Below are 288,358 nucleotides of genomic sequence, written 5' to 3'. Positions count from 1 at the left end.
CAATGATCTTGGAACAGCAGAAGCTAGATAAATGAACTGCTCTGCATGTATATATTCCCAGGACCTAGCATATAGAAGGTAATAAATAAAGGTTTATTGATTAATTGATTAATTTGGCTTGTAATCCTCCTGGAACCAAAATAGTTGACCATTCCTGCCCAGGAGTTAACTAACTCTTGGAGGTCTCTGCCATGGTATTTATCATTAATGTTGCCCAGATCAATGTGGGAATTTGTTTTGCTTGATTAAGCATATTTATTACAAAGGTTTTCATGGAGGGGGGTCCCCCCGGAGAGGCGGTGCAGGTGGGAGAGAGAACATTTGGAGATTTAAAAAAAATTATAATGGTAGTCATCTCTCGGGTAGGACGAAAGGAAAAAAGACAACTACATGATAATTTTGTTATATATTTAAAAAGAATAGCAAGTTGTGCATAGTAGATTTGCAGTTTCATATGCAATCATCTTTTTTATTTACTATGTTATGGAAATGCTTGTTTTATTCCATAAATGTTTTTTTAAAAGGGGAAAAAAAGGTTAAGCAGAAGCAATAGTAGGACAGGAACCAAGTAATACTCTATGCAAAACATATGATATGTCTAGCACCACATTCCTATTTCCTATGTGTCCTTCCATAACTCAAACCCCAACCCTGCTAAGTTAATAGGATCATAGGTACAGAAGGAACTTTAAAGGCCCATCTGGTACAACTCCCTCATTTTAACAGATGAGGAAACTGATGCTTAGGGAGGTTAAGAGATTTGCACATGGTCATATAGGTAGTAAATATCAGAGGTAAGATTTGAATGTTAGATCCCTTCATTCCAGTGCCAGTACTTTTTCCACAGTTAAAAGCTGAAAAGAAAAAAAAAATGTCTCTCCTTTTACATAAAAATAACTGTAATAATAACTAATATTTGTATATTGCTTAAAGTTTTTAAAGAGTTGGAAATCTACCATAGATAATTACTAGCCCCAGACAAGTTATTCTGTCTCGGTTTTGTTATCTGTAAAATGGGTAAAAGAATAGCTCCTCTGTCCTAGGGCTGCAGGGGGAAAAAAAACACAACAACACTGGGATTGCCTGTAATTACCCAAAAGAAAAACTTTCCTGCTTTTTTTGAAAAAGGACTGTTAGAAAGGGTGGTGTAGAGGTATGAGAGCTTTATCTGAAATTAGGTCTGAGTTAAAATTCTGCCACTGATACCTCTGTGATCTAAGGCAAGTCACTTAAGTAACTTTTCTGGACCTGTAAAATGAGGGAGTTGGACTAGTTGATGTATAATAAGTTGTTGTTTTGGGGTTTTGGTAAGGCAGTTGGGGTAAAGTGACTTGTCCAGGGTCACACAGCTAGTAACTGTTGAGTATCTGAGGTCAAGTTTGAACTCAGGTCCTCCTGACTCCAGAGCAGTGTTCTATCTGCACCACCTAGCTGCCCCAATATGTAATAGTTCTGTGTGGCGTTTGGCTAAGCCCCCAATAAATGGGGGCCCTCAAAATAGCTACTCCAGGTTTAAGGTACTTTGTAGTTATACATCTACTCAAAAGCACAGCTCATAAGCCCCTATCTATGTTTGTATTTTTTCTTTAATCAACCAGAAGACACGATTAGTTCAAAGCAAAAGCATTTAATGAAATAGCATGATAAGAAAATCTTCCTCCCCCCGAAAAAAATCATACTTCTTTTGTTTCTCTATAACCTATAGCAGACTGGAGCTGAGATGACAGGGTATGTAGCTCTAAAGAGATAAGTCCAGAAGTTAGTAGCAGGGAAAAACAGAGACTATAGCTCCCCTAACCTTAGTGGGTAGAACAACCTGCTAAGAACAACATGATGACATCACTGCCAGAAGACATTTATAGTCCTAGTTGCATTGCTATGTGAGGTGTGGACAACCCCTTCCACCTGTGTTCTCTGTCCAGATGTCCCCTTCATGAATGTTCCTTATGTGTGTTCACTCAATGTTGTGCATTTTGTGAAAAAGTATTGGCTAATGATTGGTGTGGGGAGGTGTATGGGGAGCCCTAGGCCTCAAATGCACTCTTACTTTGCCATTGCCTTTTAGATTTCCTTTAAGATTCCTCCTCAAGGGGCACAGTGGATAAAGCACCAGCCATGGATTCAAGAGGACTTGAGTTCAAATCCAGCCTCAGATACTTTACACTAGCTGTGTAACCCTGAGCAAGTCACTTAACCCTCATTGCCCTGCCAAAAAAAAAAAAAAAGATTCCCTTCAAGTGCCACGACCAACTTGGAACATTTTCTTTCTTTCTTTCTTTTTTTTTTTGGGGGGGGGGTGAGGCAGTTGGGGTTAAGTGACTTGCCTAGGGTCACACAGCTAGTGTCAAATGTCTGAGGTCATATTTGAACTCAGGTCCTCCTGACTCCAGGGCCGGTGTTCTATCCACTGTGCCACCTAGTTGCCCCTTTGGAACATTTTCTGATCACCTCCAGGTGCTTGTGCCTTCTACCAATATTTATTTTATATTGCTGTTCAGTTGTGAAATTGTAATTATCGCAAATCACTACTGTTCTGGGCCCAACATGAACTGTAAACTAGACTAGATGACCTCCAACATCCCCTGCCAACTTTAAATCTATGATTGTATATGATACATGGGTATAACTAGCAATCTTTCAACCCAGGACAAGCAGTGGAGAAGAGAAAGGGACAGGAAGAGCCTGGGGGCACCACAAGGTTGCCATGCTACTGAAGAATTGGCCCCTACTCTGCTCAGGGTTGTGGTCAGACATGGCAAGGGTCAGGAGTATAGCTAATGGCTGAGAAAGTACCCTTAGAATACTGTGAGCTTTCTATACTACTAAAAATATGATACAGTTATCCCTTCCACATTGTGACTTTTCCCATCAAGGTTTCGATATATTGTGTGGATCAGCATAAGAAATTAAATGGGAATTTGGTGGGGGATGGGGGGGGGAATTTTCTGAAAGCTAAAGACAAAACAAGGTTAATAGAAAATACAGAAAAAGTTTAGAAACTCAGAAATACACAAGATAGAAGAATAGTATTTTATAATATCAACTTAAAATTTAAAATAAGATACTAGGGGGCAGCTAGGTGGCACAGTGGATAAAGCACCAGCCTTGGATTCAGGAGTACCTGAGTTCAAATCCAGCCTCAGACACTTGACACTTACTAGCTGTGTGACCCTGGGCAAGTCACCTAACCCCCATTGCCCCGAAAAAAATTAAATTAAAAAAAATTAAGATACTATAAACAGCCCATAAAAGAAAAAGAAAAAAGATCAGACTTCTCTGGTATGAAAGGAGGGCCAAAAATTTTTATTTGGATTTTCCAGGTATGGAGGTACCATGCCCCTAACCCCCATGATGTGGAAGGGATAATTGTATAATCATAACATTTATATAGTGCCTCCTCTGTGCCAGATATTTTGAAAATATTTCAGCTGCTTCTCACAACAACCCTGGGATATAGGTGCTATTATTATCCCCCTTTTGCCACTGGGAAAACTGAGACAAACAGATTAAATGACTTGTTCAAGGTCATACAGCTAGTAAGCATCTGAGTCACCTGCCTTCACTAACATAGCCTTATTTGAAATATTAATTATTATCCCACCCAGCATTTTGTTCCTGTTATACCTTTCATTCAGATAGTACCAGAAGTCTCTCCCATTTCACATCCACTAATTATAAGACTAAAGGCCAGCTACCTGGAAGATGTATAGTGATTGACTGAAATCATCAGATGGTGTTATTGGATTAGCCCAAATCTTTTGTCACTCCTGAAAAAACTAGTTAACTATACGCACTATAGATGATCAGTCAGTAGCATCCTTGTTTTATATAAAATACACCAACTTACACAAGGGATTTCATTAGCATAGGGAATTCCCCAGAAAGAAACACTTTTTCCCAATGTAGGTTTGTGTACTTTCTGTCCTTTGTTACTTGCTTATGGCACTGGGAGGTTAAGTAACTTGCTTTGGGTCACAAAGCAGGTATGTGTCAGAAGTAGTATTTGATCTAGTCTTTCTACATTCAAGACCAGCTCTCTATTCCACTATGTCCATGTAGCCTCTAGTGTAAGGTGAGTGACAAACATTTGTATTCCTATTTTATAGTGGATAAACTAGCACCATCACAAAATCCCAGAGTCAAAGGCACCTCCGAAGTTGTCTAGTCCAAAGTGGCACCAGAGTGAGAATGTCCTCTACAACATTTCAAGCAATCGGTCACCTAGCCTCTGTGTAAAACCCTCCACAGAGGGGCAACCATTCTGCTTTTGGAAAGCATTCATTTTTATTTTTTAAAAATTATATTTTATGTCCTTCACTGATCTTCACAAAGGACTTATCCCAGAAGAAAGCAAGAGCCACATTTATAGCTCATTGATTTTTACTTAAAAACCGTATGCAGAAATGAACAAGCTTCAAAAAATGTTTTTAAAAGTATTACAGGAGAAAAAAATTCTATTTTTTTTTCAATTTGCAAAAATTTTCCTTTTTTCCTTTCCACCCCAAAACCCAATCCCAAATGAGAATGAAAAACAAAACCCTTGTTGCAAATGTATGTATAGTCAAGCAAAATAAATTTCCACATTGGCTGTGTCCAAAAAACCATGTTTTAGTGTTCACTCTGATTCCTTTACCTCTCTTTTAGGAGGTGGGTGAAACCCTCAGAGCCTTCCCCTCCCAAAATTCCTTCCTTCCTTCCTCCCTCCCTCCATTTGTTTATTTATTTATTACTGAGACCTGGGAAACACCTTAACTTAAAAAGGTCTCTCACTGTATCTGGGGCCATCACCAGTCATCCTGATGAATATCTTGGCCACTGGACCCAGATGGCTCTGAAGGAGATAGTAGGGCTGGTGGCTTTGCACAGCCCTGCTTCACTTAAATCTAATTCACTGCAAGCCATGACATTACCTCCCAGTGTCATGATCCTCTTCAAGAAAGGACAAACAACAACAAGGAGGTGGGTAGTCACAAATCTGGAATCATGGTTGGCCATTACATTGATCAGAGTTCCCAATTCTTTCAAAGTTCTTTGTTTTTACTATATTGTTGTCATTCCATAAATTTTTCTTTGGTTTCTATTCACTTTGTTCTAGCATCAATCTTTAGAAAGATGTTTCTTCTGCTGAATTCTTCTCCTAATTCTGTCCTCTGGAGCCAAGGTTAATACCTCCACCCTTCATATATTTGAAGATATAGATAATGTCTCCTCTATATCTTCTCTTCTACAGGCTATCTAATCCCCTTTTCCTTCAATTAAGGCATGGTCTTCAGTCCCCTCACCATTTGGATCATCTTCCTTTTAACTGGAGCCATTTTGTTTCTGTGTTTGTTAAAATTCAATGTCGGGAGAGCTTTAATGATTTGCACAAGATAGGTATCAAAATTTGAAAATTATAACTTGAAACCCAACTATCATATTTCTAGACTGAACTATTTGGGTTTAAACTACAGTAAAATCCTATGTATTATATTCCTTCAGACTTTCCCAAATGATGGTCTACATTAAGTGTGAAGAAAATCCCCAAATGACCACAAATCCAGAATTTTCAGAAGTTAATATAGATTGAGAACTCTAGTGAGCCCAGTAAGTTTTCTTGCCCAAAATATCTCTCCCACCTGCTGCCCAGTGCTCTAAATTACTTGAATAATAAGAAAGCCTTTTTTCCCCATAACTCAAAGAAAATAAAAAATGAAAATAGTCCAAGAAGATTTGTTGCATAGTGTGGACTGAATTCACACTATGGAGTAAATTATTGCTATCAGATCATTTTTTTGAAAGACAGTATTGATAGGCAAAAAGGCTCTAAAAGGTGTAGTGCTGAGGTAGGGAATAAAATATGAAGGCTGAAGACGAACTTCCTGCTATTTGTGTACTTTGACCATTTTTTCCCAAGGGAAAAAAAAAATGCTAGTCTTATTTTTTGAAAGATGCTGCATGTGGGGCAGCTAGGTGGCGCAGTGGATAAAGCCCTGACCCTGAAGTCAGGAGGACCCTGAGTTCAAATGTGACTTCAGATATTTGATACTTACTGGCTTGTGTGACTCCGAGCAAGTCACTTAACCCCAATTGTCTCACCAAAGGAAAAAAGAAAAGAAAAGGAAAAAAAAATGATACATGTACTGTAGGAAGGACAATTATTTCTAGAACTGGACTTGATTGTTTATTTTTCAGTATGTATTTCAACATACTCATATCAAAAACTGACAACACTGAAATTATCATGATGACAAAGGATATGTACATTACATTAACTTCTTTCTGCTGCAATATGACATTATTCATTCTTGAAAGGAAAATAAGATGAAACCTCATACATCTATACATCTTTCTGCCTTTCTTAACCAGCCAGGTGTGCCTGGGGTACATTAACTTGCTTCACTGGAATATTAAGTTTTAGTTACATCTCTCAGGTTATTTAACACAGAAATGCCTCCTAGAGGGTCTGTGACCAAATGCCATTTTCCCTTTCTAAGCTATGGATTCCTGTGGAAGGCAAAAAATTATCTGATGCTTAGATAGCCAAGAAAAAATACCATTTGTGGCTTCTAGAGTCATGTTTATATAGGGATGTGAGGCTTTCTAAGTAATTTCTTTCCATCAGCTCTGTGGGATTGTGGAAGTACTGTTAGTTCCATTTTAAGAATTTAAGGAGGGGCAGCTAAGTGGCACAGTGGATAAAGCACCGGCCCTGAATTCAGGGGGACCTGAGTTCAAATCCTGCTTCAGACACTTGACACTTACTAGCTGTGTGACCCTGGGCAAGTCACTTAACCCCCATTGTCCCACAAAAAACCCCAAAACAAAACAAAAAAAAGAATTTAAGGAAACTAAGGGTCTGAGAGGTTCAATGACCATGGTCACACAGTATCAGAGGACTATAACCTCCATCTTCTGATCCCAAGATCTATGTACTTTTCGTTACATCATGAGGTTAAAGGGCATCTTAGCTGGAACTTCTGTATTTGGGGGGAAATACATGGGGAAAGATCATAGCCCTAAAGATTTCAGTCTGGGATCAAAGCCTGGGCTAGCTCAGAGATTTTCCCCAAGCAAATATATGAATTTCTGAGAGATTCTTGTTAACTAAGGGCAGGTCTCATTTCAATCTGCTCTTTATCCCAACGAAGTTGGCTTCCCTGCTTCTGAGAAGAACCTAGAACCACCTCTGCCCATTCAGGAACAGAAATTTTGGGACAGCCTTGATCTCCTAGGATGACTATGGCTAGACTCACACTTCCATGGAGAGAGAAGCTTGGTATAGCTCTGGAAACTTCCCCGGAACTTGGTCTCAGAGGACCTGGGTCTAAGTCCTAAACTTCTACCTACCTACTAATCAATCAATAAACATTTATTAAGCACTGTAAGGGGCTAAAATTCTAGCTAGTCTGTCTAAAAAATCTAGTGAGTGATCACCAATAAATTATAAGCTTTAGCAAGAGTTAGACTTTTAAGCATTTATTAAGGAGAATGAGAATTTGGTGAAGAGAGAGAGAAAGGCCTAGATTCATCTATCTATCAAAGGGAGAAAGCATTTTAGCTCCACTCTCCAGGAGACCTCAAGATAGAGAGCAAACCACACCTCCCTCAATCCCACAAGCCTCCTGTGAAAACTGGAAATGTCCTGTCGCCACACACGCACAGCTCCAAGCTAATTGGCTGATAGCTTTGATCGACAGTACCCACAAGCAAACGTCACTTCCTGATGCCAAGGACCTGACCAAATGGCTTGCCCTCAGATGCCTTCTCCTCATGGTGGAGCTTTCCTAAGGTAGCTGTCCAGCAGTCGGTGTCATTCCAATTGTTACAGCACCTACCATCTGCCAGGCACTGTGCTAAGCTACAACCTCTCTAAGTCATTGTTTCCTTAGCTGTATGGTCTCCAGTAGCATCGTTAAGGTTTGCAAAGTAGTCTTACATACAGCGTCTCATTTGATACTCAAAATGATTCTGTGAGATATGTGTCATTATTATCCCCATTTTACAGATGAGGAAACTGGCTCAGAGGGGTGAAGTGATTTACTCCAGTCACATAGCTAGCAAAGGGTCTGAAATTCCAACATGGGTCTTTCTGACTTTAAGTCCAACATTCTGCGTTTGTATATGTGTATGTCAGTGTATATGTGCATGTATATGTATGCATGTATGAACACATACACACAAGTACTCATGAATTCATGATGTGAGTCAAAAAAGTAGTAGTCTTCATGAGCTGCAGATACCCTTTAGTTACAAGTTGTAAGCCTCCTGCTCTGCACCTTCCCATCTTCACACATGCATGTTCTGGTATGTGTGTGTGTACACACACGTACACACACACACACACACACAATGCTTGTCTACATTGGCACTTGCTTGGTCTGGGTCATTTCATTGACCACCTTATTTATCTTACACTGCACTTAACAAAATCACCCACACAATTGTTAGCAATAACCAGAGAGGGTTACTCATGGAAGCATTAAATCCTTTAGTGAAATGTAGTGAAAAATGTGGATGAAATGCGTTTTATTCTAACCTTTTGTCCCCGCCCCCAATTTTGTTGCCAAGTCTACTTGATAGGATTTAAAACCGTAAAGGGTCTCAGATCACCTAACTTTATTTTATGTTCACACATTTTTTCAGTAGTGTCTGACTGTTTTTCCCTATTTGGGGTTTTCTTGGCAAAGATACTGGAGTGGTTTGCCATTTCCTTCTCTAGCTCATTTTACAGATGAGGAAACTGAGATCAACAAGGTTAAGTGACTTGCCCAGGGTCATACAGCTAGTAAATGTCTGAGTCCAGATTTGAACTGGGAAGGTGATTCTTCTTGCTTCCAGGTCCAGCAATCTATTCACTGCACCACCTAGCTGCCCTCCACTTCGTTTTACAGAAGAGGAAACTGAGGACCAGAAAGGTTAAGCCACTTTCCCAAGATCATGAAAGAAGTTAACAAGCTTTTATTAACAGCTTACTCTATGCCAAGCACAGAAACAATCATTTATTTTTGTTTGTTTGTGAGGCAATTGGGGTTAGGTGACTTGCCCAGGGTCACACAGCTAGTAAGTGTCAAGTATCTGAGGCTGGATTTGAACTCAGGTCCTCCGGACTCCAGGGCTGGTGCTCTATCCACTTCGCCACCTAGCTGCCCCCAACAATCATTTATTAAGTGCCTTTTATGTGCCCGGGCACCGTTCTGAGGGCTTTCTTTTTAAATACTATCTCAGTCTTCACAGCCGTGTCGGGTTGAGATTTGAACCTCGGTCTCCTAAAAATTCAACAAGACACTGCACTAATCGGTTGATTTGTGAATTTCTTTGGAACGCTAATCTTTCGCCTTCTAAAGCAATTCTTTTTGCCTTGTGGACTAAGTAGTACCAACTAGGGAGTGGTCGAACTTGTACTGTGCTTGGGTACATCAGCATAAGTCTACAAACAGTAGATTGGTGCCCGGATATTTGCCAGCCCCCCCTTCCCTCCCCCCCCCCCGCCATGCACGAGGGATAACAATGTGAGTGGGGGTAGGGTGAGAGTGGGGGGTGCCCTGCGATGCTTTTTTTGCCAGGGTACGAACAGACCAGCACGCGTGTTTGTGGAGCAACCACGTGCAGGAGCGGTAGGGTGTGGGGTCACCAGCGCATCCATCGGCTTGTGTGTCCCTGTGTGTGTGCGCGCTGTGCTCGTGTGCCTGCGCTTGGGCGGGTAGCTTGCATGAGTAGTTTTCTATGTGTGCTCGGTTTCCCAGTCCCTGAGCTGAGCGAGTGTGTGTGTGTGTGTGTGTGTGTGTGTGTGTGTGTGTGTGTGTGTGTGACAATGTGTGTCAGGTGACTCGGGTCACGCAGTCTCTCTCTCTCTCTCTCTCTCTCTCTCTCTCTCTCTCTCTCTCTCTCTCTCCCTCTCTCTCTCCTCGGGGAGGAACTGCTCGGTTCGAGCTGACTCCTTCGCCAGGCGGGGCGGGAAGAGGGGGTGCACGGTGGAAAAGTCCTAGATCGGGACCCCGGAGCCCGTGGAGAGGGTTGGGGGAACACTCGCCAACAGGGCTCCATCACCTCCCTCCTCCCCTCCCCCTCCGGGAGGGGATAAGAAAAGAGGAGGCAAGCAAGCCAATTCAGAAACAGATTGCAGAGCGGCCAGCAAAGAAGAGTTGTACACTCCCTCCCCTCTGGCCCTGGAGCCCACGCTGGCCTGAGGGAGACCCGCCGCGATGAGCCAGGTACTTGGGAAGCAGCAGCAAGACGAGGAGGAAGAGGAGGAAGATGAACTGGTGGGGCTAGCGGATTATGTGGACGGGCCCGACTCCTCCGACGCAGACCCGGAAAGCGGAGCCGAGGAGGGAGGTATGAGTCTCAGTCTACTTTTCTCCTCTTTCCGCCTTCCCTCCTCCATCCCAGTCCTTTTTATTTGCGCCCCTTCCTCCCCTGTGGGTTACCCGGGGCTGCCTCGCTGCGCCCCTCTCCAGTCCCGGCTCCCAGGCGCTGCGCTCTGCCTGGCGCTCTTCATTTTCTGCTGCTCCTCCCCATTCCCCTCCTCTCTTCTCCTCTCCGCCCGCCCCCCTCGCTAGGTTTCTCTTTACTTGGCTGGAATAAAAGAAAACGAAGAAAGGAACAGAAGTGTGGGGGTGGGGAGGGGAGAGGAAGCTGGGGATAAGGGGAGGGGGGGGCATCCAGGTGTAAGAGGCGGAGCAGGGAAGGAGAGGGAGCCGGGACGTTGTGGTTAGGGGAGAGGGAGAAAGATCTTCCCCCCCCCCCTTCTAGAGGAGAAACAATAGCTCTTTGGTACCTTCCAGGTTAAGTCCATCTCCGAGCACTTTGCTTTGGGTGGATGGATGGGACCGGATTTGAGAGGAGGCGGGAAGGAGGGACGGGTGAGGGGTGAGAAAGGATTGACTTGGCCCTTACCCCTATCCACCCCCACTCCAGTGATACAGATGGTAAAGCTGAGGTCAGACGTCGGCGGCTAAAAAAAGGGCCGCAAGAAACAGCGTGACTGTGGCAGGGTCGCTGGTCAGTTCTGCAGCTGCGAATGTCAATCCTACAGTCTGCCACTTTGGGGGTGGCGGGCAGAGAGAGAGACAGAGAAAGAATGAGAGGGAGAGTGTGTATGTGTTGTCTCTAACTCTACAGAGTGGAGGAAAATTTCATCTATATGTGTAAAATGAACTAATGCTTTCGTGTGTGTGTGTGTGTGTGTGTGTGTGTGTGTGTGTGTGTGTGAGAGAGAGAGAGAGAGAGAGAAAGAGAGAGAGAGGAGAGAGGTAATGAATATTTGAGTGGCATCTTTACTTCCCATGCCTCCTGGTAGATATAATAGTTAGGATCTGTGATCAAAGTCCAAGTCTGTCTGCCTGCTGGGGATGAGGATATGCTGGTAAAGGGAATGGATTTCTTTTTGGCTTCTGTAAAAGCTCCATCTCCAATTAAAAGGGAGTCAAACTGCACTAAAGCCTCTAAAAGGAATTTTGCATTTTGCCCTGAGGCCTAAGGAACTACTTTCCGAGTCCTAAGATTATTGCTTTTTAACTCACTAAGAAGAAGGTTTGGAGGTGGAAGAGCCTTTAATTTTAAGGTCACATGGAAAGTTTTCCTTGATTGAAAAAGACACTGACATTCAGTTAAATAGATAACTTCAGTGTGAAGCTTTTATGTTAGTAAAGAAGAAACGTTTTGTTTATTTTGCACTGAAAAATTGTGCAAAAATGTTTTCTGTAAAGTACTTAGTGCAGGGCATATGTATTTTTCTGTCTTGTTTTTAGTAGCTTTTTTTGTTGTTGAGAGTCCACTAACAGCTATAAACTTTATACAGACAAATAGTCACAAGGAATTTTTTTCCCAAGCACCATTTCCTGGTAATAATTTTACTGCAAGTAAATTTTCTACAAGTATCTTTTGTTGTTGTTCAGTTTTGTAGGACTCTTTGAGACCTATTTGGGGTTTTCTTGGCAGAAATACTGGAGTCGTTTGCTGTTTCCTTCTCCTGCTCCTTTTACAGAAAAGGAACTGAGGCAAAAGGGGTTAAGTGACTTGGCTAGGGTCACACAGCTAGGAAGTGTCTGAGGCCAAATTTGAACTCAGAAAGATGTCTTCCTAACTCCAGGCCCTACACTCTTATCCTCTGTGCCACCTAGCTGCCCACAGGTATCCTTAATACATACTAAAATCTAGATAAAGTAAAATTTGGTATAAAATTGGTTTCCTGTGGAACCCATGATGGAAAAATTTATTGCTATACTAATGCAATAAAAACTAACTGCTGTTTATGTAACATTTTGCCTAAATTTTTTATATGTAAGAAAAATAGAAAATTACCTCCTATTCTCTTTTACTGTCAGTATTGCTGTGATTAAGAGAGTCACCTAAAAAAAGAAGTTGTTGAAGTAAGAATACTTTTCAAAGTTTCATGTATACCAGGAAAGGTAATTGTCTTATTCATTCCCTTAAACTGATGCACCAAGCCCTTTACAGCTGAGTTTAGTATGCTGGTTGTCTTGTTTCCTCAGCTCTGCCAGTGACTGGTCCTCTATGGATGATCTTGCTGTTCACATTTTGTGGATGAAACTTTTCTGTCCTTTAGTCAAGTCTCTTGGGCTGCTTCCTTTAGTAATTCAATTGTCCTAACTGTGACATTCTCAGACTAATTGCATTTGTTAGCTCCTCCTATATTCACTGGAGGCACCCTGGAGACTCCAAATGAGGACTATAGAGATTCAGGAAAGGGGTGTATTAGCACTAGACTGGAAATAGTAAGCTCATAGTCTGATTCATGGCCCTAAAGTCCTGTACTTGAATGGGTGGGTGCAATACTTTAGTAAAATGGAACTATATCAGAAAACAAAGAATAAAAAAAATCTAAACCATGATATAGTTGAATGGACAACCCTTAGAACTTGTTCATCAGTATGTATATCTTTAGTAAGTTGTGAGTGGGGCTTAGAATTGGGCAAGAGGAGGAGAGTGGCTTGGATTGCTTTTGAGGAAATGGCTCTCTGCTTTTAAAGACCTCTGGCTTCTTCTTAAAAGAAGAGGCCACTCTCTCTTTTTTTTTTTACCATCAGCATCTGGGTGATGCTGTTTGCCCAAGAGGAGTAGAAGACCACAGAACCCAAAGAGTTAAAGGTGAAGGTCACCCAGAGGGCAATGGTGAGGCTGAAACATATTATCAACAAAGAATTGCACAGGAGAAGTGGCATAAGAGATGTCATCAGAGAGATGTATGACTGGAGGTAAGCAAGTCATATAGCAAGAATCAGGGTTAACTGAGTGAACAATCCTCATGCTTCACTGGTATTTGGAAAAGTCGAGTGATTTGACTCCTCTCGTTTGGGGTCCCTGGGTGAAAAATTTACCAGATGACAGGGACAAGAATCCCAGGGGATAAGACATGTGAGAATTGTGATTTGGCAGTGAGTACTCACTCACTGGAGATTACAAAGAATACTTCTCTAACAATCAGTCACCAATTTGAAGTGTAGAGAGGGTTGGGGGCTTAGAAAAAAAAAAATCCTCCCACACCGACCACCTCTTTGGTAGAGATCTGTTTATTTTGCAATTAACCAAGGATAAGGGTAAGAAGATACTTCCTGAATTTGACATGGGGCTGAAAATTTGAGCATATAAGCTTGCTTCACAATGGCCGAATTACGTTTATTTAGAGACAATGTCACTGGTGACTAGGAATATCACATAAAGGAAAACAATCTTTTCATGGAGTCCATACCTGGGGACTGTCCTGAAGTTTAAACTGTTAGGTAACAGAGTCTTTCTGGTACTTTAAAAACTCTTGTACTTACCTCAAAGGGCTGTGAGGATTAAATGAGGGAGTGTAAGTAAAGTGCTTTGTGTAACTGTTATATAAATGTCAGCTGAGAGGCAGCATGGTGGAGAAAGCTGGCCTTAAGCCAGGACAACTGGGCTTCAAGCTCTGCTTTTGATACATACTAGTTGTGTCTCCTTGGACAAGTCACTTGTCTGAGCTCAGTGCTGTAGTCAATTCTAAAACTACACATGACAGACAAATTGCCAATATACATTGTTGGAAGGAGTTTTTAGACTGAGAGTTCCCTAAACCAGTGTAGTTATTTTTGTTGTTTTTCAGTCATGTCTGACTCTTTGTCACCCCATTTGGGGTTTTCTTGGTAAAGATACTGGAGTGGTTTGTCTTTTCCTCCTCCAGCTCATTTTACAGATGAGGAAACTGAGGCAAACAGGGTCAAGTGACTTGCCCAGAGTCACACAGCTAGTAAAGGTTTGAGGCTGGGTTTGAACTCAGGAAGATGAGTCTTCCTAACTCCAGACCCGGCATTCCAACCATTTCACCACCTAGCTACCCATTATAGTCATTAGTCTGAAGAAAAAAGTCTGCATTATTGCTACTATTGCAACATCAGTAATTTTACCTCCTTCTACCACAGGTTCCACGAGAGAACAAACTTATACCAAATTCTACCTAAGCAAGGTTCTCTTATACATACACATTTTTATATATCTTGGTGGATTTCTGATCTACTTGATGAGGGTACCAGCTCAAATTATGCAGGTTGCAATTCACCCATCCCTGCCTACCCTCTGCAACTCTTGTTCGGAATAGATGCTCCTAAAGGATAGGTTTGATCATGTGCCCTTCTCAAGAATCTTCAGTGGCTCCCCATAGCCTTTAAGTTAAAATAATAATTTCCCTCTGGCATCTACAGTCCTGCTTTGACATCTAAAATCCCCAAAGGCCTTTTCAGTCTCTTTCCAGCTTTTATTTCCAGACTGATTTCATATTATTCCCCCTTACAAATTTTACAATTCAGCCAGGTTGACTTTTGCTTGCTGTTCCCCATTTATGACATTCAACTGTTATATCTCCCCCCATGCCTATAATGTTACCTCTCCATACTTCTTTGAAGCCCTAGATCCCTTCAAAAAACCTTTTTCCTGATTCTTCTAATTGTTAGTGCTTTCCCAACTACTGCTTTGCATTTATTTTGCATATATTTTATATTTATTAATGTGTAGACTACCAAAAAGGCAGCTAGGTGGCACAATGGATATAGTGCCAGGTGTGGAGTCAGGAAGACCTGAGTTCAAATCAAACCTCAGACATTTACTAGCTGTGTGACCCTGGGCAAGGCACTTAACCCTGTTTGCCTCAGTTTCTTCATCTGTTAAATGAGCTGAAGAAGGAACATGAAACTGCTATAGTATCTTTGCCAAAAAAAACCCCAAATGGGGTCAGGAAGAGTCAGAAGAGACTGAAAAGGGAGCAGCTAAGTGGCGCAGTGGATAAAGCACCGGCCCTGAATTCAGGAGGACCTGAGTTCAAATTTAGCCTCAAACACTTGACACTTACTAGCTGTGTGATCCTGGGCAAGTCACTTAACCCTCATTGCCCCGCAAAAAAGAGAGAGAGAGAGAGAGAGAGAGAGAGAGAGAGAGAGAGAGAGAGAGAGACTGAAAAACAACAAACTACAACGGCAAGGACTACTAAACCCAGGAGAATGTGAACTCCTTGAAGTTGGGGGCTGTTTTTTGTCTTATAGCCGCAGGACTTAGTACAATGTTTGACTATACTTGATATATCCTTGTTGGATTGGATTGGGCAGGATTGGATTGAATTGAATTGAATCTATTGTGCAAAATCTCCACAGGGGGAGTCTTGAAAAAATAAAATGAAACATCCCTCCCCCAAGATAGCAATATATTTAAAGCTACCCTGTTCATCCTACTTTGTGTCTTCCTCCTGCCATTTTCTTATCCTCTCCTTTCTTTGCCTTGCATTTCTGTCATTAACTATCTTCCACAAGTTTATTCCCTTAAATCATATCTCTTTGTCTTCTTCTGCTTTTGCTTTCCTTCCCCTGATTTTGAGTTCTGTCCCTTATGTTGTTTTCTAATTGTGACACTCTATTTTGACACTCTCCTGAAATTTCTCTCTTCTCTCTTCTCACTTTGACTCCAGTGGGAAAGTTGCTGGACATAGTACAGTATCTTCTTTCTTTGCTCTGACTTTAAGATCGACTTGAAGGTGACTTTGGAGTTTAGACCCTTTAAAAGACTTGGGGAATTGACGTGCTTGGTTGGACTTTCCAGTGGCATGTCCGTCCTCTACCCAGGAATCCCAGCAGGGACTTTGCTGCTCACTTGCCAGACTGGCATGGTCCAGCATTTTATGCCAAGTTTTTATGTTGGCCAGGAAGACAATTGGGGGGCTTTCAGTAATCTCTCAAGTTTCTTAAGAACAGAATCCTGCTGACCTCTAAAGGATCCTGTTCTCCCACAAGTTGTGATCGATCCCCTTGTGTTTAGGTCAAGTTTACTTTTATTACAAGTAAAATTAAGTAAGTGCCTGTTGCAAGCTAAGCCCTGTGCTAGGCTTTGAGGATTCTAAGACAAAAAAAATGGAAACCATTCTTGCTGCCCTCAAAGAGCTTACATTCTCTTGGGGAGGAAGGGAAATTGCTTAGTGTAACTGACTTCCACTGGCATTTCCTATAGGAATATTAAAAAAGAGATTGATTTAGAAGGAGATATAGAATTTTATAGCTGAAAATGGCCTTTAAATCATATAATTTTACATTCATATTTTATGTTTTTTCTTTCTAAGAAATCATAATAAAAAGTCATGAACTTTAAGTATCAACACGAATGATTCTAATACACAAAGAACAGAAAAATACAAGATTGTAACCTGTTGTGTACAGTTCTTAAAATGTCCATTAAATTTAACTATGGCAAAACTGTCCTGCTTGTCCAAATCCCCTTTTGAACTTCCTTCTCATCATGACCCTCTTCTTCTTACAGATGAGGGACCAGGCCCAGAAAGGTCATGGGATCAGAGACTTAGAGCTGAAAAGGACCTTTATAATCCAGCCCCCTCTTTTTACAGATAAAGAAACTGAGGACTGTGGAGGTAAAAGTCTTGGGACCAGAATCACAAAAGTAATGAATGTCAAGGGTAGGATTTGCTACAGTACCTCATTTCGTCCTTAAATGAGGTGACTTGCTGAAAGTAAAGGGGTGATTATGAGGGTCTTTTTTTTTTAAACATGAAGCTAACCCAGAGATCTGCTTGGTAGCTGGTAATTAAAGTAAAAGGATTCAGAGGTTTTGTTCTTTTCTCCCCCTACTCTCAGACACTTCTTCCCTAAAGAGACACTCTCTCTCTCTCTCTCTCTCTCTCTCTCTCTCTCTGTGTCTCTCTGCCTGTCTCTTTCTGTCTCTGTCTCTCTCTGTCTCTCTGTCTCTCTCTCTTTCTGGAAAGGTGCCTTACTGTTTTTTCTTGCTTAGTGGGGACTTAGCCAGTCAGGACCGCTTTTCCCATGGCTGAATGACTTCACAGTAATCTATTATGGTGAGTGTGACTGATTATCCACTGGCATGCCTGCTCCAAGTTGCCCAGCAAGTTGTCAGACACAACACAGAGGAATGCAGGTTGTGGGTGGACAATGTGATTTTCATTTCCTTTTAGCCCTCATTTGCAGGGAAATCTCAGATCCTCTTTGAACCAATTGCTCCCTATGAAGTTAGGCTAGAAAATGTATTTCACCTGAGAGGAGAGGTGAAATTCTCAGGGGATTGCCCCAGGGATTCTAAGGCCAGTTCTGCTCCTTCCATTACTGACTTAGTCACCTTTTCCCTGTCCTTTCTGGGAAGCCAGACTGAGATAAGGCAGACTTTTTTTTTGTTGTTGTTCCCCTCCCTAACTAGATAAGACTGCTAGGGAAGTTACAGCAATTAAGGAAGTTTAGGCAAGCAACTAAAAAATTCCATTAGATCTAATGACTTTTAGGCAGATACACTAACTTTGGGCTGTATTCTAAATGCCAAAAGTAAAATAAATAAATAAATAAACAAATAACAAGAGCAGAAGTTTAAGTGAAAGAGATAACAGAAAATAAGTCTCCTTCACAAAATTCTTCCAGACCAGTTTCATAACTTGAGATGGAGACTGTATTAATTTCTATTCACCTAAGTATTCAGCCAGTTTCTTCATATGTAAAATGAGGGGGTTGGAGTAGGTACTCCAGGTCCTCTCCAGCCCTAAATCTATAATTGGGACTTCCTTTGTTTATGCTACAATGCTTGGCCTTCTTTGTAAAGATTTATGGATAAGGTTAATAAGGCCGAATAGGGAAAACTCAAGCTCCCTGAGGGCAGGAACTATTTCATTTTTGTCTTTTCAGCCCTAACAGGGCTCCTGACACCAGTATAGGACCCTTCCTAATGATTGTTTGGATTGAATTGAATTGCTGAAAATTGAAATTTTCAACAGCCTGTTGAAAAACAGGGACTTCTTAGAGTAGAATAGACTGTCTTTGGTGACTTGTAGAGACAGTCTTTGGTACAGTAAGAACTGTAGGTACAAACATTCTCAAAGAACCCCTTCCACCAAAAAATTAAAAAGTCTGGAACATACTCTATCATAAGTACATACAAAGTCCAGGGGGAAATGACCTCAAGTTTACAGAGCTCATGTGGCAAAAGGATAAACTTATAACTTCTGATTATTTTAACCAAAAAATTTCTTTTCTCTCCTTTTGTAGTCTTGATGAAGTTTTCCTTCATCAAAAGTATGGTGAAAACGGATTGAAGCACCTTTTTTTGATAATTCCTTAATCTGACATTTTGTTTTTGTCTGTTTTCTTTCACAACCTAGCTAAGCTGGAGATGTTTTGCATGATTACTCATGTATAACTTATATTGAATTGCTTGGGTTCTGGGGGGGGGTGGGGAGGGAGGGAGAAACAGAAGTTGGAACACAAAAGTTTTAAAAAATTGATGTAAAAATGTGTTTTTACATGTAATTTGGAAAAATAAAATTCTAATTAAAAAAAAAAAGTATGGTGTGGCATTCTGCCAGGCTCCTTGCAGAATACTGAAGCTGCCTTTTCTCAGCGTGCCTAATCTATCTTCTGCTCCCAGTCAATATGCCACTTGTGTTCCAGGGACCCTGATCAGGCACTTTTGGGAAGTCCTAAATCTTCAGTCTTTGGAGGTTTTCAAGATCTTTCTCTGATCAAGGACAAGGTAGGGAGGGCACAGAGGCTCTCTCTTCTCCCTGCCCCCTGCCCCAAACAATTCCTTTTCAGGGGTTTGGCTGGAATTATTTCTACTACAGAGCCACTGTTGAATGCTCAGATACTGAACTGGCTTGATATTTTTATACATATTTATACATATTTTATACATATTTATATGACCAAGTCCCTTCAGCCAGTCTCAGTACATTTCTTGTATAATGTCATTTCATTTCATCCAACGGCTTTCATTTCTTCTTCATTAATGACTTTTCTCCCCTAAGTTATGCCTTTGATTGATTGATTCACTAGCAGTATTCTTTTTTTTTTTTTTTTTAGTGAGGCAATTGGGGTTAAGTGACTTGCCCAGGGTCACACAGCTAGTAAGTGTCAAGTGTCCGAGGCCGGATTTGAACTCAGGTACTCCTGACTCCAGGGCCGGTGCTCTATCCACTGTGCCACCTAGCTGCCCCCACTAGCAGTATTCTTAAGGATTAAGGTTACTTTATGTGGGGTGGGGTGATTGATTAATTCAGTCAACCCACACCCTCATAAATGTGCAATGTGCTTTTGTAGAGGAGAACATCTTTTCCTTTAAGATATAATCTTTATTACTTGCTGTCTTGGGGGGTGGGGTGAGGGAGGGAAAGAGAAAAATTTGAAACAGGAAATCTTATAAAAACGAATATTGAAAACTATCTTTACATATAGCTAGAAAAGTAAAATACTATTAAGATTTTTTAAAAAGATAAAATCTTTAGTGTTACACCATCAGAAACATCCTTGGTTTTTGAATTTTCAGTTTTAAACTTCACAGTTTTGCCATTAGAACATAGGTGATGTAGTGTAATAGATTGAAAAAGCAGTAACAAAGACTTTTAGATTGTGTTCCTGGCTCTGACTTTTCATTTGACTTTGAGCAAATCACAGAATCAGAACTAGAAGTCCAGCCAGATGCTTTCAGGCAGGGAAGTGAATATTAAACCAGAAGGTTAAATCTCTTCGGTCAAGGTGCTTCTTGTTTTTTTGTGGGGCAATGAGGGTTGAGTGAATTGCCCAGGGTCATACAGATAGTAAGTATCAAGTGTCTGAGGCCGGATTTGAACTCAGGTCCTCCTGAATCCAGGGCCAGCATCTTATCCACTGCACCACCTAGCTGCCCCAAGGTGCTTCTTAATAGTAATGGAGAGAGGGAGAACACTCACCTAGCCCCCCCCATATTCTTTTTTCTTTTTTCCTATCTTTCCTCCTTCTTTCTTCCCCCTCTTCCTTTCCTGTTCCTTCTCTTCCTTCTACTCTTGTCCTATTCTTACCTCTTTTTTTCCCCTTCCTTTTTTTTTCTTCTCTGCCTAGGTCTCATTCCTTAATTCATCCATTCCACAGACACTGAAGTACCTTCTGTATAAAAAAAGTTAGGTACCAGAATAGACACAAAGTTTATATAAAACAGTCAAAAGCTTATATAAAACTAATGTAATAGATAAGATAGATGAAGACAATGCAAAATATTACAGAAGTGCACCAGAGCATTTTTTTCTTTTTCTTTTTCTTTCTTTTTTTTTTTTTTTGGTGAGGCAGTTGGGGTTAAGTGGCTTGCCTAGGGTTACACAGCTAGTAAGTGTCAAGTGTCTGAGGTCAGATTTGAACTCAGGTCCTCCTGAATCCAAGGCCAGTCCTTTATCTACTGCGCCACCTAACTGCCCTGCACCAGAGCATTTTTTAAAAGTACAGTGTGCGGTCTGAAGGGGAGGAAGATCATTTGAATGGCAGTTTTTTCTTTACAAAAATAAACATCTATTTTATTTATCTATAAAATATAATTGTATTGTCTCTCTGTCATCAGTATTTCCCTCTGTTTTAACTTCTCCTACCCCCTTTCCAGAGAGCCATACCTCATAATAAAGAACAAATGAAGGAAGGGAAAAAAGTTCTGGAAAACTTAAGTAATATATCAAAAAAAATATAACATTATATTCAGTATCCTACACTCACTTAACTCCCTTGTGCAAAGGTGTCTTCTCATACCTCTTCATTGAGGCCAAGCTCAATCCTTCTAATTTTGCAGTATTCTTCCTCAGTTGGTTTGTTGTTGCTATTTCCATTTATATTATTGCAGTCGTTTTGTATGGGCTGCTAGGTGGTGCAGTGCATAGAGCGTTGGGACTTGAGTCAGTAAGATATCAGTTGAAATCTGGCCTCAGACACTTTACTAGCTGTTAACTAGCAAGTCGTTTAACGCTGTTTGCCTCAATTTCCTCATCTGTAAAATGAGCTGGATAAGGAAATGGCAAACCACTCCAGCTTCTTCGAGGGAAAAACAACGACAACAACAACAGCAAAACCTAGACAGGGTCATTAAAAGTTGGACGCTACTGAAATGACTTAAAATTATTGTGTTTATTGTTTTTCTGATTCCGCGTACTTTATTCCATATGTTGATATAGGTTATTTGCCTGTTTCTCTGTATTCATCATGTCTTTTGTGTGTTATTGAGTTGCAATATTCCATTACTTTTATGTACCCCAATTTGTTTAGCCATTACTTAATTGATGAGCATCTGGTTTGTTTCTGAATTCTTTGCTACCACAAAAAGAGTTGCTTTAAATCTTTGTTCAAATAAAAAAAGCCCGACATTGAAATTAAATTTATATGTGATTATTATTTAATGTTAAACATCTTTCAAGTTGTAACTAATTTCACTAAAATACTATTTCAATAAAATTTATAAATATATATATACATACACATTTTAAAAGTGTTGCTTTAAATATTTTAGTATATTTGGCATCTTTCTTTTTATCACTCACCTCCTTAGGATATATGCCTAGCAATAGAATCTCTAGGTTGAAGGGTATAGATATTTTCATTATTTTATTTGCATAATCCCAGATTTCTTTTCAGAATGGTTCATAGCTCCACTTAGATGCATCCCTGTGCCTGTTTTTCCACAACTCCATCAACAGTGACCATTCTCATCTTTTGTCATCTCTGCCAATTTGCTAGGTGTGTGGTGAAACTTGAGCATCGTTTTGATTTATATTTCTTTTATCAGTGATTTGAAGCATTCTTTTGTATGATATATAATAATTTGCACTTCTTTTGAGGAATGTTTGTATCCTTTGGCCACTTATCTTTTGGGGGCAAAACCTTTGATCTGAAATTTTTTTTTAGTTGTCTATTTGTCTTGGATATCAGACACTTAATAGAGATAATTAATACCAAAATGTTTTCCCAGTCAACCACTTCCCTTATCTCAATTGCATTCATTTTGTAATCAAAATTATCATTTTAATCTTTTATTATTGCTTTTCTTTCAGACAAGTCTTTCCAGGCAGCTGCTACTGCCTTTCCCTCTGAGATTGCCTTATGTCCATTTTGTATTTGTCTTGTTTGTAACTAGTTATTTTTGTGATTGTCTCTCCCATTAGAGCTCAATTTTTATTTTTATTGTTGTTGTTTTTGCTTTTGGTGAGGCAATTGGGATTAAGTGACTTGCCCAGGGTCACACAGCTAGTAAGTGTCAAGTGTCTGAGGCCAGATTTGAACTCAGGTCCTCCTGAATCCAGGGCCAATGCCCTATCCACTGCACCACCTAGCTGCCCCCAATCCATTTTTCTAATCCCAGTGTTTAGCACAGTGCTTGTTCCATAGGTCCCTTAAGACCCTTTATAGAGTCCTTTGGATCCTTTATAAATATTTTTGGACTGTTAACTGTCAAGGATTCACCCCTACCCAAAGCTGAGAAAATATGATCTCCTTCTCTTATAAATTTTTTATGGTCTGATCTTTAATGTACAGGCCACATTCATTTTGAGTTTTTGGAATGTAGAGTAAGATAGTTGGGCTATGCCTAATTTAAGCCAGACAGCTTTCCAGTTTTCCCAGCAGTTCTTATCAGATAAGGAATTTTTTCCTAGGTAATGTTACATTTGGGAGTCTATTGAGCTATGGGTTATTCAATTTGATTATTTGTGATTCATCTTTGTCCAGTCTGTTCCATAGATCTTTATTTCTGTTTTTTTAACCAATACCAGATTTTTTTTTTTTGATGATTTGCTTGCTGCTTCATAATATAGTGTGAGGCCCGGAAGTGCATTGTTGTCTTCATTCCTATCTTTTTTCATTATACTTTGGTTCCTTTTATTTTCATTATTCCTGCCTTTTTCATTATCAGCAGTTGTTAGTTGATTCAAGGAATTATTGATAACAAAGTGATTCTAACTAATTCCAAAGGTTAAATGAATCCACAGGGTCAAAAGATCAGAAGACCCTCTTGGACTTGGACTTTTTGGTTGGTGGGGGTAAAATAAGAGACATGTGAGAAGAAACCTCCAACAATGTTTTCCTTCCTTTCTTCTGGCCACAGAATCAAGTACACAAAAACTTGAGCTGTAGGTCACTCAAGCAGAGGAAAGAAATTGATGGGGGGATGGGGGGTGCAGCTGCTAGGTGGTGCAGTGAATAAAACACTGGTCCTGGATTCAGGAGGACCTGAGATCAAATCCAGCCTCAGACACTTGACACTTAATAGCTGTGTGATCCTGGACAAGTCACTTAACCCTCATTGCCCCACAACAACAAAGAAAGAAAGAAATTGATGGGAAGATAATCCCTTGCCACCTTAACACAATAGGACAGAACACTGTTTATTTTTATTGTCTGCCACATCTCTCCTGTGTGAAGTGAACTTTTAGCATTAAAGTAGAGACATGGTCCCAAGCACCACCAACTCTGATGAGCCAGCAGTCAAGACAACTGAGCCAAAGCAGCAAGGTGCCCCAAGGAAGAGACAGGAAGTGGCATAAGGAAGTAGAAGATACCCTCACCACAACAAAATGATTCTACTTTCCCTCAGGCAGAGGAAGATGCCCCAGAGCTGCACCTTTGAGTGGAAGCATCCCTCCAGGGTCCTACAGGTCCTGTCTGTAGACTGACCCTCTTTTAATTTATGACGATGAGATTTATCAGTGAAATTCCGAAGATGCTAACATCATTGAAAATCTGCCACTTTCCTCTTATACCTGAATTCAGCTGAATGAATAATAAATCAATCAATAAACATTCATTAAGAACTGACAGCTAGGAGATCAAATCATTTAATACTTAAAAAAAGCAATTCAGACTATTCCTTGAAAGGATAAATACTGAAGCTGAAGCTGAAACACTTTGACCACATAACAAGAAAACAGGACTCACTGGTAAAGACCCTGATGTTGGAAAAGATTGAAGGCAAAAGGAGAAGAGGATGCGATGGATAGATAGTGTCATGGAAGCAACAAACATGAGCTTGGACAGATGGGGGAATAATAGAAGATAGACAGGTCTGGCATGCTTTGGTCCATGGAGTCATAAAGAGTTGGACACAGTTGATCTGTTAGCTGTCTGAGGGACTCTCAACAGCCTTCTATAGCACCACAATTTGAAAATGTTGATTCTGTAGCAATCAGCTTTTCTTTTAGACCAGCTCTCACAGTCATACATTACTATTGGAAAAATCATAGCTTTGACTATATAGACCTTTGTTGGTAAGGTGATATCTCTGCTTCTTAGCATATTATCCAGATTTAACTTAGCTTTCCTTCCAAGGAGTATCTTTTAATTTCTTTCTTTCTTTCTTTCTTTTTTTTTTGCAGGGCAATGAGGGTTAAGTGACTTGCCCAGGGTCACACAGCTAGTAAGTGTCAAGTGTCTGAGGCCAGATTTGAACTTGGGTCCTCCTAAATCCAGGGCTGGTGCTTTATCCACTGCGCCACCTTGCTGCCCCGTGTCTTTTAATTTCATGGCTGCAGTTTCCATTTGCAGTGATCTTTGAGCCCAAGAATATAAAACCTCATACTGCTTCCATTTCTTATCCCTCTATTTGCTAGGAAGTGATGCGACCAGTGGCCAGGATCTGAATGTTAAACTTCAAGCCAGCTTTTATACTCTCCTCTTTCTTTCTCATCAAGAGGCTTCTTAATTCTTTACTTTTTGCTGTCAGAGTGGTGTATCATCTGCATATCTGATATTGTTGATATTTCTGCCGGCAATCTTAATTACTAGAGTGGTTTGCTATTTCCTACTCTAGCTCATTTTACAAATGAGGAAACTGAGGCAAACAGGGTTAAGTGACTTGCCCAGGATCACATAGTAAGTATCTGCAGGCAGATTTGAACTCACAAAGATGAGTCTTCCTGAACCCAGGCCTGGCACTCTATCCACTGCACCACCTAGCTGCCTTCATAACTTAGCCCCCTACCTTTCTAGTCTTCTTAGACTTTATTCCCTGCCATACACTCTTTGACCCCAGTGACACTGGTCTCTTGGCTGTTCCACAAACAAGATTTTCTATCCCTTGTCTCTGGGCATTTTCTCTGGCCATCCCCCATACCTATAATGCTCTGCATCTCCTCTGCCTATTGACCTCCCTGGCTTGCTTTAAGCTCCAGCTAAAATCCTTTTTTTTTTTCCATGAAGCTTTTCCCAACTCTTCTTAATTCTCGTTCCCTTCCCTCTGTTAATTATTTACTATTTTTTCCTGTATATATCTTGCTTCATATATATTTGTTTTTATGTTGTCTCCCATTAGCTCTTTGAGGTCAGAGACTATCTTTTGCTTCATTTTGTCTATCCAGCAGTTAGTATAGCCCAGCACATAGGCTGTTCTTAATAAATGTTTATTGATTGATTGATTGTTCCTTCAGCTGAGCTCAGGTATAAGGGGAAAGTGTCAGATTTTCAGCGATGTTAGCGTCTTCGGAATTTCACCGATAAATCTCATCTTCATAAATTAAAAGAGGGCAAATGCTGGCTTAATTGCTACCTGCCAACCCTTCCTTTTCTATGTTCCATGTGATTATAGTTTGTTGTCCCCCCTAGTCCCTGTGAATTCACTATGCTATTGATGTATAGCTTGTGATGATAATGCTGTAAATGAATACCGTAAACTCAGTGCTGAAAGTGAGAAGAAGAAAAGGGAAGTGGGAGATCTCATGTGCCATTTCAGTTGAAGAAATAAGGAAACAGGATGTTTTAAGTAGTGAGCGTGATCCTTTTAGGTAGGATTGCTAAAATTTAGCGTTTTGAATTTAGGTCTTCATGAAAAGAAATAGTTCACTGATACCCCACTTCAGGTGCTCTGCCAAATGCTACATGTTACAGACAGGGACCCCTGCAAATCAGCTTGTATATCTTGATGTTCCAGAGGGCCTACTCCTTTCTTTAGTATTTCTCTGTCATCTAAGTCTGGCTTCTTCCAAAATGACACGGAAGGATAAGGGGGCTAGGAGAGGTTGTTACTCACAAGAAAATAAGATGAGAAACCATGTTTTTATGATAAACTTTTAAATAGCTAATTTTTTTCCTTTTTTAAGTGGAAATGAAAATCACTCAAGAAACATTCATTTTTGAAATTAGTTGTTTTATGGCATTTGTTTTTGGTTTTCCTATTTTCATTTTGACTTATTAGTCCATTAGTTAATAATTATCTGTTAAGTGCCTACTTTCTGCCAGATACTATGCTGGGCACAGAAGTCATAGACGTAGGATTCAGCATTGACCTCCCTCTTTCCCGAACCCAACACAGTTATCAGGCATCCTTATTCTTTCTTTTCTTTTGCAGGGCAGTGAGGGTTAAGTGACTTGCCCAGGGTCACACAGCTAGTAAGTGTCAAGTGCCTGAGGTCGGATTTGAACTCAGGTCCCTCTGACTCCAGGGCTGGTGCTCTATCCACTGCACCACCTAGCTGTCCCTAGTTCTTGATTTTATATTTGATTGTTCTCCAGAAAGCTCATGAAGTTCATGGATTTATACACAGGGAAAGGGTACCCATATGAAAAGATCCATTAAAATAATTGAGGGCTACTTCTACTTTCTTGAAAGAGGTGGATGACTATGGGTATAGAAGACAACATCTACTGTCAGATTTTTTTCCTGATAGGTTGATTAGTTTTGCAAAACTCTTTTTAAAATTCTTTGTTATAAAGAGATGGTTCTTCAAGAAGGGAAGGAGATATGTGAAAACAAAAGGTGACAATTCAAATTTGTTTTAAAAAAGAAATATTGAGGTATGAATAGCAACAGCTCTACCTACCTTTATAATTATTTTTCATTTCCTTCTGTTTGATTTGAACAGTTTTTTTCAGTTCACCTTCATGTATTACAGGTTCAAATGCCAAAATTATAAAGTGATATATATATTCTAAAGCATAAAGTGAGTGGAAGTTTTTGTGCTTTCACCAAGTTTTAACATGTACTCTTAAAAATCAATCTTGAAAAAAATGTGAAATTAAAAAATATAAATTAAAGGAGAAAGGATCAAGCTTATTGGATTTTGGGTGAGGTAGGAAAGTAAGGAATAAATCAGCAGCAAAAAAAAAAGAAAGAAAGAAAATAATTGTATAGTATGCATGTATTTTATTTCTTTAAAATTCTTTTTCCTATACTATATATTGATTCTTATATATGGTAAACAGATAGGGGCAGAAAGGCTGCTTCAGAGCAGAGTAGCAGTATAAATTATTTTAAAACTAACATAAAGCCTTTAAACTTGACTTTTTATTTTAAATTCAAATTTCATTTTATTTTCAGATCTATATTCCCTTCCCCCACTACCAGCCTCCCCATTGAGAAAGCAAGAAAAATAGAACCTGATACAAACATGTATAGTCAAGCAAAACAGACTCCCCTTATTGTCACTGTCCAAAAAAAATTTTTTTTAATGCCTCAGTTTACACTATGAGTCTCTTTATCTGGAAATAGGTAAGATGTTTCAATATGCATTATGGATGATTATTGTATTGATCAGAATTCTTAAGTCTTTCATTGTTTGTCTTTTACACTATTGTTATTATACTCTAGTTCTACTTAGTTCACTTTGCATCAGTTCGTGCAGGTCATTGTATTGATCAGTTACTAAGTCTTTTAAAGTTGTTTATCTTTACAATATTGCTGTTACTGTGTAGCTTATTCTCCTGGTTCTGCTCAGTTCACTTTGCATCAGTTCATACTGGTCTTCCCAGATCTATTTGGAACCATCCTCTTTATCATTTCTTACAGCACAGTAGTATTTCATCACATTTATGTACCATAACTTATTCAGCCATTCCCCACTTATCAAGCATCCCCTCAGTTTATAGTTCTTTACTACCACAAAAAGAGATGTGGCATATATATATATATGTATATATATATGCATACACATATGCAATATATAGCATAAAATATATCTCATTTTATACAGGAGACTTCTTCTTTCTCTGATCTCTTTGTGGTATAGGCTTAGTAGTAGTATGGTTGGGTCAAAGGATTTGCACAGTTTAGAAACTTTTGAGACATACTTCCAAATTACTTTTCCGAATGGTTTAGCTTCATGAATTTGCATGCCGTCCTTGCGCAGGAGCCATGCTAATCGTCTCTGTATCATTCCTATTTTAGTATATGTGCTGCCGAAACAAGCACTTTCTAAATGGTTTAGACCATTTTACAGTTCCACCAAGAGTGCATTAATGTTAATTTTTTCACAGCCCCCTCTAGCGTGTCATTTTCCATTTTTTGGTCAAATTTTGCCAATCTGATGGATGCAAGGAAGTACCTCAGAATTGTTTTAATTTGAGTTCTAGAATTAATAGTGATTTTAAAAAATTTTAGTATGGATTTTGATAGCTAGTATTTCTTTCTCTGAAAAATGCCTAGATAAATGAATCTAGCGTAGTTGGAGCCCTATCTTTTTATGTTCCTGCCTCCTATACTTCATTTGACCAATTGAGCCAAACCGTAGAAGTCCTAATAGAACATTATTGGAATCAGTGACATAATGGGCTTGAGGAATGTTTCTCAACCCAAGCAATAGTGGGTTAAGAATATTTGGATTCTCCACTGTGGACTGTTCCATGTTGTGCAATCAAGAAACCGAGGCTCTCTTGGCAATTCATTGTGTATAAGGGTTGTAGAAACTGGGCATAGAGAGAAGGGGAAGGTCAGTTTTTGAAGTTTATGCATTTTAAGAAGTAAGGATCTTTGGTAGTAAAAGTTTTCCAGCCCAGTAAAAATTTCCTACTGAAGCAGGACTGTAGGTGGTAAAATAGAATTGTAGATAACATGTACCCGGAGGAGGGTCATCATCTCCAAAATTTGCCTCTGCACTCTAAATAAGAATCCCATCCTTCAAGTCCATTTGCCAGGTATTTGTTTGTCCTCTCAGTTACTAGTGACTTTCTCCCCCTTCCCACCAGAATGTGAGTTTTTTGGGAGCAGGGATTTTGTTTTAGCCTTTCTTTGTATCTTTAGTATTTGCTAACACAGAGCTGGGCACCCAGAAGGCGCTTAATAAATGCTTGTAGACTGACAGACTGATTGATTGACTCTAAGGTGACCTTCCATCTAGTCTGCATGTATCTCATATATACCTATTTATACATGTTATCTTCTCATTAAAATGTAAGCTCCTTGAGGACAGGGACTGTGTTTGCTTTTCCTTTGTATCCCTAGCACTTAGCCCAGTACCGGGCACATATTAAGTGCTTATTAACTGTTTGGTATTAATGTTGCTTGCTGCCTGCCGAAAGGTGACTGTCCATCTCCCCTGCATGTATTTTGCATCTATGTATATACATTTTGTCTTACTCATTAGAATGTAATCTCCTTGAGAGCTGGGACTAATGGCTTTTTCTTTGTGTTCCCAGTGTTTTGTGCAGTATCTGGCATGTAGTAAATGTTTAATAAATTCTTGTTAATTGATAAACATTGGCTAGAAACCCATACGGTCATGGATAGTGGCTAATGAACAATTAAGACATCTCTTGCATACATAGCTAAGACTATTTTGAGGGCTTAGAACACAAGTGTGAAACACAAAGGGCTTAGATTGTGCTCCACCACAACCTTGCGTTTCCCTGAACAAGACATGCCATCTCTCAGCTCTGGGAATTTTCTCTGGCTGTCCCCCACGCCTGGAATTCTCTCCCTCTTCATCTCTGCCTTTTGACTTCCCTGCCTTCCATCAAGTCCCAGCTAAAATTCTACCTCCTACAGGAAGTCTTTCCCAATCCCTCTTAATTCTAGTGCCATTCCTCAGTTAATTATTTCCTATTTATCCTTATATAGCTTGCTTGTACATATTTGTTTGCATATTGTCCCCCCCCCTTAGATTATGAAGTCCTTAAGGGCAGAAACTGGCTTTTGCCTTTTTTTTTTTTTTTTTGTATCTTCAATGCTTAGCACAGTGCCTGGTACATAGTAGGCAATTGATAAGTGGTTATTGATTGAGGGACTATTTGCAAGCCACTTTTATTAATGTGCCAGATTCTCCAGTTATGAAATAGGCATACTAATGCAGACTCTCCTCTTCTTGAGACAGGGATGTGGTGAGGATGAATGAGGCAATGTTTGAAAGGCATTTTGGATATTAGTTCAAAGCAGCAAGCATGGTCAGTCTTAGCAGAGCATTCTTAGTGTTCAGAGAAACCAAAGTAGGAAAGAATGGGACTCATGAATCACACATGAAATGGAAGTGAAACTCTTGTAATTAACCACTGTGAAAGTATCTCACTCTCATTTTTATTTTGTGGTTTCTTCAGTTCTGGACTTCAGCGATCCCTTCAGTACTGAAGTGAAGCCAAGGATTCTGCTTATGGGACTGAGGAGAAGTGGCAAGTCATCTATTCAGAAAGTCGTCTTTCACAAAATGTCACCCAACGAAACCCTGTTCTTGGAGAGTACTAATAAGATATGCCGAGAAGATGTCTCCAACAGTTCCTTTGTTAACTTTCAGATTTGGGATTTTCCAGGTCAAATTGACTTTTTTGATCCTACGTTTGACTATGAGATGATCTTCAGGGGCACAGGAGCACTGATATTTGTTATCGATTCCCAGGTAAAGTTTAAGATCTAAGGTCAGCACTCAGAGCCATAACAAGGATAGGGTGACTGGGGCTTTGCTCCAAGGTGCCAAATTAGAGAGTGCTGACAGCATTTTTTCAGTTCATAAGCACTGTAGCAGCAATAGGATTTAGTACCTAGTTATCAAGAAGCCTTTTATAAAATAGGAAGGTACCAGATGTTCCATTTCTTCTCCTCAGCTACTGAATCCCAGGTGAGTGATTCCCCAAGGTAGCCCCATCCTTATGAGCATTATGCCTACCTTGTCTCATCAGTGTCCTCCCTAACAATATCCTGCTAATATATTTGTGGGTGTGTTTCCTGCCACTTGCCCTAGGTTTAGTTTGTGATGTCCCAGGTGCAAAAATTCCAATTTATAGATCTGTCTGAGTTGCATATTAACCTATGAGCAGGCTACATTGCCCAGCTTACAGATGTGGTGCATTCTAAAAGTTAAATTTTAATTTGGCACTTTGAAACCCAGAATGCATTTTCTGATTTAATAGTAGTAATAATGATAATAATGGTGGCTGCGTTCTTATCCTACATATGCCCATTCTATTAAATTGTTTTTGTTTTGTTTTGTTTTTGGTGAGGCAATTGGGGTTAAGTGACTTGCCTTGGGTCACACAGCTAGTAAGTGTTAAGTATCTGAGGCTGGATTTGAACTCAGGTCCTCCTGACTCCAGGGCCAGTGCTCTATCCACTGCGCCACCTAGCTGCCCCCATTCTATTAAATTGATTGAAATACAGAACTATGTCTTAGCAAACAAGGTGATCTTTCATCATGCCCTTAGCTGCTGGTGCTGCTTGCTTACTTCCAGACAAAGAATCCCTTTTCACCCTCTGCAATACAGGTTGATCATTCACATATAGCAAGGATTCCCAGTTTTTTGGGGTTTCCTGTACCCAAGGGTATGCTGGTAAATGTTTAACAACCAGCTCTCAAAAAAAACCCCAAACATGTTGGCATAGACACAGTTTTAAGTTTAATCTGCATTATTAACATCTCCATTGCTTTCTTGAGTCTAGACAATTAATAAAACAATAAATCAAACCCTCATACTCATGATTTTACAGTCTGATTCTCCCAAGCCAATACAAACTGGTTCCAATATACCTCTGACTATATGCCTTGGCTTTCAGCAAAACTAACTACATCCCCTATTGAGTGTGTAATATATTCTAGAGTTTACCATGAATAGGCACACAAAGAGATTAACTTTTTCCAAGGAAAAAGCACCCCCTTGGCAAGCTTCTCATCCTCTTTGGAGGTATGTGTACCCTAGATTGAGAATCTCTGACATATAGGAAATGCTTATAAATATATTAATGAGTTGTAGAGACAAGACAAAGGGGACATTTACATTTTTAATAACCCACAGTATTTTTTAAAACCACTTCATCCTCTCCCTAAAAGTTAGGACTAACTCAAGATTTTTTTTACAGGTCACCAGGTTTCATTAGTTACCTTGAACAATTGGGTGAATGGCTTTTTTTCAGGATCTAGTATAAGATGAGGATGGACAGCAGAGTCAAATAAAGGAAGGGGGTCAAAGGACAGAAAATGGATAACCATAGTTACCTGGATGCATCTCCAGTCTGGTAACTGGATTAGATATCTGAGGGCTAGATTCTTTTTCCATAAGGGAAAATAAAAACAAGGTTAACTCAAGTGATTCGGTATTAATATTAGCAAAAAGAAAACTATTATCCAAATTTATTTAAAATGTTTATTCTATATGCTGCACTATTTCTTTTTTGTTTGTTTTGGGTTTTTTTAGTGAGGCAATTGGGGTTAAGTGACTTTCCCAGGGTCACACAGCTAGTAAGTGTGTGTTAAGTGTCTGAGGTCGGATTTGAACTCAGGTACTCCTGACTCCAGGGCCGGTGCTCTATCCACTGCACCACCTAGCTGCCCCTTGCTGCATTATTTCTAAAGCATGAAGAATCCTCCCTCTGAAGATGGCAACAGTTGTCATACCTAAATCTGCTTGGGTGGTCAAGGCTAATAATAATAGCTAGCATTTCTATAGCATACATACCACCTAGGTATAGTGCTCTCTCAGCTTTCTTTCTTTACTGTTCCCTTCTGCCAGGTACCCAGCACTTTCCTCTTGTGCAGGGGTCTCTGCTGTAGAACACCATAGCATTTATGCTCCAAATTTTCTCTTCTCTTTCCACCCTCAATCAAAAGTTAGTTCTCCTGTCCCGTTTCTTCAGGACCCAAATAGTCACTGTAACTTTTTTTATTTAAGTATTTTGTTTTGATACAGCATATACTATCTAACAAGTACTCAAACATCACCCCCACCAAAGTATATTTCCCAAAACATGTCATCTCCCCCAGTGCTAGCACACACAGGGACACACACACACACACACACACACACACACACACACACACACACACAAACTTATTCCTGAATCTTGTCCCTCTAAATTTTCCTTTTTCGGATAGGATATGTGTTTTGGTTCCATTTTCTGAGTCAACGAAGCTAAGATGTTTGTTAATGGCTATCACCTGAGCTTAATGTGTTAAGCCTTAGAGGTTATCTAGTTCCATTTATTAAACAAAGGAATCTTAAAAACATAAATGCCTTAACTAAGAATCACTTAGGGTTTCAGTTACCTTAGCAAGCCATTTGGGTAGTTTAATCTATCCTGGGAAAGTCCTACTATGGTGCTTATCATAGTGTGGAAAAGGAATCCCCTGGATTTTTAAAAACTGTACCAGGAGAGTGCATATTCTGGGAGGTTCTATCATGCATGGTCCCTGCAATGCTATGCCTAAAAAATTCATCCCCAAGTGGCTGGTCTGCTGCTGCTGGAGCCCCAGGAAAAAAAATTCTCTCTCATAGAAACCTATGAAACAAAGAAAAATACAAAATGGTCCTTTGCCAGAACCCTTCTATTATAGTGACAGTGACAAAATGGCAGAAAAGAAGACAGAGAGGTACAAAATTCCAGTTTTTAGGCCATCTACAAATGTTAATTCAGCTGTTGATAAATTAAATGTGAGCTCAGTCTCCAACAGGTGGACTGGAGGCACTGGATCTAATTAATCTTGAAATCCTCCCTATAAATGAAACCAGAAGACAAAAGAAGTTGCAGCTAAAGAGACAGATGGCTCACAGGTTCTCCTTGGAGAGGTAGTGGTTGGAGTTGGTTTTATTGTGCACTCAAAAGCCAAAAAAAAAAAAAAAATCATGGGACATCTGGACATCTGTATTGCAGTGTTTGTGACAAGTATTTGCTAAAAGACCCCCACAAAAATAATTGCAGTTTATGCATGATCAGCTGTTACAGAAGATCAGGATTTAGAGAAATTGTGTGGAAAAGCTAGATATGATTCTCCAAATTAGATTAACAAATACTACAGTATTTATATTTACAGTATATTAGATAGTTTCCATGAAAATGTGGGCATAGGAGTGGATAGTGAAAACTATCCCAGAAAATATGGCTCGGGTGTAAAGTTTGAAGACAACACAAAAGCATCATACTTATATAATATAAATCCTTTAAGAAAACAGTTGAAGTACTGGATATGGCAGAAACAATAATAAACTTAAGTAATTATGCTTTAATAAAGGAAACAATTCCTAACTGAAGTTGGAATCATCCCCAAATAAACTATTTGTATCTGGTCAGACCAATTGATAAGTACTTACTAGGTTCCAGGTTCTGTGGCCATCAACTAACTTGTTAGTTAATCTAAGATCAGAATTGATACAATAAAAATCTAGAAAAAAGATGAAAAATGAGGAAAAAATAGATATGGCATGAAATAAAAATAATTCCTACTTGAAGCAGTTAATGCCAAAAATAAGAAGTAGAGGAAGAAGCACATAAATATAATTTTAACCATTTCCTGAAGAAGTTTAGCTGGTACAAAAGAGTCTAGATTGCCCCTCACCCAGAAAGCAGTTGGTTTCTTTGACAAGAAGAAAGCTATAGCCACCAGAAACAACATCAGTTTATAATATAAACTAATTTGTTGAATTTAATTGAGAAGGTGTGGGAAACTATGAGTAGCATTACTTATCAAAAGTGAGAAGCAGTGGAGGGATAAACAAGTTTAAAGAAATTTGGTGAGACTTCATAATAAGAAAAGTAATCACATAGGCATTCAAGGATCTTTTTTTAATTATTTTTAATTATTTTTTTAACTTTTTTTTTTTTGAGAGGCAATGGGGGTTAAGTGACTTGCCCAGGGTCACACAGCTAGTAAGTGTTAAGTGTCTGAGGCTGGCTTTGAACTCAAGTCCTCCTGAATTCAAGGCTGGTGCTCTATCCACTGCGCCACCTAGCTGCCCGGCATTCAAGGATCTAACTAGAAGAAAGACAACAAACAAAATATGGAAAAGATGTATAAACATTTTTGTAATAAACTCCCCCCTCATCAATGACAGTGAGCCACCACATTTGGACTCCAACCTCACAATCTTGGGTGAATTTCTTGAGGAATTGGAACTGATACTAAAGAAAACAAAAATGGGAAAAGTAGTGAGACTAAACTGCAAAGGTCAAAGTTTTGAGGTTAGAGGGGTTGCTTCTCAAACTGGATAAAGAATGGAGGATACCAAAAGAATGGAAGAAAATCTTGGACTTTGTTTTTACCAAAATGCAATGAAAGGAATATCAATAATTTCCATATGTCTACTTAATAGTATTGTACTGAAAATAATCTTCATAAGCATTGAACACATACTTAATGAAGATACAACAGGCTTTCACAAGTGATATGTAGACCACATCTCTATGATCATAATTGACTGAAAGGGTCAGATTACAAGATCCCACTGTGCTTATTGTTTGTTGACTGCAAAAAATTAGGATTCTCCAATATGATGCCTCCCATGTTCATGTCATGATCATACAAGATTCCTTAAAATGTGTAACAACTGCTATTCAGTGATCATCTGATAATTAATGTCAAGCTTCAAGGACATGTTTGATGAAGATATGGCAGGCTTTCATGAGGGATGTTCCACAGTAGACCACATCTCTACAATCATAATAATTATACCTCCCATATTCACATCATGATCAAAGAAGATTCTTTAACATATGTAACAACATATATAACTATTCAATAACTGTTAATATTAAGCAAAGTTATATGAGGTTGCTATATGTTCATCAAAGATATTTGACACTGTCATGAAGGATGCTCAGAACTGAATCCAAATCAAAAAGGGATTCACTGTAAACCTCTAAATGTTCTTGTTTGCAGGTGACATTTTGCTGATTGTGTCAAGGGCCAAACATTGCAGAGCCTACTAAATGAAATATACATATGAATCAAAAGAATTCAGCCTAGTTATACATCAAGAAGAATCAAGTAGATGGAGAATTTTAGTGTCTAAACTGTGATGTACAGTTGGATGGACAACCAGAGATTTGGCCCATTAGTACACACACACACACACACACACACACACATTAGATAGGCACTTCAGATGGACAGTGGTTTGGGCCCAGATTTTAGGAGGAGGGGAGCAAAATGAACTGCCTTTGGGAAATTGCATTTTAAAAAAATAATCCTCAAGCTTCTCCCTGAAGCCAAGCCTCATTTTAAAAACACCAGTGTTCTTCCCGAGTTGACTGTGAATCAAGGGAGACTACTATCTCAAAGTGATAAAAAGTTGTGAATCACCCAAAGGGCTACCAAGAGATTTATCTTATGTTTGATGAAGATATGGCAGGCTTTCATGAATGACGTTCCACAGTAGACCACATCTCTACAATCGTAATTGAATAAAAGGGTCAGATAGTACAAGATCTCACTGTGCTTACTGTTTGAAGACTACAGAAGAATATGACTCTTCTCCATTATTGTACCTCCCATATTCACATGATCAAACAAGATTCCTTAACATATGTAACAACATATTTAACTGTTTAATGGCTGATTATTAATATCAAGCAAAGTTATACGAGGTTGCTATATGTTCGCCAAAGATATTTGACACTGTCATGAAGGATGCTCAGAACTGAATTCAAATGAAAGAGGGATTCACTGTAAACCTCTAGATATTCTTGTTTGCAGGTGACATTTTGCTGATTGTGTCAAGGGCCAAACATTGCAGAGCCTACTAAATGAAATCCCCAATGAATCAAAAGAATTCAGCCTAGCTATACACCAGGAAGAATCAAGTGGATGGAGAATTTTAGTGTCTAAACTATGATGTGCACTTGGATGGACAACCAGAGATTTGGCCCATTAGTACATGTTAGATAGGCACTTCAGGTGGACAGTGTCTGGACCCAGAATTTAGGAGAAGGAGGAGGAGAGCAAACTGAACTGCCTTTGGGAAATAGCATTTAAAAAAAATAATCCTCAAGTTTCTCCCTGAAGCCAAGGCTCGTTTTAAAAACACCAGTGTTCTTCTAGGGATGACTGTGAATCAAGGGATACTACCATCTCAAAATGATAAAAAGTTGTGAATCACCCAAAGGGCTACCAAGAGATTTATCTTGTGTGAGGAGCTTGGAAGGCATTACAAACAAGGCATCACACAGAAGCGTTGGAAAGACAATTATCAGAGAAATGTATAACTATAAAAGAAAAGCCATCTCAATGAGAGGGAGGGATAACTGATGGAAAGCCTATAGGCTCAATTGGTATACAGGCATTATCAAGAAAAATATAGGAAGGTCCCCCCAGGCCCCTTCTAGTGGATTTTCAGAGGATGTGGACAAGAATTACACAGAATGGGATAAAGCACCAGCCCTGGATTCAGGAGGACCTGAGTTCAAATCCGGCCTCAAGACACTTGACACTTGCTAGCTGTGTGACCCTGGGCAAGTCACTTAACCCTCATTGTCCCACTTAAAAAAAAAAAAAAAAAGAATTACACAGGATGAAGAGGCCTGAGTGTACTGTGATCTGTATTGAAGGGAATACCTGCAATGATAAGATCACAGATTGACTGGAGGATAATTTCATTGTGTATGAGGCTGTTTCATGAAAGAAGGTCAGTGAGGGGCAGCTAGGTGGCGCAGTGGATAGAGCACCAGCTCTGGAATCAGGAGGACCTGAGTTCAAATCCAGCCTCAAGACACTTGACACTAGCTGTGTGACCCTGGGCAAGTCACTTAACCCCAATTGCCTCACCAAAAAAAAAAAAAAAAGGTCAGTGTAGCTCCTGGGTTTTAAAGGGGAGGAAATACCTCATGACCAACATCAGCAGCCGAAGAGTTGGTATATCTCTTCAGAGGCAAAGCAGAGGTTATGGAATGAAGCAGTGTATGGTAAATGGAGAGTAGAAGTCAGAGGGCTTTTGATTCCATTCATGGCCTCCCACTGGTATCATTTTTTTGCAGGGAGGTAGTTCAGAACTCTTCTCAAACACTGAAGACTCCCCAGCCCCATAGCCCCTGTGTGAGGAAGTGAAATGAGCTCTTATTCTCTTGGGTATCTCTATGACTTTAAAATGATTCCCCTCTCTAGTCCTCATGGTGGACTTAATAGTAGGAAGACCCTACATTTCTAGTGTTTCAAAGTATATTCACAAAGGCTCAGTGACACTTTTAGATGACCAGGACAACTGAGAGATTTGGGGAGCCCAGAAATGAGTTATAGGCCTTAGTATAGATCTTGGAATGAAGATAAAAGGAATGAATGAATGAATCACTGAGAGGAAAAGCAGTCATTAAGTGCTCATGGGAACCAAGTACCATGCTAAGCCCTGGAGATACAAATAGAAAAGTAAGATAGTCCCTTCTATCAAGGATCTCACAGTCTGATAGGAGGAATGACATGGGACATGTAGTTAAGCTGCAGGGCAGATGAAAGGGCCCAGTGATCCTTAGCATAGAGCATCAAGGCCCAGATTGTATATGTAATTTGCCCAGGGTCATATGGGTAGCGATAGATCATGTATTTCATTATGTTTTAGGTAGAAGAATAAAAATAATTGTATTCTCTGTCTGTGTGTAGAGAGAGAAGAGAGAGCATGCCAGCACCAAATTAGCCTTTTTTTTTCCTTTTTAGTGAGGCAGTTGGGGTTAAGTGACTTGCCCAAGGTCACACAGCTAGTAAGTGTTAAGTGTCTGAGGCCAGATTTGAACTCAGGTCTTCCTGACTCCAGGGCCGGTGCTCTATCCACTGTGCCACCTAGCTGCCCCCACCAAATTTGCTTTTAAGAATAACCCTGTGAAGTAGATGCTGTTTTATCCCCATTTAACAGGTGAGGAAATTGAGGCTGAGACATTAAATGATTTTTCCAGTGTAGTCACAAAGCTTATGAGTCTGAGGTGGGATTCTAACCCATAGTCTTCCTGATTACAATCTCCTTTTCTACAAAGTCAAGGCTGCTTCTCAAAGATTTGTCCTAGTTCATTTAAGTAGTTGGTTTCTTTAGCTTCAAGGAAGTAAGAACCAGGGGCAGCTAGGTGGCACAGTGGATAGAGCACTAGCCCTGGAGTCAGGAGGACCTGAGTTCAAATTCGGCCTCAGACATTTAACACTAGCTGTGTGACCCTAGGCAAGTCACTTAACCCCAATTGCCTCTCACACACACACAAAAGAAAGAACCATCCAGAAGTCTGATTTAGTGGAATATTCAATAATAATTGGCATTTGTATAATGCCTTTATGTTGACAAAAAGCTTCCCTCACAGCATTGTGAAGGAGGTAAAGCAGTCATCCTCATTTTATAGATGAGAAAACTGAAGCCTAGAAAAGTTAGGTGATTTGCCAATGGTTAAATACCTATTCAATGGCAGAACTAGGATTTGAATCCAGATCTCATTCCGTATACATGCTCTTTCTGTCTTATTACATCGCCTCCATGAATTTAAGTTTCTTTGACTCAGCAGCTGGACAATGATGTAAACTCATGATTATTGAGGCGAACATGTTTAGTGGTTTCCTGGAGGGTGTTTTTTTCATGGCAAAATAATTTTTAAAATCTCTTATCTAGGCCCAATGAGTACCTTATCTATGAATTGTCCTTCCTCAAACAAATCACAGACCCCACGGGATTAAGAAGGGACTTGGAGAGATCATATTTCAAGTAGGACCATTCCAAACAAGTGAGAATTTTCTGTTTAAAATTAAAAGCCCCAGAGGAGGAGATTCTATAATCTCTCATGGCAGACGCAGTCAAGAAATTGTTCTCCAGTCTCCCAAGGGCTGGCTATAAAGAATAATTCTTATGTGATGCCCTGTTGAGCTGAATAAACCCTTTCCCTGGCCTGTAGTCAGAAGAAATGGATAGTCTAGATATGATTTCAGCTCTTCCAGCCCCATTAAAGATCAGGGCCAAACGTTCTTAACTCCTAATGAATCTCATTTGCTGCTATGGAGAATGACAGAGGCAGATTTGTCATAGAGTAATTTGAATAACTTTAAAGATCCTGACATCATTTCAACTAGAGCTAATAATAATAGCTAACCGTTAAATATTTCTTTAGGGTTTGCAAAGCCCTTTCTGTTTTCTCATTTGATCCTGGCAACCAGTCTGAGGTAGGTTTTATTTTTACCAGACAGACTGAGGGAGGTTAAATGACTTGCCCAGGGCCATTCAGCTAAGTATCTAAGGTAAGGATTCAAACTTGGGCCTAACAAACTTTTTATGTAGTACTTTTATCAATTGCCCTACCTGGTTGCATGCAAAAACCCCATACCATGGTCCCTCCAGGAGCATTGCTATCTGAATTAAAATGTCTTCATCTTAATAATACTGTTTAGCTTATTATTAGAAACCACCTTCTCAGGGCAGCTAGGTGGTACAATGGATAAAGCACTAGCCCTGGATTCAGGAGGACCTGAGTTCAAATCCAGCCGTGGACACTTGACACTAGCTGTGTGACTCTGGGCAAGTCACTTAACCCTCATTGCCCTGCCAAAAAAAAAGAAAAGAAAGAAAAAGAAACTACTTTCTCTTAGAGGAGAATGCTTACCCTTATAAGATAAGTGAATTCTTCCAGGACATGGTTTTTCTCCTAAGACCAAAAATATGATGAATGAATAGCTCATTTCTTAGCCCCTGAAATTTCCTAGGTCCCTGTTGTTTGTAGAGCCAAAGAGATCACTAAACCCTTGCCAAAGCACCCATTGCTAAGTGTTCCTGGCATACCTAAAGGTCCAGTTAATTTGGGAGATAGCGTCCTCTTCACATGCCTTGGGGAGGAGTAGCTGTTTGTCTCAACCTGTCATGAGGCTTGTGGCTAACACAGTGTCTCCTCTTGACTGGGGTAAAGGGCAGGGGATTGTCCAGTGACATTCTAGCAGCCCTTCTCTCTAGGCCTGCAGAGTTTCCATCACCGTTGGTTTCTCTCTTTATGCCTGCATGTTTTATTTTCTGTGTAAACACTGAAGGTAGACCCATCATCATCTACTTTACTTCCTTGATTCCTTCCTTTGTTCCTCCAATACCCTGAATAATACCCTATCGCTTAAAAAAAAAAAAAAAAAAAGGATTTCTTTTGACATAAGAACCTAGAGGTAGAGCAGGTCACTAAATTGGTTTCTTGAAATTAAAAATTAAAAAGGGCAGCTAGGTGGCGCAGTGGATAAAGTACTGGCCTTGGTTTCAGGAGGACCTGAGTTCAAATCCAGCCTCCGACACTTAATACTTACTAGCTGTGTGACCCTAGGCAAGTCACTTAACCCCAATTGCCTCACCCCCCCCCAAAAAAAAGAAACAAAGACATTAAAACAGGTGATCTGCTCAGGGCTTAGAAAGGTATCCATGAAGTCTAGCAACATGGATGGTGTCAATAGCCGTCTTCCTTGCCACCCCAGTTTTCTTAGTGAGTTTTTCTATGATGACTCGTCCTTGTGTGTGTTATTTGCCTCTTAAATATCAGGTGTACTAAAAAACAAAATTTTAGGGCCTGATGGCAGTAGGTATAGTAGTTCCCAATATGTGTTGAAGAAAAAAGGGGGCTGGAGAGGTCACTTCTTACTTTCCACCATCATTTGCATTACTTTTGCTACCCTGGTGGTTGGATTGGGCAAAGGTGATAACCCTTTTCATGACTAAGCAGTTTATCTTTGAAAAGTAGTTTACCTCTGGCTAGAGCTTCAGGGTTAGCCAGGTGTTGAGTGGATAGACTGCTGGGTCTGGAATAAAGAAGACTCATCTTCTTGAGTTAAAATCTAGCCACAGATACTAACTCGGTGACCCTGGGCAAGTCACTTAACCCTGTTTGCCTCAGTTTCCTCATCTGTAAAATGGCCTGGAGAAGGAAATGGCAAACTATTCCAATATCTTTGCTAAGAAAACCCCAAATGGGGTCATGAAGAGTTGGGACATGATTGAAATGACTGGATCACAAAAACAAATTACTCCTTTTCATTTCCAGATGATGACCCTCCCTTGGTTTTTGGTCTCCTCATCGGTAAAATGAGGACTAGCTGACCATGAAGTAACTTTCAAGCTGTGTTTCTAATATCATACTTCCCCTAAAGTCATGGATACGTTGCAGTACAAACAGTGTCAGCTCTGGTTCATGTTTTTGTGTTGTAAGAGCCTTCTGATTTACTTCATATCCCTCATATTCCTCCCATCCCCCACGTGTGAAGGGAGTTTCCACACTGGGAGTTCTCCTGATGAAATTACAGATCATTTGAGTATTCATTTCTGATACTTGGACTTAAAATCAAGTGCTGTTTCTGCCACCAACCTGTTTGGGGATGTTTGTGATACAGTTTTTCTGCTTTACATTGCCATAAATAGGGGCTTGGCAAACTGTGCTCCATGGGGCTGAATCTAGCCGCTGCCTGTTTTTGTACAGTCCATGAGCTAAGAATGGTTTTTACATGTTAAAATAAAATTGTGTTGTATGTGAAAATCATTCTTAGCTTGTGGGCCTTAGAAAAACAGGCAGATCATATGAAAATAGGAGACTGACCACATCACAGGCCCTAGTTTGCCAACCCTTGCCTTAAGTAATAGAATTATTTATTGAGTTTTAGAATTGGGATGGGAGGGTGGAGCCAAGATGGTGGAGGAAAGACATTAAACACTCAGAGTTCCTGACACAATTACCCCCCAAACATCAATGAAAGAACCCCTGGAGCAGCAAAAGCCACAAAAAGACGGGCTGAGAGTTTTAGAATTGGAAGAGACTCCAGCAGCCACCTAGTCCAACCCATTGCTGCAAAAGAACCTCATTACAGCATGCCTACCAAGTTATTCAGCCTTTGCTGGGGCAGCAAGGTGTCTCAGTGGACAGAGTATTGGGCCTGGAGTCAGGAAGACCTAAGTTTAAATACAGCTTCTGATACGTACTAGCTGTGTGAACCTAGGCGCTTATCCCTGCTTGCCTCAGTTTCCTCATCTGTAAAATGGAGATAATAGCACTTGCAATGTTATTGTGAGGATCGAGTTGAGATAGTAATTATAAGACTCTTAACACAGTGCCTGGCATATAGTGAGCAATATATAAATGGTAGCGTAGTAGTAGTAGTAGTAGTAGTAGTAGTAGTAGTAGTAGTAGTAGTAGTAGTAATGGGGAATTGGATTAGACAGACCTTTTTTTAACAGAAAATAATCAGGTTTAGTTTTCACATTACTTACAGATAAGAATAAACATACAGCTTCTAAAGGTTTGCTTGTGGGTGGTGGTGGTGGTGGTGTTTTGTTCCTTAAAGTCTAAATCATCCCTTTTGTAAATTCTATTTTAAAAGGAAAATTGGAAATTTAAGGAAGACATTTTAACATCTCCCTATTACTAGTGGTAAAGAATAAAAAAGTCACCTGTTTCAAGTGAGATCCTATCCAACACATCTTGTTAGGTAGTAGATGAAGCTTATTTCCTATAAATGAGCATTGGTTTCTTTATGATCATAACTATTAAAATAGAGCTTTGGGATAAGAAACAAAGTGGCCAAAAGGGCAACATTTCTATTATTTTAAACCAGTGCTTAGTCAGACACTCATTTTAGTGGGGGTTTTTTCCTCTTGCTAATTCATCACAATCACAGGATTGCCAAATTTTTTTAAAAAACTGCAGAGAAAATATCCTTACAGAATTATGTTTTCTCCAAAGCCTCATTGGGATTGTAAAGAGATGATTCTAATAACATGAACAGTGACTTCTACCTAAATGAAGGATATGTTACCCAGCATGTGTCTCACCTTAGGGCTACCCTTGTCTTTGGTGGTTTACTTTTTAACTAGTTGGAGGCAGCTAGGTGGCGCAGTGGATAAGAGCACCAGCCCTGGATTCAGGAGGACCTGAGTTCAAATCCAGCCTCAGACACTTAACACTTACTAGCTGTGTGACCCTGGGCAAGTCACTTAACCCCACCTGCCTCACCAATAAATAAATACATTACTTTTTAACTAGTTGGCTTCCTGATGCCACTCCAGGTGGTGATTTTATTCATAATGTGGTTTTTGGCTTTGGCCATTTTATAAATGGTGACTCTGCTGCATATTTAAGATTTTCTGAGGGAGCAGACAAGGCATATGTTTTGAGATAGGTCTGTTTAAAAAAAAAAAAGAAGAAGCATCTACTATGTGTAACATATGATAGTTTCTGGGAATATAAAGGAAGGCAAAAGATAATCCCTGCCCTGGAGGAGTGCAGTATGTTTCAGAGCACTGATTCACTTTTTTTGTGTTATGATGTCTTCCTTCTTATGGATTGATTTAGTAACATTCTGTCTCTGTCTCTATCTCTCCCCGCCCCCACAAGGTTCTACAGAGGACCATATATTTGTACTTAGAAGGGACCCTAGTGGTCACCTAATCTAATACCTTTTTTTTGCAAATGAGGAAATTGATGCTGGGAGTAGTAAAGTGACTTGTACAAGGTCACTTAGGCAGAATTTGAAACCAGGTCCTTTGATTTCAACGCCAGTGTTTTGGGTTTTTTTTCCTATTCCATGATACTTTCTTAGCTTTAAAAAAGATGAAAGTGAATTAAAATTAACTTGAGACAGTTTTGTGAGTTTTATAGTAGTACTACAGATACTTCAGGTGTTACAAAAACAATACTAGAAATCATTAGTCTAGTCTGTAGCTGACATTCTTTTCTTCCTTGGTTCAAAACTAAAATCTGTTGTGTCTAAAGCACAGTATGTGCCCCTTATTTTTAAGCTTTCACAAGAGTGGGGTAGTGGATGGAAGAGACAGTTTTTCTTTTGATCTTTTGTATCTTTTTTTTTTTTTTTACCTTATGGTGAAGAGGCTACTGTGAATAAGTTATGTGTATACATTGAAAAAGAAAAATGAACGTTGCTTTGTGTTTCAGAGCCCATAATGAAGTTAAATCTCCCATTTAAGTATATGGTATAGTTCCCACTAATTGCTCTCAATTTAATCAGAAAGTTAGAAAGATTCTTTAACTGCTTCCTTTGGATATCATATTTTTCTCTCTAAAATATTAAATCTGTAGGAGGAAACAAGGAATACATCTAATTCAAGTTAACTCTGTAGACAAGTGGTTCTATATTTTCATCACATTTCTTCTCCCTAATCCTTCCTATGATCTATATCTTTAATCTTCCTTTGAAATCCCAAACAGCTCCTTTCACATTCTGTTAAAAACTAAGAGGAAAAACATGAATGGGGAAGACCCAGAAAAAGAAGAAAGAATCCTATATCCAGAGCTTAAAAGGAAGGATCTTAGAAGTTATTTTACCTAAGGCTCAGAAAGGTCAAACAAGTAGTGATAGAGCCAGATTTGAAATCAGGTCCCATGACTGATATCATTACCCTTGCTATGGAAACACATTGAAGATAGCCCTCTCTGTTCATATAACCAGTAATTTCCAGTGACTCTCTCCGAACAGCTATGCAAGGGCCTCCTGCTCTGGTCTCTGTAATCACCGCAGAGTTTCTAAACCTCAGTTTGAGTCATACTGGTCTAAACCATACACATTTGCTTCCCTTTTGCCTTCTTGCCCTGGATAATAAAATTCATTTTGAGATCAGAAACGCCATGAGTCCATTTTTCCCATGAATCTTGAGAAAATATCTTGCTTTCTAAGGGGATATCATGAACTGGTTTTTCAAAATTAATAAAATGTGTGAAATAGGACCTGAAAAACTACACAGACTTCATTTAGCTAAGCTGCTTAGCTTAGTGACCTGTCTTTTTATTTTTTGTTTTTAAAATAAGATTTTATTTTTCCCAGTTACATGTAAAGACAATTTCAAACATTTGTTTTTTCTCTTAAATGATATTTTTTTCTATTACATGTAAAGGCAATTTTTAGCATTCACTTTTTATATAAAATTTTGAATTTCAATTTGATATTGGTTATATATGTATAATCATTAACATTCATTTTTCCCCAAATACATGTAAAGATAGTTTTCAGCATTCATTTTTTATGAGATTTTCAGTTCCAACTTTTTTCCCTCATCCCTTCCCTAAGATAACAAGCAGTTTGATGTAGGTTACATATGTGCAATCATTAACATTTACTTTTTTCTAATTACATGTAAAGATAGTTTCAGCATTCATTTTTACAAGATTTTTAGTTAGATTGTTCTCCCTCCGTCTCCCCCCTCCCTGAGACAGCAAGCAATGTGATATAGGTTACATATGTGCGATCATGTTAAACATATTTCCAAATTAGTCATGTGGTGAAAGAAGAAATAGGACAAAAAGGGAAAAAAAGGAAAAATAGTATGCTTCAATCTGAATTCAGACTCCATCAGTTTTTTCTTTAGAGCTAGATAGCATTTTTCATCATGAGTCTTTTGAAAATGCCTTGGATCATTGTATTGTTGAAAATAGCTAAGTCTCCCATAGATGATTGTTGCATAATGTTGCTGTTTGACATTCATTTTAAACAAATTTTGAGTTCTAAATTTTCTCTCTCCGTCCCTCATCTACCTCCCTGAGACAGTAAACAATTTCATACAGGTTATATGTGTTCAGGCATGCAAAACATATTGCCATATTAGTCATCAGTGCCCTGTCTCAACAGAATTTCCCTATTTAACACCCTGGGGATGTGGGCTGCCCTTCAGATCCTTTGATGTTGTTGAAACCTTCACAGGAATTCCTTTTATTTTCTTACTAGGATGATTATATGGAAGCCTTAGCCAGGTTACATCTCACTGTAACTCGAGCCTACAAGGTACATCCTGACATCAACTTTGAAGTGTTTATTCATAAAGTAGATGGCCTGTCTGATGACCACAAGATCGAGACCCAAAGAGATATTCATCAGAGGGCAAATGATGACCTGGCTGATGCCGGATTGGAGAAGATTCACCTCAGGTGAGAGAAAGCAGCATGGAGGGACAACCTGAAAAGAAGACAAGCAGCAAGTTTGGGGTTCAAAACCTCTATCGCTCCACCTGGTGGGCATTGTGCTTTTATATCAGGGAGTCTCTAGGCAGAAAAGATGGTTTTTGCAAATGTTCAGAATTGATGCCCGATGATTAAATGTAAGAATGAATCCTGATAGTCCATTGATAGTGAAATATGCCATTCCTGATAAATATATTAATAGATAAAACCATAGTCATTGGAGTTGAGTTCATAAAAGAGTTCAAATAGGAACCACTGCAACAAGAACCCAGCTTCCCCAGGGACTTTGGGTGCAACATGCTGGCATCATCCAATTAAAACCTTGGGTACGTTACTTAATATCTCCAGGACTCAGTTTCCTCATCCGTAAAATGAAAGGGTTAGACTAGATGGGCCTCTGAAGTCCCTGCCAGCTCTATAATTCTATGTATGTAAATCTGAAAGTACTCTATAAAGTGTCAGTTATTATTATTGTTATCATCATCACCACCACCATCATCATTTATTTGGCAAATTGGTAACAATAATGTTAGAAAGTGGCATAATATAATTCTTCTTACTGCTGGGCTTGGGATGGAGTTGTCCCAATCTGATAGTAGGTCTTTAGGATGCTGACTGGGATGGTCTCTGTGGCAGTACATTTTGCATGGTACCCATTTATAGCCACTTAATTAATTAATGAATAGGCATTTGTCAAGCACCTACTGTGTACCAAGCTTTTGAACTAAGTGCTTTACAACTATCACCTCATTTTATCCTCACTACTTAGTAAATAAAAATACTCAGAGCTTGTGCTTTTATTAATAATTTCTAGCATTTATATTGCTCTTTATGATTTGCAAAGCTGTTTACATATATTATCTCATTTGACCATCGCAACCACCTTCTGAGTTATCATTGTTTTGCCATTGAGGAAACTGATTCTGAGAGAGGTTAAGTAACTTGTCTATGGTCACCCAGGTAGCAAATGTCTGAAGCAGGAGATTTGAACCTTAAGAGTCTTCCTGACTCTCAAGTCCCATTGCTCTATCCTTAACGCCTCCTGGCTTTTATTGACACATTTTACAAAAAGAATCTCGGGGTTTTTACATGAAAGCCAGAGTTTTCTGGGGGCCTCTTGATTTTAAGTAGGGAAGGGTGGGGGGGAAGAATTGTGCATCTCTTGAAGAGCACATCCTGCAAGGATCAGGGGTATTTGTTTTTATGACACAAGCAGCATATTCCTCTTAAACAAGCGAAAAAGAAAACTATGATGCAACATTGTTTCCTCTTTCAGCTTTTATCTGACAAGCATATATGATCATTCTATATTTGAAGCTTTTAGCAAAGTGGTACAGAAACTGATTCCACAGCTCCCAACCCTGGAGAATTTACTAAACATCTTTATCTCAGTAAGTAAAACATATGCTGGAGACATTTGCCGAGTTTGAGAGTTGCTTCGTGAGATTAAAAAAAAAAATACTGACTTAAACTGTTACGTTCTGCCTCTGTGAACTGAAAATATTTCCCCATCTCTCAGTTGTTCCATAATTTGATATTTTGAGTTATCAGTACTGGAGGGATTGGGAAATATGTTTAGTTCATTGGAAAATTAATTAGCCTACATATTAGATTGGATCAATTAACATGTAGGCTTTTGAGGTTGACCTTGGTCAACAATGAATTAGATTTTGTCCCATTTTGATCACTGTTGGCCAGATTTTATGGCCAAAGTTGAAACCTTGATTATTGCAGCATAGTTGCAGTAGTAATCAAAGGGTCATTTTTCAATTAACAAATGTTAAGCATCTACTCTGTGCAAGCCATTCTATGGCCAGCGTTAGGTACTACTGCCGACCTTCAAAAGAGCAGCCAGTTGGGTAGAGAAGATATCCACATTGTCAATACCTCAGGGACCTGTGATTTTGTAAAATGCACATTTTAAAAACCCAGCAATACTGTACAAGGCAGCCTATGATAATTGCGAACTGGGTAGGAAGAATAAAAGTGGTTGTATGCTAGTCAGAGTTGCATTTATGTTAAACCTGAATCAAATTTCTTACCATGTACAATATTTTGTTAGGGAAGGGAATAAACTTTTATATAGGGCCTACTATGTGCCAGGCATTATACTAACCACTTTACAAATATTATTTCATTTGATTCTCATAACAACACTGTGAAGTAGGTGCTGTTATTATCCCCATTTTACAGATGATGAAACTGAGGAAGATAGAGGTTAAGTGACTTGTCCACAGTCATACAGCTAGTAAATGTCTGAGGGCCCAGATTTGATCTCAGGTCTTCCTGACTCAAGGCCCAGCTCTATCTACTGCACCACCCAGCTGCCTATAATATTGCTAATTGTCCATTTCTTCTTCACCATCACCATCATCATCACCACTGGTATTTATATAGTACTTTAAGGTTTACAAAGCACTTTACAAATATTATCTCATTTGATTCTCACAACAACCCTGGGAAGTAGGGGCTGATATTATCCCCATTTCACAAATGATGAAACTAAGGCAAACAAGTTAAATGACTTGTCCAGGATCACCCGGCTAGTGTCTAAAGCAAGATTTGAACTCATCTTCCTAACTGCAGGTTCAGTGCTCTATCTATCATAACATAAGTAACTACTTCTTCAAAGGTCAAGAAATTATCTTTGAATAGTTTTGTTAATCTATTATGGATATTTCTACTTATCTATTCCAATGTAACTCACTTATAAAAAGCCTGAAATTTAATTTCCACTATGTCAGTAACCAGTACAGTAATCCATCAGCCAGCTAGATACACCTTCACCCATTTCATTTATGTGTATTTACACTTAGTGTTCACATTTTGTGAGGCATGATATTACAGAATTGCATTGTTACTTGAAAACAAGGGTCACTTTAAGACAACATTTTTCCTTTGTTGCAGAATTCTGGAATTGAAAAGGCCTTTCTGTTTGATGTGGTCAGTAAAATCTATATTGCGACAGATAGTACCCCTGTGGATATGCAGACATATGAACTCTGCTGTGATATGATAGATGTGGTTATCGACATTTCTTGTATATATGGGTAAGTTGAGTGAATTGTTATTTGAACAAGGCCCTTCCCTCACATAACATTTTGTTTTCAGGTGTTATTTTATTTAAGGAATTTAGGGCAGGGGAAGGAGACAGGTATTTATATAGGACTAACTATGTACTAGGCATTGTGCTAAATGTTTTTTTGTTTTTTGTTTTTGGTTTTGTTTTGGTATTTTTTTTGGTGAGGCACTGAGGGCTAAGTGACTTGCCCTGCATCACACAGCTAGTAATTGTTAAGTGTCTGAGGTCAGATTTGAACTCAGGTCCTCCTGAATCCAGGGCTGGTGCCACTGCGCCACCTAGCTGCCCCAATAAGTGCTTTTATAAATGTAAAGAGGTAGTTTATTACAAGAACAGATGGGAGATAGAATATAATTTATGAAGAACACAGCCAGTAGGCCATTTTGGCTCAAATGAAGAGTCCGTGAAGGACAGTGATGTATAAGCATCCTGGAAAGTAGTAGGCTGAGGCTAGATTGTTAAAGTCTTTGAATGACAAACAGAAGTATTTAAATTTTATTGTAGAGGGAAAAGAGAAACACTGGAGTTTCCTGATATCTGTTTTGTTTTGTTTTTCATTAAATTTTAACTTCATGTTATTTTTGAATTTAACAAACACCAAATGAATTGAGCATTTTACATTGTAGAATAGGAGAGGATTGTTTTGTAGGAAACAAGATAGCGTTTACTTTTCTTTTTAAGCATATAATAAAGTCAGCCTGTACCTTTCAAAGCTGTCTTGCTTACCAGTGATTGCTTTTGGCCTGCCTTCTGTTCTTTCTGGCTCTGTCTCTGTTTCTTTGTCTCTCTTTGTCCTCTTACTTTTTCCTCCTTACTTTCTGTCTCTCTTTCTCCCTACTCTTCCTCTTTCTCTTCTCTCTGTCTCTTTTTCTCTTGATAGGGGAAGGGGAAACCAACCCTATAACAATCTCTTTCTCCATTCTACCTTCCTTTCTTTTAAAAAAATTTGTTTTTAATTAAAATTTTTTTTTGCGGGGTAGTGAGGGTTAAGTGACTTGCCCAGGGTCACACAGCTAGTAATTGTCAAGTGTCTGAAGTTGGATTTGAACGCAGGTCCTCCCAAATCCAGGACCAGTGCTTTATCCACTGCACCACCTAGCTGCTCCATCTCCTTTCTTTTCTTATTGGGGGGAAAAAAGAAAAGTGAAACTTCTATAAGAAATATATATAATTAAAACAAAACAAATTTTCACCTTGGCCATGTTCAAAAATGTATGTTGTATTCTTCACCTTGAGTCCATCACCTTTCTGTCAGGTGGTATGCAGCATGTTTCTTTATTGTTGCTCTGGAGTTATGATTGGTTATTTCACTGATCAGAATTGCTTAGTCTTCAGAGTTGTTTTTCTTTACAATGTTGTTATATAAATTGTTCTGGTTTTGCTTACTTCACTCCATCAGTTCATATTAGGCTTCCAAGATTTCCCTCATGTTGTCCCTTTTGTCAATTCTTATTGACATAATAGTACTCTATTACATCAATATACTATAATTGGTTCATCTATTCCCCAATTGATGGGCATCCCCAATAATATTAATTTATCACTTCTGTGGAGGATAGCTTGGAGAAAGGAGGAACTCTAAACAAGGAGACCGATTTGGAGGCTAGAGGTAATGACCACCTGAGCTGGGGTAGTGACATTTTGAACTGAGAAGAAGGGAAAGATTTTAAAGGTTGTGGAGGTGTTAGAGGTTATGGAGGTGGAATCTATAGGACTTGGCAACTTGAACATGAGGGCTCAGAGAGAGAGGGAAGATAGGTACAAAAATGATGATGCCCTCAGTAGATATAGAGATGTTAGAAAGAGGGTACGGAGGAAAAAGGTAGGGGTTTGGGAGAAAAGATCATGAATTCTGCAAATTTTTCCTGTTATCACTTTAAACAAGCTCATTCATATGGAGTCAAAATAGGAAATTTTTAGTTTTTCAATTTTAGTCGGTTTTTATTGTTGTTTTTTTGTTTTTAAATTACCAGCATTTCCCCCTGCATAACTCCCTCTACCCCTTCCCAATAAAACATCCTTTATAACAAGTAAGAAAAAGAGGAAAAGAAGGAAAAAACACTAGCAAAATGTATATATATATATATATATATATATATATATATATATATCCAAAGTTTTATATTAAATGTAATGTTCCACACCTATGGACCTCCATCTCCACAAAGTAGGGGAAAGGGGACATATTTCTTTTAGACATGGCTTTTTGTCATTTACTTCCTTGGAGTATATGTCCAAAAAAACCTGGGTGAAAGTATACAGACATTTTGGTCCATTTATTTGCATAATTCCAAATTGCTTTCCAGAAAGGTTGTACCAACTAGTGCTCCACCAACAATGCATTAAGGGCATGTCTTTCTACTACCCTTTCAGTATGAATTAATCCCCTTTTTTGTCATGTTTGCCAGTCTACTAGTGTAAGGTGAGACCTCAGGGTTGTTTTGATTTGTATTTCTATTAGTGTTCATGATATGGAACATTTTTTTCACATAATTGTTGATAGGTTGGACTTCTTCTTTGGAGAAAACCAAGTCAACAAATTTATTAAGCAACCACTTTGTTTCAGATCCTGTATAAGTACTAGGGACCAAAAAAAAAAAAAAAAGATGGGTTAAAAAAAAAAGACCTTCAGGGTTCTTGCCCTCAAGTACTAACAATATAATGAAATGTTTGTTCATATCCTTTGGCCACATGTATCAGAGGATGACTTTTGCTCTTATGTATTTGATAGTTGTCTGTATATCTTGGCTAAGATATTTTTTCAGGTATTTGATGCAATTTTCCCCCCATTTCAACTATTTTTCTTAGGCTAGATGCATTGATTTTATTCATGCAAAATCTTTCCATTTTCATGTAGTTGAAATGATCTACTTTACCTTTTGTAATTGACTCTACCCCACGTTTGCTTAAGAAGAATACACTTTGGGGGCAGCTAGGTGGTGCAGTGGATGGAGCACTGGCCTTGGATTCAGGAGTACCTGAGTTCAAATCCAGCCTCAGACACTTGACACTTAACTAGGTGTGTGACCCTGGGCAAGTCACTTAACCCTCATTGCCCAGAGAAGAAGAAGAGGAGGAGGAGGAGGAGGAGGAGAAGGAGAAGGAGAAGGAGAAGGAGAAGGAGAAGGAGAAGAAGAAGAAGAAGAAGGAGGAGGAGGAGGAGGAGGAGGAGGAGGAGGAGGAGGAGGAGGAGGAGGAGGAGAAGGAGGAGGAGAAGGAGAAGGAGAAGGAGAAGGAGAAGAAGAAGAAGAAGAAGAAGAAGAAGAAGAAGAAGAAGAAGAAGAAGAAGAAGAAGAAGAAGAAGAAGAAGAAGAAGAAGAAGAAGAAGAAGAAGAAGAAGAAGAAGAAGAAGAAGAAGAAGAAGAAGAAGAAGAAGAAGAAGAAGAAGAAGAAGAAGAAGAAGAAGAAGAAGAAGAAGAAGAAGAAGAAGAAGAAGAAGAAGAAGAAGAAGAAGAAGAAGAATACACTTTGGGGCAGCTAGGTGGTGCAGTAGATAGAGCACCAGCCCTGGATTCAGGAGAACCTGAGTTCAAATCCGACTTCAGACACTTGACACTTATTAGCTGTGTGACCCTGGGCAAGTCACTTAACTCCAATTGCCTCACCAAAAAGAAAAAAAAGAAGAAGAAACTTTCTATCTATGAAAAGTTGTGAAAGATAAGTGATTTGCTTCCCTTCTGATTGTCAGTGGTATGATCTTTACTATTTTGAATTTTTGTGGCATGTGGTCTAAAATGTTGATATAAGCTTAATTTCTATGAAATTCCTTTCTATTTTTCCTAGTAGTTTTTATAAAATAGGGAGTCCTTTCTTCTTTTTTTTTCTTTTTTCTTTTTTTTTTAAGAGGTGGTTTGGGTTAAGTGACTTGCCCAGGGTCAAACAGTTAGTATCTGAGAATAGATTTCAACTCAGATTCTTCTGGCACCAGGGTTGGTGCTCTATCTATACACCACCCAGCTGAGAGAGTAAGGCTGCTGATTTTGCTAAAAATTCACAAGGTTTCTTGGGGTTTACAGGTTAGATTTCTTTTTTAAGGATCACCCTTAAACTCAAATCACTCTGGCTTCCATTGGTTGGCCAACACTATGTGTCCGCCCAAACCTTATTTGGCCTCTAAATGTAGCTAAAGGTGAGTGTAAATAGCATTTGTTTCTATTTTGGCCAGAAATCCCGAGGGTCTTCCCCTCCCAGATTTACTTATTTATTCATTCATCCATCCATCCATCCATCCGTCCGTCCATCTATGCGTCCATCCATCCATCCATCCAGCTAGCTAGCTAGCTAGCTAAAAAAGGCCATTCTTTACCTAGCCTTAATCACTGAATGGGCATTTCCATAGGCAAACTGTGACTTGAGAAAAACCTTAGTTTAAAAAGGCCAAGATCTCCCACTTCATCTGGGGTCATCTCCAGTCATCTTGATCTATATCTTGCCACTGGATGCAGATGGCTCTGGAGGAAAGAGTAAGGCTGGCAACTTTGCACAGCCCTGCCTCTCTTAAATCCAATTTACTTGCAAGTCATGACATCATCTCCCCAATGTCATGGTCCTCTTCAAGAATGAAGAACAAACAACAGGAGTTTTTTCTAAAGTAATTTATACTTTGGGATTTATGGGACACTGAGTTATTGAATTGAATTATTTTTTTACTCTTCCTTGTCTAGTTTTTGACATATTTAAAAATCTGATATTAAATGATTTTGATGATTGCTGCTTAATAACATATTTTGATGTCTGGAAGTATTATTCCCCCTTTAGTCCTAACTTTTTTTCACAATTTCCTTGAAATTCTACATATTTTGTTTCTGTAAATGAATATTTTTTATTTGTCAGTACAAATTAAATATGTTTTTAATTTAAAAGGAAGGATGGCCAGGCATGGTGGTACACACACATTTTTTTTTAGGTTAAACATTTTATTAATATTTTTCTGTTCCAATCTCAATTCCTCCTTCCCTCCCTCCCCCATTCCCCGCACCACCCCCCACTTCCCGAGACGGCAAACAATCCGATATAGGTCACATATGTGATCATGCAAAACTTCATCATATTTGTCACTTAATGAAAGAATGTGAAAATAGCATGCTTCAGTCTGTTCCATAAATATCAGTTCTTTTTTTGGAGATGGATAATATGTTTCATCAATATCCTTTTGGAATCGTCTTGGATTATTGTATTGTTGAGAATAGTCAAGGAATTCACAGTTCTTCATTGAACAATATTGCTGTCTCTGTGTATAGTGTTCTCTTGGTTCTGCTTATTTCCCAATACATCATTTCATACATCTTTTTTTTTTTTTTTTGGTGGGGCAATGGGGGTTAAGTGACTTGCCCAGGGTCACACAACTAGTAAGTGTCAAGTGTCCGAGGCCGGATTTGAACTCAGGCACTCCTGAATCCAGGGCCGGTGCTTTATGCATTGCACCACCTAGCTGCCCCCAAACATGTCTTTTCAAGATTTTTTGAAATCATCCTGTTTGTCATCTCTTACTGCACAGTAATATTCTATTACCATCATATACCACAGTTTGTTTAGCCATTCCCCAATTGATGGGCATACCTTTGATTTCCAATTTTTATCCATCACAAAAAGAGCTGGTATAAATATTTTTGTACAAATAGGTCCTTTTCTCTTTTTGAGGATGTCTTTGGGATATAAACCAAGTAGTGGTATTGCTGGATCAAAGGGTATGCACAATTCTGTAGCTTTCTGGGCATAGTTCCAAATTGCTCCCCAGAATGGTTGAATCTTTTCATAACTCCACCAACAGTGGATTAACATCCCAGTTTTCCCAAAATCCCTCCAACAACCAATATTTTCTGTTCTTGTTATATTTGCCATTCTAATAGGTATGAGGTGATATCTCAGAGTTGTTTTAATTTGCATTTTTCTGATCAATAATGATCTAGGGCATGTTTTCGTTTTATTATTGATCACTCTGATTTCTTTGTCTGAAAACTGCCTGTTCAAATCCTTTGATCATTTATCAATTGGGGAATGACTCATATTTTTAAAAATTTGACACAGTTCTTTATATATTTGAGAAATGAGGCCTTTATCAGAGATATTTGTTTCAAAAATTCTTTCCCAGTTTTCTACTTGCCTTGTAATCTTGGTTACATTAGTTTTGTTTTTGCAAAAGCTTTTTAATTTTATATAATCAAAATTATATATTTTACATTTAATATTACTCTCTATATCTTCTTTGGTCCTAAATTCTTCTCCTGTCCATAAATCTGACAGATAGACAATTCCATATTCCTTTAATTTTCTTACGGTATCATCCTTTATTTGTAAATCATGTACCCATTTTTGCCAGGGGGGGTGGGGGCAGGGTTTAGCAATTGGAGTTAAGTGACTTGCCTGGGGTCACACAGCTAGTAAGTGTTAAGTGTCTGAGGCTGGATTTGAACTCAGGTCCTCCTGACTCCAGGGCCAGTGCTCTATCCACTGTGCCACCTAGCTGCCCCTGATGTACCCATTTTGAAATTATTTTAGTATATAGTGTGAGAAGTTGGTCTATACCTAATTTCTGCCATACTGTTTTCCAGTTTTCCCAGCAGTTTTTGTTAAATAATGAATTTTTGTTCCAAAAGCTTGGATCTTTGGGTTTATCATATACTAGATTACTACAGTCATTTACTATAATGTTGTTTCTATCCTATTCTACTGATCTACCTCTCTATTTCTTATCTGGTACCAGCTTGTTTTGCTAATTACCACTTTATAGTACAGTTTGAGATCTAGTACTGCTAGACCACCTTCTTTTGTATTTTTTCATTAATTCCCATGATATCCTTAAACTTCTGTTTTTCCAGATGAATTTTGTTGATATAGGAATGATGATCTTGATTCCTCTCCTGGCTCTGCTTCTGACTCTCTGTGGACTTCCTTACGACTCCACTACCTTCTTACCCTTCTCATCCTGGAATGTCCCTCTATTCTTGTTACTCATTTCTCTCATTGATGAGTTCCTCCTGGAACATCCATTTTGAGGCAAACCATCCTTCATTGTTACTATCCCAACTTCCTTTTCTCTTTTCTTTCTCCTCTCCCCCTTCCCCTCACCTCACGTCTTCAGTTCCCTTTTATATGTTATCTTCCCCATTAGAACATAAGCTCTTTGCTTGTATTTTTATTCCCAGTGCTTAGCACAGTACTTGGCACATAGTAAATATTGAATAAATATTAATTGCCTTGACTCAGGAGAGTCTACAGCTGGATAGACAGATCTGGACACATCTGTATAGAGATGAAAACTGAAGTTGCTGTGTGTGTGTGTGTGTGTGTGTGTGTGTGTGTGAAATAGGTAGTATTTTGACTCTGCTTTGCTTGACTTATCATGGTAACTCATGATAGGGAAGTGGTGATTCCTTTGTATCTCATAACTCTCTGAGGTTCCTCTTCAAACTTAGATCTTATTCTCTCTCAAATCACTAATGATGTCAAAGGTTTATAAATGTTTCCTTAAAAAATTCCACCGGGCCTCTTTGTTCCTCTTGCAAGTCTTCCTTTCTCCCCCCCCCCCCCCCCCCAGACATTGGTCTTTTGCTTCTGCCCTAAGTTTCCTTGAGGCAGCAATCCTTGTATATAGTGCATTCTGCAGTATCCCATTCCGACCTGCAACCAACCAGCACATATGAATTAGGTTGTTGGTTTTTTGTTTTTTTTTAATAGGGCAGTGAAGGTTAAGTGACTTTCCCAGGGTCACACAGCTAGTAAGCGTCGAGTGTTTGAGGCCAAATTTGAACTCAGGTACTCCTAAATCCAGGGCCAGTGCTTTATCCACTGCACCACCTAGCTGCCCCTTGAATTAGTTTTTTTGAAGAAAGTGTTCCATAAATCTTAAAATGCTATACAAATGTGAGCCATTTGTATCAATTCTCCCCCATAATGATTAAGTCCAGGTTAAGGAAGATATCAAGAAATACTACAAATAAATAAATTTAGGTAGTAAAGACAAACTGTTAAATCAGTGCAGGCAAAACCATGTCCATGTTTTATGAGGTCCTATCGCATTTGATTAACCTTAGCTCCTGTTTGGTTCTGATGAACTGAAGATACTAACCAAAACATGAGTGATCAAAGTAAGAGGAAGTGGTGGGACCAAGGAATCATTCTTCTACGTTGAGCTGAGGTTGCATGGCAACATCATCTGACTTTGGTGCGAGTTTCATTTCAGTAGAAACTGGCCATATTGTGACTTTTTAAAAGTTGTGGTAGACGGGCATTTCTGTTAGCTGAGCAACAGAATGTAAAGATCTGAATGTGAGAATAGATTCATGTTGCAATCAAATGAAATTGAAAACAAAATTAATCTGCTGCAGGTGCAATTAATTGCATGATGGTCACTATGTTTAATGGCAGTTAAGCAAACTTGCTAAACAGGTCATGGGTTCTGTAATTAGCACTTTTCTTACAGAGCAATTTGGGGAAAGGAGGAACTGAATTAAGCTCTTAAACCCTTGGATTGATCATTAAGTTGACGGAATGAAGACATCTCTTCTTTTTTTATCAGGGGTTTCTCACCACCTCAGATGTTAAGAAAACTGAGGGCCATAAACTCTTCTTTCACTTCAATACTCTTGGGATCAGCCTTATCGAAGGTAGAAACAACTGTTCCCTTACAGTAATTTAGTTTTGTTTGCTCAGATTGCTTTTTTTTTTTTTTTTTTTTTTTTTTTTTTTTTTTTTAGTGAGGCAATTGGGGCCAAGTGACTTGCCCAGGGTCACACAGCTAGTAAGTGTTAAGTGTCTGAGGCCGGATTTGAACTCAGGTACTCCCGACTCCACGGCCGGCGCTCTATCCACTGCGCCACCTAGCTGCCCCCAGATTGCTTTTTAAAAAATTATTATGGGTGGCAGCTGGGTGGCGCAGTGGATAAAGCACCAGCCCTGGATTCAGGAGGACCTGAGTTCAAATCCAGCCTCAGACACTTGACATTTACTAGCTGTGTGACCCTGGGCAAGTCACTTAACCCTCATTGCCCTGAAAATAAAAACAAAACAAAAAAATTATTATGCTGGACTTGATAGACATTTACAAACATGAAATGTCCATATACAAATAACAGAAAAAGAGAATTAGGAGAGGATTCCTACATAGGATCATAGATATAGAGCTCAAAGGGAACTTAGAGGACATATAGTTTGACCCTCCTTATTTTACATATTAGGAAACAGACCCACAGAAGTTAAATTACTTGCCCAGGGTCACATAGCTAGTAAGTGCCTGAGGTGGGATTTGAACCCAAATCATGAACTTGAACCAAAGAACTGGAATTAAAGGAATTGAGAACTCAAAATGAAGGAGAAGATGGATTCAAGGAGTAGGAAGAGAAGGCCTCAAGAATAAAGACCCAAGGAAGAAGAAGAGAAATTGAAAGACTCATGGAGGAGAAAAAGATGAAGGGAAAGACCTCAACATGTGAAAATACAAAGTGAAAAAGAATCTGAAGAGGTGGGACTCAGTGCTGATCTGTGTCAGGAGATTGAAGAAAAGAAAAATGTGATAGAGGAGAAAAGGAAGAACCACTGGAAACGTGGAGATAGGAAAGAAATGTAAGAATTTTCCTGAAGAGAAAGAAGCAAGCTAGACACTCAGAAGAGGAAATCCGATTACCCTCAAAGGAATGATATTGTGGATCCTCAGGTGTTATAAGGTGAAGGCTACTCTCCAGTCAAGGGTAGTGATGTAGCTATTTGTTGATTGGCTTCCTGGGGCATGAATGTATCTAAGATAGGACCAAAAAACAAACAATCAAACCCAAACCTTCCTAGGACTTATGAGACTGGATGACTACTACCATATGTGGTAATATCATCAAAAGGAATCTAGAAAGCATTGCTAAAGGTTATGAAATCTTGGGTGAGAAATTGAAGACTTTAGGGACACAGGTGGTGCGTTCATCACTTCTGTTTACTGAATTCAAGGGAATCAGGAGTGAGAAATGATTAGTACTTTGGTTAAGAAGATGGTGTTAAGAATGAGATTCAGATTTCTCAACTGTGGTTTAAAATATAGGAGTGACAGGCTCCTGACCAAAGACCAAATACATTAAACAAAGTCTAGAAAAAATTCAATTGCTTGAAGACTTAAAAATATCAAAGAGTCTTTAAAGTAAAAAGGAAAGAAGAGGAACAAAACCACATATGTAGATCTACCAAGCTAAATTCCATCGAAAGTAGCTGTGGTGTAGAGGGGAAAAAAATAAGATACTTAGAAATTCATAGAACTCAAAATCCAAGATAGGAGCCAGTAATACAGTCCACCTTGGATATCCGCACAAAAATGCATGAGATATGTATAACAAGCAAGATAAACCAAAGATCCTAATGCAAGGAGACAAATTTGATAGGTATCACTGAGACTTGGTGGGATGATACTATACACAAGGATATGGTTCCAGTAGGATATGCTTTATATCAAGATGGGCAAAAGGAGGGGCAAAATGTCATTTTGTAATAATAAATTATACTTAGATGAGGAAATCCAAGAAGCTGATGGAGGGAAGCATGATGGAGAGCATTTGAGTGAAACTCAAAGGAGGTGGAAAAGGAGATATTGTGATTAGAGCATATTATTCCAGTGATGTCAAACTCAAATAGAAATGAGGGGAACTAAACTGTAAACAAGGATCCCTGCAGGCATATACTGACATTATGTATGTTGTATTATATTTTAAAATTTTGTTGAAGATTTATATAATTACATTTTGTTTGTTTTGGGGGATTTTTGTGGGGCAGTGAGGGTTAAGTGACTTGCCCAGGGTCACACAGCTAGTGTCAAGTGTCTAAGGCCGGATTTGAACTCAGGTTCTCCTGAATCTAGGGCCAGTGCTTTATCCACTGTGCCACCTAGATGCCCCTCTAATTACATTTTAATCTGGCTCATGCAGTACATATTTGACACCTCTACTATAGACCACCTTAACAGAAAGAAGAAAAAGATGAAATCAAGAAACAGATAATGAGCCTAGAGCCATGATCCGAAACATTGTCTGCCTGTAAGCAGGACTGCTAATAACTTTAATATTATAATCCTAGGTGACTGGAAGGACAGAGAAATAGGGAAATTAGAAAGATTAGGTGTGGGGGGGATGAGTTCTATTTTGGAGTTATTGAGCTTGATATACATATGGATAAGCAGTTGGAGATTTCTAGTAGGTAATGGGACTTGGAGCTCAGGAGAAAGAAAAGAACTCGATAATTAGATTTGATAGTGTTCCACAAAGAGATGATAGTTGAAGTCATGGAAAATGATGAAAGCACAGAAAGAGAGCCCAGGACAGAGCCCAGATACCTACATAAAGAGAGCAGGGCATTGATGATGATCTAGCAAAAGAGACTGAGAAAGCAGCAGCTAGGTGGTGCAGTGGATAAAGCACTGGCCCTGGATTCAGGAGGACCAGAGCTCAAATCCAGCCTCAGACACTCGACACTTAACTAGCTGTGTGACCCTGGGCAAGTCACTTAACCCTCATTGCCCCACAGAGAGAGACAGAGACAGAGACTGAGAAAGGCCAGTAGGACAGGTAGGAGGAGAACCAAGAGAAATCAGTATCTTAACCTAGGGAAGAGAGAATCTATAGGAACATGTGATCCACATTGCCAGATGCTACAGACAGGTTAAGAAGGATGAAGACATGGATAGAGCACCAGCTCTGGAGTCAGGAGGACCTGAGTTCAAATCCGGCCTCAGACACTTAACACTTACTAGCTGTGTGACCCGGGGCAAGTCACTTAACCCCAATTGCCTCACTTAAAAAAAAAAAAAAAAGAAGGATGAAGACAGAAAAGGCCATTATTTTTTTTAATTAATAAAGTATTTTATTTTTTTTCTGTTACATGTAAAGATAGTTCTCAACCTTTGTTTATACAAGCTTTACAATTTCAGATTTTTCTCCCTCCCTCCCCTCCCTCCCCCCTCCCCTAGACAGCAGGTAATCTGATATAGGTTTTATATATATATGTATGTGTGTGTGTGTGTGTGTGTGTGTGTGTGTGTGTGTGTATATATATATACACATAATAACATTAATCCTATTTCTGCATTAGTCATGTTATAAGAGAAAAAAATCAGAGCAATGATGGAAAACCTCAAAATAGAAAAAAAACAACAGCATCAAAAACAAAAGAAATAGTATGGTTCATTTAGCATCTATACTCCGCAGTTCTTTTTTTTTTTTTCCTGGATTTGGAGATCCTCTTCCATCACGACTTCCCTGGAACTCTTCTATGCCATTGCATTGGTGAGAAGAATATAGTCCATCACAGTAGATCAACACTCAATGTTGATGTTACTGTGTACAATGTTCTTCTAGTTGTGCTCATCTCACTCATCATCAGCCCACGCAAGACCCTCCAGGTTTCTCTGAACTCCTCCTGCTCATCGTTTCTTATAGCACAATAGTATTCCATTGTATTCATATACCACAACTTGTCCAGCCATTCCCCAATGGATGGGCACCCCCTCAATTTCCAATTCCTTGCCACCACATAAAGAGCAGCTATAAATATTTTTGTACATGTGGGTCCCTTTCCCCCTTCCATGATCTCTTTGGGAAAAAGACCCAAAAGTGGTATTTCTGGGTCAAAGGGTATGCACAGTTTTATCGCCCTTTGGGCATAATTCCAAATTGCTCTCCAGAATGGTTGGATCAGTTCACAGCTCCACCAACAATGCATTAGTGTTCCAATTTTCCCACAGCTTCTCCAACATTTATTATTTTCCTTTTTTGTCATTTTAGCCAATCTGATAGGTGTCAGGTGGTGCCTCAGAGTTATTTTTATTTGCATCTCTAATCATTAGAGATTTAGAGCATTTTTTCATATGGGAATAGATAGCTTTGGTTTCTTCATCAGAAAACTGCCTGTTCATATCCTTTGACCATTTCTCAATTGGGGAATGACTTGGGTTCTTATAAATTTGATTTAGTTCCCTATATATTTTAGAGATGAGGCCTTTATCAGAAGTACTGGCCTCAAAAATTGTTTCCCAGCTCAGAAAAGGCCATTATTTTTAGCAATAGAGATTTGTAGGCACACTTGGAAAGAACAATTTCAAGTACATGGTAAGACCAAAAGCCAGACCTCAAGCAGTTGAGAGGGGAGTAGGAGAGGTGTGTGTGTGTGTGTGTGTATAGACTGTTACATAATGCATAGTGATTTGGCCTTTCAACCAAGAAGACTTGGGTTCAATCCTGCCTCAACTGGTATTAGTAAAGGGAGTCCCCTCATCTAGAGCAAGGTGCTTTTGGGGGGGGGTAATAAACATTTTTATTTGTAGTTTTGGGTTCTAATTTTTATTCCTCTTTCCCTCCCTCCCCTTGCTCCCCCCTTAGGCAGCAAACAATAAGATACAGGTTATACATGTATTTCTATATAAAACATTACCAGATTTGTCATTTTGTACAAGAAAACAAGATAAAAATGAAAGAAAGTGAAAAAATAGCATGCTTCAGTCTGTTCCATCAATATCAGTTCTTTCTTTGGATGTAGATAGTATGTTTCATCAATAGTCCTTTGGGACTGTTTTGGATTGTTGTATTGGTGAGAATAGTCAAGTCATTCACAATTCTTCATCAAACAATATTGCTGTCTCTGGGCACAGTGGTTCTGCTCACTTTACTATACATCATTTCATACATGTCTTTCCAGGCCTTTCTGAAGTCATCCTGCTTGTCATTTCTTATAGCACAATACTATTGAGCAAGGCTTATTAAACTTTTTCTACTCGTAACTCCTTCTTTCCCAAAAAATTTTTACAGGGCCTCGGGTATATAGGTATATAAAATAGGTATACATAACTTTTTGCTGTTGCCAAATTATTTGCAACCCCCACATTCAGTTACTCAACCCCATATGGGGTAGCAACCCATATTTTAAGAAGCTTTGATATAGAGGTCCTGGTCCTATCCTTTACTATGAAAAGAGAGTTATGGTTGATTTGGGGTTTTTTGGGATGGGGAAACCTAGATTTGTTTGTTGAGGCAAGGGGAAAAGGAACCAGTGGATAAGGAAGATTGAATAGAGAGAGAATTGAATGGATAGAGAAGGGATCATGGAAGGAAGAGGCAAATTCCTAGAAGTGACTTGGAGGGAATGGGATCAAGGGGCACAAGTAGAAAGGTTTGCCTTGGTGAGGAGAGGACTCCCTCTTCCTTAGAGATCAATTGAGATAATATGTGTAAAGTACTTTACAAATTATCATGGTACCCAGTACATAATAGACCCTATCTAAATTTTTCTTCTCCTTCCCTTCTCCTTTTCTCTTTCCCTTTAGAGATGGAAGCAAAGGAAGAGGTGAAAGATGATATGAAAGAGCTTTTCAGTATAGAATTGGGGAGTAGAGGGAGGTTGGAACAAATATAGAAAGTTAGAAGTATTACATTGTAATTTCTTCCCTTTCAGAGAGACTTCAATATGAATTTGGTAGCTTTTTCAAAGCAAAGGATTGATCATTTAAAGATCACTTCACCTAACAATACTTCTATATACAAGAGCATTTTTTTTTGGTTTATATGTTAGGTAATATAGAATTATTGTGTGTCATGATTTTCCTCCTTAAATATACCAGATTTTACTTATTAGCACCCTCTTTAAAAAGATAATTTATGGGGGTGGCTGGGTGGCGCAGTGGATAGAGCACCAGCCCTGGATTCAGGAGTTCCTGAGTTCAGATCCAGCCTCAGACACTTGACACTTGCTGGCTGTGTGACCCTGGGCAAGTCACTTAACCCCCATTGCCCCGCAAAAAAAAAAAAAAGATAATTTGAAAAATTATATAATCCCATTTCTTTGAAAATTCTTAATTCAGGCATTTCTCTAAATCACATTGATCCATATCCCTCTTCATTACACTGGATAATTGAGGTTCTACCATATTTGAATCATCTAAAGCTCAAAGTAAAAAAGTCAGAATTCTCACTAATTATAACATAATTATATACATTGGGACAGTGGTGTATTGTGAGACTGTTAAAAAGGCTCAGGACATGTGTCCATCAGACTTAGGGTAATAAAAATAGTGTTAGTCACCTATTAAAAAGCACTATGGGGGCAGCTAGGTGGCGCAGTGGATAAAGCACCAGCCCTGGATTCAGGAGGACCTGAGTTCAAATCCTGCCTCAGACACTTGGACAAGTACCTTAACCCTCATTGTCCCCCCCCCCAAAGCATTATGGTTAAATGTTATCTTTTGACATTTCACATCTTTTTGAGATTGCCCTAGTACTTTAGACCCCATTCATTTGAGGAAATCCTGATGATGGACACATTTGTACTTAGGAAACCTTTGGGGAATAATTTTATTCTTTTATTTAAAAGCTGTCATAATCTCAAAAGCAATTAGTATGTATGTACATGATTAAGAATTCTATCCCGGGGCAGCTAGGTGGCGCAGTGGATAGAGCACTGGCCCTGGAGTCAGGAGTACCTGAGTTCAAATCCGGCCTCAGACACTTAACACTTACTAGCTGTGTGACCCTGGGCAAGTCACTTAACCCCAATTGCCTCACTTAAAAAAAAAAAAAAGAATTCTATCCCAACATAATTTTATAGACCTATTTTGAACTGAGTTAGAGTTTCATTGTGAAGAGAGGTTAAAATAGTATTAAATCATATAATAAGCAAAATAAAACATAGAATATAGACAAATTCCTCATTTGATAATAAGATGAAGCAATTCTTTCAAATAAAAGAATGAAAAGATAATTTTAAAATAGATAAACAATAATGTTTGCTGTTTCCCAGTATATAAACATTCACTCTCAGAATGTCAAAAGACATTTAACTTCCTAAGTAGAAATATTGAGTATAAAGTTAGGTATATCTACTTTTTGACAGAGTATGCTGAATTGTTTCACTATTATTATACTTTTTTGTATTTTTTCACTGGATGAGAGTGAATAGAGGACTAGGTTAGAGTTGAGATGATTTGGATTCAAGTCCTTCCTCTGACACATACTAGTTGTGTGAGTCTAGGCAAATCTTTTAGCCTCTCAATGACGGGGGCAACTCTTAAAGAATTAAATGACATTAGTAGAGGGAGTTTCTTCTCAGGGAGTTCCTTAACAACAATAAAATAATAGGTCCTTTTTGGCCAGGGTATAACCTTGGGGTAGCTGTTAGGCTTGATACAAGAATCATCTTTTTAAACTGGACTTTCTCAGGAAAGTGTCAGATTTGGACTGGCATTTCATTAATATAATCAATCATCTTTCATGGGAGTAACATACCTAGAAAATGGCACAAAAGTAAAAAACATGACTATTAATATATTGAACCTATTGGAAATAAGGTTAGGTTCCTGCATCCACCAAAAACTGTAATCTTTGGCTAGAGATTGCTGAAAATACATTTTTCTGCATATAGTTCTTTGGGTTTTGTTTTTTTGTTTTTGCAGGGCAATCAGGATTAAGTGACTTGCCCAGGGTCACACAGCTAGTAAGTGTCAGGTGTCTGACTCCGAATTTGAACTCAGGTCCTCCTGAATCCAGGGCCAGTACTTTATCCACTGTGCCACCTAGCTGCCTCCCATACAATTCTTTATAACAAAACATTAATTCTGATAATAAGCACTTTTCCTAACACGGTAACCATGAAATAACTCATAAAATACAGTGCCACATAAAATTGGTAACATGCAAAACATTTTCGTTTGCTAGTAATCCCCTAGAATTCTGTGACCTTTTGTCCTAATGTTTCAATTTTTTTTTTTAATTTAAGCCAAAGACATTTAATGAAAGAGTATGGTAAAAAGAGAAGTAATGCCCCGACATGACAAATCAACCTTGAAGTCATCCTGCTCATCATTTCTTAGAGCAAAATTGTATTCCATCACAATCATATACCATGACTTGTTCAGGCATTCACATAAGGAGCACCTTAAGCAAGCACACATAGGTTCCAAGGGACATGCCTCCATCACTACTGTGAGGACAGTAGTTTCTGTTGGTGTCATTTTTCTACTTCTCTTTGCCCCATGTTGCTCTCTGATGGTCTCAGGTGGTCGGCAGGCTGACAGTGCAGGTAGTTTCTGGGCCATCATTCCTTGTGTGGCTGCGGCTGGTCATTGACAGGCTCTTCTGGGTACATTTTGGATGAATGATCATTAATAGCACTTTGGTGTCATCAGTCTTATTTTTCTGAGTCAGAGGGTCATCTGGACTAGTTTCTCTTTGAGTCTTGTCATTTCCATGGTTTAGTATTTCTTGTAATTTTCTTCTGAGATTTTCTGAATAAAAATGCCACCAGTACTACTCCCATCATCAGTACTATCGTGAACAGGATGGCACCCAGGTTTGACCAATTCCATGTTGCCATGTTAGATTCAGAGAGTTAACATATACTCCTCAACATTTATCTCTCCTGAGAATGAATTGATGTGAGTTTCATAGTCTCCACTGTCTTCAGAGGTCAGATTTGTGATCTTCAGAGACATCACATCAGGTGCAGACAGCCTCCCCTTGTAGCTCTCCTGGGTACTGATCCAGCTTGGCTGACTTTCCCATGGCTGTATTTCAAGTAGTTTTACACTCTTATTTGTAAAATCCCATTCAATCGATCGACTCTCATTTCCAAAATCTGCGTTTATATGCAACAGGACAGAATCTCCCTTGGTCCTTCTCAGAATGCATTTCCTCTCCATGGAAAGAATGAGGGTACAATGCAGCTACAGGAATCCAAACATTAAGTTGAAGGCTTGGGAAGGCAATTGTGGGGGCGGAGTGGGGCTTAGAGGAGCTCCAACTCTCTGGCTCCCTCAGATTTTGAGAGTATAAGCTTGCACTTTCTCTGATACCAGATATGTGGGTTTGTCCTGTTGGGCCCCTGCCTTTAGTATTCCCGTTCAGCTCCTGGCAAAAGGCACACCCTGACATTTGAATTTTTAAAAACTGATTTCAGACAATGTTCACTTTTCAAAACACCTGAAGTCTACAGTATCATAAATACTGTACAGCAAATTAAATTCTTAAAACCTGAATATTACCTTCCATTGTATCAAATGGTGGTGTGAGATCATTGTGCTATAAACTGTACTGCTGTAAACGTCCCTACCTTGGCCACCCTCTGAAATCCAAGGGAGAGGTGGCTGGGACTTTAATCACTGCTACTGGAAAACCCAGAGACTGGTGAGGTCTGGACCTCACCTCCAATACTCTGTCCTGCACAGCTGGTAGATGACACTGGAGATTGTTAAGGATACCCCAGCCTGAAATAATCTGTCATCAGCTGCCTGCTTCATACCATTTGAGATCATTAAGGGTCTCCTAGGGGCAGCTAGGTGGCGCAGTGGATAGAGCACTGGCCTTGGAGTCAGTAGTACCTGAGTTCAAATCCAGCCTCAGACACTTAACACTTACTAGCTGTGTGACCTTGGGCAAGTCACTTAACCCTAATTGCCTCACTAAAAAAAAAAAAAAAGAAAGAAGGGTCTCCTACACAATAACAGCTACAGACATTATGGCATGAGGTCTATCTAATACCTTTGTTAACACTAAAACGCATCACTGACTTTGCACACCTGGACTTAGAGCTCAAAAGACTTGTACTTTGCTTTGGAGGCATCATTGCAACACAAAATTTGAGTTTAAAGACAAACAGTGACAATATTCAACAAATGCATGGGGAGCTCTTTACAACAGTAGGGTGAACAAGACTGAAGCACCTAGTAGGATATCGGCCTGTCCCAAATTCAGGTGCATCTCACTTCTCATTTTGCACAGTTGCCAATGCAGAAGTTAAAATAAGGTTATTAATAAAGTCATTTGAATGCTTGAAGTAGTGAAAGTTAAATATGTGAATGTTGAGGATTGACTGTGTACCTATGAAATTTTATTTCTTTTTCTTTGCACATTTTAACATGTTTTAGAATTAAGTGTTAAATACACCAAGGACCCTTTCTTTTAGAAACTGAGTGCATTGGATCAGTATTTGTGTTTTGGATGTGGGAGAGGGTTCAGAGTAGAGAATGGAAAACAGTAGCTTGCCAAGAGACTCCTTTTCTGCCTTCTTCAGTATTTCCCAGCATGGTTCTCTCCATTCTTAGGACTGTTTCCAAGATTGGACCAGATGAACCAATGAGTTGTCCTTAATGGTAATTTTAGTTCACTTGAGCCAGCATCTGATTAATGGTCAATAAAAAAGTAAGAGAGCATATAAAGAAATCAGGGTAAGTGGAAAATAATAAAATATTTCTATGGAAAAAAAAAGAAATCAGGGACCTTGGCAACCTTCTGTTAGGTGGAGGCAAGGACATTGCCAGGAAAACGCCCCTTTGACTGGCATGGAACAAAAGGAGTTACCTACCTTTCTGATTAGTTTAAGGTCCTATGAATGCCCAGTTATCATTATGCCCTTCTAATAAAGATTTGGGGAGTCATAACCAGAAAGGGTCAGAATAGCTCATTTCCACCTCTCAACTACATTCCTTAGATGCCCTAGAGAGTGAGTTGCTCACTCCCACAAGGCATTCAACTATATCAGTAGGAGAGTGACTATCATAAATGTCTATATTCATTTGGTTGTATATATCTGTGATGTGTGTGGGGGTGTGTGTGGCAATCAGGGTTAAGTGACTTGCCTACGGTCACACAGCTAGTGAGTGTTAAGTGTCTGAGGTCGGTTTTGAACTCACGTTCTCCTGACTCCAGGGCTGGTGCTCTATCCACTGCACCACCGAGCTTCTCCTTGTGTTCTTTTGCTGAAAAATACTATAAGGGTAAATAAACTACTTATCATTATTTTAAGTTCTTTAAATAAAGTTCATCTGTCACTGGATTAAAAACTGTGGTTATTTCTCAGAACTGAAATCATTTTTTGGTTCTTGTCTACCTTTAGCCTCCAAGAAGATGGAGCAGGAACCCCTTATGACAAAGAATCAACGGCAATTATAAAGCTGAATAATACAACAGTTCTTTATTTAAAGGAGGTGACAAAATTTCTGGCCCTCGTTTGTTTTGTCAGAGAAGAAAGCTTTGAAAGAAAAGGTATTTTTATTTGTGGGGTGGGAGGGAGGGAATTTCAAATATAGCATTTAGAGTACGAGTTCTTAACCTGGCATCTGTTAACTTGTTTTTGTGATATTTTGATAACTGTATTTCAATACATAATTGGTTTCTTCTGTAATTTTACATATTTCATTTTATGAATCTAAAACATTATTTTGAAAGGAGCCCTTAGGTCCATCCATGATGCAAAAAAAAGATGGGAACCCTTGATTTTGAGGAATAATATGTTTGCATGTTCCATTGTGCATGGGTAAAACTCTAGTGCCCTGAAGTTTGAATACCCAGGCAAATTGGTCAAGAGAACATGACCTGAGGGTATCCCTTTCTCTTCTTCATCAGGTCAGGTTTCAAATCAGGATTTCACTTGGGTCTAGTGGAACAGGCTGCAATATTGAAAGTTGAACATGTTCCTCTTCAGTCAGTGCAGTGGGCAGGTTTGCCCATCAGTGAAGGGATCTGCAGCACAGTGTTTGTTAACAGCTGTACTTTTAGTGACCATAAACTCCTCTCTATTCTGTGACTTTTCTATTGTCCCATGGAAGAACATGCAGTAGGTTGCTGTGGGCAACCATATGGTACCAGGCTGTTCTCCCAGTATAAGGAAATATGGTAAATCAGGGTTCATGTATATCAAATAAGTGATTGAATCGTGTCAGTTATATTCTGTTCCCTTAACACAGCTCAGTGATACCATTAGGATCCTAATCAAAGGGGAGGCAGGGAATGAACTTAAAGACAGAATAACATAATAGTCCTTTTTTGGTTTTTTGGCCTGGCAAGGAGGGTTAAGTGACTTGCCCAAGGTCACACAGCTAATAAGTGTCTGAGGCTGGATTTGAACTCAGGTCCTAATGCATCCAGGGCCGGTGTTTTATCCACTGTGCCACCTACCTGCCCATCTATTCTAAAACAAAATAAGTAAACCAAATAAAGATGCCTTTTTTTTCTTCTTAAACTGGGGAATAATAATTCAACACTGTTCTTCCAAAATTTTATACTTTTCAGATTGAGTGTATGGTTTGCATGTAGGCTTATAGATCCAGAGGTTGAAGGAAACTTAGAGATCATTTAGTCTAAAGGTTCCTAACCTTTAGAGCTTATTTTTAAAAATAGTTTAATAACTGTATTTTTTCTTTGGGGGGGCGAGGTAGTGAGGGTTAGGTGACTTGCCCAGGGTCACACAGCTAGTAAATGTCAAGATTCTGAGGTTGGATTTGAACTTAGGTCCTCCTGAATCCAGGGCTGGTGCTTTATCCACTGTGCCACCTAGCTGCCCCCATGATAAGTGTATTTCAATATGATTTGTTTCCTTTGTATAATTTTATGTAATTAAAAATATTATACTGAGAAGGGATCCATCAGCTTTATGAATCTTCCCAAAGAAGGGGAAACAAACATTTATTAAGTACTTCCTATGCACCAGGTTGGGGGCAGGTAGGTGGCAAAGTAAATAGAGTGCTAGGCCTGGAATCAGGAAGAATCATTTTCATGAGTTCAAATCCAGCCACTGGCCTGTTTGCCTCATTGTAAAATAATCTGGAGAAGGAAATAGCAAACGATTCCAGTATCTTTGCCAAGAATACCCCAAATGTGGTCAGAAAGAGTTGGACATGACTAAAAAACGACTGAACAACAATTGTGCCAAGAATTATGATAAATACTTTATAAATAGTATCCCTTTTAATCCTTGCAGCAACCCTGGGAGGCAAGTGATATTATTATCCTCATTTTATAGTTGGGGAAACAGAGGCAGAGAGAGGTTAAGTGACTTGCTGTGGGTCTAGATTTGAATGCAGGTCTTCCTTACAGCAGGCCCAATGATTTAGCCACTGGATTACCTGCTTTCATAAAACACGTAAAGGTTAACAACCCCTGACCTAGAACCCCCTTATTTTACAGATGACGAAACTGAGACCCAGAGAGGTAAAGTAAGACTTGCCTAAGGAGTGACAGCCAGGATTTGAAGACAGGTTTTTTAAATCCAAATCCAGACGTCTGTCTACTTTACCAATAAACAGCAGTTAAATATCAAAACAAAAGGGATGAAATTTCTCTTTTCTTTTTTTTTTTTGTTTTTGTGGGGCAATGAGGGGTTAAGTGACTTGCTCAGGGTCACACAGCTAGTAAGTATCAAGTGTCTGAGGCCAAGATTTGAACTCAGATCCTCCTGAATCCAGGGCTGGTGCTTTATCCACTACGCCACCTAGCTGCCCAAAATTTTTCCTCTTTTCAATGTAATACTGTTTTACCAATATTTTCCTTCCTATATTCATTTTTGTAAATGAGAACAATTTAGAGCTGAGAAGAGTCTTAACGATAATTGAGCCCAACATACTTGTATTTATAAATAAGAAAACTGAGGCTCAGAAAAGTTATTTGTCCAGGATTACATAGTAACAGAACTGGGATTTGTCATGCCTACTGTAAAGCCAGTGTTCTTTTCCTCCATTTGACATGTTTTTTTGGTAAGAAAAATATTTCCCTCATTTACTGGTGATGAGTGTTTTAATTTCTGTTTTTAGAAAGTGGAATTATTCTACAGAAGTCAATGTAGCACAAAGTAGCATAATTGAAGAGAAAACAGAACAGAGGCTGTGCAAAGGGAATGGAGGAAGTAGGGGCTACTCAGCGCCTAGGATGATCTGATTATCCACTTAACTGAATTTGGTTGAGTTTCTTGGCAGCTAACAAAACACATTGGGTTACATCGTTTCATGCAGGCTCATTTTCAGTGGCAAATATATTCCTCAAATAAAATTCAAGGCTCTTAGTAAATCCTTGTAGGACCAAATTTAGAGGCTCTCTCTGTCTGGTGAAACAAAGTTTATAGAGGCAACTTGGTGTCATTGGTAGAAAACTAGCCTTGAAGCCTGGAAAATGAGTTCAAGTCTTACCTTAGCCTAATGAGTTAATGGCTGTGTAGGCAATTCTTGAAGACTTTATTTGCAGAGAACATGCTGGCCTGCATTGGTAGAATGGCTCCCTGGAATAATGAAATGATGAATCCCCTATCCTCCTCATTAGAAAGCTCAGGCATTATTTCTATGAATGGGAATAAGAAGGGTAAGTAATAAAGAAGACATAATTTGGGGGGCAGCTAGGTGGCACAATGGATAAAGCACTGACCCTGGATTCAGGAGGACCTGAGTTCAAATCCGACCTCAGATACTTGACACTTACCAGCTGTGTGACCCAGGGCAAGTCACTTACCCCTCATTGCCCTGCAAAACAAAACAAACAAAACCCCCAAAAAACAAATTAAAAAAAGAATACATAATGTTAAGTGATGCTATAATTAATGTGTTAAATGATGTAATTATGTTAAAGAGGAATTTAATCATAGAGTAGTTTTTCATTCTGATGGCCCAAGGTTAGAGTGAAAAGAACATTGGACTCCAAGTTTGTAGACTTGGAGGTTTGAGTTCTGGCTTTTCCATTTATTTGTTATGTGACTTTGACCCTAAGCAAGTCATTTCCTCTCCTCAGTAAGCCTCAGTTTCTTTATCTGTTAAAAAAACAACAAAAACAAAAAAACCAACTGTCATAATGCTGTGTTTACCTCACCGGGTCGTAAGAAAGACAATTTATAAATAAGACGCTCTAAAAGTGAGTTATTATTGGTTGGATACTGTAGGGGAGTTTTGCAGGGGAGAGGTGAAGGATAGCAAGCTCTCTGTATGTACTTACATGATGCATAAAGATAGGACTTTAATCTCCAGAAATGTTAATCCAGCAACTTTCGTAACTGCTTACTTTGCTTAGATACCTTTAAGTTACTGTCAACTTGTAAAACTTAAAACATAAGATTCTAAACACTGTAACAGCAGACTTTTTCAAGATGAATGTGTGCACCATTATTGTCAAGGTTTAACCCCGGGTCACATTTTAGGTTTTCCCTAGATTATTGTTAACAATGCTAAATAATTTTAAATTAAATAGAAAAAGGTTTATTGTTCATTAAGTGATTAATACCAATAATGATAATAATAATAATAATGACTAGCACTTAAAGAGTCCTTTAAGATTTGCAAAACATTTTACATGTTATCTCATTTAGTCCTCACAACCACCCTATGAGGTAGGTGCTATTATCTTTTTCTTTTTTTTTTTTTGTTTGTTTGGGGTTTTTTTTGGAGGGGCAGTGAGGGTTAAGTGACTTGCCCAGGGTCACACAGCTAGTAACTGTCAAGTGTCTAAGGCTGGATTTGAACTCAGGTACTCCTGAATCAAAGGCCAGTGCTTTATCCACTGTGCCACCTAGCTGCCCCTATCATCTTTATTATACAGATGAGGAAACTGAGGCTGAGAAATGTTAAATGGCTTGCACAGGTTCACATAACTAATCGATGTAGGGTTTGGAGCAGCTAGGTGACGCAGTGGATAAAGCACTAGCCCTGGATTCAGAAGGACCTGAGTTCAAATCCGGCCTCAGACACTTGACACTTACTAGCTGTGTGACCCTGGGCAACTCACTTAACCCCCATTGCCCTGCAAAAAAAAAAAAAGAAAGGATTCACACAAGCTTGGGTCTTCCTCACTCCAAATCCAGCATTCTCCTTAAATTGAAGACCTTATTAGATGCCTCATTATGACATGAAGAGATACCTGGGTTCTCTAATAGCTTAAGCTCTGGAAGGTCCCAGCCACTTTCAGCCACCAATAACTTTTTTTTTTTCCTTTTGGCCAGCTCATGAAATTGTACTGATGAAATCAAGGCTCTTTGAAATATTTTTAAGCCAAGAGATGAGTCTTTTTATATAGTATACTACTTTATTGCAGACATATAGATTTCTGAGGTTGTGCCTACAGGTTGTGTCCACAAAAACTTTGTGTTTTTCTTTATTTCCTTGTCTGAGAATTCCATTCCCTGATAACATGGAGAGCTGTGCCAAACTCCAGATGTGATTGGTTCATTGCCACCATACAAACAGCAGAGGGCACTCACCCATTACTTTTGTATGAATGTGACTATGTAAGCTTTTTTCCTTCCTTAGCAAAGAAACAAGTCAGTATCTGAGCATTTCCAGCAAATTTTCTGCCTCTCTCCCACTTCTTTACTTTGTCATGGTGGGAAATCTTTGTTTATGAATAATAACTGAAGATTAAAATAGGATAGTCTAAGAGAACGGTAGCTAGTAAATAATAGTTTCTCATGTGCTAACTCATTTGATCCTCATTATCCCCACTTTACAGATAAGGAAATTGAGGCTGAGAGAGGTTAAGGTGACTTGCCCAGAGGTTAAGGTCACACAACTAGGGACTGTCTGACAGAATTCAAACTCAGGTCTTCCTGATTTAAAGTCCTACATTCTATCTACTGGCTCTGCCATTAACTAACTAGTTGTATGACTTTGGGCAAGTCAGTCAGTTCCTTGTAACTCCAATTTCCTAGTCTGTTTGATATGGTAGATTAATGAAATGATCTCTAATGAGATCATAATGAACTTTAGAGCTAGGAGGAACATCAGAGGTCATTTATTACAGAAGTATCAAATTTGTACCCAGGGAGCCTCCTGTGGCTCCCAGAACTCCTGAATGCTGGCAAAACCAGATTAAAATGTAATTAGAAGGGGCAGCTAGGTGGCACAGTGAATAAAGCACTGGCCTTGGATTCAGGAGGACCTGAGTTCAAATCCAGCCTCAGACACTTGACACTTAACTAGCTGTGTGACCCTGGGCAAGTCACTTAACCCCCACTGCCCTGCAAAAAACAAAAAACAAATTGTAATTGGGAAATGTTTAACAAAATAAGTAAAAATACAGTTCAACATTGATGTTAATTTGTATTTTTCTCAGTCAACATGTGGCCATAAGTTTCTGTTTCTGTTTCTGTTTGAATTTGACCCAACAGATTTTGTCCAAAACCTTCATTTTTCACCCATAAAATTCTTTGATTCTGTATCTTCAATTTAAAAGGTTTTGCCTTCCAACTCAAAGAACTAAAGGAGAAACATATTACTAGATTAGAATGTATTACTGGTCCTATATGCTTTATAATTAATGGAGATGATAGAACTTCCTTCTTCTATAAATTATTTTCTTGGATACCCAATAGAGTACCTTTTTTAAAAGGTAATGCTGTATTTTAACAAAATGAAATTATGTTTAGAAGGTCACTTAAGCTATATCCCTAGGAGGCAGCAAGGTGGTTCTATGACCCTGGGAAAGTCACTTAACTCTGTTTGCCTCAGTTTCCTCATCTGTGAAATGAGCTGGAGAAGGAAATGGCAAACCACTCCAGTATCTATGCCAAGAAAACCCCAAATTAGATCACAAAGAGTTGGGCACAGGGGGTAGCTAGGTGGTAAAATGGATAAAGCACTGTCCTTGGATTCAGGAGGATCTGAGTTCAAGTCCGGACTCAGACACTTGATACTTACTAGCTGTGTGACCCTGGGCAGGTCACTTAACCCTCATTGCCCTGCAAAAAAACCCAAAGAGTTGGGCACAGCTGAAACCGACTGAACAACAGCAACCCTAACTTCCTTTAAATTTCTTTAATGCTACATAATATGAGAGTTGAGAAAAATTAAACATTATTGTGTGTTCATGAGCTCAGTTCTGAAATACCTACTGTGGCTTTGGGATTTCCACTGTACTTCCTCATAAATCCATTATCATTCAGGCAGAGATCATAATTGACAGAACTCAGGTTTAGAACTAACTCCCCAGGGACACATTGTTGAGCTTGGGTGCCTCCAACTCTTGGTCTAGTGGTGGTATACAGCATAAAGATGTTACCGTGACATGGATGTTAACAATTTTTTTTGACATTTTAAAACAACTCTGCTCTCTTCTCCAGGGCTCATTGACTATAATTTCCACTGTTTCCGCAAAGCCATCCATGAAGTATTTGAGGTGAGAATGAGAATAGCAAAATCTCGAAAAGTTCAGAGTCAGATGCGGAAGAAAAAAGGAACCACCCCTAATGGGACACCTAGAGTTCTGCTCTGAGATTTTGGTGACAGCCTTTGAGGTCAAGGCTATTTGATGAGACTGCTTCTTGGAGCTGCACTAGTGGAAGAGGAGGAGAGAAAACTGGACACATGACTTGGATTTGTTCTATAACAATCAGTGCGACACACTTGATCCTTTTTTAAAAAATAATAATAAAGTAAGCACTTTCAGCAACAACAACAACAACAAACCTTGTATATTAAACAGTGATGTGAAATCTGTTGTAAGAATGTTCTTAACATAAAATGTACATTTTTTTTCTTTTGGTCCATAGTAAGAAAAATAAGTTGTCTGAACTGTCAGGTACTGTACATACTTTGTACTTTTTCGTGTTTTTTCTCATGGAACAGAACTTTGATAAAAATTCGTTTTCTAAGCTGTTTTCCCTACATGGTGTCAGTGACAAGCCTAATAGAGTTCATTTGCATTTGGCAATCTTAGAATCATCAAATAATGTTGCCTTGGCACAACACCTTTTTTTTTTCCTTTTTAAAAGAATTTGTGAACATTTGATACCAGTTATTCAGTTAAATACTTTCCCCTAATTTGTAGCTGAAGCAGTTTGGAGCACTGTGCTCCTGTGGCAATAAGAACCCTCCTCATAATTATTAACTAATTTAATTGATAAAGATTGGGCAGCTATGTGGTACAGTGGAAGAATACTGGGCCTGGAATCAGGAAGACTCATCTTCCTGAGTTCAAATCTGGCTTCAGACACTTATTGCTGTGTAACCCTGGGCAAGTCATTTAACCCTATTTGCCTCAGTTTCCTCATTTGTAAAATGAGCTGGAAAAGGAAATGGCAAACTGCTCCAGTATCTTTGTCAAGAAAACCCCATATGGGGTCATGAAGACTCAGATATGATTGAAAATGACAGAACAACAAAAAGAGCCAAACTTTTTCACAGCCATGACAAATGCCCCACCCCTTTTCAGATCTTTTTACTATTTTAGTTCAACGGTAATCTTTAAAGTAACTTTATACCTAGAGAATATTCATTTTCTTCACCTGCTCATTGCTGCATTACTGTTTTTACAACATCGGGAACCAGATTTTGAAGTTGGTATCCACAGTTTCTTCAAAGAAAGGTGCTGCTGAAATTCTGGTATGTGTTTGACCTTTTGCACCTGTCATGTGAAGTTAAAGTGACCTCAGGTATTGGAAATATGCCCACTAAAGTGACTGGCAATTACAGGCTTAGATGAAGAAGGGACAGTTTTGAAGCTTTGGGTCCCTTAGAAAAGGGTGGGTACAAGGGAGTATAGGGCTATGTCACATTTAAGTTTATCCAAGGGCCAATTTCTCATTTTGCCATGTGCTTTTGCTGAATGTATCCCTATTCAAAGTACCTCCTAGAGCATGGCCTTGTTTAGTCTATCATATTTGGTTCTCCCTATTCTTTGTGACCGGGTGTACCTTCTTTCTGGGATTAAAATGCAATGAGCTTCCCTTCTGGCATTCTCCTTTTAAGGCTGTAAAGATATCCTAGAAATGCCTGCAAGACTCGGAGATATTAGGAAGCCTTAGAAATAACAGAAGATATTGGTTCCTATGAAAATAAGGCATTCCTATTCATCTTATACCAGGAGAATTGGAAAGGGCTTTCAACCTCCCCAGGCTGAGAAAACCCTAAAGTGATAACCATGGGATATATGAGGGGTGGGTGATCTGGGACAAGCAGGGAACATTGGAGGGGATTTTTAGGACTATCAGCTTGTAGAGAGGCTTGTGATGGTACTGGCTTAGGTCCTAGAAGAAATGGTAAGGCAAAGTTTGTCTTTTTTACCTCTCTCACACCCCTGAAAAAACCTGCCACCTGAAAACTAAGGTGTGAGCTGATAAGAATTTTGGGTATGACACAAAACTCACAGGAGTTTAATATAAGACACGGAAGAGTTTAAGAAAAGATACAACTGATAAGACTGACCCAGATGGGTAGCTGCCCTTTAGCATGGCATAGAAGATAGAGCGCTAGACTTGACAGAAAGTCTTAGATTTGAATCCTGCCTCTCACACTAATGGTGTTAATAGTGGACCAGTGAGCAAATCACTTCAACTCTCTGGGCCTTATTTTCTTCATTTGTAAAATGAAAGGGTTGGACTTGATGATCTTAATGTCTCTTCCAGTATTAAATCTGTGATCCTGTAATTTCTCTTGATTACTGGGCCCTTGGGCTCAAGGAAGCTACTGCCAGGATTTCCTTGGGAGGCTCTTAATGTGCTTTTGCCTATAGCTTCAATCTACATCTATGTTCAGGTAGCTCTCTGCACAGTGAATAAATAAAAATTTGGCATGCTACTTCAAAAAAGGTCATGGACCTTAGTAACACTATTCTTTACACTTTCCTAAAAATTGTATCCCTCTGAACAAGTCAATGGAGCAAAGAATGAGCTTGTAAATGTGAATTTAGTCTGAAGCTAGAGCCATTCTTGCCTCTTTAAATAATAGAGTACACCATTAAAATATATATTTTAATCATTTTGACTCTTCCATGTTTATGTTGTAGGTATGTGATAGATTCATGTGTTTAAATATACATATATAGACATGTGTGCCTTAAAAACATATTACCGTGGGGGCAGCTAGGTGGCGCAGTGCATAAAGCCCAAATTCAGGAGGACCCAAGTTCAAAGCTGGCCTCAGACACTTGACACTAGCTGTGTGACCCTGGGCAAGTCACTTAACCCTCATTGCCCCACAAACAAAACAAAACAAAACAAAACAAAACATCACTGTAACAGTTTTGAGGGGGAAGACCAAAGTAACACCTCCTATAGGTCCAATACCATGGTTGTGCAATAAATGCGTTGTTTACTGACTTATAGTTTATCTTCCCAGCAATGGAGAATTCACACTAAAAGTTAGCATTGGCCATTTGCTCATGACTTTTTAGAGAGGTATTTTCAAACAGTTAAGTTGACATTTACAGTCAACCTTTTTTATAAAATTTTGAGTTCCACATTTTCTTCTCCCCCTTCCCTAAGATGTAAGCAATTTGATATAGGAGATATGCAGGCATGTAAAACTGACATTTCCAGCCTATGAAATAGAAACCTGGAATTTTGATTATATCCTCAATTTTATTTTTGACAGAAGAGTCAAATATTCAGTCTGGTGTCTGTCTCTATAAATTCAAAGACCAGATACAGCTAAGTATACAGGTTGTTGGGTTTTTGGTTTTTTTTTATAATCCTCAGAGACTGAGATAAGACCCAGAACACAGTGGTTCCAGGGCAGGCTTACCTTTGACTATAAAGAAAATTAGAATTTATATGGGCACATGTAAGATATGTAATTAAATCTGAGAATGACATTCTTCTCATTTGTTTCATTGATGTGGATTATTAGTGCTTTTGGCCAGAGTGTAGAGCATTTTAGTGAGGCATAATTCTAAAGGCAGGATGACTGATGTAATTACCAAAACACATGACCTGGGCCCTGGAAACCTAGAGGAAAATGAGAATCACAGTGTTATTTTCAAGTATGGAGCCTATGTGGGTTATGGGTATTTAAAACAGTTCTGAAAAATCTATGTTGTCCTGATAATTATTAAAGTATAACATATACATTCAACCTGTACGATCCCGATAAGATTTTGTAATCAACTGCTGTGTTTTCATCAAAGAGAACAACAGCATGGTAAATGCTTATAAATGCTCAGTTTATAAAACATGGTTAGCAATGGAAAAGCTTGCAAAACTCTTTCCTAGATAGTTAAAACATATTCACAAGTTTATTTCCACTTCTCTTTAAAAGTTCAAATTAGGGGCAGCTAGGTGGCACAGTTGATAAAAGCACTGGCCCTGAATTCAGGAGGACCTGAGTTCAAATCTGGCCTCGGACACTTGACATTTACTAGTTGTGTGACCCTGGGCAAGTCACTTAACCCTCGTTGCTCTACACACACAAAAAAAGTTCAAATTAGATACAATATTGCATAGTGGTTATTTCCATGGATGACACTGAAGATCTAAGAGAGTATTAATATTTGTGCTTTTGTTGCTTATTTCTAGAACAATTTACTCTTAGTTCTTTCAGATTTGCCCAAAGTAGTAATTAAAGTCAACAAAGATTGGATTCTATCCATGGCCAGCTGGCCTTGGAGTGAGACCTAATATGGCTTGCAAGTCCTGTCTCTGACACCATGCTATGTCTGTGACTTTGGGCAAATAATTTAAAGTCTCAGTGCCAGAGGGAATTTGACAAAGATTATTAAGCAATAGAACATCTATGAATCTATATCAGTGAAGAGAATTTCCAGTCTTAGAATTCTGCACACTGATAATTAACATATTTAAACTGCTGCGCTGCCCCCCACACTAAAAATAAAAAGGAGGAGGGAAAAGTTCTGAATAGGCAATGCTGTGAATATTAGTTCAGGTAGGCTTAAAACTAAGCTTTCTGACATCAAAATATTCTCTCCATTGAAAAAGTGGCAGGATTGCTGATGTCTTTGGGGTGATTGATTCTGAATGTGTCACTATGGGCTTTGATGGATTCAGTAAAATATGTTAAAACCAGATTAAACTGAAAAAGCACACACATTAATATGCAAAGCAGAATATCTGAACTAGATTGAATCCTTATACCCTTGATGCAAATAATAATAATAATAATAATATTCTCTAGTAATTCAGATTTATGCTACGAGTGTGCCTGTCAGGATAACAACAGAATGGACTAATTTAGTCATATTTAACTAGTTTGTTCCACCTGCCCCTGCCCTTCTTCCTCAGTATAATCTAAAACTCACCTGGAAATTGTGTTACTAAAGAGCAACCCTAACCTCAGTTTATTCAATAAAATTCTACCTTATGATGACACTACAGGGTATCCTGGAAGTCTTAGTGCAGTTTTAAGCTTTAATAGCACCATAAAACAGTTCTTCCACAGCAGCAATTCTTAACCATTATTTTATTGCCCTGGGTCCCTTTGACAGTTTGGTGAAGCCTATGTACCTCTTGTCAAAATAATGTTTTTAAATACATGAAATAAAATGAATAGATTTACAAAGGAAAATAATTATATTGAAATAAAGTTACAGAAATATTTTTTTTTTGCAGGGCAGTGGGGGTTAAGTGACTTGCCCAAGGTCACACAGCTAGTAAGTGTCAAGTGTCTGAGGCCAGATTTGAACTCAGGAATTCCTGAATCAAGGGCCGGTGCTTTATCCACTGCGCCACCTAGCCGCCCCAGAAATATTTTTAAAAACAAATTTACAGACTCTAGGTTAAGAACCTCTGTCCTAAGAGCTTTTTTAAAAAAAATGCTATTGACTTAAAATACATTTTAAATATAAGGTCCAAATATTTTTATTGGAAAATGTGAACTGAAATATAGTATTTTCACTGAATAATGATAATGAATTTTTCATATTAAAAAATCTAGTCCTTAATAAATATCATATAGTAAAATGTATATGGATTTCCCCAAAAGTCTTTCTTTAAACCTCTGGAGGAAGGAACCCAAAAACCCCTTAAAATTTACCACTCTTCTCATATAGAAGAGTTCATAGGCTAGTTTGTTAATAAATTAAATACAATATCATTATTTCCCTGGATGACTGTGAAGACCGGCAAGTATTTTTATATTTATGGAGTAATTGCTTCTTACTAGAACAGTTTACTAGTAGTTCTTCCAGAATTGCTTGAGGTAGAGAAGAAAGTCAACGAAGATTAGATTTGATTCCTTTTAATCCATTAAATAACTGAGGCAAAGCAGGGCATACTGAACCTGTTTGCAAAATATGCATTCTTTTGGCTTGTCCTTAAAAGCAGAGAATTTTAAATAGGAAGGATAGCCAATTAATTGTGAACCCTCACTGGATTTTCTATGAAGTTGATGAAGTGCCAAGTGGTGGTAAATTTTTGAGATCAAGCTTTGGATCATGGGTATAATTCAGCCATGTGTATTTTTCATATGTGAAATAAACAACTTGTATAGTATATAACTGTAGTTTTGGTGTGTTTTCAGTGATACCTGGACAACAATCCAAGACTTAAAAATAGATGAAGATTCAATTTACAGTTCCAGGTTACTATTGGAAGGTAAACAAATAGAATTCATCCAACTTGACCACAATGGTATCTACATAGTAGATGCTTTATAAATGCTTATTGAATTGATTTAAGTTTATAGGACATAATTTAAGCTACGCAACCTTGGACAGCTGGATGGCTCAGTGGATAGAGCACTGGGCCTGGAGTCAGGAAGACCTGAAATCAAATCTGGCCTCCAGTACTTACTAGCTTTGTGACCATGGGCGAGTGATTTAACCTCTGACTTGATCCCTTGGAGAAGAAAATGGAAGTCTTCTCCAGTATTCTTGCCAAGAAAACCCCTTGGACAGTAAGTTCCACGGGATCATGAAGAGTTAAGACACAACTGAAAACAAAAACTTTAAAAACTTAAAACTGCATTAAGGCTTTTGGAATACTCTGAATATGTAGTCCTGGACTGAGAAACATCTAATTACCGATAACTCATACTAAGGTCATTGCTGCCTCTCATCCCTGTTCTCTAGTAGAGCCCTTGATGCTGTCACGGAAGCCATTATGAAAAAACTATAGCTTTTGGAGAACCTTTGGATTCTAAAGCAGGGAAGAGAAAGGGAAAAATCTGTGAAAGCAGAAAACAGTTCAAGAAACTTGACTTTCAGGGCAGACTTAATGGGAGACTACTTTTGAGACTCCCACTAGTCTTAATGGGAAATTGTGAGGCTTAATTAAGACTCCCATTAGTCTTAACTAGATTCCCTACTAGTGTTAGTGGGAGACTTATTGTTACTGTTCAGGCATGTCAGTTGTTTCTGATTCTTCATGATCCCATTTAGTGTTTTCTTGGCAAAGATATCAGAGTAGTTTGCCATTCCCTTCTCCAGCTCATTTTACAGATGAGGAAACTGAGGCAAATAGGGTCTTGCCCTGTTTGACTTGCTCAGGATTGCACAACTAGTAAATGTCAAAGTCCGGATTTGAACTCAGGTCTTCCTGACTCCAGACCCAGCACTCTATCTACTGTGGATGTGGGAGACTACTATACCCAAAAACTTCTCCTCCCTGTCCCCAAACTTTTGGTTCACTGTTATCTCCAACTAGGGATTGTCAGAATCCTCCTTTAATTTTTTCAATTCTGAACTTAAATACCAAAAAGAGAACATGTCTATATACACAGAAGAACACAAAAGTAAAATTGAATTATATATGAAACCGTAGGTCTCCATTTCATATTGCTTACTTTCTTAAAAATATATAATAAATTCCATACATTCCTTTCAGAACTGTCCTGCTAATTTCTGCTTCCTTACAAATTTCCTTCTCTTTTCTTCTGAGCAATTTTAAAAATGTGTCAATGGCCCTTTTTTTCGGGGGGGGGCGGTAAGAGGGAAGGGGCATCGTTATTGCTCACTCTCCACTCCTTACCCACTCACCCTCATTAAAAATGGGGAAAAACATAACAGATAAACATAGCCAAATGAAATATCTACACAATAACCACCAAGTAACCTCCTTTAACACCTGGCTAGCTGAGGCATGTTAGGAAGGACTTGGAAGTTTTGATAGGGGTAGAGGTGAAGAGAGAAAAGGAAGATTGCTTTACTGATCTGGGGGATCTAGTAGGGTAGTCTTGAGTGTGATAGTACAGTGAGAGGCTCAGAGTACGATGAGAATCCTGATCATGTGACCTACATAGGAAACAGAGAATGGAAAAGAAAGGGATGTGGAAGGATACCAAAGACAAACTTGTCAGTTTCAAAATTTTGTCTATGGTCTTCCCTGGGCTCAAGAAATACAGAGAGGCCTTCTTCCTCAGACTTGTATTCTATGACTCCTACTCTCAGGATTCAGCATTCCAGCTAGTGATATTAGGACTATAGTTTAGATAGGTTAAGTCAAGAGCAAACATTTATTAAGCACATACTATGTACCAGGCACCATGCTAAGTATTGGGAATACAAGTGCAAGCAAAAAGAAAGACAATCCCAACTTCCAATAAGTTTACATTCTAATGGGGTGGATAACATGTAAAAGGAAGCTTTGGTGGGGGGAGAAGAGATAGTCATAAGCTTTTGTGCCTTTGTCTAGGAACTTAAAAACTAGTTCTAAAAATAAATTTATGGAAAAAATGTGTTGAGTTCCAAAAAACTGACCCGAAAATCACCTTTGGAACATAACCTGTTAGTAAGTTGGAGGTGAGGTAATGGAAAGACTCGGAGTCAAAAGACTCAGCACACCTACAATGGAATCTTGGTTTTGCCCCTTCCTAGCTGTGATATGCTGCCAAGTCATTTGAATTACCTCAGTTTTTTCACTTGTCAAATAAGAAGGTTGAAATAGATAATTTTTAAAGGCTCTAATATTCCATGGTCTATCACTATATTCTGAGTTAGACTTTAAAATCCAAGGTCACATGAACAAAATATCTTATGAGGTCTTTTTAGGAAAAGAAAAATATTCTTAACTGCCTTAAAGAGATCACCCTAATTATATATGTTATATATTTAACATGATCATTTATAATATTATATTATATTATATAAGTGACAGGATTATATTTGTCCATCTGAAAGGTGAGCCTACTATCATCTTGGTTTTTTTTTTCTTACAATTAATTTTCATGCTTGGGGCAATAAAACAATTCACCTCTCTAATGTCTCATAGACAACTGAAATGGGTCTTTAGAATTCATGTAATCTCTTCTTCATCTAAACTACATAATTCTAGAGTTGTCTATGAGCTTCAAAGAAGAAAATTTCACATCTTTTCACAATAATGTATTTCAGTATCCTACTCCCTTAACTTGGAAGTTCATGACTTGAATCCATTCTCTTATAATTTGTATATTGCCTGATGCCTAGATCTTATTGAAAAATACAGAATGTCTACTTGCTAGTCACCTGGTCAATAAACAATAACTTACTAGACCAGAAAAAGTACCACATCTCTTTCTTAACTCTATTTATCTATTTTAAAAATAATTTTAATTTAACGTTTTGAGTTTCAAATTCTATCCCTCCTTCCCTCCCTCCCTGAAGTGGCAAGCTTGTCAGATATTGGTTATACATCTGCATCTAATTATCTTTAAATCAGCACAGGTAACAACCAGAGTTAGGTGGAGTAGTCTCATCTTGAAATGTGGTGTCTTCCCCATCCTCAAAAATCTCTCATTTGATCTGCATCTCTCTCTCTCTCCTCTCTTTTGTGATTAAACTCCTTGAGAAACCCATCTATAATAGGTGCTTCTACTCTTTTTAACTTGGCAGTCTGGTTTTCAATCTCATCATATGACTGAAACTGTTCTCTCCAAAGTTACTAATGATGTCTTAATTTCCAAATCTAATGTCCTTTTCTGGGTCCTCACCCGTCTTGATCTCTCTGTAGTCTTTGATGCTATTGATCACCTACTTCTCCTTGATACTCTCTTCTCTCTAGGTTTTTAGGTCACAGCTTTCTCCTGGTTTTCTTCCTACCTATGTGACCATTTCTGTTTCTTTTGCTGGCTCTTCATCCAAATCATGCCTGCTAATCACAGGTGTCCTCCTTTTCCTTTCCCTTTCTCTATACTATTTCACTTGGTGATTTCACCAGTTTCCATGGATTCAGTTATCATCTCTATGCTAAAGATTCTCAGATCTCCTCATCTGGCCCTAATTCCTCCAGTTAAATCTCTAACTGTTTACTGGGTGTATCCAATTGGATGTTATGTAGATTTAACATGTCCCAAACTGAACTCATTACTTTTGTCCCCGAAATCCTTCCCTCTTCCTGACTTCCCTAATACTGTCAGGGGTTCCACCTTGCTCCTGGTCACTCAGGCTCACAACCTAGTGGTCACCATCAACCCCTCACTCTCCTTTTCCTCTCTTATAAAATCAATTACTGGGGGTGGCTAGGTGGCACAGTGGATAGAGCACCAGCCCTGGAGTTCAAATCTGGCCTCAGACACTTAACACTTACTAGCTGTGTGACCCTGGGCAAGTCACTTAACCCCAACTGCCTCACTAAAAAAAAAAAAGGACTCTAAAAAATAAAATCAATTGCTAAGTTGTGTCATTCCTACTTTTGTAACACCTTCCCTATATGCCCCCTTCTCTCCTCTGACCTTGCCACCACTCTGGTGCATGCCCTCATCACCTCACGCCTGGATTATTGCAGTAGCCTGATGGCTAGTCCCTTGCCTCAAGCCTCTCCCCACTCCAGCCTATCCTCCACTCAGCTGTCAAATTGATCTTCCTAAAATACAGATATGACCATGTTACCCTGTTATTCAATAAGCTTTAGTAGCTCTCAAAAACTCCAAATCCTCTGACTAGCTCTTAAAGTCCTTCTTAACCAGGCCCCTTCTTATATTTTTGGTCTTTTTATACCTTACTCCTTTTGGGATCTAATAACACTGGTCTCCTTAGTGTTCCTCAAACACGACACTATATCTCTTCACAGTATTTTCACTGGCTGGAACTCTCTCTTCATCTCTACTGCCTGGCTCCCTTCAGGTCTCAACTAAAGTCTAATCTTCTCCAAAAAGGCTTTCCCAGTTCTTAATCGTAGCACCTTCCCTCTGAAACTATCTTCAATTTATTTTATTTATATGTAAACATATGTGCATAAATAATAAATAAATGTGTATATGTAGTTTGTTTATATATAGTTATTTGTATAATGTTTCCTCTATTCATTTGTGAGCTCCTTCAGGGCAGGGACTGTTTTATTGCCTTTCTTTGTATACCCACTACTTAGCACAGTGTGTGGCACATAATAGGCACTTAATAAATGCTTATTGATTGACTGAATTATCTTTTTATGGTACTTACATCTTATACTTTAAATATAGAATACTTACCTTCAACATTCCTAAAATCTGCCATCACTACAGATTCTCCCTCTACCAAAACATATTATAACTACTCTGGATCCTGACAATCTTGTTGAGTTCCTATGGCCAAAAAAATGTATTGCTTGGGGCAGCTAGGTGGAGCAGTGGATAAAGCACCGGCCCTGGATTCAGGAGTACCTGAGTTCAAATCCGGCCTCAGACACTTGACACTTACTAGCTGTGTGACCGTGGGCAAGTCACTTAACCCCCTGGTCCTGCTCAAAAAAAAAAAAAAAGAAGTCTTCCTATTTTTCTCTGAATTCATCTCTGAATTTTCTCTGAATATCCTCTAGAGAGGTAAGGATGGCCTGGACCTTCATAGACTTATGGGATGTAAAAAGTTTTTTCTTATCATCTTAAGCAAGAAAATATTACATGATTTGGGACTGAGGCAGGACTAAAAGGAGAGCCAGTGAAAAAGAACAGAGAACACATGAGGAGGAGAGAAGTGGAGGGGTTTTCTCACAAGACATGGAGCAGCACATCACCTTGTAGCAGCAGTAAGGGTGGCAAGCAATTCCCTCTCCTCACACTCATGACTTTGGGGGTCATGGAAGAGGTAAAAGCAAAAGGCAGAAGTGGCAAAGAATAAAACTATTTTTAAAAAATTGTGGGTGCTGAAGACATGAGAGGGGAAAAACAGAGAGAAATTAATGGTCCTTAAGCCCTTTTTATTTCAGCTGGATGTAACTGGTATCTATAAGCCTATTCTTTTATTCCATTAAAGATTGAATATGACTGACCTAATCTTATATTTTATAAATATTTCTGGTTGACCTTGTCCTTTGAATTTCTTTGTGTTACTTTGTTTATAGCATAAAAGCCTAGGAGAGTGCTAGGAACCAAAGTGGTCTGGTATTCCAGTGCTCTGATCCATTGTCATATAGGTTCTTCTAAATCATATGTTTTATAACTATACTTATAAGGGCAGAATTACTGCTAACTTGGGTCTTTAAATCTGCTTTGTTGGACTGTGATTCTAATGTAGACACAATTGGTATTACAATCTCTTTTGTCATTTTTTGTGACACAATAATATTCCTTTAAATCAATATTCCATAATTCATTCAGTTATTCCCAAATGATGGGAACTCACTTTGTTTTCAGTACTTTACTACAATAAAAAGTGCTACTACAGGGGCAGCTAGGTGGCGCAGTGGATAGAGCACCGGCCCTGAGTTCAAATGCGGCCTCAGACACTTAACACTTATTAGCTGTGTGACCCTGGGCAAGTCACTTAACCTCAATTGCCTCACAAAAAAACCCAAAAACAAAAGCGCTACTACAAATATTTTTGTACATATGAGTCCTTTCATTTTGTCTTTGATCTCTTTGGAGTATATGCTTAGTAGTGATATCTCTGGGACAGAGGACAGGATTAGTTTAATGAATTATGGGCATAGTTCCAAATTGTTTTCTAAATGGTTAGAGAAATTCACAACTGTACCAGCAATTCATTAGTATGCTTGTTCTCCCATCATTTTAACTATGTGATTTTATCTTTCAAGTGTGCTTATTGTAAACAATACATTGCTATGTCCTGCTTTCTAATCCATTCTGCTATGCTCTTCCCTTTTATGGGTAAGTTGATCCCATTCACATTAATGGTTATAATTGATAGTGGTATTTTCCCCTCCATCATGTGCCCTTATCCTTTTTCCTCCCTTTTCTCTTCACCGTCCTTTTTATAAAGAAGGTGATGAAAGAGAAGAGATGTGATCAATGCTAGTAACCCATAAATGAAATGATCTGATCCCATTCCTCTGCCTCTCCTCTCTCTACCTATCTCAAGATTCTGATCATTGGTTCTTATACTTCTCTCCTTTATCATCCCCCCTCTCTTATCCATCCACCAAAGTTGAAATTTATTTGGCCTATAACTATTCTCTCCCAGAATATGTTCTTTCATCTCCCATCCCTGTCCCTTCCTGTTTCCATGTTGAGTTTAATTTATTTCTACACCAAATTTTGGATTTGGTTCTGTGTGCTCAACCATCTGTATTGAGACAAATGGGTATAATCTCATCTAATGGGGTTTCCACCAAACAACTATGTGTGTGAAACACTCCATTTCTCTCAGGGTTTGGCTTACTCACTCCAAGTTGCTCTCACGATAACAGGACTAGAATCTTAAAGACAGATGACAATCATATGGTTACATTCAAGTTTTTGCAGGCGTAATAAAGTAGAGGTAACCCTGATGAGGGAAAATATACAAAACTACTCCCCCCTCCCTCTTCATTCTAAACTGCTCCTAAAAAAGACCTTAAAGAGACAGTGGAGTTCAGCACAGTCATGCTGACATCAGAGCCCAGAGAACAGGTCTTCTGGTGGGAACAAGGCTTTTGGGACAATTCCTGGAGTAGCAAAATCCAAAAACATACTGAGATCATTTTCCAACCAAGGATGTCTTGGAAGGTCAGAGGTGGGAGCGGCTGTGCAGAGACAGAAGTGGAGCCCACCCCCACAGTCACGCTGACACAGGTACAGTCCTAGGAAGGCCTCGCCAGAGAAGGAGACCCCCAGAGCCTCTGAATCAGCTACAGCACCAGTGTCACCTGGAACCAAGCTCACGGTCTGGTGAGAGGGCTGAGCCCTTGGAAGAGGGGAGACTACAGGGGTCTCTGCTGGTGCTGAGGAGGAACTTGGGTTTTTTACCCCTGCTGGGAACCAGGAAGTAGGCTTGAGTAGCTGTCGCCCAAGTCGGGGAAAAGCACATGCTCATCAGAGCTGACAACCACAGCATACAAAGTTTTGCTGTCTGGTTGATTAGCAAGTTGGCCTGGGGTTATCTATGGACCAGGGAATAGGCCAGGCAAATGAAGAACCTGTCCCTCCTTAAATCATACCACCTGGGACCCTCTAAAGCTTGGAAAAAATGCAGCCTAGAAACAGTGCCCCACTTTAAGGAGCTAAAAGTCAAGTAAAAGAAAGACAAGATGAACAGACAGAAAAAGGTGAGGACTGTAAAAAGTTTCTTTAGTGACAAGGAAGATTGAGGTGTACTCTCAGAGGAAGATGTCAATGTGAGGGCCCCTATATCTAAAGATTCTAAGAAAAATATGAATTGGTCTCAGGCCATAGAGGTGCTCAAAAAGGACTTTGAAGATAAACTTAAAGAGGTAGAGGAAAAAATGGAAAGAGAAATGAGGGTGATACAGGAAAGACATGAGAAAAAAGTCAATAGCTTGAAAAGCCAAATGGAAAAGGAGATACAAAAGCTCTCTGATGAAAATAATTGCCTAAGAATTAGGATTAAACAATTGGAAGCTAGTGACTTTATGAGAAACCAAGAAACAATAAAGCAAATCCAAATGAATAAAAAAATAGAGGGCAATGTGAAATATTGTCTTGGAAAAACTGCTGACCTGGAAAATTGATCCAGGAGAGATAATTTGGGGGGCAGCTAGGTGGCACAGTAGATAGATCACCAGCCCTGGAGCCAGGAGTACTCCTCTTGGGTCTAGGGTGGATCCTTTGTTCACTGTGTCACCTAGCTGCCCAAGATGTTATCTTTAGGGTTAAACTGAGGGCTGAGGGGAATGCAGTGGGGGAGGAGGAAGGGCAGAGGTAGCATGGGGTAAAATCTCACATGAAAGAAATAGAAAAAGGCTTATGGAATGGGGGAAGAGATGGAGGAGGAGCAGGGCAGTAAATGAACTTTACCCTTATCAGAATAGGTTAAAAAACCTAAAAAACTCATCAGAGTTGGCTCAAGGAGGGATTAACACACACACCCAATTGTGTGGAGTAATCTATTTAAGATGGGCAGTATATGAGCCTAACACTCATCAGAACTGGCTCAAGTAGGGAATAACATACACACTCAATTGGGTGGAGTAATCTATCTAACCCTGCAGGAAAACAGGAGGGTAAGGGGATAAAGAGGGAGGGGCAAAAGAAGGGAAGGCAGATTGGGGGAGGGGACAGTCAGAAGCAAGTCCCTTTTGAAAAGGGATAGGGTGAAAGAAGATAGATAACAGAGTAAATATCATGGGGAAGGGAATAGGATGGAGGGAAACAGTTGACAGTAATTGTGAAAAAGAGAAAAGGGGTGATGTAGGGGGTGAAAAAAGGGTTAACAGAAAAACCTAAGACCCAAGCTTTAATTCAGGTATTAGCTCTCAAAGGGAGTCAGACTCCAGTTAATGGATAACTTACAAGTCAGAATGCTAGGTTATCATACCCACAGTGATCAGTACCCATAATGGGAACAGAGGGAGCTAGGCCATGAAGACCTTAAATAAAAGGACAGGCTATAGAAACTTAGACTAGAAATAAATGAAAAATGAAGATATTTTGAAACTAGCCATGGGAACCAGAAAGAGACATGTGCAGAAAAGGCCAGATTTGTCCCCAGATTCACCTTATGACTGTAAACCCCTAAAACACACCTCCACTTAAAAAGGTACCTGCCTCAGGAGTTAGCTTAGGACTCCAGGAACTCCAAGTCAGGATAAGCCCTCCCCTGTACCTCCCCAAGGTGGAGAATATTATAATGAGTAGGACAGGCCCTCCCTTGTACCTCCCCAATGTGGAGATTATTATAATGAGACTGATAATCAATTTATCCATACTATAAATATAACTGTCTTTTCTTTCACTATTCGAGAAATACCGTTTCACTATTCTGGTTCTCTCCCTGTGGTCACTCACAGTGTTGCAATAAAACTTGGGAAACTGAGTCACTGAGTCTTGTAATTCTTTTGGGATGACTCACAACCAATTTGAACCCTAATTCTATCCCACATCAGGGGGAACAAAATTGTACTAAAAATATTTATAGCAACTCTTTGTGGTGGCTAAGAATTGGAAATCAAAGGAATGTCCATCAATTGGGAAATGATTGAAGAAGCTGTGGTATATGATTCTAATGGAATATTATTGTGCTATAAGAAATGACAAGCAGGATGATTACAGAAAAATCTGGAAAGACTCATATGAACTGATGTATAGTGAAGTGAGCAGAACTGGGAGGACATTGTGCACAGTGACAGCAGTATTGTTCTATCAGCAATTGTGAATGACTTAACTACTCTCAGCAATACAATGATCCAAGACAATCCCAAGGGACTAATGATGAAGCATACTATCCACTCCCAGAGAAAGAAGTGATATTGATTGAACACAGACTTAAAAAAAAAAAAGCACTTGTGGACTGTACATATATAACCTATATCAGATTGGCTACTGTCTTGTGGAGGGGGGAGGAAAGGGAGGGAGAGAGAAAAATTTGGAACTCTAAATCTTATGAAAATGAATGTTGAAAGCTACCTTTACATGTAACTGGAAAAAATAAAATAATGTCTGTTGCAAAAGAGAGAGAGAGAGAGAGAGAGAGAGACAGTGGATCTTATGTGACCACTTCACTCATCCTCTTCCACATTTGCAAAGGAGCAGGCCTGAAATGAGAAAGACCTGAGTTCAAATTTGACCTTAGACGTTTACTATCTTTATGACCCTGGGTAAACCACTTAACCTGTTTGCCTCAGTTTCTCCAATTGTAAAATGAGGATCATAATAATATCTACCTCATAGATTTGTTGTGAGAATCAAATGAGATATTTGTAATTTTTAAAAAAGTAGACAGTGCAAAGAAAAAACTGATAATGATTGAACATTTTTTTCCTTTTATTTGAATTTCCTTGTAAAAATGACTAATATGGTAATGTTTTACATAATTGCACATGTATAATCTAATCTGTTTGCTTACTTCCCAGGGAGGGGGGAGGGGAAGAAGGGAAAGAAGGATAGAATTTGGAACTCAAAACTTTAAATAAAAATGTTTATTATTATTTTTTTAAAGTACACAGTGCTTGGCACATAGTTGGCCCTCTATAAGTGCTTATTTCCTTCTCTTCGCCTTTGCATGCTCTTCTTAACATGTATTCCAATTATGAGAAATAGCAAGTTCCTCTACTTTTTTCTTCATTTCTTCCCTAGTGTAATCCTTTTCTTTCCTCTCTTTAAACCAACAAAATAGAACAAAACCATTTGCAGGCCTTGTGTTTGTCTTTCTTTACTTCCTCTGTGACCCTTGAAACCACTGGTATTGCCCTAAGCTAGTCTCCACTTAACTTTGCAATGACATTGTTTGCAATGGTTGCTTCTAAAAGGATTGTGAAAAATGTGCTCTGTCAATAAGAGAATTTGAGATAAGGATCTATAAGTGTCAAGTTAGCCAGTTGGTTAATCAAAGATGTGGAGCCTCTTAGCAGACTCCGACAGGAGTATCATGCCAATAACCAGCTCCAACTCTGGGTCACAACTCCTCCATCCACCTTCTCCACTTTGGCTCCTGGGCCACCAAGTATTGCTATATATGATCATGTAGCCACTACAAATTCATGCTATTTAACCTCACCTGGGCTCTCAATTGCTGTTAAGCAATTCTTTGTTTATCTCTTATTTAGGTGTTTCTGGGATATGTTCTGAACCCTCTATAAGTTCTTTAAACATCCAAATCTTCCTCCGTCTACCCCACTTTTATCAAATGATAGCATGGTACAGTAGGAAAAGTGCTAGATATGAATGGAGTCAGAGGATCTAGCTCTATTATTTGCTATTTCCTATGTGATCTTGAGCAAATCATTCTGGACTTCGGTTTCCTCATTTCTTTTTCTTTCTTTCTTTCTTTTCTTTTCTTTCTTTCTTTTTTTTTTTTTTTTGGTGAGACAACTGGAGTTAAGTGACTTGCCCAGGGTCACACAGCTAGTAAGTGTTAAGTGTCTGAGGCCAAATTTGAACTCAGGTCCTCCTGAATGCAGGACCAGTGCTCTATCCACTGTGCCACCTAGCTGCTCCCGTTTCCTCATTTCTAAACTAATGGAGTTGGATTAAATGAACTTGGATCCCTTTCACGTCCAAGTCATAATCCTATCACCTCCTTTTTTAGTGTCTATAATGAATTTCTTAAATTTACCTCCTTTTTTGTCTCAAAACTTCACAACCATCATACCCTCCTCTCTACCTTAATGCCTTTCTTCTCTAGTCTCCCATAAGAAATGTTCTACCTCTTTTTAGAGCTTTCTCATGTCTTTGATATTTTCCTTATCTCCCTCGCATCTTCTATCTCTCCCTATTTTTTGTTGTTGTTCGGTTATGTCTGATCTTTCATGATCCCATTTGGGGTTTTCTTGGCAAAGATCTGGAGTGATTTTACATTTCCTTCTCTGGTGGATCTATTTTGTCAGACAGAGGTTAAGAGACTTGCCCAGCGTCACATATCTAGGAAGTATCTGAGGCTACATTTGAACTCAGCTCTTCCTGACTCTAGGCCTAGTGCTCAATCCACTGAGCCACCAGCTGTCTCTTTCTACTAGCTCCTTCCCTTTTGCCTTAAAAAAATGTTGGGGTAGGGGGCAGCTAGGTGGTACAGTGCATAAAGCACCAGCCCTGGATTCAGGAGGACCTGAGTTCAAATATGGCCTCAGACACGTGACACTAGCTGTGTGACCGTGGGCAAGTCACTTAATCCTTATTGCCCCCCCCAAAAAAAGAACAAATGAAAAAATGTTGGGGTACTCCCTTGACCCGGCTATCTTTTTTTTTTTTTGGCGGGGCAATGGGGGGTTAAATGACTTGCCCAGGATCACATAGCTAGTAAGTGTCAAGTGTTTGAGGCTGGATTTGAAGTCAGGTCCTCCTGAATCCAGGGCCGGTGCGTTAACTACTGTGCCATCTAGCTGCCCCCGACCCTGCTATCATTAAAGCTACTGTCCTATCTTTCCTTTCACTGTCAAACTTCTAGAAAGAACAGTGTATACATTCTGCCTCTACTTGCTTACCATCCTTTTAATTCATAACTCCTGGCAATCTGACTTCCTATTCTACCATGCAACTAAAACTTATCCTTCTGTAAACAGTGAAACACAATAAACAGTGAAATACAATAGCCATACCTAATACCTTATCTTCTTAGGCAGCTGGGTGAGTAGTGGATATAGTGCTGGTCATGGAGTCAAGAAGATCTGAGTTCAAATTCTACCTCATATGCTTTCTAGCTGTGTGACTCAGGGGAAGTCATTTTAACCTCTCCCAGCCTCAGTTTTTTTCATCTGTAAAATGGGGATAATAATAGCACCTACTTCATGGGGTTGTTGTAAGGATCAAAAGAGAGAACACATGAAGTGCTTTGCAAACCTTAAAGTGCTATATAAATGCTACCTATTATTATTAGAACTCTCTTGGCTTTCATGACACTGTGCTACCCTGTTTTTCCTATCTCTCTGAAATTTCCTTCTGTGTCTAATTGTCTCCTCTTTCTCCAACCACACTCTAAATATGGTTATTTTTATCATGACTGGTCTTTTCTGTCTCTACATCTGTTTATTTGATGATCTCATCCGTTCCCATAAGTCACTCTTTAGGCCAATGACTTTCATATTTTTATCTCCTGTTGTGTCCTCTCCTCTCTGCAGTACCAGCCCTGCATATTCAATGACTTGCCAGACATTCCACATGAATGTCTCCTGATAACTTAAACTCAACTTCTAAAACCCAACTTATCATTCTTCCCCTGTGAAAACTCTTCCTCCCAATTTCTCTTTTTCTTTATGACGCCACAATTTTCCCAGTCACGCAGACTTGAAATCTCAAAATTATCTTCACTCCAACCACTGTCTTGTTTCCCACATGCAATTGGTTACTAAGGCCCATCAAGTTTTCCTTTGTAATACTTTTTTACATCTGTCCTTTATCCATTCCCACTACTACCACTGAAACTCAGGCCCTTGCTTGCCTATTTCCTTATTTCATACTCTCTAATCGGATTCCTTAAGCTGAAGAGTCAACCAATGATGTAAAGAGGAGGTAGTTAATGTTAATAGGCCTTGTATGCCTCTGGAACCAGAGCTTCCACTTCACCTTGTGGTTACATATTCCAGTTGGGAAATGTCTGTGTATGCTCCACAGTCTCTCCAAGTTATGTCCTTTCTCCTGGAAGTCAGCTCCTTAGTCTAACCATGCAGAGAGATCATTCCAGGCATTCCACACATACGCCAGATCCCCTTTATGCTTTGAATGCCCTCATTCATGACCTCTACCTTGTTGAATGTCTAGCTTCTTTCAAGGCTCAGCTTAAGTACCATTCTCTTTCTTTACTCACCCATTCCCAACTGGTATTGTTTCCCCTACAAGGAAATCATTTGTATTTAATTATCTGGGTGTATGATGCTTCTTCTAATAGAATATAAGTTTCTTAAGGACAGGAAATATTTCATTTTTGGCTTTGTTTTCCTAGTAGGTGGTTAATTGATGCTTATTGAGTGAATGAATGAATCTTGGGCATACAATTAAATTTTTTGCTCCTGGCTTGCCCATTTCCTTTTATGATACTTCTGTGAGGCATTTTGGCAAGATGTCCAACCTCTTAAAACAATGCAACAACTCTACACGGGTTACCAATAGTGTATTCATTCATAATCTCATTAAAATATTCAACCCTTAAAGAAATAAACTGTATATGGTACCATTTTGTAGTTACATATGCAATCCTTTTTGATCTGTGCTGCTTACTTTTCTGGAGATGCTTACCTTTTTTGGCATCTGTTAAGTTCAGAATAAAAATATTTTAAAACTCAACCCTTTAATTTTTTAAAACCAAATTTTATTTTTCAATCAATGAAAATCTACTTTCTCTTTTACCTCCCTCCACAGCCAACCTTTACCTCAAATGAGAAAGCAAGAAAAACAAACCCTTTGTTACAAATATATATATATATACACATATAGTTGAGCAAAACAAGTCCCTTCATTGTCTATATTTTTAAAAAGATGTCTCAATCTGCACTCACAGTCCATCACCTCTCACCTTTCTATCAAGAGGTTGGTAGCATGTTTCATCCTCAGGTATCATAGTTGGTCTAAAGTTCCCAAGTCTTTCAAAGTTGTCTTTACAATATTTTCGTTATTGCATAAATTCTGCATCAGTTCAAAGAAGTCTTCCTAGGTTTCTATGAAACCATCCCTTTGTCATTTTTTTGCAGCACAACAGTATTCAATCACATTCATATATGATACTTTAACCATTCCCCTATTGATGGGTACCACCTCATTTACCAATTCTTTGTCACCACAAAAAGAGCTGCTATAAATATTTTTGTATATATGGATTATTTTCCTTTTTCTTTGGATGAAATGGACATGTAACAATGTAGTAACTTTGGGGACATAGTTTCAAATTGCTTTCCAGAATGGCTAGATTAAATCACAGCTCCACCAACAATGTATTAAATTTTCTGTTTTCCCATAGCCCCTCCAGAATTTGTCATTTTCTTTTTTTTTTTGTCAAATTTTCCAAATTTGTCAGAGTTGGTTTAATTTGCATTTCTCTAATTATTAGTGATTTAGAACATTCTTCATATGGCTATTTATAACTTGGATTTCATCTTTTGAAAACTGCCTATTCATATTCTTGGGGAATGGTTTTTATACTTATAAATTTGAATCTATTCCTTATATAACTTAGAAATGAATCCCTTATCAAATAAATTTTCTGTAAAGATTTCCCCCTCCCCCCATTTACTTGCCCTTTGGTCTGGGATTCCTGATCTGGTTATATCTTTACAGGCATAAGTTCTCTTTTAAGTCTGTCTTGGATCTGTGACCCAGAATTGGGTAGAATGTGACAGAGCTGCCAGCTGGCACTTGTTCCTTTACTCTGCACAAGATTGGGTCCTTTTGTATAGGCCTGGGGTCCTCTTCTTGTCCTTAAAGCCTCAGATCTCTTTTAGTTGCTGTGCAGGAATACTCTGCACAAGGCACTCCTGGCTAGACCCCATTCCCTATGTAAATATCTCTGTCTATCTGTGTGACTCCTGGGCTAGAAAAATGATTCACTGTGATTTTTCTTCTTGGGTTCCTTTCTTGTTAGGTATTGCCTTGCTGCATTTTTCAGATCTTTGTTGAAGAATTGTGATGGGGATTTAGACTTCTTTCTTCCACTATGACATTTTGATTGTACCTCTGCAACTCTTAAATTGCATCAAAGCCAGAAATTACTACAAAGTTATGAAGGGCTTTAACATAATTCATCCTTTTAGTTAAAAGGATGAAAAGGAGCTGGTATGACCCATATGGCTTTCCTTCAGCTAGTCAAAAATAACCAGGCCAATTTTAGCTTTCTGGAGAGCTTGTGAGAGCTGGGCCCAGTTCCATCAGAATGGGGACCTGAACCTAAGTAATAAATCTGCTGAAGTTTCATTAGCTATCAGGTGGTTTCAGAAAGGCCCAAGGAATGACTGGTTGTAGTAAGAAGGTAGGGGACAAAGAAGAACTTGAGAGAAGGTTTTAGAGGAAAGATGAAAGAAGAGACTTAGTATGTCTCAGCTGTCTACTAGCATACTCAGCCATGTGACATAATCTTCAGAAGTATAATATAATAATAAAACCACTCACTGCTGTTCCATCTTAGTTGTAGGTGTGTCCTTTGAAACTAAATTTAGATCTTGGAGCGATGCTTATTAAACTAAGTAATTACATCCATAAAAAAGAGGTGGGGGAATGGCCAGTGGTTCAGTGGGACAAAAAAAAAAGCCTAATTATAATTATACAATATATAATTATACAAAACTAAAAGCAACTCATGTCCTATATACACATATGGGTATATCTATATCTATATCTATACACATATATGAATACATGCACACAGGTACATACACGCATATATTTATATATTTTGGGGGGTCTGGACCTGTGATATCATCAATGTGGAAACTCTACTAATACAGACAACTCTTATATAACCTAAATGTTTAAAGGGTTTCTTTTAGGTCACTGAGCTGTTAAGTGAATTACTCGTAGTCACACAACTATTGTGTGTCAAAAGCAGGACCTGAACCCAATTCTTCCTGACTTCAAGCAAAGCCTTCTAACCAAGATGCCACATTATTGATTTCTCTGCCATTCTCTTGGTATATAGCAATTGTTTGCCAGTAAGTAAAGCAGAATTGAGAGTATGTTTTTTACTTTAAAAATTCAAAAGAAGTAACCATCTGGTGCCAGATGTATCAAAAGAATATCTGTATAAATTACCTGGGACATTCATAAACACACATATAAAGTTGAATTTAGGGAGGAAATCTAAATTCATAGATTTAAAGCTGGAAAGAGGAAAACTGAGGCCCATCAAGGTAGAAATGCCTTGAGTCAAAGATAGCATGTGACAGAACCAAAATTTTAAAATGGGTCCTTGAACTTCTACTGCATCTTATTGCCTTCCATTAAAATGTTTTACATTTAAATCATGCATTCAAAAATGACAATTCTATTAAAACAGTACCTAGCACAAAACCTTGCCCATGGGTACTTAAAAATGTTTGTTGCATTGAAATAGCTATCTGCTAGGTACCATTTTTAGAAAAAATTTTTCGGTTTTTTTTTTTGTTGTTGCTTTGAATATGTCTGGCAAGGGTTAGTAGAGATCTTAGAAAGGAAACACCTGCTTGGAAAGGAAATGGTACAGTGCTAATTTAGGTATGAAAGAATACATTCCGTACTTATGGAGAACTAGTTACATGTAGGGCTTTGTAGACTTCTGTTATTCAGTATGATTTATATCCTAGTTCGATTCATCCTTTTAGCATTTTCCTTTGAGTAAAAATTAATTAGAATTAAGATTTTAGTCATGAAAAACAATGAACAGATAAAAACAAGTAACCTGAACTATGAAAAAGAAAACAAGAAGAGAAGCTGAGAAGTAGGGGAATGATCATAAGGGAGAAAATTAGTTGTTATCTTTTAGGATGTCTCTGAAATTCCGCAGATGGAAAAACTTAAGTAAGAACTGAGATCAATGCAAGCTAAGTAGTTTCGGCATTGCAGAAGGGTAGAATGTGATAGAGTCCGTTTATTCTTCAGATAAGAAAGTTTTAAAGGATGCATTCTGAAAATTTTGTTTGGGGGTCCAAAACACGGATGGGAGGAAATGTGGTATAGTGGAGAAAGAGTTGGCCTCAGAACTAGGAAGACCTGAGTTCAAGTTTTGCCTTTGATATTTACTCAGTATATGATCTTAGACAAGTCTCCTCAATGCTTTAGACAATTCTCTAGGACTCTAAGTTGCATAAGAGTTTCTGTACCAAGGAGTTCCCTATACCAGTGAAATCAGATGCCCAGTCACTATCCCTATCCTTATGCATGTTGGCTTGTTGTTGTTTGTCTTTTGTTTTTAAAAACCTATGACATCAGGGGTGATGATGTCTTGCCTTGGGCATGAATTAGATTTAAGTTACTAGCAATATATGTGAGAGCTGCAGAAAGTGCTGATGGGGAGGTTAGTCTTAGACTTTTTGCTTTTACCATTCATCAACTCCAATGGCTTTTTCTTAGCTCATTCTTTTTTACAATGTTGACTGACCATTCTTTCTTCATTTTTTTCTTTTAATTTTAAAATTATGAACTCAATAGATATCAACAAGCATGATCATGAAAATGTTTTTCTTCTGAATTTAACAGACTCTTCCAAAATGAGCATATTTCCATATACAAAGTAGAATGTAAAAAAGAGGATTATATTTGAAATCATTAATTTCTATGTACTACTATTTGCTTTTTAAAAAGTATAATATGTATAGGTAGTATATGTATAACCATCTGTAAGATTTTGTGTGGATTGTTTAAATGTATAGATGTGGGGGCAGCTAGGTGGCGCAGTGGATAAGCATGGGCCCTAGATTCAGGAGGACCTGAGTTCAAATCCGACCTCAGACACTTGACACTAACTAGCTGTGTGACCCTGGGCAAGTCACTTAACCCTCATTGCCCAGCCCCCCCCCCCAAAAAAAATAAATGTATAGATGTGCTCTTGGGTGGCATGATAGATATGATCTGAGGTCTGGCCCAACTTTGCAGAGAGGAGGAAAACCAGGGGCTATTTGTGTCACTAACACACTAGCTGGGAGGGATGGTAGGCAGTACCGAGCCAAAGCTGGGAGTTCTGCTTTTCCTCTCTCCAAGAGTGATAGTAACCTAGAATTATATCTATCTGCCCTCCTCTCCAAATACTGGTAAAGGATGCTAGGTCCAGAACAAAACTGCTTCGCTGATTACTCTTTTTTTTTTTTTTTGTCTTTTTGCAGGGCAATGGGGGTTAAGTGACTTGCCCAGGGTCACACAGCTAGTAAGTATCAAGTGTCTGAGGCCAGATTTGAACTCAGGTACTCCCGAATCCAGGGCCAGTGCTTTATCTACTGCGCCACCTAGCTGCCCCCTCTGATTACTCTTAAGTGGATGATAGCCTTTAGCTTATGCTCACCAGCTTAGTCCCTTCACACCCAAAGCATTTTACACAAGTAAAGACACAAGTATCAAATGGGTGAGTAAACCCATTTATTCAAGCAAAATAGTCAACAGAAATCAAGGAAATTAGATAGATTAGAATATACCATATGAATAAACTTTTTAACCAGGACCAATATAAGATCTCAGCTCAAACCAGAGGAGAGAGTAAGTACATTGTTCAGAGAGGGTCCATTTTCAGCGGTCTCTAGAATTTCAAGCAAATCCAGATATAACGAGGCTGGCTCCCCATGTGTATCTGCCATTCCAAAGTCTTTTTCTTTCTCCTTCCTACTGTTCTCTGTCCACATGTCCCTCAGAAGAAACTCTGGAACCTACACAAGTGCCTTACAAGGTGCACTGCTACAGTTAGCATTCTCTCTGCTAATTAGAAGTCATGTCTCCTTCCGCATACACAGCAGGACATAAAATGACCCATGTTTAGTTAGAAACAGGGTTGTGAAAGCAGGTAATAAATTCAACTAGTTACCAATTCAACTAGTTACTTTCAAAATTAGCCTATTTGGCTATGCTTCCATCTAAACTTCTTTCTTTACACCTCTCTGTATCCTTTCGTATAGTCTAATCTGTACAACTTCTTTGATTTCTGTTTGCTATTTTGCTTGGTTGGTGTTCTTTTCTCATTTTGTTTTCTTCTCTTTATCTCTCTCCTTTTCTTTTTTCTTCCTTTCTCACTTTTCTTTCTTCCCTTCCTTCTTTTTTTCCTTTCCCTTTTCTTTTCTCATCACCACTGCTACCCTCTTGTTTTCTGGCACTGGGCTTTTGTCATGGCCCCCTCTCCTATTGCCCATATACTTTCTTTCTTTTTTGGGGGGGGGGGCAATGAGGGTTAAGTGACTCGCCCAGGGTCACACAGCTAGTAAGTGTCAAGTGTCTGAGGCTGGATTTGAACTCAGGTACTCCTGAATCCAGGGCCGGTGCTTTAACCACTGCGCCATCTAGCTGCCCCCTCTTTTGATTTCTTGATCAATTATTTGCTGTGCTTCATTTTTGTTTTTGCTGGAGTAGGTGTGGGGCTGGGCTGCCTACCTCTGTTCTCACAGCCATGATCATTTCCAAAGGCAAAGAAAATAAAAAGAGAATTGTATATGAAATCATGTCTCTCAATTATATATAGCTTTTTAAAAGCATATAATACATTTATTTGTTTTGTCTTTTTTTGTTTTTTGTTTTGTGGGGCAATGAGGGTTAAGTGACTTGCTCAGGGTCACACAGCTAGTAAGTGTCAAGTATCTGAGGCTGGATTTAAACTCAAGGTTCTCCTGAATCCAAGGCCAGTGCTTTATCCACCGCGCCACCTAGCTGCCCCTAAAAGTACATAATAAATTTAAAACAGAAACCCCGATGCTGTCCTGTTTGTCTCTTTCTGAACTTCCTTCTCTTGTTTATTTTGTAAAATTTAAAAACCTGTGTATTTGTCTCGTCCTTCACATGCAATCTTTACTATTGCAATGTCTTTCATATTCATCTCCTTTATTCTATTCCCACCCCCACCTCAGCAGTTCAGGTCAAAATGATGTCTAGTAAAAAAAAAAAAAAAGATGTCTAGTTTGGATTATTGCATGAACATGTTAACTGATTTGCCCATTTTCCAGCCATTTCCACATATCAAATACCATAGAATCTCAGAACTGGAAGGATCTTCAGAAGTCATTTAGTTCAATTTGTACCCAAGTGAGAATCCCCTCTATAACCTAATTGAACCCCCCCACACACACACACACACAAACCCAGTCATCTAGGGTGACTTTTGTCACTCCTTTGATCAAAAATCTTCAGTGACTTCCAGTTACTTAGTGAATGAAATCCAAACTATTTGGTCTTACATTCAAGGTCCTCTATAATTTGGGCCCAGGCTACCCTTCTGTCCCACTACTTCTCGAAAACCCCTAAGCACTAGTCAAACTAGACTACTTATTCTTGGAACATCCCCCATAGTGAAGTGCCCAGATATAAAATCTCTGGGCTTCCCAGCTCTTCCAGTTCATATCACACTCTTCCTTTGGAGTCCATTTTCAACATTATTTTCTTCACAAAGTTTTCTTTCTTTTTTTTTTTTGAGATCTTTTTTTTTCCTTAAAATTAAAAAAAAATGGGGCAGCTAGGTGGCGCAGTGGATAGAGCACTGGCCTTGGATTCAGGAGAACCTGAGTTCAAATCCAGCCTCAGACACTTAATACTTACTAGCTGTGTGACCCTGGGCAAGTCACTTAACCCCAATTGCCTCAACAAAATTTTTAAAAAAATAAAAAAAAATATTTTAAACTTAAATACAAAAAGAGAGGGGAAAAAAGAACATTTCCATGCATACAGTAGAACATGGAGGATTCAATTTAATACTATGAATTTCCATTTCAGACTGTTTATTTTTTTGAAAAACTATATAGGGCAGCTAGGTGGCGCAGTGGATAGAGCACGGGCCCTGGAGTGAGGAGTACCTGAATTTAAATTCGGCCTCAGACACTTAACACTTACTAGCTGTGTGACCCTGGGCAAGTCACTTAACCCCAATTGCCTCACTAAAAAAAAAAGAAAAGAAAAGAAAACAAAGAAAAAGAAAAAAAAATACTACACATTGTTTCCAAAGCTACCCTGCTTTTCTGTGCTTCCTTCAAAATTGTCTTTTGTTCTCTGCTGGGCACTTTTAATTTTTTTCCCTTCCTTCCCTACCCTACCCTAGAGAAGGCTACAATTAAACACAAACACACACATACACACACAGGTGTGTGTGTGTATATGTATGTATGTATATATATGTATGCATATACATTTATATTTATGTTTATTTATATACACATAAACATATACACACCTATATATACATATACATATGTACAACCACACTATACATAATTCTATTTATCTGTTCTTTTTCTGGAGATAGATAGCATCTCTGTTCATAGATCTTTTATAATTGGTTTGAGTATTTATGATACTCAAGATGAATTAGTCATTCAAAATTGTTGTTAGTACCATTATTTCTGTTACTATGTACATCGTCCTCTTGGTACTACTCATTTCCCTTTTCATTATTTCATGAAAGTCTTTCTAAGTTTTTCTAAAATCAATCAGCACATTATTTCTCATAGCACAGTAGTATTCCATCCCGATCATATACAACTTGTTTATCCATCCCCTAATTAAAGGGCATATGATCATTTTAGCTAACCTGATAAATGTAAGGTGATATCTCAAAGTTGTCTTAATTTGTATTTCTCTAATCAATAATGATTTAGAACATTTTTTCATATGACTATATATAATTTAGATTTCTTCATCAAAAAACTGTCTGTTTATATCTTTTGAGTCTATTAAGCTATGGCTGCTGGGATTCATTTTATAGTATCTAGTATATGGTACCTCTGACCTGTTTTATAATGTGTATTAGGATATGTTTGGTTCTTAGAATTTTATAACTGCAAGTGCTATCTTTACTCTGAAAGTACACATGAATTGACATTGCTTGCTAGAGAATACATACAAACATTTATATGTAGCTATATAAAAAAAAAACCTGTGGCCTTTTCTTCCCTTGCTGGGATCTTTGAGGTACCTGAGTGGTACAGTAGCTAGAGAGCTGATTTAGAATCAGAAACACCTGAATTACAATCATGAGTCACACATTAGTTGCATGACCCTGGACAAATGACTTAATCTCTCTCAGCCTTAGTTTTTTTTTTTATCTGTAAAAGAGAGATAATACTAGTACCTGTCTCACAGGGTTGTGGCTGGATCAAATGAGAGAATATTGGAAAGTGCTTTGCAAACCTTAAAAGCACTATATCAATGCTTCTCCTGGTCCTCGTCCTCTTCCTTCTTCCTCTACCCCCACACCTACTGTGTTGGCTTTCAAACAGAAAAGCAATAAGCACTTATGAGAAAGGATCTTTGTTATCTCATTTGAGAGAACCACCCAAGGTAATGACCCTTGGCACAGGTCAGGCAATTGAAAAACAACACAGTGGAAATAATCAAGCCTGTGCTAATTGATTACTACGACGTATATGTACTATTTATTGTTTCTCCTTCCTTTTCCTTTTGCCTCTAAAACCGGCTAAGAAAGTCTGTTCCTATCTGCCAAATTATTATGTCATAGGTAAGTGTACCCCTGGGCCCAAACAGCCTCATAAGACCAGGGATCATAGATAATTTTCTTCATATCACCCTTGTTAGTGGATCTTGAATAAATGGGGAGTAGGGGAAGGAAAAGGGGGAGAATAGGTGGGAATTCAAATATTCCTCATCCCTCTCAACCAGTTACAATGCTTAAAGATACCAAAATGTAGGTATAAAAGCAAAATTAACAGATAATGCTTTACTGTACCAATTACATGCCTAGATACCCTGAAAACTGATGGAATTTACCAGATAGATAAATAAAATATTAATTAAGCATTTTCTATGTGTCAGACACTAGTTCTAAGTTCTGGGGATACGATTACAAGCAAGCACAACAATCTCTGCCCTCAAGAATTATACACTCTAATGGGGAAGACAATACATACAGGGAGCTGGAAGTGTGGGGCATGGTGAACAGACGTCGACGAAGTGTCATGGAAACCTGGTTCTGAACAAGCCAAGGTGAAAGCTCACCTATCAGAGCTCATTGTCTTAATGGTGGAGACCAAGGTTGCTGGGGGTGGAGGGGAAAGGAGACCCTGCAGGGTATATGGGGTTGTTGTCGTTTGTCCTTCCTTCTCAAAGAGGACCATGATGTCAGGGTGATGTCATGGCTTCCACTGAATTGGATTTAAGTGAGGAAGGGCTGTGCAAGGTCTCCAACCTCACTCTCTTCTCCAGAGCCATCTGGATCCAGTGGCAAGATATATATCAGGACAACTGGAGATGGCCTGGGATGTTTGTTGTTGGTTGTTTTTTGGGTATTTCTGCAAGGCAATGGGGGTTAAGTGACTTGCCCGGGGTCACACAGCTAGTATGTGTTGAATGTATGAGGCCAGATTTGAACTCAGGTACTCCTGAATCCAGGGCCGGTGCTTTATCCACTGTGCCACCTAGCTGCCCCTGGCCTGGGATGTTTTAAGACAATTGGGGTTAATCGACCTGCCCAGGGTCACACAACTAGTAAGTCTCTGAGGTAAAATTTGAACTGAGGTCTTCCTGACTCCAAGGCCAGTGCTTTATCCACTGTGCCACCTAGCTGCCTCTGGGGTAATTAGGGAGAGGGAAATAAGGATGATGGTCAAAATGTAGGCAACATGGCAAGATGTTTGGAAGTGGTCTAGAGGGAGGCCTGATGTGGAAAAGCTCACCTATCAGAGCAGGGAAACTCATGCCTAGAATTCAATATTATGATAGGTGAAGGTGATGGTTGAATTATAGAAAGCCATTTTAGGAGCAATTCTAACATGACCCATTTTGGAAGCAGATTGGCAACATCTCCTTCCCACCCCCACCACTACCACAGCTAATCCTAAAGCCATCATCAATTTTTCAGAATATCCTTTTTAAAAATTTTAAATTATATTTTTTTCAATAGGCAAAAATACATCTTCTGTCCTTTCCATTTCTCCCTCCCCTACACTGAGAACAAAAGAAAAATAAAAACCCTGTTGTAAACATGTATAGTCAAATAAAACAATTTTCTGCATTGTCCATGTCTAAATATATGTATGTGTATATATGTGTGTATTTGTATGTATATGTCTCATTTCATATTCCAAGTCCTTTGCCTTTCTATCAGGAGCTGGGTAGCATGTTTCATCATTAGTCCTCTGGAACTGCAACATTAACACTGATCAGAATTCCTAATTTTTTTCAAAGTTATTTGTTTTGATCACATTGTTGTCATGATGTAAGTTGTTCTCTTGGTTTTGTTTGCTTAATTATGCTACAGTTGGGGCAGCTAGGTGGCGCAGTGGATAGAACACTGGCCCTGGATTCAGTAGGACCTGAGTTCAAATTCGGCCTCAGACATTTAATACTTACTAGCTGTGTGACCCTGGGCAAGTCACTTAACCCTGATTGCCTCGCAAAATAAATAAATAAAAATTAATTAATTATGCTACAGTTGATACAAATCTTTCTAGGTTTCTCTAAAACCATCCCCTTCATCATTTCTTATAGCACAATACATTTGTATACTATAACTTGTTCCACCATTGCCCAATTTAAGGGCACTCCTTCATTTTCCCATTCTTTGCCATCTCAAAAAACAAACAACTTAGAAATATATTGTACATCCTTAGTTTGTTTTGCTTAGGACTAATCCCTCTCTTAATATACCCTCCCTACCCTTCTCTCCTTTTCCTCCTATTCCACATTAAGTAAAATGTGCTTTTGTATAGAATATCCTTTAATAAGTATAATTTAGACACATAATTCTGGTGTGGGGGTTTTCTCTTCTCTCAAGCAGAAATTGATGTACCATATCTAGACTTATTTGGAAAGGCCTTTCTGGCAAAAGTGGGAATTAAAATGATTGAGAGAAACAGATTTAAGTCTCCTAATTTTAAAACTCCTAAACTTCACACAAGGAGTAGTCTTGTATATGGAATGGGTAAGTTGAGTGGGAGTCCCCAGGAGTTATATAAGCTTGGAGTATAGAAATTTCTAGAAAAGGGCATAGAGTATTAGCTAGGAAAAGGGGGGCATATCTAGTGTTCTGAACAGAAACAGTATGTCACAAGTAAGACACGGGTTTCAGTCCCAAAGAACTGGAGCATCATGGACCTCCTTATCACAATTTCCATTTCCTCCAGAATTTCTAGGTTTTATATGGGGAAGAAAAAAAAAAAAAGGACCAATTCCACCCTAAGTTTCTTCGCTGTGCCTTCCAAATTTCCTGAAATTTTATACCTCTCTAGAAACAAATAGTTAAGAGAATATTTGGCAAACAAGTCTATGTTTTTGAAAATAACTCACTAGTGAAAATTCAATTTTTGATTCAATAATACCTTGAGTTCCAAATCAATAAAAGTGATCTACAAATCCTCTAAAATAGAATCATTTATTACTTCATATATAGTAAGTTTTTTTAAATTATAACAAAATATAACAACTCTATGGAAATCCCCAACCCCTCTTCTCACTAAATTGAAGGATAGTCTAAAGGACAAAATAGATTACATAAAACAAGTAAACCTAGTCCTTATCTCTTGGACATTTCTACTGTATTCAGTCAGTAAACATTTATTAAGCATCTACAATATGCCAGGCACTGTGCTAAATACTGGGGATACAAATACAAAAAAGACAGTCCTTGACTGCAAGGATTTTATACCCTAATGGGAGAAGACACAGAAGGAATATGAAAAGGGTGTAGAGAAAGGGGAGGTAAGGTACCCCATGTGGGAGGCATGATGTTGAGAAATCCAAAGGAGTGCAGCAGCCAAGGAATGAAGTGTAAGGGGCTAAAATTCTAGCTAGTCTGTCTAAAATATCTAATGAGTGGTCGCCAATAAATTATAAGCTTTAGCAAGAGTTAGACTTTTAAGCATTTATTAAGGAGAATAAGAATTTGGTGAAGAGAGAAAGGCCTAGATTCATCTATCTATCAAAGGGAGAGTGCATCTTTAGCCCTGCTCTCCACCAGTCCTCACAACAGAGAGCAAGAGAGTACCAGCCTCACCCCCTCTTCCTCCCACAAGCAAATGTCACTTCCTGATGCCAAAGAAAAGCCACAGCCACATGGCTTGCCCTCAGGCGCCTTCTCCTCATGGCGGAGCTTTCCTACAGTAAGTCTCCAGCAGGTGGCATCATTCCAATTGTTACAGAAGAAATGGCTGGCCTTCAAGAGAGGTTCTGGGAAGAGCCCTTCCCTAAGGTCTTTCAATCCAAGGAGTTATGTGGGGTGTGAGTACCACAGCTAATTCAATCTTGCAGTATTCTCTTCTCTTGATCTTAAATAAAATCAATAAAAAACCCAAGGAGTGGATTTTTAAAAAAATGAATCTATAGACAGTCAAATGAAAGCATCATTTAAAAAAAGATGCAAACAAAAATATCTTGGTAAAAAGTATATAAATGCTAATAAACAACTTTAGAGAATTATAACATATATTACCATGTCTGATGTAAATAGAAAACCATCCTCAGAATGGGAAAAACAAGTTCAACTCCTGCTTAAACACGTAGCTAGGCTAGGTGGATGGAGCACTGGCCCTGGAGTCAGGGGGATCTAAGTTAAAATTTGACCTCAGACACTTACTAGCTATGTGACTCTGGCAAGTCACTTACCTCCACCCCAATTGCCATGAACAAACAAACAAAAACAAAACAAAAACCCACAATCATTCAGTGCTCCAGGGAACACTTTGTAACACTCTAAGTTGTAGAAGAGATGTAGATTTTCACAGAACATCCCCCTCTCTCCCACATCAGTGAAAGTACAGGTCTAGACATGCAAATGAAGCAAAAAAAACCCCCATCAAAAACCAAAAAACAACGCTATTTCCTCATATATAAAGTTGAGGGGATTGGATTAGATGACCTCTAAGGTCCTTTCTAGTTCTAGTTATCTAGGACCAACACACAAGCTTTAAAATATTTCTAAAAAGTTGCCAAAGTACAATCTAAAATTATTGAAATACTATCTGAAAATGAGCAAGGGCTGCCCTTGGACAGGGCTGCTATCCACACTCATTCTTTGGAAGGGACAAATGACTGACTTTATAAGAAAGGCACTAGATTTAGATCTAGCCATTTATTGACTTTGGCTTTTTGATCAATTGGACAGAGGAATTATTGGTTTACTTTTGGGATAATATGGGAAACATTTAAATCAGCACCAATGTTAGCTCTAGTATTTACATAGAACTTTAGGGTTTGAAAAGTCTTACATATGGTATCTCATCAAATTTGTTTTTGAATATATTTGCACATCTCTTCCTACCTGTCCTGCAGTTTAAATCTCTTAGATTTAAACTTTAGATTTAGACTGATTTTTAAATATTCTAATGCTGTAAACTCAGATGGCTGTAGGTCTGTATCAATAATAGTTTAACAGTTAAAATAGGTTAAACTGTTAAATAATTTAAACAGTTAAAAAACAAAAAAAAAACAAAAGAAAAAAAAATTTGCCAGACCTCATTAGTAATCTTCATTAGCACCTCTTTGTCTTTGTACATTATTGCTATTCTAACCAGAAATGCCTTCTCTACTTCAATACAATTTAAATTAATCCAACAAGTAATAAATAAATACCTACTATGTGTCAGGCACTGTGTAATTCCTATCTGTCCTTCATGGCTGAGCCTTAGTCCTTCATCCGTGAAGCCTTCTTACACCACTCAGTCCCAAAGTGATTTATCATTTGATTTATCAACTTGTAGCCCTTATGGTTTTAAATCAGCATTTCAGATACAGAAAAAAACAACAACACAACAACACTCTGGTGGCATTATGTCCTCTGGCTTCATTTTAGAAATATTGTAGGTGTGAGCCTGGTTAACTTTCTAATGAACAACTTATTACTTTGGGGTATTTATTAAATCATTATATGACTCATTTTTAACTCTTTATGCTACTTCTCTCCAACTATATTACAAGCATGATGGCAGGAACTAATCTTATACTTTTTTGGGGGGCAGGGTAGTGAGGGTTAAATGACTTGCCCAAGGTCACACAGCTAGTAAGTGTCAAGTGTCTGAAGCTGGATTTGAACTCAGGTCCTTTTGAATCTGGGGCTTCTGCTGTATCCACTGTGCCACCTAGCTGCCCCTAATCTTTTTTTTTTTTTTGGTGAGGCAATTGGGGTTAAGTGACTTGCCCAGGATCACATAACTAGTAAGTATCAAGTGTCTGAGGCCAGATTTGCATTCAGATCCTCCTGACTCCAGGGCCCACTGGCCACCCAGCTGCTCCTAATCTTACACTTAAAAAAAAAATCTTCCACAACTGATATGATGCTTCACACACAGTAGGTGTTCAATTGATATTAATTTGATATATAGTGTATATAGGAAAAAAATGTTATTGAATGTCTATACTTGACAGTTCTTCTACATGCCCAGCCCTAGTTGTTTCCATATAGACTGTATATTGAATCTAGAAGAAGAAAAAATGTCAGGCCAATTCCTGTGAGATACTTGTTTGATTTAAACCTTTAAAATGTCTGAAAAAGCAGGTATTTCTGGATAACATTTGAAATGGGAAGCCTGATGCCATAATTTTTTTGTGTATCTTTATTAAGAACCAGAAGAAGTGAATAAAGCACTGGCCTTGGATTCAGGAGTACCAGAGTTCAAATCCGGCCTCAGACACTTGACACTTACTAGCTATGTGACCCTGGGCAAGTCACTTAACCCCAATTGCCTCACAAAAACAAAAACAAACAAACAAACAAAAAGAACCAGAAGAGACCTTACAGATCATTTGGTCCAATTTGATCATTTTACAGATGAAGAAACTAAGGTCTAGAGAGATGAAGGAAGATCTTATTATCTAAGAACACACAGTTTATTTAGTGGTAGACTTGGGCCTAAGAAACCATGTCTTAGGATCATGGATTTAAAGTCAGAGACAATCTTTGAAGCCACTGAGTTCAGCCCCTTCTTTTACAAATGAGGAAAGGGGGGGGAGGCAGCTAGGTGGTGCATTGGATAAAGTACTGGCCGGATTCGGGAGGACCTGAGTTCAAATTTGGCCTCAGGCACTTGACACTTATTAGCTGTGTGACCCTGGGCAAGTCACTTAACCCTCATTGCCCCACAAAACCAAAAAAACAGAATCAGAGAGCAACCTTGCTGATAGTCATACAACTAGTGTCAAAGTACAATTTGAACCCAGGTTTCCCTGACTCCAGGTCTAGTAGGCTCTCCACTAGGCCAAGCTCATTCATCAGATTTTAATTATTCAATAGCTGTTCTCAGATTTTTTTCCCCCTCAGTGAACACATTATATTACTTGTGTAATGGGTTTAGGGCCAAATATTCATTGTGTTCACATCTAAAGAGTTTCCATAGTAAAAGGCAGTTCGATTCAATACCACCAGAGCATCTTATCTCCCTCTCTAAATGCAACCTAAGTGCTGGGGGCAAGGTGAAAGGGAGAAGAGTGATAGCTATAGACTGAGGAACCATTTTATAGTCATGTTCCTCTTTGGTGATGGAGAAGAAAATCATGGGGTCTTCAACAGTAGTGTAATGGGAAGATGGGGCCCTCTTTAGTATAAGCCCACTCCCTAGACTAGTGAATCACAGAAAGGGGAAGGCACTTCAGAGACCAATTAAGTCTGGCTTCTACCTGAAAAAGAATCCTCTCCATAACAATCCCACATAAGTGATCACTGAGCCCCTAATTGAAGGCCTTTAGAGAAAGACACCCACAGCCTTTGGATGCAGTCCATGCCACTTTTGGTTAGCTATAATTGTTAGTCTTGCCTCTAACATCCTCTAAATTTGTCTTTAGTTTTCCTGGCTTCTTTCAAGATACATCTCAAATCAGAACTATTTAGGTGGCACAGTGAATAGAGGCAAAAGAGTGAATAGAGACCTGGAATCAGGAAGACCAGAGTTGAAATTTGGCTCCAGATACTTCCTAGCTGTGTGACCCTGGGGAAGTCACTTAACCTTTGCCTCAGTTTCCCCATGTATAAAATAGGGATTATAATAGCACTTCCCAGGGTTGCTGTAAGGATCAAATTAGATTCTGTAAAGTGCTTTGTAAACCTGAAAATGCTATATAGATCCTAGCTATTATTACCAGCTATTAAACCCCATGCTTCTGAAGGAAGTTTTTCCGGATTCCAAAGCTGTTAACACTTCCCCCTTTCAGTTTAACTTCACCTATTCTGAACCTAATTATTTATATGGTGTCACCTCTCCCTTATTAGATTGTATGCTTCTTGAGGGCAGGAACTTTCTTTTGGCTTTTATATCGCCAGCTCTTAGCACAGTGACTATCACATAAGTACCTTTTTGTTTTGTTGTAAGACTAGGTTAGGGGCAGCTAGCTGACCCAGTGGATAGATACTGGCCCTAGAGTCTAAGAAGTAAGGGGAAATAAAATTCAATAGCAGGGAAGTCCATTAGGCGTGGCTACTACTTCAGCCACATCCCAAGACAGAGATAACTCCAGAAGTCAGGACCACTACTCCTAAACAATAATCCCCCTGACTCTCCAGAATCTTTCCCCACCCCACCCCCAAAAGGAACTTTCTGTTGTCAGGTGGGTCACCCCATCTATCCTCTGTAAAAGCTTTGGCCTTCTGTCCTGGGAGGAGTATGTTTCTAAGCCATCTCCAACCCATGAGGGTTTATTTCTTGCTTTCTCCAGCACCAAATAGAAGACCATTTTAATTCTAATTGGACTGTGTGCCAGAGTGTAATTTTTTACAGAGGAATACCTAAGGACCACCCCCCCCTTGTGGGATGGAAATTTGGGGTCAAATTGATTATGAGTCATCCCAAAAGAATTACAAGACTCAGTGACTCAGTTTCCCAAGTTTTATTGCAATATTGTGGGTTACCACAGGGAGAGAACCAGAATATTGGAAAGGTATCTCTCAAATAAGGAAAGGAAAGACAGTTATATTTATAGTATGAATAAATTGATTATCAGTCTCATTATAATAATTCTACCTTGGGGTGGTACAGGAGAGGGCCTGTCCTCATTATAATATTCTCCACCTAGGGGTGTTACAAGGGAGGGTTTATCCTAATTTGGAGTTCCTGGGGGTCCTAAGCCAACCCCCGAGGCGGGTACCTTCTTCACTGGAGGTATGTTTTTGGGGTTTATGCATCATAAGGTGAATCTGGGGACAAATTTGGCCTTTTCTGCGCATGTCTCTTTCTGATTCCCATGGCTAGTTTCAAAATATAATCATTTTTCATTAGAATTTCTATAGGTTGTCTTTTCCTTTATTGTTATTTTGACCTGACTCGTTCCGGTCCATTATGGATGTTGATCACTATGGGTATGAGAACCTAACATAAGTTATCCATTAACTTTGATCTGACTCCCTTTTAGAGCTAAGAAGTGTATTAGAGCTTGGGTCTTAGGTTTTTCTATTAACCCTTTTTTTCCTCCTACATCACCCCCACACCTATTTCCCCCATAACAAGATGTATAAAAAGAACATAAATGACTACAACAATGAAAAAAGAAAGAACAGCAAAATGAAACTGAACTTAATGTAATTATAATTAGATGAGAACAGAAAAGAGAAAATATATCTTCCTTTCACTGAAAGATGGGAGACTGTATAGAATACTGCATATGATCGTATTAGACACTTTCCATGGGTGTTAGGTGGTTTTGTTAAACTGGTTTTTGTTTTGTTTTTTAAATTCCTTACAAGGGAAGACTTGCTAGGAGGGAGAAAAGGTATTTTTGTGAAATAATGTGGTGTAAAAGGCATTACTAGTTAACAATAATAACCATTTATATAGTGCTTACTAATGTGTCAGCACTATGCTGTTTTACAAATATTATCTCATTTGATCCTTACAACCCTGAGAAAGTTGCCATCATCATGCCTGTTTTATTGTTGTTCAGTTAATGTCTGACTCTTCGTGACTCCATTTAGTATTTTCTTGGCAAAAATACTAGAGTGGTTTGCTATTTCCTTCACTACCTCATTTTATAGATGAGTTAACTGATGTTCAGTGACATGCCCAGGATCACACAGCTAGTATTTTAATTCATCAAGATGAGAGCCTTCCTGACACTAGGCCCAGAGGTCTATTCATCTAGATGTCCATTATACTACCTAAGTTTTTTTTTTTCTTTTTTTCGGGGCAATGAGGGTTAAGTGACTTGCCCAGGGTCACACAGCTAGTTAGTTTCAAGTGTCTGAGGTCAAATTTGAACTCATATCCTTCTGAATCCAAAACCGGTGCTTTATCCACTTCACCACCTAGCTGCCCCCACTACCCTTCTAATTTCAAGAAGTCATTAACTTTTTTTTTTGATTGATAGCTTGTATTTGTCTATCACCTACATTTCTCAGGTAGTCCCCCTTCCAGAGTGCAATCCTCCACGATAAAGAATTTTTAGACAGAGGAAGAAAAAAAGGAATTCTGGAAAACTAACCACCAGCACAGCACAAATCTGATGTTATATGGCAGTACTCTACACAGCCAGTCTCCCATTTCTGCAAAGATGTGGGGTGTCCCAGCACTTAGCACAGTGCCTGGTATATAGTAGGTGCTTAATAAATGTTTATTGATCTATTTTTCACCTCCCTTCAAGCTAGGTCATATTTCTTAGCATTCAGTTGCCACTGATTGTTCTTTGTGTTGGTTCTTTCAATTTACATAGTGATTGCCATTTAATCTCTCTGGCTTCAGTTTCCTCATCTATGAAATAAAAAGTGTTGGCTTCCATTAAGGGTTCTTGATCTGGTTTCAGGGGCAGAAGAAAAGTCATCTTTATTTCAATAAATTGGTTTCCTTTGTAATTCCAAGTATTTTATTTTATGCATATAAAACCATCATTCACCAGAGTGCCCAAATTTCACAGCCACACCTCTACCCACCCACCCAAAAAAGCTAAAGACTTGACCATCTCTAAATTCTAAGTCTACGATCCTGTGCCTCACTTCAGCTCTTTAGAATTACTATATACCTTGGACAAATCATTTCCCCTTCTCCGGACCTCAGTGTAAAATAAGGGGTGGGTGGTGGGTTAGACTCTTACGAGAATTAATCTTGGAGTTCCCTCCCTCTGGCCTGGAACGAGGGCGGGGAAGCGGCCCTTGAGGCGCGCGTGACGGCGCCTGGACCACGGCCCGCCACGAAGTGACTGCCACGTCAGGACAACTTCACAAACCGTGCGCGGGCCTGGGGGCGCGACACCTGGCCCCGCGCTGGGGGCGACGCGGGCGGGTGGGCGCGGCGGCGGCGGCGGGAGGAAGGAAGGCCTGGCCGCGGCCCCTCCCCCGGCTCTCCAGCCCAGCGACGGCCCCCGCGGGCCCGGCCTCCAGCCCGGGGCGGGGCGGGGTGGGGAGGGGAGTCAGGGCGGGACACTAGCCGGGCGGGCCCGGCGGAGGCACCAAGGCGGAGCCCGAGTTGGAGGCGACGGCGGAGGCGGCGGCGGCGGAGAAGGAGGAGGCGGGGGAGGAGGAAGAGAAGGAGGAGGAGGAGGAGGAGGAGGGGTAGGAGGCGGCAGTGCGGTAGGAGGCGGAAAAGTAGGCAGAAAAGTAGGCGGAGGCGGAGGCGGCGGTGGGGCGGGGCGGAGGGCGGAGCGTAGCGAGGGAGGCGGAGCCAGAGTCACTGCCGCCGCCGCCGCCGCCGCCGCTGCGTGTCCCTGGCGCTCGCTCGGGCCGCCGGGGGCGGGGACTGGGGGACGCGGCTTCCCCGGCTCAGGAAGTCCCAGGGGCCGGAGCCGGGGCTACCAGCCGGACGCGGAGCCGAGGAGCAGGAGGAGGCGGCGGAGCCGGAGCGGGGCGGCAAAGCCACCATGGAGACCCGCTACAACCTCAAGAGCCCAGGTAGGGACGGGAGTGCCCCCTCCCCCATCTCCCAGCTCGCATGCGCGGACGGACAGACCGACGGACCGGCAGCGGTGGGGAGGCCTTGGGCCGCCGCCCCGCCACCTGTCACGGCCCGAGGGCCCCCTCCCCTACTGGAGTCCGATATCCGCCCTGGGCCGGCAAGGCCGCCCAGAGTGAGCCGGAGCCTGGGGAGCCGCCTGCTGGTCCGCTGGCCGGCCCAGCCTGAGCTCATGGAAAGAGGGCCCAGCCCCGGCTCGGGTTTCTACCCGCGCCCTGCCCCCATTTCTGACCTCGGCCTCACCCTACTTTGCTCCCCCCTTTTTGCCTCCCCCCTCATTCTTCCCAAACGGACAGCACCGTAGACGCAGCCAGAGACTGTGGGATGTCCCGCCGGGCGTCCGCCCCGTCTCCTCAGGCTGCTACCTCCGACTGGACACTTCCTGGGCAACTTCTCTGACCCGCCTTTTCGGACGGGATCGGGGGTGGTGGTGGTGGTGGTGGTGTGTGAATATACTTGAAGACGGGGCGTCTGTAGGGAAATGGGGGAGAGAGAAAGAAGAGGGGTCTGTGGAGGTGTTTGTATAGCAGCCCCTCGCCTCTCCTACCCTCCCTCCTCTGCGTCTTCTGAACCTCAGATGCCGGGAGGTGAGAAGGAGAGCGCCTTGAGAACCACGAAGTCGGAGGACCTGGGTTCAAATTTGGGCCTCTGTGACCTTGGGTAACTCCTTTAATCTCTCTGGACCTCAGTTTCCTCCGCAGTAAAATAAGGACATTTCACTAGGCGACCCCAAAGGTCACTTCCATCCCTAAAGCTGTGATCCTATAAAAGTATGGGTCTTGTAGCACTGTATGACCTTGGAAACTCACTTATACTTTGTGAGTTTCAGTTTCCTCATCTGTAAAACGAGGGAGTTGCTCTAGATCAAGGATTCATAACCTGGAGTTGGATAGATTTCGTGGGGGGAGCGGGGGTGTCTTATGAACTTGGATAGGGCAACACATTGAGTCTATATTTTCACAAACTTTTAACATTTCCATCAGTTATTTAAAAGGAGTCCATGACACAGAAAAGATTAAGAACTCCTGTTTTTAGAGTCTTTTTAACTCTAAATATTCATTTGGACTTGAATCCACCGAAGTTTTGCAACCAGAAAGCTTTTTTTACTCATAGCACTTTTTAGTAGATTATTATTGGGTACTTGCCTTACAAGCCTTACAAAAAAGTGAGTGGTATGAATACACACATACACATATATGTGTGTTTAAACTAGATCAATCCTTAGGTTCCATTTAACTCTAAAACCTTAGCGGTTATCTCTATCTTGCTGCTTCATACATATGTACATTTTATGGATTCTGTGTATCTAAATCTGACTACCTGCCCAACTACCCTTGGAGTGAAGAATAATTGGGTTTCCTGTCTTGCCTTGAAGACTGGCTGTGTGATCCTATAGGAGTCACCTAATCTCAAATACTGTAAGTTGCAGAGCAGGTTCCTATTTGCAGTGGTAAAGGGAATTTCCTCATCTGGAGTTCCCTATCCTCAGGAAACTACAGCTCCAGACTGTCTCCTGACCCCCAAACATATACATCCCTACCCAATGTTTGGGGTTGGGGGGAAGTGGAAGATAGCCTGGACCAGTAATTTCATGGGGGTAAGGGAATTTTGGATGAGGAAACATTCTCCACTGATAAGAGTCAATGAACAAGCACTTATTAAGTGCCTGCTATGCTAAGCACTGGGAATACAAAGCCAAGATAAACAATGGAGTTTACTTTTTATCTCTGTAGCTCAAGCTAATTAGTTTCACATATAGTGCTTTGAAGTTTTCAAAGTATTTTATATACATTATCTCATTTAATCTTCACATTTACTCTGTTAGGTAGGTGCAGAATTATCCCCATTTTATAGATGAGGACACCGAGGTTCAAAGAGGTTGAGGTGATCTCAGTCTTGAACCCAAGTCTTCCAGACTCTTAAGGCAGGCTTTCTAATATCTCTCAGTATAAATACCTTTTAACAGATGAAGGAGGACAGGCTCAGATAAATGAAATCATTTACTCAAGGTCACATAGCTAGTTAGTACCTGATCTGAAACAGGAACCCAGGACTCTGAACTGCCAAGTGCAGAATTTTTCCACTGCGTGGTACCTCCTATGTAACTATATAGATGTTTATATATGCTGCCTTCATCAGGGGAGAGGGAATTCAAAGCAGCAACCCTGATGCCCCTACTCCAGTCCTTTATACAAATCCTTCTTGGTCGTATATACAGTAGAACACTGATGAAAAAGAAGGTTAATGCTTGTGAAAGAGCTTTGCCTTAATAAACATCTATTGATTTACTAGCTACTGGGCCATTTATTCCACCAGTGCATTGGCAAAATTTGTGAAATGGGGAAAAAAAGGTTTAAATTTAACTTACTTTTAGGAAATAATTAATGGTTTAACCAGCCGTTATTCATTCCCTTCTCCATCCTCACCCCACCCTTTTTTCCCAGTTGGTGCTAGGAAAACCAGTAATCTTTATTCTGGGAACTTGGGTAAAGTAGTGCCATATCTGATTTATTTTTCTTTTTTCCTGAATATGCAGAACATTTTTAAAAAGCCATTGTACATTAGATTGAATAGAACTTGAACTTGAAGTTCTTTGGTGAAATTTAGATGAGGTTTAGATGGGATAATTAAATACAACATATGTAGTGGAAGGAAGATTACTATTTTACACCTGAGGTGGGTAGTTCATCTTGTCAGTTGCAAAGACAGGAGATTTTAATTTTATTTATTTACTTTGGTACATTTACCAGAAGGTCAGGGTACTGGATTGAATCATAGGATCATGAAACTCAAGAGGGGCTTAGACCTCATTTTGTTCAGCCCTCTCATTTTACAGGTGAAGAGCTGAGGTCTAAAGAATTTGTGACTTATCCAAGGTCTCCTAGAAAAGTAAATAGTTAGGATTTGAACCTCCTAATAAAGTCAGTGCTCTTTCTGCTATGTCTGGCTGCCTGTGAATTATTCCATTCAACGTCCTAATTATTAATTACGGCAAGGCTTTGTATTAGAAACAAACAGTCTTTACCTTCAGGGAGCTTACAATACTCATATAAAGAGCTATGGGTATATTCAGTTTCTTCTCTTGGTTTCTGGAGAAATGGAAAACATTTCTTGCAAAATACTGAAACACTATTAGTCTTTAGCTTTGATTACTCCTGGTTCTCAGTTCTAGAGTACAAGGACAATAGGTAAACTGTGGCCTGCTACACTAATATGTAAAGAGTTACTGTATTTTGGGGGGGGGGGGGGTGGCAGGGCAATGAGGGTTAAGTGACTTGCCCAAGGTCACACAGCTAGTGTCAAGTGTCTGAGGCTAGATTTGAACTTGGGTCCTCCTGAATCCAGGGCCAGTGCTTTATCCACTTCGGCACCTAGCTGCCTCCTGTATTTTTTTTCCTGGGGCAAGGGGGGTTAAGTGACTTGCCCAGGGTCACACAGCTAGTAAGTGTCAAGTGTCTGAGGTCGGATTTGAACTCAGGTACTCCTGAATCCAGGGCCGGTGCTTTATCCACTGTGCCACCTAGCTGCCCCCTCCTGTATTTTTTTTTTTAATAAAAAGTATTGTGATTATTACTTGAAGAAAATATTTTCTAATCTTTTTTTTTTCTTGTGGGGCAATGAGGGTTAAGTGACTTGCCCAGGGTTACACAGCTAGTGTTAAGTGTCTGAGGTCAGATTTGAACTCAGGTCCTCCTGAATCCAAGGTTGATGCTTTATCCACTGTGCCACCTAGCTGCACCCCTATTTTCTAATCTTTTATGAGCCACCTCAAATTAATATTTAATCTATTGCACCCTTTCCCACTTAAGTAATTAATTAAGGTCCTTCCACAGTTTACATAAGACTCTTACATGACAGTAACTTCTTCTAGGTTGTTTTGAGGGTTTTTTAGTAGCACATTTTATTACTCAGTTATTGTACCTAGAGTTTATACTTGATCATTGAGCCCTATTTTCAGAACACACATTCTTACTATCATGCTGAATAAGTAAACTTCTTTCATTTTTTTAATTGCAAAGTTCAAGGCCACCAGTTCTGGTATGTATATGTATATATATATATATATATATGGATAAATCTATGAATTTTATAAAAGTAATAAACAGCCTATAATGTGCTAATTTTTCTAATCTTTATTAATGTTTATACATTTTAATCAAGACAAAACTCCAGGAAGTAAATCTGTACTTTTCTGTTGGGTCAAGGTTGTTTTTTCCCAAGATTTTTTTTTTTTTAAATAGAAAGATGGGTAATTAGTACTAGGCACCCATGGTTTAATAGAGTTCGAAGACCTGGGTTTGGGTGAGAATGGACATTTTATGCTGCAGGATCATGGGCAAGTCACTTTGCTTCTTTTTCTTAGTTTCACTCTTCTTATCTGTAAAATGAGGGGAAAAACAGTTGAAATACCTATCTTAACTGGCCAAAAAGAGACTTTGGTGAACTCTTTAAAAATATTAAAGGACTATATGTTGTTATATACTAATCATCAAACTTGTCATTCATCAAAAAAATTCTCTACTCTGATGTATTTATACTTGTATATTTTGCCATTTGCCCCAAATTATTAGCCCTTGACAAGGCTGGAAAGAATTATTTTATATGTGCTAGGATTCTGATTCTATCCCACAACTTTGCCTCTAACAGCAAGCACAACTTGTAAGCTGTCTCCCTCAGTGCTTAGAACAGTTACCTGAAGTGAGAACATTTCTTGAATTGAACCTCTGTTCTTAAACCTTAGATTTAAAAAATTCTCACCAAAAATATCAGATTATTTTCTTCAGGTAGAACTTTACAAGATGAATTGTAATTCATCTTATTTCTAGCTTCACTTGTTTTCTAGATATTATTTTTTGTAATACATTAGCATTTGTCAGTAGACTTGCAGCTCTTATATGTATGCATTTTTCTGCCAGACTTAAGTCCAAATCCAAATACTGTCTCATCTGAAGTTTCTCTTAATGTTTTGTTTCTTCTTTGAGCTCACTAATGAAAACGTTAAATCAGGTTAGACTTTTACTGACCTGTTCATTTTAGTTATTTTTGTGTTCCTCTTGCTGATGATCCAGGAAGAAAAGAGCACTTTAAGCACCAGCCTTTTGATTAAAGAAATAACCCATTTGGACTAACAGGCCATGTGAAATTTATATGACTTTTCATATCTGAGGAAAAGTTCACATAAAAGAATGAAACATTCTCAATCCTTTTTAATATCTCCATAAAATGTGTTTAAAAATTGAAATTTAAAAATCATGTTAATTGTAATTGAAAAAATAATAAAATCTCAAAGGAAATAATAGCCTACAAAGTTACATTTTCATAAAACAATTTTTTTTTACTGTGGCCCTTCCCAATCTCATTTTCCCAAGTTTTATTGCTTTAAAAAAATCTGTCTGTCTCTCTATCAGTCTGTCTTCATAGTCTGTGAATGGTAGTTTTGTAATTTTACTCTCCTCGTTCTGTATTTCTATTCTTAAGTATATGGAAAAGGAAACTTAGGGTAAAATGTTCTTGCCCTAGGGTGTTTTTTTTTTTTTTTTTTGCGGGGCAATGGGGGTTAAGTGACTTTGCCCAGGGTCACACAGCTAGTAAGTGTCAAGTGTCTGAGGCCGGATTTGAACTCAGGTACTCCTGAATCCAGGGCTGGTGCTCTAACCACTGCTCCACCTAGCTGCCCCTGTTTTGTTTTTTTTTATTTTAACTTTTGGGAAAATCTTTAACTTTTGAATTAAGACCCTTGTAAGAATAGAAACGTTTTGTTTGCATTTTGCCTTCAGTCTGAGAACTGCGAATAATTTAACAATTTTGAATATACTACTCAAATGTTCTCCCTGTCTGGTGACATCCCCAGTTCTTGAAATCAATTAATTCTGTAAACTGCCATCACTCCCTGACTAGTGAAATCAAATTGAAGAAAATTGAATGACAAAGTGATTGCTGGAATTTCTCTTTAGACTTTTATTTTGTTTGAAGAATGTAATTTATAACATCTTGCATATGAAGTACCTTTTGCCAAACTCAGAAACTAAGAAGCAGCATAAAAAACATGACTAGCATTTTATAACATTCATACTATTATTTTTTTTTACCATATGACTTATGTTTTCACCAGACTTTTAACTTTTTAAATGACTGTTTTACAGTCAGCCTTTTTGGATGCAAACTGGAAGTAGTCATAAGATTATAGATTTAGAACTGGAAGAAACTTTTAGGGGTCATATAGTCCAATCTACTCTTTTTTTTATAATTTAATTTTTTTTTTAGTGAGGCAATTGGGGTTAAGTGACTTGCCCAGGCTCACATAGCTAGTGAGTGTTAAGTGTCTGAGACCGGATTTGAACTCAGGTACTCCTGACTCCAGGGCTGGTGCTCTATCCACTGCACCACCCAGCTGCCCCCCAATCTACTCATTTTACAGATAAGATCATTGAAGCACAGAAAGGGTAAGTGACTTGCCATGGCTTACATAGGTGGCAACTGGCAGAGCCAGATTCTCTCAAAACCTAGAATTCTTTTCATTGCACCATAGAGTTAACAAGAGTGATAAAAACAATTATCATTTATATAGTGCTTTCTGTGTGCCAGGCAGTATCCTATGTGCTTTACAGTTATCTCATTTGGTCCTCACAATAACCCTCGGAAATAGGTACTATTACGATCTCCATTTTATAGATGAGGAAACTGAGGTAAACAGTGGTTAATTGACTTGCTCAGGGTCACAGCTAGTGTCTGAGGCTAGATTTGAACTCAAGTCTTCCTGACTCCAGGCCAGTGCTCTGTCCATTGTGCTACCTAGCTGCCCTTAATTTTTTTTTTTTTGGCTTCATATGTGTTTTATTGTTTCTATCAAGAGCCTGAGGTAGATTCTAAGAAAGACCACGGAGAGCAGTGGTCTTTTTTTTTTTAATAAAAGTATTTTATTATTTTCCAGTTACATGTAAGGGTAGTTTTCAATAGGATTTTTAGTTCCAAATTTTTCTAACCCTCCCCCCCCCCATTCCCCCTTTGAAAGCAATCTGATATAGGTATTACGTGTACAATCACATTAAACATATTTCTGCATTAGTTATCTTGTGAAAGAAGAATCAGAGCACAAGGGAAAAAACTCAAAAAAGAAAGGAAAAAACATCCCAGAAGTAGAAACAGTATGGTTCAATCTCCATTCAGAATCCACAGTTCTTTTTTCTGGATGTGGAGAACATTTTCTATCATGAGTTCTTTGAAATTATTTTGGATTATTGCACTGCTGAGAAGAGCCAAGTCTATCAGAATTGATCATCACACAGTGTTGCTGTTACTGTGTACAATGTTCTTCTGGTTCTGCTCCTCTCAATCAGCATCAGTTCATGTAAGTCCTTCCAGATTTCTCTGAAATCCTGCTTGTCGTAGTATTCCATTACATTCATATACCACAATTTGTTTAGCCATTCCCCAATTGGTGAACATTCCCTCTGTTTCCAATTCTTTGCCACCACAAAAAGAGCTGCTATAAATATTTTTGTACATGTGGGTTCTTTTCCCTTTTTTATGATCTCTTTGGGATACAGACCTAGTAGTGGTATTACTGGGTCCAAGGGTATACACAGCCCCATAGCCCTTTGGGCATAGTTCCAAATAGCTCTCCAGAATGGTTGAATCAGTTCACGACTCCACGAACAATGTTCCAATTTTTCCATAACTTCTCCAACATTTATTATTTTCCTTTTTTGTCTTATTAGCCAATCTGATAGATGTGAGGTAGCACCACAGAGTTGTTTTAATTTGCATTTCTCTAATCAATAGTGATTTAGAGAATTTTTTCATATACCGCCCTTAATTTGTAAGGTTGAAGAATCAACATTCCTAGCTTGATATCTAAGACCTACAGGTACTTTTTTCTTTTGGTTTCCTGAACTTAAACTGTGATGCTTCCTCTCATTTCTGTGATTCTGACTTTGACTTTCTGACCTGATATCCTCTGTTCCTAATCTGTTTATTTCTGTTTTGACCTAGATTTTTATATTTCTGACTCCAGCCTGATGACCCTGATTTCTGATTGCTTCTTAAAACAATTTTCTTTTTTGCATTCTTGAACTTAACCCTTATATAGCCATTAGTTGCTCAGTAGGAAGGATTTAATCTCCTTCCTCTGTCATAGACAAGCACAAGCTATGAGTTTCATTTTGACAGATTTAATAAGAAGCTTATTTTAGCCATTGAAATTAGGAACTCATTTTGGTTCTGAACTCCTAAGTTTAGGGGAAAATCTATTACTTATTATTTGATTCAGCAACCACAAATATCAAAGGATGATTGATTTCCCTTGGGGAAGAATAATAAGGAAGCAATTAGGATAGGGCTTTCTGAAACCCTTCTGCCACCTCCTCTGTTCCTGTCACATTTTACCTTTACCTCTTGGGAATTTTGCAGCCTGGGTTTCATGAAGAGCCCAGGGAGAATCTCACCCACCATGAGGTATATAGGGCTAGGGGTCAAAAAGTGAGCAGCCAGACTGAAAGGAAAATAAATCAATTACTACACTAAGGAAGACCCCTTGGGCCTAGGAATGGCTTCAACTTCTTAGGGTACAAGTTGGATTTTTATAGCTTCTTAGGTTGACTTGGCAGTACACAGCCAATCAGCTGTATTCCAAGGCCAAATGAACATGGGGAAGTGTTGGCAAGCCTTGGTGGCACAGGGGTAGTTAAAGGTCAGGCTTTTTACTGTGGGGGATGCATTTCTCTGGGGTTAGTTTTATCAGAATAACTTGTATTGGCAGAAAATCTCTTCAGATGGTGGAACCCCCCCCTTTTTTTTCTTTTTGTGAGGCAATTGGGGTTAAGTGACTTGCCTAGGGTCACACAGCTAGTAAGTGTCAAGTGTCTGAGGCTGCATTTGAACTCAGGACCTCCTGAATCCAGGGCAGGTGCTCTATCTATTGCGCCCCACCTAGCTGCTCTGGAAGCCCCTTTTAAAATAGAATCATTCTTTTTTATCCTTTTGTTGCCAGTAGGGGGGAAGAAAGGTACAGACCTCACAATTCTGTTTCCTTGGTTTCAGAAGTTACTTTACCTAGGGAGCAGATGTTTCTCCCAGACTCACAGTATATATAGATTCATCTGCCTTCCCCACATTGCACTTTTTTTTTTTAACTTTGGGACAGAACTAGCCATTCTAGTTAATCTTCTAAAATTCTTCCTTCTTTAGACCCTCAGAGGGTGACTGACCTAGTGTCTAGCTTTTTCAGATTCTTCTGCATAATATTGCAAATCTATCTGCTTTATGTGTTTAGCTCCAGACTGTGGAGCTGATGAGGTTAGATTTCTTTGGAGTCCCATTGGGTTTAAGGAGAGGACTCAGAAAGGAGAGAGTGTTTTCTTGCGACTTCTTCCAGAGTTCTGTTATTGCTGTAGCTGAAATTACTTGAGATATAATTTTTTATTATTGATAGAGTTTCATTGTATCAGAAATTATTAAAGTAGTTAGATTTACATGTTCTGTCATGTAATCCTATCAGTTAGAAAGTTAGTAGGAATATATCCCTCTTCCAAATTATACCTTTCAGCCAGGTTTGCACCCTTGAAGTCATCCATACTCTTTACTTCCCCATATCCCACATATCTAGACAGTTGTCAGATCTTTTCCATTTTACTTCCACAATAGTTCTTGCATCCATTTCTCTCATCATGTGGCCACCACTCTAGTTAGGGTCCTTATCACTTCTCTCTTGAATTATTGCAATAAACTCCTAATTAATTTCCCTGCTTCAAGTTTCTCCTTTCTCTCTTCCATCTTATATATAGTTGACAAATTGATATTTCTAAAGCACAATTCTCACCAAGTCTTTCCATGCACATAAACTCCAATCTTCCTCATTATCTCTAGAATCAGATACAAACTCTTGTTTGGCATTTAAAGCCCTTTACAATCAGCCCTCAACCTACATCTCCATCTTTGTTATATCTGATTCCTTTGGAGTCTATGGGAAAATTTCAGGGTGTTGATGAATTTGGATGGAAAACAAGTTTGTATTTCAGTACTATTGGTTTACTTTGTAATCCTATGCAAACAAGGTGAAGAAACCTGGGTCTAGATCAATCTTGGAAGCAAGATTTTGTAGATATGAGAGGGTAGGCATATGGCTATGTTGTTATCTTGATGTCCTCATGGTTATCTGTTTTGTTTTGTTTTGTTTTTTTAGTGAGGCAATTGGGGTTAAGTGACTTGCCCAGGGTCACACAGCTTGTAAGTGTTAAGTGTCTGAGTCCGGATTTGAACTCAGGTACTCCTGGCTCCAGGGCTGGTGCTTTATCCACTGCGCCACCTAGCTGTCCCCAGTTATCTATTTTTAGTAGTATTGTCACTGATAATTTTTCCCCAATCATTTATGGGAATATTCCATTTTCATATATCTTAAAAATTTATCCTTTGGGCTCGTGCCACCGACTCTGTTCATACATGGTCTGGTCTACCAGCACTTCCTATCTTCCTTTGCTTTAGTGCTATTTCCAGTTTTTAAAATAGCACGTTGAAGACTGAGATATTTAAATTCAAATGTAATGATTTTTTCCACTGTTGGTGATAGTGAAAATAGTTTGTTATAGAAACGTTGACAGATCTTTTTATTTTTCACATGTTTGTTGTCATCTTTCCAATTTCATCTTGGGGTGATCTGGGAGTCTTATGCCTAGACTCTTTAAATTTATTTTTTCTTTCATTGATTCTCCTTTATGAGATAATGATTAAATTTTTTCCACCATCCTCTTGTAAGATTTTGTAAATGCATTTTTATTTTAAATCAGTATTGCTCTTGAATATCATGCTTCTCTGCTTGGCAAGAGGTACAGAATTGCAGAATTTGAGAGTTGGCTTGATCTCAGTGGCTATTTGGTCTAACTCATATATAAAAGTTATTCCCTACTGTATCTAAGAAGTGGTCCTCTACCCGCTCCACTTGAGGGCATTTAAGAAGACGGATCCATGACCTTTTGGCCATGTCATTGCATTTTTGGACAGTTTTAATTTTAGGAAGTTTTTCAAGTCTAAATTTGCCTTCTTACAACTTTTACAAATTACTTCTGTTTCTGCCCGTTAGTGCCAAATAGAACAAGTCAAACCTCTTTTCCATATGACAAGCTTTTTGATATTTGAAGACAGCTACCATTTCTTTCTGAGTCTTTTCTTCTCCATGCTAAACATGTTCAGTCAGCTTATCTACTTATATGCCATAGACTTGAGGCCCATCACCAATCTGGTTGCCCTGTTGGATATTACCAGCTTATCAATGCTATTCTTTTTTTTTGGTGTTAGAGTTAATTGAGTTAAGTGAGTTGCCCAGGGTCACACAGCTAGTAAGTGTTAAGTGTCTGAGGCTGGATTTGAACTCAGGTCCTCCTGACTCCAGGGCCAGTACTCTATCCACTGCGCCACCTAGCTGCCCCAATTCTATTCTTAAATGATGTTCCCTAGAAATGAACAGATTACTCCAAATGAAGCTGGATTAGGGTGGAACACAGTGGGACTGTCCTTTCTGTGTACTAGAAGCTATCACCACATTCATGTAGCCTAAGATTTTATTAGCCTTTTTTGTCTGTCATGTACCCCATCTGACTCATTGAACTTGCTGTCCACTAAAACCCCAAGATCTTTTTCAGAAGTGCTCTTTACCCATGCCTCCTCTATTTTGTATCTGTAAAGTTTTTTTTTTTTACCGAAGTGCAAGATTTTACATTTATTTCTATCGTTATTTTCAGTACTGAGAAATTGTTTTGAAGTATTTTAAAGATTTTTGTATTAATTTGCAAAATTTCATTTCAGCTGTCAAACGTTTAATGAAAGAAGCAGCAGAATTGAAAGATCCTACAGATCACTACCATGCTCAGCCTTTAGAGGTGAGTTTTCCAATAATTGTAATAATCCAAGTTACTCACATTTATAGAGGGCTTGATAGTTGACAGAGCACTTTCTACCCAACAGCCCTGGCAGATCAATAGTATCTTACTCATTTTTACAAATGAGGAAATCGACTTGGAAATTTAATAATTTAGCCAAGGTAATACATTTCATAGGGTGCAGGATTGGGACTTGAAACCTGAAATGTTTGATTTTATATATGCTACTTCACATTTTTAGACCACTTTATTGTTTTAATGCACTTTAAATAGCACTTTATTTATTTATGAGGGTTAAGTGACTTGCCCAGGGTCACACAACTACTGAGTGTCTGAGGCCAGGTTTGAAGTCAAGTACTCCTGACTCTAGGGCCAGTGCTCTCTATCCACTGCACCACCTACCTGCTCCATAACAGCACTTTAAAACAAAATGTTTTAAAACACTTTTGTGTTTTACTAACCATTTTTAATAATTTAAAAATCATTTCCTTAAAATTTGCTTTTCTTCTTTAACATCACTTGATTTTGCTTATTAAGAAGTCTTATTGTGTCCTTTTAACCTGTTTAATTTTCTCCTTAAGAATATTTCATACAACAACAAAATGAAAAATTAATAATTTGAATTATCCACAAAGAGAATAAGCTCCTAGTGGGCTCCTCAAGACTGGAGATGTTGTCAGAAGTGCGATAAAGGAGATATCTGCTCAATTATAAGTTGAAATAAAGGATATTTATGCCCCTTTCTAACACTGTTTTTTTTTTAAATGTATTTTTTAGAATCTTTATGTATGTGTATACACACACACACACACACACACACAGAGAAAGAAAAAGAGAATGAGAGTATCACAGAATGGTCCAAGGTCATAGACTTCTAATCTAACAAATGGAACTGCCCCAAAGTGGAGGGAGTTTCTTCAAGAGATGGTGGCTCCCTAGTCTTCAGACACTAAATGACCACTTGATAGGTATATTAGAGTAGGAATTCTTTTTGTGAATGTGCTGGATTAAATGACTGTTGTGATTCCTTCTAACTCTCAAGTTCTGTGATTCTATGAAATACATTTTTAAGGGGAAAACTAAACAGGTTAAAAGGATCAGAGTGACTCTTTATCTCATTAAGAAAAGTTAAGTAATTCTGCATAAGATGCTGTTAAAGAAACTAGGACTTGTAAGAAGCAGAAGTGAGGAGAGAGTGTATTCTAGACATGGTGGACAGCCTGTGCAAAAAATGGAGAGAGGAGATAGAAAGTCATATATGAGAAAAAGTAATACCACTTTGACTGTACTGTCGGGTATATTAAGGGAAATAATGTATCTTTTTCACTTGAAAAGGTTGTGAAAGGCATTAAAGTCAAATGAGAAGTTTTTTTTCCTTAAAGTAATATGAAGGGGGCAGCTAATTTTAGCCAAAGATGGGGTCATAGAAACCTCAAATCACAATTAATTTCTTACAGTGCCACAGTGAATGGAGCACCAGCCCTGGATTCAGGAGGACCTGAGTTCAAATTTGACCTCAGACACTTGACACTTACTAGTTGTGTGACTCTGGGCAGGTCACTTAACCCCAATTGCCTCACCAAAAAAAAAAAGTAATATGAAGCCACTGTTAGTGTATTGAATGGAGAATGACATGGTCAGACCTTAGCTTTAGAAAAATCACTTTGGCAGATGTATGGAGGGATTGAAGAGGAAATACTTGAAGCAAGACCACTGCTTAGGAAGCTGTTTCAGTAATCCAAGTGCCAGGTGATGAGGGCCTTAAATAGAGAGCAACTGGAGAGGGTTACTGATATGAGAGATACTTTGAAGATAGAATAGACAGGACTTGGCAACTGATTGGATATGTGGGGTAGAAGAGAGGGGGAATTAAGGATGATTCTGAGTTTTTGTATATTTGGTTAGGTGGTGCCCATGACCGAAATAAGGGAGTTTAGGAGAGAGATTGGTTTTTGTGAAAATTATATAAGTTCTGTTTTGGATAGGTTGAATTTGAGATAGGACATCCAGTTGGAGATGTCCAACAGGCAGTTGGAGATTTGGATTTGGTGCTTGGGAAAGAGACCATTTTGGGTATGTAGACTTTAGTATTATAATAGAAATTATAATTAAACTTATGGGATCTGATGAGATCACCAAGAGAGACAGTGTTTAGAGAAAAGGGGCCCAGGAAAAGGATTTTGGGAGGTATGGCATTAATGATCCCAAAGCAGGGGTAGTTATACAGTTAGGATGAGAACCAAGATAGGGCATTGTCATGAAAACCAGAGAGAAGAGTATCCAGAATTAGAGAGGTTGCTCAACTATGTTAGATTCTTTAAAGAGGTCAGAAAGGGTGATGACTGAGAAAAGATCATTGGATTTGGCAATTAAGAAATCCTTGGTACTTTTGGATAGAACAGTTTTACTTTAGCGAGGAAGTCAGAAGTGAGATTGTAAAGGATTGAGAGGTGAGTGAGAAGAGAGGAATTGGAGGCAGTGAATGCAGACTGCTTTTTTTTTTTTTTTTTTGATTTGGTGCCCTAAAGGGATAAGGAATTATAGGATGATAGTTTGAGGATAATGGTAGAATCAAATGATGAGTCATAAGGCTAGAGGAGACCTGAGTATATTTGTTGGCAGCAGGGAAGGAGCAAGCATATAGGGAAAGATTGAAGACTGGAGAGAGAAGGGAAATAATTTTTAGGGGCTCTCTGATGAAGGACACAGGAGGAGATGGGATCAAAATACATTTAAGGGGTTGCCCTTGAAGAGAATGGGTCTTTGCTTTGGAGATTGGCATAAAGGAGAGAATGGGGCATGATGTCAGGGAGTTTTGAGATGTAGAGAAAGGGAGAAGAGGGAACCCAGGGTGAATGGTCAATATTTTCTCAGTACATTAGTTGATGGTTTGGAGAGGGTGGTCTGGAAACTGGAGAGAAATGGATTAGAGGAAGTAGGTCATGAGAGATAAGATTGAAAACCTTGTAAGCTAAGATTTTGAAGGGCACATTGATGTTAATGATGAAATTTATTAATATGAAAGTGGGAATTGGTGTGAAGAATACTGTGAGCCAGGCACTGAACTCTGAGAAAAGAGGGGGAATAACCTCTAGAGGCCAGTAGATAACTGGATTGGTTGGTATTCAGGGTGTTCCAAAAGTCTTTTAAGGTATCAGAGTTTAAAACAGCCTGAAGACTTTTGGGACACACCTTGTATTTGAATAGAATGAACCTTAAAAGGAGAAGTTTCTGATTTGAGAGAAGAGAAAGTTAGAAATGGTTGCTATGGGGAACACCATAGAGTTAGAATGAATTAAGGAGGAACAATAGGATTGCCTTGCCGCACTGAGGGGTGTGGTCCAGTTAAGATTAAATAACATAAATTGGTAGTGGACCAGATCAGCACTTTCATTCTGGGGTGGTAAATTTGCATTTCATGTATTGGTAATTGAAGCATACAAAAGTTGAGTGCTTTGCTAAACTACAACCATTCTGCTGTCAGGCAGGATTATAATTTAAGGAGGCTGACTTCTTATAACCTCTTACACTCTTCATATGACATTCTACTACTGTCTGTGCCTTTGTACTGACTGTCCTCCATGATTGGAATGTATTCCTTTCTTACTGCTAACCTTTTAGACTCTACAGCTTCCTTCAAAATTTAGCTTAAATGTCTGTCAGGTATTATATGAAGCTTTTCCTGATCTTTCCAGCTTCTAATCCCGCCCCCCCCAATTACTTGGTATCTATTTATATGTGTAAATATTAGTCTTCCCTGATGGAATGTAATCGCTGTGACAGCAGGGACCGAGCACACTGGCACATAATAGGCACTATAAAATGCTTGTTGATTGATTGATAGATCATATAGATCTTCACTAGCATCACTTTGTCTTCTTTGTTTACTTAAACTTCAACAGAAGGATATCTCTTATGCCACTGTTCAAGTCCATTTCCTTTCAACTTCATCTTTCAGGTTTTTAAGTTGGGGAAAGGAGGGAGCTATCGTTTATTAAGTGCCTACTATGTGCTAGGCACCATGCTAAACACTTTGCAAATATTATGCGATTTGTTGGGTTATATTATATGTGGTAATCTGGTAACAGTGAGGCACTTGCAAGGAGTCACTGTTCTGTTAGTAGAGAGTACCCCTATCAGACATGGACACCAGAACCTGGGTACTATATAAGTGACCACCAATAATGATAAATATCATTATTTTATTTTATGGAGTAAAGGTGATATATATCTTTGGTCCAGAGATGAGCCTGAGTACCCTTTCATTGTTAAACAGTAACCTTAACTATGCATCATTATACCCTAGAAGCTAGTTATTATATATATAGTAAGGTACTTTGATACTTATTTCAGAAAAATAATGAACTTGTTCTTATATTCTTGGTAATGTTTCATAGTCACATATGATTGTTTTGTTTAGGATAACCTTTTTGAATGGCACTTCACTGTTAGGGGCCCCCCCAGATTCTGATTTTGATGGAGGAGTTTATCATGGACGAATAGTACTGCCACCCGAATATCCCATGAAACCGCCAAGCATTATTCTATTAACAGTAAGTATGTTTAGATTTTAAGAATTCATTTGTTTTGAGTAATCAGACTATCTTGATTATTTAATAAGTAACCCACATACTTTTTATATTAGATAGTAAGATGTAGAATTCTTTTAAAGTTCAACAAACAGATTTTGAAAATTCAGGCATATTTAAAGTCAAACAAAATTTATGAAAAGCATATATCATGTTTTTTGGAAAACTTAATTTTGGTATGCTTTGATTTGATAGTTCAGAGTATGTCTGCCAGGTCACTGAAGGTTTTTTTTTTTCTTCATATAATACACTAGAGCCTTGGTTGAATTCTGTCCTTGGATTCTAGATCTTCTGACCATGGTCAGTGATCCCTGGAGTCAGTATTGCTCAAGAAATTCCTTCAAAACTGAGGCATCTAGTAATAGGCTAAGTACTTATCTCTGTTCTTCAGATTTAGTTTGTTTACAAACATCGAACTAGCAAGGGGTGAGCCTGGAAGACACAGGAGTTGGTTTAACAAAAGAAAAGCAGAAAGTGAAGTAGAAGGATATATATGGATAGAGGATCAAGCCTGAGTTCAGGTCCTGCCTCTGACACATATAGCTGTGGGACCCTGGGCAAATAACTTAAGCTTCTCATGAAATAGACAGCTCCCTAAGTCTGTTGAGCAAGTTGTTGATCTGCATTGGTGGAAGAGGTTTCCACCTTTGGAGATCCTTACACAACTGAAATCACAGACTCAGTCTCCCCCTTTCCCTCCCAAGTTGTAGAAAACTACAGAAAATCTTTATGATTAAAAAAAAAAGTTTCTAATCTAAGCTCTCATTACTGAGATGTTCAGAAAGGGTTTTCTTGCCTCTCTTCTTTTTGCCGATCAGTCTACCCAGAACATACCTTTTCCTCATCTCTCATATTTCCTACTGGGGTGTATGAGGGCTTGTGGAGCCCTTTTCAGGACTGGTTATCCACCATTGGTGTCCTCCTTTGACCCAACTCTCACCTGTGGCTCCAAGAAGATGTAGCAAGTGTAGTGATCACACCCCAGTAAAACTGGGCAGATGGGCTCAACCCGGCTGAGGGTAACCAATAGGCCTCAGACAAGTAGGTGAGTTGGGAGATGTCTGTCCCAACCATGTGAAGACTTTCCCCAGAACAATGGCCAGATGAAACAGTTTGTTCCAGTGGTCTTGAAGGCAGCTGAAGCAGGTACTATGTAACACTTAGATCTCGGTCAGGCATTAAGCCAAGGTGTCGTCCACTGCATCCCTGGCCATCACCAGTTATCTTATCTTGCCACTGGACTTCAGTGACACAGGAAGAATGAGTGTGAGGCTGGTGACTGTGCAACTCTGCCTCACTTAAGTCCAGTTCACATGCCAGTCAGGACATTACCTGTGATGTCATAGGTCCTCTTAGAAAATGTCTTACAATCATCATGTGTGTACCTAAATATTTACATGTTATCTGTATTACTGTGTAATATTATGTTGCTGCTTTAACCCTCTTTAGACTGTAAACTTTTTGAGAGGAGGGATCATTTCTTTAAAAAAAAATTCTTTTTTAATTGAGCCCTTTGTTTTCCCAATACATCCCTTTTCCTGCTTACCCAGTGGGGGTGTTGTGGGGGAGGTACATAGTTGTTCCCTTGCAACAAAGTAAATAGGGGGTGGGGGGAGAAGGTTCAGCAAAAGGGACTATATCTTAATTTCTTTAGTGCCAGGTAAATGCTCTGTATACTATGAATGCAAAATGAATATTAACTTCCACACCAAGCAAACTGGTTGACTGTTACCCCTTCCTCCACATCCATTTCCTGCCTCAGCTTTCTAGCCTCTGTGCCTGTGTTGTGTGTTCCCTAAATTTGGAATGACTTTTTCCCCTCCTGTCAAACTTAAATCAAATTCCCAGTCCTCCCCAAAAAACCTTCATCGCCCCTCTCATTGGAATTGATCTCTCTCTCCCAGACTTATATTGCCTTTGCTCACATTTTCCTTTTTAATTTATACATTATTTTGTATTATAGTCAACTTTATGTGATAGATCTCCCTTCTAGGTTATATGTAAATTCTAAGAGGAGGGGATCTATCTTCTATCTTACTCAGCAAAATGCTCTGTATGTTACAGACATTTAATAAAAATTTGTTGAATGGAATTTTTATAGTATTCACTATTAAGTTTAAAATCCCTAAATACAAGGGGTCCCTAAAGTCTTAGTGTAGGTAAAGTATTGAAGCTTAAAATGGCACTAAAACTTTTGGGACACCCTGTATATAAATCTTTAATTTGTTATCAGGTTGTGTTTATTTACATAATTTTATTTGTAAGTCAGTTGTTTAGAACTTTGAATGCACCGTAGGGGAAGGCTGAGGAATCTGGGCAGGGATTAGTTTTCTTTTTTAAAGTTTTATTGATTCTTTTTTGTTTTTACACCAGCCATATACTAATATACACATTTCCCTGTAAACCTGTCCTTTTAACAAAAGAAAAAGAAATAAGTAAAACCAGAGGCAGCCTTTCTCTTTGCCTTCTACATGTTCTCTCGATCCTCTCCCCTACTGTCTTAAGATTGCCTCCACCATCATCTTCAAGCTCTCTAATTTTCAATATCTGTCTAGTGGTTCCTTTCCTGTTGCTTAACAACATATCCAGGTCTCCTCCATCCTTAAAAAAACCTTAACTCAATACCACCCTATCATTATTTTCATATATTTCTTCTCCTGTTTCTAGCTAAATGCTTTGAAAAAATCATTTGCACTTAGTCTCTCTACTTCCTCTCTTCTTCACACTGTTTTCTGAAACTACTTTCTTCAAAGTCACTAATATGCTCTTTTTTTAAACTTTTTTTCTTTTTTTTGGCAGGGCAATGAGGGTTAAGTGATTTGTCCAGGGTCACACAGCTAATAACTGTCAAGTGTCTGAGGTCAGATTTGAACTCAGGTCTTCCTGAATCCAGGGCTGGTGCATTATCTACTTTGCCACCTAGCTGCCCCAAGCTGCTCTTAATCTTCAGATCTAATGGCCTTTTCTTAGTCCTCATCCTTATTGACCTCATTAAATTTGATAGTGTCAATCACCCTCTCAGATACTCTCTCCTCTCTAGATTATTGTGACACTATTTCCTGGTCAGCGTCTACGTTGTGGGAGAACATGGACAAGAGTAACAGGATAGGCAGGCATGGATGGGTTGAGAATCATCATTGTTGAACATCACTTCCCAATCAATGAAATCCCCAGGCTGTTTTAGTATTTGAGAGGTGAAACTTCTGAATGTGTTTTCTCTTAGAAAGTGTTAATGGCTGTTTTCCCATGTCAACCTGCAAAAGCCTGTTTTGCCTATAGTGAAGCTGAACTATATTACTGACTGCGGCCCTGAATACTAGCCTCTCTGAGGAGCTCTGAATTCCTGAGCCCCTCCTTTAAGATTGTGTGTGTGTGTGTGTGTGTGTGTGTGTGTGTGTGTGTGTGTTGTTTTTTGCAAGGCAGTGAGGGTTAAGTGACTTGCCCAGGGTTACACAGCTAGTAAGTGTCAAGTGTCTGAGGTTGGATTTGAACTCAGGTCCTCCTGAATCCAGGGCTGGTGCTTTATCCACTGTACCACCTAGTTGCTTTCCCCCCCCCCCCCCCACTAAGATTTAAGCTCTGAGCATATTGATATGGGTAGGATACAGGAGGGTATGGAGAAGAATGAGAAAGGCAGTTTGGATACTCCAGGCTTGGGCAACTCTCTCAGCAACATTGATGGCAGCAGCTAGTCATGTATTGTGAATTAAATGTAAGATGGGAACTGCCTGAATTATTTTAAGTTTTAGGGAAAATATTTACATTTTAACAAGAATTCTATTAAGTACTTAATGGAATTATCTGTTAAAAGAAGAGTTCTAAACATATCTGCTAAAGATGAAGACAGCAATATGAGTAAGGCACTCCTATAATTTTCTCCACCAGTTCTTATTTTTCTACTTTTAAATATGATCAAGCCTCTCAGAAGAGAAATAAAGGCACTCAAGCTAGGTTTCAGGAGACCAGATTTATAAATGTTTGTTGATTGGTTGATGGACTCTTGTCAGTGTACCCTTCTGGGTCTCCTCCATACTGCCTCCTTTGCTGCTTCTGCTGCTTTTTGCCAAACTCTTAACAGTTATTATGCCCCAAGGTTCTTTCTTGAGCTCTCTACTTTTTATATAATTATTCCCTCAACTCATCTTCCAGTGCAACTTCAACTAGCATCTCTTCATGGATGACTAGTGAAGTAGAAATGTTAAAGGCACTGGGCTAAGAAATCGGGAGACCTCATTTCTCCTCTTATCTCTGCCTCTAGCTGCTTGTGTTAATGAGGACAACTTGCTTACCTGCTCTGGGCCTCAGTATCTCCTTATCTTTAAAAGATAGAGGAGGGATTAGACTCTAAGATAGAAAGTTGTTTCCAATCTCTGACTGTAGTTCTGTGACTCCGAAATCTACATTTCCAGCTTATCACAAAGCAGGAAGTATGTTTTTTATTTGTGTCCCTAGATAGAGCCTAATATGGTGATAGATGCAGTTAAGAGCTAAATAAATACATCAGTTCATTATATTTTTGTGAGTCCAATTAAATATTTTAAAAATTGTTAAAAGCAACTTCTGAAAACTAAAAGTCTTAGAGATATATTTTTTAAAACATGTTTGTGATAAGTATAAATTATTTTATCCTTAAGGCTAATGGAAGGTTTGAAGTAGGCAAGAAAATTTGTTTGAGCATCTCAGGACACCATCCTGAAACTTGGCAACCTTCATGGAGTAGTAAGTATCAGTTTATTGTTGTAATTAATCTTACTTAAAGAATTTTTTTGCCAGTTTATAATTAATTTTCTTCTGAGATTAAAGTGATCATTATCCAGTATTAAATATTGAAGAGAAAAAATGTAAAATTTAGTCTGATTTTCACATTTGCTGTCAAATAAATACAGGATGAGGGTATTGGGGATGTCTTATTTTACTTAAGTATTCTGTCATGTGAGCCTAAAAGGTTGGATGGGTTTTTGTTTTTTTGTTTTCCCCAATTCCAGTGGTGGGAATCTAATGCTTTTTAATTTCACATATAGATTGAATGTTGGGTTGTTCATTTCAGTCAGAACAGCATTGCTAGCCATCATTGGATTTATGCCAACAAAAGGAGAAGGTGCCATAGGGTCTCTAGACTACTCACCTGAGGAAAGAAGAGCGCTTGCCAAAAAGTGAGTAACTTACATTTTATTCTTTGTTTATTTAGTATTTAAGTTGTTTTCCAAACCTACAAAGCATGTACCTTAAAGAAATGATGCTTGTTTTTTCTTTGTTTGTTTGGGGTTTTTTTGTTTGTTTGTTTTTTTGGTCGGGGCAGTGAGGGCTAAGTGACTTGCCCAGGGTCACACAGCTAGTAAGTGTCAAATGTCTGAGGCTGGATTTGAACCCAGGTCCTCCTGAATCCAGGGCTAGTGCTTTATCCATTGCGCCACCTAGCTGCTCCTTGTTTTTTCTTAACTTAATTTTAATTCAATGTACTGACTCATTCTTAAATCTCAAATTATTTCATTAACTTCATATGAAAGTAACAGTAAACAACCTGATATTTTGTTGGCAGAACTTCTCAGTGAGATTCCATTACGTTCATTCTAGGAGTATAATTTTTTTCATAATGTTGCCGTCAAATATAGTAGAATCCTGATGGCATGGTTAACCTGAAAAATACCATGTGAACTTTTGCTCTTAAATTTCACCTGCTCCCTCAGTCAGATGCAAAAGAAATTCTTATGTCAGGATTTCATTGTATATTATAAAATGAAAAGAAGGGTACTTGTACTACTTGGGGGGGGATGTTTTCAGCAGTCTGTAAACAATGAGTATGCCATCATTACCATCCACAAGTGGCATAGTTCTTTCTCTTAGGCAGTAAAAGGCTTTTGTAAAAATTCAAACAGTTTTCATTTGCCAAGTACTGACTATAAAACTTAAGTATTTTGTTAAGACATGTCTTGTTACTTGGACAGTAACAATAGATGATAAAATTATAATACTACATACATAAAGGGGAAACTTATTCATAGGATCATAGACTTAGAGCTGGAAGGAACCAAAGATGTCATTCCCAAACCATTATTTTTACAGATGAGGAGCTCACTTGCCCAAGATCACACACATAGTAATCATTTAGAGGTGCAATGTGAACCCAGGTCTCCTGACTCCATTTAGTACCTACAAAATAGAAAATATTTTAGTAGGCTTTGGTGTAAAATGACAATTCTCATAAGATATTCAATTCACCGAATATTGATATATTGCCTACTTGGTAGTTAGTAATATATCTCAGATCTTTGGACCTCTACTTGTATTCTCAGGCATCCTTAGATCATGTAATTTAAAGATAGAAGGGATTTTAGAGATCATTAGACTCCTCATCTTCAGATGAGCAAAGCCATATTGTTTTTCAGTTAGCTAATTAAAAAGTAGTCTAGATACAGATGTACACATGTAAAACCTTTTTTGAATGGTGCTTTTTTGGATTACGTGTGGACCAATCACAATAAAAATGATGGGTTATTTTTAAAGATTTTTGATACGTTTTAATATACTTAGGCAAATACACACATGCGCACACACATATACATGCAGTTTGAGTACAATATAAAGAGTATGATTTTTTCCTATATGTAAACGAATATTGTATTTTGTAGACCTGTGTTAAGCAAATGTTTAACAGCTTGGTAGCATTCAGGTCCTTTTTGTGGTTGGTAAATCTTTTCTATAATTAACATCTGGAAGAAAAATACTAGTGACAGAACAAGCTCTTCTGATGTTGTGAAAATCCTGAATTATTTTTTATCTGCCATGGTTGAAACCTTATTTCAGGTGGGTTTCAATGTAAGGTAAGAAAATTATGTTTTTGTTGTGGCAAACTTGTGTTTATACTGTCATGAGTTTATGTAAATATAAGAGTATTTGTGAGAATGTTTACTGAAGATTTTGAAAAATAGCAATTTATTGAACTTACCTAGTTGAGGGGGATAGGTATTACACTTAATAGTTTTGTTTTGGAACAGAAAAGATCGCGATTTATGGTTTGGCTTTATCACTCAATAAAATATCTGATTTTAAAAAATGTATTTAATACTGTTTGCTAATTTTTTGAACCTTTAGTTTAGGTGGCCAAATTTGGCTTGTGAAGTAAAAAGAAGTCTGAAAAAAACCTATTAATATTTCAGTTTTCTAATCTCATGACTTAAAATGTACATCAAAATATAAAAGTATATGATATTAAAAGAAATGTTTTCTTGATTTTCCAACCTAGAAAGCATATGAGTGCATCTGTGGGGTGAGCTTTTCAATATTTTTTCTTTTAAAACAAAAGTTTATTTGTTCAGTGTTTATGTCTTTGTAAAAAGGGAATCAGAGTCAAACTTAACTATTTTTGTTTCCATTCAGCTAGAGAATTCTTGATAGCAGTCATTTTAGAATTCTTTTATTTCTTACCAGGTCACAAGATTTCTGTTGTGAGGGATGTGGCTCAGCAATGAAGATTGCGCTGTTGCCTTTGTCATCAGGAAGTGATTCAAGTCAGGCTGATCAAGAAGCCAAGGAACTTGCTAGACAAATCAGTTTCAAGGTAGATTACATAATGGGTTTTTAGCAAGGACTCCTCCAATTTTCCTTTGAGGAAGAAAAGATATTTCTTGGGGTTATATAGTAGTGTCTTTGTATTCTTTAGGAAGAACCACACCTATACTTTTGGAATTTAATTTCTAAATTAATGCTAGCTCACACTTGTTTCTTCACCACTTAATCATTAGTTGCTCTGCTCATTTTGACACTTGGTCATTTGTTGTTTTGCTTCATGTTGCTATAGCTTTTATTTCTAGCTAGATTAACATGAAAGGACTTAGAAGATGTACATTTTAAGTCACCAAATTAGAAAACAAATATTTGAATCTACCACTTAACTAGCAGTGTAATCTTGAGCAAGGCATTTAACTTTTCTGAGTTTATTTCCTCTTCTGATAATTTGATGAAATTTTTAAAGTGCTCTATAAATGTAAGGTGACATTATTATCACTTTTTTGGTATATTCCACAGGGCTGGGCACATAGTAGACAGCAATCAACAAGCATTAATTACTTGCCTACTGTGTGCCAGGTGATAGCTACCTACAAAGACCTTATAGTCTTATCAAATGTCAAATATAAGATTTTAGGTTAGGTAGAAGGCAAAGATCGGCAAGTGGTAAGATAGATGGGGCTGTCTGAGTTGGGATGAATAATGAGGTTTATTTTTGGCAAAATTAAATTACTATTTCCTGGGACAGCTAGGTGGTGCAATAGATAGAGCATCGGCCCTGGAGTCAGGAGGACCTGAGTTCAAATCTGGTCTCAGACACTTGACACTTACCAGCTGTGTGACCCTGGGCAAATCACTTAACCCTCATTGCCTCAGCAAAAAAAAAAAATTAATTACTATTTCCCTCCTTGTGTCACTTATGAATTTAGACAGGGCTTAGGGAGACAATTTTTTAAAAGACATAACAATTTAAAAATAAAAACATATCTAGTCAAGGAAATTTTTCTTAGAGTTGGAAGAAGAAACATTTAATATCTGTAACGATTGGAATGATGCTACCTGCTGGAGACGTACTGTAGAAAAGCTCTGCCATGAGGTGAAGGTCTCTGAGGGCCAGACCATGTGTCTTTTCTTTGGTGTCAGGAAGTGACGTTTGCTTGTGGGAGGAAGAAGGGGGAGCCTAGCGCTCTGATTTGCTCTGTTTCCTGTGGACTCTGGCGGAAAGCAGAGCTAGGAATGCTCTCTCCCTTTAATAGACAGATGAATGTAGGCGTTTCTTTCTCTCTTTACAAAATTCTTATTCTCCTTAATGCTTAAAAGTCTAACTCTTGCTAAAGCTTATAATTTATTGGCGACCACTCATTAGATATTTTAGACAGACTAGCTAGAGTTTTAGCCTATAACAATCTCATCTTAAGTACTGCCATTGATTTAATATTTAGGCTTTTCTTGCTGGATATTTACCCAATACAGCAAGGGTGAAGAGCAAATGATATTAAAAAATATGCTTAGTTTTATTTTACAGCCAGTCTAAGGAAAAGGGGATGAGAGAAGGAAAAGAAAGAGAGACAAAGAAATGGAGAGGAAGATAGAGTAGCTGCAAGAGAGAAGAAATAAAAGTGGAAAGAGAATAGATTTAGAAAGAGGAAGACACTGAGAGATAGAAAGACAGAGGAGAAACAGAGACTAAGGTAGGAAAGGTAGGGAGGAGAAAGAGACAGTAAATTAATACACATAGAAGAAAGCAAGAAAGGCTCCATAGCTTCCAGAAGAAGTGAACTGTTTAAGTTCTCCGCTTTGGACTAGCTGGAGCACTTGCTTATCTATTTCTTCACAAGATAGTATTTTATGTATCTCTTACCCATCTATCCTACCTTCCTTGATCTGTTCATATAACCTCAGTCCAACTCCCACTATCAACAAATCCCACTTGTCTCGCTTTTCCTCACTCTTCTCTGTTATAGCTTCTGCCCTGTTTTTCCATCTGTTTTGTTTCCATCTCCTCTTCCAGTTCTTCACACTCTTTACCTAACATCTCTGACACATAGTCCTATGCCTAATGTGGAGTGTTTAGGATCTCTACCACTATGTTTGGCTTGAGCCTGATTTATCTTGTGTTTAAAGAAAAGTTTTACTAATGTCTTTGTTTTTTATATCACCACCATTTTCTAATAATCTCCTCCCTCCTGCAAACTCCTCAAATACTGAGCAATGCAGTTGTGTCTGTCTACATCTGCATTCTTCCCTAAATCCCCCCTTACCAAGAGAAGGGAGAACACTTTCTACAGCCTTTTAAAATCATTATTGGTCCTTGTACTTAATCCGAGTTCAGCTACCATTTTTGTTGTTTTCATTTATGTCATCATTCTGTACATTGTTTTCCTTCTGCTTTGTTCCATTGGCATCCGTTCACATGAATCTTCCCATTTTTCTTTAAATTCTTCATAACTGTCATTTCTTACAGTAAACTGGAATGCCATTACATTCATATGGCATTATTTGTTTAACCATCCACCACTCAACAGACATTCTTTTTGTTTCTTGAGGGTTTTTTGCTACTATGAAAAGTGCTGCTACAAATATTTTGTTATGTATGAGACCTTTGTTTTTGTCTTTGACTTCCTTGGGGTAAATGCCATTACTGGGATTGCCAGGTGTGAACAATGAATTCACTTTCTTTACATAATTTCAAATTGTTTTTCAGAATGTTTGGATGAATTCATAGTTCCATCAACAGTTTCTTCGTGTTTTCTGACTTTCCATAACCCTTTCAACATTATTTTTGTCTTTTATCATTTTTGCTAATTTAAAGATATGACATGAGACCTCAGTTGTAATTTGCAGTGACTTGGAGAGTTTTTCTATACAGTTACTCATATTTTGCATTTCTTCTTTTGAAAACTGTTAGCTTATGTCCTTTGAGCACTTATCTATTTGGGAATGACTCTGTCTTATATAATCGAGTCTGTTCCTTGTATATCTTAGAAAAATATGTTTGACACAGATTTTTTTTCCCCACTCTACAATCTCCTTAGTCTAGTTATAATTTTGTATAAGTATAATTTTGCATCTTTTATAATTTTCTTTATCCAGTGTTTAAGAACTTTGCCTCAGCCATAGTTTTGAAAGGTACTTCTCCAGTTCTACCCTATTTTTTAATCTCTTTTCTTAATATTTATATGAATTCCATCTTCACCATCTTCTCTCATTTTCCTTGCCCTCATTAAAACCCAAGAGGTACTTATCTCCTTATGCAAAAATTGAGCTTCTATCTTTTGAGCTTCCTATCCTATGGGTAAAATGCTGAGGTGTGACCCTTTGTGGGGATTTCTCATATTATACTAAGCAGATGTCTTGAAAAACTTGATTTAGGAAACCTAAAATTGAACCCTAAACTCAAGTTTCCCTTTTGCTTATAATGTGCAAGTGGTAAACATGATTATTGTTAGATTGTCACACCTAAATACTAAATTTATGATAGATGTTGCACAATTCTAATTTGTCTTAGGAATAAAAGAGCTTGGCAGATACATGTAACTTTTAATTAGAATGCCATGTAGATATATTGTACAAATAAACAGTTTATTGTCAGGAAGGTCATTTTAGGTGGAGCTGAAGTAATAGGACTATTTTAGAAAATGATAAGAGATGAGTCTGATGGGTGAATCTGTCCAAATGGAGGACCTGAAGTATTTGATCAGATTAAAAAACAACAAAAGTGACATTTCTGAAACCCCAGTTTAGTGAAATAGATATTTACTAGGACATTTGAATTGGTATAACAGATGTTTGCCTTTTTCCTATCTAGTACTTCAACTCTGTGTGTACTTGAAAGCCCCAAATCACCCCTGTAAAGGCTTCCTTGGCTACCCCATTCCACACTGATTATAATTTTCTTTCTCTGTTGTAGTTAGTCATTACCAGACAGGTTAGCATTTAATAGCTTTCTAGCTGTTTCTTCTCTATCATTCTTGTTTTTCTAATTATATTGTAAACTCTTGGAGAGTGGAGACCATATTTCTTATTTCTTTTGTATCCCCCAAATATGATAGTAAACCCTGAAGAGAATTCAAAACAGATAAAATTAAGCTTATGGATTAGTCTGTACTTTCTCTTCTATATACATATGTATGTGTATATAGGGGTGTGTGTGTGTGTGTACACACACACACACATATATATATATATACATATATATGTTCATTCATTCATTCATTTATTTATCTTTTTCTTTTAGGCAGAAGTCAATTCATCTGGAAAGCCTATCACTGTGCCAGATTTAAAAAACACTTTCTCCTTAAATGAGCCACAACAGGAAGGTAGACCTTCAACATTCCAGGATTCAACAGCCAGTACATCGGTATGACTATTATTTCATATATCATTATTATTGATATGTGGGTATATAGGAAACAACATTGATTTGGGAGCATATAATAAGGCTAAAGGAATGACTTTGGTTTCTGTGGTGGCCAGTTAGTTTCACCCTGTTCCAAGACTATAGACTGCATCTTTAACCCTAACCAGCTATTTGCTAGGTTTATGCCCTAGATCATGAGGACAGGGTGATTATATAAAATGTAGCTACAATTGTATTCCAGTTACTCTTACTTCACACCCATATTTTAGATTTCACTGTTCCATTCCTGACCATTATCTCCTTTTCTTCTGCATAATATCAAATCTCTTTTTTGTCCTAATTGTGAACTCTGATTCTTTGAACCTTCCCTATTATCCCCATCCATCACCTCCATTTTGACTCCAATTGCCTCCCTTCTCAGCTTGAAGCTCATTATCAGCTGTTTCAATAAGGTGGTACTCTCTAATATCTCATCCCTTTGTCTTACTGTTACTATCAACTTATTGGTGGTTGAGTAAGGCTAGAGAAAGGCCTATAATTATGCTTCTTAGCTCTTACATATTCATACTATCTGACCTCAGTAGTCTTCAGTGTTGTATGGCAGTATTTTTATTCATCACATATACAATTAATAGCCAGATTTCTGTATTTACTGTTCCTAACCTTTTCTATCCTCTCTTCAAGTCTTTAGCCATAATCTTGCTTTCCTGAAATTGAGCAGGTGGCTTCATTTCATACTTTACAGACATTTGAGCTGTACAGTATGAGTTCCCACAACTTCCTTCCTCAACCTCACATATTCCTTTCCTGCTTAGCTTTTCTGAGAAAGTAGCTCTTTCCCAAGGCATACCTTTTCTGGTTCTGTTTATCAACCTATCTTCTTCTGCCTTTTTTTGTCTCCAATAGTCTCCTCTGTTGAATCTTTCTTTTGTTCCCCCCCCCCCTTTACTGTCTCTGTTTCTATAAGTTTGCCTTATCCTAACATAACTTTTCCTCTAAGTCTTATTACTCCCCTCAAACTATTGTCTTTTTTATCATCTCTTCACTGCCAAATTTCTCAGAAGATTAATCTGTACTTGTTGCCTCTACTCTTTATTATTCAAGTATTGGGGGGGGGAAATTCCACTAACAGTGAATTATGCTTAGGAGCAAGTTCTTTACTACTATTGCACAGAAGAGAGCTATGAGACTGAAATTTAGACTTCTTAGATCCCTCTCCCTAAAGAATAAAGTTCATGTAAAGGTTTCTAAATAGCTACATAGATGTGAAAGTCCTGTGAATTAAGTTTACAGCTCAAAGAGGGGTCAGGAACAGGCCAGCTTCAAAGGAAAGGAACATCAAAGAGGGCTGCAGCTGTCTGTCCTTCCTTCCTGGAACTGTTTTATACTCTTGTTATCAGGTCAAAGAGCCTCTTAAGTTTAAAATAACACTTTCTAGTATTTTCCAGAGGCTTCTAAAGGTAAAGTTTATTGCTCAATTAAGAATTAGAGCTTTTTATGTCTTTAGCACTATTCACATCATAATCCCTGGAACCTGACTTCTGTTCTCTCCACTCAGTTGAAATAGCTCTATGGAAAGTTACCATTGACAGCCTAATCACTAAATTCATTGTTCTCTTCTCAGTCTTCATTGTCTCCCAACTTTTCTGCAGCATTTAATGCTGTTGACTACTACTTTCTCACCTTTCTTCTCTTGACCTCTGTGACTGTAGTATTATTCTGGGTTTCTTCCTACCTCTCTAAAACTCTCTTTTTCTGTCTTGTTCTTTTTTTTTATTCCTCCCTCTAAATATATATTTCCCAGGTTTCTGCCTTTTATGCTTTTCTTCCTCTCTGAAGTGTCTTCTTTGATCTCATCTATTCCTGCAACTTCAACAGTCATCTCTAGGCAAATGACTCAAATCTATATATCTTGTCTTAACTTCTTCCCCAAGCTGTGGTCCTGAATATAACTGCTTTCTGTAAATCTCCACTTGCATATACCTAAAGGTCCTAAAAACATGTCTGAAATAAAATTCATTATTTCTCTATTCTTCAGTTTTGTCAGTTTTTCCTTCAGAAACTCTATTGAATGTATTTTGTGTCTTCCTCTCCATTCCCACTACTACTTCTCTCATTTAGCTGAATATAGAAAGGGAGAGCATTCTAAACATAGAGAATGGCATAAGAAAATGCATATAGAGGTAGGAAAGTGCAAGATGTACATGTTGAATGGTAGTTCAGTTGAGTGGAAGTAGAGAGTTGGGAGAAGTAGAAATAAGGTTGAGAGGTAGTTTAAAGCTTTGGATCTCTAACTAAAAGATTTAGATTTTATTCACTAGGTAATGGGGAACTACTTAAGAGTTTTGAATAGAAGACCACCAAGAACTGGTCTGTGTATAAGGAAGAGTAATTTGGTACCAGACCTAAGCAGGCTAATTCGAGGTATTTGCAATACTAAGGGCATAAATAATGAAGGCCTATGCTGGGGTGGGAAGAGAAAGAATGGAATGGTGCCAGAAATATGGAGATTGATTAGATATGACTTTGTGACTGATTGGATTTGGGAGATAATGTAGAAGAAAAATCAAAGATAATGACCTTGGGTGATGAGGTGAGTGCATCATAATACCATTGGCAGAATATAAGAAGGAAGATGAGCAGGTTTTGGGAAGGAATGTAACAAATTCATTTTGAAGCATTTTAAATTTGAAGTGACCACAAGACACCCACATTTTATTTGGTTTTTGGTTTTTTTGGGGTTTTTTTTGGCGGGGCAATGGGGGTTAAGTGACTTACCCAGGGTCACACAGCTGGTAAGTGTCAAGTGTTTGAGGCCGGATTTGAACTCAGGTACTCCTGAATCCAGGGCCAGTGCTTTATCCACTGCGCCACCTAGCCACCCCCCAACACCCACATTTTAAAGTAAGTTAGGGCTAACAGTTGATAGAGTGGTGCTTTTACAATGGCCTCTCTTAGATTATAAAACGCCCTCCTTTTTTCCCTCCTTTTTTTTAAAAATAAATTTTGTCCAGAGAAATCCGTTTTGAACTCATAGGGAGGTTTCAGAGAAAATACTTTGGCTGTCATTGGCAAGCAATATCCTTCCAGTCCTCATGTTCTCCCTTTGCCCCCCCCTCCCCCCATTTAGTCCTTTGCAACTCATCGGCCTTCAAAGTCAGAAGAAAAGTAAATGGGGTTGAGGGGCAAGGTGGGAAGTGTGGAACAAGCAAGTTGTTTTAAGTAAGCCTTGGTAAGCTTGGGCCATTTCATTATATTATTTGTTTATCTTTCTGTAAGTATTCTGCTAACGTTTATTGGATTTTCAGATTTTGTTAGGATTTTATAACATTTAGAATATTTTATGTTCATGTTGAGGAAGTAGAGAATGCTTATAAATTATTTTAAGGTATGCTAAGAAAGACACCACATATGTATGTATGTGTGTGTATGTGTATGATATCACAAATAGAATATTAAAGGAGATCCAGACAAAAACAGTGGTTCTTGATTTTTAAAAAAATTATTGAGGATTTCTTGGATGTTGGAAAAAATTTAAATTCCTAATTTTTGTGTTTTAGCCTAGCTTCTTGCTCCCAGTAGTAAGCACTTAATGGATGTTGTGTTAAATTGACTTGAATGAGTTTTTCTCTATTCAGTTAGGCTGGTCCTTGGTCTTCAGTTACACAGACTGTTTCTGGTCTAGAACTCAAAGTTTTTTTCATCTTGGTAGAACTTACCAGAGCTTGTACATAGATTTGAGACCCCAGAATCAGTACCTCATTATGATGGGTAGAGAATTTATGGAGTAAACATAGACAAGAGCCTCGGTAGATGAGAAAGGTCGAAGGGGGATTGCACCAGTGCCTATGTGGATCCATGAGTGCTGAGAGATTTGAAAGTCTCCATTATACTTTTATTTGCTTTCTCTGAATTGTAAATATTTTCTATAATTTTTGGCTCAGAAAATTTGTCAAGAAAATAACATACTCGCCATATCTGCTATTTCTTAAAAAGTAATTGTGAGGGGCAGCTAGGTGGCGCAGTGGATAGAGCACCAGCCCTGGATTCAGGAGTACCTGAGTTCAAATCCGGCCTCAGACACTTGACACTTGCTAGCTGTGTGACCCTGGGCAAGTCACTTAACCCCCATTGCCCCGCAAAAAAACAAACAAATAAAATTTAGCTGAAGTGCCACGTCCTTCTTCAAGAGAAAATTTCTGATTCCTCTAATAGCTAGCATCATCCCATTTATTTTGTCTCACTCATTAGAATGTAAGCTTGAGGGAAGGGATGTGTATAAAATCTTATTTATTGATTGGATATTTTAAAGACTTTGGACACTGATATAATAAATTGTACAAAGTCAGGAAGTCTTAAGCTAGCAACTTGGATATTTAGGAGCATGTTTTAAATTATGTGTAATCTTAATGTTCCTATATATTTTAATCTTTGTAACTATTCTATAATTTAAAGGGAAATTATTTTACCACTTTTATATAAATTTTCCATGATAGTGATTACATAATCCAGCCATTATGGAAGCAGCTGAGACCTGGTATTGGGCCAGGGCAGCTGCTGTGAGAGTACTATATAAATGCAGTGAGAATTTATTGTCAAATCCCAGATAAGCTATGTTTTTAGCAGTGAGGGGGCGAGGGATTGGTAAGAATTTTAAACACGTCAGAAAACGTCAGGCCATCTGTTGCATCTTGATACATAGTTAGACTTTTTCTACCCTTACAGAAATGTAGAAAATAAGAATGCCTCTCTTCCAACAGTGAAGATGTCACTATTCCCACCCCCCCTTTATCGATTTTTTTCTCTTCTGAGGGACTGAAGTTCTTAATGAGGTGTTGTATTTTCTAAAACTCACAAATTCTTGCTTACTGAAAATTTATTTGCAAATAGTACTTATGAAAAGGTTGTGTTTCAGGCTGTTATTTGTAAATTGGTTATTTATAATTGGGAATTTCCCCAGAACAGGCTAGCTCACAAGAACCTATTTAACCTGTAATCTAGCTAAATTATATGGTTCCTCTTTAAAATGAGTCAATGGACTAAGTGATCTTGAGGCACCTTTCAGCCCCAAGATGTCATGATTCTCAGGGTACCACCTCATTTGGATCCTAGATTAGAGCAGCAGCTAGAGGGGAAGGGAGGAAGTGCTTCTTTCTTGTCCTCCTGGGAGCAGTACTAGTCCTAGGCAAAAGCTTGAGGTAGGGTTTAGTTTAGCTTTGGCATGTCCTCACGCCCCTTTCCGTGCCCCTCTCTCACATTATAGCATCTTTTCCTGCAAGCCCCAAGAATCACAGAATTGAAAAAGACAACAGAGGTCTCAGTCAGAGTCTGTCTTGTATCTGAAGAGGAAGTTTCTCTCCAGCATTCAGTTCATTTCAACAAACCTTTATTAAATACCTGCTATATGATAGACACTGTGCTAGGTTCTGGGAAAGCAAAGACAAAGTGATTAATAGTCCCTGCCTTCAAGGAGTTTATAATCTACTGATAGCTGCTAGGAGGCTCTGGTGGTGCATAGAGCGCTGGAGTCAAAAGACCTGACTTTAAATCTTGCCTCAGACACTTAGAAGCTATGTGACCCTGGGCAAGTCATTTAGCCCCTCTCAGATTGTTTACTCAGTGTTAAAATGGGAATAATAATAATAATAATAGTGCCTACCTTACATGGTTGTTGTGAAGACCAAATGAAGTAATATAGATAAAGTGCTTTGCAAATCTTTTTGCATCACAAAAATGCTAGCTATTACTGGGCTGATAGAAAAAATACAAAAAACAAATACAAAGTATGTAAAAAAAAAAGTAATTTCTTTTATTTTTTGGGGGGGGTGTAATGAGGGATAAGTGACTTGCCTAGGGTCACACAGCTAGTAAATGTCAAATGTCTGAGGCTGCATCTGAACTCGGGTCCTCCTGAATCCAGGGCTAGTGCTTTATCCATTGCGCTACCTAGCTGCCTCCCCCAAAAAAGTAATTTCAAGAAAAACCTATGAGGGATTAGGAATGGCTCTGTATAGGAAGTAGTCCTGGGGCTGTGCTTTGAAGAAATGCACCCCAAGGTGGTGCATTCCTAACACTGGTCATTGGACTTCTGCATAAAGAGCCGTCCACCTGCCAAGCTCATTCCATTCTTATATGGCTGTCATTAGGAATTTTTTTTTTTTAATTGAGCCAAGGGGGCAGCGAGGTGGCACAGTAGATAAAGCACTGGCCCTGGATTCAGGAGGACCTGAGTTCAAATCCGGCCTCAGACACTTGACATTTACTGGCTGTGTGACCCTGGGCAAGTCACTTAACCCTCATTGTCCTTCAAAAAAACCCCCCAAAACCAAAACACAAACCAAAAAAATTTAAAAATTGAGCCAAAATCTGCCTCTGCAATTTTCCCTCACTGTTCCTGGGACCAAGAAGTACACATCTAGTCCCTTGCCCAGAACCACAGCCTTTAGCTACTTAGGATAATACATGTAGAACCGAAATGCGCCTGAGAGATCATCTATTCCAGCTCCCTCCTTTTACAAATGAAGAAACTTGTGGTCAGAGAAGTAGAGAGACTTAGCCAAGGTTCATGTGGGTGGCAGGTGGTAGAGCTAGGGTTGGATTTGGGTCTCCTACTGCCATTATCAGCACCCTTTCCACTACACTGTGCTGCCTTTCTTAGTCTTTTCTTTTTCAGCTAAAGCTTCTCCAGGTACTTAAACAGATCCTTGCGTGACCCAATTTTGGGTCCTCTCCAACCTGGTTTCCTTTTTTGGATGTGCCTCAGGTTCTCTTTGGCCTTCCAAAGTGTTACATAAAGCCCTTAGGCTGCTCCGAACACCCTCTCTCCTTCAACTTCAAGGTCCATCCTCTCTCAGTTGTTTTGTGTTCCAAAATTGCCCCATTCCCCAAAATATCTCTCTCCTTTAGTGTAACTTGGAGTTTGGAGGAAAGTGGTCTGAGCTAATTTATATTGTGTGAATAACTGATAGTTCCTATAAGAATTCCAGAGATATTTGAGTTTTTAAGGGGGATATCATCCATAGAATGTTGATGAGTATAACAAAATCAAGTAAAAATATTAAGACAGCCTGTGGAAGGCATTTGGGGGGCAGGTAGATTACCATGAAGGCAGACCAATCTTTACTGTCCGCAGGGTCAATCAACTAAGGTGTTCCTGGTTTTCTTAGTTTTCCCCCCTTACTCTACATGTGAACATAATTGCTCTAATAAGCCTACATTTGTTCATTACAGCTTTATGGGTGGTGGCATTGGGCTGGTGTGAGGTGGAGAATGGGATAAGGGCAAGTGTTGTCTGCAGAAGAGGTGTAAATTGAATGTTTGCAAACTGAAAACTGCCTACCTAACCTTAAGACTTAAAAGCATTAGTGTTAGTTTTTATATTTTTAATTTTTTCTTATGTAAAGGAGTAAAGTGTTAACAATTGCTGAAAGCTTAGTTGTATCAGCTGGATTTAGATCAGTGGTCCTTAACATAAAGATGACCATGTGAAATAACTGAACTCAGTTAAAACCTTAAAATTAGATAAAATTTCCATCTTTTTGCAGTTGATGAATTTTGATAATGTCCAAAGTAGATTAATATATATATATAATTTTTTTTAGTGAGGCAATTGGGGTTAAGTGACTTGCCCAGGGTCACACAGCTAGTAAGTGTTAAGTGTCTGAGGCCACATTTGAACTCAGGTACTCTTTAATCGAGGGCCCGTGCTTTATCCACTGCGCCATCTAGCTGCCCTGATATCTCAGCTTTTAAAACACATGCTTATGTGACGTAGGTAATCTGAGCCCTTAAAATATTAATCTACTTTGGGGGCAGCCCATCCAGGGCCAGTGCTCCATCCACTGTGCCACCCAGCTGCCCCCCCATTTATGTTTTTTTTATAGTCTATACTTGTCTCCCCATACCTATAAATTCTGGATGCCTATCCTGTGTACCTCATAAGGGATATTACAAAAGAGAGATGTGGTCTATTAAATCTTTGTGGGGTCTTAGAAGAAAAGTATCACAAGTGTAAAGTGATATTATTTCTTCCTCAGTTAACTTTTCAGTTTTTTACTTGATTATAGGCTCTTTGAGGTTCATACTACTAGTAAGTGGCAGAGCCAGTATTTGAACCCATAGATGACAGAGGTGGAGCTGCAACTGAAAAAGTCAGTGAGGCTTGTTTTTTTTCTCCTTCTATGAGGAGGGAGGGGAGCTATATGCTTCATATATGGGAATAATGTTGCAATTAGTTTTCTCGTGATTGGCCATAAACAAAGAAATCAAGACAAAAGGCCAGACTTGGGCTTTTTTTTCTGAACAGTAAAAGATAAGCCTGTCCCAAGTGTCCTTAGAGCCTACAGCCACCCAGAAGAATCCTCTCTCCATCACTTCTCTCCTAGAAGATCTCAGTCTGGCCTGGAACACACTGCTTCTCTGGGACTATCTGGCACAGGTCATGACTGTGGATACCAACATAGCAGTTTTAAGTTGACAGTCTGTTGTGAGGTGAAGCACTATATTTTTTGAAACTTGTGTCCAGTTTTATGTGACAAATGTAATCCCAAAATACATAAAGCAGATTGAGTAATATTGATGTTTATTCCATATCAGTGCATGATACAAAAAAGCTACATTAACTGCTACCTTTGCCCTGTCAAATTGAAAAGTAGGAGTCAACTTGTTTCCCTACCAGATGTCCTGAGGGAAGGGAGACAGAGAAATGAGAGTAATCAAGAACCTAGTCTCAGCAAGCATTGTTAGAGGGTCAGTAGAGATTAGCATGGATTACCAGTCAGTAGAGAAGACTGGACAAATCCTTATTCTTATCCTGCTCTATCAGTCTCTTTAGGTTCAAACTTAAGGCTAGTTTCATGAGCCTAGAATGGTTCTTGATAACCTTGTTCTTGTCTGTATTTAGTTTTCTCTCTATTCTAACATGGGGGTGTGTGGGGGGGGGGCGGGGTGTTTTCTTTGCCTTGAATTGAAACATTAACGGTTCTTAAAATTTCTTAGCATGATTCTCAGAATACTGCTGCAACATCCCGACAAGAGCCTCCCCAAACTGTTTCCAAGAATACCTCCATGAGTCCTCGACAGCGCCGGGCCCAGCAGCAAAGTCAGAGAACATCATCGACTTCACCTGATGTTCAGGTCCAGCAGCCAAGAGCCAACCCCAACACTGATCATGTTGGATCAGCCGTACTGATCATCATCCTGACTTTAGCATTGGCAGCTCTCATATTCCGACGAATCTATCTGGCCAATGAGTACATATTTGACTTTGAGTTATAACATTGCTTTTGTCTTAAGAGCTGTGACTCGAATGCTTCATTAAACATTCTGCAGTGGGTATGATATAAGAACTGTTTACAAAAAAAAAAATTTTGCATTTGCCCCTCACCTCTTTTTTTGAACCGTATAAATGTCAGTATATACTTAGACAGATTTTGAGGCTAATTATGTCCATAGAGAGTATATTCTCAGTTAGCTCAAGGGACTGAAAGTCATAAATCCCACATCCCACCACTGGCCTGCATTATGACTCTTGGAAAATCACTTAGAACTCTCTATGCCTCAATTTCCTTATGTATAAATTTGTGATAATTTTTTGTAAAGTTCTTTGAAACTTTGGGTAAAAAGTGGTATTTAAATTCCAAGTGTTACTCAATGCCCATTGTTGTTGAGTACTAGAACTCTGCTTTAACAGAATAATTTGGAAGCAGAGGAGAATTAGATAGGGGGAAGCAAAAGCCTCTTGTTTCTGGGGTTCAGATTCTAGTGTCTTGCTTAAATGTCATTCATAGGAGGTGAAGTAGAATTGGGCATTTTATGAAATTTATGTGCATGTGAGAAACCATGTTTTAGTAAAGGTAAAAAATTGCTTCTGACAAAAGCACTTGAGGAGAAAACGTTACCACATTTGTGAATAGAATATTGACTAAGAAAAGGGAATGATGCTTTGTAAACGTTTTCTTTTACTCTCCAGATAGTTTCAAATCCCCACAAATCTTTGGTTTTAGTGAAAGAAAGGGTCCAGGCCAGAAAATAGTTTCCTTTTCCTTTGAAGTTATATAGGTTGATCTTAAGATTTGAATGTTGTCTCTGATTGTATCAGTTGTATATCTTGCTTTTTAAATTGAAGGTTATATAACATGTTCTTATAATACTTATAAATAAGTAAGGAATATAATCATTTACCCAGTGCTTTTAATTATTCCAAAATATGCATAATGTATTGAAGAAATGTTTCGCCCATCCTTTATGAAAAAGCAAGTGATAGAAAAAAGTAAGAAAAATGTGTATTTAAAATGAAATCAATGTGATCCATGCCCGACTCAATTTTAACATAAAAAACATTCACTTAAAAGAGTATGTCATGCTAGTTACCCAGGGTTATTCCAATGCCTTGTGGGAAAACAGAGCCATGGAAATATCTTTGTTCTTTAATACATTTAACTCAATGGCAGCATTGCAGGCAATCACTGGGGCAGTATTATTGAAAAGCTTTTATTGTATTTCTTTTCTTCTTATTGTTTTTTTTTCTTTTCTTTTTTTTTGGAGACTGGGTCTCACTACTCACCCAGGCTAGAAGTGCAGTGGCTACTCAGGGCCCGATCCCACTGCTGATTGATTGGTTTGGAAGCTTTACCTGCTTGTTTTTCCATCTCTGCTCCCTGGGGGCTCACCACATTGGTGCCAGACTTAGTGCAAACACCTGGTCAGCTTTAGTCTTAACTGTGGCTCAGAATTCCCAGGTTCAAGCAAACCAGCAGCCTCAGCCTCCCCCAGCAGCAGATACTACAGATGTGTGCCACAATGCCTGGCTGATTGTATTTTTAATACAGGCAGCTCCCAACTGAAGAAAGGGCTGTGTTCTTAAAGTTTATTTGGAAGTTATTTGTTTTAGAATACACAATACATTTGCTCACCAGGAAAAAATATTATGGTGTGTTTAGATTCTGAGGCCAGCCCACAAAAGACTTTAAATCAGAATGTAACTGATACAAAGTCTTAATCAAGTTCATTATGCAGTTTTAAACCTTTTAAACTTGTAACTTTTAAACTTTACTGACTTAGGTTGTAATTATGAAACAATCTGTAAGTAACATTGAAATGCAAATTTAATTTTCTTCTTACAGTTGATGCAGTTCATCTTTTCATCCACACAGTAGCTAGTTTTCATTTGTCACAAGATCTAAAATGAGAACACATTGTGTAAATCTATGTAATGTGGTTTTCCTGAGCCTTAATAAATTTGCTTTGCAATGATATTTACAGATTGTGTCTATCATGTCTGCAACCTAAATTATTAAGCTTCAGAGAGCACAAGGACTTTATGAAGATACCCCTCCCCCATACCATATTGTTCTGAATATAGGCTGCACCTTTTCCCTTAAATCTGGCTTTTATATATGTAACATAAGTGTGGCCTGTAATTAGGCAGAGAGGGAATGAGTGAGTATGTGTGAGAGTGTGTGTGTGTGTGTGTGTGTGTGTGTGAGAGAGAGAGAGAGAATTTTTTTCCTCTGCCTCATTTTAAGGGTATGGCCTATATTTGAACCAATATTATTTCAGCTATGTTATTAGATTATAAACGGGCCATGTCTTATTGAATCTTTGTATCCCTGTCCTTAGTCCAGTGCCTTGCACATAGTAGGCACTTAATACATTTTTGTTAAATTGCATTAAGGGTTTGGGCCACTGAGCCTTTTGATATTGTGTGTTTGGGAAAATGCGTTCTGAATTTCAACTCCTGATGCTAAAAACACTTCCCAGGTAGGGAGCCACAGTGGTCCTTTTTACACAGCAAGAAGGGAATTCACTTGTCTTCCCCTGCCTCATTCGCTCCCCCTCTCCCTGCCATAAGAGCCAAGGATGGTCACTGGTCATCTGCTGAAAATATATCCTTGCCCCTTCTTCCCTCTGCCCTTTGCCTACTCTCCAGTCCGTGGTATTTTCTTTTTTTTTGTTTTTTTGTTTTTGTTTTTGTTTTTTGTTTTTGTTTTTTGGTGAGGCATTTGGGGTTAAGTGACTTGCCCAGGGCCACACAGCCAGTAAGTGTTAAGTGTCTGAGGCCGAATTCGAACTCAGGTACTCCTGAATCCAGGGCCAGTGCTCCATCCACTGCACCACCTAGCTGCCCCCCGTGGTATTTTCTAAATGTCAGGAGAGAAGGGTGCCTGATAGCTTGGAGAGTACTTCCTATGATCTAAAGGAAGCTTTTCTAACAGTTATGAGACAGCCATTCACATGTATGAGAACTTACTGAAGTTGGTTGGATGTTCTTAGCTATGAAGCTGTGATTATTAAGAGTAAAGGGGCTTTTTGTTTTTGTTTTTTTCCATTCTATGTATATGTAATCTGATCCAGCTGCCCACCTTGTCACTCCTGCCTTTTTCCTTCCTTTATTTCCAAAATTGACACCTATGAGAAGGTTACCTCCCCCATTCCCACTTTTCATCTTTCATACGTTCTTAAGGACATGCCTTTGAGTTGTTATCCTGACCTCTTTTTGTTAGGGAGTTAAGTAAAACAGCAAGGGGTGGAGTAGGGTTATCATTGAAATCTTAACCCTAACAATGTTCAAGAGAAGAGTATGACTTCTCCGTCATTGCAGAGTAGGGGCTGCACATGTTTAGTGACCTGGTGGATAAGCCCTTTATCATTCCTCCTCTTTGTCCTTGGATTTGTGTCATCAGACCTTGTAGTCACTGAGCCCAAATTTACATCAAGCTGGTCAAAGTCAGCAACTTTTAAAAGGAACTTATTCAGTGTCTGTTTCATTTAGCATTTTCTGGAAGATCTAATTTTTCTCATTATGTTTGGGGGTGGGGAGACTTTTATTTAGCACTTTGTTTCCAATGCTGCTTATTTTTGTTTTATTATACTAAAATAAATACTCATTGTTTCATCAACATCTTCAGTTCTATTTTTGAAAAATTAGGCAATTTTCCATTGTCCGTGTTTTGGAGAAAGTGAAATTCCTGCTCATCTGAAAAATCTCATCTGAAAACCAGTCACTTCCTACATCTAATCAGTTCCTAAGTACTGTAAATTTTTCCACAGCATTTCTTGACTTAACTCTGCTTCTTCACGTTCTTTGCCACACCTTGGTACAAGTTCCTTATAAATTTTTTGGACATTTCCTTTAAAAAAATTTTTTTTAACATTAATTTAAAAAAATTTAAGTTTTAAAGTCTTCCCTCATTTCAGCCCTCCCACCCTTTGAGAAGGCAAGCAATATATCAATTATATATAGGAAGTCATGCAAGACATTTTTATAGGGCCATCGATTTATGGCCTGGATTATTTCAATTAACCTCCTGTCTAGTCACTTTTTCTAGCATCTTCACTCTTTAATTCATCCACACAGCTGCCAAAATCTCTCATTTATAGGTCCAGCCAGCCACTCAATCTCTTACACAAGTCTCAAGTGGATCCATTTATAGGGTAAAACAAAAACTCCATAGCCTAGCATTTTAGCCCCTCTATAATAATGGCTTTAGCCCACCTTTTCAACCCTTACTAACTTAGTGTTACTGTCAGAGTGGATCTCCCATGTATTCCCCATACTTGTCTTTCCCATTAGCAGGCTTCCCACCCCATACTGCCATGCTTGAAATGGACTCCCCACAAGTCCCTGCTGAAATCCCTTCTTCAAGGTCCAACTTAGTTGCCACTTCTTCCCTCCAGCCTTCCCTGATCCCCCGAACTGAAGGTAATCTTCCCCTCAAATTTCTTATTGTGTCTGAAACTTACACCAAATATTTATCAATTTTATCTTACTAAAGGCAGTAATTACTTTTTTGCCTTTTTATCTCCACCACCTAGCACATAAAATGTGCTTAGGGTTTGTGGAATAGGCTAGAACCTCTCTCATCCCCCTCCCCATATATATGTTGGGGTTTTTTTTTGTTTTTGTTTTTTTTTGGTGAGGCAATTGGGGTTAAGTGACTTGCCCAGGATCACACAGCTAGTAAGTGTCAAGTGTCTGAGGTCAGATTAGAACTCAGGTCCTCCTGACTCCAGGGCTGGTGCTCTATCCACTATGGCACCTAGCTGCCCCCCCCATGTATATGTATAAAAAATGTGTATAGGTATATATATCTATATATATAGATATATATACACACACACACATACATAGACATAGGCAGGCTTAAATTTAGGTTTCATTGGGTAGGAAGCTAATCTGAATAAAAGTCTGAATTATGGAATATATTTAAATAACTTATTGGAAATATGCAGTATTACTATAGTATAACACTTAAAGGAAAAACCTTTCAAAGTAGTCACCTTGATAAGACTCATTTCAGCAATGCTGTCATTGCCCAAAACGTTTCTTGAGATCCTCTTTTGGAATCGTCTTTAGAGCTACACAAGAAAATGCAGTCACATTGCTTTATTTTGCACTCCCATTCCACTCCATGCCATTTTAAACCAAAACTATAGTGATCAAAACCCATCATTATCAACTGCACCTTATTAACTAGCCTTTCCTCTAAATTGCTTCTGGCTTTTTTTTTAAAATTCCAACCTTATGAGGTTGCCCCCATTGAAGATATTTTTTTAAAGCCAATTCCAAGAATTGGCAAGCCAAAAATGACAAAAGTTTATTTGCTTTATATAGCTGAGTGGAAAGATCAGCTGAATATTGCCTGAATTTATAGCACCAAATCTCTCTTTTTTTTTTTTTTTTTGCAGGGCAATCAGGGTTAAGTGATTTGCCCAGGGTCACACATCTAGTAAGTGTCAAGTGTCTGAGGCTGGATTTGAACTCAAGTCCTGAATCTAGGGCCAGTGCTTTATCCATTGTGCCACCTAGCCACCTCCTTGAATTTCTTTCTCTGGTACATTATGCACACCTCCCTGTCCTGTGGGCAGGCTCTCTTTCCCAGGGTTGTTCTGATCTAAACCTACAGCCCAAAATTCAGTCAACTGCTGCTTCAATTGCTCCAAGGCTTTGCACCTATTTGAAGCTTTTTGTTTCTAGTAGTTTATAGGCAACAGCCTTTAGTTGATCTTTAGTGATCCTTTTTATCTTAGCAGCTTTTTAAAAAGACTTTTATTTTTTAAAATGACTATTTGATCCCATTTTTTATTATTGCTATTTTTATTCTTTAATTGGGGAACAGGACACATCAATATGGAGAGGTGGAAAGAAATACAGTGCCCAAACAAGGGAGATTAGAATAGAATATTATGATCACCCTGAAGATTTCCCACCCTAGTCACTAGCAGTTATGTAGGTCTAAATAAGAGATTCTCCTTTGGGGGACATTAATAATATCCCTACTTTTCAAATCTCTGTAATTCCTGTTCCTGCTTTCTCTCATCACAAAACATCATTTGGAAGTGATCCTGGATGAGTTCCTTACCTAAGCAGGAATTCTGTCAGGAACATGCTCCACAAATACTCCTCCAGACTAGACTTGAAGATATCTCTCCAGTGATTGCAAACTCAGAACCTTCTTAGTGGTATGAGCCCATGCCGTTTTTGGACAGGATGAGTTGTGAAAAAGTTTTTGCTTGTATTGAACCAAAATCTGTCTCCCTGAATTGTCCACTATTTTATTTCTTCAATTAATATTTATCTGAAATGGTTTTGAGTCACCTCATCCTTCTTGGTTTCCCTCCACTGGCACACCAGCTTCTCAGAAGTCATGCTGAAAATGTATACAGCATGCTGTGCATATGGTCTGACAAGGGTAGCGTATAGGGTTAGTCACCTCTTATTTTTGGAAACTAGACTTTGATGAATGCAATCTTTAAATTGTGAAGAACAGAAAAGAGGCAGAGGGTGCTAAGAATGGTTCAGTTCTTAGACCATTTACAAATAACTTTTAAACAAATGAGCTAAATAAACTAAACTACTGATGCTGGAATTCTCACTATAAATGAAAGCAGAGGAAATAAAGACATTTCTCTTAATTGGAAATAAATATTTCCTAGTGGATTAGCTTACCTTGCAGTGCTCATGGTGAATTTAAAAAAATGGACCACCATAAAAGATAATTAGAACTCTTGTACCTACATCTGTCTTAGGGGATGAAGAAATATATGAGCCAAAAACAACATACACAATGACTTCAATGCAAAGGTGGACACAGGAAAGGCTGGCCCCCAAAAAAATGAAAACAAAAAAAAACTTCAATGTGATGTGGTGGGATTGAGAGAAATGTGTCCTGGGTTAAGGCAGTCAAAGGTAACACAGTGGATAGAGCTCTGGGCCTGGAGTCAGGAAGACCTGAGTTAAAATGTGGCCTCAGCTGTGTGACCCTAGGCAAGTCATTTAACCTTGTTTGTGTCAGTTCATCTATAAAATGAGCTGGAGAAGGAAATGGCAAACCACCCCAATATCTTTGCTAAGAAAACCCCAAAAGGGATCATGAAGAGTCAGACACAACTGAACAAGTACCAGTATTGCCCTTCTTGTCTGCATCCCTTCTTCATTTCCTTTTATTTCCTTTAGCTACATACATTAAGAGTTGGATGGATGTGAAATGTGTATTGAAATTCAAAGGATTCCCTTTTATTATTAATGGTCCCTTTGAGGTTGAAAATCAAGGAGCAACTTGTTAGATTAAACAACCTCATGGAAACAGGCCAGTTCATGAACTTACTAATTGTCTTTGCCTATACATTCACACATCTACAAACGTTTCCCATTCAATCCCTCTTGAACTCTCACAAGCCTTCCAAATGAAAATGACAGCTTGCTTGGCTTTATGTAGCCTGAGAGAAGGAGATTAATGATGTAAGCAAAAAGCTGTCACAGAGAAGGGATTTTTTTTTTTTAAATATAACAGTTTCAGTCAAAAGGCTGAGTTTCAGGACCAAGTGGAAGCACAGTCTGACCAAAGGAGAAACTTCTTAATGGCCAATCACCAAGCAGCAGTGAGGGAGAGAGTGATACACAGAGAGAGAAGAGAGACAGAGAGAAGCCCTGGCCATCAAAAACTAAACTGCTTCAGAAAGGCGGCCTTCCCTAATAATGATCCTCCAGGTTCAGCCAGAACCTGGGATTTCCGTCTGAGTCAATGTGGAAGCTAGGAAAGACTTGGCCTGCAAGAAGTGACTGGACAGTAGCCTATTTCCTCACTGCCTTCCCCAAAATGCCTTATTTTGCCAGACTCCTTTTTTTTCTCTTTTGCCTTGTCCTTGTGGAAAGCAGGAATCCCAGGAGGAGACGCTGGTCTGGACAGCTGGAAATGCCCAGGCTAAGGTAAGGAACCAGAGGAGGGTTCTGAAACTCTAGAGCAAATGCTCAATTCTTCCATACAACATTTGTTAACCCCTCTTGCTATTGAAAAAGTCTATATCCTAACTAGACAATGTTTTTTGGAAATCTCTCCATTCTATGATGGAAATTATGTTTAGAGTTAACCTGCAAATTCCATGTAGCTTGCTAGATTTGGATTTTTTATCACCCCCTTCCTGCAAATGGCTTGGAATGTTAATACCAACCCTAATGATGCCACCACTCCGTCACACTGGACAGAGTCTCAGTGAATTTACACCAAGTAAGCTCTTCTTAGTCATTCCCAGAACAGCATTCTTTAATCTTGCTGGAGCTGGGGTTTCTAAACCTCTGTCAAAGAGAGGGCTAACTTCTTTCCCATAACTCTGTGAAAACAGGCTCAAATATAGTATTCCTGGGCAAGCAGCATGGCAGGAATGAGAAATAGGACTCATTCATTCATTCATCAAATTTTTATTAATCGTCTGCCTACTGTGTGCCAACCAGATATAAAGACAAAAGGGGAAACAGCTAAATGATTCATTCATTCATTCATTCATTCATTCATTCATTGATTTTGTTGCTTTTTCCAGATGAAACTCCTGATTTAAGCGGGAATTTCTGAAAACTGTATGTGGGAGGCACTGGGGAATTAAAAACTTTAATTCTCAGATTATTTTCCTTTCTCAATGTTACCATATGTGAGAGTCAATGCAGATGAGTTCCATTACCATCTTCCAGCCCCATATCTATCATCCTATCCCATGACAGACATTAGGAAAGCACCTTGAAAGCATCCTTTAGTGTGACAGTAAGACTTGATCACTTCAGACCTTAGGGGAAAAGACGAACAAATCTGCCAAAGTGAGTTAAGTGAAATGTGTGGAATATTCAAACCTGACACTATAAATATGGTGCCTGATGGAAAGAGTTCCAAGAAATGTAGGTGAGTCAGGGAACCTGCATAGGAAATGAGTTAACACCATCTGGGTGTTTCTGCTTAATTGTTTTCCTTATAGAAAGGAGGGTTCAAAGATGAGGAGGATAGTTGAAATGACTGTTATGGGAAGACAAATGGCATCAGTAAAACATGAAATAAAATATATTAACCACTTTCAGATCCCAATTTTTACCAAGATAATGTTAATTTGGATGCTTAAGAATTGGTATGCATATAACAGTTCTCCCTTAGGCGTTAGGTTAGGAGATTCAGGATCTGGTAAACCTGCGGAGACTTCATTTCTAAATATATTCTGAAAGAAGTAGGGAACAGCTAGGATTAACTGTATAACATTGCTATTGGCTCCATACATGATGATAAAAATGCTACTGAATTAAATTTTCATTATTAAACAGTGATAGTATCTTTGAAAATGAGTTTGTTACTTCATTTAAATGCATTGAGCCTCTCTTTCTAGAGGGTGGTAGTTTTTTCAGGGCTTATCTGTTCTAAAGTTTGCAAAAACAGCAGTCCTTGAGACCAGTAACAAACATCTAAGCAATTTTCAGCGATAACTCTTCAAAGTATATAAAACATATACATAGTTACTTTCAGTTTTGCAGATATTTGTATTTAAATCATGAAGTTGTTAAAATTTGTTTTTAATTTTGTAGATTTTATTTCCCCTTATCCTCCACACAAAGGATATGACTCATTTTTTTGAAGGGGTAAGGGAAGAGAAGGGAAGGTCATCAGTGAAGGGAACTCCTTGTATGGGCACCCCCTCCACCTGTGCAAATCAACAGCCTTTCTCTGACTTGTAGTCTTAAGACAGTTGTCTGGGGCACTGATAGGTAGTACATTTCAGAGGCAGAACTCAAACCTAGGTCTTCCTGAATCCAAAGTCCATCCTTTCTTCCATTATACCATGATACTCCTTCCTCTTGCATACAAAATAAGTGAAGTACAGTCATGTGAAATATACTGCATTCTCTTCTTTCAGAATTCAAAGGAGTCTCAATAAATCTTAATTTATTGCTAATTCCGTTTCCTCTTGCCCCCAAGTTCCCCAAATTATTTCTCCACTGTGATGGATGAGCAATTCATATTGGCAAAGGAAATTACAAATATGAATAATACCAGAACTAAGTATTGTGGGTCCCAGGAGTTGTAGCTACTAATAGTAATCTCTCTCCCCAACATGTAAGGCTTCCAGCCCTGGGCCTGCCTGTCAGAAGACTTGGTTTCAGGTCCTAACTCTGCTTCTCAATCAATCAGCATTTATTAAGTGTCAGGTACTGTACTTACATGTTGGAGATACAAACAAAAACAATCCCTGCCCTCAGTGAGCTTACAGTCTAGCAGAAAGCAACATATGCTTATATAAAAATATATTTGAGAAAGGGGCTCACTAGCCACTTGTAGGGGGGTCAGGAAAGACCTCATGTAGGAGGTAGTATTTGAGCTGAGCTTTGAAGGAAATTAAGGCAGAAATGAAGGAATGCATTTTGAAAGGCATAGAACCTATGGAACCTATGGAAGATAAAATGCATGTGTGGAAAATGCAAGGTCACTCTGGCTGGATTGTAGAGTCCCTGAAGGAGAGTAATGTATAATAAGGCTAGAAAAGTAAGGGGGAGCCAGATTGTAGACATCTTTAAATGCCCAACAGAAAACTTTGTCTTTGCTCCTAGAGGCAAAAGAGAGCTGCTTGAGCTTTATTTATTTATTTATTTTAGCAGAATAGTGACATGGTTAGAACTGTGCTTTAGAAAAATCATTTTGGCAACTATTAGGAGGATGGCATGGAGAAGGGAGAGCCCCAAGGAAAGAGATCAGTAAAGATAGAGGTCAATATGCAGTAGTTTATGGGAAGGTGATGGGGGCCTGTACTTAGGGCCTTGGCCCTGCAATTGGAGAGAAGAGCATGGATAGGTCAGATTTACTTATTCTGTGCTGTTTATCACATGGAGGCTTTTGAGAGCACACAGACTCCTGCTGGAAGAACCATCTCCAACCCCAGAGCTTGCTTTTTGATGTTCCTCATAGCTATTTCCAAGGTACCATTGGTGTAGATTTCCTGCATGTGGCCCTATCCTGGGTCCATCAGCACGTGCTGATGAGACTACAGTAGCAAAGTTCTTTGAGGAGATCATTTGCATTCTCCTCATTTTGCATATTGGTTGAATGCAAAGTATCCTCAATAGGAGAGATTCAGGGGGGGAAAAAGTAGTTCCATTTACATTCAAATAAGAATTTTCCTGATAGGAAATTTCAAATATTATTCAGTTAGAAGAATTGTAAGCAAAATTAATCCTTAGGATGATAACAAGAGACTACCACAAAGGCTTTTTGCTAAACTGCTCATAAGTTTTGTAGAATTTTTTTTTTCATTCATAACACTTCAGGGTCAGAAAACATTAAAAAATATCAGCAGGGGGGCAGCTAGGTAGCTCTGTGACCCTGGGCAAGTCACTTAACCCTAATTGCCACCCCCCCACCCCCCCCCCCACCCCCGCCAAAAGTATCAGCAGGAATCAACTGATTTCCCCTTCTCAAGCACTATGCTATCTTTGATATTTGGCTATCTTCAGGCTGGGTACCTCAACCTGAATCTTCTGTTGTCAGATAAAATGTCTTATGGAGAAAACAACTTTCCAAAGTCTTCCCTTAGTACAACTTCTGCACCACCTAAGGTTAGTGTACCTACAGAAAACTAATTACAAAGTCTAAGTCTTTCCTTCTTTCTTCTTCTTCCCTCGCTCCCTTCCTCCCTCCCTTCCTCCCTTCCTTCCTTCCTTCCTTCCTCCCTTCCTCCCTTCCTCCCTTCCTTCCTTCCTTCCTTCCTTCCTTCCTTCCTTCCTTCCTTCCTTCCTTCCTTCCTTCCTTCCTTCCTTCCTTCCTTCCTTCCTTCCTTCCTTCCTCCCTCCCTCTCCCTTCCTTCCTTCCTCTCTCCCTCCCTCCCTCTCCCTTCCTTCCTTCCTCTCTCCCTCCCTCCCTCTCCCTTCCTTCCTTCCTTCCTTCCTTCCTTCCTTCCTTCCTTCCTTCCTTCCTTCCTTCCTTCCTTCCTTCCTTCCTTCCTTCCTTCCTTCCTTCCTTCCTTCCTTCCTTCCTCCCTCCCTCCCTCCTTCCCTCCCTCCCTTCCTTCCTCCCTTCCTTCTTTCTTCCCTCTCTCCTTACTTTCTCTAACATTTGTCCTATTCACCTGCCCCAGCTCATCACCAAATTCTTACTTCGGTGACCTTCACTTAAGCCATCCATCACCCTGCTGCCAACATCACTGTTCACATGTTCCTATTTACCAACAACCCTCCTGGGGCTCTCCTTGGAGAGGCAAAAGAAGTGAAGTCAAAATAAATCTGGATTTGGGGTCAGAGCAGTTGAGTTTGGATTGCCACTTACTTCCTGCGTGATCTTATGCAAGTCACTTAACCATCTTTTGGCCTCAATTCCCACATCTGTAAAATGAATGGTTTGGATTAGATGGTCTCTGAGGTCCCTTCCAACCCTAAATCTATGATACTTTGATCTCTTCTGAGGTCACATACAAATTTCTTTTTTGGGGGGTGGGGGGGGCTTGGGGTTTTTTTTTTGTTTTTTTTTTTTTAGTGAGGCATTCGGGGTTAAGTGACTTGCCCAGGGTCACACAGCTAGTAAGTGTTAAGTGTCTGAGATCGAATTTGAACTCAGGTACTCCTGACTCCAGGGCCGGTGCTCTATCCACTGTGCCATCTAGCTGCCCCACACATACAAATTTCTAACCCTAGCCTTTACAACTTTTCATTCAAGAGGCACCCTGGTATGATGGAGAAGACATTAGGCTCGAAGTCAGGAAGACTCGGGTCCTTCCAGATCCAAATCAATGGGTCAGCACTACCCTGCCTGTTCTCATACACTTTTTTTTTTTTTTTAGTGAGACAATTGGGGTTAAGTGACTTGCCCAGGGTCACACAGCTAGTAAGTGTTAAGTGTCTGAGGCCGGATTTGAACTCAGGTACTCCTGACTCTAGGGCCGGTGCTCTATCCATTGCGCCACCTAGCTGCCCCTCCCCTCATACACTTTTCTACCCCAGTTTGCTTTCTTCTCTCTGCTCAACTTTTTCTTGATCCTTCTTCCTCTTGAACTTGGTCCTTCCTATGAACCTACTCACCAAACTGTTCTGAATACATGAAATAGACAAACTTCACTCTTCTCTCTCATAGCCTGGAGGGCATCTGTTTCTGGAAGCTTTTTAAAATTAGTTACACCCATTCTCTGGTTCACCAACATTTCCTCTTGTCTCATTCAACCCTTCACTCTCCATTCCCTTTCCTGGAAGTTTGTTCATACTGCAGACTTGCTGATTCTTGTCCAAATGTTTTGGGATTGTCTGGTTTGTTATGGGAGAGCTGTCCTGATTGGTAGAGATTAATTCCTGGTGAACTTAGTCTTTGTATGTAGTAGGGAGGTGACACCTAGAAACTTTTGATAGGAAGAAGTAGGGAGTGAATGTGGAAGAGAAAGTGAGCATTCACTTACTTGTCTTACTTTTCTTCTTTTTAAAATTAAATTAGGGGTAGCTAGATGGCGCAGTGGATAGAGCACTGGCCCTGGATTCAGGAGAACCTTAACTTAGTAGCTGTGTGACCCTGGGCAAGTCACTTAACTCCAATTGCCTCACTAAAAATTAAAAAAAAAATTAAATTATAGGGAGCAGCTAAGTGGCGCAGTGGATAGAGCACTGGCCCTGGATTCAGGAGAACCTGAGTTCAAATCTGACCTCAGACACTTAACACTTAGTAGCTGTGTGACCCTGGGCAAGTCACTTAACCCCAATTGCCTCACTAAAAATAAAAAAAAATAAAAATTATAGGGAGCAGCTAAGTGGCTCAGTGGCTAGAGCACTGGCCCTGGACTCAGGAGGACCTGAGTTCAAATCCGGCCTCAGACACTTGATACTTACTAGCTGTGTGACCTTGGGCAAGTCACTTAACCCCAATTGCCTCACCAAAAAAAAAATTAAATTATATTTTTCAAAATGAACTAAAATCCATTTTCTCTCTCATCACCATTACCACCCTCCCAAATGAAAAAGAAAAAAAAAAAACCAAAGCTCTTGTAACAATATGCACCATAAATTCCCCAATTAGCCAAATAAAAAAAATATGTCTTTCCACCCCAAGTCCATCATCTCTCTCTCAGGAGGTGGGTAGCATGTTTCATCATTCTCTGGAATCTTGGTTGGTCATTGTGTTCATCTGAGTTCTTAAGTCTTTCAAAATTGTTTGCTTTTACTAGTGTTTTGCTAGTGTATAAATGGTTCTTCCAGTCCTACTCACATCACTCTCCATCACTTCATATGTCTTTCTAATTTCTCTGAAACCATCCCCTTCGTCATTTCTTACAACACCCTAGTCTTTCTATGCAGATGGAGTGTACACAGGTGAACTACAATCCAGTTGTGTGTCCTTCTTGATTCCTTAAATCAGTTAAATGGTGACTGTTCTGTTCGTCATTCCCTCAACATAGTTGCCTCTAGATCACATCCTTCACAGAAAAAAGAATGTCTTTTAAAAATTGATGATTTCTTTTTGGACACAAAAGGTATTTCCCAACAGACATCCAAACAACTCCCCTTTCAAGTCCACTTCCTTTGCAATGAAGGCCAAAGGACGTGTCCATCCCCATGAAGCCAAAGAACATACATTCTCTGGCCACTGCTACATCTGAAAAGTTACCACCTTCCTCAAACCCTGCCTCCAGGGATTCCTAATATATTGTAATTATAATACTGTCACTTTCTTCATTATAGTTTCCTTATTGTTAACAAAAACTTTAATCATGTCATTTTCTGTTGTCTCAAACAATGTCTTAAAAAACACTCACCTCTCGTTCTTTTTTTCCCAATATTTATATGAGGGCTTTTCCCCTTTCCCATTTCTGTACCCTTCTGAGAAAAACTTATTAGAAAGACTATGGGGGGCAGCTAGGTGGCGCAGTGGATAAAGCACTGGCCCTGGAGTCAGGAGTACCTGAGTTCAAATCCTGCCTCAGACACTTAACACTTACTAGCTGTGTGACCCTGGGCAAGTCACTTAACCACAATTGCCTCACTAAAAAAAAAAAAAAAAAAGACAGACTATGGGACTCTACACCATTTTTCAGCATTAAGCCTTCTTACCTAGGCTCTTTATTAACAGAAATCACTTCCACGATTTCTTACCCTCACCCCCATGCATCACCACCACAATATGGCACCAAACCCTTCTGTCCTGTGACCAGTCAAGGCTATTCTTATTTATCTCAACACATTCATTAACCACCTACTATGTTCAAGACCAAAAAATAAAGAAAATAATAAACCCAAACCTTCCCAAACACACCAAAAAAAAAAAATCCCAAACACACAAAGAACCAAAACTACTGGGTTTAATATCCTGTACAGGATCTCTGTGATTTGATCTCAGTCAGAACTCATGGTGTCCCTGAAATCAGAGATCATAGTGCCAAGACTACCCTTTGACTAGTGCCAGGGTGTTATCTCTTGTGAAAGAATGAACCCTGATGTACCCTGTTTTTCTTTAAATAGCCCAAAGGACCAGGTTGTTAATGGAGCAAGCTATTAAATAGCTATTCCTCAAAAAATTTTCATTAATGGCCCCAGGATTTAAATCTGAGCTCTCTCCTCTGGGCCACAGGAGTTCAGGGACCTCAGTTACTCTAATCCTCCTCTCTAAATTGATGTGGAAACTGTGTTCTGGTAAAGAGGGATTTTCTCTTTGAGATGCATAGAGGCAGTTAGCTTGCCCGACTTATAATTTAATTTCTATGATCTGTTAAGCCCTTTAGTTGAGCTCTTCATTGGAATTCTTGGTGCATTTCTGCCAGTGAAGACAGTACACAATGCCTGGTTCTTGCTTATTTCTGTGTTAGAAGATCTGGGCCCTAGGCCCCTTTAGCAGAATTGTCCCTTGAGACCATACTTAGCCAAGAGGCCAATTAGTTCTGGAAATGCTTGCATGTAGATCTATTACTTTAACATTACGCAGGCTCATTTTCAATGGCTTCAAGGGTGCCATTCAAATTAAACAAGGGAGAAATCTGATCCAGAATGACTCTGTCACATAGATCTGTTTTTTTAAACTCTAGAAGGGACTTCCTTTTCTGCTCTCAGGAATTTCATTGCTTCCCCCCCCCCCCATTCTTTTGTAAAGTCTTTTCCCTGTAGATTGTCCAAATCTCCTTCCACTTACCAAATCTATTCTGAATGCCTCACCTGGGAGGTCATGACTTGCACTGAATTGGATTTAATTGAGGAAGAGCTGTGCAAAGTCACCATCCTCACTCTCTTCTCCAAAGCCATTTGGGTCTAGTGGCAAAATATGTTTTGTTTTGTTTTGTTTGGCAGGGCTATGGGAGTTAAGTGACTTGCCCAGGGTCACACAGCTAGTAAGTGTTAAGTGTCTGAGGCCAGATTTGAACTCCGGTACTCCTGACTCCAGGGCCAGTGGTTTACCACTGCACCACCTAGCTGCCTCCTGGCAAAATATGCTATCAGGATGATGGCCCTGGATGTTTAAGGTGATTAGGGTTAGGTGACTTGCCCAGGGTCATACAGCTAGTAAGTGTCTGAGATAAGATTTGAACTCAGGTCCTCTCAACTTCAGGGCCAGTGCCCTATCTATTGCACCATCTAGCTGCTCTGCTTTGCCTTCAATAAAAGGTACACAGAGCCATCTAGGAAAAAGTAAGCACTCTCTGTCTCTCTCTCTCTCTTTCTGTCTGTCTGTCTCTCTTGTCTCTCCTCTTCTTTTCCTCCTCCTTCTCCTCCTCATCTCTCTGTCTTTCCCTCTCTCCCCTCTTCCCCCTTATTGGAGAGTTGTGCAAATGAAGTTCTCTTTGGGATCTATATCTATAAATTACATTTACATCTATATCTAAAGATAAAAAATGGAAATCAGTTAAGCCAAATTCTTATGGAAAGAACATTCTACTTTCTGAACAGGAAGAATTATAAAGGAGGGTAAAGTAAAAATGCTCACTCAGTGCTTGAGGATGAAGGCCTGTTTGGGAGAGTGAAAAGAAGTCTTGACTTCTAGTTCATAGCTTCAATAGAGGTGGCTAGGAAGTACAGTGGATAGAATGCTGGGTCTGGAGTCAGTAAGACTTGAGTTCAAATATGACCAGACAGTTATTAGCTCTGTTGCCCTGGGCAACTCACTTAGCCTCTGTTTAATTTAGTTTTCCTCTCCTGTAGAGTGGAAATAATAATAATACCAGCTACATCACAAGATTGTTGTGAGACTCAAATGAGATAATATCCTCGAATTTGTTAGCTTAGTGCCCAGGATATAGTAGGTGTTGTATAAATGCTTATTCCCTTTCTTCTTTCTTATCTTCTCTAATTAGGGTTTAGGAGTGGGAATCATTTCAGGTCCTTTTCCCTCTCCCTCACCCTCAGTCTCAAGCTTTTGACCAAAACCAAGTCTCACCAAAGGTGCCTTGTGGCTAAAAGAGTTTGTTCTCATGGAATCCTTTGAAAAGACAGGACTATGCTAAAAGACAGGTTGCTGTGAATGTCCCTGAGCCTTTCTATCCTCATCTGTTAAGTGGGGATTATAATACCTGCAATATTTACTTCGGAGGATGATTGTGAAGAGAACTCTTTGCAAAACTTAAAACATGTCAGAAACAGGAGCAAGTATAACTACAGCAGCAAGTGTTGTAGTAGCCTGGCATTCAAGGACAGTGGGAACCTGTCCTCTTGTGAAAAGATTTAGGACTGACCAGTTCTTCAAGTGTCCTCAGACCCCTGGAGGTTCCCAAGACTCTTTTGGAGGAATCTGCGAGGTCAAAACAATTTTGATAATAATTCTAAGATGTTATTTGCCTTTTAAAATGCTCCTTCCTTTTCTCACTCATATCTGTATGAGGTTAGATTTTCTTCATATACTTCAACCAGATTGCAACAGATTGAATGCTGAAGCAGATGTGAGAATTCACTTGTCTTCTATTAAGCCAGGCATTAAACAGATTTGCAAAAATATGTAAAACAGTGCCATTCTTCTAATTTTTTTGGAAAATATAGTTATTTTTTCCTAAAAACAGGTTGTTTATGTTTATTATTGTTATTTTAAATGAGTAAATGCATATTTTAAAATTTTATCCAAAAAAATTTATCAGCTTTAATTTCTCAATATATATAAATATGGAAAATATCCAAATATATATAAATATATGAGATGGAACCTAGATACACAAACATTCTTTGAGGTCCTCATTAGTTTTTGTTTTTTTGGTGGTTTTTTTAGTGAGGCAATTGGGGTTAAGTGACTTGCCCAGGGTCACACAGCTAGTAAGTGTCAAGTGTCTGAGTCCAGATTTGAACTCAGGTCCTCCTGAATCCAGGGCTGGTACTCTATCCACTGCGCCACCTAGCTACCCCGGCTGATTAGTTTTTAAGAGTGCAAAGGCAGGGCAACTAACTAGGTGGTACAGTGAATAAAGCACCAGCCCTGGATTCAGGAGGACCTGAGTTCAAATCTGGACTCAGACACTTGACACTTACTAGCTGTGTGACCTTGGGCAAGTCACTTAACCCTCACTGCCATGCCCCCCCCAAAATAGTGCAAGAGGGTCCTGAGATTAAAAAAAATTGAGAATTGCTGCTCTAAAGGACGGAGCACAAGCCAGAGCAAACCAGACCAACCAAAAACCAACAAGACAAATAATCTCCACAGTCCAGTAATCTCCCATTCAAAGTATGATACGGTATAGTTTTGTATCTTCAAATGCAAATCAATAATCAACATTTATTAAGTACCTGTTGTGTTCAGACTCCAGTGCTAGGTGCTAGGGAAGGTCAGAGTTTGGATATGACACAATCCCTTCTCACAAAGAGCTTAGGACTCTCTCTTTGGGACCATCCACATGCAGTGATCATCAAATAGCTAACATTCATGCAGTGCCTTACAGTTTGCAAAGAGATGTCCTCACAGCCACCCTGGGAAGCAAGTAATCCCCATTTGACAGATGAGGACAGTGAAGCTCAGGGGGACTTGTCTGGGTTTACTGCCTCTATGCTGTACGTAACTTTTCAGCCCCTCTTTGGAACAAGCCTATCCTTCCAGAGAACAACCTCTTTTATCAGTAAAGAACCTTAGTATGACTTAGCTTTAGTCCAAGATTTGAGATTGGGGGTGGAGGAGAAACAACCTGAGATGATTCTCACCCTTAAGCCCTAAATAGGGGAGTTATGAAAGGAGAAAGGTCCATTACAGAATTATTTGTATCGGCTTAGAAACAAGAGACATTAATCTCATTTGAGCTTCATTACAGCCCAGTGATCCAGCTGCTGTTATTATTAGCCCCATTTTACAGATGAGGAAACCATCCTATATAGGTTAAGGAATTTGTCCATGGTCTCACAGCTAGTAATTGTCAGAGTTGGGTTAGGATCTGAGGTCTCTCCTGTTTCTAAGTTCAGTGATCTCTTCCACTATTCTGGATTACAACATGTCACCATCTGTCAACAGTAATAGTAACCAGTAGTTCACATTTATATGGATATGGCTAGGAGGGTACTTTCCTCATAACAAATCTCTAGTGTGCATGTGTAAATAGATAACTACATATACATACCTTTATATATGTGTGTGTACATATATATATATATGTATGCATATAAATATAAATCTACAGTATACATATACCCGTATATTTATGAATATAAAATTGTATACGTAAATAAAAATCTGTACTATGTATATATATACACACATATGACTAAATTTATATGTGCGTATACACACAACTATATATATATAATGTTATCTATTTTATATATATGTACATATATACATATATATATATTTGCTGTTGTTGTTCAGTCATTCAGTCATGACTGTCTCTGTGACCCTATAGACCAACACCTGCCAGGCCCTTGTATCTTCCACTATCTCCCAAAGTCTGTCCAAGTTCATGTTCATTGCTTCCATGACACTATCCATCTCATCCTTTGCTGCCCCTTTTCCTTTTGCCTTCAATCTTTCCTGACATGAGGGTCTTTTTCAATGAGCCTTGTCTTCTCGTTATGTGGCCAAAGTATTTCTGTTTCAGCTTCAGTATTTTACCTTCCAGTCAAGAGTTTGAATGACTTTCTTTAAGTATTGATTGATTTGACTTCCTCTCAAAAGTCTTCTCCAGCATTACAATTTGAAAGCGTTGATTCTGTGGCACTCAGTTTTCCAACTCTCATAGCCATATGTTGCTACTGGAAAGACCATAGCTGTGACTATTTGGAACTTTTTTGGCAAGGTGATGTCTCTGCTTTTTAGTATGCTGTCCAGATTTGTCATAACTTTTCTTTCAAGGATCAAGCAGCTTTTAATTTCATAGCTGCAGTTGTTGTCTGCAGTGATATCTGAGCCCAAGAATATAAAATCTGACATTGCTTCCATTTCTTCTCTATTTGCCAGGAAGCGATGAAACCAGTTGCCAAGATGTTAGGTTTTTTTATGTTAATCTTCAAGACAGCTTTTACACTCTCTTCTTTAACCTTCATCAAGAGGCTTCTTAATTCCTTTTCACTTTCTGCCATCCGAGTGGTACTGTCTACAAATCAGAGATTGTTGATTTTTCTCTCAGCAACTTTAATTCCAATGTGGAAAAAAACATGCTTCAGTCTGTTCCATCAATATAAGTTCTTTCTTTGGAAGTGGATAGTATGTTTCATCAATAGTCCTTTGGGATTGTCTTGGATCATTGTATTGTTATGAATAGTCAAGTCATTTACAATTCTTCATCAAACAATATTGCTGTCTCTGTGCACAATGTTCTCTTGGTTCTGCTCACTTCACTATACATCATTTCATACTTATCTTTCCAGGCCTTTCTGAAATCATTCTGCTTGTTGTTTCTTATAGCAAAATAATATTCCATTACCATCATATACCACAGTTTATTTAGCTTTTCCCCAATTGATGGACATTTCCTTGATTTCCAGTTCTTAGCCACCACAAAAAGAGCTTCTATAAATATTTTTGTACAGATAAGTCTTTTTCTCTTTAGGGGGTTGTCTTTGGGATATAAACCTTTAGCCATGCTTTCTTTTTTTTTCTTTTTTCTTTTTTGCAGGGCACTGGGGGTTAAGTGACTTGCCCAGGGTCACACGGATAGTAAGTGTCAAGTGTCTGAGGCTGGATTTGAACTCAGGTCCTCCTGAATCCAGGGCCGGTGCTTTCTCCACTGCGCCACCTAGCTGCCCTAACTATGCTTTCTAAAGCCCACTAGATTTCATTCTCCAGGATGAGATCAGTAACCACACCATTGTGGTTATTGGTGATGTTAAGATCTTTCTTGTATATTCTTCTGTGTTCTTGTCAACTCTTCTTAATCTCTTTTAGTTTTGTTAAGTCCCTACCATCTTTGTCTTTTATCATGCTCATTTTGGCATGAAATGTTCCCTTAATATCTAATTATCTTGAAGAGATGTCTTGTTTTTCCCATTCTATCGTTTTCTATTTCTTTACATTGTTTATCTAAGAAAACCTTCTTATCTCACCTTGCTATTCTCTGGAATTCTACATTCAGTTGGGTATATCTTTCCCTTTTGCTTTCCTTCCTTCCTCAGCTATTTGTAAAGCCTCATCAGGCAGCCATTTTGTTTTCTTGTTCTTTTTCTTTGGAATGTTTTTTGTTTCTGCCTCCTTGTACAATACCATAAACCTATGTCCATAGTTTTTCACACACCCTATCTACCAGATCTAATCCCTTAAATCTTTTCATTCACTTCTTATTCATAAGGGATATTATTTAGGTCATACCAAGATGATCTGACAATTTCCCCTACTTTATTCAATTTAAATCTAAATTTTGCAATAAGAAGCTCATGATCTAAGCCATAGTCAGATTGAGGTCTTGTTTTAACTGCCTTTATAGAGAGTCTCCACCTTTGGCTGCAAAGTATATAATTAATCTGATGTCTGTAGTGACCATATATTGTGAGGTCCGTGTGTAAAATTGTCTTTTGGGTTGTTGAAAAAAGAGTGTTTGCTATGACCAGTGAGTTATCTTGACAAAACTCTATTAGTCTCTGCCCTGTTTCATTTTGCATTCCAAGGACAAGCTTGACTGTTATTCCCATTATCTTTTTTTAAATAATTACTTTTTGTTTTGTTTTTGCTTTTGTTTTTTGCAGGGCAATGAGGGTTAAGTGACTTGCCCAGGGTCACATAGTTAGTAAGTGTCAAGTGTCTGAGGTCAGATTTGAACTCAGGTCCTCCTGAATCCAGGGCCAGTGCTTTATCCACTGCGCCACCCATCTGCCCCCATTGCCATTATCTTTTGATTTCCTACTTTAGCATTTCAATGTCCTATGATGAATGTGCCATCTTTTTTGTGTTATTTCTAGATGTTGTAGATCTTCATAGAACTGACCAACTTTGGCCTCTTTGGCATCAGACTTTTATTATTATGATGCTGAACAGTTTGCCTTGAATTTGAACAGATATCATTCTGTAATTTTGGAGAATATATCCTAGTACTGCTTTTCTCATTCTTTTATTGACTACAAAGGGTATTCTATTTTTTCCTAAGGTATTTTTGTCCACAGTAGCATATATAGTGATCGCCTAAATTGAATTCACTCATTCCTGTCCATTTAAATTCACTGACAGCCAAGATATCTATTTCCTGTTTGACAATGTCCAATTTACCTTGATTCATGGATCTTACATTTCAGGTTCCTTTGTGATATTGATCTTTACTGCACTGGATTCTCCTTTCAACAGACACATCTGTAGCTGACCTTCCTTTTGTCTTTGGCCCAAGCTACTTCATTAGTATTGGAACTACTTGTAGTTCTTTTCTGCTCTTCCCCAGTAATGTGTTGGACATCTTCTGACCTGAGGGGCTCATCTTCTGGTGTCATATTTTTTATGATTTTAATAGTGTCCATGGAGTTTTTTTAGTTAAGATACTGGAATGATTTGCCATTTGCTTCTCCAGTGGACCACCTTTTGTCAGAACTCTCCACTATGATTCATCTGTCTTGGGTAACCTGCAATGGTATTGCTTATTTGTTTCATTGAGCTATACAAGCTCCTCTGCCATGACAAGGCACTGATCCACAAGGGTATAAATATGTATATATGTACATATGTGTATATATATGTGTGTATATATTTTTATATATGTCCTCTAGGTGGTGCAGTTGATAAAGTGCTGAGCTTAGATTCAGAAAGACTCATTTTCCTGAGTTCAAATCTGGCCTCAAACATTTAGGAGCTGTGTGACCCTGGGAAAATCACTTAACTCTGTTTGCTTCAGTTTCATTATCTGTAAAATAAGTTGCAGAAGGAAGTGGAAAACTACTCCAGTATTTTTGCCAAAAAAACTATAAATGTGATATGAAAGTATTGCATACAACTGAAGGACTGCACAACAGCAACAACAACATATTTACATATATGTGTATATAAATCTGTAGTATATATATATGCATACATATGTATGTATATATACACATATATGTATGTGTTTATAGATCTATATCTATATCTACATCTACATCTATCTCTATCTCTATCTTTTACCATGCAAATATTATTGTCCATTCACCTATTTTATAGAAGGAAAAAAAGGCTGAAAGAGATGTGTTGATGTAGCAACTTACACCCAGGTATTTTTACTCTAAGTCTAATGTTCTTTCCACTATGCTGCTTGCAACAACAATGGAATTTATTACTATTATATGATTATGCTATTTGTATACAGTTGCTATATAGAACAGTTTGGAAATAGATCTCACTTAAAATGCTCCTAACTAGCTCTGTTTAAGTGGGAGAGAAAAGAAAATGAGATAATGTATCTCTTATTTCTAGGCAGATAAGAAAAGCAAAGAGTTTGGTCAATGAAGAAAGCATTGCATATATAGAGATCTACATATTTATATGACATTCTATTCTTAATAAATGTTAATATTATTTAAAGTAAAAAGAAAAGCAGGGAGAATAGAAGTCAAGACAAGATTCTAGAAGCAGGTAGTCTAGGAAAAGGAGGAAGAGTGAGAAGAAAGAAAGATGAAAAAATCTGTCATCTGATATAGCAGAGAGAACCTGGGGTTCTGGTCCCCTCTTTGCCACTAACTGCAACCATAGACAAGTCACTTTTCAGGGCCTCAGTTTACATATCTGTAAAATGAGGGTGTTGAGTCTCCAAGGAACATCCCTTCCAGCTTTGACGTATGATGATTCTGTTAGACCTAAAGTTTAAGTTTAAGCACTGATGCAGCTGAGGAAAGAGTTGTCTATCAGGTAATCCTTTCAATTTCCTTAAGATTACTATAGAAATTTTGATTTATACATGTTTGCTAGAGGCTTCTGGGATTGTTTGTTACCCAGATACCAAAGTCCTTTTGTTAGTCCTATAGGGAGGATGTACACGATGACTGACCACTCAGCACAAAACGACCATCATCCTAGAAGAAGAGTAGGACGAGGAAGAAACAAATGGTTGCTTTTCGATTGTAACTTTTCATGGAATTTAATTTAAAATAAATTCATTGATGCCTTTCATTTTTACATTTTATTCATTTCTAGATATACCACCCTCTCCACTCCCCCCAGGAAATAAACCCTCCTTTTTTTTTTTTTTTTTAAAGTGAGGCAATTGGGGTTAAGTGACTTGCCCAGGGTCACACAGCTAGTAAGTGTTAAGTGTCTGAGGCCAGATTTGAACTCAGGTCCTCCTGACTCCAGGGCTGGTGCTCTATCCACTGCGCCACCTAGCTGCCCCCTAAACCCTCCTTTCTAATAAAGAAAAACAGCCTAAGCGAAAATACCTATTATAATGACTGCATCTTACAGCATGTGTTACATTCTCCCATAGTCTCCCACCTCTCTGACAAGAGGAAGGATGTATGCATGTTTCATGATCTGTTCTCTACGACCATTACTGGGTTCTCTCTCTTTTAAAAATTTTTTAAAATTTATTTTTTATTTTTAAAATTTATTTTATTTCTCTCTCTCTCTTTTAAAAAAGGCAATTGGGGTTAGGTGATTTAACCAGGGTCACGCAGCTATTACATGTCTGAGGTCAGATTTGAATTCACTTTCTCATGACTCCAGGACCAGTGCTCTATTCACTACACCACCTAGCTGCAACCCCCACCCCCCACCCCATGGCTTTAAAAATCGCAGTTAAGCTTCCTTTGAGTGATCAAATTTCAGTTATATTTCAACCATAACTTTTTGGGTGATAGCAGAGAGTTCAGCACAATTTTGGCCAAGATTATGAACACATAGTCCAGAAGAGCCCCACTGGCAACTAAACCCCTCCCTGTCTCCATTGACCCTTCTAAACAGAGATATCATGATAGGAGAAAAAAAAGCTCATCTAAAAGACATAATGCTACAGTATATACTTCCTCACTATCTCATCCAGTTTGTTTGTGCTATGGAATAGTGTCCAATGGAAGAGGTTTTATTTTGTGTCTTTGCAGTCACTTATATAAGAAGACTCATGACATAACTAAATTACAAAAAGGAAAAACCGAACAGCTTCTGAGAGTAGATGAGCATGATTTCACCATGAGGCCAGCCTTTGGAGGTATGACTTTTTACTCCCTTTATTATTCATTATCTGTGCTTCGTCTCCTTAGTTTTGCAGAATCCTTCCCTCTCTTTCTGTCTGTGCAGCTAACTGTCTGGGTAAGGGTAAGAGTAGCTGACATTTATATGAAGTTTTTAAAGTTTTCAAAGCACCCAACATGCATCACCTCATTTTGAGCCTGACAACAGCCCTTTGAGGTAGGTGCTGTTGTTATCATTCAAGTTTCTAGGAAGAAAACAGACCAAGTGAGGTAATAAATAATGCCTTGTTAGCAAGATTTTATAAGTAGTCAGGAAGTGGGGTGGAAAATAACGGGCTCCTCTCAAACTTGGGGAAAATCTTGGGCTGTGGGCATTTTCAATAAAATGTAAGCCCCTCAAAGGTCAAGGACTATTTCTTTCTTTTCTTTTTTTTTTTGGGGGGGGGGGCCCATGTATCCCCAGGGATATCATAGTACCTTGCACATAGTGGGAGTTTATCGAAGGCTTGTCGGATTGAATTGCATGGAAGGGCAAGTAGTATGTGCTTTTTCTGTCTCTGGGAGTTTTAACAGTGGTATGCTGGAACTAGCTCATAATGGGGTTGGAAGAATGAATTGTTATATTTTCAGTGTGGACATTTATACCTTGATAGTCAGCAAACTACAAACGGGGCCTTGATTATCATTTTGTTAATTTTCTAGACTTAAAGTGATGGAGAAAATGTTTAATGCAGATTAAACTTAAAAGTGGGTCTTTTCTATGTAGACTTGATGGTTAAACATTTGTTAGCACACCCCTAAGGTGTGTTGAAGTGGGGCAAGTCAGCAACTCAACATGTATTTGCCTGCCATATATGAGAGTTATGGAGTCAGGACAGAGCTCAGGATCTCCAAAACATGGTGGTCTTAAGACCACCACGACAGTTTCCCCTTAAGGGAAACAGTAGCTTATATGCATGGAAACCATTGTTACAAGATTAGGCCTGATGGTTTTGAGCCTGTCATGTCAGTGTTCCCTTATGGGAGGCTGTGGGTTTATAGAACTTACTTGTGGAAAAACACTGACAATAACATTTTTTGAAGGTTAGTACAACTGTGTCCTCCAAATAATATTTTGCCCTGACCCCTGGTACTCAGTGTGGCCAGCTCCAGAATTGCAGTATAAGAACCTCACTCTCAGAAGAGCACTTTGGAGCACACCGTCCCCTTCCCATTAGGTTTTTCCCCTCCCCTCCAACAGGAGCACACCTCCCTGCTGGAGCATTGTCTTTTGCTGAATGGATCCATGTCTCAGTGCTCCCCAACACAGTGCTGCCTGTTTGTGAGTTATACTCTATGTTAGTGCGTCTGCCTGAGGTGTACGTCAGGGCCCATTTTCCTCTCTCCCCTTCCCCCTCTTCCCCACTGCTTGCACTAAAGCTTTGTAGTGAGCTGACTCCCATTATTTTATGTGTTATTTTCAGCATCTGAACTCATTAAAGGGTTGTTTTCCTGGAAGTCTTTGTCTGGCCCACAGGCCTTTCCTTAGACGTAAATTGGGTGCTCGGCAAAGGATCTAAGCTATTGACAATCCATTTCTAGACTGGGCCAGCATGACACTGTGAATCCAGTTGTAGAAAGTAAGCGTCAGTAGGAGAAACCTATGTCCTCTCATATATGAACATATTAAGTCAATCAGAGTGATTTTAGATGCTGCACAGATATCAGAAACACCTCAAATCTCATGGAGTTTCTTATAAATATGCCATCATTTTTTTCAAAAATTTTTTATTACAAATTTGACAAACATCAGTAAACCTGAACATTCCAAAAAAAGGAATGAGGATGATATATGAAACTGTGAGTCTCTATTGCATACTGCTTGGTTTTTTAATATATACATGTATATATATAATATATAAATATAAAACAAATATACATTCATATATACATGAATTATATATTTTGCATTCAATTAATATAGAATGATAAATTATTTATATAATTCATATGGAAATTATAGAAAATATATGTGTATATCTGTACACATACATGTATGTGTATATCTGTGTATGTATATACACAGATAAATGCAGATATCTGTGTATGTATGTATGTATGTGAACACGGTACCAAAATTGCCCTGCTTGTCTGGGTCCCTTTCTGGACTTTTTTTTCTGTTCTCTTTTGTATTTTAAACATGTTTCATTGACATTTTTTTTAGTCTTAATTGACAACCCCCAACTACACCCCATAGCTATGTCCAACAAAAAATAAAGACCCTCCCTTTGTATTCTTCAATATAACAAATTCATGCAGCAAGTACTGTTTTTGCCTTTCTTTGTATCTCTAGTGCTTTACTTGGTCCCTGGCACATAGTAGGTACTTTAAAAATCCTTACTGATCTCATCTGTTGACTTACTCTAAAAGACTGATAATGCAGTATGCTTCCCACCTCTTGGCATAAAGATGATAGGTACAGACCTGGGTTCAAATGGTATTGCCAATGCTTATTAGTTGTGTGATCTTGGACCTATGTGACTTTTATGTTTATTTTTTTTTTGAGGGATCTCAAAATTTTTGGTACTAGTTGAAGTTTTCTTTTTTAAAAAATCCATCTTTCCAGCTTTAGTTTCTACTCTCTGATGAGCTTTGGGTGGGGTGGTCGGCCCTGCTTGGTCTTTCCCTGAATCCCCTGCTTTTTTCTTAACTCCTGGGGTTAAGCCCCCTGTGATCTTTGAGGTTCAGAGTGTTGGATCTTCTGGACCCTCTTTGGTATCTCAGAACATACTATTATGGACCTGAGAGTGTCCAGGTCTGAGATCTGTATATCAAACTACTCCCTGGGACTTTCAGACCATCCTAGGACTATCTCAGGTTGCTGTTCTTCCAGCCTTGCTGACTCTCTCATGTCCCTGCTGGTGTGTTCCCCTTCTTATTGCTCTCGGGTTTCTGGCTGACCTCTTGTGTGATTCTGGGGCGGAAGAAGGTTCTCATTGGATTTCTTGATCTGCCTGGTATGAATGTCAGGGTTTTACTGGAGTAGCTATGTGGGAGATATCAGCCTGACTCCTGTTCAGGCAGCTGTTGTGGCTGGAAGTCTTTGTAGTTATTTCCAAACTCAAAAAATCATACACGTCTGAACACAGAGGAAGATGAGAGAATGAGGGAGAAAGGTTAGGGGGAAGAGCCATGAATTTTATTACCAAAAGAAATGTCTGGAGAAACAAGGAGGATATTATCTTCCCATGTCTAATCGTAGCCATATCTAGGGTGGGAGTGGGGGAGGGAAGAAAAAAGAAGGGAAAAAAAAGAAAAAAAAAGAAATTTGCATGATCGTTTTATTATATATTTAAAAGGAACAGCAAGTTGTACATAACAGATTTGCAGTTTTATATGCAATCATCTTTTTTATTATACTATGTTATATAAATGCTTATTTCATTCCATAAATTAAAAAAAAAAGAAAAGAAGAAAAGGAACTAACAAAAATGTGGTCTTAAACTGAAAAGTTTCTTGAGTTATCCAAAGGTAGAATGGTCTTCCTGAGGAAGGTAGATTCTCCTTCCCTTGAGGTCCTAAACCAAAGTCTGCACGACCACTAGGCAGGTATCTTTTAGAAAGTATTCTTTTTACAACACTGCACTGGACCAGATGGCTGCTCAGTTCCCTTCTGGGTTTGAAATTCTTTAATTCAGATTTTGCAGTCAAAGAATGATGGTTTGCCTTCTAAGTGGGAATGTAAAGTAAATTGTGAGAGTAGATGGGCAACAGAGCCACCTCTTACCCCTTCCTTTTTTTGTTTTTTTGTTTTTGTATTTTTTTAGTGAGGCAATTGGGGTTAAGTGACTTGCCTAGGGTCACACAGCTGTCTGAGGCCGGATTTGAACTCAGGTATTCCTGACTCCACAGCCGGTGCTTTATCCACTGCGCCACCTAGCTGCCCCTTACCCCTTCCTTTTAAAGTCTAGTCCCAAGCTGAAAGATTTCTTAGCATTGGTCTGGAAAGCTGAACATTCATTCGTTCATTCATTCAAGAAATGTTTATTGATGTCCGGTGTATAATGCTAAGTACTGAAGTGGATAAAAAGATGAACAAGACTCTTCCCTGCCCTCAAGTGGCTTACATTTTATACATGTGATTCATGAGCTTTCTGGGTTACAGATAGGTCAGTAACTGCCACTAGCTCCTAAAAGATGAAATGTTATATAAACTGAGTGAAAGACTGTTTTTTCCCTTAACTTTCCTAATGAATTGAGAAGTAATACAACATTGTGTTTATTTTCATATGTCTACTATACAAGTAGAGCTTATTATACAGAGTGGCACAGTGTATAGAGTGCTGGGCTTGGAGTCAGGAGGACCTGAGTTCAAATTCGGCTTCAGATACTTACTAGCCGTGTGACTCTGCGCAAGTCACTTAACCCGTTTTCCTCAGTTTCCTCATGTGTAAAATAAACTGGAGAAGAAAATGGCAAGCTATCAAGAATACCCCAAATGGGGTCATGCAGAGTCAGACATGACTGAAATGATGAACAAGAAGAAGGTCCTAGACAAAAACATCAAAGGCTGAAGCCAAATTAACCTCTGGTACTAGAAGTTTTTTTTTAAAGGGGCACATTTCCAGATCATAAGAAGGGTTGGTTTGAGGTCATTTAACCCAACCATATCTTTTAAAAGAAGAGGAAATTGAAACAGAGAAGTTAAGTGACTTGTTTAAGGTCACAAAAGCCAGGATTTCTACCCAAGGTCACTGACCTTATCCATAATAATTATAGCTAACATTTCTATAGCACTTTTTTGGGGGGGGGAGGAGCCAGGCAATGAGGGTTAAGTGACTTGCCCAGGGTCACACAGCTAGTAAGTGTCAAGTGTCTGAGACTGGATTTGAACTCAGGTCCTCCTGAATCCAGGGTTGGTGCTTTATCCACTGCGCCACCTAGTTGCCCATTTCTATAGCACTTTAAGGTTTACAGAATGCTTTTGCAAACATTATCTCATTTTTATTTATTTATTTATTTGTTTGTTTGTTTTTTAGTGAGGCAATTGGGGTTAAGCGACTTGCCCAGGGTCACACAGCTAGTAAGTGTTAAGTGTCTGAGGCCGGATTTGAACCCAGGTACTCCTGACTCCAGGGCCAGTACTCTATCCACTGTGCCACCTAGCTGCCCAACATTATCTCATTTGATCCTCACCACAACCCTGGGAGGTTGTTATTATTATCCCCATTCTACAGATGAGGAAACTGAGGCATAGAGCAGTTAAGTGACTTGCCCAGGGTCACATACCTAGTAAGTAGGTGAGGCCAGATGTGAATTTAGGTCTTATTGACTCCTAGTCTAGTGCACTATCCACTGAACCCACATAGCTTCTTCTAATTTAAGTAATCTAAGATTATTTGGCAATATTAATATGTGCAGATTATGTGAACATTTTAGTTTGTTTCCTCTTTCTCGGGCACCTATCAGAGCATTTCAGCTGAGTCTTTGAATAAGCTGCTTTAGTTAATACTTAAAATAGCCCTATCTCCTTTAGGAGGAAGTTAGATTTTCAAATGCTTGGTACTCAAGCCTGTTCCTGTTGGACACTGTTAGTTATCAGCGCCCCCCGCCAACCCCCCCCTAGACAGCAGGGTGGAGGGGAAGAGCTGGGTCCTCCTTTTGCTGGGTTTCCTTTTTTGGGTCATCTAGGCTAGGGCTTCTTAAATTTTTTCTACTCACAACCCCTTTTCACGACCCCAGGTATATAGGTATGTGAAATAGGTATACAAATCAAACATTTACTGCCAATTTTTTGCGACCCCCACATTCAGTTGCATGACCCCAAATTAGGGTGTGACCCACAGTTTAAGAAGCTTTGCTCTAGCTATCTAAAGCTCTCACCACCCATGTTATAGTATGACCCTTTTATGGATTTTATCCACGCAGCTTCCCAGTCACTTCAGGTTGGGTCTTCTACTTTCTTCTTATTATCTAATGAGTCAGTAAGCATTTACTAAGCATCTATCATGTTCCAGGCACTGTGCTAATACTGGGGATGCAAAAAAAGGCAAAAGACAGCCAGCCCCCGGCCCTCAAGGAGTTCACCATCTAATCTAACTACCTCTGAAGCACACACCCAGTAACAGCCATGTATCAACAATCATCACTTAAGTAATTTCCAGGGCTGAGCTCATTGTAGTTGTTGGAAGCATAGATTAAGCCATTTCTAAGTTATGACTATTTGTGACACAGGACTTGGCTCGCAAATACTGTCTTCTTGGATGCTTCTGTTTTTTTTTTTTGTTTTTTTGCCAGGCAATGAGGGTTAAATGACTTGCCCAGGGTCACACAGCTAGTAAGTGTCAAGTGTCTGAGGCTGGATTTGAACTCAGATCCTCCTGAATCCAGCCAGGTGCTTTATCCACTGTGCCACCTAGCTGCCCCCGCCCCCAGATGCCCCCTTGGAAGCTTCTAAAGGAACCAAATAGCAGATCAGACAAATCAAATAGTGGCTGGGGGTGAGGGTCAGGGCAGCAAGAAGGGAGGTGAAGCTGGCCTACCAATTTTTCTGGTACCAAGGGGTGTTTTAAAAAGAGATCCAAGGCTCATTTGCATTACCTGAAAACTCTTCCAGTTGCTAAGGAAAAAAGGTGGGGACAGTGCCTCAGCCGTTTATTACCTGTGTGACTCTGGGGCAAGTCAAGTTGCATGTGCCCGGGGTCTTAGTTTCTCATATGTAAAACAAGGGGATTGGACTAAATTCTTTAAAAACGATTTTATTGATACCCTATTTTCCCATTACTTCTCTCCTATCCCCTCCTCAGAGAACCATCCTTTATAATTAAAAAAAAAGTTCTGAAAAACTAACCAACATATCCCCAAGCCCTGACATATGCAGTGTTCCACAGCCATGGTCCCCCTCCTCTCTAAAGAAACCAGGAGAAGCATTGTACTTGTACAAAAACTTGTACAAAAACTTAGACCAACAAAATGATCGGTAAATAATAATGCATTTTTTTCAGGGTCAAGGAATTGCAATTTACAACAACTTACTCAGACAGAGATGTTCAGAGAAGGGAATTACAAACATAGGTTATACATGCTCAGGAGTGGTGGCTAGGTAGATAGATGGAACAACTGGAATAGCCCAAGTTATTTATTGCAGGGTGATAACATCTGGGGCAGCTAGGTAGCACAGTGGATAGAACTCTGGGCTTGGATTCAGAAATATTCATCTTCCTGGGTTCAAATCTGTCCCGAGAGACTTAATAGCTGTGTGACCCTGGGCAAATCACTTAACCCTGTTTGTCAAAATGAGTTCACAGAGAGGCTGACAAGACTGAAATGACTCAACAACAATAGATAGCACGTTCCTGAAAAATCTGCAGCATCAGTTGAAGCTGCTTCTAGTCAACAGAGGCAGGCCACTGTCAAGGACCCAAGCTGGAGTCACCTGTCTGACCTGTAGGAACAGGAACAGTTAGAAACTGCTTGTTGTAGTAGAGATTCTCAGGAGTTTACCTTGGGGGTGGAGGACATCAATTAGAAACTGCAAGTTGGAACAGAGTAGGGGCCCAGAGTTTCCTGGGGGTTGACAGTATCTTCTCATATCTCTTCTTTGAAGCTAAGCTTGAACATTAATAATTTTGCAGCATACAGTTTTGATTATTTTGTTGTAGTAGTTATTGTGTGTGTTTTTTTCTTGACTCTACTTACTGCATTCTGCATCTGTTCATGGAGATCTTCCCACGCTTTTCTACACTCATCACATTCCTCATTACTTCCAGCATCATGATATTCCATTACATTGCTGTACCATAGTTTATTTAGCCATTCTCCAATCAATGGACATTTATTTTGTTGTTTTTTTGCTTGTGTATTTATTTGTTTTTTGGTGTAGCAATGAGGATTAAGTGACTTGCCCAAGGTCACACAGCTAATAAGTGTCAATTGTCTGAGGCTAGATTTGAACTCAGGTCCTCCTGAATCCAGGTGCTTTATCCACTGCACCACCTAGCTTCCCCAATGGGCATCTACTTTGTTTCCAGTCTTTGCTGCCTCAAAATATGCTACTATAAATATCCTGCTGCATAGATAAATTCTTAAGATCCTTTCCAGCTCTAAGTCTATGAGCCATGATTCGTATTTTATACATCCTTCAGGATTGTTTTTGTGCCATCTGAAAAGGCTGCCCTTGATGCTCATCTTAAACAGACTTGATCCATGTAAAAACGTTTGATGTGGGGGACAATGAAATGGGTCCCATACTCCCTGCCTCCCCACCCAAACTGGGACATTTTGAGCTATTATCCCAGTTAAGAATGTTTAGATCCAGGGCAGCTAGGTGGCGCAGTGGATAGAGCACCGGCCCTGGAGTCAGGAGGACCTGAGTTCAAATCCGGCCTCAGACACTTAACACTTACTAGCTGTGTGACCCTGGGCAAGTCACTTAACCCAAATTGCCTCACTAAAAAAAAAAAAAAAAGAATGTTTAGATCCAGGGCAGCTAGGTGGCGCAGTGGATAAAGCACTGGCCTTGGATTCAGGAGGACCTGAGTTTAAATCCAGCCTCAGACACTTGATACTTACTAGCTCTGTGACCCTGGGCAAGTCACTTAACCCCCATTACCCTGCAAAACAAAACAAAACAAAACAAAACAAAACAAAACAAAAAAACAAGATTGTTTAGATACTAGATGAAAGGAAGGAGATTCAGGGGCAGGAGTCTGGGTTCAAGCCCCAGCTTGACATTTACTTGCTGTGTGACCTTGGGTCCCTTAACCTCTCCTTAATTTTTCTTCTTCAAAATTGAGATTATTACTGTAGCAATTGGAGTGACACCACCTGCTGGAGATTTACTGTAGGAAAGCTCTGCCATGAGGAGAAGGCATCTGAGGGCAAGCCATGTGGTCAAGTTCCTTGGTGTCAGGAAGTGACGTTTGCTCATGGGTACTGTCTATCAAAGCTATCAGCCAATCAACTTGAGGAGCCTCCCATTTCTGGGAGGAGAACACGAAGTAGGAAGCAGACACTGGCTGAGGGCTTAGTTCCTCTTTGGGTTCAAGACATTGGCTTGGTGGCAGTACTTCATGTGGGAGGTTAGGAAAGCTAGGATTTCCATGCTATAAGAAATCTGTTCTCAATCTTTATCTCTCTTTACTATCTTAAATCTTTTAATAAACCCTTAAAGCCTAAACTCTTGGTGAATTTATCAGTGATTTTAGCCAGTTTCCACCCAAAACTGGGGGGGGACAGATTAGAATCCACATTTAGATTTTTAAACAACACAGTTATGTTTATGTTTAAGCACGAATACATATATATATAAGTGTTCATAGTCAAGCAAAACAAATTCCTGCATTGGCCATGTCCAAAAACTATCTATGTGTCATTCTATACCCTGAGTCTATCACCTCTCTATCAGGAGGTGAGTAGCATGAATAAGCAATAATTTCCACCACAGATAATTTGGGCAATGGTTCTGCAGAGGAACCACAAATTAATTTGGATGCATTCTACCCTGATGTTGGGAGAAATTGAAGGCAAAAGGAAAAGGGGGCGGCAGAGGATGAGATGGAAACAACAAACGTGAACGACTTGGACAGACTTCCAGAGATAGAGGAGGATAGAAGAATGGCCTGGCATCCTATGATCCATGGGGTCACAAAGAGTCAGACATGAGTAAACGACTGAACAACAATTCCCCTTTCGTTGTTCTCATCCATTTTCTGCTTCCTTAAGAGTTTTCCCTTTGTACCGACATTTAGTAGTTGATGGAGGAATTTGACTAAGCAGCTGAAGACCCCTTGGATGACCCTTTTAGTTTAGAGAGAGACAGGATTAAAACTCTAGCAGCTTCCTAATGATCCCATGGATTAGTGAAACTGGAAATCTCTTGACATCTTTCTGTGACTAAACAGCAGCTGTCTCATTCAGCTATATGCTTTGCTTTTAAGAACAGTGTGTGTGTGTGTGTGTATTTTCCATTTGTCCTTAGAATTTAATAGAAGCTCCAGATCGCTGAGACTTTTTCTTTCCTGATATTATTCTTATAGGATTCTCTTTGGTTTTATACCCAGTTATTTAGCTACTACTTCCCTTGCTTCCTCTTTATTAGTCAGAATCAAGTACAAAACAATACTTTCCCTTCTTGGATCCCCCAACCTCTAAAGGATGGAATTGTCAACAAAGCAAGTCTCATTTGAGCAGAATGAGAGCTCTAGAAGAATCCAGATAGTTGAAGTTGTTGATCTTTATTCTGTCCTGTCTCTGTACCAGGTTTTTAGTTCATTTCCAGAATTTGTCATTCATTTCTACCATTTCCTTCCTTCCTTCCTTCCTTTCTCTGTGTCTCCTTCCCTTCCTGCCTTCCTTCTTTCCTTCCTGCTTTCCTTCCATCCTTCCTAGATGCCTAGGAAGACTGTTATCTTCATTATGGTGTAGTCAAAAGACCACTGGATTTTTGAGTTGGAGAATTTTGGTTTAAATCCCAACTCTTCTATTTACTACTGTAACGATTGGAATGACGCCACCTGCTGGAGACTTACTGTAGAAAAGCTCCGCCATGAGGAGAGGGCCTCTGAGGGCAGGACCATGCGGCTTTCTTTGGTGTCAGAAAATGACATTGGCTTGTGGGAGGAGGAAGGGGGAGGCTGGCGCTCTGGTCACTCTTTTTCATGTGGATTCTGGTGGAAAGTGGAATGAGAAACGCACTCTCCCTTTGATAGATGAATCTAGGCCTTTCTCTCTCTCTTTACCAAATTCTTATTCTCCTTAATAAATGCTTAAAAGTCTAACTCTTGCTAAAGCTTATAATTTATTGGCGACCACTCATTAGATTTTTAGATAGTATAGCTAGAATTTTAGCCCTTACACTACCTATGTGATTTTAGGTATACCTTAACTTCTTGGGGCCTCATTTTCCTTGTTTATAAAAAGGAAGCAATGAGACTTGTATTACAGCTCTCAGAGGGATGTTGTGAAGATCAAAGGGGATGGTGTTTATAAAGGTCATTGTAAAAGACCACATACATGAGAACTATTATTTCTACTCCTGAAATAACATTTCTATTTTTCTTTCTCCATTGATTTTCATCCATGTTTCCTACCATACATCCCCTCTCCAGTTTTTAATTCCTCATAAGACTACATATTCTTCAGCTCTCTCTCTCTCTCTCTCTCTCTCTCTCTCTCTCTCTCTCTCTCTCTCTCTCTCTCTCTCTCTCTCCTTTTGGCAAGGCAATGAGGGTTAAGTGACTTGCCCAGGGTCACACAGCTAGTAGTGTCAAGTGTCTGAAGCTAGATTTGAACTCAAGTCCTCCTGAATCCAGGGCTGGTACTTTATCCACTGCACCACCTAGCTGCCCAAGAGTACATATTCTTGACATGCAATGACACTCCATCATCCTTTTTGTCTGATTTGTTGCTTTTGAATAGAGTATATTGTTACCTTTTAAAATTCCAGTCATGTGTTACATCCTAGTCAATATCAGTGATAACTATGAGGTAAACATGACCTCCATATTTTAAAACCTTTAGTTCAACTTTGTGTATTACATATACTTTGTACATTTGCATATAGATATCTGAGACCATGAGCAATGTTAGCATTCCTGATTTAGGATTTTGTCCCTTGTGAATTACTGGACGTCTCCTTAATTTTTAGTTTAAGGCCTTCTTAATCAGATATACAAGTCTCTAGGCAAATAATAGTCTTCTTGGCTCTCATTAGGTACATTCTACTCCTGCTTACAAGACCATCATTTCTATTTCTTTAGCCCTTGTCTGTAATTCCAAATTCTATTCTCTGCTACCATCTTGTTAACTAGCTGTTTACTTTCTTGAACAATACACTCTATATCCTGACTCCAGGCATTTTCATTGGCTGTCCCTGATGCATGGGATGCTCTCCCTCCTCAACTCCATCCTAGCTTCTCTTACTTCCTTCAAGTTTCTTTTTCCCCCTGAGGCAATGAGGGTTAAATGACTTGCCCAGGGTCACACAGCTAGTAAGTGTCAAGTGTCTGAGGCTGGATTTGAACTCAGGTCCTTCTGAATCCCGGGCCAGTGTTTTATCCACTGCACCATGTAGCCGTCCCACTTCCTTCAAGTTTTGATTAAAATTGCACCTTCTATAGGAAGCCTTTCTCGATACCTCTCAATTTTTGTGCCTTCACTCTAAGATTATCTCCAGTTTATCCTGCATATGTCTTGTTTGTACATAGATATTTGCATGTTGCATGTTGTCTACTCCATTAAATTGTGGGCTCCCAGAGAGCAGGGATTGTCTTTCATCTTTCTTTGCATCCCCCCAGTACATAGCCCAGTGCTGGCACATTGGTTGTTTTTTGTTGTTGTTGTTGTTTTGTTTGTTTTAGGCAATGGGGGTTAAGTGACTTGCCCAGGGTCACACGGCTAGTAAGTGTCAAGTGTCTGAGGCCAGATTTGAACTCAGGTACTCCTGAATCCAGGGCCAGTGCTTTAACCACTGCGCCATCTAGCTGCCCCCCAGTGCTGGCACATTGTAAGCACTCAATAAATGTTTATTATTCCCATGTCTCTCTCACAGAAGAAATTTTGGAAACTCTGCCTGTGTCCCTAAAACCTTTAGCTTATTGTCCAAGACTTCATCTGTAGAGGTACCTTTCTAGGTTCCTTTTGGTGATTTCATTTGTCCTCACATGAATCACCAGAAGCAGGTGGTCGTCAGGTTTGCCAAGTCTCAGAAGGTTTTCTTCAGTGTCTCAGAAATACCCTGTAGTCAGCATACCCTCTATTGTTTATTTCAGGCTGACATATGGCTGCATTTGGTACCCAAAGAACCACTACTTGCTAATTTTTTTCAGTAATTGGTCCTGTGCTTTTTCTCATCTCACAGAAGCTGTGGATCTTCATCGTTTAGTCAATGAATGAATGAATGAATGAAAAAGAATTTATTAATATTTTACTATGTTCCAGGCACTATGCTAAGCACCAGGGTACAAAGAGAGAAGGTGAGACAGTCCTTCCTCTTAAGGAACTCACTGCTCTGACTGGGGGATAAAATACGTAAGAGAAAGGTCAGCCGGAGGGCAGAGGCTTGGAAATCCTAAGGGGACAGAAGCAGAGCAGATAGCAAGGCCTAGGAGACCGGTAGGTCAGATGATAGCGCTGAGGTTCTGGAGGCTGAGTAAGCAGGGCAGAGGGTAAGGCATAGTGGTCCTCCATCTCACCACAAGGAACGATTTGGTGACACCTATCTCATCTAGCTAGTGTGAGCAGCCAAGCCATAGAATTAATAACAATATATAATGGCCAGCATTTATTTAGTGCATACCCTGTGCCAGGTACTTTACAGTCATTGTCTCTCTCATTTGATCCTTACAACAGCTCTGGGAGGTCAGTCCCATTATCACCCGCATTTTATAGTTGAGGAAACCGAGGTGGACCAAGGTTAAATGACTTGCCCAGGGTCACACAGCTACAAAGTGTCTGAAGTCTGATTTGAATTCAGGTCTTCATGACTTCAGAGTCTATCTATTGAGCCACCTACCAGCCTCATAGGTGAATTCTTGGAGGCTAGTGTTGGAGATTGAGGCAAGAGGAAGACAAGGAGGAAGAGGTCCCAATGGTAGAGAGTCTTGCTGATACCCAGCCATCCAGGATGAGTTCTGTGGATTGTGAGAAGCTAATTTGTTCTTGGTACCTAGTGGACCCTCTATGGGAAAACCTTCAGATCTATCAGCCCTAAAGGCTCAATTGTTCTTCTTTTCCCCTTCTTTCTCAGTGATACATTTTCCCATGTTCCAACAAACATGGATTTGTTTTCTTATTTGCCTCCTCAGATTTCTTTTATTCTTTGTTTAACTCTTTTGGGGGGGCAGGGCAATGAGGGTTAAGTGACTTGCCCAGGGTCACACAGCTAGCAAGCGTCAGGTGTCTGAGGCCAAATTTGAACTCAGGTCCTCCTGAATCCGGGGCTGGTGCTCTATCCACTGCGCCACCTAGCTGGCCCCCTGTTTAGCTCTTAAAGCAATTTATTTCTTCAAGGAACAGTTCATTCTCCTCGATAAACATTCATTCCTCCACACCTTTTACCTTCTCCTCTAGCAGAGAGACAAACCTGCATTTTGTGTACATTATTCTGCTTCTTGTCAGTGGCAGAAACACTAATAAGGAGTGTACCAAAGGTCTTAGTGTAGTTTTTTTTTTTTTTTAGTGAGGCAATTGGGGTTAAGTGACTTGCCCAAGGTCACACAGCTAGTAAGTGTTAAGTGTCTGAGGTCGGATTTGAACTCAGGTACTCCTGACTCCAGGGCCGGTGCTCTATCCACTGCGCCACCTAGCTGCCCCTTAGTGCTGTTTTAAGCTATTAAGGTTCAAAACTACACTAAGACTTTTGGGACACCATGCATAGTACAATCTCTGCACATCATTGGAATGTTGCCCTTCTCCTTCCCTCTCTATCCCCATTCACAGTAAAATTAAGACTCAGTTTTTTGTGGACCTTGCTGCCAAGGCAGAGGCAAACACTTATTCTTGTGGGGTGGAGGTTGGGAGGCTGGCACAGGGGTTTCTTTCCCATCTTTGTTCTTGGGTTTTCCCTTGGGCTCTCTCCCCAAGGCTTTCCTTAGCTATTTGTCACTATTACCCCCAAGGTCCAATATGAGCAGCAATGAACAGATTTCTAGCAACTCTTAGGTAAATAAAACTACCTCCTCTGAAAGTCTTCTGGTAGGCAAAGTAATTTGCCCAAGACAATATAAGTAGTAAATAGCTATGTCTTTTCACTGGGCATGGCCCAGTCCTGCATTGGAACAGGCAATTCTGTTTGCTGGTATGGACATTATAGGTTGTATTTCTTTGTATCTCCCACAGTGTCTAGCACATTGCTAGGAATGTAGTAGGTACTCAACTTCTGTTGATAACCAGTAAAAAGAGCCTTGGGGAAATTAGGGGGCACAGTGGATAGAGCTGCTGGCCCTGGAGTCAGTAAGACTTATCTTCTTGAATTCAAACCTGGCCTTGGACACTTACTGTGTGACTTAACCCTATTTGTCCCAGTTTCCTCATCTGTAAAATGAGCTGGAGAAGGAGATGGCAAACCACTCCAGTATCTCTGCCAAGAAAACCCCAGATGGGGTCACGAAGAGTCAGACACAACTGAAACAACCGAACAACAAACAACAATAACAACAAAAAGAGCCCTGACTTTGTAATTACAGAACCCAGGTGCAAATCCCAGTTTTTCTACATATTTATAGGTCATTGGGCAAATTGTTTCACCTTTCTGGGCCTTGGTTTCCTTACCTATAAAACAAAGTGACTAGATGATGTGAACCTCATTTAGAAAGGCCTTGATTCTAGTTGTGCATCTATGGCCCTATGAAAAATGGGTAGCAAACTTACTGTCTTCTGTGTCCTTTTCCTAGATTCTGCCAAAGTATTGACTACCTTATTCCCTGTGGAACGTGAGGAATAATCAAGACTTATGACTTTGCATCTAATATTCGGTTGGATTTTCATGACAAGCCTAATACTTTCTTGACTTTAAGAAGCCTAAGCCTGTATTTAAAATTCGGTCTTTGTAAATGCTTTTTGGGCGCCCGGGATGTAAATCCAGAGGTGACAGTCCATCCATCCCTAAGACCCAAGGCTGCTCCGGGCTTCTTGATCTTTCATCTTAGCTATTCCTTTATTTGGAGGTTTTTTGGAGCGATCGTGTCATGAGTTCTGAGAGCTTACTGCCTCTCCTCCCTCATCTTAGTTATTCCTGATGTGATATTTGAGCTCTTAAATATCCTTGAGTTGGACACCAAGTTTCATGCTCTTTGAATTAAAACGGGGAACTTGTTGCTGTCTCTTATGCACTTGATTCCTGATTTTCCTCATCATCGTTACCTTGGGTCCTTTCTTCCATGTGCATTTTGTCATATCACTGGATCTGCAGGAAAGAGACTTTGTCTTCTCTTGCATATCATTGAGAAGATTAAGATTGATCCTGTATTGTTCTCTTATTGATCCTATTGACAATTCGTTGATTTTGTCCTGTAACTGTGTAAGTCATGGCTCTTGGGCTCTGAACTTAGTTTGGAGTTCAGCTGGCCTGCAATGGGTTAAGTTGGAAAAATTCTTGCCTAAAGGAATTTTGCTGACCTTGGGGATTGTGTGTGAAAGAAAGGGAGTTGAGCCTGATATCTTTACCAAGCTATCTTTCAAGGATGTCTGGTTTGGCTTCCAAAAGTCAGGAGTAGGGGGCAGCTTGGTGGCGCAGTGAATAAAGCACCGGCCCTGGATTCAGGAGGACCTGAGTTCAAATCCGGATTCAGACACTTGACACTTACTAGCTGTGTGACCCTGGGCAAGTCACTTAACCCTCATTGCCCTGCCAAAAAAAAGTCAGGGGTGCTATCTCTCACCTGGACTCAAACAATGAGCACTTTTTAGTCTCCTGAGAGAAGAATAGGGGTCATTGCCAGCCACTATTACCAAACTTCCAATCAATCATGTTGTTTCCTGCACCTCAGCTTTGTGACCAGTCATATTACCCATAATTCCATGATCTTATCTACCCTATTCTGTTTTTTCTTCTTTACTCCCCAAAACCTACATAAGGGGAACTGTCCTCTTTCTCAGTGTCCTTGGCATAAATGGAAGTGAGCCATTGACCCATTCATTGACAGGTAGCATGCCCCTGCTGTTAAGTGTTATCAAGCAGAGATCTGCTTCAGTTTGCCCTTTTATTAAATTCCAGTTGTGACACTGTCAAAGTTTGTTACATCATAGATTTAGATCTAGAATGGATCTTTCTACAACATCACAATGCCTATTTGAAAGGAACCAAGAAAAGAGGCACCAGTCCTTATGCCCAGAGCCTAACAGAACAGTTAGCCTGAGTCTCAGTTTCCTTGTCTGTAAAGTGAGGGACCTGGACTAGTTCTAAATCTTAATATGATCTTATGAGCTTCTGATTGGTTTGTGAAGAAAGTGTCTATGATTATGCATATATTCTCTTATCTTGGTGGTGGCAAGTCTGGTCATGGAGAAGAAGGGGCGGGGTGCCTAGGTGGCACAGTGGATAAAGGACCGGCCTTAGATTCAGGGGAACCTGAGTCCAAATCCGGCCTCAGACACTTGACACTTACTAGCTGTGTGGCCCTGGGCAAGTCATTTAACCCTCATTGCCCCGCCAAAAAAAAAAAAATGGAGCAAGAGAAGAAGGGGACAAATAAATTGGGACAGGCTTCACACAAAGTATGAACAACTCACATAGTCTCTGTTACTCTGTGTATCTCTGTGCCCTGTCCTTAAAGAACATGGCTGCCAATGTTGTATGATGAAAAAGGCATTGGGTTTGGAATCTGAGGACCTGGATTCAAATCCTGATGTAATCTTGGTGCAGGGGATAGGAGTGCCAGGCTTAGTCAGGAAGACCTGAGTTCAAATCTGGCCTCAGACACTTACTACCCGTGTGACACTGGGCAAGTCACTTAACCGTGTTTGCCTCAGTCTTCTCACCTGTTAAATGAGCTAAAGAAAGAAAGTATCTTTGTGAAGAAAACTCCAAATGGGCTTACAAAGAGCCAGATAACCAAAAAACGACTGAACAATAACACAAGATCCCTTCTGGTTCTAAATAAGATATTTGTAAAGCACTTAGCGCAGTGCCTGGAACTTAGTAGGTGCTTAATAAATGCTTATTTCTTTCCCCTCTTCCCTCCCCCTGCTTTACCACTTACCCTTTCCCCCATGACCTTGGAAACACACACAGCAGCCCTTTTGAGGAATAATTCAATTTTTAAAACATCATTTATTTCTTTTTAAGGAAGCAGTTGCAGTTAAGTGCCGTTAAGGCCAGTTGTTCTCTCCACTGCACCACCTAGCTGCCCTGGGTAGTGTCAGTTTTGACGCTGTGGGTGATTTTGTTTATCATATCTACCGAGACCCAAGACTGATCATGCTCTTTCACCTTAGTCATTTTTTGCTCCTTCCTCACCTTTAAATCTATTGCTCTGAGAACTGTCATCAAATCAACACTACTACTCCTGGTCCCTGTGACTTCACTTACTAAAACATCTTTCCCTAGTCAACCCTCTACTATATGTGTATTGTCTCCCTGCATTAGAATGTAATCTCCTTAAGGCCAGGAACTATTTAGTTTTTGTCTTTGTATCATCAGCTACTAGCATTGGGCTGGGCACCTAGAGGTAGCTTGTTTAGTAGAAAGAACAGTGAATTAGGAGTCCAAGGTCCTGGATTCAAAACCTGCTTTTGTCACTGATTATCTGTTTTACCTTAGGCAAATGACTAACACCGCCCCCCCCCCACCCGCCCCATGTCAAATTCCTCATCTGTAAATCTCTATGTTCCCTTCAAGTTATAAATCTAGTTCAAAGCAACTTCTGAATGGCCTGAGGGAGATGGGCACTGGGTGGTTTTATGTTTTTGTTAAGTCGTTTTTTCAGTCATGTCAGACTCTTGGTGACCCCATTTTTGAGTTTTCATGGTAAAGATACTGGAGTGGTTTGCTATTTCCTTCTCCAGCTTACTTTACAGATGAGGAAACTGAGGTAAACAGGGTTAAGTGACTTACCCAGGATCTCACAGCTATCTCTGAGGCTATCAGATTTGAACTTAGGTCCTCCTCCTGACTCCAGACTCAGGGCTCCATCTGCTGTGCCATATAGCTGATTATAAGGTTATAGAATTAAAAGGATTTGAACTGGGACTTTAGAGGTCATTTCGTCCAACCTACTCACTTTCCAAATGAGGAAATTGGGGGTTCATAGATATTAAATAATTTGTTCATGTTAGCAGAGTCAGGATTCAAACCCAAGTCTTCTAGGTCCAAACCCATTAATCTTTCTGAGGAGATTAGGACTTCTTGATATATCATAGCTTTGGGCATGGCATAGGCTCAGACTTCACCCCCACCCCCTGCCCTTGCTGATGGAGAGGCTCTCTGCTGACTATGACAAGAGACCCAAGCCGGAGTTTACCATCTATCCAACCCTATAGATAACCCCAGCTAAAATAGGGCCCTGCAACTCCACCCTGCCCACCCATACCACATTGGAGCGATCAGATTATGCCTTTATGGTGGATAATGAGCCCATTTATGATATCGACTGCTGGAAATTAGACATCGGCACCCCGTGTGCCAACCTCAATTAGCTAGATCATTTTCTACTTCACTGCCTATCTTCATTTCCATGGAGCTCGCAATGTGTACTTCACAGAGTTCCAGATCAACCCGATGCCTTGTCCCCAAATACACTTCCCCCTGGTCACGTACTCATCCATTGTCAGCTCTGTCCTGAGCTGTTCTCAGGAGCTGAGCTCTCCAGTGACTTCTTTGAGCCATGCAACCAGATGGTAAAGTGTGACCCATGTCAAAACAAGTACACGGCCTGTTACATCCTGCGTCCAATAATGTTGTTGCTGTCATTTTCCTGATTAAGACCAAGTAAGCCATTCACTTCATAGACTGGTATCCCACTGGCTTCAGTGTTGGCATTAATTACCAGTCATCAACTCTAGGGCCCAGGGGGAACCTGGCTAAAGTTCACTTGGGAATATCCATAGTAAATAACACAAACAACAGCTGATACCAAAGCCTGGGTCTACAGAGATCTCAAATTTGATCTAGTGTTTGCCAAGTGGGCCTTTGTGCACTAGTAGGTAGGTGAAGGTATGAGAAAAGGAAAATTCTCTGAATCTTGGGAGAATTTGACTACCCCTGAAAAGGAGGGTCAAGACGAAAATGAGGAGTCCCAAGAGGCACTGAGCACCCAAGCCCGTGTGGAATGTCCATTATTTTTAGATATCTTTTCACCATCACCAAAAATGAAATCTTTCCTCATTTGAAAAAAAATGGAGATGGGATCCTTTTACAAGGATATCAGTCATGAGTAAGTAGTCCCCAGCCTTTGAATCCCCCAGTCATGAGTAAGTTCAGTAAGGATGACCATGCAGCGGGAGAATTCCCTGGGTGTTAGAGGCTGTCTTTATGGATTTAGCAGTCAGATTTAGTTTTTGCTTATATGACCCCTGTTCTTCCCATTAGGGGACCTAGTTTGGCCAACCTACATCACTAGGTAATTTGAACAACTTTATCCAGTGGGCTCCAGAGAGACTTAGAGATCAAAAAAAGGAAAATTAGAGGAGAAATTCTGGGATTTGCTAATAGCGGAGATCCGTGGCAGAGCATGAATGAGCATGAATATTACTACCTAGCTAATGGAGGCAAATGGAGCTAATGGAGGCAAATAGGACCCCAGACTGTTGAGTCCCATAAGCCAAGGGTTAGAGATCTGCATGGAAGTTAGGAGGCATGATATTCCTTTGACTCTTGTCAAGGAAAATCTAATAAGAAGGGGAAACTTTGGAATAGAAATAAATTGGTCTGGAGCTGTGTTTTGAACTGTAATTCATTCTGCCATGATGGGAGCTTTAAAGAGGGTCTCAGATCATAGAACTGGTTCCCTTGGAAAGGAAAAAGCTAACGCTAATTGTTGGGAATTGAGAAGATTGCAGACAAGGTGACCTTGAGGAGTATACCAGGCAGAACAGTTGAAGAGGGCCGATGATAACAATGACAGCAACAATAATACTATCAATTAGCATTAATATAGCCCTTTGAGGTTTCAAAGCACATTACAGATGTTAGTTTGTTTGATCTTAACAACAATCCAGTAAGGTAGGTTCTCTTATCCCCATTTTACAGATGAGGAAACTGAGGCACAGAGTGGTTAAATGACTTGCCTAGCATCACAGAGCTACTAAGTTTCTGGGACAGTATTTGAACTCGAGTCTTCCTGACTCTAAATCCTATGTTCTATCCACTACACTACCCAGCTGCCTCATCACCTGATGCCATTGTTGGAAAAAGTGACAATAGAACAATGGTTTTTTATTTTTACTGGTTAGAACAGGAAGTGTGATGGGAATCGCTCATAGACTGGAGGTAGCATGTGTTGTCACCACCGTTTCTTCTACTGGGAGGTGCAAAGAACAGTCAGTAGAATGATGGGTGATACTGTGGGAGCTGAGCAGGAAATACCAATGATGAGTGACCGTGAAAATCCGTTAGAGATACATTCTAATGAACCACACAAGTTGCAATATTAGTTGAGAGCCTACCCACAAAGTGGTGGTAAATAACTGATATGGTATGTGTGAATTATGTGTGAACTTTGAGTGAATCCTAATTGTTTCCTTTCGCCTGTAAACAAATCTAGTCATTCTTTGAGCCTTGGGAACATGTCTAATCTTGAATTCATCATCTCCTCAGCCTAAATCAGATCCCACTCCCACTTTTCCTGTCTCTGCCAATGACACTATCACCCTCTTAGTCACCCATGCTCCAAACTTTTGAAGTTGAAGGGGCTCAGAGAAACCTAGGCTGGGTATGATAAGAGTGGTAGGGGGCAATGAGAACTGAGTCTAGGTCCTTCTCAGTTGGAAATCTTGCAGCAGAAGGAAGGAAGGAAGCGGGGTGTGTGTGTGTGTGTGTGTGTGTGTGTGTGTGCGTGCGCATGTGCGCGCATGTATGTGATCTCTCTGGGGGTAGAAGTGAAAAGAACTCAGGAGATACCGCTCTCTTCTTAAATAAGATTGACAATAGTCTCTTCTGTCCTCTAACAGCTCCTAGGATAAACTTTGGGAGACAGAGCAAAACCATTCTCTCCTTCAAATTAATTCACAACAAAATGTAAATGATAAGTTAGCAAGTGTAACATGACACAAAATGTATATTTATTACTTCTCTGGCTTACTGTTCCCACCCAGAAAATAAGGGAACTTCTCTATCAGATATTGGGTAGCTAGGTGGCACAGCAGGTAGAGTGCTAGTCTTGGAGTCAGAACGACTCATCTTCTTGAGTTCAAATCTGGCCTCAGTCACTTACTACCTGTGGGACCCTGGGCAAGTCACTTAACCCCGCTTGCCTCAGTTTCTTCATTTGTAAAATGAGCTAAAGAAGGAGGTGGCAAACCACTCCAGTATCTTTGCCAAGAAAACCCCAAATGGGGTCACCAAGAATTGAAATGACTAAAATAACTGAACAACAACAAAACTATCAGGTATTTCTCAGTGGGTCACCAATTACCCTTTGTAAACAAGTCACTTAGCCTCTCTTTGCCTCAGTTTCCTCATCTGTAAGATGGGGATAATAATAGCAACTACCTCCAAGCTATGTTATGAGACTCAAGATCAAATGACATAATAACTGCAATGCACTTAGAGTGCCTGGCATAACAAGCACTATATAAATCTTAGCGCTTACACATATATGTGTGTGTATTTGTGTGTGTGTGTCTGTGTCTGTTTATATTCTATATTATCATACTGATCCTAGTACCATTTAAAAATATGATCACTGACTATGAAAAACCAATCCGACAATTCAGAACGAGGGCCCTTTTTTTTCTTTTCAATCTTTCCATCATTAAGTGACCACAGATTCACCTATGTACCAGGAACACTAGCAGAGAAAGTCCCTCAGTGAGTGAGGTGCATGGTCATCAAAGACTAGTCTTCCAACAGTTTGCTTTTGTTTTTCTGCAGGCCCTGCAATTCCTGTTGGCGTGGATGTACAGGTGGAAAGCTTGGACAGTATCTCGGAGGTGGACATGGTATGTAACTATAACTCGAGGCTATACTCCATGGTCAGTGAGGAAGCTAATGCTCCAGTGAGGATTAGAAAGGATCATTAATGGAAGATAGTACCATTTGGCCAAATTGTGTGTCTGGGCAGGGACATGGATTTTCAAAGGGGACACAGTACAATAGAAAGAACACTGGACTTGGAATCAGAAATCTTTCTTTCAAATTTCAACTCTGCTATGGGACACACATCATTTAATCTCTCCAAGCCTCAGTTTCTTTATTTTGAAATAGGGATAGGATTTAGAACATTGAGGGACCCAAGAGATCATCTCCTCCAATTCCTTCACTTTAGGGATGAGGAAACTAAGGCCCAGAGAGGTAAAAAGGGACTTGTCCAAGGTCACATAGGTAGTGACTGTCAAAATCTGAATTTGGACCCAGGTCTTTTTATTACAGAGTGCCTCCACACATTTCCATTTCCCTGTTGTAAGCATTTTCACTAGCTGTCCCCTGAGCTTGGAATTTTCTCTTTCATCTCTACCTACTTACTTCCCTGGCTTCTTTTATTTTTTTGGTGAGGCAATTGGGGTTAAGTGACTTTCCCAGGGTCACACAGCTAGTGTTAAGTGTCCAAGGTCAGATTTGAACTCAGGTCCTCCTGACTCCAGGGCTGGTGCTCTATCCACCACGCCATCTAGCTGCCCCTCCCTGGCTTCTTTTAAATCCCAGCTGAAGTCTCACCTTCTACAAGAAGCCTTTTCTGGGTCCCCCCTTAATGCTCGAGCCTTCCCTCAGTTGATTATCTCCAATTTAACTTGTATTCATTTTGTTTGTAAGTAGTCATTTTCATGTCATCTCCCTGCATTAGACTACGTTTCTAGAGATCAGGAACTGTCTTTTGCCTTTTTGTGTATCTCCAGCACTTAGCACAGTTCCTGGCACATAATAGGTGTTTAATAGATGCTTGTGGGCTGACTGACTACAGAGCCAGAACTCTTTCCATTGTACCATGCTTCTTCTCTCCTCCTACAACATGCGTCACAATAAAAATCTGCAATAAAGAGAAACTGAGGCACAATTTATTAGCAAGGCTAGTAATGGCCAATAGAAGGATACCAAGGCTCCTTAAAAGTCAAGGACCCCTCCGACATTGAGGGCATCTTTTTTATACAGTTGGTTACATAAGGGACCAGTGATGCAAACTAAACTAAGACAATGAAGATGAAGAGTGTGTTTACATTTCGTTTGACTAAGAGAGGGGATTTCCAGGATACAGGGCAACAGGGAAAAACACAGAGTTGACTCATATTCCCTGGAAAGTCTCGTAGTGAGGCTATGACCAGGCTGACTCCTCTTCCTTTTCCCTCCCTCCCTCCTCCTTGGTGAGCAAGAACTTACAGATTTTGCATCTTTGTGGTTAGGCTATAGCCTGTAGGGATAGGGAAGTTAAACCCTTACAAACTCTACCACTGAGGCCTATATAATCAAGTCTAAGTTTGATTCACAAATATTGATTCTAAGTGATTAGAGACAGTTCTTTTTTTTTTTGCGGGGCAATTGGGGTTAAGTGACTTGCTCAGGGTCACACAGCTAGTAAGTGAGGCTGGATTTGAACTCAGGTCCTCCTGAATCCAGGGCTGGTGCCCTATCCACAGCACCACCTAGCTGCCCTAGAGACAGTTCTTAATCAATACTTCAATCAATTAATCAATAATGCAAACTAAAGAGGGTGTGTGTGCCAATTTTCCATTTCGCTCATAGCTCACACACAACATTGCTGGGAGGGAATTGTAATTTTTTGGTACTCTTTGTAAGCCCAGTATGAGCCTGAGCTCAGCTTGCTCTCATTTGAAGCTGCTTCACAGTTGCACATCTGTTGAAGGCTTCTTGCTGTCCTCCCATTCTATGATGGCACTGAGGTTTTTGCATGGTCTGGTGGTAGCTGACTGACCCTGCCCACTCCTGCTCCAGGCAAAATGCAGCTCATGTTTGAGAGAGGTATAAAGGGGAGAGATAAAAGGGTCTATAGGAAGCTAGAGTTCAAAGTGCCAGGTCATTTGTAATACTCTATAGAGTTTAGTTTAGTCTCCTGACTCAAGCCAGGGAAGGTATATCAGAACTGGGCCCGGCTGGACTTTTTTCAATCTCCAGTCATTTTGGGAGGTCAGATATAGATACATATACCAGTGAATGGAACTCTTGTATCAGCCTACCTTTTTTGGGGGGGAGGGGGAGTGATTACTTCTGGATCCATAGGAACAACTCAAGTGGACTATAGCAGGACCCTTGGGCCGACCTCACTAGATCTGAAGCTGGATCCAGTCCTCTAGACTGGGGGTACCCCACAGCTAGTGTATGGCAATTCACAAACAAGGGAATCTGTGATTAACCAGAAATGATTTCTGTGTTGGAATGTGAGTCATAAGGGGTATTGGATCATACCTAAAAAAGAGGTATCTATTGTAGTGGTGGTTGCCCTTAAGAGTACAAGTTTCACTGCAAAGATTATTGTGTTCTGTGGATCAGAGTTATTCCTAAGTAAAACTGTAATATTGCCAAGGTTTATCTTCAGCCCCCCCCCCATCTCCCTTCTTTTCTGTCCCTTTTCCTCTTTTTGTGTGCTCTCTCTCTTCTATTTATATCCCACTTCCCAAGGTGTTTGCTGCCCTCCTACTCTCTTCCCATTCCCTTATCAAAAACTTACTCCAGACAGATGCTAGTATCACTTATATCTCAATATGGTTTTTTGTTTGTTTTGGTGAGGCAATTGGGGTTAAGTGACTTGCCCAGGGTCACACAGCTAATAAGTGTCAAATGTCTGGGGCCGGATTTGAACTTGGGTACTCCTGACTCCAGGGCCAGTGCTCTATCCACTGTGCCACCTAGCTGCCCCTCAATATGGGTTTAAGTCAATGTGCTACTTTCTTTGCTGGGGGGCATTCGTATATTAAGCCTTATCTCTAGTTATAAAGGGTAGACTATAAACTCCTTGAGGGCAGGAACTATGTAATTAAAAAATGGAATCTGCAGTACCTAGCTCAGTGTTGTGCACATTATGGTACTTAAAAACATTTTGTCCAGTAAATCATACAGCAAGCATTAATTGAGTGCTATGTGCTAGGCATGGTGCTGGGGCCCTGGGAAAGACAAAGAGAAAAGTTCCTGCCTTTGGACAGCTTCCAGTCTAGGTGGTAGATACAACATGCACGTAATATAGCAATATGCAAAAATAGATACAACATGTATAGATATAGATAAAATAATTTGGGGAGAAAGGCACTACTGACAGGAGTGAGGGAGGATGGATCAGGAAAGGCAGGTGACATTTGAGCAGAACCTTGAAGTTCATCTGGGAAGGAAGTATATTTCAGGCATGGGACAGAGCCAGGGCAAAGGCATGGAGATAGGAGATAGAGTACTGTGTGTGAGGAGCACCAAAAAGACTAGTTTGGCTAAACTCTGGAGTGCAAGAAGGGGAGATGTAAGGCAAGCTGGGGTTTGGTGGTGAAGGGCTTTTGTTTATTCACTGTTTGTTTATTCACTGTTAAAACATTTCAGGCATCAGCCAAGCAAGTGGGAGGAGATATTTTGGGGACAGGAGTGTGGATCCTTCTTAAGGCATCTGAAATCACACTAAATAGGCAACTGACTATTCTTTCTAAGGGGAAATAAGGCCAACTCTGTTGTGTGTCCTGCCAGACGATCATTTGGTTCATTGCTATACTTTTTTTCCTTTTAAAAGTAATTTTCAAGTATTTTATTGATTTCCATCACTGTCAGTCTTGAAAGTTGTGGTCTGGAGTTGTTCCTTTTTTTCCCCTTTGACCTCAGAACTGTCCCATAAAAGAAATGCTCATCTCATATCGTTGCATGCCATAAACTCCACGGAGGTTCTAAATAACTGGAAATCATACTTCTAGGATCATAATTTTGAGAGTGTCCTTAAAAACAGGGAGGCTGATGGATTATTTGTAAGTTCAGGAACCACTAATGCTGAATCCTTTGTTGTTGTTGTTGGGTCATTTCAGTCATGTCCAATTCTTTGTGACCCCATTTGGGGTTCTCTTGGCAAAGATACTGGAGTGGTTTGCCATTTCCTTCTCCAGCTCATTTTACAGATGAGGAAACTGAGGCAAACAGGTTAAGTGACTTGCCCAGGGTCACACAGGTAGTAAGTATCTGAGGCTGGATTTGAACTCATGAAGATGAGTCTTCCTGAATCCTTATTTTCCCTCAAAGACCAGGACTCCTATAGAGACCTTTTCTGATCCCACAGTTATTACTGCTGTCTATCTCTTGAGATTACCCTGTATTATTTTCTTTGTTTTTATTCCTCTGTTTGCATGTTGTTTCTCCTCAATAGAATACATGCACTCTGAAGTCAGCAACTGTTGCATTTCTGTTTGTATTCCCAGCATTTAGCACAGTGCTTGGCACATGGTAGGCACTTAACAAATGCTTGTTTAATTGGATTGTATTGAAATCATTGCCTAGTGTCCTTTCCTTCTTCCTCCTACAGGATTTTACAATGACTCTCTACCTGAGGCATTATTGGAAGGATGAACGCCTCTCATTTCCCAGTACCACTAATAAGAGCATGACATTTGATGGGAGGCTAGTGAAGAAGATCTGGGTCCCAGATGTCTTCTTTGTTCATTCCAAAAGGTCATTCACTCATGACACCACGACTGATAACATCATGCTTAGGGTGTTCCCAGATGGTCATGTTCTTTACAGCATGAGGTAAGGCACCCCATCCAACTGTGTTTTCCCAATGTGTCCCATCTGGAAATCTGGTTAGGCACTGTGGCCTTCGAGATATTACAATCCACCAGAGGTGATCAGCAACATCTCCTCGGGGTTAGTGAACTGACCAGGCTTCATAGAAAAGTCACCTAAGCCAAAGCAGTTTCTGGATAAGCCAGAGAGAAGTTGACGAGAAAGATGAATTTGCTCATGGAAGGTTGGTTAAATCTGTGCTAGGTTATTGAAGGGAAGTCCATAGTGTAACAGTGCTAGAAATCCATAGTGTAAAAGTGGTGGGTGCTACTGTGAAGAACAGAGCTGATCAGCCAGTCCTTGATTCTTTCTTCCCCCGTCTCTCTTCTGGATGGAGTGTAGAGAGCTGACTCATTTTCTATCTCCTTCCTGGGAGGTGGGAGGTGGGAGGAGGAGCTGGTTTAGAGTGTTATCTTTTCTCCAGTTATTCCTTTTTCCTCCTTACTTCTTTCTCTCTGAATACTTAATCAGCCACACACCTTGTTATGAGAGTTAGCTCATTTCTTTTTTAACCATAGGGTCAATAAAAAGGTCCTCAAGTCTGTGTGGGCTCTTTCTCTGTTTTATGGAATTTATGTCAGGAGAAAAGTTATGACAATCACAATTGCTTAGAGTGAGCAGATTTCCTAACATTCAAGTTAGAGTTTTGGCTCTCTGCCCTGATTTAAATTTTTGCTTATGTGTAGCTAACTCTTGGCCTCTTTATGTTTGAGGGAGAAATGTTTAGGAAAAATAAATAGCAAAGTAAATTATGATAGCATACCTCTATTCCTTTGAAATTGAAGTTATGTCTACCTCCTCTGCCTTCAATGCCATTGTTGGAGTCAGAGTACCAGGCTGGATGGACCATGGTTGCCAACAATTGGTATTTTTTCACAGGTTTACCGAAGCAGACATTTCGAGAATTCTGGAAGGACCAGAGAGATCTAGAGACAAACTAGCACTGCAGGTCCATGGTGTGGCTTGTCTTTAGCCCTTTATTTAGCTCAGAGTAGTACTGTATAGTGAATAGTGTGCTAGCTAAGTAGGATTGGTGGGGAAAAGATCTAGGTTCAGATCCTGATTCTGTTACTGATTAGCTTTGTGACCCTGGGCAAGCCACTTGATAGCTAAACTGCCTAATGCTTAGTTTTGAAATAATAGACCCATTATAAATCCTCATTTCCATCTTGTGACTAAGGAGAAAGAGGAGGATGAAGGGTCTTAAGTCCATGTCTTATGAAGGTCAATTGAAGGAATTGGGAAAGGTTAGCATGGGGAAGAGAAGACTCAGGGGACATTGCATAGTTGTCAAGCATTTGAAGGTCTTTTATGTGGAGGAAGGATTAGATGTATTCTGTCTGGCCCCAGAGGATAGAACCAGGAGCAAGGGTGGAAGATTTGGAGAGACAAATTTATACTTCATGCAACTAAAAACAACTATTTTTGTTGTTATTCAGCCTTTTTTTCAGTCATGTCCAACTCTTTGTGACCCTATTTGGGTTTTTCTTGGTAAAGATACAGGAGTGGTTTGTCATTTCCTTCTCCAGCTCATTTTACAGATGAGGAACCTGAAGCAAAAAGGGTTAAGTGATTTGCCCAGGGTCACATAAAGCTAGTAAGTGTCTGGGGCTGTATTTGAACTCAGGCCTGGCACTCTATCCATTGTGCCACCAAGTTGCCCCCTTCTTAATAATTAGACCTGGTCAAAAGTGGAAAGGAGTGCTTTGAAAAATGGTGGATTTCCTCTTCTTAGAGGTCTTCAAAAAGGAGCTGGATGGGGGCAGCTAGGTGGCACAGTGGAGAGAGCACCGGCCCTGGAGTCAGGAGGACCTGAGTTCAAATCTGGCCTCTGAAACTTGACACTAGCTGTGTGACCTTGGGCAAGTCACTTAACCCTCATTGCCCAACCAAAAACCCAAAACCAACCCCCCCCAAAAAGGAGCTGGATGCCTCTATAGTGTATGTAGACTGTATGATGTAGTGGTAATTCCTTTCCTAAAATGCAGTGGAGATTCCTTTTGCATGTGGGTTGACCTTGGAGACCCTATCTGACTCTTAATTTTGGTGATTCTGTGAGAATAGGGAACATACATAAGTAAAGCACTTACTTCAAAAGACATGGTAAGTTAGTGGCAAAGACCCAGAGACCATGGCCAATTATCTCATTAATAGAAGGTGTGTGTGTGTGTGTGTGTGTGTGTGTATGGTTAACACTCTAAGGTCTGCAGACCACTGTAATGTATATACTGGGTTTTGAAACCTTTTAAGAAGGCAGTAAAGAAATAGCCATTCTTCCCATAATCCCCTTGTTCTTTCCAGGGTAAAATTTTTTGGTTTTGCTTTTTTTTTTTTTTTTTTTTTTTTTTTTTTGTGAGGCAATTGGGGTTAAGTGAGTTGCCCAGGGGTCACACAGCTAGTAAGTGTTAAGTGTCTGAGGCCGGATTTGAACTCAGGTACTCCTGACTTCAAGGCCGGTGCTTTATCCACTGCACACCATCTAGCTGCCCCTCCAGGGTAAAAGTTTTTTAAAAAAACACATGTCTTTAAAAAGCCAGTATCTTTTTTTTTTTTTTGTATTCAGGATTACAGTCACTGCAATGTGCAACATGGACTTCAGTCACTTTCCCTTGGACTCACAGACGTGCTCCTTGGAGCTAGAAAGCTGTAAGTGGTTTCCTTATCTTAAATGATAAGCCTTCCTTCACCTTATGACTTCCCTCCCATCTGTGACTTTCTAGCCACCATCAGGTTAGTGTGACCTGCCAGCAAGAACCACTGTTTAGCTCAAGATTGCACCGTGTTTTGTCTGTTGCATGATTCTGGTTTTTAAATACAAAGGAATCACATTCCCTCTCTTCCCCACTCCCTCTCTAAGATGCATACACAGATGAAGATCTGATGTTGTACTGGAAAAATGGGGACGAGTCCCTGAAAACAGATGAGAAGATTTCTCTGTCACAGTTTCTGATTCACAAGTTTCACACGACATCCAGACTGGCTTTCTACAGCAGTACAGGTATTGTATCTTTGCCCCTGCCCAGCAGAGCACAAGGGAAAGAAACCACACGGGAATGATTCCCCAGTTTATCTCTGCTGAGCAGCAGTTTGGGATGGCTGAGATATCCTAAGCATCTTATTACTAGCTCTTCCTTTATTGCAGTATTCATTGACAGTCATCAGGCTAAAGTCAGTCAGGCCTTCTGGGCCTGAGGTAGACAAAACCAAAAAAATTTTGTTAGGTAGGATGAGCGCTAAGACCTGGAGAGAGAGGACCTTGGTAGGAAGTCTGTCTCTGCCACCTACTAACTTCCCAAGTAGCTTTGGGCAAGTCACTAAAACTCCTCTGGAATTTGGTTTCCTCATCTGTAAAATTAGGGGGATTGAAATAGATCTGAAATCCCTTCCTACTATCAGTACACTCTAGTGCAGGTCCCCATCCCTTCATGCCTCGATTATTGCAATAGACTACTGGGGAATCTGGTTGCCTCAAGTCTCCCCATTCCAATCCATCCTCTGTTTAGCTCCCAACATTAAAGTTAACTAATTTAATATCAATTAACAAATAAATTGGTATTAAATGATAATAAATAACATTAAATGCTTTTAGCATAATTATTAAACTTTGGGTAGGGATGTGCTAGTAAATGTTTAACAAATAACTCTCCAGAGGAGAAAAAGTACCCTTGACCCACTTTTTTTTTTTTTTTGCAAGGCAATGAGGGTTAAGTGACTTGCCCAGAGTCATACAGCTAGTGTGTGTCAAATGTCTGAGGCCAGATTTGAATTCAGGTCCTCCTGAATCCAGGGCCGGTGCTCTATCCACTGCGCCACCTAGCTGCCCCACATGACACACTTTTAAGTTTAAACTATATTAGTATTATTTTCTGCATCACTTTCCTATCTAGACAAACAACAAAACAGTAAATCAGGTCCTAATTTGTAGCATTTCTAAGGTGTAAATGCTCACATTGAAAATTTAGCAATTGGTTAACAAAAGCTGGCTTGAGCTGGTTCTAGCATATTCTGCTTTGGGGTGAAAATATTGGTTCCAAGGAGAATAAGAATATGTAAAACAGGTAGAAGCTGCGTGAACATAATCACTATGAAAATGCAGTACAGTAGAAAGAGCCCTGGATTTGGAGTCAGAGGGTGTGGGTTCAAATCCTGGCTTTGTCATTTACTGCTCTGTCATTTTGGGAATGGCACATCATCTCTCTGGGCGTGTTTCCTAATCTGTGAAATGAGGGGTGGAGGCAGGTAGAAATAAATGATCTCTGAAGTCTGTTCCAACTCTCAGTCTATAGTCCTATGACAATTCAAGTCAGACTTCAATTTAGTGACTATTGTTGGGCAGCTAAGATACGTGAGCACCTCAGGGGACAGAACTGCCATTAATGAAACAAAATCTCTCCTGCTTTTTAAAAAACATGTCTCTTTACCCCGAGTGCTCTGGGTCTTTTTTTTCCTAATGGTTGATTCCATGCTGCCACTTTGGAGTAGAATGCAAACCTGCAATTAGTTGCTCCAAAATTCCCCTTTTACTTTTATCTTCTCATCCTCCTTTTTAGAGAATTCCAAAATATCAGAGTCAAAAGGACCTCAGAGGCCATTTAATCCAGACTTCTTTCCTAGAGGATTCCCTTCTACAACCTTTCCCAAAAGTGTCCATCTGGCCCTCTGAAAATTCTGTAGCAATGGACAGGTGGAGGCAACTACAGTTAGATGGAATGATAAAGGTTGACTTGGGGCGAGGGAGCAAGGAACAGTTTCATTCTCTTTTTTCCCCACCATGATCCCCCACTTTTATCTCATTTGGAGATGGCTCATCTTCAACATTCCTCTATAACATACTCCCTTTTTTCACTCGGGTATGTGATATGCTTCCCTGGTCTATTCTTGGCAAGTTTAAACCATAATGGTACGTGTTTGAGATCCCCGCTGCATTATAGAGTTGGGTTTCTTTTGGTCTTCTCTATTTCACTAACCTTTCATTGAGGGTTTTCAGTGGTCTCAAATACAGTGTACTTGGTTTGTTTTGCTCTTTGAATGTGTTACTCCATACCTCCTAGGCAAGCCTGCCATCACAGTGGTAGCCCAGTAGTTGTTATCTCAATGCCCTCTTTTAGAATGCTTAGTGTTCATTTTTAAAGTCCTTGGATTTGGTCCCGGTGTCTCCAAGGCAACTATCACCCTTGGCACCTTAGCACTGAGACAAGGGTATCAGGATAGCTCATAAAGGAAGCACTCAACTCCCTCCCCCAAAAGGCACCATGCAAATCCAAGGTTTGGTAGGATTTCATAGGGTCACAGAACCCTAAATCCATAAAGGGACAGAGGCCACTGAATCCATTTATTTCGGGAAGAAAGGGGAACAATTAGGGTGAACTAACCTTATGGAATAAAGGATCAAGGATAAATGCTCCATGGAATATAACTTGAGTTCACTCACTTGCTTGAATATAACCCCATACTAACCTTGGGTTGTTTATTTTAGTTTATTTTTTGTTTAGTCATTTACAGTCGATTCTGACTCTTTTTTTTTTTTTTAGTGAGGCAATTGGGGTTAAGTGACTTGCCCAGGGTCACACAGCTAGTAAGTGTTAAGTAAGTGTCTGAGGCCACATTTGAACTCAGGTACTCCTGACTCCAGGGCCAGTGCTTTATCCACTGCGCCACCTAACTGCCCCGATTCTGACTCTTAATGACCCTTTGGGGTTTTCTTGGCAAAGATATTGGAGAAGTTTGCTTTTTCCTTTTCTAACTTATTTTACAGATGAAGCACTGAGGCAAACAGGGTTAAGTGACTTGCTCAGGGTCACACAGCTAGTAAGTATCTGAGGCCAGATTTGAACTCAAGTTGTTTTGACTGCAGGTCTGGCACTTTATTCACTGTGACACCTAGCTTCCTCCATACTAAGCTACCTCCATTAAAATCACCTCCTACACTTGAACAAACACTGAGGCATGAAGTTAGAAACTTAACTAGGGCAGAGTAGTTGAGACTCTGCCTCAGGCACTGACATCTAGTGGGGAAGCTTAATTCCTTTACCTATATATTCCTGCCCTTTCAAGTATCCCACTGGCCTCCACCCCCAGTAATATTGGGTAGGGAGAAGGCTAGCCTCATTTGAAGGCAATGAGGTCATGGACCGGTGGAACTTGGAGGAAGTAGGAGGAAGGGAATATGCTATGTATATCTTCCCCTCCAACTGAATTTGTTTCAGGAGTTGGAATTCCAAGTTATAGTTCTGCTTTCAGTTAGTCTCCACAATACAATTGCTACTTCTCAACAGGAATCCTGCATTCTAACCATTGCCCCCTGAATCTAACAGACTTATTCCTACCTCCTAACTTTGCCTTAGGTTTGTTCTCCTTGCCTTCAATAATACTCTGCTTTTCCTGTCCACCTATTCAGCTCAGATTCCCCTGTTCCATGAAGCCATGGGGAACCATAGACTTCAGAAGATTCCCATCTTCTTTCTCCTGAAGCACTTATTGCCTGTGATGCTTTTGCTTAGTTAATGGACAGGGAATAGACCTGTGATTTCATTATAAGTATAAAGGAATAAATGTTAAAAACTATTTCGTTATAAGTATAATGAGGCAGTATAGTGACACAATGGATACAGCCCTGGGCCTGGAGTCAGGAAGAATGAAGCTAAGTCCAGCCTCAGATACTTACTAGCTGTGTGGCCCTGGAAAATCACTTAACCTCTGTTTGCCTCAGTTTCCTCATCTGTAAAACGGGAATAATAATAGCATCTACTTCCCAGGATTGTTGTGAAGTTTAAATGAGATCACAAGGGTGAAGTGCTTAGCACAGTGTCTGGCACATAGTAATCATTATATAAATTGTTATAGATAGATAGATATTATAAATAATTCCAAAGTGAGGAAACTCCCCCTACCAGTGCAGGTACACAACTCATTTTAGAAAGTTGCTCAGTACTCTGAGAGGTTAAATGTTTTGCCCACAGTTGTACAGCCAGACTTGAAATTAGATCTTCCTGGCTCCAAGAGTGACTCTCTCTCCCCAGTGTCATGCAGCTTCTCTTAATTAATAATGTCTTTAACTGTTACTTAAGTGGTATATGGATTTTTTCTTAAGCTTTTTTGAGGGCAGGGACCATGTTTTATGTGTCTCTTGAACCTCCCAAATGACCAGCCCAGTACTTAAAGGTAACAAGCATAGAATCATGCAAATTCATTTTAAAAAGCTGTTGAAATGTGATAGATATGCTGATATATCTTCTGCCTTTTTTACTTATGCTACCTTTCCTCAGGACCAAACTTTTCACCCAGCAGTTTAATAACTAATATCTATCACTTAATATTTTACCTTTTCAAGTCTGTCTTTACAAATACTAATTGGTGAATTATTCTATTTCCCTGTCTTCCCTTCCCACTTCCACTCCAGTGGGATAGATATTTTCCTGAAAGGATTTCATATGAATGAGGCATTAGATTTAGAGCCCAGAAGAGACTTTAGAGAGGCTGCCTAGTCTAACCCACTAATTTATGCTGAGAAGAGCTGCCATTTATAGTTGATCATCATACAATGTTGTTGTTACTGTGAATAATGTTTGCCTGGGCCTGTTTGTTTCACTTTGCTTCAGTTCATGTAAGTCTTTCCAGGTTTCTCGGAAATCCACCTGCTCATCATTTCTTATAGCACAACAGTATTCCATTATACTTATTTTCCACAGCTTGTTTCACCATTTCCCAAGTGATGGGCATCTTCTCAATTTCCATTTTTTTGGCCACCACAGAAAGAGCTGCTATAAATAGTTTTGTGCATGTAGTGCCTTTTCTGTGTTTTATGCTCTCTTTGGGATACAGACCTAGTAGTGGTATTGCTGGATCAAAGAGTATGTACAGTTTGCTTGCTCTGTCAACATAATTCCAGATTGCTCTCCAGAATACCAGCCCCCTAATTTTATAGATGCTAAAGTCCAAGGGATTTAAACCCAGCTCCTCTGCCTCCGAGAGAAAGTGTTCTTTCTGGCTCTAGAGATGAAAAAGTAGGAGCAACAAGTGAAAGTTTCAGAGAGAAGAATTCAAGTTCGATATAAGGAAACATGGGAGGTTATAGAATCCCTATTAATAGAGAATTCTCCAAATAGAGGCTGGATTACTCTTCGAGGGAAAAGTTGAAGAGAGGATTCTTGTTCAGGTATGGGTTGCCCTCTGAGGTCCCTTCTTTCTCTGAGATTTATTGATTTTTGGTGACATTTGCTATTTCTTCATTTTTCAGAGGAAGGACTTTCTTAGTGTCAGATTATGAGTTGGTGATAGAACTAGGATAAGCCCATAATTGTTATTTCTGTCTTTTTTTCTCCTTTAGTTTACATAAAGATTCAGAAATTGGCCTCAAATCACTTCTTCAAAGAGCCAAGTAATAGAGCCCTGACTCCTTGCTTATATCTAGGCTATTTTCACTAGACTATACAGATTAAGGCCTCAGTTTCTTTTGATTGTGGGCACATAGTATTGCTCTCTTTCTTAAACTAACCTGGCATCTCCGGGGCAGCTAGGTGGCGCAGTGGATAGAGCACCGGCCCTGGAGTCAGGAGTACCTGAGTTCAAATCCGGCCTCAGACACTTAACACACACTTATTAGCTGTGTGACCCTGGGCAAGTCACTTAACCCCAATTGCCTCACTAAAAAAACAAAACAAAACACCTAACCTGGCATCTCCAACAATTTAACATATTACTTTACTTGGGGATATTATGAAGAATTAGATAATAAAGATTGAGTTAATAGATTTATGAAAGCCGAATATGAGTTCATATTAAGAAGTACTTTGACTTCTTTAAAAGATCTATAACTGGGGCAGCTAGGTGGCACAGTGGATAAAGCACTGGCCTTGGATTCAGGAGGACCTGAGTTCAAATCCAGCCTCAGACACTTGACACTCAACTAGCTGTGTGACCCTGGGCAAGTCATTTAACCCCAATTGCCTCACAAAACAAAACAAAACAAAACAAAAAAAGATCTATAACTATAAGTCTATTCTTTTGGACTTGTGATTTAATTGGTTCAAATCTATATTGAACTGAAATAATTTCTATATTTGCCTATCAATCTCTGAAATCCTAATGCATATCTATATTTATGTCTATGCCTATATTTAGGGCTAAAACTGAAAACCTATTAAATACACAATCCCAGTTCTCCTTACAATTATAGATATAACTGTTCAATGGGTTTTCAGGGGGTTTTTTGTGTGTGAGGCAATTGGGGTTAAGTGACTTGCCCAGGGTCACAGAGCTTGTAAGTGTCAAGTGTTTGCGGCTGGATTTGAACTCTGGTCCTCCTGAATCCAGGGCCAGTGCTTTATCCACTGCACCACCTAGCTGCCTTCCCTAGCCACCTTTCTTAACATACCCTCTCATTCCCAAATATCACACTTTCAGCAGATTTTTATAAAAATTTTCCTGAAATCGGGGCAGCTAGGTGGTGCAGTGGATAGAGCACTGGCCCTGGATTCAGGAGGACCTGAGTTCAAATCCAGCCTCAGACACTTGACACTTACTAGCTCTGTGACCCTGGGCAAGTCACTTAACCCTTATTGCCCTGCAAAAAACCCAAACAACCCCCCCAAACCCCCCAAAACAAAAACAAACAAACAAAAAAGAAAGGTGGCTAGGTTTTTTCTTTTTTTTGCTTCAAATTATACTTTATTACATTATTTCTTCTGGTTAACAGGATGGTACAACCGACTGTACATTAACTTCACCTTGCGTCGCCACATCTTCTTCTTCTTGCTCCAAACCTATTTCCCTGCTACTCTAATGGTCATGCTGTCCTGGGTGTCCTTCTGGATCGATCACAGAGCTGTGCCTGCCAGAGTTTCACTGGGTAAAAGATATTTCAACAGGTTCAGAGTGATGTTGTTAATTATCCATTGTATGAAAACATTTTTAAGCTCTTCCCCAGATACATTTTGTACAGTTCTTGTACAGTTGTACAAATTGTTATGGCTCTGTTGAGTCATGTTAAAAAAGAAAACCTGAAGGAAAGAAATGGTTAATGACAGAAAAAAAGTTTAAGGTATTGTACCCGACATTCCTTTAGTGATTTACACATCCCTCAAAAGATTATCAGATGCCAGATGACTGAAACAAATGACGCTGAAACAGAGAGAATGTTGGAATGCAATGTTCAAGCTAACCTTTGCTAAAATGGGGTTGTAGGAGGCAGCTAGGTGGCACAGTGGATAAAGCACCAGCCCTGGATTCAGGAGGACTTGAGTTCAAATCTGTCCTCAGATACTTGACACTAGCTGTGTGACCCTGGGCAAGTCACTTAACCCTCATTGCCCCACAATAAAATAAAATAAAATGAAATAAGATAAAATGGGGTTGTAATCAGAGGTCTGAAGAAATTGAGCTGTAGCTATTCTCATGCACTCATGGGGAGGTGAAACATGTTTAGCCAGGAAAACGGCCCTGCTCTTTGAAGGTCAGATCCTGAGGATTTAGGTCCAGGGAGGTGATGAGGAAAGTACATAGTAAAATCTTCCCCAAATTTACAGAGAACTAAATGTATATTTGTGAGTCATGAATCATATTCGTAGTTTTGTGAAGAGACCCAGATTTAAGCCAATTTTTAAAATCTTAGTTTTATTGATATTTTTATTGTCATTTCACTTCCATTCCATTTCCTCCTCCCTCGTCTACCCAAAGAACCATCCATTGTAATAAGAAAAAAAATTTAAGACAGAAAGCAGCCAAGCCAATCAACTCATCAATCATATATGATGCTATAACCAATATTCCACACCTGTAGTCTCCCACCTCTGCAAAAAGGAGATTGACACTTTTAAAAAAATCATGTAAACTCAGTGTCTGAACTCACTTTGTCTGGGGGCCTTTCCAGGCAGTACAACTGTCCTCACCATGTCTACAATCATCACTGGTGTTAATGCCTCCATGCCTCGAGTCTCCTACATCAAGGCCGTGGACATCTACCTGTGGGTCAGCTTTGTGTTCGTGTTCCTCTCCGTGTTGGAGTACGCAGCAGTGAACTACCTGACCACCGTACAGGAGCGGAAGGAGAGGAAGCTTCGAGACAAGGTGAGAAAGACATTTCCCCTACTTAGTTTGCCTAACAGACGGACAAGCAACAAGTATTTATTCAGCGCTTAATTTGTACCATGGACAGCGCCAAGGGATGGGGATACAAATACAATGGTAAAAAGAAAGTTCCTACCCTCAAGGAGCTTAATTTCTTCTTCTTCTTCTTCTTCTTCTTCTTCTTCTTCTTCTTCTTCTTCTTCTTCTTCTTCTTCTTCTTCTTCTTTTTTTTGGTGAGGCAATTGGGGTTAAGTGACTTGCCCAGGGTCACACTGCCAGTAAGTGTTAAGTGTCTGAGGTCAGATTTGAACTCAGGTACTCCTCAACCCAGGTCCGGTGCTCTATCCACTGTGCCATCTAGCTGCCCCCTAGGAGCTTAATTTCTTATGGGGGAAGATAACACATAAAAGGGAGCTGAAAAGGACCTCAGCAATATGGAGAAGGTACACCAATGAAGGGTTGGTGGTAAAATCCAGCCGGTCACAGCTGAGAGGGAAATGAAGTATGACCAACGTGAGCCCATCCCTAAAATGGAGGCCATGAAATAAACTCACAAATGAGAGAAGAGGACTGGTAGGATGGAGAGCTGTTTTACGATGGGAAGGTCCAAAATGCGGATGAGAGGGTAAGATCTGGAGAGTTAGAGGCATAGCTGGGAGGAAAGTGGAAAAAGAGAAAGTACATGTAAAGTAATCCGATTGAAAGGATACTCAATAGAAAAATTACCAGCTAGAAGGGTCACCAGGAGAAGTGCCTCTTTTTCTTATGAGTCAATCAAACCCTGTTTATCTTCCCAAAAGAGAGGGGGAAAGGAAGAATCTTAGAATGTGAACAGCCCCTTGGTTTAGAGTGGTCTGGTCCAAAGAGAAGTTCAGGTCCCCTTCCAATGGTCTTTGGTCTCTTCGGTGAATGTAGAAACTCTAGAGAAAAGACAGGTTCTAATGGAGGAATCCTATAAGAGAGCCATGCTCATGTGGGCCTATAGCAGAGGGAAGGAAAGACCAATTTGCTTGGAAACTATCTGTAAGGCTGCTTGTCTTCTCAATGAGAGGCTGTGAGCAAAGAAGGAGGAAGAGAATTTGGGACTCAAAATTTTTAAAAAAAGAATGTTAAAATTGTTTTTACATGTAATTGGGGGGAATTAAATTAAAAAAGAAAATATTTTAAATATTTTAATAAGATACTTGTTTTAGAAAATCATATTTTATAAATAAAATTTAAATACAAATATTCATATAATATTAAAAATATTAATAAAATAAAAATTTTGTAAAATAAGATACTTTTTAAAATAAAAATAAGAAAAATTTAGACCAGTGATGTCCATAGACTTAGGATATTAGAGCAGGAAATAACCTTAGAAATTGTCTGATCCTCTCATTTTGTTAACAAGGAAATTGAAAATGAAAGTAATAATAAACTATAGGATTGAGATCTAAAAGGGACCTTAGATGTCATCTACATCAACCCCCCCATTTTACAGATGAGGAAACTGAGGCCCAGAGAAATGAACTGCCACATATTAAGTGGAAGAACCAGCATCTTAGCCCGTGTTCTCTGATTTCAGATCCAGTACTAGGACCCAGCCTTCTGGTATTAGGCAGCTAAACTACCAATGCAATGTCCATTTGCTACCAACTGACTCACCGTAGTTTAAAACCTACAAGGAGTGTATGACTTAGAGGAGAAATACACATTTATGCATATCTTTATTATGCAAGTAGTCACTGAAGATAAGGAAATGTGAGATTTTTATGTACAGAGATGAATTCTGAAAACAAGAAAGGCAGTCTGTTTTTTTATGATCTATTTACACATTGTCTCTTGAATATTTTATATATTTTTTCTAACTGTGCTAGATAATTTGAGAATAAAAGGAAGATAAACTTTATCCACAGTATTTTTACTTCAACATCTGAGTTTTTAACTTCCTGTCTTCTACTCTGTGATCATTTTCAAGTATTCCTGTAGCAAATGTTATTTTTTTTTAGTCTATAATCTGCTGAATTTTCCAGCATCCTGGGAGCAGTTGGTTCTGCTGCTTGCACAGATGCTGACATGATGTTACTATAAGAGAAAGCATCCAGGAAAACATGGGGAAGAAAGTAGCCTGGTAGAGAAAGGCTTATTGAGAGGTGCTATCCCCTCATAGCCATGTATGCAGGTAATAGACTGAAATGGCTCCATAAGATGAGTCATAAGATCATGGGATCATAAAATGAGAGGACAAAAGACCTCAGAGGTCATTTAGTCTAGCTACCTCATTTTAAAAATGTCTTATTGATAGTTGTTATTTTTTTTTTATATCATAGTCATTTCTAGAAAGAAACATCTCCCACTCACACCAGCCAAATGATTCCTTCCTTACAACAAAGAAAAATAGTTCAGCAGAACCAATCAAGCCACTGATTGCATCTGACAGTGTATATAGCATTTCGCAACCGTAGTACCCTACCCTTCTACTGAAAGGTGGAAGGTGTTTTCTCATCTCTTCTTTGGGGCCAAGATTGTATGTTAGAATTCCTCAGTGTTTGACAGCCCTCTTAGTTTACTGATGAGGAAACCTTGGCCAAAGGAATACCTTTGAACATGATGAATTCTGTTTATTGATGATTTCTTTTTTTTTCCTTTTTTTTTTCATGAGGCAATTGGGGTTAAGTGACTTGCCCAGGGTCACACAGCTAGTAAGTGTTAAGTGTCTGAGGCCGGATTTGAACTCAGGTACTCCTGAATCCAGGGCTGGTGCTCTATCCACTGCGCCATCTAGCTGCCCCCTATTGATGATTTCTTTAAAATGTTTAGGGAAAGCCATGGTCACTAGATCAGTTGGCTTTTGCAAACCTATGGGGCATCTCTCAACCTATGAAGCTACCTCCAGTTCAAGGTCTGCATCCACCCCAAACCATTAACTCATAAGCCCTCACCAATGTATTTATTATTGCTAGTCAGGCAGAGGAAATTATTGATTCAATTCGAAGGTATTTATTGGAATAGCATAGTAAGAAAAATAGCAATAAAACATTTCCCCATAAATCTGGGGTACATTGCCCCATAAATACTTATACTATCAGTGGAAATAGTAGACATATGTAGGGAATCCACATTGAGGGACACACAGGTAGATAATATGTATCACAAGGGCATATATATATGTGTGTGTGTGTATATATATATATATATATGTATATATATATATATATACATATGGAGAGGTATACATGTAAGGAACATGAATGCCTAGGCCAAACATGGAGGTACATACCCATAGGGAACATATTATGACCACAGTATATACATGGAAGGAAAACTTGAGCATATGTAAGATTATTGATGTCTTCTGGTGATGTCACTTTATTGCTCCCTAGCAAGCAGGCTTGCTACTAGTCTCTCATATAAGTATAATCTCTGCCAGATAAGTGGTCTCTGTTAGGAGTGGCTCTCTGCTGGTTTTGCCCCTGCTCAGCATTGGTTGCTGCCAGGTTTTGCCAGGTATAGCTCCCCTGGGCTTGAGAGTATGGAGCTTCTCTCTCCCTCCAGCTGGAGACCTTGAGTAGGAATCTATTTCTTTTGCCTAGCCCCTTTTCCTTAAAGCCCAGGGGCTTTTCCTCTTTTTGTTTTTGTTTTGTTTCGTTGCAGGGCAATGGGGGTTAAGTAACTTGCCCAGGTTCACACAGCTAGTAAGTGTCAAGTGTCTGAGATTGGATTTGAACTCAGGTCCTTCTGAATCCAGTGCTGGTGCTTTATCCAGTGTACCACCTAGCTGCCCCACCAGAGGCTTTTCCTGATGCAGTTCTTGTGGAAGAGGAAGAAACCCTAATACACACAGGCGTTGGACTAGGGGAAAAAAATCTAGCAAGTATTTTCCCCCATAGGGAAGTGTTTGTCTATTTCTCAGACTTGACTAGAATGGGAATTTCCAGAAGAGTCTTTGCCTCAGGTACCAAGCTCTTTGGAATACAGAGCAGCCCTAACAGGCCGGGACTTTCAGGTGTGAATCTATTTTTAAACTTTTTTTCCTGATCATGGGGGAATTGCTTCTCTGTCAGATACCTCTAACTTAGTGTCAGAAAATCTCTGTAACACGTTACTTAATTTCCACATTGTAAACTGTTCTCTGTCAGCATCCATTTTGAGAGTAGTCTTTCAGGAAACTTCTAGGCTTTTCTTGTTTCTTAGTTCCAAAATTCTTTTGCTCTCCCATGCAGATGAACAGCAGGGGAAAAGGCACTGGAACTAAGCCAAGCCTAGGGGCAAGATTATTGTCTCTCTCAAGTCCATATGTATGTATACCAGCAAAGTCTTTCTGAGTTTTGAACCCTTTCTACAGGTACAAAGAAGGGCTCTATATTGGGAAGTGGAAGTAGGAGTAAGGGAAAATGATTGATAGAAAAACAAAGGGCAACAATAAAATGTATTGAAAATGTCTAGACCATGGGCAAGTCACTTAACTCTGCCTCAGTTTCCTCATCTGTGAAAGGAGCTGGAGAAGGAAATGGCAAACCACTCCAGGCTCTTTGCCAAGAAAACCCCAAATGGGATCATGAAGAGTTAGATGTGACTGAAATGACAGAACAAGACATTCAATATGGCATAAGTCTAGCATATCCTCAAAGAGAGGTAACAGGGATAACGTTCCTGCTGCAAAAATAAACAGAAAGCACAAACCATAAAGCTATTTTTAGTCTTTCCAGGGGACCTGAAAAATTATAGCTGTCACATGGTGTTTACTTTAATTAAAGGTGGCTCCAAATTAAATAAAAATGAACAGATTGCTATAATTATTTTACATGAAAAACAGTGGGTGTATCTATAAAGTAATCACAACAGAATTAAATTACATTTTTAATTATTCAAAATGATTACCTCATCTTCCTGAAAACAAAAGAAAAGACAAAAGACAATTTAGACATTTGAAGCCATTTTTCCTTTATATTAATAAACATATACAATATGGACAAGATTAGTGAGAGTAAGGGCTAGCTATGTGGCACAGTGGATAGAATATCGGGCCTGGAGTCAGGAAGACATCATCCTGAATTCAAATCTGGCCTCAGACACTTACTAGCTGTATGAACTGTGGGCAAGTTGGATATGACTGAACAACAATAACAATAGTGAGAGCAAAGGGAAAGTTTGGCTGGATAAAGAATCAGAGACATGACCTTTTCCTCTTCGGGCAGTCCTTTTTATATTCCATAATACCTATTTCTTCTATTCAAAGAATCCCAAGTTTGAATCCTCGGTTCTGTCTATAGGACCAAGTTTTACGATTCACATCCAATCAGTTGCTAAATCTTGTTAATTCTACCTCCACAATGTATCTTGCTTCCATCTCCTCTTCATTTACATTGTCATTCTCCCCCTCCACCATCATCATGCCTGTACTATCACAATAAACTCCTCTTTGTTCCCCCTGTCTCCAGTCTCTCCCTTCTTCAGTCTGTCTTCCACAGAGCTGCCATATTGCTATTTGTAAAGTTTAGATAGGACTGTATCATTCCCTTTTTCAAGAAGCTCTGGCTTGCCTCTAAGATGAGACATACCTTCCTCTGTTTAGTTTTTAAAACCCTTCATAATCTTGCTCCAGTTTAGGGTTATTACACATTAGTTTCCTGTATGCATCCATGCTCCAGTTAAACTGGTGTTCTGGTTCTTCTTTGTAGGTGACATTCCACCTTCTATTTCTGTACATCCCTCATGTACTCTCAAAATCCCTAGTTTCTTTCAAATCTTAGCTGAAGTGCCACATCCTGTAGGAATCCTAACTGATTGTGATCTTCCTGCTTAATGCCTTCTCCCTAGGAATCCCTTTTGTTGTGTAGCCCAGGCTCTGGGCTGTTATCACAAACCCCAATTTACACTGGCTGTTTGGCTCCCCAGAGCTTGGTTAGTTACTTGTCTTCCCAGAGCACTAGGGGTATCCTTGAGGAACTGTGCATATTTTCTAGTAATAGAACTCATAAGCCCCCACTGTTGTGCTCCTATTATCAATTGATATCAATTAGCCAGCCAGACCTAATTGGCTTTTAGAAACAGACATTTACTAAGGCAACAAGAACAGTTGGTACAAAACATTCCCCCTAAAAGTTTGGGACACACTCTCCTACAAGTGAATACAGAGTTCATGGGAAAGTGAGCTCAAGCTTAGAGAACATTCCTTCTGAACGATGGCCAAGAGGTAACAAGGCTCATGGTGGCTGGAAATACTTTTCTTTCTTTGTAGAGTCCATATGAAGTTCCCCTGAGGAATGGAAAAGCTTTCAGCTGTGGTGTCCTTGTAGTGTCCTGAAGCTGCTTTACCTTCTATCTCCAGAATGTCCTCAGTTCCCAGTGTAGACCTTGCCACCAGCCACTACTGTTTGATGGACACTGCTAGGGTCTTCATAGGAAGTTCAAAATCTCCTGACTTTTTGGAGGTCACTAGATCTCTTAGGTTGAGGGGAGGGAGTAAACAAATGTTCTTCACCTCCTTCTCCCTCCCCCATCCCCACCTATTGTCTCTTGGAACTGTTTCCACCACTGAGTGGGCTTAACACTCAATGCCCTGAGTTCTCTATAGCGTAGAGCCAAATTAATCAAATTAATCAACTAATCCTAATGTACTTCCTATATAGTGCCATTTCATTTCATTCAATAACTTTTATTCCTTCCAAATTGATTAGGGATTTTTGGCATTTGGTTCAATGGCTTTGATTAATTGATTGATTCAATAGAAGTGTTCTTACCTGAGCAAGGTAGTTAGTTGCTTTAGGTGATGAAGTTGATCACTGATTCAGTTGAGTGCCTAACCTTAAGAATGTATTTTATAATTAGGGGCAGCTAAGCTAGGCAGTGGATAGAGTGCTGAGCCCGGAGTCAGGAAGACCTCAGTTAAAATCCAGTCTCAGATACTTACTCGACGGATGACCCTAGGCAAGTCACTTATCCCCTCTCTGCTTCTGTTTCCTCAATTGCAAAAACTGGGGATAAGAAGAGCACCCACTGGCCAAGGCTGTTTTGAGGATCAAATGAGATAACATTTGTAAAGCTCTTAGCACAATAAATGTTTTTCCCTTCTCCCACTTAGCTTTGTACCTGTAGTTATCACTGCTAAATGTAAGCTGAGGACAGGGCTTAGTGCCTTTCTTGTCTTTCTGTCCTCAGCTTAGGACTTTGCACATACTAGGCATTTAATAAATGTATCTTGAATGAGTGAATATAATCCCAGGCAAAACTATAAAGTGTCTATATTACGGTGGTGCTTTTGAAATATGGCTCTTTTAAGACAAAAGAAGATTAGTGATAATATTTTCTGCCACTGATCTGACTGTGGCTTCCTAATAAGTAAATGTCCGACCATGAGCATGTTAATTTGTGACTTTAAGAAATATAGAGGGGGCAGCTAGGTGGCGCAGTGGATAGAGGACCGGCCCTGGAGTCAGGAGGACCTAGGTTCAAATGTGACCTCAGATACATGACACTGGCTAGCTGTATGAACTTGGGCAAGTCCCTTTACCCCAATTGTCTCACCAAAAACAAACAAAAACCCCCAACCCCCCCCCCAAGAAATATAGAAAAGACTGGTCAAAATGAACTACATTAAATGTCAAAGCTATTGCAATTCACTGGAACTCAAGAATAGAACACATTTTGATTTCTTTTTTGCTCTTAACGGTATCTATAAATACACAAACCATAGCCATCAATCCTGTCATGTGTTTGCTTCTTCTCTTCCTACTGTATGGGATAGGGCAGAAATAGAATCATAAAAACCAGAGAAATAGAAAGCAGTGTTTTGGGAGTCAGGAGATTTGAGCTTTAAATCTCAAGATGCTCTGTGGATGATTAGCTGAGGGGCCCTGAGCAAGTCACTTGTTCTCTGGGGCTCAGTTTTCTTTGTACAATAAGGGAATTGGATTAGGTCAGCATTTCCCAAAGTGTCATCCACAGTCAAAATTATTTTCATAATAATACTAGGATGTTGTTAGCCCATTAAGATACTCTTCCCTTTTCCAACTATACATTTTTTGAAGCTAGATTTTCTTTTTTGAAATATTATCAACCAAAACAATCTATCACAACATATTGAATACAGAAACAGATATGAGAATCCAGCTGTCTTCTATCAAGCCAGACATTAAAAGAGTTTGCAAAAATATATAAAATGATGCTCCTCGTCTCACTAAATTTTCTTGTTTTGGAAAATATTGGTTTTTTTTTTAATAAAAACATGATATGTTAACATGGAATGATTTTATTGTTATTTTTAAATGGATTAATAAATATTTGACAATTTTATCAGTTTCTATTTCTAAAATGGCAAACAATGATAGATATAACCCATATAAATAAAAATTCTTTGGAATCCTTAATAACTTTTAAGAGTTTAAAGGAATCCTGAGGCCAAAAAGTTTGAGAATTGTTATATTAGGTGGTTGCTTAGGGCTATGCCAATTTTATATTCTGTAATTCTGTGATCTTGCGGGATCTGGATTTTATCCTGGCTCTGCTCTTGTGGGTAAGTAATTTTTCTTCCCTGGTCTTAGTTTCTTCCTTTCTAAAATGAAGGGATGAACCAGGTGACTCCTAAAGCCCTTTCTAGCTCTAAACCTATGATCCCATATTACTTTTGGATTGAAAACCAGAAATTCCTAAATATGTTGAATGATGTATAAAGTTCAGTTTTGTATATTTCATAAAATTGCAAACATACTCACTTAACTTTCTGTGCTCTAATAGATATGTGACACTCTTGCCTCATGCATTACCATGAATTTATGCTCAAGTTAGAAAGAACTGGACTTTAAAAATTGGTCATTTATCCATACCTTAGCCAATATCCAAGGAGTCAATAAACTGGACCTGGAAATAAACTGATGTAGAAAAGTACGTTGGGCTTTTTTTCCAGGATTTAAAAAAAGCAATCCTTGATTTCTAACTTAAAACTTAAAGGAAAAATATCCTTTTTTATTTTCATATTTCAGATTAAAAATTGGAAATGCATTAAAATCTTGGGTCTTTTTTTTCTTTTCCTTCCTTCCTTCCTTCCTTCCTTCCTTCCTTCCTTCCTTCCTTCCTTCCTTTCTTTTTTTCTTTCTTTCTTCCTTTGAGACTACACTTCTAAACTTCAAAATATGCTTTTCCCCCTGCAAAATATAAGGCAATAATTTCAGGCCAATTCTGGTTTTACATGAAATTATTAATCTCTCTTTGCCATATAATATTTCATGACATCCACTGGAAAATTTTAAAGCTTTGCAGAAATAGGAGTACATTGAATAATTTCATCATCTCTGTTTCCCAGATGGAGAAACCAGGGCACTGAAGGATTAAGGATTAAGGCCTGCAGGCACAGCATGAATCAGAGGTGGAGAGAGCCAAGAGTAAATCCTGATCTCCAGTTCAGTGTTTGATATATCTCACTGCCTAATCAGCCAAAAATGTCCCCTACTAGACTGTAAGCTTCAAGCAAGCAGGAATTATTCCTTGTACATCTTCGTGTGGGAAAGGCTGCTTGGGCTTAGTTCAATTCAATAAATGTTTATTAGATACTTAGACAGCTAGGTAGAGTACTGGATAGAGCAGCTGGACTCAAGGTTAAGAAGATCAGAGTTCAAATCCTGACTTGGAAACTTGCTAGCTCTGTGACCCTGGACAAGTCACTTAATCTCCTGAAGACTTCAGTTTCCTCAACTCTACAATGGAGATCATAAGAGCATCTATCTCCCAGGATGGATGTGAGGATCAAATGATTTAGCATGTGTAAATCCCTTTGCAAAGCTTAAAAGCACTATTTAAATGTTAATAACTGTTGTTGTTTGTCCTTCTTTTCCAAAGAGGACCATAACATCACGGGTGACCTCTTGACTTGTGTGTGAATTGGATTAAAGTGAGGCAGAGTTGTGTAAAGTCTTCATCCTCACTCTCTCTTCCTGAGTTATTGATTTGACTTTTATCCTGCTACTGTTATTAATGATTACTAGGTACAAGGCATTTTGCTCTACTTTGGTAATATACAAAGACAAAAATGAAGCCTTTTATGCCCTTATGGTGTTTACATTCTATGATTTGATGACTACACAGTACACATTGAAGGCTACTTTGAATGTGAATCTTTTGCAGGCCCCTACCCAGAGAATCTCCCTCCCCTCCTCCATAAGATTGACGGTCTCTTCTTTTTAGACAAACCTGTAAGGAGGAAATGATTAACATGATAACATTTGTAGGATGGACTGAATTTGTTCTATTTAACTCCAGGGAGCAGAGCTAAGCTTGATGTCAGGGAAAACTTCTTCACATTGAGAGCTGTTCCAGAACACAATGGGCCACTCCAAGGTCCATCACTTGATGGACACCTTAAGGTCAAAGGGCCAAAAGGCCCCAATCTAATCCAAGGTGTCTCTTCATGCAAAGGCTGGATGGTCACTTATTAGGTTATTTATTATAGAGGGGATTCCTGCTTAGGTATGGATTTGACCTCTTAGTTCTGAGTTTCTATGATTCTGTGAACTTAATGGAAGTTAGTGGGGTGCCATGTTAAAAGAAGGAAAGCATCATGCTCATTGGGTCTTTTTTAAAATGCCTAACGCCCACTATTTTCCCTTTGTGTTGGTTGTTCTTAGGTCCCATGCCTGTGTGGGATGCTTCATTCAAGAACCATTATGTTGGATGGAAATTATAGTGAATCAGAAGCCAACAGCCTCGCAGGCTACACAAGAAGCCACATAATGACCGATGAAGAAAGACAAGAGAAAATCGTGGTCCATTTGGCCCTGAGCGATGAATCCAACACATCTAGAAAGAAGGGACTGAAGGCCCATGTGGGGTTACGCCTCATTCAGAACACTCACATCATCGACAAATACTCCAGATTGATATTTCCGGCCTTCTACATATTTTTTAACTTAATATACTGGTCAGTCTTTTGCTAGATGTGGTGAGACAGCACCTGTGTGAAAGGTTAGGCGTGTTTACACACCTGTTACATTCACAGCAGGGTGGGATGAAAAGAACATTGAATTTGGAGTGGAGAACATCTGTTCCATTTGCCAGTGTGACTGTGGACAAGTCACTTAACTTCTCTGCATCTCAGATTCCTCCTTGGTAAAATGAGGAGGTTGGACCAGATTACCTGTAAGGTTCCTACCAGTTCTAGTTCTACATCTATGATCCTGTTATATGATGAAATTTTTCCTCCCCAGCTAGATGGTGCAGTGGATAGAACACTAAGTCTAGAGTCAAGAAGACAACAGTTCAAATCCCACCTCAGATACTTACTAGCAGTGTGACCTTGGGTGAGTCACTTAACATCTGTCTGCCTCAGTTTTCTCAACTGTGAAATGGGGATCATAGCACCTACCTCACAGGATTGTTGTGAGGATGAAATGAGATAATATTTGTAAAGTACTTTGCATAGTTCCTGGAATATAGTAGGTACTTAATAAATGTTCCCTTAACACTTCCCCCCACCCCCATATTTCAGAGAAAGAAGCCCTAAATACTTCTTTTCAGAGGCAACTTTGCACACACTGATGCTGAGACTTTTCAAAACCTTGTCAACAAGCCTTTACTTGTCATGGAACTTTAGCTAAGCCTTGGTCATTTAGCCTGGAGCTCTCCCATTTAGTAAAGAGGATGCTGATTTGAGAACTTTGAAGAAGACACATTTCTTTTTCTTCTTCATGATTCCAGAGTCTCTGAGACTTACTCCACATTTGTTGAGAGAGAGACTTTGGAAGCTCTAGGAGAAGCCAGCTCCTCAACATTTCCTGATTTCTAGCTTACTACCCTAGAAACTTTGGAGCATTTTCCCTTGGGTGAGATTGCGACCTCTCTCTTTTGTCTAGGAACAAAATATCTCAGCTCAGGGGGCAGCTAGGTGGCACAGTGGATAAAGCACCAGCCCTGGATTCAGGAGGACCTGAGTTCAAATCTGGCTCAGACACTTGGCACTTACTAGCTGTGTGACCCTGGGCAAGTCACTTAACCCTCATTGACCCCTCCTCCCCCCGCCAATATATCTCAGCTCAGACCCAAAGAGAGGCACTGATTGCACCAAAGGGGAAACTCTAGTGTCTCTAGGGAAACAAACTGGAAATCAAGTACATTTTGAGTAACCAACTTTCCCGACATATCTGCTGCTTCTTAAGTCTGTCTGTCTGTCTCTCCATATGTCTGGAATTAGTCCAGGAGAAAACCTGGAACCACATGTGTTCTCTTGAAGAGAAAAAAATGTCTTTCTTTTCCATAGCTCTCACTCTAACTTTGCCCTCACAAGGCATATAGTGTTGTAATAGCATTCTCTCCACCAATTAGCAGTGTCTCATGCAAAATGCCTAAGACTTGGTTCTAGCTAAGCAAAACTATGTTCCACTTTTTTTCCTTTCCTAGTGTTTTCAGTGTCACATCTTCCCTTCTGGCAAAGTCCAGCCCTCTCTGGACCTGTCTTCCATACCTGTCCTGGGCACTAGCTTAAAGAAACTTTCATTGATTGATATATTATGTCTAATGTTGTTCATCCTTCATTTTCGAAGAGGAGCAATGATATCACAGGTGATGTCTTGACTTGCATGTGAATTGGATTTATGTGAAAAATCAACTAATATCCTACAAGACCTTGCAAGTGGCTGAATTGAAAATTTCATTGATTCATCTGGGGAGATACGGAGAGAAAAATGAAGTGAAGAATAACTTCATGGAGGTTCTCTGGGTACAGAAATGGAGGAGATTAGAATTCAAAATAAAGTCTGAGGAAACCAAGGGGAAAGAACATACTAAATGCATGAACTCCAACCTGAAAGTGACTTGTTCTATAAGAGTCTGTTGGAAAAGGACCTGGTGATATTAAGGAATATTGTTGCCTCTTGAGAGATCCATAGGAGTCTTGCTTGTCCCTTGGAAGCCCTGCTCAGATTTCTCTAGGAATCATCATAGAGTCAAAACCCTAGGGTGATTCATGCCTTTGTCTCATGGCCTCACCTCAACATGCCAGCCAGGGCAAGGTTTTGGTTGAAGGAAGGGGCAGAGACTTTATTATGATTAGATGACAATTCTTTGGCCTCTGGAAAGAAGGTAGGATCAGCTTCCTTTTGATGTCTTCTCAATCTATGCTCTTTCTTACCCATGCCTAGCATTATATGGTTATGACAGACAGATAGTTCCCCACCCTACCACTCAGGGGTGTTTGGTTGTTCCTAATGAATCTCTGATTGGTGAAATTTCAATGAATTCTGGGAACTGTGGGAAGGGAGAAGGACCTTCTCTTATAGGACACCATTCAAGCAACTGTTCATGGGTAAGGCCAGCCCTGGAAAGGACAATGGGAGTGGGAGGCCACAAACAACCTCCTCCTTCTCCTTTTTCAGGTCCACCACTCACCCCCTTCCTCGGCTATGAGTTGGGAAGACTTTGCATCTCTCTGTATTTCAATAGCTTCTTAGTAGCTTTGAGACCCAGGGTGCTTCATTATAATCTTCAGTAGTTTATGAAATCACACAAGAGCTGGGAGAGTGCTGTCACTATCCAATAAGTTCACTAGGCACTTGCCTAAGGACTCTCAAGGCCTAAGGATCTCCAAGATTAAGTAAGGGGAAGTCCTTTGACTTCATCACAAATAATTTTCCTTTTATTGGTTCTAGGGAGCAGGGGAAACAGACTGGCCACTTGGTGAGTGAATTCTTTGGCCATGGCAACCCATGAAAAAGGAAAATACAAAATGATACTGAGTTATGTGTGCCTACCTTCCACTTCTATAGCATGGTAGAAAAGGAATGCAGAAAGAACTATCTATAAACTTTAACTTAAATATTGGTGTTCTTAATGTGAGATTTTGTCAATGACCAATCAGCAGACAATACTAAAGGAACTGGATCATATCAACTAGAGGAAGCTTGCTACAAATAATAATGAGGCAAGAAATTACTGGTTATTGATGTATGATTCATTACCAAATCAGCTGTTCATGTACTTATGCCATTACCTATGAAAAAGATCAAAATTAACATCAAATTGGAAGAAAACATAAAAATGAGAAGATATGGATGCAATTAAAATGGTTCAATGATGAATCTATTTAAAATTATAATTGACACCCCAAATCAGTGAATGAACATGACTGCAGACGTGTCCATTGATTAGCACTATTTCCTAGGGAAGTAATTGATATAAAACAATTACTACAATGATGAGAATAAAAGAACTTCAACATTACCTCAGCCAGCAAACAATCTTCTTGTCAAATGAAGAGATGTGGCAGCCAAGGGCAACATTATCTTATAATATAAACTCATTTGCAAAAGTTTACAGGAGAAGACTATGAGGTATATCTCTTCACAAAATGGAGAAATTGTGTAAGGAAAAACCAGTTTACAGAAAAGTTTAGCATGAGAAGTAATTAGTCTAGGTCATTCCAAAAGCATTTTAAGTGAAATGAAGGGAAAAATATTTATTTATTACCTACAAAATGGGCACTCTGCTAAGAGATTGGGATACAAATGCAAAAAAAAAAAGAGAAACAGTATGTGCCCTCAGAGATTGTATAGTTTAAGAGAGGGAGATGACAACAACATATAAGGGGGTGGTGGCCAGGGGAAGGAATTTTTGTCTGGGGTTGGGTGGTGGATCATAAACATTATGAGTTGAGCAATTGACATGCCCATTCTAGAAGCAATGGTACTATTGATTTGGTTGTAGAACGAGATGTTGAAAGCAGAGGAGAGGCGGGGCGGGGTGGGGGATCATATTTGTACTGGCAGACAGATAATAAAAAGGATTGGGAGGATGACTATATAGAATATGACAATGAAGTATGCTCTAGGGTTAGCTTCATGGAGAGGTCTAAGTAAATTGGACCTCATCAAAGGCATGTTTGATGAAAATATGAGAAGGGAACAGGCACGCTTTTGCAAATGATATATAGCAGATCACTTTATAGTCATACAATTGGCTAAAAATACATAGAATACAACATTCTACTATGCTTGTTTATGGCTCTGAAAAAACATTTGACTTCATCGAATTAAAAGGCTCTCCTCCACCAAAATAGAAAAGATTTCTTGGTATATACAACATTGGAGCTAACTCTCTTTGTTCAATAACCCTCTTTTAAATATCAAGCAATGCCTAAAATTGACACTGTGCTTGCCAAAGGTAGAGAGAGACCTGACATCCAGGGCAGAGTCCAAACAGAAGGGAGATCTCTTCCATATGGAAACATCCTCCATGGGATATGCCTTGTTGGAGGAGACTGTGCTGATTACAGTAAACTCTAAAACATTGCAGAGGCTCTTAAATGAGATATATCATTGCTCAAGAATTTGGCCTAACTATCCAGGCTGGGGGAAATGATGTATAAAGAATGCCTCTTGTCCTTACTGTGAGGTGCCCTATGGGCTAGTCCATCAATACATATGCCACAGGCAGACATTGTGGATGGAGAATGGAACAGGGAGGGGTGGGGATGAGAGTGGGCTGGATTGATTTGGGGAAATTTTACCATGTTTTTAATGACCCTCCCCAAACTGAGGTCCTTGTGGGGGGATCCCCCTCCCCAGGGTGCTTACATTCTACATAGGGTAACAGGATCATTAGATTAATTTACACATAGGCTGAATTATAGAAGAACATCCATTGAAGATTCTGTATCATTGATTGAATTCTTTTTTTTTTTTTTTTTTTTTTAGTGAGGCAATTGGGGTTAAGTGACTTGCCCAAGGTCACACAGCTAATAAGTGTGTGTTAAGTGTCTGAGGCCGGATTTGAACTCAGGTACTCCTGACTCCAGGGCTGGTGCTCTATCCACTGCGCCACCTAGCTGTCCCCCCATTGCTTGAATTCTTAAGGAGGATTAAAGTTGGACACAAACTTTGATAGGCCCTAGTGATATGGAAATGTTTGGTATAGGTCTGGCAACAGTTCATATGCTTGTTATCCAAGGATAAGCCTAGCTAAGTGCAGAGATTGCCTAAATCATAAAGGAGTTGCAATCTGCATTGTAGAAAAGAGTTGAAGATCATAGGATCATAGCTTTACACTTGGAAAGAACCCTGGAACCATCTGGCTAACTCATTTTACCAACAAGTAAACTGAGGCCCAGAGAAGTTAAGTGACTTGTCCAAGGTAACAGTGGCAGATGCAGAACTAGATTCCAGGTCCTCTGACTTCAAATCCTGTGCTCTTTTCCACTACGGTAGGTTTCCTCCTTCAAATATGGTCCACTTAACCAGCCCCATCTATGTAGTTGGGCTTTGCATATGACACATCATCTCTCATGGTGTTTCAGGATGAAATGGGAATCCTTTTCCTTACTTTGATGATCAGAAATTACATTAGGAAGAGAAGAAAAGAAGCCACCAGTTCTTGATTTGGACTCTGCTTTCAGATATTGTCTTGTGCCTTGGGGCTGGCCTGAGATGTGCACTTAGATCATTTAGGACACAGTCCTTGATGTGAAATGATATTTAGGCATTCAGAGTATCTAAGAGAATTAGATTTTTGCAAAGAGCAGTGATAATTCATATGCCCCTCTGAATAATACCATTCCCTTAAAGAATACGTGTTGAACCCATAGGCCTTCAAGTGTTTGGATTTTTTCCTCCCTTTCTTGTTCATTTTCACTGAAAAAGAAATAATACCTTAGCTTGGGGCATTTCCTGGAGATTAGTTGCTGGTTGGTAAACAGCTGATTCCCTTAGTCCTCACTAATCCCAAAGAAATGCTACATGTGTTAGTCATCTCTGTTTAAAATTGCAGGTAAATTGAAGGCTTCATGTCCTAAATTCATCCAAGAGATAGTGCTCTGAATAGTTCTGATTAAGAGCTAAATCCCACAGCCAGGTGGGCCCTCAGTCCCTGCCTATGCTTTTCCTGACAGAGCTGAGTAGAGAGCTTCTTTAGGCTCTTGACCTGGAATATATAAACACATCCCATTAGCAGATTGGGATAAAACACTGAATGCTGGTATTATGGAAAAAGCTCTGACCGGCTCTGCAGACCTTCAGATGTCCTGTTAGGGCCTAAAGTCCTTTATCATGAAATGGCATTTGTGACAACCAGTGAGAGCACCAGGTTTGGGATTATTTCAAAAGAGAATTTTAGGAAGGGAGGTAGAGGGGGAGGGATAAAGGAGGATGGAGAAAAAGAAAAAAGAAAGAAGGAAGGGAAGAAGGAAGAGGAGAGAGATAAAGACAGAGACGAAAACAGAGAGGGGAAAGGAAGGAAAGTTGAATGGGAAAAAAAGAAAGCCAGAGGGTGAGCCTCAAACAGAGCAAATACCTGTTCATCCTGAGTTGTCAGGGAACAATTTGTTCTGGTTAATTTCATATTCCAGTTAAGTCACGGTATATATTTTATACAAATCACCACATTTCAAAGAATTCAACACTAAAATTTGATTCAATTTAATATTTCTTTGATGATTCAGAAGACACTTCACGATCTTATAGTATCTCTCGGTCATCATTAAGAACGTTAATCATCATTGTACAGTATACTACAGAAATGATTCTCGTTATCTAAATGGTCTCAGTTACAGGGATTCTATACAAACTGCTGGTTCTGGTTCTTTGGTTTCTGGAGTTCACTGTATTACACTAAGTGAAAGCTAGTTAATCTGTAAAATGAGTTAGCAAGTTAGGGGAGTCGGAGTAAAAAATAACAATAAAAAGACTTGGTGGATTACTTTATTTCTGTGACTCCTGGTCACTTTACCCTTGCTTTTCATGGGGTCCAGAGATAACAAAATGATGACCCATTGATGCTCTAAGGGGTAAAATGGCATCTTACCTAGTGATGCTATTTCATGCTAACACTGTATTTCATATCTGGTACCCCTACAGTTTCTAGGATCTTGTTATTCTTTAAATACTGTGATTTCCTCCTACCAACCCCACAGCATTGATCAGTGTTTTTATTAGAATATTACTATTTTAAGCTTGGAGAAAGAAAAACCTAGGGCAATATTAACTTACCCAAGATCTACCTGGATTATGACATTACTTGTCACAAACTTGACTAGCCACTGGATAAAAATCTGCTGGGAAATGTATCAGGTTGGTTCTATTTCAAAGACTTTCTCTTTGTTTTCATCAATAAATATCTTATTTTTTAAAAAAAATTCAACCATGAGGCACATGACATACTACTGTCAGACTATCATATAAAAATATTTGGTCATGTTACTTCTTTGCTCAAAAATCTGTCTAATGAATAAAATTTAAATTCTTTTGCATGATATTCAAGGTTCTTCCCAATTTTGCAACATGCTGACATTCCAGCCTTATCTCATATCACTCCCATCTACTAATGCTATGGTTCGACAAGTCACTTCATTTCCCTGTGCCTCAGTTTCCTCATCTATAAAATGAGGGGGTTAGACTAGATAGTCTCTGAAGTCCCTTCTAGTTTGTACAACTATGATCCATGAGCATGTCTCTCTGTGCCTTTGTTTATTTGGTTCCTAGAATATCTCCCTTCCCCTCTCCCCAAATAAATTCTTACTCATCCTCTAAAGACCAGTTTAAATGTCAACTCCTCTGCAATGCCTTCCTTGACCTCCTTAAGCAGTAATGACCTGTTCCTCTTAGACCTCACATAGCACTTTGTACACTGATAATGTACTTATCATCTATTATGTAGTATTATAGTTACTGTGTATTTGTCATATTGGTTTATTAAATTACGAGAGGGCAGGGCCTTGAGTAAACTTTGTATCTACTGCCTAGTACGGTGCTCTGCACACTCTGTGTACAGTCACTGTTTGCTGAATTACTTGAATGGAATTCAAAAGAACGGTAAAAACTGTAATTATCCAATTCTGTGAGGCTTTAGAAAAAGTAATAAAAGCAAGTCATGTCCTGGTTACAGGATCATATCAATCAATACTATAGAATAGGAAGTCCCCAATCCTAAAGAGAGAGGTCCCAAATCTCTAGCACCCTAAATGGGACAGTCATGGTTGAAACCTTTTCATATGAAAAAAATAATAAAGGTCCTTCAAAGTGGTGGTTAGTTGGAGATGTTTGGCAGATGGAAACTAGCCACTCTTTCTCTCTCTCACTCTTGGGGAGTATCCTTTTCTAGCTCCTCTGCAAGCAACATATGGGCACAACTTTCCCCTTAGAAAATTCCCTTGCTCTCTAACCTGGTGTTGGGGAAGAGAAATGTATTTAAGGCTTCTTCCTTGGTGGGGGCATCATCTGTCTTCACTTACATCTTCCCACCAAAATGCTGATACATCATTCTGTCTAAGTATATCATGGAGTAAGTTTACCTTTGTCTGATATCATTAATATATTTCATTATAATAATAGGGAGCTACAATAATATGTATCAATAAAATTTCTTTTGTTTAACTCAAGAGCCCAGCTGGGGAAAATCCTCAGCAATTAGAGAGATAATGTTCTTCTTTCTATGTCCTTGGGTAACCATGGTCCCTTAAGTGCATTTAATCTCCCCAAGAACACACACACACAACACAACTATATCTTAGATAAATTGCTTTCTTTTGAGAACTCAGGACTAGTGAAGAAACTAAACAGAGTCTTGCAGCTATGAGGAATGGGAGATAGGCTCAGGGAGAGAGGCAGAGCAAATAAGGGCTGGGAGGGGATGAAAAGAGGTAGATGTTTCACAAGTTTTGTCCTGGGCTTCACCACCCTTTTGCAATGACTTTAGGTGGGCTTGTATCCTTCAGAGTGTTTGTCTAGAATCTCAACTGATTAGAAGCATTGGGAGCAGAAACAGCGGGGACACTGAGCACCTCTCCAAGGTGCTAATATAGCAAATCTTATATTCTCTTCCAGTTGCTTAATTCCCCCCTTGATTTTCTAAAGGTTTTAGTTTTCCTGTCACCTACAGGGTCAGAAGAAAGTCAACTTACTGGTCACAATCTCTTGGGACCAGGGGCCTGTTTAGGAGAATTCCTTTATATTAAAATCGGGGCCCTCAAAGTCATCACGAGGTCCTAGGAATGGTTCCCATTGGTAGTACATTCAACCAGGTATTTCCATCTGCAACCTTGGATTTTTTTTTTTTTAGTGAGGCAATTGGGGTTAAGTGACTTGCCCAGGGTCACCAGCTAGTAAGTGTTAAGTGTCTGAGGCCAGATTTGAACTCAGGTCCTCCTGACTCCAGGGCCGGTGCTCTATCCACTGCGCCATCTAGCTGCCCTACAACCTTGGATTTTTTAGGGGAAGCTAAGAGAGTAGGAGAAGTTATAAGATGGATAGAAAGAGGAACTGTAGGTCAGGGAGGACAGAGAGGGAAAATAATGTTTTGTATCACCCTCAGAAATAGAAGCAGAAAAAAGAAAAAAATGATGGACTTTCCTTCATGCTCCCTGACCTGCAATTATGTAAACATCATTTCAGTCTGACCTGAAATTGGCAAGGAAACCTCTTAAAAAGTTGGCTTGTGCTTGCTATATGTGGTGGGGATTAATGGTTTCTTAGGCAGTTTCCTTTTTATCTTCTTCGTATGTTAAAATATTTCTGTTTCCTGGTGTCTGTCAAATTCAGAATATTAAGAAAATATTTTAGTATATTTTATTTCATTAGATAGTTTCCCATTACATTAAAAGATTTAACATTCTTTTAAAAAATTTTGAGTTCCAAATTCTCTTCCTACCTACCACCCCTTGAGAAGGCAAATAACATATTTGTTATACACGGGAGGTCTTACAAAAAATTTCCATATTAGACATATGGAAAAAGAAAACACACAGACAAAAGCAAGAAAAATAAAGAAAGTGAGAAGAGTATGCTTCAATCTGAACATCAGTTCTCTCTCTAGAGGTGGATAGCATTTTTGGTCAGGGGTACTTGGGGATTGTCTTGGATCCTTGTCTCAATCAGCTAAATCTTTCACAGTTGATTATCATTACAATGTTGCTGTAACTATATATAATGTTCTCCTATTTCTGTTTACTTCACTTTGCATCAGTTCATATAACTTTCCAGGTTTTTCTGAAACCATCCTGCTTGTTATTTCTTATAGCACAATAGTATTCCATCTCAATTATATACCACATGGGGCAGCTAGGTGGTGCAGTGAATAAAGAACCAGCCCTGGATTCAGGAGGACCTGAGTTCAAATCTGACTTCAGACACTTGACACTTACTAGCTGCGTGACCCTGGCCAAGTCACTTAACCCTCATTGCCCCGAAAAAACCCAAAACAAAACAAAAAACCCCCAAAACTCAATTATATACCATAACTTGTTCAGCCATTCCCCAATTGCTAAGCATCCTCTAAATTTCCAATTAAGAAAATATGTTTACATTTAGTTTGTGAACCTGAAACCAACCTGTTTTTAGAAATATGGACTAAGGAATGCCCATCAGTTGAGGAATGGCTAAACAAACTGTGGTATATGATGGTAATGGAATATTATTATGCTATAAGAAATGACAAGCAGGATGCCTTCAGAAAGGCCTGGAAAAACATGTATGAAATGATGTATTGTGAAGTGAGCAGAACCAAGAGAACATTTTACAAAGAGACAGCAATATTGTTTGATGAAGAACCGTGAATGACTTGACTATTCTCAACAATACAACAATCCAAAACAGTCCCAAAGGACTATTGATGAAACATACTATCTACATCCAAAGAAAGAACTGATATTGATGGAACAGACTGAAGCATGCTATTTTTCACTTTCTTTAATTTTTTTCTTTTAATCAAGTTTGCTTGTACAAAATGACTAATATGGTAATGTTTTACATGCTCTTACCTGTATAACCCATATCTGATTGCTTGCTGCCTCAGGGAGGGGACAAGGGAGGGAGAGAAAGAGGGATAAAAATTGGAACACAAAACTATAAATAAAAATGTTTATTATTTTAAAAAAAGAAATATGGACTAAAAAAAGAACATAAATGGGGAAGAATAGTTGTCAGCCTGAGTTAGAAAAGGGAACAAAATTTTATACTTAGGAAGACTTACTGAGGAAAATGAAAAAAAATTGAGATTAAAAGGGTAGTTTGAAATGAGTTTATCAAAGTATTTTGTGATTTGTGATTATAGTTGTCAGAGCTACAAGGGTTAGTTGAGATCATCTAGCCCAATACATTGAATGATGTTGGATAGTGGAGTTCAAGATTGGCTGGGTAGGGTAGCCAGAGAAGTGAGAACTCCCAAAGTACACCTGAGTCCTTAATGTCAAGAGAGAGTATCTAACACAAGGGTTACAATAAAAGCTCTTAGTTCCTTTCCAGGTCTAAAGCCTATGATCCTTATGACTTTAGCAGGGATTAGCAGGAATGGGATAGCAGGGGGGAGGGGGGGGGAGGAAGATATGGAATCCAGAAGGAAGGAATTAAAGGGCTACCAATAGGGGAGGAGAGACTTCTACTAAAGATAAACTTCAAAGACAAACTTTATGTGCTTTGTCCACTTTGGCAAGTCCAGAAGGACTCTTTCCTCAACCATGCTGAGTACTCTAACAGCCTCACAGGTTGTTCACAGAGAAAGCAATATGTTGAAGTGCATTTAGGGTTTAATCCTGGCTTTGCTTCTTACTGTGTGACTTTAGGTAAGTCACTTAACTTTTCTGGGTCTTAGTTTCCTCATATGAAAAAATAAGAGGGCTTGACTAGATGACTTTTGAGGACATTTCCAACCTCACTGGGTTGTTGTGAGAAAAGAATTTTGTAAACCTTAAAATCACTTTATGAATGTAAATTGACATTTTATGTTAATTAATTTATAACTAATATGAGCAACAGGTATAACTGACTGATATAATGATAATAATAGCTAGCATTTATATAGTACTTTAAGATTTGTGAAGGGTCTTACAAATATTATCTTATTTTTGCCTTACAATAACCCTGGGAGTTAGGTGCTTTATCATTCCCATTTTCAGATGAAGAAACTGAGGAAGACAGAGCCTAAATGACTTGCCCAGGGTCACACAGCTAGTGTCAAATGTCTGAGGCTGGATTTGAACTTAGGTCCTCCTGAATCCAGGGCTGGTGCTTTATCTACTGTGCCACATAGCAGCCCCCTTCAGATAAGTTTTTAAAGATGAGTTTAAAGATAATTGAGGTAGAAGATAGGGAAATAGGGGAGGGAAGGTAGAGAATAGAGTGAAACCAGACCTCAGGAGCTTACCTCTGGAACTCATCTTGAGCCACTATTTTAAGTAATTATTCTTGCTGATCAGCTTCAGTCCTGCTGAAGGATTTTAAGTGCTATAAGCACCCTTTAAATTTAAATATCCTGGGGGCGGCTAGGTGGCGCAGTGGATAAAGCACCGGCCCTGGATTCAGGAGTTCCTGAGTTCAAATCCGGCCTCAGACACTTGACACTTACTAGCTGTGTGACCGTGGGCAAGTCACTTAACCCCCACTGCCCCACAAAAAAAAAAAAAAAATTTAAATATCCTGGAGCAAAGCCCTAGTCACCCTCCCTTAGGTATAGTTCTACTTCAGCTCAAGATCTGCCTTTGAATCCCGACGTGATAATTGTCCCATCTTAGACATTCCTTGGTCCAAGACCCAACAGCTATCCCAGGAGGTTCTGGCAGCCAGAACAAATCCTGATGGCATGGGGCTAAAAGTACTTTTCTCTACTGCCAGGTGTTCTATTTCCAAGTGCTTATCCTGTGTCTCTTCTTGTTCTCAGCTGTCAACCAGCTAATCCTGGAACCTTGGAAGCTGGTAACTCAGATATTAACTGATGACTCAGAAAGTCCCAGGATCATAGATTTAGAACTAGAAGTGACCTCAGAGGTTACCTAATATGTTTTCATTTTACAGATGAGAATAATAAGGCCCCCAGGAAGCCTAAATTCCTTGCTTAAGGTCCCACAGACAATCTCATCAGAGGTGAGATTTGAACCCAGTTTTTCTGACTATAGAAATAATTATTTTTTCTGCTCTGCCACATTGCCAACCAGTATGTGTGTGTGTGTGTCTCCCATGGATATTTGTTCTAATTCCTTTACTAGCTAAGGAAAAGCTCATAGTGCTGAAAGTTATGTTAAATTTCAGAAAGGTCCTGAAAGTATACAGCTAAATTTCATCTACTTAGTAATTCAAGATCCTCCTGCTATTATGTGATTATGCCTCTAGTAATAATTATTATGTGACTTGTTCACTTAGAAAGGAGGCACCACCTTTTTTTTTTCTGTTGAATTGTGGATCATGAACTCTTCAGAGAAATAATGCTGGCAAACTCAAGAAAGTGTGTGTGTGTGTGTGTGTGTGTGTGTGTGTGTGTGTGTGAATATCAATAGAATGAGGTTCTCATGGTTTGTCTCATTTCCAATTCACCTCACATGGGGATGAATGCCCAAGATCACACTGAACCTATAGAATGGCAAATAATGCTCATTACAGCTCATTTTTACAAAAAGTACTTCCCACCTGTGGTAGAAACAAAGCTTTAACACCAGAAGGAGCCTCAGAAGTCACGGAGTCCAACCTCTTCATTTTGCAGATGAGAAATATGAGGCTTAGAGAAGTTTAATGGCTTGCTCATGGTCACTCAGATGGTAGCCAGCTAGGTGGTGTGGTGGATAGAGTGCTGGGACTGGAGTTAGGAGGACCTGTGTTCAAATCTGACTGACCTCAGACATTTACTAGCTGGGTGACCTTGAGCAAGTCACTTAACTGCTATTTGCCTCAGTTTCCTAAACTGTAAAATGGAGATCATGATAGCACCTACCTCCCAGGGCTGTTCTAAGGATCAAATACAATAACTCTTGTTAAGTGCTTAGCATAGTATCTGATACATAGTAGGTGCTATGTAAAATGCTTGCTATCATCATCATCATTAATTGTCAGAAGCAGGGTTTGATCCCTGATCTTTCTGGGTCCAATAGAGCTACTATGATCATCCCTTTTACATGATCTCAGAAAGGTTAAATGGATTGCTCTCAGTCATATCACTAGATTGTGAGTTAGGACTTAAAGCCAGGTCTTCTGAATCTAAGTCCAATGGTTGTTTGGTTTTTTTTGGTTATGCCATACTGTCTTTCCCACCGAAGGGACATTTCTTTTTAAATTGTTTTAAAATTTTTCAAGTGACAACTATTAAAAAATTCATCTGTCTTCCCTTTCCATTAAGCAAAGTAAAACAAAAATCCCTTACTACATACAAATTCCCACATTAACCACATCTAAAAATGTATGTCTCTTTGTGCATTTTAAGTTCATCTCTTTGTCAAGAGGTGAGTGACATTTTTCACCTTCATTCTTCTGGATTTGTTTCATCGTTGCTTTAATCAGAGTTCTAAAATCTTTCAAAGTCATTTTTCTCTATAATGTTATCATTGTATAAATTGTTCTAGTTCTGCTCCCTTCACTCTGCATCAGTTCATAATGGTCTTCTGATATTGGAAGGGACATTCTTTTAAATACTGACATACAGAGAGAAGTGTCAAGAATTACTAGAACAAGTTTGGAGTCATCAGTATCCATGCATTAGGGAGAGAGTTTGTTTGTTTTGTTGTTTGTCCTTTATTATCAAAGAGGATCATGACAGATGTCATGACTTGTACTGAATTGGATTTAAGTGAGGCAGTGCTGTCTGTGCAAGGTCACCAACCTCATTCTTCCAGAGCCATCTGGGTCAAGTGTTAAGATATACATCAGGACAACTGGAGATGGCCCTGGATGTTTAAGGCAATTGGGGTTAATTGATTTGCCCAGGGTCACACAGCTGGTAAGTGTCTGTCTGAGGTAAGATTTGAACTCAGGTCCTCATGACTCTGGGGCCAGTGCTTTATCCCCTGCACCAGGAAAAGAGTTAGAATCATAGTGAAGGAAGGAAGGAAGAAAGGAAGGAAGGAAGGAAGGAAGGAAGGAAGGAAGGAAGGAAGGAAGGAAGGAAGGAAGGAAGGAAGGAAGGAAGGAAGGAAGGAAGGAAGGAAGGAAGGAAGGAGGGAGGGAGGGAGGGAAGGAAGGAAAGAAGGAAGGAAGGAATGGAGGAAAGGAAGGAAGAAAGTGCTTATTAAGGGTTTACTATCTTCCAAGCAAGATGCTAATCCCTGGGAATACAAATACAAAAGTGAGACAGTCCCTGCCCTGAAGGAGTTTATATTCTAAAAGTGAGATACTGAGTGATGACCAAGGAAGGAAGTCTGGAATATTAATGGATTGTGAATGGAGGCAGAGGGCAACCCTTCCAGGAGGAATGGTTGCACTATTTTCATTATTGATTCCCTCTTGAACAGAAAACAGAAATGGGGTGGGTTGGCATCAGCATAGATGCCTGAGGAGGCCCTGGTTTCTTGTGGTTGGAAAGGTGGATCCTATTGTTTTTATTGAGGAGGAGGAAGCAAGAATTGCCAAGAAAATAAATCTGAGCAGCCAGGAAAATAATATAAATGATGACTACAATAATCCAACGGAAAGTCAATAATCAATACATATTTTGAAGTGCCTATTGTGTGCCAGGCACTGTGGAAAGATCAATAATATGAAAATGTAATTATAGTGACTGAATGTGGCCCCCCAAAATATGAAAAATTGATCCTTTGAAAAAAAAAGATAAAGATAAAAGGGCACAGCTATGTGGCGCAGTGGATAAAACACTGGCTCTGGATTCAGGAGGACCTGAGTTCAAATTGGCCTCAGATACTTGACACTTACTAGTTGTGTGACCCTAGGCAAGTCACTTAACCCTCATTGGCCCTGCAAAAAAAAAGAAAGAAAGAAAGAAAAGAAAAGAAAAAAAAGAAAGAAGGAAAAAGAGAAATTGATCCTTTCTCCTTTTGTTAAAGAGGTATGGTATTGTGGGTACAGGATGTTGTGCATGTTCTCAGACATTGGCAATGCTTGGTTGGTTTTGCTGAATTAAAAAAAATTAAATCTTTGCACAAGTAATGACTTTCTGGTTGGGGGAGGGGCATTTAAAACGATTATGATATTCAAATGAAAGGCTTCAATAAAACCTTAAAAATTAAGTTATTAAGTTTTAAAAGAATTATAAAACTAGTTGCTCTAACTACAGTAGGTAAGACAGAAAATAGGTTGGGCACAATCACACTTCCTTTACAACTAATAATGGACACAAATGCTCTCTATAGCTGCTAACCACTATTTTGCTACAGGCCAGTCCAGTTTGACTGGTTTTTTTTTGTTTGTTTGTTTGTTTTTGGTGAGGCAATTGGGGTTAAGTGACTTGCTCAGGGTCACACAGCTAAAAGTATTAAGTGTCTGAGGTCGGATTTGAACTTAGGTCCTCCTGAATCCAGGGCCAGTGCTCTATCCACTGTGCCACCTAGCTGCCCCTAGTTTGACTTGTTTGTTACCAATAACTTCTGTTCTGCTCTTGGAGGAGGGGTCCCTTAAGTGCTTGGGGCAGCTAGGTGGTCATGATATCATCCTCTTTGAGAACGAAGTACAAGCAACTACAACAACCCTAAAGTGCTCATAAGTGGAAAGAATAAGAAGTCTTTGAACCTCACATAAAACATTTGCACCACTTGGAATACATTTATAATGTACAACTGTGTACATGTCTTCTCTTCTTACTAGACATGACTATAAACTCCATGAAGGAAGGGACTGTGTTTTACCTAGATTTTTTACTTCTTCCTCTGTTTAGAACAGTGTCCTACACACAGAAGATACTTCATAAATGCATATTGACTTGAATTGTTAAGTAGGAAATTGTGATTCTATTAATTTCTGAGAAAAGGGGCTTAAAGTGAGAAAAGGTCTGATGAGTTGTCATTTTCACAGGCTGTTTTTAGAAATCCAAATCTCAGAAGTTCTGAATCAGCTGAATTCTTTGCTCCCAAACTGAGCAGGTGGATGGGAGTAGCAGCTGCTAAATCCTCTGGTGCCAAATTCTCTGGTAGTAAACATTTCACAAGTTCTTCTTTCCTCTCCCTTCCTTCCCTCCTCCACATTCTTCAGAAGGGGCAGTCCCCAGGAGCACAGCCGCAGACTTAAAACTAACAGCCAGGTACTTAGTCTGCCAGTTTTCCTAGTCAGCACAACACTGGGTGCCAGGACTTTCTTCAAAGTTCCAGGCCATAGTCACTGGAGAGGGGCAAAATTCCTAACCCAAATGAAAGATAGGACTTCCCTCTCCTTCAAGGGAGAGGATGATCATTCATTCAACACTCCTCAGGAGGGTTTTAAGACTGAAAAGATACCAGAGAAGGAGCAAAGCCTTTCAACATCCAGCTTCCTCTGGGTCAAACAATTTCCCAGGGTAGTTAGGCATCTTCCTGGTGGTCTTTGGACTAACTTGCCCTTTTAGGGAGTGGGAAGGGGGCACAACACAGTTGTGAGGGCGTTGAAGGAACAATATGCAATATATCTAAAAGAGGGAAAGGAAAACAAAGGTATGGGAAAAAACCTCAGGCTGTATTAATACTGAAAAAAGTGACTGAGAAAATAAAATAATGCCTACTGTTCCATCTATTCTATTCAAAATCTTTATGATCTATTTATACATAAATTGAGGGAATCCTTGAAGAAGGAATTAGGAGGGAACAAACAGGCTTTCCCAAGAGATCTTTAACAATAGACCACCTCTTACCATTTTACAATTAACAGAAAGATATAGAGAATATTAAATCCCACTATGCTTGCTGTGTGCTAATTGCCCCACAAAATTGATTGCTATCTTATAGGTTCATTTACAAAAAGATGTCTCCCATTCAGATAAAATATCAAAATCATTTAAGATTCTTTGAAAGATATTTTTTGTTGTTGTTCATCCTCCATTTTTAATTAAAAGTTTTGAGTTTCAAATCCTATCCCTCCCTTCTTCCTTACATCTCCTCCCCCCTCCCTGAGGTGGAAACAGTAAGATATAGGTTAAACAAGTACAATTATGTAAAACATTTCCAAATTAGTCATTTTGTATAAGAAGACTCCAATAAAAGAAAAACAAAAGAAAGTGAAAAGTAGCATGCTTCAGTCTGTGTTCAATCAATACCAGCTCTTTCTTTGGAGGTGGATAGTATGCATCATCATTAGTCCTTGGGGATTGTCTTGGATCATTGCATTGCTGAGAAGCTAAGTCATTCACAGTTCTTCATTAAACAATATTGCTGTTACTTTGTACAAGATTCTTTGAAAGATATAATAATAGAAATAACCCTGATCAATGACCATCCTACGGAAATATCAGATGAGGCATAGAACAAGTAGATGTATGCTCCATAGAAGTATTTACACTTGTGATGGCGGAGATTCCGCACACCTTCAAGGTTGAAGAGGGATTCCCCATCAGTGTTGAAGTCCTCCAGATGTGCAATTTTTCAGATGCCCTTGTGCTGATTGTATCAATTCCCAGAACACTGTAGAGTCTCTTGGAAGAGATCTGTAATCACTCAAAGGAGTTTGGTCTCTTTGCCCACAAAAAGACCAAGAGGATGAAGAAAGTCTATTGCTTTGATTGCAATATATATCTGGATGGACAACCTACAGAACTTGTCTAAAAGTATATACATCTGGGACAAAAGGTAGATTGATAAGAAATTGAGCTCAGAGTTAAATAAGAGGAAAAGAGAAGGGCGGATGGATGGCTTTTAGGAAATTGCAGTGCTACTTTAGTGATCACAGGAATCCCATGAAAACAAAGGCCCATTTAAAAAAATACCAACATTCTAGCAGGGTTGCTATGTGGCAGAAAGACATGGAATAAAACAATCCCAGAAGAATTAAAAATGAATATTATATAGCAATGGAGAGGCTCATGGTGGGTATCAGAAGGCTGCAACCTATTACTAAAGAGGAATGTCAAAGAAAAATAGGAATAAAAGGTATCATTAAGGAATTGTATGATAGACAGAGAAGTATGGTGGAAGGTGGGGGTATTGCAGGTACCCTTGAGATTTCAAAATAAAGTACATTCCAGCAACATCTGGTAAACTCAATGCCCCCAGGATGTGGGAAGGATAGGGATGAGTGACACAGGATGGACAGGCATGAATGTAATGTGCTATGCTGTAGCAAGCAGTCAGATGAATTTGGTCACAGATCCATTTGAGTATTTGGATACTGCTAAGGGAGACTGTGGATTCCTCTTCTCTAAAAATGTGAACAACAGGAAAGACACCCCAAATGTGTAGGTACAGCTAGCACAGTGCCTGGAGGCAAAGGAATGGACAAGATAAGCACCCATTTGTAAACTATGTCACACATACTGAAGTGTAGAAGGATGAAATAGAACTAGATGATTTTGAAATGAATAGCCTGGGCTGAGCTCTCTGAAAAATTGTGCAAAACTAGTAGAGCTTCTCTGTGGTAACTTTCCACCTCTGCTCTGGGTTTTTCCTCTGGTTTAGGTCTACATCCTTACTCTTTACCCACTCAACCTAAAACACTTTTTTTTTTTTTTGGTGAGGCAATTGGGGTTAAGTGACTTGCCTAGGGTCACACAGCTAGTAAGTGTTAAGTGTCTGAGGCCGGATTTGAACTCAGGTACTCCTGACTCCAGGTCCGATGCTCTATCCACTGTGCCACCTAGCTGCCCCAACCTAAAACACTTAACCTTGCTCTTAAATATTGTTAACTAATTTCAGTAAAGGTATTAATGAATAATGAACATGTTGATTTATAGTGGGGTTAGGGGGGAGGCCTTTAAGATTTTTTTCTCTATTGGTTCATAAAATCAGTAATCATCAGGACAAAGAGCTCAAAGAAAGAGGAAAAGGACCCATTGTACACACATATTTATAACAGCTGTTTCTGGATTATCAAAGAACTAGAAACTAAGGGGATGCCCATCAATTAGAGAAATGCTAGACAAATTATGGTATATGAGTGTAATGGAATAATATTGTGAAAGGAATTATTGAACTGACTTCTTAAATGACTATGAGCAAAATAGTCTCATAAAGCAGAAAGAAAAAGAAGAAGTATCCCAAGAGTATTCAAGGATGAAATTGTAAGGAGTACATCAAATAAAAGTAGGAAGACCCGGATGAACTGGAGAAGATTAAAGTGAGGAGAAGCAGAAGAACAACTCAGACAATAACAACAACATTGTAAAGAAAGACAGTTTTCAAATATTTAAGAACTCGTCAACAGAGGTCCAGTGATGAAGAGATGTGATAGACTCAGGGTGCAGACTGAGACATAGAGATTTTGAACCTGACCAATGTTACGATGGGTTTTATATATATGACTGTATATTTATGCTAGAAGAATTTTGCTTCTTTTCTTTTTTATCCAATGGAGGGAGAGAAGAGGGAGAAAAAATAGATTGTTGTTATTAAAAACACAAAATTAAATTTAAAAAAAGAAATTGATATAATGAATTTTTGTTAGCTTTCCAACATGGTGAATTTTTTTAAAAGCAACCAAACAATATTCATCCAGAAAAATTAATCAACTTGGTTCATATAAAAATGCACAGTTATAGCATTTAGTCACTGAACAGTTTTAAGTCAATCACTTTCAGAATGCTGGTTATTAACAACTTGAACACCATTAATTTCCTCAAAGTGGAAATGGGGGTTGGGAGGGTGTTGGCATTCAGTCATGTCACAACCCAATTCTATTCCAAGTTTACATTACTGATGGGTGGTTCCTACCAGCTTTGGTGTGAATAATTTTATCAGAGACAACTTTCATAGAACCATCTTGGGGTGGATGTAGGGGAAGCTCATAGCCAGAAATTTCAGAAGATAAGGCCTTAATGAACTACCTGTTTATTTTAAACCTAGCTAAGCAAGGTTTTTTTTGTTTTGTTTTTTGGGGTTTTTTTTTGTTTTTTTAGTGAGGCAATTGGGGTTAAGTAACTTGCCCAGGGTCACACAGCTAGTAAGTGTTAAGTGTCTGAGGTCAGATCTGAACTCAGGTACTTCTGATTCCAGGGCCGGTGCTCTATCCACTGCACCACCTAGCTGCCCCAAAGCAAGGTTTTTTAAAAAGGATTTTTTTTTCTTTTTCCTTTCTTTCTTTCTTCCTTCCTTCCTTCCTTCCTTTCTTTCTTTCTTTCTTTCTTTCTTTCTTTCTTTCTTTCTTTCTTTCTTTCGGGGGGGGGGGGGCAATGAGGATTAAGTGACTTGTCCAGGGTCACACAACTAGTAAGTGTCAAGTGTCTGAGGCCAGATTTGAACTCAGGTTCTCCTGAATCCAGGGCTGGTGCTTTATCCACCTAGCTGTCCCCAAGGATTTTTTTTTTTTCTAAAAAATTTATGAGGAGCACCCTGGGGATAGGTGGTCCCATTTAGCTCTTATAGCTCTAATGGAATGACTGGTTATGTGCATTTTTAAAGAATATAGGATGGGTGTCTACTGTTCTCTTCTTTCCCATTTCCCTATTGTTCCCTTTAGCTCCATTTCAAAGAGGAAAGTTTTGACAGATAATATCTCCCTTGGGAAGTAAAGCCTCCACTTAATTTCCTGTTAATGATGCAATGAAAGAATAAACAAAGACTTTGCATGTCAGGTCTGAAAGGTTGGTCCCATCCCTGTCCTATCCATATGATTATTATACTTTAGGGCTCTAAGAGAGATGGTCTTTCAATATCTTTTTTTTTTTTTTTGGTGAGGCAATTGGGGTTAAGTGACTCGCCCAGGGTCACACAGCTAGTAAGTGTTAAGTGTCTGAGGCCGGATTTGAACTCAGGTACTCCTGACTCCAGGGCCGGTGCTCTATCCACTGCGCCTTCTAGCTGCCCCTCTTTCAATATGTTTTTGTCCCTTCCCTAAATTAAAACAAGGCTTCTGGGGTAGGTAGGCCGTGCTGCACAGCGCAGTGGATAAAGCACCGGCCCTGGATTCAGGAGGACCTGAGTCCATATCTGTCTCAGACACTTGATACTTACTAGTTGTGTGACCTTGGGCAAGTCACTTAACCCTCATTGCCCTGCCCCCCCCCAAAAAACCCCCCACAGGCTTCTGCTATTGGGGAGGGCATTTAAGTAGCTGTCATAACTTCCTGATAATGCATTGTTTTTTTGTTTTTTTGTTTTTTGTTTTGCAGGCAACGGGGGTAAAGTGACTTGCCCAGGGTCACACAGCTAGTAAGTGTCAAGTGTCTGAGGCCGGATTTGAACTCAGGTACTCCTGAATCCAGGGCCGGTGCTTAACCACTGCGCCATCTAGCTGCCCCGATAATGCATTGTTGATAACCAACATCTGCTGTAAGATTTCCCATGTTAGGGACCAGGAAAACCTAGAGGCATACAACTTGGCCTTTGTTCTTCAGGGTTTACAGTTTAATTAGTGAGGCAATATAGATACACAATTTTACAAAAAAAATAACATTTGGACAAGAAAATATATGGCTGGATATCCCTTTGGGACCAGCAGTTCTCCCCTGGCAAAGTGCCCAGGGAGATAGATATAGTATCATGTTATTATAAGTATCTGCATCAGTACATCATTCCTCTTTTGGACTATAAACTCCTTGAGGGTAGGAAATAGCTTTTAGCTAATATTTGTATTCCCATTCTACCTAATACAGTACTCTGCAAATAACAGCTAGCATTGATATGACTCTTCAGAGTTTCCAATACATTTTTTATATATTGTCTCATTTGATTAAATCCTATTGTAAGGGAGGTGCTATCATTTTTTACATGAGGAAACTGAGGCTGGGAAATTAAGTGACTTGCTCAGGGTCACAGAGTTAGTAAGCATCCAATGCAATATTTGAGCTCAGTCCTTCCTGATTCCAAGTCCAGTGTCCTTACTCACTGCACCACCTATTTGCTGGTCTAATAAATTAGTACTAAGCCAAAAAGTGTCCAGAGGATGGGAACTGGGGGCGGCTAGATAGCACAGTGGATAAAGCACCGGTCCTGGATTCAGGAGTACCTGAGTTCAAATCCGGCCTCAGACATTTGACACTTACTAGCTGTGTGACCCTGGGCAAGTCACTTAACCCCCATTGCCCCACAAACAAACAAAAAAACAAACAAACAGAGGATGGGAACTAAGTTTGTGAAGAATCTTCAGTCTGTATCTTATGAGATTTGATTGAAATAATTAGGGATGCTAAATCTGAAGAAGAGAAGGCCCAAAGGCGGTAAGCTATGTTGAGATATTTGAAGGATTGACATGTGGAAGAGGCGTTACATTCATTCTATCTGGCTCCCAAGGTCAGAACCAGGAGCAAATAGTGGATTCTTCCAAGAGGCAAGTTCCGGCTTGATGTCAGGGAAAACCCTCCAGCACTTAGAGCTGCCTCAAGAAAGGGGGGTCCTGGGGCAGCTAGGTGGCACAGTGGATAGAGCATCAGCCCTGGAGTCAGGAGTACCTGAGTTCAAATCCGGCCTCAGACACAACACTTACTAGCTGTGTGACCCTGGGGAAGTCACTTAACCCCAATTGCCTCACCAAAAAAAAAAAAAAAAAAGGAAAGAAATAAACAGGTGTCTTGCTTATGTGATTCCTGTGGGGGAATTCCTTTCAAATATGGGTTGGACTACATGATTATTAGGGTCCCTTCCACCTCTAGAATTCTGTGATTTTGTTATAGGAGGAATATAATAAAACCCTGTCACCCACGGCTGAGTTTTTGGAGAGTTTTGTTTGTTGTGCTTGCTCACCTCAACTACCCAGATTTCCCTCAGAGCCAGAGAGTAAGGCTCATGAACCCTGACAACGTCTCTAGAAAAAATCTGTCACTGCCACAGCTAGGGTTTTTGGTGTCCAGTGAAAACACTATGAAAAGCTTTGGTGGATGGGTACCAGGCTTCTGTCCTAGGGCGTGAGGAATTGGTGGAGTGAGAGAGAGAGACCTTGTGCTACTAAGGTAGGCTCCAGCAAACCTTTGGTATGGAATTATTTCAATTTTTTTTGTTTTCATATGGTTACCTATAGGTGGCAATTCTTTGTGGAAAAAAATGCTGGTTTTACTAGCTGAGGAGCTGGGTTCAAATCTCAAGTCTACCAGATACTACCTTCTTGAAATTTTATGTAAATTGCTTAATTTCTCCACTTCAGTTTCTTCATCTATAAAGTGAAGGAGTTGGACAAGACCCTAGCTTTTTAAACAGTGGGCTGTGACCCTACATAGGGTCATGTAATTGAATGTGGAGCTTGTGAAAAATTTGGCAACAGTAAAAGGTTATGTATACCTATTTTATATACCTCTATACTTGGGGTCATGGAAAAATTTCTTGGGCAAAAAGGAGTTGTGAGTGGAAAAAGTTTAAGAAGCCCTGGATTAAAGGCTCTTTTAGCTCTTAATCTATGATCCTAGGAACTATTTGTTCATGACCTTTGACTACTTATTTCTTGGGAAATGGCCCTTGGTCTTATGTATTTGTGTTAACTCCTTATAGGTCTAGATTATTGACTTTCTTCCCAGTGATACTTGATGCAAATATTTTCACACTTGATAATTCTTCTTCTCATTATTCTATCTTCATTGATTTTATTTGGACATAAACTTTTCAATTTTATTTCTTTTATTTCTTTTTATTTAGAATTTTTATTTTTCCAAATTACATGTAAAAAAAATTTCAACATCAATTAAAAAAAAAACTTTGTGTTCCAAATTCTCTTCCTCCCTCCCTCCCCACCCGCCCAAGAACTCTTAAGCAATTGAATTTTCAATTTTATTACATTGAAATGACCTATTTTGCCTTTTATGATGACCTCTGTCCCTCGTTTGGTTAAGAATTTTCTCCAAACTGTAGTTGTGAAAGGTTCCTCCCTCCATCCTCAACTTTTAAAATGATATGACCTTTTATATTCAGGTTTTGTTTCTGTTTGGAGCTTATTGTGATTTGTTGTTATTACTGATGACCCTTCATTTTATAGATGAGAAAACTGTGACCCACAGAGGTAAAAAGTACTTTCCATTTGTATGAAAAATATCTCATTTGTAACTCACAACTGCCTTGTGGTCAATAGGCAGGCATCATTATTTCCATTTTACAGATGTGGAAAATGGGGCCAAATGAGGTTAATGACCTGATAAAATTCAGATGACTTATAAATATTGGGGATCCATGTTTTCTGTCTCATAGGCCAGCATTCCTTCTTTTTAAGCTACACTGTCTCCAGTGATTTGCCCAAGGTCACAGTAAGTACTTTAAGAAAACAGTGACTGTCCATTCTAGTGTTCAGCTGATCCCTCTGCTTCCAGTTACTGTCTTTAAATTCTTCAGTATGTCTTGAATTTCTCAAAACTTATGATCTCATCTGGACAGAGCTAGAAACATCATACCTCAGCACTAGCTTTGGAATTCCTGAGCAATTTTTTTCTTTTCCTTGTCCTCAATAAACATTCCAGACAGTAATTCAGAACAGGGACATAGCACAGCCTAGTGGTGATGGTGGTGGGGTGAAGTGGGAAAGATAGTTGGGGGTGGGTGGGTTGGGCAGTGTCTTTGGCACTTGAATTGCAATCCAAACTCAAACTCCAGCCAAGATGGGGTGGTCTTTGGCAAATTACTTCATCACTTGATCCTTGAAGAAGAAAGAGTAATCATTTCTTAAGAATCAGAAATTGTGAAGAAATATGGATGATAATAATAATAATAATTAACATTTGTCAGTGTTTTAAGGTTTGCAAAGCACTTTCTTTACACATATTATCTTATTTGAGCCTCACAACAATTCTGTGAAGAAGGTGCTATTATTTTCCCCATTTTATAGATGAAGAAACTGAGGTTAAGAGGTTAAATGTCTTGTTCTGGGCCACAAAACTAGTAAGTGTCTGAGGCAGGATTCAAACTCAAGTCTTCCTGATTCCAAGCCCAGCACTGAACCACCTGGATGCCAAATATCATCATAAGCATGGCTATAGCACAGTGTATGTGGAGGGGTGGGGCCACATTTTTCTTAGAAGGTTGAAAATGATAAATTACCATACAGGTTTATGTATGAGACTTTAGGCATGTGACATAGTTATACATAATTTTCCCCTTTTAAATAGTATTTTATTTTTTCCAATTACATATAAAAACAATTTTTAACATTCATTTTTTCAAAAATTTTTTAAATTTTGAGTTCCAAATTTTCTCCCTCCCTCTTCTCCCCTCTTCCTTATTCAGTAAGTAATTTGATATAGGTAATATAGAAATGCATCCTTTTCCCCAGAATGCCTAGGCCCAGAAAGAGATTACTCACTGGGAGGTTTCCATGCCTTTGGTTACTCTTGTGACTGTGACTGTGAGTAATTGTATTATAGGGAGATGAGTGGAGGAGGACTCTAGGGGAAAGAGCAGAAGCTGGTGTAGCAGCTATGCTGACACTTAAGTGTTGACAGAGGAAGCTTCTTCACTGAGAGTTCCCTATGCCAATAAAATCACAGGGAAATTGTTAATTAATTTATGAAATTATAAAATTATGAAATGAGGGCAGGCATGTCTGGTTATTTGGGTACTTACTGGGAAAGACCATGATGGCAGTGGGAAATGGGGTTGTAATCACACTTTAATGACCACAGAGAGTTTGGGGAAAATAGTATAGAAGATACCAAGACACGTGGGGAAAGAGGTATAGAGGCAGAGGGCCTGGGTACAAGGGATGGGGTGGTGAAGGCAAGTGCTGTGAGGGAGAGGATAGGGAGGGGATTAGTCACTTACATAACCAAGGATTAGAGGTGGGAGCACTTGAGCAGCATGGACCCCCAGGAGTTGGAGGAGTGTAAAGGGAGGCTCATTTTGGAGGGGCCAGGGCAACAAGGGTTAAGTGACTTGCCCAGGGTCACACAGCTAGTAAGTGTCAAGTGTCTGAGGCCAGATTTGAACTCAGGTCCTCCTGAATCCAGGACTGGTGCTTTATCCATTGTGCCACCTATCTACTCCCAAAGGAGCCTCATTTTTATAGGGCTTTTAGGAACAGATTAACTTTTATTTGTGCCACTTTGTAGTTAGTTCATTAACAAATTCAAATCATTTCAGAGTTTTCAGTAAAACTTTAAAGGTAACGTGTTCACATCGTCTGAAAATGATCATCACTATTTGGTGTTCTGCTGGTCTTACTGTGCTGGTATCTGGAACCTGTCTAAGATTTACGTATCACAGGACCAAATGGCCATGAAGGCAAACCCCAGAGGGCTTCTGCTGATTCAGCACATATCACTAAGACGTAAATTTTGGTGAATGGATGATACAATTTTAAAATTCTGCTCCTTTGACCTTTGGGGCTGTTTGGATGTAACTTTCAGGCTCCCCTTTGCAATCATATTTCCTGCTATTGCCCCTTTATACTGGCTACTTAGAAAGTTACTTACTATACTGACTAGAAGGGGGTGGGGGAGTGGTCAGGGGGATGAGAAAAACATATGATTTTAGAACAAGTCATTAAAAACGTGCAAGGTTTGATGCTAAGTGCTGGGGATACCGGTGATAGCAAACAACATAGTTCCTGACCTCAAGGAATTTGTGATCTAAAGGGGGACAGGCTGTGCCGTTGTATATCAATAAATATGATATAGATTTAGAATGTGATCAGGATAAATAAGTGAGTTCCAAACAAAGCACTTTTGGAAAATTTGGAATCAGAGAGATCATTTTTACCTTGGGTCTGTGAACCTTTTTTTAAAATAAATATTTGATAACTGTATTTTTTTTTTGCAGGTCAATTAGTGTTAAGTGACTTGCCCTGGGTCACAACAGCTAGTAAGTGTCAAGTGTCTAAGGCCGTATTTGAACTCAGGTCTTCCTGAATCCAGGGCTGGTGCTTTATCCACTGCACCACCTAGCTGCCCCCTAATAACTATATTTTTAATATATTGACTTCCTTTGTAATCCTATGAATTTTATTTTATACATTTGAAAACATTCTTTTGAGAAGGGGTCCATAAGCTTTCCCAGACTGCCAAATGTGTCCATTTGTGTCCATGACACAAAAAAGGTTAAGAACCCCTAAGCTAGGGGGATGGGGGTAGACTTTATGGAAGAAGTGGCACCTGGCCTTGGCTTGAAGCAAGAAGAGGATTTCATCAGGGAGGCAGGACAAGAATAGAGACTAGTTTATATTTTCATTTGTCAGTGTGGGTGGGGAGCAATACTTTAACTTTTCCCCCATGCAAGTTAGGTTAGTTTTTCCTTAAAAGGTATTGAAACCATCCTTGAGACTTGATTGGCTCAGTGGACTAAAGACTAAATAATTGATATTACTTTCTGGTTGCCTGAATACAGAGTAGCCACTGGGAGTTCTAGTTGTTCTCTGATAATTGGTTGGCGACCATCATGGACCAGGGTGATCTTCATGCATATCCTTTTTGAATATCATTCTCCTACTATGATTAAATAAATCTTTTGCTAACTGTTGAATTACTTATAAGTATCTCATTTCATTCTGGTATTTATTTTAGTGTTGGACATAAACTACCAGAGGACTGGCCTGAGTCAGGCCCAGCCCAGAGCCAGTTAGAATGCAGGGCATGAGAAAGAGCAATGTGGCATAAGACCAGAAAGGTCTCGGGCAGATTGTAGAAGGTCTTAAATGCCATGCTGAGGAGTTTGTTTCATATTGAGAAAACTCAACCTCATCTGAAAGGGGAAGGGGCTTGTCTCTACCTAGGCCAAGAGAACTCTACAGGGCCCATTGTGGTGATGGCCCCCAGTGGCAGATATCAACCCTAGAATAGATCTAGAATACCTAGGACAGTTAGAGAGGTGAGAGGGGAGCTTTTATCATACAAAGAGAAAATAGCGTAAGTAAATAAGTAAGTAGAAATTTTATTTAGAATAAATACAAAGTAATTTGGGGGAGAGGTGTTGGGGAGAGAACAGTCAGGGAGAAGAATAAAGGCCTCTTGGAGGAAATGGTGTCCCAAATGTGCTTTGAAGGAAGCTACACTTCTAAAAGGTGAAGCTAATAAAGGAGGGCATTCCATTGGCAGGCATCATTATCATGGAGCTCATAGAAATTAGCTTCCATACACCTCACTGTAAATAAAGTCTTTCCTTCTTCTTTAAGCTTGCTGATTCCTGTGTACCCTGCAAGGGGAGGTGTTAGCAATACCCTGGGTGTTATCTGAGAGTGAGTTCTCAGATTGACAGTGTGAAGATAATAAGTCAAAATGGACCTGGGCCCTTTGGGACTTACCTTTGATGTGAAGGTAACAAATATATAGATTTTTCCAGGGTATACACATGCCCCTGTTTTTCTGTCCTACATGGGAAAGAGACCTATATATGTTGGTAATGAATTCTTATATTTGCATTTCAGAAAGGACCACATGGGGTTTTTTGTTTTGTTTTTTGTTCTGTTTTTTTGTGAGGCAATTGAGGTTAAGTAACTTGCCCAGGGTCACACAGCTAGTAAGTGTTAAATGTCTGAGGCCAGATTTGAACTCAGGTCCTCTTGAATCCAGGGCTGGTGCTCTATCTACTGCACCACCTAGTTGCCCCAGGACCACATGTTATTAAACTCTTGTCTTCATGAAAGAGCCAATGAAATGTAGTATGAGGATTCATTTTCATTCAACATTCAACAAACACTTATTAAACACCTCCTGTATAATGTGCACTGAGCTGTGTGCTGGGGAAAAGACATGGTAAATAAGGCATGGCCCCTACCCTTGGGGGAAAGTAAGTGATGCAGTGGATAGAGTGCCAGACCTGAAGTCAGGAAGGCTCATCTTCCTGAGTTCAAATCCGGCCTCAGACACCTAGTAGCTATATGAACCTGGGCAAGTCACCTAGCTTTGTTTGCCTCAGTTTCCTCATCTGTAAAATGAGCTGGAGAAGAAAATGAATCTTTGTCATGAAAACCCCAAATGGGATCACAAAGAGCACAGCTGACAACAACAACAATAATAAAACAACAATACTACTTTTGGTGAGTTACAGTCTATACGGGGATATCACACAGAGATAACGGTAACACAAAATATTGCACGAAGAGAACAAGGGCATACACATCAACCATGATTAATGAAATAGAAATAAAGCTTTGTAAAACACAGGTGGAGGGACAACTAGGTGGCAGAGTGGATAAAGCACTGGCCCTGGATTCAGGAGGACCTGAGTTCAAATTGGGCCTTAGACACTTGACACTTACTAGCTGTGTGACCCTGGGCAAGTCACTTAACCCTCATTGCCCCACCAAAAAAATAAAGAACACAGGTGGAAAAGAAATTGGAAGAGGGATGCTAATTCTATTATTTCCAAATTGTCCATCCAGACTCTTTGAACATTCCAATACCAACACCTCTGGATATTGCATTTTTCAAGAGGCATATGAGGGCAAAAGCAGGTCCTCTGAGGCTTTCCATTAGCCTCCTTTCCTTTCTTTCTTTCTTTTTTTTTTTTTTTTTTGCGGGGCAATGGGGGTTAAGTGACCTTCCCAGGGTCACACAGCTAGTAAGTGTCAAGTGACTGAGGCCGGATTTGAACCCGGGTACTCCTGAATCCAAGGCCGGTGCTTTATCCACTGCGCCACCTAGCTGCCCCACCTCCTTTCCTTTCTTTGCACGAATCTCCACTACTCTTGCATTATTTCAGTGGCCTGTTCTAGCCAGGGCTCAAAAAATTCCTTCTTTGCTGGTCAAGGGTTATCCCTGAAAAGAGTCATAGCTTTATAGAATGAGTCCCTTGTATATATTGGCAGGCCTATAATGTATTCTCCATCTTCCCAACTAACAGTACAAGTTTAGATGATGTCTTTCCTCACTGAGTTTTTTCTTTAGTCTAACTTTCTAGCCATTGTTCTTTGTCCTTCGTTCTCAAAGAGGACCATGACATCAGGGTGATGTCATGATTTGCACTGGATTGGATTTAAGTGAGTGAGGGCTGTGCAAGGTCACCAGTCTCACTTTCTCCTCCAGAGCTATCTGGGTTCAGTGGCAAGATATACATCAGGATGACCAGAGAGGGCCCTGGATGTTTGAGGCAATTGAGGTTAAGTGACTTGCTCAGGGCCACACAGCCAGTAAGTGTCTGAGGAGAGATTTGAACTCAGATCCTCTTGACTCCAGGGCCAGCACTCTATCCACAGCACCAACTAGCTGTCCAACTTTCTAGCCATCTCTTCATTTGACATAGGGGAAACCATTAACAGATTACTAGACATCTCCATTAATTTTTATTTTGGGGGGACCTTGGAACGAATTACTCTTTCGAATAGTTTACAAAATATAGACATGACTTTGTCTTCTTTCACATACACCTTAAATAGTAGTTGATATCTCCCCAAATTATTCACAAAATGATGTACAGTTTTAAAATTGTGTCTCAGTGATCAGTGAGAACCCCCAAATCTAAGAGCCAGCAATGAGGGCCCATTCCTGCTGTTATGCTCCAATTTTCTAATGACTGGACAGCCAGGGTGTTATTTTAGCCCAATCTCAATCATAATGTACCACAACCCTGCCGCCATCATCGATGACAACAATAACACTGCAATGACAGCAGACGCACAATAGTATAAAAGGTATATGAAAACAACCCATCTGGTTAGAGACAGATTTGGAGGAGAAATTTTTTGACTGTCAATTACAACCTCAAAAGAAGGAAAACGAACATGTTAAACAAATAAAAATCTTCAGTAGGTACCGACAAGGAGAGGAGTTGAAATTTCAGCTTAACCCAACCTTCAAGGCAGCCTCACACACACACAGAGAAATTAAAAAAAAATGTAAAAATATCTCAAACAACTCCCTCCTCATATACAGGGTCTCAAACAGATGCCCCAAGTTTCAAAACTACCCATCATGATGCTCTGAGTCCCCACTGAAATGAATCTTCCCCTGCAGATCAGTATTTATGACTTTATTATCACAGTGAGAAAAATGACAATTTAGGATTGTAGGTTTGTGTGTGTGTTTTGGGGGGTTTTGAGGTGGGGCAATGAGGGTTAAGTGACTTGACCAGGATCACAGAGCTAGTAAGTGTCAAGTGTCTGAGTCTGGATTTGAACTCAGGTCCTCCTGAATCCAGGGCCGGTGCTCTATCCATTGTACCACCTAGCTGCCCCCCAGGATTGTAGTTTTAGAGATGGAAGGGACATTTGAAGTCATCTAGGCCTTATTTACTTTAAAGTACAGCATGGGGCAAAAGTCATGATGTTTTAACAACTTTTTGAAAGTTATTTTTAATTTTTCACCATTTATAGATTTGATTTTTCACACATAATAGAAATTCATCCCTCTATATACTGTATAAAATGCTATGGTATTTTAAATTAAAAACAAAAAACAAAGGAGTTATTAAATATTGAAACTCCTTCATGCCTTTTGGCCTACCCTGTATAAAGCTCTAGAATATCAAGAATCCATCAGGTGAAAAAATAGCCTAAAATACAGCAAAAACAACCACCATACAACACCCCCCCCCCAAAAAAAAACCAACAACAACCACCACCATCCAAGCTATCTCATCCCAAGCAGCTGAGAGGGGCAGAATGGTACAGTGGAAGAGTATCCTAGATTTGGGATCAGAGGACTTGGATTGAAATTCTGTCTCTGCTACATATTATCTATGCAAGCCCAAGCAACTCATTTCATTTGACTTGGCTTTAGTTCTTCATTGGCAAAATGATAGTGTGTGTGTGTGTGTGTGTGTGTGTGTGTGTGTGTGTTGTAGATGGCCTTTAAGATGCCTTCCAACTCTAAATCTATGATCCTGGGCCCCACATAACCAAGGAAGGGAAGGAGGAAGAGAATAAGCATTTAAGTAGTTCCTATTCTATACCCTGCCCCCTCACTAAAGCAATGGGTTCTGAGTGTCTACTAAAGGGGCAACATCTGCTCTCAGTCTCAAGGATAGAAACTGGTGTGATAGTCCTAAAGTCTTACAGCTAGAGTGGTGCTTGGAGGCAAAGGAATGGACAAGATAAGCATCCATTTGTAAACTATGTCACACACACTGAGGTGTAGAAGGATGAAATGGTACTAGATGATTTTGAAATGAATGGCCTGGGCTGAGCTCTCTGAAAAATTGTGCAAAACTAGTAGAGCTTCTCTGTGGTAACTTTCCACCTCTGCTCTGGGTTTTTCCTGTTTTAGGTCTACATTCTTACTTTTTTACCCACTCAACCTAAAACACTTAAACTTGCTCTTAAATGTTGTTAACTACTTTCAGTAAAGGTATTAATGAATAATTATGGTGTTGATTTATATTGGGGTGAGCGAGAGCAGGGAGGCCTTTAAGATTTTTCTCTATTAGTCCATGAAATCAGTAATCAGCAGGACAAAGAGCTCAAAGAAAGAGGATTGTCAAAGAACTGGAAACTAAGGGGATGCCCATCAATTAGAGAATTGCTAGACAGATTATGGTATATGAGTGTAATACCACCTATGACTGCTAGAAGTGCTGTGCCTTGATGCCTGTGACAACCAGTGTCTCTTGTCACTAGATAGGTGAGTCCCCTAAAGTCTTCCAGCCAGAGCCTCCCACAAAAAGAGTAAGGTTTCAAGCATTACGTGGCCAGATCCAGTCTACTCTCTGCCAAGAAAGAGGAGGGAAGCAGGCTTCACCATTACTCCTCTGAAATTATGTTTGATTCCTGCATCATTCAGAATTTTTAAATCTTCCAACTTGTTTTCCTTTATATTATTGTTCCCAGAGGCTATTTTCCACAAATATATAGATATAGATATCGAGATAGATAGAGATAGAAATAGAGAGATATTTTTCCTACCTACAAGCTAAAGGACCATGAATGGCTTCTAAATATCTTTGCCTTGATTTACTCAAAAAGTTGTCCTTCAGGCAGCCTAAGAGAAACATTTGGGGGTCTAAAGGGAGCCATCAGTATGGCATTTCTTCATGATGCTCAATTGTGTCTATTTCCATTTGGTGGCTTTATTATCGACCTCTACTGTTTCTCTTCAGAAGGGCATGTAAGACTGTCTTTCTACCAATACTCCATTAGAATGTATGCTCCTTGAGAGTAGGGATATCTTAATTTTCCAGCCTTTCTTTGTCTCCCCAGTCCTTAGTACAATGTACTAAGCACATAGTTAATGCTTAATAAATGCTGGTTGGCTGACTGACCACAGTACTGACCTCTGAACCTGATTTGGAGAAGTCACAAATGAGCTACTGACTTTGTTAAAGTTTCTTAAGACTTCTGGAAATCCATCTCTGCGAAGGGCTGGGCAGAGAGGCAGCTGGGTCACTGATCCACTTGGCTGACCAACCCTTCATGAGTCTTGTAACCAGAGCATAGCCAGCTAATTGAAACCACTCATCCTGACCAAAATAGACCATGTGAGGGCCATGTGGTTGACATCTAATATGCTGCTCTCCTTCAAGAATGTGTAAACAGTGTCTAACCAGGCTAGCGATCACTTGTGTCTGGGAGCCCATCCCCTTTGTGCTGTGGAACACAGAGCATCAAAGGGGCTCTGAAAATTCTAAGCCCTAAATAACAAGCTGATTTGGCCATTCAGCTCTAGTGGATGCATGATAAATGAATGTGACGAAGTGGTGTAGATACTTTAAAAAATTTTATATTAGCACTGGAAACTCTTTCTATTAATACAAATGGGCACCTGCTTTGGAACTTGTAGTCTCAAAGAGTTGGACAGGGGAATTCAAATGTTAAGTGATTTGCCCAGGATCAGACAGATGCTTTACTAAAAACATAATGACAGCAATCTACTTCTAAGAGCCTTTAGAGTCATATCACTCTCTTTACTCTTGTGCCCAGGAGAGATACTAAGATTTTCTTTTAGGTTTTCAAAGACTCTCCGATATGGTATTAAAATGATAATGACCATCATAATATTAATTAATGAAACCTATGTAGTACCATAATGTTTCAAAAGCCTTATTATATACATTATCTGTAGGTATGACAGATGTTTATTTATTATTACTTAATAAGTGCTTATTTATTGATAGAGTTCCTTTTACAAATAAGGAATGATTTTCCCAGGGTCACAGAGCAGCTAGGTGATGCAGTGGATAGAATACTGGGCCTGGAGTCAGGAAAAGCTGAGTTCAAATTTGGCCTCATTATACCATACTTCTTCTCTGGTCTCTCTGCTCCCAATGATCATAGAGAAAGGAAAACATAAAGTTCTAATTCAGTAGGCTCTCTGTGGGTAAGGGGTGTGGATAGGGAGGTAGGGGGTATAAAAGGAATGGCATGGTTTAGGCAATAAAGAAATCTTTTCCTTCCCTATCAAAATTCCATCTCAGACCATGAGTTAATAACTGTAAGGCAATCTGAAAATAAAATATAGCATCAGCCTAAATTCAAACAGTGGGCTCAAAAATTAAAAAGCCCAGACTTTAAGGTTTGTGGTTTTTAATTATGGCAATTCTACACCAAAGCAGGGAATTGTGGGTGATTGTGGAGGCTGATGGTAATTTTATAGCCTGAGTGATGGGCTGAAATCACTGAATATTTAGTTGAACAAAGCCCACAAAGAAACTTGCTTGAACTTAACTCTACAATCTTCCTCCATTGTGAGATTGGTAGATCATCTTTCCAGGGTTAGACCCAACAGGCAGGAAACTTTCCGGTGTATCCAGACATACCAAATAGCATCACCACCACCATCCCACTTCTATAGAGCAATCTTTTTTTTAAAAAAATCTTTTCTTTAGACTGGGTCTCCCTATCTCACCCAGACTGAAAGTGATGAGGCTACTCAAGGGCTGATCTCATTGTTCATTTGATCTGCTCTGACTCCAGACCAATTTGCTTCTCCTTAGTCAGCCAACCCTATGGCTTGTGGGGGCTCACCATATCAGTGATGGACTTAATGTGGATAGTTATTCTGTTATGACTTAAAACTCCCAAGTTCAGGCAATCCACCAGTAGCAGGGTTTATCGGCATGAGCCACCACACTGAGCTAAAAAAGCCTTTTTCAAAACCCTGACACATAAACCATCTCCTTTTCATGTCCAAAACAATTCTGGTAGGGTCAGCAGGGCAGATTTTAATATCATGCCATTTGATAATAAGGACATGTTAGAAAATAATGGCCATTTCTGTCCCTCTGCCCACCCCTTCAATGATATGTCATTTGTTTTTTTTTTTCCAATCTGGTTCAATATGGGCCAATGACAGCCACAAAGGCAACTGTGACTCTGGTCACCACCATCCTCCTCCTGCCTGGAGAAGGTGTCCTATCTCAAATACCTTTCCAGTTCTAACATTCTAGAATTTTATTATTCTGGTCCTCTAGTAACTAACTATGGGAACAGGGATCATGCTAGATGAAATCATGAAGTCAGAAATGTTTGTGTTTGACACCCATAGAATCACTTCTAATTCTGTGTCCTTCTATCCTATTCCATCTTTCCCTGTTCCCCTTCCAAACATTTCATATCATCTGGCTCTCTCCCTCTCCTTTCCTCATCTAAACCTGATATCAAGAAAGGATCTGATATCAGTCCCTTATAGTTGGTGAGACAGAAAGAAAGAAGGAGAGAGAGGGAGAGAGGGGGGGGGAATTGGAGGAAAGAAGGAAGAAATAAAGGACATCTATTTTTAAATTTTAATTTTTAGTTGTTCTCAATTACATGTAAAGCTATTTTTGAGTTCTAAATTTTTCTCCCCCCTCCCTTCCCCCCTCCTCCCGAGGCACAAAATGGAAAAAAAAAACCCACAAGAAAGAATAAACAAGAATAATAACAAAAAAAGCAAGAAGAAAAGTGAAAATAGTATGCTTCAGTCTGCATTCAGACTCCATGGTTCTTTTTCTGAGTGTGGAAAACATTTTCCACCATAAGTCTTTTGGCATTGTCTTGGATCATTGTATTACTGAGAAAAGTTAAGTCTATCACAGTTGATCATCACAAAATTGTTGTTGATACTGTGTACAATGTTCTCTTGGTTCTGCTCATCTCACTCAGCATCAATTTATGTAAGTCTTTCCAGATTTTTCTGAAATCCATCTGCTTATTATTTCTTACAGCACATTAGTATTCCATTACATTCATAGATCACAACTTGTTTAGCCATTCCCCAATTGATGGGCATCCCCTCAAATTCCAATTCTTTGCTACCACAAAAAGAACACCTATAAATGTTTTGCATTTTTTAAATCTCTTTGGGATATAGACCTAGCAGTGATATTGCTGGGTCAAGGGGTATGCACAGTTTTTGTTTGGGGGTTTTGTTTTGTTTTGTTTTGTCAGCAATGAAGGTTAAGTGACTTGCCTAGGGTCACACAGCTAGTAAATCTCAAGTGTCTGAGGCCAGATTTGAACTCAGGTCCTCCTTAATCCAGGATCGGAGCTTTATCCACTACACCACCTAGCTGCCCTTGGGGATACACAGTTTTAAAGCCTTTTGGACATAGTTCCAAATTGCTCTCCAGAATGGTTGGATCAGTTCACAACTCCACCAACAGTGCATTAGTGTTCCAATTTTCCCACATCTTCTCCAACATTTATCATTTTCCTTTTTTGTCGTATTAGCCAATTGGATAGGTGTGAGGTGATACCTCAGAGTTGTTTTAATTTGTGTTTCTCTAATCAGTAGTGACTGAGACCATTTTTTCATATGGCTATAGATAGTTTTAATTTCATCATCTGAAAACTACCTTTTCATATCCTTTGACCATTTCTCAATTAGGGAATGATTTGTATTCTTGTATAATTATATTTGATTCAGTTCTCTATTTTAGATATGAGGCCTTTATCAGAAACACTGTCTGTAAAAATTGTTTCCCAGCTTTCTGCTTTCCAGAAAGGGCATTTATTAAGTGTCTACTATGTTACACTATTTATAAAGTGCCAAGCACTGTGCTGAGTGCTGGAGATACAATTGAAAATTGAGACAGTTCTTGATGTCAAATTTAGAATCTAATAGGGGGAGGGTGGTGGGGAGGATAACATACACAGGAGGGTTCAGGAACAAGTCAAATGGAAAAGCTTAGGGGTCCTTTGGCAGCATCCACGGATCATAGGGTAATATCTAGAGATCTGGAGGCCATTGTGGTAATGAATGTAGTAAAGCTCACTGGTCCTGAGGGTGAAGTGACAGAGCAGATGATGAAGCCTCAGAGCACTTAATATCATGCAAAGTGTTAATGACTTACTGCTCACTGAAGTAAGTGGCCTGTACTGAGGGAAAGGAAGGGTTGTAAAGACCTGGCCCATAAGCACAGGGAAGCAGGGATTGGGCCCAAGGGTGAGAGTAGATAAATAGAGAAGGGGCTCTGGGATGTGGAGATCAGTGTCCACCCAGAAGAGGGAAAAGGGGAGGATGACATTGGCAGAAAGTTTGGGGAAAAGGGCTCCCTGCAAACTCTGCTCCACTGGGCCCTCTGGTGTCACTTGAGAATATATTGTCCAACATCTTAGACACTTCACATATGAAAGAAAGGGAGGGACCACTGAAGGAGACAAACATGGGATAATGATAGAAGGAACAGAAACAGGAGAGTCCATCATCACTAAACTAAGGAAAAGAAAATTTCCAGAAAATGTGATCAACAACTAATTAACAAGTAATTAATAATCATTTACTATGTATCTGGGGCAACAGATTCAAAAGCATCAGAGACTTTAAAGGAATTAAATTGAGAAGGCACTGGTGAATTCAGAGAGAGCTGTTCCAGCAGCATGTTTGGGACTGAGAATGTAGCCCCCTCAAGGGAAGAAACTTTTATTTTTTTGTCTTTCTATCTTTAACACCTAGCCCAGCATCTGGCTAGAGAGGTCAAGGTCACCTGCTGCATGCTGGGTCATTGCCAGGCATCTTGATTTTTGTCTTGCCATTGTACTCTGATGACTGGAGGAAAGAGTGAGGCTGATGACTTTGTACAGTTCTTCCTCTCTTAAATCCAATCCACAAGCAGGTCAAGACATCACCCTCATGATGTCATTGTTCTCTTCAAGAATGAAGGATCCAGGGGGCAGCGAGGTGGCAAAGTGGATAGAGCACCAACCCTGGATTCAGGAGGTCTTGAGTTCAAATCTGGATTCAGACATTTGACACTTACTAGCTGTGTGACCCTGGGCAAGTCACTTAACCCTCATTGCCCCACCAAAAAAAAGAATGAAGGATCTAACCCTAACAACAATACCTGGCACATAATAATCACCTAGTAAATGTTTGTTGATTAATTGGTCAGGGAGCAATTGGAAGCAGTGGGTTCTTGTATCCCCCCAGAAATGTTAGCTCAAGACCATAAGATTGAATTCTAGGTGCCCAAATACCCATTTGTGGAAGTTTGTTTTGCTTGACTATTCATATCTGTTACATGGATTTTGTTTTTCTTGATTCTATTTTAAAAAATAAATAGGTAGGGAGGTGGGAGATGAGATGCTTGTTCATTGAAAAATAAAATAAAACTTAATTATTTTTAAAAAGAAAAATGTTCAGAAAGCTAATCCTTAATCTTTGCTAGTTATAATGTAAACAAAAGTCTAAACTTCTCTTCTTCCTACTGTCATCTAGTTGAACTGCTGGGAGTAGGATGTTGGAAAGAACCAGACCAATTAATACTATGGCTTCTGAGGGGTAAGAAGGGTGGCCTACCAAAGGTACCATGTCCTCCCTGACTTTAGGAGCCAATAAATGATCATATGACACATTACCTCTGAAAGGTGGCTAAGATTTATTTAGGGTCTCTAGGGAACAAGACTTCTTGTCTCAGTTTCCAGGAGTCTTGGCCATCAACAATATCCAGAACTGTTAAAGCTAAAACAATACGGTGTAACCCTAGATTTTTCCAGGAAAGCCAGGGTTATCTGTTCAGGTCAGCCATGAACTTAATACAACTTTATCAAGCTGATTTCCTTGACATGACTTTTGACTTCTAGAGAAATCAGGCAGGGGGTTCTAAGCAACCTCAAACTGTCTTTCAAGGGATTCTTATTTTAGCATGTTACTAGTTACATGACCTTTTCATGGGACTGTCCTAAAGTCAATATTAAGCAAAACAATGCCTCCAATTCACACAAAGCTTTCATGTAACTTTTCATTTTCAAGTAATGATTGTTTCATTCATTGCATATGTGTCCTTATTATCTGGCTTGCTTATTAACTGATTAAAATAGATTAGTGTAAATATAACTTTAAACAATAAAAAAGAGTGAAAAACATTCATTTAAAACTATTTACATCTTTAAAAATAATTTTGATATATAACTATTGTCACTTATTACTTACTCTAACCATATCTCTTTCCAATCTCTTTATCAATTTGCCCATGTGTTCATATGTACTTTTTAACTTGAATGTGATTGAAGTCAATATTTTTAGTTCTGTTTTCCTTACTTCACATTATTTCCTATGTATTTTTCTGTCTTTTCACATTCTGAATATTATCAGCGACCCAATCCCACGTGAAGAAAGACTTATCTTATTGGTGGAGTATGATTACTCCATGTTCCATGATTGTATAAGGGAAGGAATTGACAAGAGCTCGAGGAAGGCAAGATCCTCAGTCTTCTGGCTTCCAACTTCAAGAGATAAGAGTAGCTCCACATGGTCTTCAGGGAGAGGTCTCTGAAGGGAGATAAAGACTTTGGGAAGAAGCTGATGTGTAGAGGAGTCAGCACCTCATTTATTTCCTTATTCCCAGTTTACCACACTAGAGATTTCAGGGAATTTCTCTCTGGGTGAAATCTGGAACTCTTTCAGTTGAGCTGAGTTGGCTCACTCACAATGGGAAAGTTCATTTATTCTGTGTATTGTCTAGTATATATATATATAAATATATATATATATTTTAGTGAGGCAATTGGGGTTAAGTGACTTGCCCAGGGTCACACAGCTAGTAAGTGTTAAGTGTCTGAGGCCAGATTTGAACTCAGTTACTCCTGACTCCAGGGCCGGTGCTCTATCCACTGCGCCATCTAGCTGCCCCCTGTCTAGTATATTATTATCTCTATAACTTCTCTGATTTCTGCTTGCATAAATGGGTTTATTTGCTATTCACTATCCTTGTGATTTTTGTTGAACTGGCATTTGGTGGGTTGGGTGTCAAGCCTTTGGATATATAGATTGAAGGACTTCTTCCCCATTAAGGGATATTGATCAGGAGTGCAGCTTGGACCTAAAAGTATTTTCTCTAAACTAAAAATATTTAGTGGGATAGATAGATATAATTTTAACCCATTAGTACCACTTCTCTGAGAAAAGCAGAGTAGCCAGACTTGTGGCTCCAATCTCCTGCTCCCCTTTTGGCAAGAATCAAAGTCTCCCCTGGAAAAGGACAGATAGAAATGCTAGTGATAGCTTTTCATGCCTACCTTTGAGCAACATCTGGACAAACCCATGTAGACACATATGACCCACATGGACAACACTTACAAACATACATCCTATACTTACATTTGTCATACTCAGTTTCTTTACCTGGCTAGCACATTTATACAGCATTTCAAAGTTTTAAAATTGCTGTACAGGGGCAGCTAGGTGGCGCAGTGGATAGAGCACCGGCCCTGGAGTCAGGAGTAACTGAGTTCAAATCCGGCCTCAGACACTTAACACTTACTAGCTGTGTGACCCTGGGCAAGTCACTTAACCCCAATTGCCTCACTAAAAAAAAAACAAAACTTGCTGTACATATTTTGTTTCATTTGTTCCTCACAACAACCCTGTGAGACAACAATCTTGTGAAGGAGGTGCTATTATTATCCCCATTTTTACAGATAAGGAAACTGATTGAGAGAGGTTGAGCCACTTGCTGAGAGTCACACAGCATTTGATCTGAGGTCTTCCTGACTCCAAGTCTAGTCATCTTTACACATGGAGATACCCAGTTCCCTATTCTGTTACAACAATGTACCCCAGCCTTATTCCCCTTATTGTAAGACATTTAGATGGTTTTCAGACTTTTGATAATTTTTAGAGGCAGCATGTTATGGAAGATGGAATACTGCATCTGGAATAAAAAAAACCTTGAGTTTGGATCTCAGATACTTACTAGATGAGTCACTCTGGACAAATCACTTAACCTCTCTCAGACTCAGTTTCCTTACTTGTAAAATGAGACCTTATCTTCAAAATAACACCAAGGTCATGGGGATTTTTGCAAGGACACAGTGAGATAATATATAGAAAACACTTTAGAAACCTTAAATGGAAGCCATTATTCTTAATATTACATATGAGGCTAGTGAATCTTTTTGTATAGCTTTTTCTTTATGTGTTTTGATAATGCTCTGAAGGCTTGTGCCAAATAGTAGGATTACTAGACTAAGACTGCTCTTAAGAAGATCCTACCAAAATTTCAATTCCTGAGTTGTCTTTAATTTAACAAAGCTATGCTGTTAAATTGGGGCAGCTAGGAGGCACAGTGGATAGAGTAACAAGCCTGAAGTCAGAAAGACTCATCTTCTTGAGTTCAAATACAGTCTCAGACACTTACTAGCTGTGTTACCCTGGACAAATCACTTGACCCTATTGCCTTCAGTTTCCTCATCTGTAAAATGAGCTGGAGAAGGAAATGGCAAACCACTCCAGGATCTTTGCCAAGAAAATCCTAAATGGGGTCCCAAAGAGGAGGACACAACTGAAAACAACTGAACATGCTGTTAAATGGGCAAACCAGATTTAGAGTTGGAAGTATTGTTTAGAGGGATGGTTTAGGCCAATATTCTCATTTTATAGATAAGGAAACTGAGGACTAGAAATGAGACTCAAAGTTATATATTCTATCAGGAGACATGACATGTACATTCTGTTTGTTTGTTTGTTTGTTTTGCAGGGCATTGAGGGTTAAGTGACTTGCCCAGGGTTACACAGCTAGTAAGTGTCAAGTGTCCCAGTCCAGATTTGAACTCAGGTCCTCCTGAATCTAGGGCCGGTGCTCTATCCACTGCACCATCTAGCTGCCCCCAACATGTACATTTATAAGTGTTGGAAAAGATCATTTTGATAGATCCAAATGCTAGTTGTTATTGTTATTATTAGACTCTAAATTCAGTCAGTGCTCCGCCCCATCTTGGGTGCTGTGGAAACATAACACAGATATAGATATTTGGTCAACAAAAATTAGGTGATCTCCCCTTCAAAGTTCTTTTCAGTCCTATAAGTTTTCATTTTATAAAACATCTCCCAGATAACAACTGATTGATGAAAACAAGCAAATAAAAGCCAACTAGGAACCTTCTCACTCTGATTCCAGTAGAGGGCGACAAGATCTCACGGATCTTCCCATAGGAAACAAATGAGTCTATAACTGTCCCTGCTTCCATTCCTTGTTCTTTGCTATTGCCAACAATAATCATTACTTTCCTATTAACAACAATGGAACAAACTACTATTTCCCCGTTTGTTCAGAAACTTCATAGATATCCCGGAGTTATTCCTAGCTAACAGAATAACTATATAACTGCCTAGCTCCTTGCACCCCATACCTCTCACCTGGACTATTGCAAAAGCCATCTAATTGGCCTCCTTGCCTTGAGCCTCTCCCCGCTGCAATCCATTCTTCACAGAATGCCAAAGTAATTTTTCTGAAGCAAAGATCTGACCATGTCACTCCCTCACTTTTATTTTTATTTTTTTTATTTTTTGGTGGGGCAATTGGGGTTAAGTGACTTGCCCAGGGTCACACAGCCAGTAAGTGTTAAGTGTCTGAGGCCAGATTTGAACTCAGGTCCTCCTGAATTCAGGGCCGGTGCTTTATCCACTGCGCCACCTAGCTGCCCCCACTCTCTCACTTTTAATAAACTCCTGTGGTTCTTATTACCTCCAAGATCAAATATAAACTCTTCTGGTATTTAAAGCCCTTTACAAGTTTGCTCCTAACTAACTTTTTAGGTTTATTAAACATTATTCTTCCTCCTATAATCTACATGATAACCAAAATGGTCTTCTTGATGTTCCTCACACATAATACTCTAACTCTCATCTCTGTGTTTTTTTCAGACTGTCCACAGGTCTGGAATATCATCATCATCATTTATGTAAAACTATAGTTATATATAGTTATATTATTAAGCATTATTAATAAATAATAATAGAAATAACATTTATGTAAAACTATAGTTTTCAAAGCAGTTTACATATGTTAACTCATCTGATACTCAAAACAGCCCTGGGAGGTGGATGTTATTATTATCTCCACTTTACAGATAAGGAAATTGAGGTTGAAAGAGTTTGACTTGCCCAGTGTTACACTACTCCCTTGAGAGTCCCAAGTTTCTTTCAAAGCTCAAATCAAATGCCACTTTCTCCCCTTGGCCTTTTCTGACTCCCCCTCTCCCATCATTCCTGGAGTTACCTTCTCAAAATTATCTTTTTATACACTTATAAATGTACACGTCATCTCTTCAGATGTTATGTAAGCTCCTGGAGGGCAGGGCCAGTTTCTCTTTTGTCTTTGTATTCCCAGCACCTGACATATGGTACAAGTTTAATAATCTTTCATCAATGAATCTCCTTGGGTGTGGACAGTCAGATGACCAATAAGCATTTATTTAGTGCCTATTATGGGTCAGGCATTATGCTGGGTTCTGGGGATGCTAAGACCCAAGTGAAACAGACCCTGCCCTGAAAGGAGCTTACATTCCATTGGGAGAGATAACATGTACACATATCAGAATGTAAAAAGGGCAATATTGGGAAGGAAGCAGTTGTAGCTGGTGGAGGGAAGGGTAGTCGGAGAATGAGGAAAAAGCCTCTTGTAGAAACTGTCATCTGTGCTGAACCATTGAAGGACATCAGGGTTTCTAAGAGAGTAATATGAGGAGGGAGTGCTGTCCAGACATGGGGGTTGGAGGGGGGCAGCCATTACAAAGGGAAGGAAACGGGAGGCAGAGTTTTATGTGCAAGGGATAGCTAAGAAAGCCAATTTGGCTGGATCATAACTTGCATAAAGAGGAACAATGTGTATTTAGCTTAAAAAGGTAAGTTGGAGGGAGGTTGTGAAGACTTTAAATGTCAGAGCAGTCTGTATCTGATAGGTTAACCATTAGGGGCAATATATATATATACATATATATATATACATATATATATATACATATATATATATATATTTTTTTTTTTGGTAAGGCAATTGGGGTTAAGTGACTTGCCCAGGGTCACACAGCTAATGTCAAGTGTCTGAGGCTGGATTTGAACTCAGGTCTTCCTGAATCCAGGGCCAGTGCTCTATCCACTGCGCCACCTAGCTGCCCCAGGGGCAATATTTAAAAAATTATATTATATTTTATTTTGCCCAATCACATATAAAAACAATTTTTATCATTTGTTTTTAAAATGTAGAGTTTTAAATCTCTCCTTTCCTCTCTACCCCCTCATTGAGAAGGCAAGCAACTTAATATAAATTATACATGTATAGTCATGTCAAACATATTTCTATATTAGTCATGTTGGAAAAGAAAATATAGACAAAAAAACCCCCCAAGAAAAATAAAGTAAAAAAATATCCTTCAATCTGTATTCCAATTCCATCAGTTCTTTCTCCAGGGATGGTTAGAATTTTTCATCATAAGTCCTTCAGAGTTGTCTTGGATCATTGTCTGGCTGAGAATAGCTAAGTCATTCACAGTTGATCATATTACAATATTGCATTATTGTGTGCAGTGTTCTCCTGGTTCTGCTCATTTCACTTTGTATCAGTTAATGTAAACTTTGCCAGGTTTCTCTGAGAAAATCCTGCTCATCATTTCTTATAGCACAATAATATTCCATCACAATCATATACCACAACTTGTTCAGCTGTTTCCCAATTGCTGAGCATCCATTAGAAGGCAGAGACAATCTTCTCTAAGTTACAGACTAAAAGACCCAAAAATATACCTGAGGATCCTCTATTTTTTCCTCTATCTCTCAGAGATGAATGTACAAGGATAAAAAAACAACAAAATCTCCAGCAACCTAAAATAGCAAAATGTAATAATTTTTCAATCCAACAAATATTTATTAACCCCTGTGTGCCAGACCATACAGGACATACAAAGATTATAGGACCATAACTTTAGAAGCCGAAGGGCCCTTAGATATCAATTGTCCAAAAGGCCTAGAGAGGTTCAGAAACTTGCCCAGTGTCACAGAGGTGCTAAGTGACAGTAACCCATACCTTGTCTAAATTAAGAGCTCTTTTCATTGTACTACACAATCACAAACTAAGCATAAAATGAGACATAGTTCCTGTTCTCAAGAATCTTATAATCTGGTAAATTTAAAAATAGTTATCTCTATTCAAATCTGGCCTCAGACACTTGACACTTACTAGCTGTGTGACCCTGGGCAAGTCACTTAACCCTCATTGCACTGCCAAAAAAAAAAGAAAATAGTTATCTCTAGTGTTTATCTTTTACTACAATTGCATGTGCATTTGTTCCCACTACTCAGAACATTGTTATTCATATCAAAGCTTTCACAATCTTTGATTTACTTAAATGTATGCTTTATACCAACCAATGTTACAACCAGTAATTTCAATTTTTCTTGAATATTTAAGTTGTCTTAATGTAACCTAAGGAAGAAAAGTAATTAAGGGAAGAAAAACATAGCATTTTAACATTGGAAGGGGCCTTAGGGATCATGTAGTCCTGAGTAAGAATACTTACTATGACATCCCAGACAACTGGTCATCCAGTCTCTCCTTGAAGATCCCCAGTGACAAGGAACTCATCACTTTAGAAGACAGCTCATTCTACCTTTAGATAATTATAATTGTTGGGAAGGTTCTTCATCAAGCTGAAATCTGATGCTGTAAATTCTCTGTATTGCTTTAGTCCTAAAAGCTGAGGCTAAGTAGGACAGATCTGATTTGGCTTTCAAATACTTGAAGACATCTATTCTCTAAGTCATCTCTTTCCAGTTCCTTTGACTAGTGTTCAGCCCTAGCGGGTTGGTTGAATAATTAACTGATTCCCTTGACATTTGAATAAATTAAGGGTTTGGTGTACCTGCTAAACATCTTTTTTATGATTTAACATTTGCCAAAGTGTGCTAGAGTGACTAATGCCCAAATGCCCCAAGTTCTTGGAATATTCCCAATTCCTTTGAATGATAAATTGCAGGCTTTGATTTCCAGCCCCCCCCCCCGCCCCCCCACACACATTTTTTTCTCCAAGAAGCTCAAACCTCTTAGTTAGCAGTAAAAGATGCAGAGTTCAGTAAATCTTGGAAGATATAGGTAGAATTTTCAATTACTCCAAGAGTAGAGTTAGAATAGGTCATATGGGCAATGGTGGAGGTGAGATAGAATAGGAAGGAAAGGGAAAGGGGATTGTTTAAAACTGGAACCATACCTATATATTGAGAATATATTCTTGGTTTCACCTTCTTTGATATTTTATTTAATTTTTCCATTATTCTTGCAGAGGCTGGTTCAGCCCACTAAACTTTATTTTGATTTTATGTGTCAGGATAAGTGTTGTTTTCATCCTCACTTAAGAATGACTAAAAATTCTCCCCTTTGAAGAACCAGGGGATTTGGGCATTAGCCACGGTGCATCCCACATTAGCAAACTTTGGCAAATGATAAAGCATAGCAAAGGTGTTTGGTAGGCAAATGTCCAGGGAATTATTTACTTATTCAACCAACCAGTAAGAGCTGAGCACCGGGTGCTTGAGTTCTGTGGTCCACCCTGTGGGCATATAAAAAATATGTAATCAAACAACTCCAACCTATGAAGATTAACTGAGCATTTACCATATGTACCGGACTGGTTCAGTTGCAGAAAATGTCAAAAAGTCTGTCTCCACTCCCAAGGATCTCATTGGAGAGAACAAACCAACATACATGAAACAATTAGCAAAAATATAACAACACATATAATTAAGTGCTAACATTTTGATAAGAACTATAGAAATTTTACAAAAGATGAAGGTGGTGATGAAGATTGATGTGGGCTAGAATAATCAGAAAAGGTTTCTTGGAGGTTGAATAACTTGAGCCAGACTTCAAATGATAAACAGGGTGTAGAAAGAACAAAAGGCACATTCCAAGTGGCAGGTGTTTTAAACGTGGATTCAATGAATTTTCAAAAATGTTTTGATAACTCTTTCAATATAATTGGCTTCCTTTGAAGTCCCATGTATTTTATGCTATGCATTTTATTTTATTTTATTTTGTGAAGCAATTGGGGTTAAGTGACTTGCCCAGGGTCACACAGCTAGTAAGTGTTAGGTGTCTGAGGCTGGATTTGAACTCAGGTACTCCTGAATCCAGGGCCGGTGCTCTATCCACTGTGCCATCTAGCTGCCACTATGCATTTTAAAGAGTATTCTGAGAGTAGGTTTATAGGCTTCACCAGACTGCCAATAGGGTCCATGATTCAAAAAGAAAAAGGTTACAAACCCCTGAAGTGGAAGAAATTTGGGAGGGGGGTTGGTTAAATGAATTTTCTGATTAAGTGAAGAATAAACAGAAAACCTGAGAGGCAGCATGCTATATAGTGGGTGGAGAACCAGGTTCAAGTCAAGCTTCTCAGTACTAGGTCAGGTTCAAGGAAGCATCTGACACATGGCTGTGGGATTCTGGGAAAGTCACTAACCTGTCAATCTTCTAGGCAGTTCTATGAGATTATAGTTGCAGAGAAGGGACCAATCTGTATTGGTTAGGGGAGTTCCCTATACCAATTCAGTACTTATCCCTAACCAGAAAAGCCTTTTTCTTTTGATTGTTTTCCCTTCTCGCACTAGTAAAACTCTTCCTAAAATTGATCAATGCATTTACTTGCCTTAATAAAGTAGAATAAGACTAGTTGAATATGTCTCTGATAATTAAGGATTTGGTCATTCTAGAGAGCAGTGATTTTTCTCACTCTACGTTGTTGCAGAAGGTATAGGAAAATGGTTTTACAAAAACAAAGAAACACTAATAACTTTAGTAAACTGAAAGTTCCACATCTAGATTGTTAAGAGCTATTAAGGAGTCCCCTGAACTTGTCTTTTTGAGTTGCCATTTTTTTCCAGAAACACTGGACCCAGAGCATGCAGGAGGTGCTAGATGTGTCAAGAAAGGAGCCTCCCTCCCACCTCCCCAGCTGACATAATTTGTTGCTTGTACCCCATGCTGGATTCCCTGTGTGTTCTTGGGAGGAAGACAGGTGCCAGCCAGTCTGTGCCAGACTGGGAAAAATGCTTGTACAGTTGGGGTCCTTTGCAGATAAGCAGAGCCTCCTTTCTGGATAGTCTAGCTATTCCCGAGGGAAAAGAATGCAGCTTTTGCCATACCCTTGCTCCTCCCCTTTGGGAGGGGTTATTGCACCTTTCCCTTCCTGTTTTCTCCTCCTTATGTTGTACAGCCATAAATATCTGAATTCCTGTAAGGACTGTGAACTCTTTGGGTTCCACATTCACATTCATTTATCCTGGAATAAACCTGGTTTCCACATAAGTTTTGTGACCGTGTGATTGACTATTAACCCCCAAATAGAGTGGCAGCCCGAGGCAGCCCCTTCTCTCCCCTACAACTACCACTCTCATCCCCAAATTAAATAAAAATCTTCTCCTTTTCTGCATTTACAGGGAGTATTAGGAATAGCCTCCTCCTGGTGTGAATTACTAACCAGGGAATGGATGATGCAGAAATGACCAGGAAGCCTTACAGATGGGTAACAGTATGAAGAGAAAGAGAGTTCAGAAAGCAAGGAAATTCGTCCTGAATTCAAGTGGCTGAAGTAGAACTGGGGCTGTTATTGTGGAGATCTGCTATAAATATCAGTCTTTCCAATCCACAAGGTTTCCATAAACTTGTCCTTTATTCCAACCAATTCTATACTCAGCAATTTGCCTTCTCCTCTGTTTCACTTGGTTGTCTGAATGCTCAGATAGTAAAGCAAAGGAAGAAAATGAAGAGCTGCCATGTTCTAGTGGAAAGAGAGGCAAACACTGATTCATGAGACCCCGGTGGGAGTGCTCTGATATTTTACTTAGGGAACTATGGATAAGCCACTTAGCGTCTAGAAGTTTTACATTCTTCATCTCTAGAATTAGGGTAATAATTTTTAAACTATTCATCCCCAGGGTTGTCATCAGGAAAGCAGTTTGGAAACCTTGTGATATATAACTCACATACATGTAGCACTTTAGGGCAGCTAGGTGGAACAGAGAGAGAGTGCCAGAAAGACATCTTCCTGAGTTCAAATTTGGCCTTAGACATTTATGAGCTATGTGACCCTGGGTGTGAGGGAAAAATCCATCCTCTTCTCAATAATTCTCAGGAACTCAGCAGTGAAGTGAAAAAGGCTTTATTTTCTTCTCATGAGAAGGAGGCACCCCAGTGTGCAGCTAGTGAGTGCCCAGAAAGGGGGCTCAAAGGCCCTGTTTTGTACCCTAGTCCCTAACGAAAATGGACCCTCCCCTTTTTCATCACTGGTGGGGTTACAATCTACGTGTAAAAACTAGCTAATTGGAAGGCAGTATTCCCACCCCTCTTCCTTGTATGGGCATAACTCAGGAGTGGACCATATACTTCCTTATATGGACACAACTCTGGAGCGGACCTTATTGAGACCAGGGCTCCTTGAACCATGTGACCTTGCTAACCTGAGGGGGAGGAGGGGATCTGAGACCTTTGTCCTACAAACAGGTCAGGGGGAGTATGACTGACTGTTATATCCACATTGAGAGGAGACAACTACCCATTTCTCACACTGGGCAAGTCACTTAACCCTGTTTGCCTCAGTTTCCTTATCTGTAAAATGAGCTGGAGAAGGAAATGGCAAACCACTCCATTATCTTTGCCAAGAAAACCTCAAATGGGGTCCCAAAAAGTGGAACCCGACTGAAACAACTGAACAACAAAATATACAGATGCACAGACCTAGAACTTCATAGGAATGTGAATTTACCTGTTTTATAGTATTTCCCTAGAGCACTAAGAGGTTTAGGGACTTGCCCATAGTCACAAAGAAATTTTGTGTCAGAGAAAGAAAGGACTAAAACCTAGGCAGTCCTGACTCCAGGGCTAGGTATTTAATCATTATACTACACGGTGTCTCCAAGTGCCAAATGAGGCTACTTATAAAATGAAACCTAGAAAAGATGAATTAAGGGAAAAAAAATGGAAAAAAGTGCTGATGTCCTAAGAGTTAAAATGGAATCCAAACTTAGTGGATTAAATAAGTTGCTGCCAGAAGAATTTAAAAGCTAGTGGATTCTCATAGAAAGTAGAACCAAAACCACTCTTCTTAAAGGCCTTGTCCTTTGATTTTCTTTCCCTATTCCTCCTCCCTACTCTCCAATCTTAGGGCAATTGAAAATACTATTTGGGTTCCTAACCAATTTTTTTTTTTGGAGCACTGTGCTCATAGCTTTTCTCTCTAGTTCTTCCAAGGAAATCTTATAAATATAGCCAGTCACAATAGGTGTAATTCAACATCAGTGTTGAACAAAGGTGCAGCTCCCATCCAAGCAACCTATCCCAATGGGAGCTCAATGGCTAAAATTAATTAATTAATTAATGGATAAAAGATTAACCAGGAAATCCCAATATCTAGGCCACAATGTGGCTGTCCCTTGTGACTTCAGATTCTACTAATCTAGTAAGGTACTTTTACAGAGTGATCAGAGAACTCGAGAAAGGTTTATATAAAGTACCCACTTGAGCAAAACCAACCTTCTGAATATTCAAATGACCTACTTGTTAAAGGTCACTTATTCAGTGGGTGGGAGGTTAATTACTTATGTGTTCTACCAGGGAAAAGTGGGAGACAACTGATACCAAGTTACAGCATGCATCTTCTCTCCTCTCTCTCTCTGTTTCTCTCTCTCTCTCTTTCTCTTAATTTGCCCTTCATTACTTGATATGGAGCAGGGGCAGGGATGAGCAGCAATGTAAATACTTGTGGAATCACGTCCACTGTGTGGTGTTGCAAGCAGAGGTGGTAGAGTAAGAGATTTGGAGTAAGAGGACTTGAGTTCGAATCCTGGCTCTGCTACTTATTACCTATGTGAAATTGGGCAAGCCATTTCATCTGTCTGAGCCTTCATTTCACTTGTAAAAGGAGAAGGTTGGACTAGATGACCTCTTTTTTTCTCTGCCAGCTCAAAATTCTATGAATAATAATAGCTAACATTTGTTGTGGTTGTTAAGTCATATCCCACTCTTCCTGACCTCATTTAGGGTTTTCTTGGCAAAGATACTGGAGTGGTTTGCCATTTCCTTTTCCAGTTCATTTTACAGATGAGGAAACTGAGGCAAACGGGGTTAAGCGACTTACCCTGGGTCACCCACTTAGTAAATATTTGTCTGAGGCCAGATTTGAATTCAAGGAGTCTTCCTAACTTCAGCCTCAGCACTATGGCGCCACCTAGTGACAGCTTACATTTACATAGCGCTTACTATGTGACAGGCACTATTTCTCGTTTGATCCTCATAACAATCCTGACCCTTAGGGGCTGTGATTATCCCCATTTTACAGATGAGGGAACTGAGGCAAACAGAGGTTAAATAATTTGCCCAGGTTCACACAGCTAGTAAGCGTCTGAGGTCTTGGGTTTTCCTGGCTCCAGGCCCAGCCTCTAGCTGCCTCTATGATCCTAATGATTTTTATAGACTATTACAAGACAGGGAGGGTTTTAGCCAATATTGTCTTATGAATTTGTCGGGATACTTAACAAACCTAAACTCTAGCCTCAGGCTTAGGATGGTCCAGCTCACAGAACCTCCCCAGACCAACCCAGATTCTGCTTCTTAGTCCTATCCTGCTCTCTTGGGTGGGTACCTTGACTGCATTGATAGCCTCTTGCCCCAAGCCAACTTACACCTGTATTCTGAAGTGAAACAAGGACTTGGTGGTAAGGGCAATGGCAGGCAGGAGAAGGTGGTGTGGTGGAGCAGTCAGGGGAGACACCAGCACGATGCTCCTTACCTCTCTTCCCTATGTAATGATTGGAATGATGCTACCTACTGGAGACTTACTATAGGAAAGCTCCACCATGAGGAGAATGCCTCAGAGGGCAAGGCCATGTGGCTTTTCCTTGGCGTCAGGAAGTGCCGTTTGCTCATGGGTGCTGTCTATCAAGGCTACCAGCCAATCAACTTGAGGAGCCTCCTATTTTCTGGGAGGAGACAGGCAGGAGGAAAGAGGGCCTGCACAGAGAGCTCTGTCTCTTTTGGGTTCCTGACTTGGTGGTGGTGGTGGCAGAGGACTTCACAGGAAATTTGAGGAAAGATAGGAATGCCAGGCTGTTGGAATTCTGTTCTCAATCTTTCTCTTTCTGTTTTTCAATAAACCCCTAAAAACCTAAACTCGTTTTATCAGTGATTTTAGTCAGTTTCCCCCAAAACTGGGGGAACAGATTAGAATCCACATTTAGAATCTTAAATTACACACCTAGGGTGCAAACAGACCTTGTTAAAGTTGGTGTCATTGAGTTTAACCCTGGAGCAAATCTGTGCTTGGTCTGAAGTTACAATTGAACTTTCTTCTTGTTTCTCCTGTTTTGCTTTCTGTGCAGTGATATCTGCTCACCTGTCCTACAAATGTCTTAGGTAAAGGCCGAGGCTCAGTGTTCCTTAGTTCCAGTCAGGAGCAGCCAGCAACCAGACCTGTAGCCTCTGTAGTGTGGATGTCTGTGGACATAAACATATCATGGAAGCCTCTTTGATTGTGCCGCAAAGGCTAGATAGGGAGCCTTTGCAAGCTCTGACCGTTGGTTACAACACTTAAGTTCCTGCTTCTTGGGGAGGGGAGTGAATGCCAAACCCCCTCGATGAGAATGCCCAGCACTAAGGAGGAGTGAGAGCCTTAATAGGGCTTAGAAGAAGTGGTCTGGTGGCTCTCACTTAACTGGAGTGAGAGTAACTGGAGAAGTCCTCTAGGCTGTTTGCAATGCTCCCTATCTTTCTGGATCCACTTTCTTACGAATCTCTATCTGTAAGAGCTTCAACCAGTCTGGATCAAGGTGATTTCCTGCTTGCCCGCTTGCTATTCCCATAAGGTATGCCTTACCACCTCTTGCTGAGCCATGGGTGTCCACATACCAAAACTGTTCATGGAAGAAGGGATGGCAATAGATTTGTGCCAACATCTTCAGGGTTCTATATAGAAACCTCCCATAAAATAAACCAGCCTCAATGACTCAGTCCTGTGTGGCTAGTGAAATTTAACAAAAGGGTAAACTGAGGCAATATTCTATGCAAGACAACCTTTATTAGTGGGGTCCTGCTGCCTGTCTATAAATGGGTCAGTGACTTGCCTCCATTTATGCCAGAGAGCATAAGGACAATTCCCCTTTATAAGTTTTGGGGAATATGGAACAAAGAACAAAACAAAGGACATGGGATTGAGGGCAACATGGTTGGTCACAAAGCTGAGGTGCAGGGAACAACATGATTGGTTGCAAGTTTGATAATGCAGGTCAGCATCAACCCCTCTTTTTTCTCATGAGATTAAGAAGTATTCATTATTGGAGTTCAGGTGCAAAGTCAAAAGATAACAGACCAGCTTTTTTTAGACAGCAAACCAGACATCCTTGAAGGATGGCTTGGTGATGTAAAGATACTAGACCCTAGTCCTTTGTGTCATGTGCATCCCAAAAGGTCAGCTAAATGCCGTGAGGCATGAATATATCAGCAATTAGCAGGAGGGTGGAATTTTTAAACCTAACTCATTACATACCAGCTGAATTCTGAACCAAGTGCAGACAAAGAGCCATGACTTAAGTAGTCACAGGACAAAAGCAATTCATTGTAAATACGATCAGTAAGAAAATGATGGAGGATAAATCTAATCTCATCTGGAAGGCAGGGCTGAGGTTGGCCAGGACTAGCTAGATTAGGTCGGGTTTGACAAAGGTGTACCATTGGTCTTATTCAGCAGTGTACTTGGGATTGAGAATTGACTCTGATCTTCAGAGGCCCTGGACATCTTTGCTCTTTCTGCTCATTTGGCTTAGATCTCAGCAAGGCTTTGCAATTTAAGGGAGTCCCATCACAACCTGTTCCCTGAAGAGGGTTTATGCCTTTCTTGTGGGCCAAGTGGACCATCCTTGGCCAGTTACCCACAGCTATGGTTAAGGAAGGAACACTAATACCTCTACAGCACCTTAACTCCCTAACCTTTTCCTCTAATAATTCACCTTTATATGCCAATAGCTTACAGTCTGACCCCTGATGGGACTAAAGCACATCTGAGAATTTCCTGGAAACACTCATAGCAATTTCTTTTTTTTGCAATGAGACGTTGGTTGTCATGGATACATTCGAGGGATGACCTGTCTGGGCCAGACAATCACTAGAACATCATGATACCCAGATGTTACTCCTTGCTTCTGCGAATTCCTGATATTCTAGAATTTTTTTTGCTCTAGTCATCAAGTCAAATTCTGCAAACATCTACAGTCTGATAAGAATTCAAGAGGGACATAATTTTAAAAAAGGCTTAGAAAACACAAATTAACCCATCCTGGAGAATACAATGCTTTTCTGATCCTGGAAATTTTCTAGTTTCTTCCCTTTGTCATCTTAATGGTAAAAAAAAATCTAACACAGCATAAGAACCCAGTCATCCACTGTGACTTAAAGGTAGTTCAATTCCATTCTACCTACCACAACTCCCAATGCTTGTGGTCAGGCCAACACTTCCCTGGCCACTCCCCTACCCCCTTTCCTTCAATAGCAAGACTTTAGGTATGGTCTCACCACAGTAGAGGCAGAACTTTAACAGGTATCTAATTTGTTTCTAATTCTCGATTATTACAAAAAATACTTCCATAAATATTTTGGACATTTACCTCCTTGGCATAGTGGCTTAGAATTTATAAGCCTTAAAAAAAAAAAAAGAGCTGTCAGACTCAAGTGGTTGTGTAACTTGATGGCAGCTTAATTTTCTTTGAGGTTTCTACCTAAGACATTTAAATGTTTGAGTGGTCTTTGTTCACTTACACTGGCATAGGTTTAACCAAACCAGAAAAGTGCCAGTTTGAGAGAAGTGGTATCCACCTTAAACTGGACAGAGATGAAGATGAAATTGTCTTGTGGTAGGTTTACCCCTGCTATTATTAAGGACTTGCAGAAATTCCAGGGGTTTACAGTATGTCTGAAATTCTCTTTAATAACTGTTCCACAGTCCTTGATGGAATGACTAAAATGCTCAAAGGTAAAGTTTTATTGGACACTAGAGGCTGAGGTTATCTGAGTGTTTGTGCCAATCTGCAGCCGCAACAAAAATATATCAAAACGCCTGAAACCCTGCTTCATCTGAATTTTATCATTTTGGGGGGATTGCTATTTTTGCCATTTTGGTACATATAAGATCTACATAATTTTTCTTCATGTTTTTGTTGGACATATCCTGGTGATACCCACTACTAGGGTTTTTTAAAGCTATTCTTTCTTGCAATATTTTCTCTTTGAATTTTACTTCAATATTATTGGTCTCAGGGGCAGCTAGGTGGCACAGTGGATAGAGCACTGGCCCTGGAGTCAGGAGTACCTGAGTTCAAATCCGGCCTCAGACACTTGACACTTACTAGCTGTGTGACCCTGGGAAAGTCACTTAACCCCAATTGCTTCACTAAAAAAAGAAAAAAACAAAAACAAAACAATTATTATTGGTCTTAAATACCTGACTGGTTTAATTTTGTATAGAACTTTTTAGCATAATGTTATTTGTCTCCTTAAATGCTTTGTCAAGTATTCAAACAGTGCCTGTTCTTTGTGAGTTGTCAGGAGCATGGCAAATTTTAATTTTTCACTTTGAAGAAGCTCAAATCTTCATTAAATGTGTTTTCAGTAAATAAATTGGATTCTTTTTAAACTTTCAAATTCATCCTGTTAATATTTCATTTAATTGGAGAGTTTAACCCATTTAAAGTTAGTATTAAACTTCTAAAAGTTTTTTTCAGTCCTACCAGAGATAAATATGCAGCCTAGTGCAGTGGAAAGAGAATTGGAGTTGGGGGTCAGAGGACCTGGGTTCAAATTCCAGCTCTGCTACTTACTAGGTATGTGTCTGTTAACTTCTTTGGACCTCAGTTAAGGGGTTGGATTGAATCAGGACTTCTTAACCCAGGGTGCACAAACCTGTGGATAGCTCTGAGAAAGTTTTCATAGGCTTTACATGGCTGCCAAAGGATTCCATGAGACAATTATTAAAAACCCTGGAACTAATCAAATCAACTAGTGTTTGTTAAATGTTTACTATGTACTGGGCATAAGGGGGATACAAAGAAAGGCAAAAACAATCCCTATCATCATGGAGCTCAAAAGCTAACATGGAGACACATGTAAAGAACTATGCACAAACAAGATATTTTCAAGATAATTTAGAGATAATCTCAGAGCAAAGGTACTAACATTAGGGAGAAATGGAAAAGACTTTTTGTTGAAGTTGGAATTGATCTGAAGGAAGTCATGAATTGACAACAAGGAGGAAGAGCATTCCAGTCATGGGTGGTTGGGCAGCCAGTTAAACAGCATGGAGTGACTTGTGTAAGGAACATCAAGAAGGCCAGTATGACAGGATGGTTGAGTATAGAGAGAAATAAGGTATAGGAAGACTGGAAAGGTAGGAAGAGGCCAGGTTTTGAAGGAAACTAGATGACCTCAAAAATTCTTTTCAGTCTTAACTCTGTCTAATTTGTTAACTCAAATTTCAGTCATTTGGTAAGCATTGATTAAGCACTGTGACACATATGGGAGATGTGGGGGTGGGGAGCTTATATTTAATTGACAAGGCTGTGTGTATATGCATTTGATAGTTGGGGGGGGGGACACAGAAAACAAAATAACTCCATACAAAGTTCCAGTCTCCTATTGGTTCACTCTTTTTTTTTTTTTTTTTTGCGGGGCAATGGGGGTAAAGTGACTTGCCCAGGGTCACACAGCTAGTAAGTGTCAAGTATCTGAGACCGTATTTGAACTCAGGTACTCCTGAATTCAGGGCCGGTGCTTTATCCACTGCGCCACCTAGCTGCCCCCCTATTGGTTCACTCTTACTTGTGATACTACACACACACACACACACACACACACACACACATACACACATCCTGTTTTTTAGCTTTTGATGGAATTTGGAGGTGGACTCATACTTTTCTTTTTTTAAAATAATAAACTTTTTTATTTATAGTTGTGGGTTCCAATTTTTATCTCTCTTTCCCTCGCACTCATACTTTCTTAATGAAGATACGCCTTCATGGAGGTATGAAGTTGAACTCTCACCATACCTTACCTCTTCTTAGCTCTTTGCTAATTCTGACAGTCACTGGAAGAGTTCCTTTTTTTTTTTTTTTTTTTGGAGAGACATAAGTTTTGAATCACAGAAGTTTTATCTTTGTTTTTGTTTTTTTGGGGGTTTTTGGTGAGGCAATTGGGGTTAAGTGACTTGCCCAGGGTCACACAGCTAGTGTTAAATGTCTGAGGCCGGATTCGAACTCAGGTATTCCTGAATCCAGGGCTGGTGCTCTATCCACTGCGCCATCTAGCTGCCCCTAGAAGTTTTATCTTATTAGTAACAGAAAGCTGTCCCCTCAATCAGGCCACATGATGCATCACCATTTCTTTTCCT

At 39.4% G+C, this 288,358-nt stretch overlaps 3 protein-coding genes and 1 non-coding gene across 4 annotated transcripts; 3 read left to right on the top strand and 1 right to left on the bottom strand.

The window, feature by feature from the left end:
- Positions 1 to 9,865: 9,865 nt before the first annotated feature.
- RRAGD (Ras related GTP binding D) lies at positions 9,866 to 77,868 on the top strand. The gene is made up of 7 exons (XM_043962418.1): positions 9,866 to 10,317; positions 30,534 to 30,829; positions 46,838 to 47,037; positions 48,347 to 48,461; positions 49,978 to 50,120; positions 69,995 to 70,143; positions 76,967 to 77,868. Exons 1-7 carry the CDS (start codon positions 10,185 to 10,187, stop codon positions 77,116 to 77,118), a joined length of 1,188 nt encoding a protein of 395 aa, XP_043818353.1. The 5' UTR covers positions 9,866 to 10,184; the 3' UTR covers positions 77,119 to 77,868.
- Positions 28,310 to 28,416, bottom strand: LOC122726980. Its single transcript, XR_006352970.1, has one exon. It is a non-coding gene; the product is annotated as a U6 spliceosomal RNA (small nuclear RNA).
- A 39,622-nt stretch (positions 77,869 to 117,490) lies between the features above and the next one.
- On the top strand, positions 117,491 to 157,328 carry UBE2J1 (ubiquitin conjugating enzyme E2 J1). Its single transcript, XM_044002923.1, is given in 9 exon segments — positions 117,491 to 117,687; positions 129,545 to 129,618; positions 134,039 to 134,074; positions 134,076 to 134,171; positions 138,842 to 138,926; positions 139,255 to 139,360; positions 141,636 to 141,765; positions 145,951 to 146,073; positions 155,071 to 157,328. Coding segments are annotated over 9 exon segments (960 nt in total). The 5' UTR covers positions 117,491 to 117,656; the 3' UTR covers positions 155,350 to 157,328.
- Positions 157,329 to 163,157: 5,829 nt separating this feature from the next.
- GABRR2 (gamma-aminobutyric acid type A receptor subunit rho2) lies at positions 163,158 to 230,456 on the top strand. Its single transcript, XM_043962393.1, has 9 exons — positions 163,158 to 163,282; positions 180,719 to 180,825; positions 203,316 to 203,383; positions 207,877 to 208,100; positions 210,700 to 210,782; positions 210,994 to 211,134; positions 217,831 to 217,983; positions 219,004 to 219,200; positions 229,802 to 230,456. The coding sequence occupies exons 1-9, from the start codon at positions 163,173 to 163,175 to the stop codon at positions 230,108 to 230,110; spliced, it is 1,392 nt and encodes a 463-aa protein (XP_043818328.1). The 5' UTR covers positions 163,158 to 163,172; the 3' UTR covers positions 230,111 to 230,456.
- The last annotated feature ends 57,902 nt before the right edge of the window (positions 230,457 to 288,358 follow it).

This window comes from Dromiciops gliroides, chromosome 4, assembly GCF_019393635.1.
Source record: "Dromiciops gliroides isolate mDroGli1 chromosome 4, mDroGli1.pri, whole genome shotgun sequence".
Lineage (NCBI taxonomy): Eukaryota > Metazoa > Chordata > Mammalia > Microbiotheria > Microbiotheriidae > Dromiciops > Dromiciops gliroides.
Note: the sequence above shows the minus strand (reverse complement) of the source record. Positions and strands in the feature narration are given on the sequence as shown.

Excerpts from the sequence above, each read along its gene's own strand:
- RRAGD (XM_043962418.1), top strand. The coding sequence starts at position 10,185 with ATGAGCCAGGTACTTGGGAAGCAGCAGCAAGACGAGGAGGAAGAGGAG. Across the intron at positions 30,830-46,837 it reads TATTTGTTATCGATTCCCAG|GATGATTATATGGAAGCCTT; the intron begins GTAAAGTTTAAG and ends TTTTCTTACTAG. Across the intron at positions 48,462-49,977 it reads TACTAAACATCTTTATCTCA|AATTCTGGAATTGAAAAGGC; the intron begins GTAAGTAAAACA and ends CCTTTGTTGCAG.
- GABRR2 (XM_043962393.1), top strand. The coding sequence starts at position 163,173 with ATGCCTTATTTTGCCAGACTCCTTTTTTTTCTCTTTTGCCTTGTCCTT. Across the intron at positions 211,135-217,830 it reads GGCTTTCTACAGCAGTACAG|GATGGTACAACCGACTGTAC; the intron begins GTATTGTATCTT and ends TCTGGTTAACAG. Across the intron at positions 217,984-219,003 it reads GCCTGCCAGAGTTTCACTGG|GCAGTACAACTGTCCTCACC; the intron begins GTAAAAGATATT and ends GGGCCTTTCCAG.